Genomic DNA, 214,958 nt, shown 5'->3' on the forward strand with positions numbered 1-214,958 from the left:
CCGGCGTTAGAACCGGACCCTGCCAGGGTAGGGCAGGACAGGGCACCCCCTCAGGCGCGAAGGGCGGCTGCTGCGGCACGGCGCAGCAGAGCCCAGCTCGCTCCCCGCCCCACGGCAGGCCGGAGCGGGGCGGCGCGGCTGTGGCTGCCAGCGGCAGCCCCCACCGGCGGCAGCGGGGCGGGAGCGGGAGGCGGGCTCATCCCGGCAGGTGAAGGAAGGGGCGGGCGCTGGGCGCCGCGGCGGCTGCGGGGCCGGGCCGGGCTGTGGAGTGGGGCTGGGTGGCCGGCGCGGGTGCTGCCGCTGGCGTAGCGGAGCCGATCCTAGCCAAGCCAAACCGCGGCTGAGGTAAGTGCCCGCTCCTTACAGCCGCCTCCTGGGGGGGTGAGGAGGACGAGGCAGCAGAGGCGTTCCCACTCCAGCCGCTACCGCTGCTCCCGCATTGCCATGCGTGGGGCGCCCGTGCGGGAAAAGGGCGGGGGGGAGGCGGGAAGGTCTCCGCGTCTCCCTTCCCGTCGCCCGGTGCCGGGACGCTCCTCGTGCGAGGCGGCGGGAGCCTCGGGAAGGGCCGCTGCCGCCTGGCCGGGCAGCCCGGGCGTGCGGCCTCGCGGGGGAAAGGCGAGGGGTCGGGCGGCCGTTCGAACAGCTGCCGGGCGTCGAGGCGCTCCGGAGCGGCCGGTTTCCCTCGCGAAGATTTCTAGAAGCTTCCCTGGGCTCGGCCTGCGTCCCTCGGCGGGTGCGCGGCGCCGGGACGCGGGTGACCCTCGCCGCGCCTCCGGGGACAGTGGCATTCCCACCACTACGAGGGAGATGGTGGGAAGGTGCCTCGTGTCTCCCAGTCCCATCTGTTGACGCCTTTGGTTTGGTGCCGCTTTGGTTGTCTGCAGGTGGGAGTGCAAGGGATGGAGTTGGTTTGGTAGTGCAAGCCCACCTACGTGAGGAGGAAAGGCTCTTCAAGGGGGAAAAAAGCATAGGTGCTTTCCTGCAAGAAAGAAAAGATGGAAGAGCCGTACTGTTTCCCCGCTTACGGTGAGCTGTGGCTTTGGTGATGTTGTCTTCTTCAAGTGCCTTCAATCTTGGAAGGTGCCTCGTATTTACTCGGGTCACGCTGTTCCTTCTGCCTGGGTTTGAAGTTCCCATTCATCCACAGGTGTGGGCTCTGTGGAAATTATGTATTGTACTTCTTGTATCAGTAGAGAGCAAGGACACCTGGCATGTGTGTGTTTAATTTGTCAGCTTTTATCCCACAACTGCCTGGCACGAATTGGTAGCAGCTTAAGGATACTGATACCCAGAATGAGTTGAGAAGGTGGATAAATGTTTCCCCTCCTACCATTCTGTATGCTAAGACCTCTTTTCTATGGGTCTTGATGATGCTAGCAAAGAACAGGCCAGCAGTGGGACAGAACTGGCCTTGTATCTTGTTTAACTTCAGCACTACAGATGAAGTAATGTTACTAAGTGGTATTGAAGAGCCGCTCCTGCTGTTGTACGTGGTCTGGCTGGCCTGTGCACAGGCAGGACTTCAGTTTCCTGTGTGAAATTAGTTGCATTAAATCGGTATGTTTCCTACTGTGAAAAGCAAATTTCCATTTTCACTCTGCTCTTAGGGTTTATGAAGCAAATTCAGATCCGAATAATTACACGTCTCTTCTGTTTATTTTCAGTTGTATTTATACAGGAAATGTAGAGCTGGACTCTCTGCAGTTTATTTCATTCACGTACCTCTTTCATGCTACAGGCAAAAGTAGAATTAGCTTGCTGTTTTTCTTTTAGGCATAACACGTTTCTTTCCCTTCCTGTTACTGTATTTTGGAGCCATCTTGCTGTTGCAAGAGAACTGTTTAATAGATAACCCTTGCCAATATTCCATTACTGAGGAGTCAGTACTGGGTCAGCTTCGTGGTGGGTTAAATGCTGTTTCCTGTTTATAATTTTTTTGTTTGTTTGTTTTAAAATTTCCCAGCTCTCTATAAACTTCCCCACAAAACATGACAAACTTCATGCTAAAATGCCCAGAAAATAAAGAGCTTTTTTTGAAGTTACAAAGGAGGGAGATACAGAGATACCGGTTTTGGAAGAGGTTTGGTGTTTTCAAACCAGTAAGGATGAATATACAAAAATAAATTCCTGCAGGCACCTCAGGCAGGGCTGTCTGAGTGAGAATTCCTGTGTTTGAGGCCATCAGTTGACAGCAAATCTGTAAGCTCCCGCAGGCAGATCAACCCCCTGTACTTCTAAGATAAGGCTTCCAATCTAATTTTGTTGTTAGAAAAGTTAGCCTACAACACGAAAAAGTCTCCTCCTTCAATTTCTTACTTAAGTGGACGTGGAGCAGTCTCCTTCGATAGAACACCACAGGACAGCCACTTTGGTAATGAGTAGAAGTGGAAACGCATTAAGAACTGTTAACTTCCTCTTTACAATCGTGAAACGCAAACATGGATGGCCAAAAGGCGCATACATGTTTGTCATTTTACCTATAGGAAAAGTGCTTGTGACACTCAAACCCTGGTGGTGAAACTGTTTGCTCTTCGCCCTGTAGCTTGTCAGTATATTTATTGCTATGCATTACAATATGGTAAGATTGCAGTAATAGAGGGGTATGAGTTTTAACTTGATGATGTTGACTTAGCGTTGGTGTATCTTCCAGTCTGTTTGGCACGGGATGTTAGACAATGGGTAATTTACGCTTTCGTCAGATTATCCAGCAGTTTTGTAAGTTGTTTGGAATGTGCAGCCCTGCAAGTATTGTGTCAATTGTTGCTGGCTTAAGCCCTGATCTTAAAAGTACTTGCAGATGTAAGTAACCCTATTATTTGTAAAACTGTTAGTTTGTATTAGTGTAGGATCAGGATCTTGGCTTATTACTTCTATTGTACCTTGCAGGAAAGTTCATACCAGCTCAGACTCTTGGCAGAATTGATGAATAGCTCTGTAAACAATGGTGAGGACTCATAATAGTTACTGGGGACTTCCTGAGTAATATGTTTTGTTTAGATGTGAAAGTATGGGTTGATAACAATGATTCTTCCACAATGCGTTTTGTCTTCTGATGGGGATTTCTAAGGGAGGAGAGAAAAATAACCTCCTAGATGGCTACTCCTCTTTTGTGTAGCTAAGCATTCTTCTGGCCTTTTTTTAAGGTAAACTTATTCCATGAAGGCATTTCCTAATGCCATTGCTTCACATTTGCTTTTGAATCTGTACTGTAGTAGAACAAACAGTGTCTGGAAAGGAACTGGGAGTCTGGAAAACAGAGGGACTTAAGGCAGCCTCAAAGGTAGTCTGACAGACACAGTAGATTTCAGTAAACAGGATACTAAATGGAATATCTATTTCTTTATACTTTTATCCCATGTATGGATGTCCCTGTCTATTCCTCTAATATTTACGGGCTATTGCTAACTCTCTTGTTAATCAACACCTCTTCTACTCATCTTATGCTAGAATGTTTAGACAAGTTATGCCTTTTGCAATGTGTTGAGGAAAGAATTGAAGTCACTGAAGTGTTGGTCAGTATAACTACACTGGGAATAGTAAACTTTGAGGAATTATTTATCGTACTGTATATTACAAGCATATGTATCATCAGATTGCTTGCTTAAGATAGATGACTAGAACACGTAACAGAATTCTCACTACACTATGCTTTTTTAGAGCAATATGCTGTCTCTACAGTATTTTTCCAGGACCTTTTTGAAGGTTTTTTCAATCTTGACTGTTTTCCATAACCTCCTATGTTGAATTTCTTTGTTAAAAAGAAAGGGGATTGAAGAGTCCATATTTCATTTAACACATGCAGGAATCTGAAAACTATTTTTCCTGAGGTAAGGGGTGAATTTTAAACAGGGGAGAATGCAGAGACATGACTTCCTATGGAGACAAACCTAAATGTTGTTCTCCCCTTATCCCAGCATACCAGCACAACTGAAATAATTTATTTTACTTGCATGTCAGCTCATTTCCAGTAATGATCAAGTTCTTATCTCTTCTAAGGTGTTGTTATTGCAGTAGTTACACATATCTGAATATCTTTGGCAGAAAGGTATTTAAAGTTGAGTTACAGTGCAGAGAAGGAATTACAGTCATTCAGAAATCAGACCTTGGCAATATTAGTCTTCAGCTCCTGTAAAGTTTGTTTTTAGGAGCAGGGAAGACAATAGCTTGCATGCATGTTGTAAGGATTCCTGTTGTATCTTCCTGCTGCAGTCACAGGCTGGTTTAACCAGACTGTTTCAGGGACCTAATCTGTAGCTAGGGCTCTCTCTAAAGTAGTTCTGGCAAACCTTATTTTCATGGAAAGTGCATGTTCTGGATCTGTCTCCTAAAACAGCTGTCAAGAGCTGAGCTAGATAGCTGGTGTGAAATAAGCAAATCTTTGGCTAATTTTAGGAGTAGCTGCTTGCTGAATTTTGTTGCTGGATTCATCTTCATATCTGTGGTTGCCCAGGGGTAGGGAAAGCAGACCTTTGCTTACTTATAATCTTAGCTTACTGGACAGGCCACAGGTAAAACCCCAAGAAGGCTAGGGAACTCCTGTTTTCATCCTCTTTATGTTTGAAAATTTTCACTGTTCAACTGGTTATAGTTAAAGCTTTCTGGTTATAACTTAGCACAAATAAAATAAAAAACACTGGCAAACTGTACATCATTAATCATGTAAGGTCAGGATCACTTCCATCCTAATGGAACAGCAGGTACATTTGAATCATTACGTCTGTTCTGTCTTCCAGGGAATGCATATGTCTTGGATTCCCACCGCTCTGACCTGCTCGGCTCTTCTAGTGTTAATTTGTCAAAGAAGAAACTTCCTAATTCAGGCTAGCTTTGTATCCTTATGCTTTTAAAAGCTGAACACTTTTTCCGTAGTCAAACGCAACCACTCTACTGTAACTTATAGAAACATGAGATTTGTTTTTGTCATTGTAGGCCATTTCCTTGGATATGTTAGGGCAGAAAGACAGGAATTTTGGGTTGTGTTCTTTATGGTATGACTAATTTATGTAGGCGGTGATATTGTATTTTGTAGTGTGTGAGCACTTAGGGATGACTGGGGTAATTAATTGCTGATAATTCCAAATGGTTTTAGGTGCCTATGGAGACTTCTACAGCATGGAAATGGTTTTCACTCTCTCACGGAGTGTTTAGAAAACTTAATACCTGTACATAGATTTGAGATCACTTCACAAAAACTTTAGAATAGTCCGTGTAAACAGGTTATGATTGCTGCTGCTTGATGTAGTAGACATTGCAACTAAACTTCATTTATGTGTACAGCATCATCTCCTCTTGATACATGCATGCACAAAGGACTTGCATATATCTCTGTAAAATGCTTCGTAGATATTCTTGTTTTTTTCAGTGCAGGGAATATATTACCACCCCAAATGGGAAAGTTACTGAACATATTTAAAGAAGGCTTTTATTTCATTATCTCTTCAGTGTTGCCATATATGAGAGTACTAGGAGAAACTTGGATTTATACCTTTAATCATGAACTCACCTGTAAGGGCTCTTCAAACAGGAGATCTTTCATGCCAGATGGTTTCCTCAAAATATGAAAATGGCATTTCCATTAGAACTCATACGGGAGCAACAACTGAGCAAAGTATCAGCCTTAATTTTAAAAAAAAAATCTGGTGGTCATACTGAGTAATAGTTAATGTCTTTGTGAGCACCAAACCCCTCAATTTTTAGAATTATATTATTTTTGGCAGGAACACTGCACAAATACGCAACGGTCATGAATGAGGTCCCTAAGAAGAGGGAGCTATATACATCTTAAGCAAGCATTTATTATTAACTTTCTTTCATGGTGTATGTACTGTATGTTTTAAGCCTTTCCTCTCATTGGAAGGATAATGTGCTGTTTTAAAAACTCGGAGACTAAAATCCCTCGCCATAGTAGCTGGAGCCTTAAAAGAAGCAAGGCTCAAATTTAGTAGTCGGCAACATTCAGTGCTACTTAAATACCATAAACTTCCAAGGGTCTGGACACTTTTGCAGAGTTGACAGTTCATCATGTTATCTCAGTTCTCAGAGTTTGAATTCAGTTATGAGTTTCTGTGTAGACACAGCATCATTTTTGCCCAGTAAAGGAGGTAACTGTTTCACAGACTGGAGTGGCTGCCTGTTGTCACACGGGTTGAGACTGTGTCAGGGTGTAGTGATCCTTTCTTTACTGTGATTTGTTTGTTCACCTTCTCTGCCTCCCTGCCCCCTCTCCAGCAACTGTAGCACTGTCTTTTTACTGTTTTCAGCATACCTATGAGAGTAGTAACAGTCTGTGGCCCAAGTCTTCAGGCAGACATGGGGTTTTTTGTTTTTCTTCTTTCCTTTTCAAAATCGATGGCATGACAGAAAGACTGGAGGTGGATCAACTATTTATTTTACCAATTATTTTTTAACTGTGCTGTGCAGCAATACCACAGTATGTTGTTTGCATATATGGAGCAGTACCGCAATGATGCTAGAATTCGAGCACTGTATCAGTTTCAGTATAGTTTCAGTGAGTTTAAAAAAAGAAACCCCACACTGACTGACTAGTGCTTCTAGATAGTGGCTGCTCACACCTAGAGCAGTGTAAGAGTAGCAATATGTAGACCAGAAATTTAGTAAAGCACCCAGTTCTTGGTGTTGGGTATTAGTATTTTATGGTACAGTTCATCTCCTGTCTTACAGCTCCCTTGTAAATTGCAGCACCCTGACTTACCACTGTTTACCAAGTTCCAGTTAAGTGATTTGTCCCAGCTTGCTGTAGAAAAACAACCTGCATTTTGGAATTTGAATTATTTCCCTCATTCTTGCTTCTGGCAGTACTGGGAAAGAAAAGGCTGGGAGAGTCCAACGGTACCAGTGTGCATGTCTGGAACTGTTGCCTGCCTCAGATCTTTGTTTGCCTAAGTGTTGACTAGAGGGAGAGGTGATGGGAAGCATGCTGCAAGACTCATCATGAAAGGTGATTTACACATAATGGAGACGTGACTCAAAGCAAAAGATTTCTCAGGAGTTTGAAGCATATCCGAATAATCAAGAGGAGAGAGAGTAGTAGAAGGAATTAGGAAGATTTAGGATTCCTAGGTTTAGTACTTGTATGGTCAAAAAAGTAAATCAAACATTCTGGGTGATGGAAATGTAGTCTGTGTGTATGGGTTTTCTCTCTGTTAGGACAAGAATGTAGGTTTAGATTGGGCTTCAGTGGCTTGAACTCTGTTGTTACTGAGTATAAATGCACTTTTCATTTTTCAGATTATCCAGTCTGGAACTGCCAGCTGACCTGCATGTTTTGGTGTTATTCTGCTTTAACAGACGGAAATAACGTCAGCTCTAGTTTAGCTGGCAGTCTCCTATTTAGATGAACCATGAACCTGTGCTGTGCAATTTAATAATTAATTCTTAAACAAAAGCAAGACTTAATTCTAAATATTCTTGAATTGAGATTACTTTAAATAATTCCTGATTCATCTTGTATTAGCATGGAGTTGTTCATTTAAAGATATGCAAAATAAAAACCAAGAACCCTTGGAGGAGGGAAATCTTACTTAATACGTCAGTTTCTACTTTGATGTTGAGTTCTTCTCCAGACAAATAAACTTCCTACTCTCCAGGAGAGCTTTAGTCTGCTGAAATCAGTCACTGAGATGTCTATTTTTATTTATGCAGCACTACAGGGCAGCTTCTCAGATCCTGAAACAGATTCTAGTAAGTATAAAAGCGTGTGTTAGTCGTTTTCATTTTTCGTGTACTAACCACTTAGTAACAAAAGAAGGGGAGAATAGAGGCGGAAGTAGATCATGTTGTAGATGATCTTGTCTGAAATATGGCTTGTAAGACCAAAAAAAAAAACCCAAAGTGGTTTGGTAGGAAGCTTAGTTTCCCCATTCTAATTTTAACATAAGCTACTGTAGTGATAGATGTTAATCATCATTCTGGAAACAGTCATTTTTATAAATATTTGCATATTTTCCTATTAAATAAATGGTAGTCTGTTGAGGTGGGGAAAAACTAATTTTAAGTCTCGTGAACTATGATTTTTGGGGTTATAGCCTGTTGAAACTATAGAAGTAGAAACTGGATCTCATCTGCAGTTTCCTTTCAGTGTCTGCATGTAAATCTTATTCCAAGTTAAAATCTCTTTGAAATGGTCCTTCATCTCATGTTTTGTTACCTCTCTGACATTATTTTGCAAGACTTACCATACTTCTGAACATTCTACATGAGTGAGGGACAATCTCTCTATTGGTGTAAAACTTGTTAAAACTCTCCTATAAAGTAAAAAGTTTAGGTTTAAATGCCGTATCCTTAGAAGTTTCACCTTGGAGCCTACCTAGTTCCTCGTAATTTCAGCTGAAGTTGTTTGGATGCATCTAAGTGCTAAGGCTGGCATTCAAACCAGAACATAGTTAGCGCTGAGAGCTAGTTCCTGCAACCAGGCAGCAGAGGCTTAAATTATTAGTCTCTAATCTTGTGACATCCCTGCTAAAAAAAGTAAATCATTACCATGATGTTGCTTAACAGTAATTCTATTACAACATGTCACAGAATTGTTTGTTTCTCTCAGACCAAGTTGGCACCCTGAAGAGACTTATCTTAAGATCAATGTATTACAATTGCAAGACAGATTTCCTCGAGTGAGACCATCGCCTATCTCGGAGTACTGTGGTACGATCTCATTGCAGAGGTGGCACAGGTTGTTACTGAACATGGTTTCTTCATTACATGTGCTCCTAAACCTTTTACACAAATTTGGTGATCGCACTGTTTTGACCAAGGCTATGTGCTGAAGTAAGTTTCTGATATTTCCTTACACTAATAAAACTGTACACTTTAGATACATAGGCTTGTTTAAGAACTAGTTGTCCTCCTTTTTCATTGTTTTCTGTACTTTCCTGTATTCCTGGAAGGATTAGTATTTTTTCTATGTTATGTCCCGATAATGATCTAGAGAGAAATTTAACGCAAAGAAACCTGGACTATGAGCCTGCAGGTCCTATTGACAGATCAAAGGCTTATAATTAGCTAATTCAAAATTGATCTGATCTGTAAACTTGACTAATCAAAATGAGGCACTTGAAACTATGTTTGGGCAAAAGAGTGACTTGACTTGCACAGCTGCTGAGCATCGACAGCTGTTAACTGCCTTCAATCAGTCAGGCTTAAACATTGAAGCTTTCCACTGTAATTTTTCAGTCAGTTAATCAGACTCTGCTATTGTGCCAGGTAGGTGTGTTTCTAAAGCACTGCAGTTTCAAGTGAGGAGTGGGACTTTTGTACATGTTGTGGGGAGAAATTCAGCTTTCCGCTGTCAAAGCGGGCGTACTGCCTGTAGGAGCACGGGACAATCAGTCCTGTGCAGTCTCCGTTGTTTGGTGTTTAGGGGAGAGTACTTAACTTTGATTTCTAACTGGAGATTTACATTAGGTCTGTAAATAAGTGAATATACTCAACAAAACACTAACCAGAAGGGTTTTGTGAGAAGACAAAATACCCATTGCAGCAGGGGAAAATGAGTCTTGCTACAAGATTAGAACTGGAGGTAGAAAACTATCATGAATACTAACGGGATTATATACAACAATTGTGATCCTGGATTTAGGAGAACCCAAACAAATGATAAGATGATGCATAGCCTGGCCCAGATTTATTACAGTCATCAATAAGCTTGTGTGGGGTACTCTTACTCTGGAGTAAATTAAGCATGGCAGACTGCTGGAATTATGCTAGCTAAATACTTGATGTGTGACGGTGCAGTGGGGGAGGGAGGGAAATTTGGAAGGGAAAGAGGAATATTTTTCATGTACTTTGCATTTTAAACTAGGAGAACAGAGTTAGATAGCCTGACTATTCTCTAGCTGCTTAGACAAAATTATTTTATTTGTGGGAAGCTGTTATGGGAAGAACTTGCAGTGAAATTCTTTTTTTCCCTTTGAACTCAAAGCTTCAGTGAGTCATTTTGCTCTGTGCCACCCCCCTTAAAAAAAAAAAAGCCCTTATTTCTGTCCCTGGACAAATATCACAGCTGTTGTGAAGATGGTTGGAGTTCAGAAAGCCACTGATATGAGCATCTGAAGGGGCAAACTGAAGCATTATCAGAGGAATGTGTGAATTTGCTGAATCTCACATCTTTTGCTTTGAGGTGCAGATAACCTTTCTAATAATGATGGAAACAATGCTGATAAGATGGAATACCATATTTCCAAATGTACACAGTACTAAATGATATCAAAGTGATTAAGTCTGGAAACTATCTGTCATTTTGGCATGATGCCTGCTATGCCTCTGCTGGCAGACTGTTTCTCCACAGCTGCATGGTATTCCTACTCCTGCAGTGGAGAGCATTTGTGTTTCTCCTCCTCCGTGCTGGCTGGCAGCCTTTCTGCTTAGCAGAGCTGGCTGATGTCATGGCTCATGGGTCCTAGAGGAATGAGAGGGCTCCTGAGGGTAGGAGGGTATCTTAGTTGAGAAGGATGTCACAGTGCTGCTGATGCCACCTGTGTGCTTGCACTGTGGGATGCAGCTCCCCAGCAAAATTGGGTTGGCAGGTGGCAAGGGATTAGCAACAAATCTGTTAATAAAGATGTACTAACCTCTAATTGAATGGGCTACAACAGTATCATGCTACTTAATAATTACTTGGTAGTAGTAAGCTTGCTGCTGGGCTGTTGAACTGGAAGCTAGGTCTCTACTGCTAGAGCTGGAGATATTATTTCAGGGAATGTGGTGCTCTGTTGATGGGCTTTGGTTATTGAGAGAGTGCCGAGCAGAAGGGGTTTGCATCAGCGTCATTCCTATGAAATGTGGCAAATGGAATTCTTTTTGGTTAAAACTCTTAACTTCACAACTCTAGAATTCCTTTCTGTCCTGGAGAGTTTTGTTGTGTGGGGTTGTTTTTCTCCACACACACACCGCCCCCCATGCCTATGCCATTTCTGCCATTCTGTTCAACATGCTAAGTCATTTGACTGCCATGTGTTACTCATGCCCTGTCACTTTTGTAGCCCTAAAGTGATGATGAAAAGTGCATGGTCTAGTGGTGTGGTAGGATTTTGCTCTAAATATGCTTGCTGGTCTGTGTTGACTGAGAAGGTATGTGGAAGAAGTGCACCTCACACATGAATCGGGAGTTCTGAAGTGTCATTCTTACTCTCACAACTTTTATGTCCATAAGAGAAAGCTCTGTCTTCCACACAGTCTTGACCATTTGCACTAGTGGTGTTGGCCAGTCTTCCTTTCCTTTTTTCTTTTTTTTTTAGCTTCCTATTGTAGGGTTCTCAGTTTTTTGAGCAGCTCACAGGTAAAGACCAAATATTAACTTGGTCCAATACTTGGATGTGAGTTCACATAAAAAACAAATACAAACCTGATGTATTCCTAATAATCTTGTGCTAAGAAGATAAACTATATCACTATATTTAACCCTCATATCCTAAGGTCTGATGGTTTTACATTGCATATTTCAGCAACATCACCTAGGAAAAGCAGAGAGAGCTTGTAGTAGAATGAAAAGGATTGAGGATGGTGTTCTGTAGAACAGTCAAAATATCGAAAGGGATGGTGAGTCTTGGAGAATAGTTTCCTTGTGATTTCTAACTGAACGGTTGCATCTCCAACAAAGTAGAATGAAAAGGGCTAAAGAAAAACTATATAGCGTTCCAACCAGGAAAAAGTTTGCGCTTTAAGATTTCAAGGTATAGAGTACACAACAAGAACTCTTTCAAGATCAGTTGTGTATACTTTAGTCTGAATACTAGTATTCTCTCTATCCTTTCTGACTTAAGCCTTATTTTTTCACATTCAGTTAAACTAACTGTTGCAGTCCTTGCACTTGTTGTTTTTGATTTGCCATGCCAGCTGCTTGTTCTCTGGTAGATTGCACAGGAGAGGAAGTGGTGCTGGAGCAATGGAAGTGAAGCACAATGGTTTTGTTGTTACTTTCGTGTTGCCCAAAAAAACCCCAAACCCAAGACAAGTTTTTACTAATGGTTATTACAATTATAAATGTCTTATCTGGACTTAAAAGGTAGACAAGTCTTATTATGTCTTGTGAATAATTTGACTTACTCTTTTTTAAGATAGATCTATTAGTTCTATACAGTTAGTTTTATTGTTAGAAGAATTTGGCACCATGTTATAGCTGGAGTAATCTAACCACCATCTGTTACAGTTCTTCCAGGAAAACAAAATAGCCATAAATGAAAGACTAGCATTGTTAATCAAAACAGTAGTATTATGCTACCTTTTGTTATATTCCAAATAATATATTTTATTCATACATACCCGCATGTTATGCTACATATATAAGATGTATATGGATATAAACATGCACAGATACAGATGGAATATAACCTGAATAACAGGAGGTGGTAAGGGTCTGCAGTTTTACCTAAAACAAGCTATTTTCCAGGAAGCACCTTTCATAACCATAATGATGCTTTTGTTTTTTCTGGTATGAGAAGACCTTTGTTGAATAATCAAACTGCTTATTGTAATTTTCCTTTTTTTAAAGAGTGATTCTCTGGAGCAAAAATCCTACTTAATCTATCAGTAGTGTATCATTTGTTTATAACCATTGGATAAACCATTGGTTTTTCATAGAAACTATGTGCTTTTGTGATTGTATCAAAACCTTTGCTAACCTGTGAGGATGCTAAATTTAGAAATATTTTTATTTCTGTAGACAAAATTTTTTCTAGTATGTAAAGAGATAATTTTAGTCTGAAGCATTGGGACTGTTCGGTTTTGATCTGCTGGAGATGTGTATCACAGAAATTGAACATGAACTCCGTTACAACCCGGGAAATGTCTTTCACTAAAATAGTAGCTTATTAGTTAACGTTAAATTACTAGGATGCATGAAAGATTGTCCCTTGGAGGAAGGGGAGGCTTTTTGGAGAGTCTAATGGACTTCTCACACTTTCTAGCACACATCTTAAGCTGAGAGTGTTTTTTATGGCTGTAGATATACACAGGTGTTTAATGCATGTCTATGCTTTGAGATAGTTAATAAGTGCAGTTTTTTGGTGGATGTTAAGAGTATCAGTCTGTATGGATTCAAATGCTTTACAAAATGTCACAAATACCATTAAATACTTAAAAGGGTGCAGAAACAGCACTTTCTTCCTTGAAGTTCAACTTCTGTAGACATTTTATTTTGTGGTGCCAGTAACACACGCAGCTGAATCAATGAATCTGTGATATACTTGATCTGTCAATTGGCTTGGGTCTGGGTGAACTGTTGTATTTACTATACAAAGATGTCAGGTTTGATTACTTGGGTTGAAACAGGACTAATCCTATTGACCCAAATTCCTGAACTTCCTTTGTGCAAGTGAAATCCAGCTTCAGCTCTTCTTTGTGTACAAGTGACTTGTATTTAGAATGCCTTAAGAATATCTAGGATGAATATAGCAGGATGATAATCTGTTAATGTTGTAAAAGCTTCTACTGGAAACATTATATGTTCCATATGTAAGAGTAAGCTTGAATTTTATGGGGTACAAAACTTGGAAATGAAAGAATGGTGTATGGACTTCTTGGAGATAATGGCTGTTAGTCCTAGGCAGTACACAAAACGTATGCTTTTGAAGGTCATAAAGAAGAGTGCCCTTATAACTGGTTTGTGTCTGTAAGGAGTCTGGCTGTGCTGTTTTGAAAGAGTTTTTTAAAAAAAAAACTTAAGAAAGGTGCACAAAGGCAATGTATTCCTTGTAGTTCATCCTGCTAAGATGATTACTAGGGTAGCTGGAGTTTATACCTTAGACCATTTATTTAAGAACTGTATGGATAGGAATCTCATATATGTATTTATTTATAGTATGTGTAATAAATAAGAGCCAGTTTTGGAGATGAAAAGTCAGCCCAGGAGTCAGCCAAATGTTCTTTGGACAAGCTTTGATGTGACCATAGTAATGGAAAGAATAGACAATGCTGTTAGATGTTCAAGAAAGGATTTGGAAAGAAGCAAGTTCTCTAAGGTAGGATAGATTAATGTGGTGCGAAGAAGCATCTTTAAATTAAAATGGGGGGAGGGAGGGGGATAATGTAGCTGGACTGTAGGATGTATGTAAAAAATTCCAGGCTTCTGCTAGATTCAAACTTCGGCTGGAATAAGTCCTTACGTCTTAATTAAAAAAAAAAAAAAAAAAAAGGAGTTGATCGGAAGGAAATGGAAGTATCCTTTAAAGTGAGCATTCCAGTTTACAGACTCTTTTTGTGCACTTGATGGCACTGTAGGAATGGCTGTACGGAGTCAGACCTGAGGAGTGCTTACTGAAGAGTGTAAGAACTGGAAAAAGATATAGAATATTTTTCCAGCCTAAGAATTTGCAGCTCAGGGGCTTGCTGGTGTCATCTGAAGGGCTAGAGACTGAGATCTTGGAGTCTGAGACAGTTTTCTGTATTCCTAGCTTCTCAATCGTTGTGTACTAAAATAGATGCATTACAGTTCTGGTTTTGGTTCTGGGATTTTTTTTTTTCCTCCTCTGAAATATTAATGATCTAGGAAGGGTTTTGATTTACATGTGCAGTACCACTACAACCATTTTCATAATATTTAGTTTTCTGAAGACTTCATCCCAGTGTGAATGAGTTAACCCTTACAGAAGCTTTTGTAAGAGTATAGGTCTTGAATTTCAAGACAGGTCAGAAAAGGAGACGATTTGAAGAGAAGAGTTAAGTGATGTCAAGATCAGATGGAAAGTGGGGATCTAGAACTTGTATTTTAGCTCCTCACCTTTGGCCTATCTTACTGTCAGGTGTTTGTAATTTTTGTAGTATGTTGTGGGGTCTTTGTACCTCTTGTGAAACCTTTCTGCAAACTTTGGCACTATACCAGTAATCGATTTCATTAGGCAAATTGTGATCTGTATTGTAAAGTAAGAATGTTGTTGTTCATGTCAAGTATTGTGTATGAATGTCTTCTGTACTTGGAAAATAGACCTGCATGAACTCACTTTTGAATGCAACTCTACAGCTTTGGAGGCGTAGGCCAATGTTGGGCTAATCCTTGCTGTTGGAGTTTATTTAAATAAGGTTGAAGGGGAAAATTTTTTTTCCTTTTAGTCATACTTCTGAAGCAAGTAGTAGTTTCCCTAAAAGAAATTATAAACTGGCATTGGCCAAATTGTCCTGTAGAAGCCCATTGCATGTGATTATACATTTTTAGGGTTAAGTGATATGAAATGACTGTTCCTTCTCATGTCCTCCAAATCAAAATTGTTTACTGCAGTCTTTCCGGCACAGCCTTGCAGTGTACATTTGTTTTAATTTTAAAATCTTAACCTAAAATCCCAGATACGCTTGATCTGGTGGCTACAATTAAAGTCAGCTTTTGTAGAAAGTAAGTGTGAGCTTGCAGAGATTCTTCTTTCCAGTGCATGTTTAAAAACCAAAACAAACCAAAAAAATCGTGATGAAAGAAACAGTAGCCTTAAATCCTGGTTATTGTAATCCATGCTTCTACCAGTTTCAGTCTTAGACTGAAACAAGACTTAGTGTTTGGGTGGTTGGAGGTGGGTGTTGCAAAATACTTATGCCTTCCAGCATCCTTTAGATTGGAATCACAATTAAGAAACCTTGTTTCTGGTACACTTGCTTGCATGAAGTTTTTTGCTCAATGAGCTTCAAAGCTGTTGGAGGTAGGGACTGTCCATTAGCAGCACAGCCCAGTTGGGCCTTCTAATTCTAGAAATCACACTTGCATGGTTATTAGCTTATTCTGAGATTCTGGTTTCTAGTCAGAGTTTCCAAGTATGAGAAGAGCATACTCTGAGATGCTGCACTGGATCACTACTTAAAAACCAAGCACCATCTGCTGTGTTGTACTGCAGTAAAGTATACAGTGAGTCTTTCCGGTTATACTTTGTCTTTAAATTATATCACATAGTCTCTTTATAAGCAAAATAAAAATAGGAAATGTTTGTCTTATTTTGTTCTCCCAGGGTCTGACAGAAGTTGAGCTTCCTCTTTGGTGCTGGCTACAGCCATTTGCCTGCAGAGGTATATTTCCCTTAAATACAAGATTATTGCAGTCTGCCAGAAGAGGGACATGCAAGCTTGAAGGGCTCATGGATGACGTGACCAAATGGTTCCTCTAAACCAGGGCTTGCTGAATTTCTTTAGTATTAAATTAGTAGCTTCTTACTGGGGTCAGGGATAGAGTTTATAAATTTACCCATTGTAGCTCTTTGCTGATAGATGTTCTAAAGGTCTTTCTCTATAAGATTTATGTGTTTTTGTTGGTTTTAATACCCTGCTGCAGGAATGTTTTAAAACTGGTTATATTCAGTAATTTTTCTGTTAACTTCTATATACACTCACATGAAATATTCTCTGTAACAAGTAATAGTAGTCTTGGACCTATGTTTTTTTTAAGTCTTGTACAAGCACGGTATATAATGAACTGATGGATGTTGTATGTCTTGCTAAAATGCTTTAGCATTAGAAACAGTAGAAAATGGTGAACATAAGTGTAGGCCAGTAAGGTGGGGTTTTTTGCCTTTCTTCCCCCCCCCCCCCCCCCCCCCCGACTCTTGATGTGTTTTAAATTGATTTAAGTAAAATTCTAAGAAAACAGAAAAAATATTTCCGAACAACAGACTTAACTAGCAGGCGTCTTGCTGTATAAAGTTAAATGTACCTATCAGATACGCTTTATAATCAGTAATGGATATTTGAATCCCTCTTGTAAATTTCTAAAAACCTTTATTTAGGTGTTGCTTTTATTAAAGTTCAATCGTGTGCCAGCTTAAATGCTTAAAGGTGCTTTGACATGTAAGTAGAAATTTTATGGGCCAACAGCCATTCCTAAACTATCAGTTATGAGTACATTAGTGATAGAATTGTACACATTTCATCACGAACCAGCCTAGCAGTAAAATTGTCTCAGCTGTAGTATCTTAGAATCGAACATTTCTGCCAAGGAAATAAATAATTTGTGGAAACTCCCACTCCACATGTATTTGGGGAAACTCCCTTTGCAGCTCTCTGCAGGAATAGGACATTGGCAGTCATGTTTGTACTTCTGCTCTGTTACGTACATTTTTAACTGTGGTCTAGTTTAAATTGTTCTTCAAGTACTGTTGAAAGATACCAATTGTATCATAGCTGCATTTACAGTCTTTATATACAAGGTCTTTGTAGGTAGGTAATAGTTAAAAGGAGCAAAGAACCTATCCATCTGGTTTGAATAGTAAATGAGGATGGAAGTTTTGCCTTGGTAATATCTTTGAATTTATTTTAAAGAAACATGATAAGTAGCAAAAATGTTTTAAGAACTTGCCTTCTGACTTTTAAGAGTTACTTATACCAAGTGTTCTGGTATGGTTTGACTGGCATAGACTTGACACTCAGTGAACTCACTGGGTGAATGCTTCTATACAGTTTTGAGGTGCCTTTTTCATTCATCAGAAATCCCTTAAACTTAACTTGAAGGTACTCATAATAAAACTGCCAACATAGTACAGCTATCCTAATGTCATTTTCTGATTTTGATTGAATCCTTATTTAAACAAGTATGAAGTCTTAGGTTATTTTTCAAGGCTAGTTGATATAAGAGAATCTGTTGAATGATAATGTTCTTATATTGAGAGTTTGCAGAAGGTTATTCTCTTCCAGCTGCACAGTGTAATTTGTTTTTACAAGCTATGCATATATTGCAAATACTTTGCAGCTGTACTTTGGTCTACAGACATTTGAGCAATGTATGACACTAACCATATCGCAAAATCCAAGTCAGTATATCATCTTCTAGGATTTATGCCAAACTGTTCGGTGAAACAACCAAGAAAAGTTACAACTTTTGTTTTAAAATTGATATACTCTTTCCCTGAAGTATGGCTTATTTATTGCAGATCAGTGCTGTCTGGCTTTTTTGAAGTTCCAAGCCAACAATATGTCCATAGATGTTCAGAGCTTAAGAGCAGTGGGGTATAAATAGAAACTCAAACTTTTTGACCTGAAGTGTTTCTCAGTTTTAGATGGAATATACATTATTAAGGCTTTAGCTACTTTTTAAAATATGTATTAAGTACGTAAGTAAATATATTATTAAGGTTTCTTCAGCTCTGAGTAAGCTGAATGAGGGAATAATAGTTGAAGTTTAAATAATAGGAATTCTTTTGGCATTGAAAGAGGATTTTTGGAAGTTCTGGCCTAGTTTTTCCCCTTTCCTGATTTTTTTTTTTTTTTTTTTTTTTTAATTCTGCAGGTCAACCAGCAGAAGTAATTTTGATGTATGGTTGTTCACATTTTCACAGGACTGCCTTACCTAGCAGATGAAGGATTCAGGTGAGTAATTTACACTTGCTCTTTTACAATTTCCAGTTGTGGAGTTACAGAATTAACAGATATACCATCTCTCAATATAGAGGATGTGTTTCCACTGTGATCTAAAAATCTGAGCCTAAACTAGTTTTGTAGAATTAATAAAACCCATAATAATCTAATCCTGATTCAAGCTCACTAAAGTCAATAAAACTTCAACTGAATGTGGATTTCTTTAATGCCTTCCTATCTGTAGGCTTTTGTGGAAATATATAATTTAAGAACTCTTATGTTACCCTGAGTGGAACTTGACTACTGAGCTGATTAATTGCTGCAGCTGGAAAATGGGTTTTATATAATTTCAAAATTTTTTTGTTACTTTGTTAATTTTTCTGCCTTGCCTGCTGCTGTGTTCTTCTCCTGCTGCCTTTATTTACAGTCCATTCTTGCAGTTTCCTGTAAATTGGTCAGTAAGAGGAAGCTCTCTTGCTGCAAAGACAACTCAACCCGTCAGCTGGACTAGTGAAATTATACTGGCAAGGACAGCATAGTGCTAGATGTATATTTTATTGCTCTTGCTTTCCATTAACTAAAGATAAATAGGACTGCTTTTGACTGGGAGCAAGAGCTGTTCCTAACAACGGCAGAGATGGCTGGCTGACTTCCTGAGACAGCGGCCCTGCTGGAATGAAATCCAACGGTTGGTTTCTGGTGCTTTGGTTATACCTATTAAGGCTACCTGACTGAAATCTCATAATGCTGAAGAGATAAAGTAACCCCTTTTGAGGGAAATTCTCCCTAGGCTAGCTTGGTGCAAGGCTGCTTCTCACTGCTGATTTTGTGGGGTTGAATGAAGGTTAGTGATCTAAAAACCACGTACCAGAGTTCTGTGCAAAAATCAATTTTGCATTGTGAAGGATAAATTTAATACTCTGTCACTTCCCTGACAGACATGTTAATCAAATCCATAAGGATTTCATGTCTCTTCAGACTTTATTTGCAATTTTGAAGCACAACCCTTCTGATGAATGTTTCGTCTAGAGAGTTAAGCTGAATTTTCATTCTTCCAAAGCTGTGAAACATCTACATTTTTTTGTTGTTCCTCAGTGGAACACCAGCTTGTGTGTGTGTGCATGTGTGGAATGGCTTCTGTTCTACCTCTGACCATTGACAGTGTTGGAAATCACCAGAAAAATCAGAAGGGGATCTTGGAACTTGAAATGAAAAATTCTGTATTTCTGAGTGCTTAAGTGAAGAACAGGAGAGGACAGCATCAGAAAGGCTGGAGTCGAAAAGCAGTGTTCCTTCAGGAACATGTGTTGGATAAATGAGACATGATTAAAATGAGACTGAGGCCAAAGAGCATGGTACTATAGTTGCTGAGTTTGGAGGGGAAAGCCAGGACTTAGGTGTGTCAGACCAGAAAAAGGAAAGAGGAACTGCTTTTTTTCCAGTGTTACATATACTCAAATGATGTCATTTTGATCGTAGCTTTTTTACTGAGGTAGAGATAAAGGCTTCAAAGACGGTAATGCAAACTTAGAAGAGTATGCTTATATAGCAGAGAACTGGGGGAGGAAAGATTAAAGCGTTGTGTGTTGATGCTTAAAGTCTAAATTGGTAACTGATATTGCAGCAGATAAAGCAAGTGAATTTCATTCACAAACTGCTGAGATGTAGTCCTCTTTACATCTTTTCTGTGTGAAAAATCTGTTAGTTAAGCCACTGAGACAATGGTGTATTGATTCTTACTAAATAGCATTGGGATTTTGTGATGATATGCTGATCATTTTAGCTAATAACAGGTGTGTGATATTGATGGTTTGCTTCCACTTCCTAAGTAGCCTGGCTATGGAAAGAACGCAAATAGGTGCCCTATGGTGAAGAATAATTGCTTTTCTAGCCATGGCCAACACCTGAAATGTTACTTTCTTCTGTGATTTGATTATTGGGCGGCTTACAAAAAGAAAAGATGTTATAGAGAAACTTCTTCCTTCTATTTTGGAGTACAGATTCGTGTCCATTTTGCAAAAAAATATGTGAAGTAAGCTTTACTTGTCATACTCATGTATGTAGGTTTTGTCCATCATTCTGAAATTTGCTAGTTGTTGTCTTGTTTGAACTTTCTAGCCCAGGATGGTGGTTAATTCCAGACATGGTCAGTGAAACACGAATCCTTTTAAGAGCTCCAGATGAAAATAAGTGTAAAATAATGCCATGTATTCATCCTCAGTTGGTGCTACTTGTCCTGTAGAATTGTCACCCTTGTGTTGTGAGCCTTCTGGATTTGAATTTTATTGTCTTTTGTGGTTTGCGTAGCGTCAAATGTACAGGCAAGACTTGCTCTAAAGCATGTATATGCTGCATAATCTTTAAAAATGGTTAGTTTTAATTTCTTGGGTTGAAGAGGGATGGACAAGCTCCAGCTACAGGAGAGAAGAGAGATTAAATACTTAGCATATTTCTGTGGTGCCGTGCCAGTACCCGAAGCACAGGCTCTTCAGAAGCACAGTCAGTATTTCTGAGCTGTGCCTCTGCTCGTGTGAGAGCCTGAGTACACTAAGAAAAAAGGGCTACTTTCTTTTTCTCCCAAGGGAAAATAGTTGATTGAAAGGTGAGTTGGAAACAAGTGAGCACTGGAAAATCCCCTCTGCTTTCTGGCTCACCATCTGACATGTTTGAGGTATGCAGGGTTTGATTTATAACCTTTTTGGGAAGCTGGGATATCTGACAAAGACAGTGCTGCCCACTAACACTGGGGGAAACAGGAAGTAACAAAGGAAACAAGTCATTGCCTAGGCGTCCCTTTTGGCCGCAGTGCAGATGCACAAGCCGTTGGGGCAGGGTTTCTTTTCCTTTTGTGTGTTAAGCGTACAGCAGCTATCGCAGCCACATTCAGCCTTATAACACGCAAAACGGGGAGAAGTGCAGAGATGTTCCTGTCATGCCTGAGGGGGGGTCTAAGTTATTAATGGCTTTGTCATCACAGAGGAAACAAGCATTCGGTGAAACTGTCAGCAGAAAAATTATGTGTCGTTCAGGCACAGTCACCAGGTTAGTGCATATTTGTGGCTTGTATTTCTGTCATCTTTTCTCTTTTAGGTAGAGAGCAGACTAAAACTAAGAGCAGAATGTTCTATCTGGGGTAAAATACTTTTAACTCATGCAGAAAATTCAAGGGTAAAGAACTGAAGGTGGAAGAGATGAGGCGAGTGTTGGTTGAAAATATTTGCCAGAAAAGAAAAACCAGCTGAAGCAAGTTACACTGAGTAAACTTACAACAGTGTATCTCAGTTGGGCTTAGTTCTCTGTTCCCTTTGTCCTGTAAGGTTTATTTGACTTTGCAGTGTTTGTACTGTGCTGTTAGTCCTTTTGAGAGACTATTGTGAAAGGGTCTGTTAGAAGTATTAAGAAATGGAATGTGTACCCAAAAAAGTAGGAGAGATATGAAAGAGTATTTCAGAAATACTGGAGAGTGTTTAATAAATGGAAAAGGGACCGGAAAATTTTGCAGAAAGTTTTAAGAACAGATGGTAAGTGTTTAGATGGTTCAATTGGAGAACTAGGTTTTTTTCAGAATTGCAGAGGGCACATTGGGGAAGCTTTTATTTTACAGTTATGCTCTCTGTAATGCTGCCTCATTTTTGGTTAAGCCTTTTCTAGAGACTGGAACTTCAGTCTCCCTCTGCATTAAATGAAGAATGCATTTGTTTCTGTAAGTTATGTTATATATGTAATGTTCTATGTAAGTTATATATTCAGAAGGAAACTAGCATCTTGCTTTGCTAGGTTTTACTTTCAAAATAGATTTTAAAGACTAGAAGTTATGAGATATTATGGAGTTTAAAAAGTTCTCGGACATAATTGGCATAGAGATACTTGTTAAATTCAGATCAGGTTTAATTTTTATACTCAAACTTCAGAGGCTGGCTTCTATTTGTTTTCAGCATGACCAAACTGGGCTCCAGGACAGACATAATTATTGTTGTAAAAAGTGAGAATTTTTAATACGACTTTTGGCAGCTGTAGTTTCAGAGATGAGGGTAATGTGTTTTTACGCCTGTATACTGCAAGATGTGGAGATGATCGCATCTGCCATATGTTCTGCTGAAGTTAAGCAAGAACTGAGGACTCATGGCTCTTCCAGGATGTGATCCTTAGCTGAATCAGGTTGTATTTGCGTTAACTGAGCTGAAAGCCAATAGCTCTTAAGGCCAAAAGGGGTAAGTGTTCTTCTGTAATGTAATCCAAATTTTTTAATGTAGCAGAATTTTATTTTTACTCATGGAGGGACTTCTACCCTTTAAAATTATGCCCTAGCCTTCAGTCCAGCTATTCTATATAAGCTGACTGAGGGGATAGGTTAAAATTACTTCACAGATGTATACATTTGCATCCTATACAATAACAGAAGTCTACTCTCCTTTTGGAGTTTGAGCTTGGCAACAGCATTGTTATGATTCAGAAGAAACTTCTGCATCAGACTGGCATTATCTAGCTTACATGAAGTGTGTAATTTCACGTTTTTTCATGCTGTTGTGACTTTCAGGGTACTTTAAAACAAAAACCACCTCATTGTGATAGTGTTTGAGAAAATTATACTCATGTGATAGGCTTGGACTGACTTTATTGATACCTTAACAATATATTGCAAATTGGTTTGGTTTTTAGTCTGGCTGACCAGTTTGTATATATGAAGTAATTACAGTAGTAGCTGTGTAAACTCTGTATCATGTTCAAGAGTGCTAGCTACTCTTTTCTGTCTCTCTAAAAGCACTGTTGAATGATGAAGGAAATCCTATAAACTGCTGTTCCACCATTTCTCCTACTACTCTCTAAGGCCTATCATCTTCCTCACAGGCATAGAGTTATTGTGGGGATCATCTGAGAAACAAAGGGATGCGAGGCCTTTCGCTATCTGTTGCCATCCTCTTCTGGTTCAGGGGGTTCCATTCAATGCTGTTTCAGTGGGGGAGAAGGTTGATTCAATAGCTACTTATAATGGTTTTTGGGGCTTGATGGAAAACTGAATTTTAAAATATGCACCTAGTCCCTTGGTGAGTGGGAAGAAGAATAAAATGTATAGCTATTACTAGGAGCTTGCACAAAGCAATGGATGAGTAATGTCACCTTCTGTTTGTAACAGAGGACCGCATCAGAAGGAGAGCATGGCTTGGCTCTGATTGCACTTAGTGGGCTCTTTCTGTTAACTTCATTGTCAGCTCCATGGAAGAGACTGCTTATGCCCCTGGGGTGAAAATTTGTAGTGCGCTTCTTGGCTTGTAGTGCAAGAATGTGACTGCAGAAGAAACAACTTGGAAATATCTTTCTGGTCTTAACTATCACGGAGCTAACAGGCTCTACAGTGATGTCAGTGCTTACTATCAATCTGTTCTTCATGCAATGGATTAAAAAAATAAGAGAAGTATAAAGAGTGGAAGGAACCATTTCAGTGAGCTAAAGGCAATTGTATTGTAGATTAAGACCAGAAAAATCTTGAAGAGCATCCATTTTTCCTTCCTCCCACCCCTACAATGAAGATACACTGCTTACATTGTTTTGACAGCTTTTTCCTGGTAGCCGGATGCAAAATAACATCTAGTGTCATTCCAGGATTGTTTTGTGCTATCAAGAAAAGAAGAAAATCTGCTTGGGACTAGATTCAAAGTACTTAAATAGATTTTAGAAGCTAACTCAAGCATTTCAATTCAGAATACTGAAGTCCTCCCTATGTGTCTGCAAACGAAAGTGCTTGAGCACTCCCCACCACATCTGTAGGCTCCTATAAGTCACAGTGACGTTCAGCCTTTAAATGCATTGAAAAGCCTGGTATATTAGGTGGGCTCTTTAGCTTGTATAATGTGTACTTGGTTCTGTGGAGTTCAGCCACATCTCCTTTAATTCACTTAGCTGGGATGGGGAAGTTCTGAGGTTTGGTATCTATTCTCAGGACTGTTTTATGGTAAATAGTCATAAGTAAGAAACAATAATGAATAGAGGAAGCAGAACCTGATACTCTGCCATCCTTCCTCCTCAGTTAAATCCTGTAGTCATCACGCTGTAGAACTAGATTCCCACCCCCCCCACACTTGCTCCTCTGCTTCCATGACTTATTTCCTTTTTTTTTTTTATTCCCTGTCTGCCTGATATTCGGGCTTTTCAGGTGGAGGAGAAAGTGTCCCATCCAGGCACGCTTTAGTGAGTAGTCTAACTAGCCTGTTCCTGCACAGAAGGCCAACATGACCTCATCAAGTATTTCTGTTTTCTGTATTGACCTAGGGTGGGATACCCTTGTCCCCAGTGTTTGTCACTGGCTTCCTAGAAATCTCAGCTTACTGGTTGTTTTGGATAACCTCCATGAGACATTTAACTCTGCTTCTTCTGGTATGTTTTCAACCTAAGTATGTAACACTGAAACAGTTTCATGCTGAAGGCTAGGTGCTTAAGTCCTCTCTTTTTCTGTTCTTTGTCCTTAAAAGCACACAGGATTTGAAGACCCATGATGAACTTAAAACTGTTGGATGGCATTGAGACTAATATTAGGGTTAGATGAAGCAAACTGGGATCAGAGTATATTTGTCTAAATAAAAAGGTTCCATTTTTACTTAATCTTTTTTCTGAATCTAACTAGAAACAGGCTGAAATAACTTAATCATAAATTAATTTCTAATGTTTGAATGTTGATGTGCCTGTTCTTACAAGAAAAATTTAGCCCAGGACTTGCCTTTGCATTCCTCGTTTCAAGGAAATCACTCTTAGCAGTACTGCTGCGTGGTTTGGTGTCAGCAGCCAGCTGGTTAACGCTCTCCATTTCCCTCACTTTGACTTTTCTGCAAGATGTGGAGAAATAATGTGAAGGATTCTTTTTTGGTTTTGCCTTTTTTTTGGGGATGGAGAGGTAACTTTTATTACTGTTCTTTTAATTCTCAAAAGCTCCAATTATCTGTGCGTAGCCCCTTCTTGGATCTGTTAACACATCACTGTTGCTAGAAATTTTATTGTGGGGGAGGAGGAGGAAGGAACAACTCAGCTTGGAAAGATCTCAGTCATACAATAGGAGCATGGAGGAAATAGCAGAAGAAAGGATATAGCTAAATAAAACAAAAGTAACTTACTTTTTGGTGAGCAGGGAGGTCCTGGAGGAAAACTGGGAAACCATGGTGCCTTCCAGTGTCTGCTGTGAGAACCGTTCTAGGGCCTTGGATCTTATCTTCTCTGCTTGTGCCTGTTTTATAACACTGGGGACTAAAACGTAATATTTGTTATTAAGTTTTCTCTGCTGCCTAGAGAATTTAATTGAGTTTAAAATCTCCTGGTAGAAATGGCTAGTAATTTCCACCACTCCCACACATGCATCATCAGCAAATTAGGATCTAAGTCCTAAGCTGATCCACTGAAAGATCAATTGACTTGCATTTCTGTTGCTCCTAACACATATACAATGGATGTGTACTCTACTGTAGCAATTAATCCCTCAACCAGACTGTATCACTTGCTTATTCTTTTCCGTATGGGTACTTCAAGTTGCCATCTTAGGCTGGAGAAACTAGTGCTCAGGTAGGCATGCTGTGCTGTAGGCTCTTGGATTCCTGTACTGAGCTACACTATTGACTTCCATTACTCTCCCTTAGGGGAAAGGAGAAGCAAACAGGATCCATTTGATTTTAGTCCTTCACTAAGAGGTTTTCTGTTCTAAAACATCATTTCTCTATCCAGAAACTAATTAACTGGAACTTCAATAGTTTGCCTAATTAGTCTAGCTAGCTAGTCTAGCCCTACACCTCAGGATAACAGACCATTTCATGGCTAGGTCAAGCTTCCCATTCAGTTCATGCACGATTTCTGTTCTGTATTGCCCAGTAGGATTTTTAGCTTAGTTTGTTACCAGTTGAAGAAAGAAAGGTTTCATAGTGATATATCAGACAGAAGAAAATACTACTAAGACACTGATTTTGTTGTAAACTGTTTAAGATGATAGCAGGAGTGGTAACTGCAAAAGCACTTGCTGGAACATGGCATTAATAACTGATTTATAAATTAAATGGCAGTCTGAAGCAATCTGAGATAAACTTCATTTCCACGAACGCTGTGCCATGTGACATCCAGTATGAGATTATATACTAATGCTTTCATTGAGAATAAAACATGTAAATATACAAAGTAAGTAGTATTAGACACTGCAGTTACTAAAATATGACTGTTGATTCCCCGATTATACAGGAAAATTATACTGTATACATGTGTGGCATTAGAACTTTGGAGGAGAAATTGATTTGCTTGTCACCTGCCTGATTAAGTCTCACAGTGTTATCTGAGGCATTCTTAAAATAGTAAATGTTATCTAAGTATTTCTAAGTACTCTTCCATTGTTTTAACAACTGTCAATCACTTTGGAGAGCTGTATAAAAATAAATTGGGACTTTTTGCACCATGTGTTTTTATACATTACAAACTTCCTGGAATCTATGAACACCCGTCTGTGCTACATACTTGACTGCTGAACCATGTTAGTTGTTTGGAAAACTTGTTTAAGGAAACAAGCTTTGTTTCTCAGTACTCATTTGTTAAAGTAAAATCTATGTTAAACTGTTTTTAATTATTCTACATTGCAGAACGATGGCCTCGCAGGAGCAGGTCTGGCCAGTCCCAATGAAGGCAATTGGAGCACAAAACCTTTTGACAATGCCTGGAGGAGTGACCAAATCAGGGTATCTTCATAAAAAAGGAGGCACCCAGCTACAGATCTTGAAGTGTAAGTTGAATGAGGTATTAACTAAATTAAATGTTTTAAATGCTTGCCTTTGGGGCAATTAACACATTTCATGTTAGCAGACTATTTAATGAAGGTGTTCTTCCACTTTGTCTAATGGATTCCAGTTTTACTGGAATATATTTATAATGGTCCCATATTGAAAGAATTTCCTTTAATTGTTTTGTAATTGTAAATCTTAGATGACAAATGTGGTTGATTTTCTTTTACTTTGTTAAATCTCTTGTCTAGTCCTTCACAAGTAGGATTTTTAAGGACAGAAACAGATTCCTGGTGTATGTATCAATTTCAAATACCCTTTTATAAAAGAAATTAGTACACAGCTTTTTTTTTCCAGTTGGTTATTCTGTACTGGGAAAATATCCCCATCTCCTACCGCTGTTGTGAAATGGAAATTTTCTCACTGCCAACATTAGGCTGTACTTAAAAACAGTAATTGTTTCTGAAATGGAAATCTATTTATGTGGAGAAAACTTACAATTTTGGGTTTATTTATATGCTATTCATTTGCTATCCCCATTTACAACTAAGCTATACTTATATAGTTAAGCACAAAGATTACTGCCTTTGGTAAAGGCAGGAATGTTGGCCCCTTTAAAAAAAGAAAATAAAACATGATTTTATTGGCAGCTTTATGTACTTGAGCTGAAAGATCAGAGGGAGGTACTGTCATGATTTTGGGATGGACATAAATAGGTATTTGTAACCTGTGGCTACCTTTCCTCCAGTTTTGTTTTAGGTTGCATTCTTATGTTAGTTTATTCCTCTAGTAAAGGAGCCCAGGTGGAGGTGAGACCTGCAGTCTCTTAGGCTTCTTTTGAGGTTATCAGATCAGCTGCCTCTCAAATGAGGGAAGGAAATACTACCCTTAATCCTGAAACTCTGTGAATGGACAGCTGTACCCTGTGGCTGGTCATCAACAAGCTGTCACTTAACTAGTTTGTGTTCTTCCATAATGATTAATAAGATTACTAAAATCTTGAACAATAATTCTACCCAAGTTGAGAGGTTCTAGTTAATGTACTGCCTTTGTATTTATGTTTTGCTCACTTTTTTTCTTTATCTTTTCAGGGCCGTTGAGATTTGTGATTATCCATGAGGGATGTATTTACTATTTTAAGAGCAGCACATCTGCGTCTCCACAGGGTGCATTTTCTTTGAATGGTTACAACAGGTGAGTGCCAGAGAACTTACTTAACACCTAAGCTCCTTTTACTTCATTGAGGGGGCTATGGTTTTCATTTCCAACTAGGTTAAACTCAACTACATCAGTTGTTTGGTTTAAGCACTGATCTCAGATTCCAAGAGATATATTCCTTTCAAATTGTATATATGATGTTTCCTGTGCCTTGCAAGTGTATAGCCTTCATATTTTGTAAGTGAACTGGTAAAGCTGTTAAAATTGCAATGGGCTTACTTACAGAATTAATGCAGACTTTGCACATTCAGGCACATGTGGATTCTTTCAGACAAACAGTCTTCGTTCTCTTGTGATTTCAGTGATAGTCACAAAAATTAAAGGAATCAGAAAGGAATATTTATGGAGTTACTGATTCAGTAACACTAATTTGTGTCAAAATTGAATCAGCTACGGGAGTGATAAGTAAGAGAATGCATGTGCAAAGTGTCTGACTCATTTTGCTATATGTTACAAATCTTAATATTTGCTTTTCAAGTTGAAGACAAGTATAATGACTTTCAAGCTAGCCAGTACTATCAGAATCTGACTGACTGCAGCATACATACAAGGCCTACTAATAGAAGTCCAACCTAACTTCAGGAAATTGCAGTTGTAATTGATGCTAAGAAAGCATTAATGAGAGAGAGAATGTAGAGAGATATCACATTATTCGTCCTAACCACTGCCACTTTATTGTTTTTGTGAACATGTATGTTATTCTTGTACTGCATATTGCGCTCAGACTTCTGGAATAAGGAAATACCTATTATTAGAACGTGAGAACTCTCTAACTGACCACAACAGTGGCATATTTTATAGGAAGGCAGTTGTAAACATTGTAGCTAATTAAAGGTTCAAGATTAATTTGTATAAGCAACCTGTACTGTAACTTGGCCATGACATTAGCTTCTGTAATCACATAATGTGAAAAATTCTAGGGAATTTGTAAATGCTAGGGACTGTCCCATTGCTTTTTATATATCCACATTCTAGCAGCCTTTGTAGAGACCTTGGCTGGAATTGGGACCAGGTCTTGGTTAGTATTAGGCACAGACATAAGTGTTATTGAAAAAGAATTTGAAATTAAATAACTTGTTTAGAATTAGTAATTGCATAATATTGTGTCAGTCTAAATAACAAGTCACTCTAAAGCTTCCCTGGACTTCTGTTTTGCAGTTTCCACTCAATAGCCTTTATGTGTTAAGAGTGGACAGGAGATGAGAAAGTTCTGCATTCACTAGTGACTCAAAATGTATAGTGATGCAAATTGCCAGTATTCCTCCCAGCTGTACCACGGGTATTTCTCACTTTAACATCTCTATTAGCCTTACAGTAGTGAAATAACTTAGTTCCTTTTGTGGCTTTGCTTTGGGACTGGGCAGATGCAGAAAACCTCCAGCTTAAAAGTAGGATTGGGGTTCTAAAAAAGACGCAATTTCTAATTCTGAAATAATTTTGCAGTTGACATGGGTCTTAATGGCAGCTTCAGGGTGTTGATTAAATACATTTTATTCATAGAATGGTTTGGGCTGGAAGGGACCTTTAAAGGTCATCTAGTCCAAACCCCCTGCAATGAACAGGGACATCTTCAGCTAGATCAGGTTGCTCAGAGCCCCGTCCAACTTGACCCTGAATGTTTCCCGGGACGAGGCAGCTACCACCTCTCTGGGCAACTTCTGCCAGTGTTTCACCACCCTCATCGTAAAAAATTTCTTCCTTATATCTAGTCTGAATCTACCCTCTTTTAGTTCAAAACCATTACCCCTTGTCCTATCACAGCAGGCCCTTTAAAAATCTGTCCTCATCTTTCTTATAAGCCCCCTTTAAGTACTGAAAGGCTGAAACAATGTTACCTAACCAAATGCCAAATGTCACTGATAATCTTTTCTCCTACGTTTACAAACTACTTTCCCAAAATATTAAGGACTTATGGAAATACTGTATTGTATGAGGAAATTGGTGAGTTAAAAAGTTCAGGGACAAGAAAGCAAGCCCTAATAATGATGGTAAACTTTAATCAGCTTTCTTTATGGCTTATACTGAATAAATCTTAGAAATGTTACTTTTAGACTACCCACAGTCTTAGGATTTTAGTCTCCTTACTTGTTCCAAAGCCTCATTTACAACCAAATTTTTGTGTGTGTAAGGAATTTCCTCATTTGAGACTCCTCAGGGCAAAAATAAAAAGGAACAAACATATCTAATGCAGTTTGTGAAAGAGGTTGAGTTATGCTTGTTTTAAAATAAAGAGGTACAAGAAAGTGTTTATAGGGGAAAAGTGGAAAATTAGGTTAACTTTTAATATTCTCATTTGTTTTCACGGACAACCTGTGTTCTGATTTCTCCTCTGTGCCTTTCTGAAGTAAGGATCACAGGCAACCTAAATACTCTTTGCCATGGTGTGAAGCTTGTGAACTAATGCAATGCATTAAACTATTGTACAGGTGAAAACATCCATTTCTAAGTCTGGCTGATGGTTTAATTTGTGCTTCTCCTGTCAGTGCTGTTGCATTGTCCTGTCTACCACATTAATGGAGAAGTACAAAAAATGCACATAGGGGGATTTTGGTGGTGTTTTCCTGGGCTTGGGGGTTATTTTTGGTAAGGTAAAACTAGCTGGTAAAACTGTTTTCTGTCAGAGCTTTATGATTTTCAGAGCTGAATTAACTTTATAGAGTAAGGTTTTTATGTATTGGTTGTTCTGTTTCTCAGGGTTATGCGGGCAGCTGAGGAGACAACATCAAACAATGTGTTTCCTTTCAAGTTAGTTCACATTAGCAAGAAGCACAGGACGTGGTTTTTTTCAGCTTCTTCTGAAGATGAAAGAAAGGTAACTTTCTTTTTCTTCTGCAATGTAATTTTCCTTGAAGCAGAAAGTGAATCTTGGACTTCCCCAGAATTTAAATGGACTGGATGCGCAGCTGGCACTGAAATCTGTACACAGAGTTCTTTGGGCTCCTCTGAAAATCATGTCTGAAGTTTTAGCTGTTAAGTTAGTGTTAGTTCAAGTTGTAATTTAGGGAATGGCTATAAGTGACGCACCAAATGTCATGCTTTTCTCGATATTGCTCATTTTATTTTTAGCCAAGGAACAAATATTTGTACATTAAAGCTTTGATAAAGTATGAAAACTGTTCAGTGAAATCTGACCTGTAAACATACTATGAACAATTACCTGGCTTTAGAAATAACAGCTTGAAATTTGCAAACTGAAAGTTTAATATTTTAATATGAATATGTCGTGGTTTAACCCTAGCCAGCAGCTAAGCACCGTACAGCCCCGCTCACTCACGCCCCCACAGTGGGATGGGGGAGAGAATCAGAAAAGTAAAAGTGAGAAAACTCGTGGGTTGAGATAGACAGTTTAACAGGCAAAGCAAAAGCCATGCAAGCAAAGCAAACCAAGGAATTCATTCACTACTTCCCGTGGGCAGGCAGGTGCTCAGCCATCTCCAGGAAAGCAGGGCTCCATCACATGTAACGGTTACTTGGGAAGACAAACACCATCACTCCAAACGTCCCCCCCTTCCCCCTTCCTCCCCCAGCTTTATAATGCTGATCATGATATCATATGGTGTGGAATATCCCTTTGGTCAGTTGGGGTCAGCTGTCCTGGCTGTGCCCCCTCCCAGCTCCTTGTGCCCCCGGCAGAGCATGGGAAGCTGAACAAGTCCTTGACTAGTGTAAGCACGGCTTAGCAACAACTAAAACATCTCCACGTTATCACCACTGTTTCCAGCACAAATCCAAAACATCGCTATAAGAAGAAAATTAACACTATCCCAGCCAAAACCAGGACAATTCTTATAGCATTTTAGATAGTCAAAACATTTGGACTGATAAGCACTCTGTGTGTATATAAACTCAGGGATAAACACTGTTTCAGTGTAGGCGCCTTGCACAGTTACTCTGTGCTCACAGAGGACAGAGACTGTGCATCTTTGTTTAATGATTTAAAGGTGGATGTGTTGAATGTTGTGTTTTTATTCTTATGTAGAACTGGATGCTATCCCTGAGGAGGGAAATTGATCACTACCATGAGAAGAAAGAAACAATAACAGAATTCAGGTATCAACTCTTAATCTTCATTTGCTTTTCGTCTCTTTTGCACTAGCTCTTGCCAATGGTGTTTTAGGCTCTTTGCACCTACAGGTAATTTACCGTTCAATAAAAACAGGTGCAGTAAGGCCCAAGAATGAAGGGCCTTCCTAACACATAGTTTAAAGAATAGCAAGACAAAAAAATAAGAGAACTGTAAATGTCAGCTTTATGTAAAAGAAAAACTTTAAAATGACAGCAGCAACATATCTGGCTATTAAATGGGAAATAGGAACAGACGACTGCTGCTTTTCCAGCATTTCTTTCCAGTGCTGCAGTCCTAAAAGGCATGTTTACTCTCCCAAGACCCATAGCACAGTGATGCAGAAGGTACTTCGTTCTCTCTTGCAGTGACTCTGGTTCTGATGCAGACAGCTTCTATGGCTCAGTAGAACGTCCCATTGATATCAAGTATTCTCATCATTCAGCAGATAATGAAGGTAACAAATTTAGGCACTGATAAATAAGACTGATTTGCTTGCTTATTTATTTCTTCTGGATTCTGCAGGAACTACTCCCATAGCTTAAGCAAACTGATCCAATTTGCAACTATAAACTCTTGTTTTTACAAGGTGTGTACCTGTTGAAATTTTAAATTGGAAGCAGATATTTTGTGCCATAAAAAAATTAGTAAAAAAATTATAACTAAAACTCAGATCTTTCAAGGAGGTGTCTGATACCCTAAAAATATTATTTTTTTATTAAGACTGCATGTTGGAGAGTTTGCAGATCTAGCAAAACGAGAAAACTTTTGAGTATGTCCATAGGTCATAGTGTAGAAATACAAAGTGGTTTTTCTTGTTATAATTGAAATTATTGACAATTATTGAATATAATTATAATAATAGGATATTAGTCACTTGAAAGTATGTCTGAAACCATGCAGAGACAATTCAGTAAAATGTTGTGGAACTAATTACTTCCTATCTAGACTGTAAAATTAATTCACCTGGCCGGCAAATCAAGCAGTCACCCACACTGGGATGTTGTTGTATCTGTGTTGTAGTCTGTTCAGTATGAAACAGTATTGATCGTCTTTCCAGTTCAGGCAGACCTTACGTCAGGCATAGGATGGGCCTAAGTGAAACATGTAGGATAACATTGTTCAATGACTTTCAAACTGAGGAACTTTTTAAAGTAAGGCTCTAAAAATCTCATTCTTAGCATAGCCTTTTTTATTCAAAGTTTGATACCTGTTCATTGCTGTAGTTGTTTCACAGTAAACAGTCTGGCTGAGCATGTTTATTTTTTAATTAGAAGTGAGGACATTACAGAAAGCCTGTTAGGTTGGCCTTCACAGCTTAGTTCAGCAACTGTCTTCCTCATCAAGAAATGCATTAGTAAAATCCAACATGAGCAGCTTCACCTCAAGGCTCACCATAGTTTCTTCACTAGGCATTTTCCCATCTGCCCTTTCAGATCTCTAAGGGCAGGGCTGATGGGAGCAAGTACTCTCATTTCCTGAAAGGAAATTCCTCACTATTTTTCCTGAGTAGGACAAGAAGGCAGGAGTGAGTCTTTTTTAGGAAATCCAGTTCAGTCGCTGCAAAGCAGAGGAAAATAGACTTACCGGCATTTCATGTAGGATTGTGATTGAGTACTTCTGTGTCTATGGGAGGGGAGGGTCGTATGCCATACGAATTATGCTAAGAGGCCTAGCAGGAGTTGAAATTAGGAAAATTAGAAGAGCTAACTGATTTTTATCAGATACTCTTTATTTTTAAAAAAAATGCATTTCTCTGGGGAAATACTGCATATTGTCCTTGAGGCTCCTGTCATAGTCAATGATGAGAAATTACTGCCTAGAAGTAGCATGTTTTTCATGTCGTGATTATTCTGACTTAAAGACAACGTTGAAACCATTTAAGCTATTTGTTGTGGTGAATTTTTTTGTTGCCAGAGCAAGGCAAAAGAATTTTTTTGTAGATTGCTAGGCTTGCTTAGGGGCTTCCGTATTGCAAAAACATCAGTGTTTTTGTGTTAGGTTTTGGGGCTTTTTTTTTTTTTTCCCGCAACTGTTTTTGCCAGTGCATCCATGTAGTTGTCTCTGCAGCTGATTTGAGATTTTTCTTGGGAAGGCTATAACGCTAGAGGGTGTCACCAGAAAGTAAATTTTAACTTGAAAAATGGAAAAAAATTTAACGTGCAGTGTAGTTGATCTCCCACTGTTCTAAGCAATGGCTTTCTTATTTGACATCAAAATTTAAGGAAACATCTATTCTAAATAGCACAGAGGTGGACCAACATTTTTAATTTTTTTCACCTCTTAAAAAAATTAAAAAAGCCAGAAACAAACAAAACTAAAACAAACAAAAACCCCAAAACCCAAAACTGAAAAATACTTTTATATTAAAAAGCAGTAGGTACTCAGTACTCTTCCCTGGTTCCAGGAGTACTTCCCAGAATCTGACACATTGATTTATTTTTACTTCTAATCTGCAGATTACGACCAGGAGGAAGAGGAGGAGTCTTACTTGCAGCCAGATACTTCTGACATGGTGAAAGATGGTGTGTCATTTCTTTTATTCCGTTCACAAAAGGCCACCAATGAAGGGACTATTCATGTAGAATGCCAGATTATTTTTTTGGCTTGGTCATATCTTAATGGGTATCTAATCTTCAGGGGTGTTTAGGGTCATAAGGTCCTAGTAACAGCAGTTACAATTTAGAGTGTTACATGCCTTTAAGGGCAGGTTTTCTTGCAGGCCTCCTGCCCTGGAAGGACTTGTATCTGGTCATTAGTCTGGAGGAGGGGTAATGCTTTTAACGTAGTTTTTCTTTTCTTGATTTTTAGCAAAGGGAAACTGCAAAATCATTATAAGCCATGCCTGAATAAAAAATGCAGTAGTTTGCAGCACATAACACTCAGAATTGTGCTGAAAGTTAAACGCTTATGCAGCATTTTGGGTACTATCAGACCAGACACCAATGAAATACCTTAAATCACATGGAAAATAAATTTGAAAAGTCAAGTTTCTTGACATACTGTATATCCCCTCAATGTCATGTGTTTTGGATGTTTTCTCTCTGTAGATATGGTCCTACCCCCAGCCTACCCACCTCCACCAGTTCCTCATGTCAGAAAAGCTGCCTACTCAGAATCACGGGCAAATTCCTTTGCTGGCAAATCTGCTGTGCCAGTACCACCACCTCCTCCTAAAAGAAGCTTACCTGACTTCAAATTAGAAGATTTCTTACACATGAGAGAACCCCAGTTACAGTGCCGAGCTGAACCTAACCTAAAGATTCAATCCACAAGCTGGAGACTAAGTGAACAGCTGCCCCCGGTACCCCCTCTACCTCCTTTCAAAAAGCCTGTTTGTGTCAAAGAATCTTGCTCATTGCCTCCGGAGCCTCTGCCTCTAGCTCAAGTTCTTCCTACTCCAGAAGGATGTGAGAAGCTAAAAACTTTAAACCTTTCACCACGAACTCCTCCTCCACTACCAAGCAGTAAACCCAAGCTGTCACAGTTTACTGAAAATCCAGTCGAGCCCAAAGTGCCAAGAGAACATGGTAAACCTGGACTGTTTGTGCCACCAGTGCTCCCAAAGCCACCTGTGCCAAGCCACCTGCCCCCTGGAATGAAGCCCAGAGCAGAGAAGTCTTCATGTCCCCAGTTACAGTAAGAATGAAAATATAATGCTGTATGAAATTTTTCCATTGCGTATTAGTTAGCTCATTGACAGACATATTTCTCAGATTCACAATGATATCTGTTCCTCTTCCCTGCACCATCCCTCTTTTCTTCAGTGTTGTGCTTTTTGGCCTCTGTATTTATTACTTGAAAAGTTTGCAATGAGTTCAGCTTCTGAAATAGTTCAGAAAGAATAGTAGATAAGCTAAACTTTAAAAGAAATTGCACCAACATTTTGTAGTTCATTTGTTTTCAGGTCTGGCTTGAAAGCTTAAAAGCCTTTGATTACAGTGAATAAGAAGCCTTTATGTCAGAACCTCAGCAAACTGCAAAAACAATAAAACAGTTTTAGGCTTCTGTGGAGATAGGAAATGTGTTTTGTTTTATATAAAGATCAGGTGTAGTAAGGGACGTGGAAGTATTTATGGTGGTGAGTCAGATGAAAATATTTTTGTCAGTTGGATCGTTTAGCAGCTCTGAAGAGCAAGTAATAAACTCTTTAAAGACAGTACAAGGAAGGCAGCGATATACTGGAGTGAGTCCAGTGGAAGGCCACCAAGATATTTGGGCTTTAGTGCATGATATGTAAGAAGGGGCTGAGAGAAGTGGGTTTATTCAACCTTTAGGAAGGCTAATGGGAGATGACTGCTGTCTACAACTACTTAATCAGTGGGTATGGGGAAGACAGAGCCAGACCTCAGAGGTCTGTGGTGATAGGATAAGAGGCAACAGGCAGAAGTCACAACCTAGGAAATTACAGTTAGATATTAGGAAAAACTATTCACCATGTGGGTAGTGAAACACCAGAACAGGTTGCTGTGGAAAGGCTGTGGAATCTCCGTCCTTACAGATACTCAAAACTCGACTGGACACAGCTTCCTGAGCTACTGACCTAGTTAGACCTGCTTTGTGCAGGAGCTTGGAATAAATGATCTCTAGAAGTCCCTTCCAACCTAAGTTAAGCTGTGATTTGGGACCTAACTGACTTGCTCTTCAATTCTAGTTTTATTATCCCTTCAGTGTTTTGTGTATAATTGTTCTGTTTGCCTGTGGAGATGTCCTTCAGTTTTTGTTCTGTTCCTGCCAGGAGATCACCACCAGATGGACAGAGTTTTAGAAGCTTCTCAGCTGAAAAACCAGCACTACCCTCCAAGCCAAACCAACCTGATGATGACTCTGATGATGACTATGAAAAAGTAAGATCAAGCAGATGATCCATTCTCAAATAGTATTTTTTCTTGCTTATGTATACTTTTGGGAATGTTTTAAATGCATATTTCAGGGAGAAAAAAAACCTACAACCTTCTTGAAAACACAGTGCTGTGTGGGGTAGTTTTGGCTTGTTGGTGTTTTGGGGGTGGCAGTTTGAGCTTTAAGGAATACCTTGATAAATTCTGGATTTTAATATTGGATGTAAAGGAGGAAGGAACATAAAGTAAAGATTAAATCACCATTAATAATTTCGGATACTGATGGCTGTAGCTTATTTGCATAAAAAGTTGCTAGCATTTTGACTTCTCATTGACTTACACAGTGATTTATTTTCTCCGTGTTTTCTTACAGATTGGGCTGCCTCCTTCAGTGTTTCTTAATATCTCTGAATCCTTTGAAGTCGAAAGGTAGAATGTGACTTTAAAGCATTCTTTACAAGTCCTACAAAAACTTGCACTGAACAGTAGTCCAAAGATCATTTTGATAGGCACAATTTGTGTTTAGAAAAACAATAAAAGTATTCAGATTCCTTTATTATGAAACTCAGTTTTTAGGGGAGTTAGTTCAGTGCTCATGTATCAATTGAAAATGCATACTACTTGCAAGGTGATTTTGCTCCACCTGGAGAAGGTTGTTCTACCAGGATGCTACTTGGGACAGAAAGTCAGATCATCTGTGCTGTGTTGCTGGGTCAGATGCTAGAACAGTGACATTCTTTCAGCTGTGATGTACTATGAATTATTGCAACTGAAATAGAGACTTATAATACGTATTTTAAGAATCTAGGCATTTAACTTATCTGACGCATAAAATGCTAATATATGTAATTTCTGTATTATTTTTAGGACATTTAAAGCTAGTAGCCCACGGGGACAACCACAAAATGGATTGTACTGTATTAGGAACTCATCTACTAAGCCTGGAAAGGTAACTTGCAATTACTGAATCGACTCCCCAAGAACCTTCTTGGTTTAGAGATACTGTATCTTATATATGATAAAGTACTTAATTTATGTGTGCTCTTTCCTTAAAGCAAGACAATCTGAGACAATCACTACCATAACGTCAGTGATTTTCTTTTTTTAGGCTGGATTGTAGCTAATTTCTTAATACATTGCCTTAGAAGAGCTCATTAGCATAGACTGAATATGTTGCATTTTTCTTCAAGGTATTGGTGGTATGGGATGAATGTGCGGAAAAAGTGAGAAACTACAGAATCTTTGAAAAGGTTAGTAGTTGCACTATGTGCATACATGTATGTATGTGTATGTATATACATGAAATCCATGTATGTATGTGTGTAAAGCGTGCATGTGTATAGGTATATATTGGAATTAACAAGTTAAAGTCTAAACTTCTTCCCGTTCCTAAAAGTAAAAATAAGCTGATCTACAAATACCTGGTCTAGGATGACAGTCCAAGCACTCAGATCTGGGCTTTCTAGTTGCTATATTGTGCAACAGACAAACGAGCTGTAAACATTCACATCTACATTTTGGCTCCAGTTGAACCCTAAAGGAAGGAATATTAAATTCCTGAGCTTAATTTGGACATGTTGATATAAGTGGCTAGTTTGCAAGGCAGTAACTTGTTTGAAAGAACCTTCTTAGTTCTGATCATGATGTTTTGGGGTTGTGGGTTTTTTTTAGCTTTGAGTTGGAAAAATTCTTGTCAATGATTACATGCGGTTTTGTTCTACAACAGGATTGCAAGTTTTACCTGGATTCAGACATCATGTTTTTGGACATGGGAAGTTTGGTTGAATACTACAGCACTCATGTCTTACCTAGTCATGACAGCCTGATTCTTCGGTGTCCTTATGGTTACTCTAAACCAAGGTGACGTGACTGGCATAGTTCACTGACACTTAGAACAGATGGACTCTCTACTGCCCTTAAATTCAACATGGACTCCTGCCGCTTTTGGACATCCCATTGTTTGCACACTGAAACTGAGTCTGATTCAACCGTTTATTCTCACACAGATTGTATACAGACTCCATTTAATGAACTCGTGGTAAAACCTTACAATCCAGATCAGTGGATTTTATGGCCTTTTCTTTTAAAAAGATCTGAACTGATTATGCTGTGAAAGCTGCCCGTGATACCTACATCTTTTATAAAACTGCTGCTATTACTAATCTCCTTGGAATGTGGAAGATGGATGTGAACAAAGAAGTGGTCTGAATACAATACAGAAAAGGGAGGCTTCTGAAAGTATATCAGAAGTCACTTGTGACAGGAGATACTAACACTCTGACTTGAAGGTATTACTCCTTAAGTCAGCACTGGTGCTCAACTGAGAGTTTTTGTATTACTTGTATAGTTGATGTGTAAATAACGAAGACTTCTGTGCAAATAATTTGGTTTACTACAGGTAAAGAGGATCAGGAAATGTGGCTTTTTTTTAAGCCACCTCATATGTAAATGTAACTTCTGATTACAATGTCTGCAGTGATCAGTATCAGGGTACTATCCAACTGATACGGTAATGCCATGCCATATATTACTTCATGACATGCATTTCAGATAGGTGTGGAGTAATATTGACCTGGCTTTCATGGGAGCCCCATTACTTAGTCCTGAACTAGGTAGGTGCCACTAGTATTTTTAATGTATGAGAAAACTACTTAAGATTGAGGGGGAAGGGAGGGGTTTTTTTTAATACCCCAGATTCTGACTAGCAGTTTTCTCTCACATTGCCATCATCAAAGGCTCTTCAAAACAAAAAACCCTGAAACCATGAGTGTGATGCTACTATCGCTCCGTAAATCTTCGTGGTCAGTCTCTTAGGATCGGGTTGCCAGCCCATTGCATTCTGTTCTGTTCTAGGGCAAAACATACTGCCTTAGTCTACTTTTTGTAGTTCAGCAAGAATTTTTCCATTATTACAAACCGGGTAGCGATGGTAGTTGCATACAAAATAAAACCTGTTTTTAACATACTATTAGCACTGTCAGACTATCAGTGATACGCATTAGCAGGGTGTTTGTAATATTTGTTCCTGAATATTTTGGGGACAGGTATCCTAAAACCAAGGGCTTGATATTTATGCCAAAATTACCCTATTCCTATATTTGAATAAAAAGGAAAAATCTGTTTTAATGACCTCTTAAGTATCTTTGATTCTGATAAGTACTAGTATAATGGTCTCATATCTTTACTAATGTTTACAAGACTTACAGTAATTTTTTTTTAAAAATCTTGTTACTCCTGAAACAGAAGGTATCTAGTTTGTCAGTCTGAACCTGTATCCACAAATGTCATTTTTTTGTTACCTTTTCAAAGTTTACAATGTCAGTTTTAATCTTGTTGCAGTTAGATGGTCATAACTTTAAAAATGTAAACAAAACCATTACACCAGAAGATTTTTCTGTTTTATGGAAACAGTAAACCAGGATTTAATCCCTAAGGGATTTTTCTTAATAAAGAGATGTAAAATTAGGACCACACATAGAGGCAGAGTTCCTTGCCTCAATTCCTATCTTTTGCAAGAGACACAGACATTGACGATATCGGTCTTTTGATCCCTGTTCCTGCTGTAGTAGGTTCTATGTGCATAAAGAATATGCAGTACTTAAATTTCAGATTTTGTTGAATATTGGATATTCTAAGTTTCTAATTCCTTTTATTTTAAGTGAGTATCCCTGTGGTTCACTACCCTGATGTGATCCACTCTGTCAAGAATGGTCAGCCAAGAAAGCATTTAAAAATGCTTTCGGTGTATCAATACATGTATATCAGAGCAAGTTCTAGTTTTCTTGCAGTATTTACACGTACTGTTTATGGAGTGAATTTTTCTCTGTCTGGGAATAATTGACTTCGTGTCACGACAGTTGTACAGGATGTTCTCTTTGGAGCCCTATTCAGATATCTAAATTTTTTTTGCGGCCATACATATACTCTTAAGATTTTTAATCTATAAAAATGCATATGTCATCCAATACATATAAAACATAACACTGCCTTTACCTGTGTAATACAAGGTTTGCAAATATGTAAATTTTTGTGTTAATTTCCTTTTTTATATAAATGTATATATTTCTGAAATGGATAAACATTCAGTGCCAGTTCACTTAATTTTGTGCTGTCGTCCTTAACTTTGTGGGTGTGTGTTTTAATTCTTTTACTTGTAGTTGTGTTAAATAGCACTTGATTCTTCTAACCATGATGTTAGAATAATTTGTTTTCAGCCCCCTTAAGGAGCAAATCTTCATGTAAGTAACAAGTTTGGCATTCTGGTCATTGGGCAGTGGGGCTGGGGTGAAAATTACCCATTTCCCATTTACTTCAAAGTTACCTGAGTGCAGCTTTGAGGACTGAAGTATTCATTTTATCTACGGACACAAAATACAAATACGACTGTAATAAAAAGAGCATCTCGGAGGAACAAAAATGTTTGAGCAAGAAACCAAGCCTCCAAAGGTGTTCTTCAGGAGCCTGCTTGGCAAAAGGGGGCCTTCCCATTTCCCAGCACCTAATATCCCTCCTGCTCAGAAATGTCAGTGTAACCTGGTAGGTTTACGCCGGTCGGTTAGTACAAGCACAGTAGGCTCACAACCTGGTAGGTTAACATCTCCAGAGTTCAAGGTGGGAGGTGCAGGTAAAAGGACATGCTAGGTAATCCCCATATCCCTCCAGAAACAGGTAGAAGGGTTCCAAACAAATCTGCAATCACTTACATACACTCTTCCAAGTCGTCTTGCTCCTAAGTGCTCTTTGAGTCTTTTTTTACACAGAATTAGATGAAGTTAAATGTCTGGTGTTTGTAGGGAGGAAGGGCACAGCTAGAACATGTGACTCATGGTCTTGTCTCCTATACCTCGTACTAACCCAACTCGCCTCTTTCCTTTGCCATAAATCAACTTCTTGCATATACAACCTACCGCAGACTCTTTAGCTTTAAAATAGTTTGTGGAGAAGTGTAAAAGCAGTATTTAGTATGCAGAAAAAAATGCAGTTTGAATTTGATAATATCTAAGTCAAAATAATTGATACTAGTTTGGAAAAACTGTTGCCTTTTCTATCTGAACTTCTATTAAAAAGTATTACAGGTGATATTTGTGGGAAGATTGCTCTTCCAGGGGGGGGAAAAATTAGAGTGGTTTTGAAAATAAAAGTTTCAACAAGGGACTGTCAGGCAAGAGGTAGTGTGCCATAAAAAGCGATCTGATAGCCAGACAGTTCTTCTACAGTGAATGTGCTTTGTGGCAGTAGCCTGTCCAGTATTCCCCAGTTCAGAACTTCAGTTTTTACAAGAATGCAAATAAGTGGCGACAGTTTTCATGGCCTCCGGTGCTCCATGCTTTGGGAAGTTCAAAAGGGCCATAAAGATTTCTGAAGCTGTAACTGTGATTATTTTGAATTTGGGGACATCTGCTGGTCAGCCTTTTCCAGGCAGGGTTCCAAGCAACAGGAATCCAGCTGCTACGTGTGTGCATAGAAGTCATTTGGGTAGAAATCAATCCTAAGTGACTTCGGATAGAAGCTAGAGATTAAAGCTTAACTTCAGGTGGAAACTTGGTGGACCAGGTCTTTGAAACTTCAGATTTCTTTTGCCGCATGCTTCCCATGTAAGTAGCAATGTTATTTAGCCAAATTTCTCATCTGAATGCCTTTTAACCTAGATGACAACAAAATTAATTTAATTTTATATTCCTGTATTTAAATTACTTTGGGGTAGAGTTTATGTAATAGACATCTGAGCACAACCTAAATTATTGACATCATGAAGCATTAAAGAGTTGTTCTGAACACTGAATACTTCACCTAACAGCAAGCAAATCGCATGATGGTGTAATAGGTTCTTTCTAGTCAACTCTTGAAGTCAAGGAGATTGTTGGTTTTTTTTCTAGCAATGGGAGTGCTTGAGATGACCATGAGTACATCCTCTTAAATAGGAGAGCTCATAGTTCTGTTACTATAAATACCAAAGGTATTTATATGAGGTACCAAAATACCAAATAACAAATGCTACCAAAACTTCTAGAGTAGATAGCATTTGAGCAAACTTTAAAACTGGATGAACTGAAATGATTACGTTCAGTGGGCTTAGGATACATGGTGAATCTTTTAGCACAGGCAGCCCTAAAATGTATTCCCTCGGGATTTCTGTTCCTGCCTTTTGATTACAGGATGATCGTTGCTGTCCCTCACCTCCATCCCCTCCTTTACAGCATCGTGTTGCCAGGGAAATGGGTAATCCAGCCGCTCAGGTTCATGACATGGCACTAATGAGCAAGTAAGTTTAGAGAACTCAAAGAATAGTTTTTAATATAATTTTACTCACACAGCTCTCAGCTGGAGTTGGTTTGCACAGAAATGACAGTAATTAATTTACTCAAAATTGAATTATGAATCACATTTGTAATTAATTCAGTAATCAGTTAACCCCAATTAATAATAACTGTTTGCAGGATTAGATCTCTGGATATATAAAACCAGTGAAAACGATCTTAAGCCTTCCTTGATTTACCACTTTTTCTGCCTTTTAAGAGCCACTTCGTACCAACTCTCTTTATGTGCAAGCTTGGCCCAGTTGGATCTTGTGATTCCAGGCTTTGGGGATTAAGCTGTCCTTTAATTTATACTGTGCTAACATTCATGCTGGCTTATTTTTCCGAGTAAATGCCAGCCGTACCCTAACCGTGAGGGTACTGCTGAAAACATGCCTTTTAAAAATTAAATGTGATTTAAAGGAATTCAAAATTTAATATTCTAATATTACAAAGCTTCTCCTGAGATTAATTAATCTTTTCCTGTATATAATAATTAAAATATTAAATACTTCAGAATCTTTTTCTTAGGCTACTCAGCCCTCCTCATTACTTTGAACTTGCCCTGGTATCTTTTTTTTCTTTTTTCATTTGTTTTACTTTCCTGGGTCTGTTTTTAAGTTGTGCCTCTTCAAAAGTTCCAACTTCTGTTTCTGGCACTTTTCCTTCTCCTACTACTGAGGATGAAGATGTCATTAGAGATCAGCTGAAAATAATCTCAGCAGCTCTAGCGACACTTAGCATAGCAGCAACTTGTAGACACCATACATCTAGAAGGAACACGATGCTTAGGCAGTCATAAATGTTGTAATTGAAAGAATCAGCTTTACTTGGAGAAGCATTTTGGAGAAGGAACCCCAAACCTCCACAGAGTGTGTTGTGATGTTATAAGAGGAAGTTGGTTCTTGGTTTCCACATGGCTAAAGCAATAATTGCAACTTTGGTTGTGTTTAATCGAAGCAGTTATTAACCAGCTTGAACCATGAAAATAGATTTATGTTTAATTTCAATCCTGTATATAAGTTTCCCTATGCCCCCCCAAGCATAAGATAATGTTTTTCAAACTTAAAGCCAAAGTGGCCTCTCAGTTTAATAGATTGTCTAAAATCTGGCAACATTTAGTATCAGCCTGTCCCAGCTGCTCTGCCCTTTCCCCACTTGCTGCTTCAGTTCTTTTTTTTTTTTTCAGCTCAAATAAACCTCAGATGTGTTTTTTCGTTGTGGAGGGAGATGAAAGTAGAGCAGAATATGGTTTAGTTTGGTTTGGGTTTTTTTCCCTCCATGTCATTGTTCCATCAAATGTTTCTCAGATAGATGTACGTTGATACTATCATTCCCAGTTTATAGGTAAGAAAACTGACCTGGAACTGCTTACGTGGGATGAGTGCAGCCCATAAAAAGGAAACGATAAATGTCCTGATGCCAGATTTGTGACATCAACTTAGTATCGTGCTTCTCACGGGTAGCTGTAAATGGTTTGATCGTCAAGGAGTGCCAATGCCAGGTAAAGAGGTCAGCTGCGTAAAAACAATTGTACAGAGTTATTTTTCTGATATTTTTCTGTAAGTTGAGTCCAGTGCTGCTGATGCTTAAGCCTGCTGAGGAAAACAACCTGCTGTGGGTGAGGCAGCAACTGGAACATCTACACTGCCTAAACAGTACCACAACGTTCTGACACCTCTCGTGGGAAAGTTGTGCTGTCTGTAAATACGTGGTGGTATTTTCCTATTTCGTGAAGGGCCAGTAACCGTTCTCCAGTACGCGTGCAGATGTGCACACAGCAAGTGCAAGCCTACTGGCAGCAAGCTTGTCTTGGTCGTTTTCCCAAATCCCTCACCAGCAGCGCAGAGATCTTGAAGGGATCAAGTACCACAGGCTGACAAATATCATCTGGTTCATATTGCACCTTTTGTTGTAGCTGTAACGCTGTAAACCCAGCTGGTAAGAGTTATCACGGGCAGGGAAGTTCTTAAATAATGCAGAAGTGCTTTTTCAGGTTGTCTTTGATGCCGTATTTCTGCAGCACAGCATACTGCTTTAGTACATGTGTGCCCTCCCTTATATTTCTACCCATGTAATACTGCCTTTGCCTCTGCACCAGCGCTGCTCTTCCTGCCGCTGGGTAGAGGCAGTTCAGGAACCTGGTCAGGCCAAAAACCAAACTGGCAAGATTAACAGCATCATGCATCAGCTTTAGCAGGCTTGGGCTGCCAAATGAGCTGGCTGAGTCGGCTGATTCAGCAGAACACTGGCCTCACCCCCTCTTTCACCCTCCGATTCTCCCATCATATTAGCTAGGTGAAACAATATCTTCTCTGGCCCCATGATTACAGCAGGGGGAAGGGCAAGGGACAGTGGGAACCTGTGACCTTGGGCAGGTCACAGCATGGGATAGCAGAAGAGAGTGGTAAAGCCACAGCACTGTCCGCAGCTCTTCGCCATTTGATTGAACAGGTGCGATGATAAAACAGGCTAAGCTGCTCGTGACACCGCACCCGGTAGTTACACAAACACTTCAAGCCAGCACTGCTAGTGATGCCCTCCCCTAGTCCCTGGGCACTGCTGCTGTCCTCAGCATCCCCCTTTTCCCTGGCACTGCTGTCCTTACAGCTGTGCACTGAGGCAGGTAGGAAAACCATACATTTTAAAACAAAACAGCATTTTTTTTACTTGAGTTAGTTTTAACATGGATCCATTCTCCCATTTTCTTTACCAGACAAGAAGAAAGAGAGCTTTATTTGTTGAATGCTACAGTAAAGAAAGGAAAAAGAGGGTAGTGAGGTGCCAGGATGAAGAAGAGTTTTGTCAGGCAGTCACCTCTGCGCTGAGGGGAAGGCAGCACCTGAGGCAGGTGGCTGGATCCTGCAGGTGCAAAGCATCCTGGAGATCTCGTTGAGTAGACTTGGAACAGGACCAAAGTACGCTACCTGGTATGTAAACACATCTGCTAGGTTTAACAGGGTCCAGTACTAGACAGGTGAAGTGACTTTAACGTTTTAGGCCTACAGCAACAGTTCTTAAAAAAATTTCAGACATGATTTGCTAATTATTAGTAATTACACTAACATGTGTCCTGTTATGGGATGTTTTTGATTAGGCAGATCTATGCCCAGCAGTGCTTCTTGTCAGATGTGCCATAATCATTCGTGTCATCACTTGACAGTGGTGGTTGAATTCACATACAAGGTTATGTACATCTCTATGGCCTGTTTTTCCTTCTGAACAGTGAAAAAATGAAGATTAATTGCCAGAAAGCGTGAACTAGATAAGCAGAGTGTGTTTCCTCGGTGGAGGTGGCTGGAGCTGGTTAGATTCCTCCCATATTCCAAGGGAGAAATGCTTTTGGCTCATGAAGGCACCCACCAGGTTCTGCTACCGAGAGTCTGTTTTTCTTCTGATCATATGGGTAACTTGGGGTAGGGGTACAAAGGACAGAGGAGAAGAGTCTGGTGTTTCTGAAAGCGTGTTACCAGACCCCCAACTCTTCATTTAACCTGAGGCAGGCGCTATTCTATACAACAGGGTTTCCAAAAAGAAGTGTAAAGCAGCAGTCTTAAAATGAGACAGAAGCAATAGTAAAAATGTACAGAAAATAAAGATAGCTAACAGAACAAGTTAACATGACAGTTGGTGATTTATTTGCAGTGACTAACAAACTGGGGGTTGTACTAGCCACACAGCTCTTCAGAAGATTTAGAAGATCAAAAGGGATGATTTACAAAGATCTGATCAGGCCTCCTATATACAAGTTACACAATATATCTGCACATTACTTCCTGAATCAAGTATACTATGAGGAGTGGCTGAGGGAACTGGGGTTGTTTAGCTTGGAGGAGGCTGAGGGGAGACGTTATTGCTCTCTACAGCTACCTGAAAGGAGGCTGTAGTGAGATGGGGGTTGGCCTCTTCTCCCAAGTAACAAGGGATAGGATGAGAGGAAACGGCTTCAAGCTGCATCAGGGGAGGTTTAGATTGGATACTAGGAAAAATTTCTTTACTGAAAGAGTGGTCAGGCATTGGAACAGGCTGCCCAGAGAGGTGGTGGAGTTGCCATCCCTGGAGATGTTCAAAAAACACATAGACGTGTTACTTGGGCATGGTTTAGGCACCAAGGTGGTGTTGGACTTGACGATCCTAGACGTCTTCTAACCTTAATGATTCTATACTAAGAAGTAGTATACAACTTGATTATAGACTGGAATTTAACATCCGGACGATATTCGACTGACTTAAACACCTGCAGTTGGATATGGGCGCTTCCTGATCGCTCTTGACCTGCCTCGAGCTTCCAGCGATTAGATACCGTCACCGCTGTGCGTTAAGGAACCCTTTTATCGTAACGCTCTCCTGGCAATTGCTTGATTTCTGCCCCTATCTTCCCCGCCTGCTGTCAGATAAGCTTCCCAGGCGACGCGCTGCTCCTTTCTGGAGGGATCCAGCTCTACGAAACCCTTCCCCGGGCCGGGGGGCTCTGCGCCACCCTCACCCGCAGCCCCCCGGCCGCCCTGCCCCACCCCGCCGCCACAGGCGTCCCCCGCCCGCGCATCCCGCCGGCCAATGGGAGAGCCGCTTAGTCGCCGAGCGTTCGCCCTCCAATGGGCGGCACAGTTACTGGCCTGCGGCCTCGGGAAGCCGCACCCTGTCAGGTGGGGGCTGGGCCGGTTCGGTGGTGGCGGGGTGTGGGGGAGGAGGAGGAGGGGGAGGGAGCGGCGCGGCGGGAGGCGGGGCTGAGGCTCAGCGGCGGCGGCGGCAGCCTCAGCCTCCTCAGCGGGACCGTCTGCAGCGGCTCCTTCTCTCCCGCTGCGTCCCGCCGCCCTTTCTCACCTGCTGTCGGGTGAGCGCTGCAGCGGGGGTGGCGGGATGGGAGGGGGGGTGCGCCGGTAACGGCGCGGGGGGTGGGGGTGGGGTGGGCAGCGGACAGGCGCAGTCGTTAACGGTCCTTCGTGCGCGCGGCGCGGGTGCGCAGCCGTTAACGGTCCTCGGTGCAGGGGGGCGCAGCCGTTAACGGTCCTGGGGGCGGGGGGGTGCAGCCGTTGGCGGCGGGCGGGCCGTGGGGGGGGGGGGGGCGGTCGCTGCGGAGGCTGCGGAGAGGCGAGTGGGGGGGGGCGAGGCTGGGGCGCAGCCGCTGGAACCGGCTTGTTTAGCCCGGGGCGGCGGGGAGGGGGAGGGCGTGGGGGTGTTGTGTCGTCTGTGCCTTGAAAACAAGCAGCGGGTGGTTGTGGGGGGTGTGCGTGGAAAAGCTCTCCGTGCGCGGGGTGCGCGGGTCTCTGTGGCGGTGGAATGAGGTAGCCTGCAGCCGCCGAAGGGGCTGGGGCTGGGCTGCGGGGGCGATGCGGGGTTGGAGGAGGCAGGTTGCTGCCAGCCCTCCTGCCGGAAAGAGGCCCCTGCCCACCGCCCTGGGCCAGGTGGGATGCGCCTGCCGCTCTTCCCGCCGCAGGAAGCGGCTGCTCGGCGTTTAAATCTCCATTTCACCCAGGCGATGCGTCGTCTGGCCCTTCCCCCGCCGCCTGTCTGCTTCACCTGCCTCTGCTTCTGGGCTCTGAGGTGACCTGCCGATTGGCAAAATGCGGGCATTAGCGAGTCCAAATAACCGTCCGCAGAGGACGTCGGAATGAAGGAGGGGATGTGATGCATTTGTGCGGTGTTATTGATTGGCGGGGTACCAGCAGCAGCAGCAGACGGGCAGTTGTTTTGTTTCCTCTGCTGGAAAGGGGTATCTGGATTGTAGCATTTCCAGTGTCTGCTTTTGATACAACATGTCCCGTGTCTTTTTTACATAATTACTGCACGGTCTCTATGCTGCTTTTAAGCATCTGGTTCTTAATCTACATTGGCTTTAGTTAAAACTAGCAATTAGGGAGGGGGAAATTCCAGTCAAGCTGGAAAAATATTCATGACTATACTGAGATCGGGGGCTAGGAATAGCACTGGATTTAAATCTTTCATGTGATACTGCTTTAGCTCAATGGTGTAGGCTCATTGCTGGGTTTTATTCTCTGCTTTTTGGAAAGTCGCTATAGATCATAACATTATCATATACTAAATGTATTCAGTATTCTTGCATGATGACTTATGTCTTTATAGAGCTTTACGAAACATGTCTACCTTCAGTTAAAGGATTCTCCAACTGCAACTACTGCTACGTAATTTCTGTATGCTTTGCTGAAAGCTACAGGTATTGCCACGCACAGAGGCTGTTTGCGGCTCTGGGTTCGTGTAATGTGACTGAATGTGCTAACGGACTACTCAGCAGTTCTTGACTGCTGCAAATTTTTTCTTTTTTTGGTAGAATAAATTATTTTTAACATTAAGAAACACAAACTATTTCTAAAATGGGCTTCCATTTTTCTTTATTAAATTGATTGATGTAACCATTCTGTGCCTCAATAAGAAAATATTCTTTTTAAAGCTGTTGTATGATAAGTGAGAAAAATGCAACTATGGACTGGCTCCTTAGTTCTGGAGCAGGTGACTTTGGTATTTTGTTATATTCAGTAAGCAGATTTGATGTGATTGTGTGAAAATAGTCTTAAGCGAACATAAGGTTCTATGTAGTTCGCCTCAATGAAGGAATTAATGCTTGGTGGTTTTCTTAGGAGAGTTTCCAAGAAGAGACAATTGCAAGTTTTTACATCTTCACTGTAACAAGATAATATGTGCATTACCACATTTGCACATGTAAGTATCTTGCAGTTTTACTGGAGCTCTGTTTTCTATGCAAGGTTACACACAGACGATAGTGCTTTTTAGCCAAAAAGTGTTGTATTGCCTGATTGTTTTCTTTTTATATTTGGCTATGCTGTGAGAAATCAGGATGTTTGTGCTTCATCTGAAACAAGCACTTCTGCTAGCCTGTTGTGCCAGTGGGTTCATTAGAGTATGGTTCATTAATGCTGTAGAGTGAAGAAGGTCATCTGCTGAATGAGTATTTTTCTGTAGCATTTCTTTATAGATGTCTCCAACAGAAAATGACTCAAATCTATTCTTTCTTTGAGGTTCATGATCAACATTAAATGTTATTTTGCATGTATGGAATTGGATTACTTGGTGAGATTATGTGGACAAACCCATTTGAACACTCAGACCTTCACAGGAATAAGGATAAAGCTACTTCTGCCCCACTTGAGCCGCGGTTTTTGAAGGGTAGCTTCACAGCATGAAGTGCTTTTAACAAATCTCCTCATGCAACATTCTGTGACTTGCTATTAGAGGAAAAAGCTGCATTTTGAAGTAGCCAATTTTGTTAATGAATAGAATAAAATGTTACAACTGGAGGCGTCAAACTAGAAGGATGGTTAGCGTGTTGATTGCTAGTAAGCGTATAACTTCTGTGTGACAAGTGCTTTCTAACTCTGAGGAGGCTACAGAGTAAATCTTGTACCCACTGCTTTTCTGAATTGTAGAAATGGTTTTCTTAATTATTTAAGAGCTGTAGCAGTGGTGAATAGGGGGTGGTTTGTAAATTCCAAACTGTTGCTATGCAAATGAGCCAGTCCTGTTTTGAGGGAAAAACTCATAGTAACAAAACTTGCCCAATACTTACATGAAGTGTTGCTTCCATTGTGCAGTGGGGACACCTGAATCATGAGGATAAGAAGTAAAAAATAATGCTAAATTTCTGATTTTGATGGCTTTTAAATTAGAATTTACTCTTGGACCATGCTGCATGGCAGAAAGCAATCCGTTTGCAAATGCAAATGTGTTAGTAATTCATACGTGACTAAATATTTTTAGATGTTTTTAGAGTGGTAGGAGCTTTATATTTGAAAAGTGATTGTGAGCAAATATGAACGTAGGTTTAAACTGCTGATTCTGTTGTGCAGGGCATTTGACATCTGTTGAGTAACCTACCTAAAACTCTTCTGTATTAAACTATCTAAAGATTTTCTGTGTTAACAGATTCAAAAGCAGGTTTTTTTTAAAACAGTAGACGCTCCTAGATTATCTCAGTTTTGCAATTTTAATTCATATGATTTAATCAGCCTTCTCAGAGGAATAGGAAAACATTACCTAGTCTTGCCACTTTTTCAGCATTTCTCTTCAAAAGTACTTCTTTTTGGTAGGGCTGCGAAACATCAGCTGAACAAACCTGTTGGTAAAGAAGGGTGTAATATGTGAATCATGCAAAGCAGTTTATTTCCTGAGGACAGCTTCTACTCATTAGAGGTTGTAATGCTTAAAAAGTACTGGTTATATGGATATGTTGATCTATGATAATTTTTACTTCAAAATTACCCTTTTCTATGGTTACTTTTCTTATCATTTTGAAGTACTGCATGTTCAACAACAGGGTTCCATATTGATTTAATGGAATGTTCAACATAACTTTATGATAATGTCTGTTATCATCTCAGTAGCTTCTGTTGTTTACGGAGAATTATCTCGATAATCTTTAGCAAAACTGAAGCAAATAATTTCTTTCCTGACCAGTCAGAGGATGTTGTTCACGGTGGTCTTGTCAGTTCAGAAATTTTAGTGGTTAGTAGTTGCAAAATTTGTAAGGGCAGAGACTCCAGGAATCACAATTTTTAGACTGTTGTTAGAACTCGTGGTTTTTCAAGTCAGGTATAAGCTGGGATGATGTCATTTGTCATGAGGGTTTTGGTTTAACACTCTACCCAGCCATCCTGGTCTTGAATAAAGTTTAAATGTTAGTGCTACTCTGGGGAATTCTAAAGTATAACTGTTCTTCATTTCAGGGAAAATTAAGATTTAGCGTAGAGGTGGGTTTGAATAAATACTGCCAGTCAAGCTGCCTGACCATCATGTATGCTTGCCGGCTTTGCTGGATTGGCTCTTTGACTGTTGAGAAGAAACTCAAAATGTTGTCAAAGTGTAGCCAAACAGGAGTAACAACTTCTTCAGCACCTTCCTAACTTCCTCCTTTTGACCTTGCTTATTAGATTGTGTTTTGAGAAATGATCTCTGCCTGCTGTGGTGGGTACAGTTATTATTCAGTGCAAGATCAATCTTTCAGCCTCAGATCAGTTGCGTTAGCAAGTGGGATATCAAAAGTGTTTTTCACCATCACTTATTTGAGTGTCTTTTGCTGCAGATTAATTGAAAATTGATATACATGAAAGGGCATTTCCATTCCGTTTTAAAACTGGGATATGAAGAGCTGATCTTTAAAACTGATACTTGGAGTTTCCATGCTTTTGAGACTAATCAGATATTCCTTTGCATTTTTAATTGACTATACATTGCATTTTGTCTTTTAAAATTATTTATTTTTACACTCTATTTTGTGTATGGTTTTCAGGTCATGACTCCTGAAATCTGAAAAGATGGGGAGTAAAATACTTCGGAGGTCGAGATCATCTTTTTCTTCTATACACCTGAATGAATTGCTAAAAAGGGCTTATGGAGATTGTGAACAGTAAATGCAGTTAATCAGTAACACTTTGTGGTATCTTTGATACTTTCACATCAAATGAGTAGATAAATGTTAAGTTGTGGTACATTTATGCACCAGAGATTAGGGGGAAATGAAACTGCTATACCCAAGATCATCTAGGGTTTTGGCTGGTATCAATAAACGTGTAAAAGCAACTTTTGACTAAAACCTGTAATTTAACTTGCAGCCATAGAAACTGATTTTGGTTTATTTTGGGTTTGTTTTCATTTTGTATGTACAAGTTTTAAATTCTTGGTGTGGTGCTTTTCATGCTTTTTATTACTATCATGTTTCAGATCTTGAATCTTGAGAGGTGTGATACACTATTTCAAATTTATTGTAGCTGGTGCTGGATTAAACCAGCAAGTGTCTGGGAAAACCTTGACCCATGAAGATTGTTCTATGGGGCTTCTTGGTTGGTTGTTTTTTTGCTGTGTTTTGTGTTGGGGTTTTGTTACATACTACTGGGCATAAAGTTGGTGTTCCTGCATTGTGACTCTGGAGGAAAAGGATAAGGCATACTTTGAGTTTAGTTTTCTTTTAATGGCTGCCTTCCCCTTCCCGCCCCCCCCCCCCCCCCCCCCCCTTATATAGGGATTTAGGTAAAAAGTTAGTAAATCCTTTAGTGCTTCCCCAACGCCAGTGGATCATATGTGGTTTAGATGGAGAGGGAGGTAAAACATTATACGTTTAGTTTAAGGGAAAGCTATTGCTACTTTTATGTGTCAAAGGAAGGTGGTGGATTTCTGTGCCTTGACTCAGAGAGGACCCTCCTGTTGCTCTCTTTGATTGCTGCTACTTGTAACTGCATGTCTGCCTATGTGCGTTTCCCACTGCACTTTCCATCTACTTTAGAACCTACACTAATGCTGATGCTGCTGAGTTATATGGATCATCATATACTGAGCTTCTTGCCTCTCTCCTGGAAAGAGAGGATGTTTGTGATGGTAGCATGGGGTGAGGATTCTGACAGGTGGGGTGTCCATTTCTGGATCTGCTGTAGCCTTTATTGTTGATCAAGGACACTTTCTTTGACTCAATTCCAGCCTGTTAATGGAGATGTTGATTTAGAGGCAAGAAAACCCCAGTTAAGATGCCTATACCCTTGCTTCGCAGTTGTGGAATGATAGTCCTTCCAGTATCCTCCAGTTTTCCCTCACTGCAGCAACTTGGGGAGGAGCCAAGAGCAGAGAGCACAGCGATCAGTTTGCTGCACAAATTGGAGGAAGGTAGTCTCACACTGTCCTCTGGCCTGCCTAGCCACCAGAAAATAAAGAGCATTTTGGCAGCTGGTCAACAAAAGCCAGAAATGGTGAACAGAAGGCTGGGAAACATGGTTAAAATCTGAATGTCAGCCAGAGAAGCTGGACTTAGGCAGTCTTGAAAATTATGAGGGCAGCCTTATTAATTGAACAGTGTGGCTGGTGGAAAAGTTGCCTGAGGCTAAGAGTCTTTATGGGTCAACACCACTAAAGTGGGGAGACACCCCTCCACGCCTCAAGCAAAGCTCACAATGTCAAAATAAACCTTTGTAACTGCATTTGCCACTTCAGCTGCATGTTTAATGGGTTTCAGATCCTGGCTAATGTGAGTGGGCTAAAGTATTGAAATAGTTGGTCTCTCAAAAAGACAGACTACTATTTTTCTTGCTCTTTTTTCTGACATTAACATAAGTATGATATTTATTGGTACTGGAGTAGTGACCATTATGTTAATTAGTTTTAAGCATTTATTAAAACAACCCACAAAGCAAAGAATGCTAAAGATTGCATAATGAAAAGATAAGTGATTAGATACTTAGAATATCATGGGTCTGTTTGTCATAATGTCACCTTTTTAAAAAGCTTAAGCTTATTTCTGCATTCCCTGGTTTTCAGGGCATTAAGTCATTAGTATGTTTGCATATGTTGTTGAAATATGTTAGTTCTGTAATAAATGAACTATATTTTAGGAAATTAATTGTACCTCCAAGTCAGATGGGGGCCTATTATTGCACATTTTCAGTAGTGTAGTTACTGGAGTCACTTAATTAAGAATGAGGCAGATTTTGAATGCCTTTTTCTTTGCAGACCTTTAGTCAGGACTAGACACCTTCCTAAATAATACTGTTTGTTATCAGTTATTTGTTTGAAGACCTGTTGTGATATCACGTAGATATAGTAGAAGGAGAAGGTGAAGTTATTAAGTCTGAAATTTTGTATTTGCTACTTTACTTCTTGTACTACAGTTTTTGCTTGTTTAACTAATCCTTAATTTGATGTGTTAATAATTAATGAATAGGATAAATTAAGTTCATTTGACTGAAGCTCAAATCTAAATTTATTCTTTCAAGGATTTGATGATCTGAGAGAGAGTAATCTGGTAATTTTCTCCTCCCTCCTCTCTGTTGCTATAGTAATCCTAAATTTGAACCTTGTTTCTGCAGACTTTTTTTTTCTTTCAAGTATGTTTTGTAATAGCTGTGCAGTGTGTTCTCAAACCAAAATATTGATAATTCAGGTTTTGCTGTTGCTTTTTTTTTTTTTGAATGTGACCTCTGAGGTAAAGCTGAAATTAAGCAGTCTTAACACTTGCCTTCTCTTTCTCAAGCTCTGGGAAGACCTTGTAGTATTAATCTTTCTAATCATGTTTTAGGCATACATAACTTAGGGAGAAAAACAAGCAAATTAAACCCCACCTAAATAAAATAAGACCCAAACCCCTCTCTGAGTGTCATGAAAAGCTGTTAATAACGGTAATTATAGAAGTCAACATCCAAATTGCAAAGGTCATAACTTAGTTTAGCATCCAAATGTTCTTGCAGTTCCAGTTTTACAGCAATGTTCAGGGCTTATTTGATGAGGTGTTTTCAGCTACTTCTGGTGTGGCTGAGCTTCTGATACAGCAATAAATGCAGATAAGTCTGGCAACTGTATAAAATAATTGTGCTATTACCAAACTTTATTTTTTTTAATATACAAAAAAAGTGGAAATGCAAGATCGAAGGTTAACAAATTGAAGAGGACCATCAGGAGTAAGCAGAAAACCTGAAAAAGACTGATCACTTCTCTTGTCAGGGAGCATGGGGACAATGAAATAAGACTAAAAATAATATAGATACAGGTGAAAAAATACATGAAAAGTTTGCCTCTAATTTTCAGTGAAGGCAGTTTTGAATGTACACATACTGGCAAACAGTGAAGTTATAAAAATTATTTCCATAAAGATAAAGTTGAACTTCCCTGGTGCAGATCAGTGGGACTATATAATATTTACTTTGGAATTTTGAAGTAGGTGGTCTGTGTAATTAGAGGCTCAGTTGCAAGAGTCATTACTAAATGTCAAGGCAGAAGGGAACTGGATACAAAAGTAGTCGCAATGTTTAGAGGAAAAGGTGGGTTAGGATAGTTATTCTGCCATTAGTGTGACGTTAATATTCAGGGATTTGTCTAAATTTAGAAAGAGAAGCTATTTGATATGGAGGTAAGAGGAAAATGGGGTGTGAAGTGATACAGCTCTGAACAGAGGAGGATTTTGTCAGAGAAATCTAATGGCTCTTTTTGTAAGATACCTGACTACTTGGAGAGGATACGTGGTTAGAGCTGACCTCTTTTAACTTAGAAGTCATATAATGTGTAAGTCGATTCCATGTGACAGCTAGGGTGATGTTTCTGTGCAAATTGGTTTAAAATGGTGACAGGGTGTGTTGAGTTTGCGTAGAACTGGGTGACCACAAGATGATGGATTGGAAGTATGTTAATAGTGGAATTTGTCAAGGGTTGGTTTCAAGAGTTAGTGTTTTCATTAAAACATTGATGTGTTCCTACTTCTTATGCCAGTCTTGTGTTTTCTCATCAGATGTCAGGTATCATCAATACAAAAGGTGCTTTTGGACAGAACAAAGTTGAGACCTTAGGACATCACCAGTAGAAAAAGAAGTCATATTTAATGACACTTTAAAAATGAAGGTGATCTTATAATGCTTCAGGGTGACTAACCTATCAGAGTTAGCAACTGTGAAAATATTAGGATAACAGGTATACTCTTGTTGCCCTACTAATATTTTCCTTTAAAGAATTAAAGTGGTACTGACTTTTTCCGGTACTGGTGAAAGCTGATCTGGAATATTTTGTCTAATTTCTGTCATCTGCCAACAAGTAAAAAGGGTATTTGGTCTGGAAGAGGTGCAGGGACTGGTTCCTAGAATGACTAAGAGAATGGAGAATTTGCTTGGTAAGGGGGGCTCAGAGTGTCTTGTTTGATCATGGAAAACAAAGCATGAAAGAGGTTGCTCTTCATAAAAATGAGTGAAACAACACAGGTGGGTAAAAAGAGCTTCTTAAGCTTGAGGTGTGAGAACAAATGAGTATAAACTATCCAAGAATAAACCTAGTCTGGAAATTAGAAAAGGCGGTTCCTAAGCAACGGAGGCATAGAAGTCTGCAACAGCCTTCCCTTAGGAGTAGTGGTAAGACACTCTTTAAGATGGAGCTGCTTAGCTTATATAAGGGGGAGGAGGGGATATAACACGTAGCTTTCCACAGTACCTTGGGATTTGAACTCCTTGACCAAGAATATCCATTTGTTCCCGTGATTCCTGTCTTGTTAGTCAAATATGATACTTGACCAGATACTGTCCAGAGACCAGGAGGTACACAGATGGTCTGTTTCTTGGACAAATAGACGAGCTGCATTCTGAGGTATGTAAATGCTTATATAAAGGGATAATAAATGTTTTATGTAATACACTACATTGTATCTTATGTATTATGTTTTGCATTAAGAAATCCCAAATCAACAGAGAATAATTTAATAGATTGGATAATGAGCCTTGTATTGTCTTCTCGTGCTGTCCTGTGTGATTGCAGGAAGCTGCCCACAACATGTGCACAGCTATGTCATTGTCTGCATATTTCTCTGAGAATTCTCCTTTCAGCTGTTTGAAAAAAAAAAAAAAAATAAAATTGGTGCAAGCTGAAGGGTTGAGTGGCGAAACCCCTGTGTACCATGTTGCTATGTATTGCCCTGCTGTTCCTGTTTATTGCCCTAAGACTCTGTCCATCTAATAAGCTTGGAGTGTAATATTTTGAGGAAGCATTGTGCTTGTGTTTGCACTAATGAGGAACGCTCCCATATCTCTGCATAATAGAAGATTGGTGGTTTTAAAGGAGTCTTGACAAAGACAAGGCCTCTACTGCCTTCTCCCTGACAGAAAGACACTAATTGGCAAATTGGGGAATTAATGTTGCCTGAGGTTACAATATTTTTCTAATTTATTTAATTATTATGACATGTTAAATCATGCTTTAATTCCTGCTGAGGTATTTCAGACCCAGGAGGGGATTCGTAAATGCTCATTTGTGCAATTGTTTTGCCTCTATCAATCAGTAGTGTAAGTTACTGGTTATGCTTTTTATACGAACAGAAACAGAGGTAGAGATACAGTATTTGCTTTATATTTTTCTATTCTCTAACTCTGCCTTACTTATTCTTTTTTGTAAATGTTAATCTAGAAAGCTTCATTTTTGGAAGGAAGTTCAAGCATGGAAAGTAGTTTGGTTAGGACAGGATAGAAATTTAATGATGTTTGAAAAGTTCCTTCCTGACAGTGCTTAATGTGTATTATTGACTTCCCTTCAGCTGTTAGCTGAATTTCCTGTTGATTTTAGGTACAACTAATTGCCAAAGCAGTGTGTAGCCCTATCTGTGCACTTTAAATAGGATGTGTTTTCTTTATTCACAAGTTTAACAGTATTTTACTGTTTTCAGAATTAATGTAGAAGATTGAGTACTAGATCTTATTCCCTTAAATTGCTCTAGTCACACATAATGACTAATATGAATGGTAAATACGTAGGCATAACATCAATGACTTAAATGGCACTTTGCACATGTTTAAGTGTTAATGTTGGGTGAGTTACATCCCAAAGTGGAATTTTTTGGGAAAAGCTGATAAAGAATAGTTAATACTTGTGGAAGAGTTCGCTATTATATGAATATTGACTAAATTGTATTTAATCAGCTTTATGGTTTAGACATCCTCACTTGTCATTTACTGTTAAATATGTGTGAAGTAGAGACATTCTCATGTAACAAAAGAAAAAAAAAATGCAGTTTAAGTCTCAAACTGTTTGGCAGCCATCTCCAAAGAGTGGATGACTTAGCAGATATAATCTTAAAGCTCTTGCAATATTTAGGAATACTGGTATTTTGAAAGAATATATGGGCAGTAAGAAAATTGTAGAAGTTTATTATCTTGACCTTTTTGTTGTTAAATAATGTTTTTTCAACTAGACTGTACAGGATTTGTCATGGTAACTGATTAAAGTAAATAATATTATCACTTTGGAGTGATAGAAATTATAATAATAATTACTGAAAAGCCAAGTATTCTTGTTTTTTAAAATTTGCTTTATGAATATGACACTGGAAGCTTATCAGTTTCTCCCTTCTGGTAAACAGGTACTTTTTTTGTTAACTGAAAATATGCTATTAAACATTGGAGAGGAGAAAAAGCTTTCTGGCTTTATATGCATTTTTAGATAAATTATTTTTTATTCATTTGTCTGTCAAAACTGAAGCTGAGTATTGCTCAGTTGTCTTAAATTCAAATAATCTTTTATTACATGGTGTAGAATAGCATCCCCTGCAGATGTGGCTTATGCTATAGCTAGTTCTGAAAGGGATGCAAAGTTGGAATAATTTATATTTTCAGTAGCCTATTCAGCTGTGGCATTTTGATTTCTTATTTCATATGAGAGTCAGTTGTTTTGAAAATTCGGCATGATGTTAGCTGGTGACACTTCTTCTAGTAAGTGTTTTTAGAACTATATTTTTCATTTTGTCACTGTGCCTCGTAAACAGGTAAAATCGAAACTGTCCTATAAAGTGAGGATGCATGTTGACATGCAGTTTGATCTTTGGAGGATAAATCAGAAAAATCTTACTTCCTCTCACTCCCCCCAAAGAAGAGTGAGTGTCTATCCTTTCCAGGACTAGTTGGATTAGATAAAATTCCCTGTGAAAAATGTTAAGGAATAGTTGGTGGAGACAGTAGCATCTGCACAGAACAAATTTGCAACAAGGAGATACAGTACACTGACTAGATAATGGGCTGTTCAGATTTTGTTACTGTTAATTTCTTTCTATATTAAAGATCTGGAAAACTGAAACAAATTATATTAACAATCTTGTATAGGTTACTTAAGGCTGGAGGAGAGCAAGAAGCTTGAGGATAACAGAGAAAGATCAGCGATAAGGTTGATAAATAATAATTTAAGCTGGTGAGTTATCGCTATTGTGTGTCATTGAACATCTTCATAAAACCATCTGATTTTTAGTGATGTTCATAGAAGTGCATGAGATTAAAGGGGAAAATATTTGAAGTATTTCCTGTTCAGTGTTAGCTGGTAGATCTCTGAAATTCTATAGTAAGGTCTGATACTAATAAGAAAGAAAACAGTGGGCAAGTATGAGGCAGGAGGGAAAGTTGAGGTCTTAGTTTAGAGAAGAGAGATGAGAAAAATACATTCAAGTAGAATAGAAAAATAAATTGATACTGTAAGGACAGAAACAGTTTTGAAAATCTGGATTACGTTACACAGAGGATTTATCTAGGATTTTTTGCACATAATATGTTTAAAACACTTTAAAAAGGCACATTCTTTATTAGCTCATGGGACTCACTGCTATGAGTTATTGTTAAGGTCAAGAATTTAGCACAGTGAAAAGTAAGATTGCACATTCTGTATCAGTTATACATTTCAACATTCCTTGTATGTAATTGTTTTTCATGGTGTAAAGTATAAATCAATAAATCACTGCAAATGAATGTGTGTTATTGTGTTCTTAAAACTACACACTGGCCATGGTTAATCAGGATATTTGAAGAGTTAAACCACTAATTTGACTGAGTTTGGCAATTTTTCCCTTTTAGACAAAGTTTTGGCATTTGCTTGTAAAACCCCAAATGGTTTTTACTCTGGCAGCTGCAGAAACTCTTTGTATGCAAAAGAGAATTCTACAGAATATCTTCCCTTCAAAATCAGGGCAGTTGACTAAATAAGCATCATGCTTAATATTTGAGCATTAGATTTGTCAGACTTGTTTTGGTTTAAAAAAAAATAAAATCTGAATTGCTGGATTTCTGGCTCCAGGGTAGCTGAAGTTGAATGGCCTGTATAGACCGCACATATCTTGTGTGGGGACTCCTGGGAGAGACATGATAGAATATATTAGTGTGTGGGTATACATAGAAGAGTAACCTTTTAATGTTAAAAACAGCATAGTAAATTATCATGCGGCCCTATAGAATACATTTTTGTAGGTTTTTGGTTGGATTTCATAAGCTTCAGTGGATGCTTTGTTACTGAACAATTCCCAACAAAGTGGGAGTTGCTTGTGGCCAAATATGCTTTTAAGTATGTGGCCATGTTGGATCCTATTGAAATCCCTTAGGGGCAGGAGCTTCTGTTGAACAGGTTTGGGTGGGGGGGGTTATTTACAATTTACCTACCCTAGTCTGTGTTCCAGCTCACAGCATGGCCACACAAACAGTTGTGTAGGATCAACAATGTAGCAGGCACCATGTGGGAATAACTGTCAAGGAAGAGTTTGAAAATAATACAGTGCTCCTGAAACAAAATATGGAAACAAAGACTTAAAGAGTAGATGCAAGTGATTATTGTTTTCATTTCACACCGTTGTTTTGCCCATCTCCTTGGAGGGCTGCTTACCAACTTCCAAGGTTTTGTTGAGATGAATTGGACTTCACATGGGCAGAAACTGCTGGCATGTATCTGACTGCATGCTGCGTGGGAAATGACTGTAAAAGCTGGGTTTAGAATCCTGGCTTTGAATACTGCGTGCATGTCACTGTGTTTAGCAATTTCTGATGCCAGTAGCCTTTCAATGAGCTTGAGAGAACTGTACATACGTATTTCAGCAATAAAATAGTGGCAGTAGGGTTTCTAGAAAGAGTTCATTTTACAGTTTCAGTCAGGAATAGAAGTACTTTGACAGTGCTGTGTGGCTTATTCAGGATCCTGTCTGTCTCCCAGCTGATTTGACACAACTATGCATCCTTGATTATTTTAACTTAAATTTCTGTTTCTAGAATTATAAACCCAATGCTGGCTAGGTGTAATTTTTAGAACACAGTGGATAAAGGACTCTGGTTAGTACTAGGCAAACCTAAGCAGGTGTACTGGGTTTTTACAAGTTTTCTAGCTATTGGTAGTGGTAATGGTGAGAAAGGGAGGACATTTTGTCCAGGGGTAGAAGAGGAGTTGCTCGGATGGAGATCCAAGTAAAAACCAATAATAAAGACAACATGACAGTCAGTGGAGTTGTTTTTAGGCAACCAAAAATAAGACACATGTATAGAAATATTGGGGTTTTTTACTGTTAATCTTCAAATGTTTGTCAACTAAAATAATCCTTGCCTAAAGATGTTAGTCTTTGTGCATGGATAGTGTTCAGTTTAATCTGAAAGCATGGGAATGTGTAGAACAGGAGCCTTTCATGTTTTACATTGGGGCTTGAATTCAGTAAGTGCAGCCAAAAGCATTATTTCAGTTTTGTTCTTCTGGTTTTAATAATGGTTTTAGCTTATTTTGTCAAATGTTATAACCATGCAAAATCTTTTGGACCTGTGGATACTCTGGCTGTTCAGGGCAGGTGTGCTCCTCTGTCTTTACCTAATGTTTGGGGCTGAACCTTGAGAGAGGACTTGTGTGCTTGGGCTTGTTCTCTCAAAGCTGGATGTGTGGAAGAGCGGGAGGGAGAGCTGATGCCCCATCTCTTGGGGTCTCAGACTGGACGGCCAGAACCAGACCCATAAAGGAAATGCAGCCAGTTTGGCTCCTTCAGTGAAGGCAGCCTTTATGATGGGCCTACTTTGTAACAGCAGAGCATAAGTTGTTTTGTTCAGTAACTGTAGATTGTGGTGTGCGAGGCTCTACAGCCATTCTAGTAATTGAGCGAGTATCAGGCTTGGGTTAGCCCTTGTCCTCCTGTAATGCAACCAGAATCTTTATGCCATGGTTTGTGCATGTCCATCTGTTTTGTGTGTTCTGTTGAATTTTCAGTTGAATAAAGTAATTGTCTGCAGACTAGAATGGTCCTAGTTAAGAAATACGCCTAGCAGAAAGTGTGAGAGTAGCCATGATTCCCAAAATATTGAAGTCCAGGCTTCTGTTGGCAACTGTGTTTGTGATTCTGAAAGGAACTTTTGCTAAAATGGCCACTAAACACTGTGTTTGCATGATTTACAGTGACTGGGGAAACTGGACTACTGTATTTTCCCCAAATGTAATTCTGAAACCCTGTAGAGCAAAGTAAATAACAGCTTTTTGCCACTGTCAGGTGGACACTTCACTCTTCTTCTGCTGGAAGGTAAGCTCTGGGTTTGCATAATGTTGATTTATGCAGCCATATTCAGTTGTGCAATACTTGCCTGGCAAGGTAGGCAGTGTGATCAGGAAGATGGTTTTCTTGTGGTGTTCCATCTGTTGCAGTGTGGGTGTGCTTGACCCGTGAGGTTTATCTAGAAGTAGGAAACATGACTACATAATTTTGGGGTGGGGAGTGCATTCACACTCCTCTAGGAAAAAGACAAACAGAAATTAGTTGCTCCTAAAATAGAGTTCATAGGGGTTTCTTGACAAACCGTTTCCTGATACGGAACAACAATCTAATACAGGAAAATGAGTTCCAGGAAGACTTCTATCCATAGTTTGTGTCTTTAATCTGTAGATTAAAGATGTCAAGAGCACTCTGAGACATGGAAGAGAGATTGCTTTTGGATTTGGAAACTGTGTGATGGGATGAACTTTGTCTTACTGTCACTTCCAAGACTTCTGTGAAGATAGCATTGATATCCTGTATATAGGATGTGCATTTTAAACGCTGTCCAGAAATTTTCAGTGTAGGGTGGGTAAAGGATGGTGTAACCACTTTGTCTTCCTAAAATTTTTCGTCTACCTGAAGGACTTACAAATGCCTGATTAACCACCATGTAAAAGAATTTTTTTTTTTAATTTGAGTAAGCCTGGGTCTTAGCTATCTGATTTGGAAATAGGATAACAGTATATATGCAAGGCTCACATTTCAAAGCTGCTGTCCTGTGCAAGTGCAGTATAAAATCTCAAATGGAAGGTTTATGTCAAAATTAATACTTAGGCTTGCATTCTCCAAAAATATTTGTTTCCTCCTGCATACAGGCTTTAAAAACTCTGTCCAATTCTACTGTGTCAGGAGACTAAATAGGTCTCATAATTTGTCCAGATTTCCATCCTTCCCAGCCCCATTAAAACTGGGAAGTGCTGTAAAAGAACTGGGGGGTGCCACCTAGAAAAGCCTCAGATGAACATGAATGAGAAACTAATGAAAAGTTCAACATCTCTACTGCCTTCATCTGCCTGATTCAAGCCTACTTAAAGTCTCCAGTTGTCATATTAGCCTCTACCTCATTTATGTACTTTGGTTCACTCTCCTCTAGCTCAAGCTGGTAACACACCCATTAAAAACATTTGTGCTGCTTGCATATCAAACTTGCTGGTTCCAGCATAATGCCTGCATGCTCTGCAATCACTGTAGCAATTTCTGAGTTACTTGGACTCTCTGCCGGTTATTTTCTGGCTGAATTTATGCATCTAGTCATGAATATTCAGGTTAGTTCCATCTCAAAAATCTCAACCACCCAGTCTCATAATAATGCAGGATTTTTTTCTTGTGGGGCATTTGCTGTAGGATCTCTGGAGTTATAGGTATATTAATCATTAATTCACCAAGAAACCTTAGTCTAGTTCACTAGGTAAGTTCAGCTTCTGGCTCTGTTGCCAGTTGGTTGCACACTCTGCAACTTAGCCTCTTCATCCTTCTTTTTGTGATTTCATAAACTTTTGGAGCAGGTGCGATTGTTGCTTGTAACTTACTTAACATTTACTGAAAAGCATAAAGAAATTAATGTATTCTGAATTCATGAGCTCTTGAATGTTATTTTGGGGGTTTATTACATAATTTTGAGTAGCAACAAATGCTGCCAGAACACATTTAACATGTTTGATATCATTGCCTAATAAATCCATCAACAAAAATGGGATATTGTATAAAAAAAGAGTTTTAGTGTACCTGTGATTCAGATAAAAATTGCATAAGGAAGTATAAGCTCTTAAAAAGGGGGGCTGTATGTCAAGTTATCTGAAACTAATAATCACTGTTGAGGGATAGGTAAGATAGTGGGGAGTTTTTTTGGTTGTTTTTTTTTTTTTTTGTTTGTTTGTTTTTTTTTGTTTTTTTTTTTGTTTGTTTTTTTTGTTTTTTTAGGCCATGTACCTCCGAGCAGGAATTCAGAACAACACAAGAGGAGTTAATGAATGGGATGTCTTCACATAAGAAAAATAGATATAATTTAGTACAGTCTAACATTAGTGACACTGTTCCTTATTGTAATATGTAAGGAACATACTAATACTCTATTTCAGCCTGGAAAGCAAAACTGATATGCTTATGCACTTCCAGTTTGCCCTTGCTTCAACAAGAATGTCTTGTCTCCAAATCAGGATATGTAAGAGTTGTTATTAAGGTTTAATAATTTCTGGTGAACGAAGAAGTTGAACTACAGTATTGCAATTTTGCAGTCCTTCCTGCAGAATGCTTTTATAAATCCCTAAGCTCTGTTTACACAATCAGAATAAACTGTAAAGCAGAATCTGATTAATCCACTTGATTTTTAGAATTTCAGTTTCTTAGTAGACTTCCTTGATTAAAAACAGTAACTCCTCCAATACGTCTAGTCTCCATATATACGTGTCTTGCGGTTAAAAACACCACAGAATATTTTCTTCCTCCCATCTTTAAATATTCCAGTTTCAGCCTTTTAATGAACACTAATAGTAAATGGAAGATTTTTTCTTTAGGTATGGTCTCTTCCATACTAGAGGTGAGAATGAGAAGCAGTGCCTTGGTGTCTTTGTTCATGCATGTCCATAGACAATTTGGAGGGATTGTAGGCATGCCACCCTCTCTGTTGCTGATCTGTAGGGTTTGTATACTCAGAATGTAAAGTGTAGAGTTGTCCTTTAGTCTCTCATAATTCCTATGGCTGACTTGAACCCTTGGAGTACATTGCATTTAAATTTGCTCTAACATTGCCGGTGCAATTATATTTAAAACTAAAATGATCTGATCTTTGGGTTTTCTGTATCTGATCAGTTTAAGGGTTTATCCCGGGAAGTCTTCTGTTCCAGGGGTAGTACCCAAACAAGTAAGTCACCAGATTATTCATTCTAGGATGGGAGATGTTTTTGGCGTTTAACCTGTATTAACTTTAAAAAAAAAAAAAAAAAAAAAAAGAAATCTGAACCAAACCCATAAAATGGCTCTCATGCTTGCATAGAGTGAAATCATAGCTTTAGCAAGTCTAGGGCAGTTACAAAATGTCATCCAGCTGTGCTGGAAGATATTTTTGCAGAGTAGTTCAAAGGGTTAAATGACATTGTTCTGTCCGTTGCCGGCTCATTTCAGAAATCTCATTTCTCGCTGTTCAGTCTACATGAAAGTAACTGGATCCTGGCCAAAATGGGGCCACTTTGCCGATGCACTACTGCATTTCAGTTGATCCTTTATGCATCATGACGCTGATACTTTAGATGTGAATACTTAGTTACTGAAATTTCTTGTATTTTTAGAAGTATCAGGGAAGTGTTTGTTACTGTTAAAAATTAGTTTTAATGTATTCTGTCATTTGTAGGAGCTTTTTTTATTGATAATACTTTTTGAAAGCATAGGTTCTGAGTGGTTTCAACAGTGGTGAACATTAAAGATAATTTAAATTTTAAACATAAGCTTTTGGGTTGGGTTTTTTATATCTGTGATAGCATTGGGTATGGGGCTGGGGTCTTTTTGCTTGTTTGTTTGTTTTTTTTTCCCCAGACACTGATATGGTATAATCTTTTTGAAACCCCTAACAAACATTTTAATGAAGGTAGATATTAATGTCTAATTTTGGAATGTATGCTCTCCTTTATTTAAAAAAGGGTAGCACTGGATAGGTAGTACCGCAGAAAATATTATGTGTAAAACCTTACAGGAAAAGTGAACCAATGCTACTGTGGTCATATTGCATTGTGGGGAGGCCTTGTTAATTCTGCTGAACCTTGAGGTCAAGAGAAAATCCTGAGGGAAGAAGAAAGCTGCTCTCTCCTCTTGTCTTTGCATCTCGAGCATGTGTGTGACTTTCCCTTAGACAACTTGCAACTTGTACTGTGTCCTGCGTTCAAATGAGCGCTGGAGTTCTCTGCCTTCTGAACTCCACAGTTCTCATGCAGTGCTACAGCCTCTCCACTGCTGTGGGGAAAAGCCTGTGCTGTGTGTACTTTTCCTCTTGACCTGCTGCGTCAGAAGCATCCCCAAGTTTACAATGGACAGTGGTTAAACCTTGTCCTCAATTGTAGGTCCTGACCTAGTTCTCATTTCTGTCTGAAACCACTGGTGCAACCACAGTGTATCTCCCTGACTTGCTATTCTGTGAAGCAGTGGTAAGTGCCACTTGGGTAAGTGCTACCTCTATGTAAGCAGATGGCTTTCCTTCCGGGGGACCATGTGGAGTATTGCTAAGGAACTTGGGGGCTTTCAAGACTTTGAGTATGATGTTTCCTAGGAAAATCTGATTTCAAATGTGTGCATATGAAAATTAGGGAAATTTTCTTATCTGATTTGTTACATTGGCAAATTAATCTAATTTTGCTTCTGTCAGTTTTGGCTCTTTCTTTGGGGAAACTCTTGTGTGCATTTGTGTTCCACAAATCCGGTGTTGGAATTAAGTCTAGCAGCTTTTATAACTTTAGTTTAAGGCCACTGTTCAGTTTTGGGTCAGGCATGCTGATCAGTGTGTCTCAAGCTTTCTAAATACTTGTTGGATAAAGCTGGGGCCCTGCCCTTGGAAAGCTGGTGATCTGATTTGACCTGTGCTCAAAAATTTGAGGGCCATGGCTTATTGGCATGTTGGTGTGAGACTTGGGAAGTGCATGTGGGTTCATAGAAACCTAAAAATAAGCAGTATTTGGGTTAACCCTCTGTATTTGTATAGTCCCATGACCCTGATGGCAAAAATAAGTGTAAATGTACCTTTGCTTTCTGGTACTGCCTCCACCATCCATGAATATTAATAGTGGAAAAATATTTGAATTTTACATTGGCTTGGCCTCAGATGCTTTCTGCATAATTAGAAGATGAAAAAAAAAGTAGTGACTTGACTCGTTCTTGTGTAGTACTGGGTGGCGTGTCTAGCTGAGTCTCTGACATCAGTGATGAAATTTCATGTAACAATAAAGCAGGCTGGAAAAAAAATGCTTGTCACCAATGTTTTCTGTTGAACCAATTTTAGTTTTGTCAATAAGGCAGAGAGGGATCACCTCTCTAGTGCAACCATTTTTATTCTACAGGCTGTGAAACTTAACTTTAAAAAACAGCAATTCAGTTTCAGTCGACTAAACTGCTGAATGCATTGGAGAAGCCAGAGAGACAAGTTAAGGTATTTGTGAACTTGTGTAGTTTGTGTCACTGAAATTTCTCAGGTAAGGCATGGCTGAATGATATGAACAGAAGATTTGCACTTCACGCATGCTGCAGAAGATCATTAAAAAACAGGAGGAGATAGCCTACCTGATCTGAGGGAAAATTTGTCCTAATTGCAAATCTGATCAGTTTGACCTGAGTGCAGGAGAAGGATTAAGGAGGATTTTTGGTACTGTCTCTTGACTCCTTGTGCCTTTTGTCTGTCATTCAGTCTCCAGCTGTAACCAACCTACCAGCAGAGGAAGGTGCTTTTTTTTTTTTTTTAAAAAAAAAGTGCTAGAATACTAGAAGAGCTTTGGAAGCTGCAAATAACATGAGCATATTGTACATGTGGGAATTTATTTTTCCCAAAGCCTAAGAAGGAAGGGCAGGTTCATAGATCTCAGAAGCAGATGGGACTCTGTTGTCAGTGCAGACATATAGTAGAAGGTATTCTGGCAGTTGGATTTAAACTTGTTCTATAAAGATTTTTTCAAAGCAGAGTTGCTGACTCAGTATGTGTGTATATGGTTAGGAAAATTCCATCTCTATTCAAGGCCAAATGTGTCTGATACTAACTCCTAAGTGTTAAATCTCTCCATACTTTTGTTAGCAGGACTGAAAGGCCCCCTTCGCCTCTATGACTAGTTAACCTTTCTGGTTAAACAAATATATCAAACTACTAGGCCCTACAAGTTAGTCTTAGACCCTCTGGATCATTTTTTCCGCTCTTTCTTGAACTCTCATATTTCATGTCTTTTTCTGAAGTGCGTACATGGGAACCAGAAATAATTTTGTAGTAGCGGATTTTTTTCAAAATTAGGGAAGATAATTTTGCACTTTATATTCCTTGATTTATTCTATGCTTACAGTAGACCACCTGGCCACAGCATAATCTTTGCAATTTCTACATAGTGATCTATGACAGCTTCTGAATTCAGCTCTAATCTTACCTTTTTCAGCACTGAGTAATTCTGGTACCATTTTGTCTCCATTTGTACTCCTTTACATTAGATGTGTTAAATTGACTTTTATGATATTACACTATTAATTACATATTTATCTGGTTTTTACTTGGGAAGCTTCTTTGAACTGGAGTTCAGGTTTCTGAAATAAAATTGCAGACAAATCAACTTCTGTGGTATTTGGCAGGTTTTTATTTGGCAGTGTAATTACAAAGACTCATTTTGGTGACTCTTTAAGTCCAGGTTCAAAGTGCAGCAAATTCAGTTTCAGCCTTAATGTTGGAGCAACTTCATAAAATAATTTTATCTGAAAATCACAATACTGCTCTGAAGCGTAAGACTGAAGTCTGTGTTTTTCACTGAACTTCAAAGAGTTTTCAGGGCTAATAGCCACCAAAGTAGTGGAAAGGAAAAGTATCTCCACTGTCATTACCACTGCTGACCATTTGTACTCCTCTGGTAAGAGGCAGTGGAAAAATGTATGATAGTTTGCAGAATTCATACTTACACATTTTGCCTGGAGAAATGCAAAAGTCACTGGTGAAATTCCTGTTTTCTAATCTCTTTGCAAGTTTTCTGATGCATTTGTGAAGCTCTCAAAGTTTCAGAAGAAAATCTTACGGTGTCTGTGGTTTAAGATACTTAAGTAGAGAGTTTCTGTTATATGAACAGTGTGACATCTTACGATTTCTGCTGTCCCTGTCCTTAACGTTTTATGAAGTTATGTGCCGAACATTTACAGAAATGCTGTATGAGAAGTGAAAGGAACAAGTAGTTAAGTTACTGAGTCAAAGAAGTGAAAGCAAGGTAATTTTCATGTTGATAAGTTGGTTTGAAACTGTTAGTCTTTAGCAAATTCTTGGAGGCTAGAAATGACTGTTCTGTTTGTCGTGTAAATGGCTTAGCAGGAAAATCAAAGAAGGAAATGATCCAAAGAGGCAAAGGGAAGTTAAAAGGCTAAGGCTGGGAAGAAACCAGGGACCTGCTCAACAGGAGATATGAGTTAACAGTTTCAAGAGTCATGCCCTTTTTAATCTTATTCCTAGTCCCATTTTTAGATTGGGATATCTTCCCATTTTTTGTTAGCTTGGAATGAGCTGTTTGTTGGGAATTTGATCTTTCTAATATAAATTAATAAAATGTGTTAGAGGGTTTAACATGAAAATGGTACCAGTGGTGAGTGTAGTCTGCAACCATACCTTCCAGCATGCCCAGTGCCAGTCACTGAGAGAGGAATAATGAAGTGTGCTGCCCTGTTCCTCCTTGTGCGTCATTCCCAGCTTCCTGTGGAGTCTGATCTCTGGGATGCAACGCTTTTCCAGGTCAGGGAGGGGAGGTGAATGATTACTGGGCCTAAAAGTTTGATACTCTTGGTCTTTTAAATTGTTTATTAAAAGGAGGGAAGCTACCTTTCTGTATCTTGGCTTCTAGTGTAGTTTCAATGCTGGCTTCTCCCCTCTTCTGCTGGCAAGGACTGAATTACGTATTCCGAGCCATCTATATTGGAACTGCTGCAGAATTTAGACAGCTGTATCTGAACAATATTCCAGATTAATCTGCCCAGCTGAATTCTGGCTTAAGTTTTAGGTGGGTTTATGCTGCATAGAATCATAGAACATAAAACAACCCAGGCTGGAAGGGATCTTGAAAGATCATCCGGTCCAATGTGTTGCGGGAAAGGGAGCCTAGAAAAGATTTTCTAGCACTCTGCCCAGGTGTGTCTTGAAAACCTCCAATTGACAGGGACTCCACCATGTCCCTGGGGAGATAGTTCCAGAGATTGATTGTTCTCAGTGTAAAAAAATTTTTTTTATATCTGGATGAATCCTGTCCTGGTGCAGCTTGTACCTGTTGCCCCTTGTCCTCTCCATGTGGCTCCTTTGAAGAGAGAACCTCTGTCCTTTTTTGTAGCCACCCTTTAAGTACTGGAAAGCTGCTCTTTGCCAGGGAGAAAAGACCTAACTCCTTCAGTCTCTCCTTGTGGGACAGCTTCTCCATCACCTTCATGGCCCTCCTTTGGACCCACTCCTGTTTGCCCATCTCTCTTGAATTGTAGAGACCAGAACTGGACACAGTACTCTGGGTGTGGCCTGACAAGCACTGAGTAGGTTGGGATGATCACATCTCTGTCTGCCAGTAACGCCCCTGTAGATGCAGCCCAGGAAGTGATTTGCCTTGGTGGCTGTAGCGGTGCACGGCTGACTCCTGTTCAGCTTGTTGTCCACCAGGACCCCAGCTCCCTGTCAGCAAGGCTGCTCCCCAGCCACGCAGATCCCAGCCTGCTCTGGGTTCTTTGATTGCGTCGTCCATGGTGCAGGACCTTGCGCTTCTCTCTGTATAGCTCTGTACAGTTCTTGCTTGCTCTCTCTTCCAGCCTGTCCAGGTCTTTGTGAGATGGTTTTTCTCTTCTGATGCGTCCACCTCGCCACCCAGTTTGGCGTCATCGGCAACATTGGTGATGGTGCCCTCAATCCCATTGCCCAGATCATTTAGGGAGATGCTGAACAGTGTGAGGCCCAGTACTGATCCCTGGGGGGACCCTGCTTGTGACAGGCTGCCAGCCTGAGTAAAAATCATTGATCACCACTCCCTGCATGTGACCCGTGAGCCAGTCTCTTGCCAATCTCAGACCACCCATCCAGTCCATATCTTGCCAGTTTGTCCAGGAGAAGGCTGAGGGAAGCAGTATCAAATGCTTTGCTGAAGACCAGGTAAACAATACCCACTGCTCTCCCCATGTTGACAGAAAATGCTGTTTTGTTGTGGAAAGTGATCAGGTTAGTCTGGCATGATTTACCTTTGGTAAATCCATGCTGGCTTTTCCTAATCAGCTGCTTCATTTGATTTTGCTAAAGCTAGACGATTACCTTGTTTTACAACCTGATGTAGTTACTGCTGTGCTTTACCTGTGGTTCTTAAATGTTCCCTTATCACAGCAGCCTAGAAAACCTGATAATTAGCAAGTTACCAAAAGTACTTTATGAAGTTTTCTTTCTACAGATACATACTTTCCAAGCTGTGTTTTTTTGGTGGATTTTTTTTTTGGGGTGGGGAAGGTGGTGTGGTTTTAGAGGGTTGGCTTTTTTGCTAAGAGGCCTACAGCAACTGCTGTTTTGATAGTTGTTACATAGATTCTTGTCCTTCATAAATAGTTGGAATTCTAGGTCTATTTTGAAGCAGGTTATTATTTGTTCTTAACCATTTAAAAAGATTTTTTTTAATATAGGTATTGGAAATAATATGATAAGAAATGTTGATGACCTTCAGTAGACAATACTATGTCTTAAAAACGGATATAAACAGTCTTGTTTTGTGTGGTTTCAGGTCTCAAGTTTGCCCAAATGAGTTTTTGCCAGTTCTGTAATGTAACCTCATGATCACTCACAGCCCACTGTGCTAGGCTTCTGATTTCAGCGTTTTGGAGAAGGTGAAAATAGGAAATAATTGCTGACAAATACCTTTCAAGGAAGTTTTTGTGACTTGGTCTAATTTTTTTTTCTTGTTCTCTAACATGACTTTGTTTCTTGAACTACCATCTTGGATACTAAGGCATGATATTACAGATATAAAATCAAATACTTTTGGTCAGCTAAACTTTTTGTTTGATTTCTCTGAATTTTTAGAGTCTGGTATTTGACTTGCAGCATCTCTGTTAATAGGCAAGATGATGGTGCCTGCATTCAGTACAAGATAAATAACTGTTCTTGTTCGTGAAATAGTCTCTTCCTGTTTGAAAACAAAGAACAGAGGAAATTTTGAAGATGTGTGAGCTAGGAACATTTGCTAAAAAAGAATATAATTGTTCATGATGTTAAGTATGTTGTCTAGTAAGTAGTACAGTCATGATTTACTGTCTTTGTTCTTAGACTTCCTAAGATAGTGCCAGCTTTTCCTTTTAAAAGATCCGTAGGAAACATTTGAAATGGCAAGAACAAATCCATTGTCATTGGTGCCAAAATGTTCTCACTGAAAATGATGGAAATTGAAGTGCAAGTTGTAAATAATTTCTGTATTATAAAGTTATATGAAGTTTTTAAGGAGCAAGTTTGGCAAATATTATTCTAAAGTAAAGGAAAATTGGAAAAAATACAGAAAATACCAGAATATTGTGTGAAGTGGTCACAGTGCAACTTGTTTATAAACAGGTTTTTGCAGATACCAAGTGATAAACCTTATTTTCTGTAGATGGATGTTCTGCTTTCTTGCCATGTCCCCACTAACTCAGTTCTCACACAAACTCAGTCTGTTCACAGAGGCTGTTAACTCTTGGGTTTCTTGCTGCCCACAGTGCTCCACCACCCCCGTGCTGCTCGGCCCTTTCCCCTCCTCTTCCTCCCTCCTCTCGCCTCATGACTTCCCTGTGCAGTAATTTCAGCTCTGCAGCTTTCTACAGTCCTCCTGGCTCCCTTTCCCAGGCCATAAAACTACTATATCTATTCTCTATTCTTTCCCTCTCCTTTTCTGTTTGCATCCAAAACAGAGCTCCCTTCCCTCCCTCTGCCAGCACACTGCCTGACTTGGCACTTACATGAGCCTTTTAGGTAACTTTTACTCCTCAAAGACTGCTGATTGCACAACAGTGAAGACAACAAGTTATTTTGTTTTAATTTGTTTTGCTACCCCCTTGTTCCTTCCCCAGTAACTTCTTGTCAAATCAGTTTTCACCTCTGTTAGGCTTAGCACAGTTATGGTGTCTGAGGATATAACCTGTTGAGAGAACTGTCAGAAAAAAAATGGATACAAAGCAAATTACTATAACATTGTCAAAATAGGTCTCAGGAGCTACGCATTCTGGAAATGGGTACCCTCAGTCTTTGTGCTAGTGACTGGGATTGTTATCGACAGTTGAGAAGCTTGTTGCTCATTTACTTTGCAAATTTGACACGAGGTCCCACACAGATGTTTTGCTCACATACTATTTTGTACAGAGAAATTGAAAGCTATCAGGAAAAGGGCAGGGTTTTGTTTGGTTTTGGTTTTTTTTTCCATATCTCAAATGACTTGATTTCATAAGGTTTTGATCAGATAACTCTCCTAAATTAAAAACAAACAAATGAAAGCCAACCAACCAACCAACCAAAAAAAAAAAAAAAAACCAAACAAAAAACCCCAAACCAACAGAACTGTAGGGGTTCTTTTGCACGTGCTGTCTTATAGTTGGCAGTGTGTTTTGAATTTTTTAGAAGTCTAAGTTCCCTTGTCGTCTTGTCACAACCTCCTTCCTACTTCTCAGTGTATTTTATTCTGAACTGTCCTCAGCAGACTTAAAGCTGCAGTGGTGGGAAGTGGTGTGCTGAGTCCTTTGGTGCCAGCAAGCTTTTAGGTTAGGTCAAATCCCGTCAACTGCAGCCTGAGTAAAAACTATTTCCTCTGGGTGTGCAGGAGCAAAAAAATAACCAATTACAAGTCATTACAAAATAAAACCAACGTTGAAGAGATTGCAAAAATTCATTTCCTCCAAGAAATGTAGTTAGCTGGTCCCTGCTACTGTACATGTTGAGACCTTTTAAGTCTTCTCAAGGTTCCCATAATATTCATTATGATGATTCAGGTGAGAGACACTGGACTTATAAACTACCAGATCTGTGCCAACTTCCAGGTTGAAATGAATTTAATATTAAGGTTTTAAATACATTTATTAACTGCAGTGAGATCCCAGCCTAAATTCAATGTTGTTTTTATGATTATTTTTTATAATTTTTTAGATTTAAGTTTTTTTAAAGTTACTGTAGATTCTTTTTGGGTATTATTCACTGTCTTACCTGTTTAACTTTATTTAACTATATGTGTATCATCTAACTCCAGATTGAGTCCTGAGGGAAGTAAGCTGTTCATAAATGGATATTTTTTTTCTTTCTGGATATTAATGTGAACAATTTTATGGCTCTTTTTTTGTTGTTTAAACTAAACTCTGTAACACCACTTCCTCTTAGGTGACTCCTGTGACGAAACTCTCTTTCGTTAGAAAAGGATGGGGAGGAAGGGGACTTTGAAAGATAAAAGTAACCTAAGATATTAATACTAATTTCAGAATATTTTTGTAAACAATGCTTAGTATCTGTAAATGAACTCTAAATTTTACAAAGCTGGTTTCCTGACAGAAAAAAAATATTTAGTGAACAACCTGTTTATAGCACTAGCATACGCATACATGTACCCTGTGATATGCTGCGACTTGGCTTGGTGGATCCCATTTGATCCTGTGGTTTATTGAAATTGTGTTTATACGTACGTACATATTGGAAGAATGGATCTAATTGCTTCCGTAACTATAAAGTGTGATTTGGATTTTATGATATCCTGTCCATGTCCCCCCCCCAGTAATAGATGCTGTTCCCTCTGGCTGCTCTTTAATTTGAAAATAGCTGCTTTGGAGGGAAGGGCTCTTTTATGCACTTCGGTTTTCCAGCTACGGCTTTTTCAGTTAAGGGTGTGGCTTTTTCTGACATAGTTGTGTTATAACAGGCTGTTGCATAAAAGCACTTATCATGGCAAAAAGTCCTTTGACATTACAGCTTATCTTACTTGGGGGCTGTAATACACTCCATCGGAAAGGATCTGCCTGTACTGAAGAGTTGTGTGTGTGAAGGCAGTCTTAATTTTCTCAGGTCTAAATTCCTTGGGCTAAGCAGAGGGTGGTGAAGTTCGGACTTAGATTGGGCCAAGTGAGCTATTATTTTAAGAGAGTGAGCCACGTGTTTGGATCTGCAAACTGTCATTTTTCAACAAAAGTCTGGATGTAGAGGCATTAGGATAGCTAAGAGAGCTCAGGAGAGGGGTTATGGGAAGTGGTGGTGGGCCGTCGAAAGTGCTTTTGGGGTATGAAATGGCAGATGGTGCAGGTTGGAGGTTGTGATGAGGAAGAGAACTTGGAGAGTGTGAGTTAGGGATCTGAAGCTGCCAAAGGAGAGGGGTGGCTCCTTTGCTATAACTTCGCTTGCTTAAAACTTTCTAATACCTTAAAAGGTTTTCCATGTGGATAAAAGCATTATTTCTTCTCGCTGTACCCTGTATTTCTTCCTGGGTGGAGGAAAGGTAATACAGAGAAGTAATGATAATAAAGAGCTGTGTATGTGCTTACTTTAAAGAAGAAAAAAAAAAAAAAGCTGACGGACTTTTAAAGCCTAAACAGATTGGGTTAAAATGAAATGCTTTGAACGGTGCAGAGGTGTCTGTGTGTGTTTATTTAGCAACTCAGTGGGTGGAAATCACTGAGCATCTAAAACTTGAGTGTCCTAAGTGCTAACATAGATTTTGATAGTAGTATTCTCTTCCGCAGAGTCAAGGAAAATACTTTCTTTTGCTCATTGTGTTCAGCTTTCTCAGTTTGGTGATTTGTTCATTCTGAAATAAGAAACCAGTTGCGTTTTGAAACTTGTTTTCTAATGTAAGAATTAAAGAGGATGAGATCTGCTAATTCTGAAGTCTTGAAGCAGATGATGTTCTTCACTGCAATTTTAATATAATTGCATTTCAAAATAATTTCTGTAAGCTCTGTGTGCATCCACATCTGAGGTGATTTTAGTGAATAAATAGGAAGGTGAATTCCTAATCAGATTAAAATCCACAAACAGATACAGTTTAAGATGAGTCACTAAGAAAAATCTAGAAATAGTAAGAGACATATTTCAAAATTTACTAGTTATAACGAAGAAGATTAATCATTACTTAAATGAAGATGCATGCAGTCTTTCCTAATACATAGCAAAAAGAATTGCAATGACTTGATAGTATCAGAGGATTTTAGTGGTACTAATCCTTGCAAAACTGAAGACGCATAATGAAATTGACGGTTTACATCAGAGTTCTCCTTACGGTGTGAACCCCAAATCTAAATTGATATCTTTGAAATTAGTCTGTTTTGCCTTACTGGGACAGGGAACTAGATTCTGCTACTTCATTCTCTTTATCTATTCTTCCAGCTCTAGGGAATGATCTACTGGCTTTTCTCAGCTCAATTTCTTAGTAAAGTTGCTAAATGTCACGATGGCAAGGGATTTCAAGCTTGTGTATTTTGTGTATAACATAAATAATTGCAGTTTGCTGAATGAGCAAGTCATTCAGAGTTAAATATTTTTATTACAGTTCAGAGAAGTCCAGTTTGTTAGTGACATTTTGTTTAGTCATGTACGATATGCAAAGAAAATCTTTCTGAAAAAGCTTCATTTTAATTTGATATGTCAAATGATCAGGAATCAGGTTTGGGTTGCAAGGTGTTGCAGGGGTGGCTTTATTGAACTGGTTGCTTGGCAGTGGAAGGCTTCAAGAAAATCTTCTGAAAAGGATTTTGGAATGAAGGTATAATATTGTGCCTGGAAAACTGGGATAATGTTACAGAAAGGGATTCTTGTGAGTAAAAGAAGGATGTGTGTATGAGCAATACCAGCTGAGTTTTCAGCCTTTCTAGCAGATACGTGCAATTGCTGATTACAACACGTGAAACTGAAATGAACCCTGGCCAGTGGGTGGGGGTTGTGTGTATGTGCTTTCCAGATTCCAAAAACCACATGCTAATGTGGTAACGTGCATGTTGTTGAATGAACCTAGAATAAATATAGTTGTGAAATGCATGCCTCAGGTTCTAGAGTCAGTATTTCTGAGTTTGTATCCAGAAATGTATTTGCAATCTGAGCATGTTTTGGTGGGGATGAGTCTTCATATTAGTTAACATGCATAACATCCTACTTTCTGTGATGACTTAAATTCTGATTTATGCAACATTATTTTCATTATGTCTGCTTTAACTTTTTGAGTGTAAAAACCCAAAACAAAACCAATGAGTTGAGACTTCACATGACTTGAACTTCTCTGTCATTGTCTGTGAGAAGGTTTGAAAGACTTGCATGCTTCTGAAAATCAAGCTGTGTAGAGAGCTTAAAAAACTGGAGGTAGTTTAAATGGGAACTCTTGGGTTAGTTTTGTTGCCTGTATATATGTAGCATATTTGACTTTGCATATATGCTAGCCTACTTTTCTAATCTTGTATTTTAAAATCTTTTTTTTCTCCTCTAAAATATTGCTATCCAATTGTATAAACATAGTTTCTGTTCTTGGGAAGCCATGCTAATTTTAGATGGATTTGAACTGTTACTCTGAAACAAGAAACACATATGAAGATCTTAATTATTTCCTTGCTTGATTTATTTATTTATCTATCTATCATCTTTGCCTCCTCTTCAAGGTTCCTTAAAACTGTGCTATGAATGGTGATTCTGGTGTGGGGGTGGTGACTTCACCACCTCCAACAACAGCCCCTCATAAAGAGAGGTATTTTGATCGAGTTGATGAAAATAATCCAGATTATTTGAGAGAGAGGAATATGGCGCCTGACCTTCGCCAGGATTTTAACATGATGGAACAGAAGAAGAGAGTCTCCATGATTCTTCAAAGCCCCGTAAGGAATGAAAATGCTTCATCTTTAAAGTGATAAATTTATTATCTCTCTTTTTAATATCCCTATGGAATTGGAGAATTCTCTGTTATCTTGGATCATTTTGATCTTTTTTTCTGGTTGGCCTTTCTTCTAAAGTATCCTAATTTTAGCCTAATTTTCCCTCACGTTATCTGGTTGAATTTTTACTGTCTACTCGTGAAGCAGCTCCTCACTCTTGCTTTCAGAATGCTCTGTGTAATCATCAATACTTTTTCGTATAGTCCATCTAGTCCTAGTCAGACATTTTTTCACTTGTTTATATATTTAGTATTTGTGTAAACATTTAGATCAAGTAACTCTTCTAAGAGTAGCTTATACAAGGCAGGTCTGTCCTGTGCTTAGTTTTTCCTGCATGATTCTGACGTACCAAATATTTTATGTATCTCTTTCTGAAAGGGCACAATAATAAACTATGAATGATTGAAATGTAATATTAAAGGTCCTTCCCTCGGGGAGAAGGTGCAGAAGACAAAATTTCTCTCATAACACTTACTCCTTTTGTAATAATTGATGGATAGTTACAAAACTATGATAGATACAAAGCATTTCATGACATGATTTCATTAAGAATAGGGATATAGTGGTATATTTACAGGTTTTCCACAAGAACTCCACCCATTTTATTTAGATTCACTTAACAATTGGAATACTTCTCTTTCAGTACAAATACCAGTGTTATTGTCAAAAGCAGTAGTTACCAGCAACAGTAAAAAAATAGTTTTCTTCCTTTCAAAGTTAAAACAAACAAACAAACAAAACCCACAACCAAAATAAAAAGAAAAAAACAACCAGGAAAAAGTAAACAATCCCTTGTTTAAATGTATTTTAAAAATTCAGTGGCTATTCCTTCTTGTGTTCCTGGATGCCTTCTTGGCTCTTGGTTCCCTGTGAGCCACATTGACAACTTTCCTTCTCTTTTCTGGTTCTATTGCTTTTCCTTTCATGTGTTGTGTTGAAGTCTATATACATTCTGCTCCCTCTTCCAGAAATCCGTGTGAGTAGGTTCAATGAGTATTGATGTTACTTGAAGAGAAAATGCTGGAATTGCAATTCACAAAAAATAAGTGACTCGTATCATCGGAGCTCCAGAGAGCAGCATTTTCAAGTAACATTATGCACCCAGTAATTCTGCCCTGAGCTGTTTCTTGGAAGAGGTTTAGGTTGTTTCCATCTTAAGTGCTAAAAAGAAGCTCTGTATGAAAGGTTGAGGTTCATTTAAATGTGCTTTATAATGTGCAATGTCTTCTTGCTAGGCTTTCTGTGAAGAACTGGAATCTATGATTCAGGAACAATTTAAGAAGGGGAAGAACCCAACAGGTTTATTGGCGTTACAGCAGATTGCAGATTTCATGACAACCAATGTACCAAATGTCTACCCTGCAGCACCACAAGGCGGAATGGCTGCATTGAACATGAGTGAGTGCACCTTAATTTATAGTAGTTGAATTACTTTTTTTTGAAAGGCTTAAAGTGACAACAGAGTGAATGAAAAGTGCTGTGAAGTTCAAATGCTATCCCGTTCTGCTCACAGGAGCATGGCAAACATAAAATGAATTAATTAGTTTCTAATGCCACAGTGATATGCAATGTGACTCGTGTGTATAATTTATATCAAAAGCTATTTCAAGTATGGTATCTTAATTGAAAAGTAAGCATAAGTCAGCATGAGTAAAAAAAAATTTAAATATTTAAGTATTGCTAATGTTTGCTACATGGATTGTCTGCAGGAAAATGAAACGCTAATTAGTAGTCTAGTAACAGCGAAGGTCTTCAGAAATTAATTATTTTTGCCATTGAAATACTGTTTGGAGCTTTCTTCTGTGAAGTGAAACTATAGACAAGAAACATCAGCAGGCAAAACAAAGACAAAAACCAAATGTGCAAATGCATGTATGTGCAGGTTTTGTGTTCAGATAATATAAATCCTTGCCTGTGCTCCAAAGTAAATTTGTGGTTTAGACTGTAGAACAATCTGGTTCTGCTTTATCATAGTTACTTTTAAACACATTTCTAATTACACTCTAACCAGAACTACAGTATTTGTAATTATTTACCATAATCCTTTTCTCTCGAGCTTGTGTGCTTAAATGAACTTGTGTGTATCTTTTTAGGTATATAATTCTCTTTTTTCAGAAATGCCAAATCATGTATCTTGAAAAGGGGGATATTTACAGTTACATTTTTATGTTAACAATGAAGTTGTGTTTTACAGGCAATCATTAGTTTGAGAGGAAAAAAAATATTGTGCTAAGGGATGCACTGTCACTTTAGCACTAATGAATATTAAGGAGGGAAATGAGTGCTGAGGCTACTGAAGATAAATGACCTTGTCCGAGACTGTCATTATATTTGTGTAATATAAATTACGACATTATAGTAACTGAAGTTTGCTATCCATTCCTTAGGTTGATGTGTTGATATGAACTAGTAAGAACAACCACTATAAAGCAGTACGTGTTGTTAGGTTTTAACTGATGAGGAACACAACCTTCCTTGTGCTTTTTTACCCCTTATCCTTTTCAGGTCTTGGCATGGTGACACCAGTGAATGATCTGAGAGGATCAGATTCCATTGCTTATGAAAAGGGGGAGAAGTTGTTACGATGTAAATTGGCAGCTTTCTACAGATTAGCAGATCTCTTTGGCTGGTCTCAGCTTATTTACAATCATATAACAGTGAGTATTGAATCAACAGATAACCAATTGTTTTAACATACAAGAGAATTGCTTTCCTCCTCCAATTGTCATTTTCTCTTTGTGTGGAAGAGGAGCAAAGTGGTATTGAAAGCAGTATAATAGTGAAGAGATTTGTCATTGCTTCTCAAGAATAAGAACTGGAACAGCTTGGAGGTCAGCTACCATAGCCTGAATGGAGTCTTAAAAGAGTGTGCATGAAAGTTTTTCCGATGAAGTTAAGATTCCTGAAAGACTCATTTTATGTATAATAATTGTACAGAATAATTGTCTGTATTATTTTGCAAGGTCATGTCTTAGTTTTCTTGCTGAGTACTAAAATACTTCAGTCATTCAGTTGAATTTTATAATTCAAGGTACTAACCTTTTCTGAGAAAGAAGCCATAGTATTTCTGAACATGCACGAACTACTTAGCTTAATGCAGTGTGCCAACAGCTTTCCTTGTGACTGAGTAATTGCTGGCATCCACAAAAATTATTACAAGGAGGTCAAATCAAGGAGGTTTTATATGCTGGAAGAATGATCACCATGAGTCTCATGAGTAAGTCACAGCTGTGGTGTGCAACCCAGTCAATTGTTTTCCTAACAGAGCTGAATTGGTTTTTTTTTTCTACATAGTGGAGTTTGTCCTTCATATATTTTCAGATCTTCCTGTTGCAGTCTGAATGAGATGCAGTAATTTTATTATTTCTTCTTTTTGAGATTAAGGTATATTATTTGTGAACCAACAAAGAAGATAAATGATATGGGTAGACAATGGGATCAAGGCAATGTTTGTTAGATCATTTGGTTCCTTTAGTAAGGGAACATATCCAGCATCATGGTTCTTGTAAACAACTCTGTGCTGCCCCCTGCTTTTTTTCATGACAGGAGAACTGATTTTTGTAGAAGGGGCATTAGTAAAAGGATTACTAGGCAAGCAGGTTTGGAGATGGCTTTCTAGTGTAAAGTTCAGCCCTGGGAATGTTGAAGTGTTTAGATAAAAAGGTAAATGTAATGAAGAGTGCGTGCCTAGGGAAGCGGTTAAGGCAAGGGCATGTGTTTAGGGTAGAATGCATCAAGTATACTTTTGTTTGGTGGCAGGGAGCACAAGAAGATTAGATAATGGTGATAGCAGTTCAGGTGGAAGCCAGTCAAAGCACTTGGATTATGAGATTCTGAAAGTATTTTAGACAGGTTTGAAGGGCAAAGTGGTACTGGAAAGCTCTTGGTTAATGGTTTGTTGCTGGCAATCACAAAGTCATAGTTCACCCATCTCTTACAAACTTACCCAGTGAATAGCATTCTGGAAGATGACTAATAAATATACTTTACCTTCAGAAGCAGATATAGAACAAGGTTGTTATATTTATAAAATAGTCTTGTCTTTGTTCTGTATACCCATACATTAAGTAATAGTGTGGTAGTAAGGTACTCTGCTGGAATGTGGCAAATGCCTACCACTTCACGCAGAGCTGGAGCTTGACTTCAGGTTTTCAGTATTTTTGTGAGTGGATGCTATAATTACTAGATGGTTGCATTCAAGTTAAAAGCTCCCAGTGCACTTAAGTGAGAGAAAAGATGCAACAGCCTTTTGTGAGGGCCTAAGCCTGTGTGTTAGAGGAGGAAGGAACTGTGAGGATATGAGAGCATGCCAGTCTGGGTGTATCAAGGAATTTGGTGGAGTATCATTGCTTTTCTGGACCCTTATCAGTCACTGACAACTGCTGTGTGTGGAGTTGTTCAGACTGGTGTGGTCCTGATGCAGAAGCAGAATTACAGGGCATCAAGAGCTTTCATGTCAAGTACAATAATGTAGAGTAAACTTGGGTGTCTCCAGGGTTAGGCACAATTTGAGATTAGAGGTTTACAGAAGGTACACATCATTCACCAAGTCTTGGTTTGCTTTGAGGGCATGAGCTGTTTATTGGATGTAATCCTAAAGTAAGGTGGTTTGTGAGTCTGGCTGCTTGTTTATCTTATGTTTGAGCTTTCAGAAGCCCCCAAGCTTTTGGGTAATTTTGAATAATACCTGTTCTTTGTCTTGCATAAATCAGTAAAAGATATTCTAGATCATTTACACTTCTGTAATGGAGAACTGTTCTGGTGACTCATAGTTCAAGTTAACCTGTACTTGACTGGTGCAGTTTAAGTCTCTTATGCTATATCATGTTACTACCTGGCTGTAAAGGAAGCTGAATTTGTACTAGAAGCTTTTGGATGACTGATCAAATACTTACTTTAGAAGCTTTTTCTCCCTGCGGTAGAACTGTGTCAAAGGATATATGTAATGTTGCAAGTAGCGGAAGACATGAGGCAGCATGAAGTAGCTGGATCTCAGGGAAATGGAAAACTCATAAATAAATAAATAAAATGTTAAAACCAAGAAAAAACCCCAAAACACCAAAAAGAAACAAACACATAAACTGGGTAGACTAATAGCAAAATAGGGAGTTGTCTCATGAGTCTAATAAAACATTTGAAGCATTCAATTCTTCATTGAGAGACGCCTAAACTACCTAGCTGTCCTGTACTTTTCACTGCATAGACTTTAAACAGATGCATCCCAATATGTGAGTGGTTTGAAGTCAGAGTTATTTTTGTATTATAAACTCCTGATCGTGTGAATTGGACAAAAGAGCAGAAACATAAGTGGGGATACTTTGTGGAAAACCTACAAGTGTGCTGTACTGCTCACAGGTGTCTCACAGGGCACCAGCATCTGTGATGAAACCCTTCTCAGTACCAAGGTGTTTTAGATCTGTGGGCCAAATTCGTACATTTTTTCACACACTTCAATTTGATATGTTCTGTTTTACTAGGGTAGACATACAGTTGGAATATAAACTTACTATTTTTTTAAAAAGTGACTTTTTCTTCACCACTTCTCTCAGTATCATTCCTTTTATCCACAGTAGTCTAGTTGTCATTACGACAGGATCTAAGGATTTATTCCTTCCACCGTTCTGAAGGACTCTGGCATCTGGTTTTGTTCAACATGAGTTCATTAACTGTGCTCTATGTTGATCATCTGTTGTAGCATACATGACAGTCATAATGCATTTGTCATAGGTATAGTTGCCCATTCCATGCTCAGGAAGTGAAAGTAACTTCCATGGTTTTGGGCCTTCTTGCATGCTCTAATAAAATATTCTTAATGACTTTTACTCTTGTTCATCCTTAGGCCAGAGTAAATTCTGAGCAGGAGCACTTCCTCATTGTACCTTTTGGACTTCTCTATAGTGAAGTCACTGCATCTAGTCTGGTAAGCAATTACTGTTTTTCACAGCTCTTGAATATGAATAGCTGAATCTGCTCGGTATATCTGTCACTGTTTCAGTTCTGTCCTAGAGAATATTTTACTCTGTGTTACATGTTTAGAATAGTTTTATTGAATGTAGTTGGGTTTGGTACAGCTGAGGTTATCTCTGAGAGAGATTTCTTTGCACGTGTTCACCACCAGGTGTCCTCCAGTTGATCTAGCTGTAGAGGGGAGCCAGGTCATTTGGATAGCTAATCATGTTGTGCCCTTGAAAGCTGCTGGATGTAGTCAGGCTTGTTGAGGGCAACAGTACGTGTTTCAGACATAAATGATGCAAACCAATTACAATTTCAAGACATTGTGTCAGATGCCTGATTTAGTTGCCATCCTTTAATGATGTAAGTAGCTGAGGGTGTAGATAAATTATGGTTTTGAGATTTAATGGTTGCAACTGAACACACAACTCCCTTAATTAAGCTAGTGGGAAGCATTTTGTAAGCATTTATCTTCAGTCTAGTCTATGCTGCTGCTGAAGGTGACTTGAGTTAATGTGGTTGACTCTTGCATTGAAACAAAATAGAAACTTCCACACTATTCTTTCCTCCTGGCTACTGTAAGATAAGGCAGCAGAGAGGTGAGGTAAGTATGTGCAGAGTAGTAACATTTCAAACTTGTGTTGTTCTTGACACCTTAAGGTCCCAATAGTCCCCCACAGCTATCTGTAAAGTTGGGTCCTTCATACACAACTCCACCATAACCATCTGTAAAAATTTTAATTGAAAAAGCTATAGGAAAAGGAATGGTGAAAACAGACACCTGCCATTTTATGTTACTACAAGATTTTTAAAAGAGGGCAAGGGCCATGCTATGGGGGTGTTTTATGTGGTTTGGGTGTGTTTGTGGTTTTTTTTAAGGTGTTCTGCTTTTATCTCTATATCAGGAATGTGAGTACCTTGAGAATGAAGGTTGCGTGAAGGTAGCAAAATGTGCACACACACATGCAGTAGAGATTTCTGTTCATACAGAAAATAGCTAGCAGCAGGATTTAACAAGAAGATAGGCTACAGTGATCAGGCATGTTGCTTAGCCAGATGAGCGTGCTGACTAGCAGCCTGCTTGCACGACTGGCCCTTTATTGTCCCTTTTTCTCTGTTCCTCCCATGCTTGTTCTTCCTTCTCCCCTTTGAAACTCCATTTTCTCTGGTCTTGTTCTCTCCCAAATAAACAACCCATGCATAATTAATTTTATCCTTTTATTCCAGTTTTGCTACATCCATATCCAAATTTGGTATTTATATTATTATTACCTGGGCAATCTCAGCCTTAGATGTTATCAGTGGTATGGTCACCTAGGTGCCAGCCTTTCAAGAACCTACTCCCCAAAAGGTTCCAATACTCCTCTTCAGGTACCTGTAAAGTTTGCAAGTTTCTTATGTAACTCCACCATAACTCTCTCTGAAATGCAGCCATTTGTCACAGCACTGTCTGTAACTTTTGTCAGCTTCTTGCCCTGTTACTGGTGACATGTAGCAATTTCTTGTCATACACAGTAGTTCCTGATGTCCTCTTCAGTTAGCTTAGTCTCAAGCTGAGGCCCTGGTCACCAACATACAGCCTTATAGTGCACATTTTGACACTTGTTAAAATAAAATACCAGAAGAAATATTATTTTAGAGCTTCAGTGGTAGGCACTGAATTAAATCAGATTTCTGGCAGTCTTGATTGATTTATGAAACTAATTTGTTTTGTTCCCAGGTTAAAATCAATATTCAGGGAGATGTAGTTGATCGTGGAAGCACTAACTTGGGAGTAAACCAGGCTGGTTTTACTTTGCACTCTGCAATTTATGCAGCTCGACCTGATGTTAAATGCATTGTTCATATTCATACACCAGCAGGGGCGGCGGTAAGCATACTTTTTCGTTTGTCATCTGTCCTGTTCCCCCCACCCACCCAACTGGAAAATAGGTGGATCCCTTTAATTATAGATATGCTTCCTTCTTGAAGGGAACAAAGCCTTTAAATCTGCCTTCAAAGATGTGGTTCTGTTGAATCAGTGAGATCCTCATTATATGTTTGTTACATAAGTGGTCAGACAGTAAATTGAGATTTATAACTGGGAAATATATCTTTCATATTTGTGTGTTCTTTACCACATATGCTTTAGCATATTTTGTTGGTTTTGTAAACCACCATTTATCAAGGTTTTCTTAAATATTTGAAACTTTTCCAATACCTCTCATTAGAGCAACTGGTTATGAGTCAGTTTTACCCCTTTGGAATTTTTTGAGAATCACCTGGTGACCCTATTTCAAAGTTCACATTCTGATTTGTTACTTTTTATTTTTTTTAATTAACAGCAGTGATACAACCATTTTAAGGATAAATGATCAGATTCCTAAAATTGAATTATAGAGTAGTCTTCAAAAATATTTGTTAACTTAACATCCAGTGCTGCGGAATTACCTGTGTCAGTTTGTCACTAAATTTATTTTGGAGGTAGGGGGGAAATCACTGGGTGGAGTGAAAGGAATGAAGGATGCAGTTCATTTGGGTTGGGGTTTTTTTTGGGGGGGTGGTGGTGGTGGTGGTGGGTGAGGAGATGTTGAGTCTTTTCATATTGGTGTTGATGTCACATAAAAGCAGCCATACTGAGTCAGACCCAAGATCAATGTGACTCTTGTATCTGATCCAAAAGCTGCGAAAAATAAAGGCTTTTTAGAGATGGGAGTACAAGACCACTATGTATGTGCCTGTACACAGACTCATACATATAAAAGTTTTTTTCATTATCATTTTTATCATTATGGTATTTTCAATTTTTCAACTTTTTCTGTTGCAAAAAATAAAGTTAGGTTTTTAAATATTTCTCAGGTTTCTGCAATGAAGTGTGGTCTCTTGCCAATTTCACCTGAAGCACTTTCTCTAGGGGAAGTAGCTTATCATGACTACCATGGTATTTTAGTGGACGATGAAGAAAAGGTGGTTATTCAGAAAAACTTGGGGCCTAAAAGCAAGGTCAGTATTTGCATCTGGAATTAAAGAAAAGTATGTGTGTGGGGGTGGGGGAGGTATGTTCTAATCACCTTACTACCGTTTAACATTCTTTGCAATGTCTCTCTAGGTCCTTATTCTCAGAAACCATGGCTTAGTATCAGTTGGAGAGACTGTTGAGGAGGCTTTCTACTATATTCATAATCTAGTGCTTGCCTGTGAGATTCAAGTAAGAATTTCAGTATGTTATGTAATAATACAGTCTACTTTATTAATCTTCAAACAGATTAATAGTTGCACAGTTTACTGGTTAAACTCTTGAACTAAAGTAACGTGGTGATCTGTGAAATGGTCATGTTATATGAGGACATCCAAAACATTAGTTTAACCAGCAATATTCAAGTACTGTATTGGAACAATTGATTTGATATATGTGCTGCCTCTTAAAACAGAGCTACTTTCAAAGCCTTAAGACAACTTTTATACAAGTATGTAAATTTATTTACCTTTAAAATGAAGTATATTTCTTCTGTTCGCTGATGTCAATTTTTGGTGTGGTTTTTTTTTGTTGTGGTTTTTTGTTTGGTTTGGGTTTCTTTTTTGGTTGTTTTGGTTTGGGTTTTTTTGGTTCCTTCCCCCAAGAAACTAAAAGATTACTTTATTGTTTTCAAGGTACGTACCCTGGCCAGTGCAGGTGGACCTGACAATTTAGTGCTTTTAGATCCTGGAAAGTATAAAGCCAAGTCTCGTTCCCCTGAGTCTCCAGTAGGCGAGGGTACTGTATCCCATCCAAAATGGCAGATTGGTGAACAGGAATTTGAAGCTCTTATGCGAATGCTCGATAATCTGGTAAGGCAGGCATTTTTGTCTAGTTGTTTCATTTGATTATGTATAAAATACTTTAAAAGCTGCAGTAAGGGACATCAGTGAAGAATGGGCTGCATGTGGTTGGGATAGTTGATACAGCCTGCAGCCTGTTCTTTCCAAAGATTATGGGTCCTCAGAGGAGGAGACAGCATGAAAAGCATCATAGAATTCTTCGTGCCCTTTGTGAAGATAGCAGATTTACTTGTGTGTTCATAATCTGATAGTTGTCAGAGAGATCAGAGGGGATCCTTGTGTGATTTGGCACTTACAAATGGGAGTACTGTGGTGTTTGCTATTCCTTAGTCTGTCTTCTCCTCTCTTCCCATCCCCTCCCAAAATGTGTAAAGCAGTGTTAATGTTTTGTCAGGTGCAGGGTACAGCATGATTTGACTTTGTAAGACACTAATAGAACCTAGAAGAGATCAAACAACAGACTACAAATAAATAAAGTCTGCAGATAAAATGGTTTCATTAAAATCCTATCTGTAATGAATGACCAGCTACCAACATTTGCCATCCAGCTTTAATGAGAAAGATGATACCTTTCCTGTCAGAAGGCTCCAAGTGGTGACTGTACACGGTGGTAATGGACATATTAAAAAAAAATCTGTAATAATCAGACATAGTCTCCTGATTTGTGATGTAATGAATCTTTTTTCTTTGTAGACTTAACTGTGGTCTTCATGGTCATGTGATGCATGTGACCCTGACAGGATCCACACTGATGATATCTTAAAACGCTGTCTACCACATCTACTATGTAATAAGTAACTAGGGTTTTTTCCCCTTAGTCAGTGTCCTATCTGTAGTATGGGAAAAAAATATCAGCTAATTAATTAGTAATTTGAATACCTAGTATTTTCATATCAGACAAAGTGATCAGCTATTACCTTAGGTTGATAAAAAAAATTCTCATTGATTTTAGTGAGCAGTAATGAGACTAATGTAGTTGGCTACAGACAGTAGACTCCCTATATCACTGACTGGCACCTTTGGTAGATTCAGTTGGATTTAATTTCTCTAGGAAGTATGAGTTTTACATTTCTTAGTGCAAACAGGAAGGAGGATTACAAAGGAAATGGCATTGTACATGCTAGGAATGTAGGAATAGAAATGAGCTTTCAGTCATCCAGTACAGGCCCTTACTATTACACATGGCCACATGTTATATTGGGTCGTTCGCTACATTAGGTGGTGGATAATTATTCAAGATGCACTACTTTGATCATTGAAAGCATCTTGGCTGCTGCTCCAGTGCTTACTGGGCTGAAGTTTCTTTACAACTAGCTTTATAAAGAAATTGAGTGATTTGGAAGGTAAGCTGTTCACACTGTTTTGCTTTGAGCCACTTTGAAAATAGTGAAAACTGCTTAGAGAAACTGTTAAATGTTTTTTTGTATGTTAAATGCTGAGCAAAGTATGGAAGAAAGCAGGGGAAAACATGGCTGGTGTATTAGGGAAGGTAAAAAGGGAAAATATAGATGCAGGAAAGAAAAGAACAGAAAGAAGATCAGGGAGAGGAGAGAATATGGGCATAAAAGTAGCATTTTTGAAGCCTTCCTTTGTATACAATATGTTGAATTCCAGATGTTAGAATACAGAAGAGATCTTATTTGCCTTACATTTTGTATCATATAGGTGCTTCTTTATGTCCTTGTTTTAGATTGTGTGAAACAGTAAATGTATTTGATTTTTAGTAAAAAAAAAAAGTGTAAAGGAGTAGCTGGAAATATGGTTCAAAGAAAAGTCAAGATTCTGCATTGGGACTTAAATCCAACTCCAGAGACTTGAGACTTGAACTGTTACTTGAGAATTTAGTGAGAAATACCAGGATCCACCAATATACTACCTCTCCCCAGTCCCAGCCCAGCTTCTGAGGAAGTGTACATGTAGGCAATTACCACAAAGTACATGTACTTTAAATGCACCCCAAATTCAAACTTAGCTTGCCTTGTGCAGTTTAATCATATACTATTGTCCTTAGGAAGAACTGTCAAAAAGAGAGGGCAGGACTGATATTTTAGTGATAGCAATTGGTTAAATTGTACACTTTCATTTATGTAGTTACAACAATCAGCCTTCATCGTTTTGAATGTTAGAGTCAAAATCCATCCTGAAGTATGACTTTTAAAACTACAGTTCAGAAATTTCGTGAAAAAAGTACCTTCTTAAAACTTTTACAGTGCATAAATTTATGATTATACCTTCTGTGCCAATGTGATAGAGCACGAAATTAGGTTCCCCAGTAGCTTGCTATAGCACAGTGAATTGATTAAATGCAGGCTGGCAACTAACTGTTCACTTACTAATCATATAACACCTGTTTGAATACGTATTTTCTTCCTGAAGGGAACCAAAATTTTCATGCTGGAGCCCACCATTTTAAAATGCAGGCATTGAGAGGAGAGTAACTTGATGACAGTTATGGGTACTATGTTGTTTTTAGAAGCAGCCCTGGAATATTTGGCTGGTAAACTTGTCCAGCCGAAAATTATTGAGAGTTTGTTTTTTTGGTTTTTGCTTGGTTTTTGCTTGGTTTTTTGTTTTAATCTGCCAAACCCATAATTACACAAGTGGTAATTTTTTCACTTCAGTGCGAGAAGTGGCATAGCACTGTTCTTGATGAACTTCACGATGACCTCAATGGCTTTTTGCAGGACTACTGTAAATTCTTGATAAAACTTTGTATAAAAGTTTTTGAAGTTTGATCTACCAAAAATGGTGACTCACTTAAATTAGTGGTTCAGAAGTTTATTAGATTGGAAAGGATGCTAACGTAGCCTCATTGCTGTGTGTCATCCACCTTTGATGTGACTTTGTCCACCACAACTGGTGAACAGCAGGTAAAGAAAAGGCTGTATTGTAGAACTGTTTTCACAATTAACGGCATTGATCAAACCAAAATTCAGTCATCTGTTGAAAAACTTGGAGATGTAGAAGACTCATTCTGCTGCTCTGCTTTTTCAGGGTTACAGAACTGGCTATCCGTATCGATGCCCTGCTCTGAGAGAGAAATCTAAAAAGTACAGCGATGTTGAGATTCCAGCTAGTGTCACAGGTTACTCCTTTACTAGTGATGGCGAATCAGGCACTTGCTCCCCCCTCAGACACAGTTTTCAGAAGCAGCAGCGAGAGAAGACAAGGTGGCTGAACTCTGGCCGAGGGGATGATGCTTCTGAAGAAGGGCAGAATGGCAGCAGTCCCAAGTCGAAGACTAAGGTGTGGACGAACATTACACACGATCACGTGAAACCCTTGCTGCAGTCTCTCTCGTCCGGTGTCTGCGTGCCAAGCTGTATTACCAACTGCTTGGTCTGTGCCTACCTTACTGTTCATAGTTAGATGATGTAGAGCAACTTGGGGTGGCTGGCACTTAGAGGCTTTGGGAATAAAAAGATTACTCTCCTAATTATTTTCTTCTTTCTTATATAAAAAAACCTAAATGTGTTTTACTAACCACTTAATTTGGCTTTGATTAGAAGTGAGCAGTAAACATCATCTTGCTTTCTAACGCTTAAAACTGCTTAAGACATTGGAGCCTCTAGTGTTCTTTTGGCTTTTCAAGCTAATGACCAAAGAGATTGAATCATAGTTTTGACTGAGTAGGTTCTGCGTTTAAATAGTTTAATTAAGGACAACTATGTTAGGGAACTACTAATTCTATCTGCATGAATGCTTTTCAGTTAAAACAAAAATTAAACTAACTATTCAATGTACTTTTGTACAAGAATATTTAAAGATAATCACATTTCTACCCTCTGTTACATACACAAACTTAATTTGCAAGCCATTTGCAACTCTCCCTGTGAATGTACGACAAATTATTTCAAAGTATTTAAGTGTTGGGTTTTTTTTCCTTAAGCAGTTTTTCTTGTCTAGTTTCTCAGCTCCTCTTTCTGTCCTGCTTACTATGCTTTTGTCTACCCCAAAGCCTCTGAGTGTTCACAACCAGCTGCCTTCTGCATGTAGTGTTGCATGTAAGTAGATGGCCATAAATGGAAAGTATTCCTAAAGTACCAGCTGGGTGCGGCATGACTAAAGTGCAGCTCAGGCCATCAGCAGGCACTAATCGATAGATTCTGCAACCGGTGCTTTTTTTTGTTTATCAATGCTGCTTACAAGTTAAATTTTGCACTGAAAAGATATGTTGATTGAAAAGCAAAAGTATCAGATGCTTTCAGATGGATATCGGTAGCTGTTGGTGTGTAACTGTGGTTTTGATATTTCTTGGGCAAACACAAATCATCTAAAAATATAGGCAGGGATTTGCACGCGTACAAGCTTTTGTAACAGTTGACTTCAAGCTGAACTATAGTAGTTCAGTAGTGGTACTGAGTACAGTAGTAGTATGGTTACAGGTGAGTCTTAAACAAAACTCCTACTCTCAAAAAGGAAAAAAAAAACACATTATTTTTCTCCTAGAACACCTCTTCATTCTGAGGTACTTCTACAAAACTCTCCTTTGCCTCTGAATAAATTCAGAGTTCTCTATATTTTGAATACTTTTATGGAATGGTTACTCGAACAATGTACGCACACAAATATATAACGTTAACATGTAGAAAGCCCTGAAAAAAACAGAGGATCTCTGTGGTATTTTTGTGGTGTTCTTTCTGATTTAAGAAACTAATGTATACGTATATTGTTTGTACTATCAACATTTTACTAAACTCAACTATAGTTTTGCCGTGATTGGAAGAAAGCTTAAAGCTATGCATATGCAGTTTGTGCTTTCCAGCCTTAGTTTGCTTAGTAGGTAGTATTTCATATTTGAAACTATTGGTGACAGATTGAAGCAAAATTCCTGCTCAGAAGCTAGTCTCATTTAATGATATACTGAAGCAATAGAAAGTTTCATACAGTATAACAGGTTTGTGTATTTAAATTTTTTTAATGCTTGTTATTAACCTAAAGAAAAAGTAGCTTGTTATGTTGAGGTTGTTTTTATATGTTTTGACTAAAAACTATCTTTAATGAAAAGCTGGAGTAGTTTTTATCTGAGAAGATAATCATCAGTGAGTATTTCACAGCTCCATGTTCATTCCATATTTTTACTTTACAGTTGCAAAACATTTTAAAATTCTGTTGCTTTTTGAAGTTTGACAGTTTCTGGCTATCTTATTGTTTCTTGAAGTTACCTAGGAGAAAATGCATAGCATTTGCTCTATAAACAGGTTTGCTTTACTGTTCAGTGCATTTTCTATGCAATAATGACTGGAAATTAGGACACCACATCTAATAAACGTACCAAGATAAAAAAGTTAGTTGTGCATCAAATTAAAGAGAGCTCCATACTAAATGCACTGATCAAATAAAGCAACCTTCTATGAAGAACCCATGAAGCGCTTAAAGTTTGTGTTTGGGATATTTTTGTAACCTTTTGAGCTATGAGTTATAAAATATTCGACATCACCAAACTGTTCCTCTAGGTTGCTGTGCTGGTACAGCTATTCATTTGTGCAGAAACTAATTCTGGAAACAGAATATTTTGCTGAAGTAGCTTGTTTTAATGCAAAACTTTGGTGATGCCCACTCTTGCTTCACAGTACAGAGTCATTCACTAAACCTGGTTAGTGACATCACATTGCTTCTCATACTTCTGTCATCTTATGCTTTAAGTTCGCTTTGATGTTTGTTAAGTATCAGAGGATTGAATCAATGATCTTTCTGTCTCTCTTGTGCTATTTTGTAAAAACACCCAGTGCAGAAAGTAAAAATGGCAGTAACAGGGTTCTAGAGCTCGTGTCTTAGACCTTGCTGTACTTCTGTTTGGTAAGGTATAGTGTCCCTTTTAAAGAAATATGAACTTATTTTTAAGGACATTTTTATCAGAAATTTCACAATAAGTAATTATATTGGAGTTTTTCTACTCCTGTTTTAATATGTCTCCTTGTAAAGTGAGAAGTAGATGGTTTTTAGAAATGCAGAACACTGCAGTTGTCAGTGTGGTCAAGTGCACAGAAAAATGGCTTAAAAACCTTTCAGCCTCCATAATCTCTGAATTGCACATAGCTGTAGTAATTGCATTGTTCTGGGTAGAAGTTATTTGCAAGTTAACTGGCTCTCTAGTTTTTGCTGTTGTTACTAACTTGACGTAATAGAATGATTCTGATATTTAGAAATATATCTGAAGGTACAGTTTATATTACTGAAGAAGGAGGCAACTTAAATAGTCTTAGGAATGAATAGAAGAATACAATCATTGGTTCAGTTCTCTGCGATGTATAATGCATGATCAACTGTTATGTGAATTTGCTGCTCTGAGTGTCCATCACCATTACAGCAATTCTGACTGTTTAACTGTTCTTGATATTACAGTGGACTAAAGAGGATGGACATAGAACTGCCACCTCTGCTGTCCCTAACCTGTTTGTCCCATTGAACACCAATCCAAAGGAGGTCCAAGAAATGAGGAACAAGGTTTGTAATAGCAGTAAAATAACTTTTTTTTTTTTTTTGGTCATCAGTATAATCAAGTCCAGTACTTGCAATGAACTAACTTACTTTGCTATTGTGAAATTTTTGGGGTTCCATAACACAGCTATGGAATTGTCCTGCCACTTTATAACTAGATACTGAAACAATTCCTAAATGTTCTGAACTCATCTTGGAAAAAGATGGTATTGCTGTCCACTATATAAAGACTTTCTTTGTCTTACATTTTGTTACTGGCAGACCAGTTGCTGGATACCTCTGAAACAGCCACCACTGAGTTTATGGTAGTAATTCTGTTCCCAGAGATCATAGTTTTACATAAGTGACCTGTTTTCTTATTCTGGTTTCACCAGTTGCGGCCTAGACAAAGTCTATGGCTCTCTCTCCATATTATATTTTATTATATTATGCTTTGATTGTCACAGAAATTTTTGGGGCCTTTGGAACTGCGTTTTAATCTTATTGAAATCACCTAGCAGTTAATTTTCCAGCCTTTTGAATTTCAGACCTTCTTGTCACCAGCCTACCAACAGGAGAGCATTGAATGGACTGAGGTTTTTTCACTTTATTTCTTGTAAAGTATAAACTATGCACTGGTATCTTGTTAATACTTGTTCTGGATTGTTTTGCTACTTCTAACTGATGGCCATATGGAACATGGGAGTCAGCATTATGTCACAGGAAAGTCTGTGTGCAGGGGTACTAGCAGGAATACTGATGTGTTCTAAAATAATTTGTATAAGGTTGGCAGAGCTTTTGCTCTTGCTGACTCAGCACTGTAAAATAATAATCACTTGAAATGAGAAGTCTGGTGAAATTGCCAACCAGTTTCTTGGTGCTTGAAACACAAATATTGTTTTATTAAAAACTTGAATGAAGCAACTAAGAGGGGAGAAGTAAAAGTACAAACTTTTCACTCCACTGATGTCAAGAAAGGTAGTATTAATAATACCTTGTGTTTGTATTCTTGTATGCATGTATTTCTAGATAAATTGAATGTCCTTTTTAGTTGTAAAGTAGAGGTCTTTTGGACACATGCTTTTCTTAATTTATTTTGGAACAAGAACCAAAATATTTTAGAAATATATTTTGAGTCAGTTGTTATGAATTCTTTACTGCTGTAGAATATCTAATTTAAATAGATAATACCTAGATTTAAAGATCCAGTTTCTGTGCCCATCTTCTGTATGGAAAGAACTGGGAGGTATTTAGGATGCAGCAAAAGGGGTGTGTTTGAGTACTCCAGAGTATGTTTAATGCACAGAAAAATATTTATATGCCCTTTTGAGAATGTGGTCCTGAGTAGATGCAAAAATGGAATGTTGTGCAGTGTTTTACAGTATGCTCTGCAGGACGATGATATTGTGGTGCAATATTGGTGACTAGTGGCTAGTGACAGAAACCTGTAAATGGTCAGCTACAGTAGACTTGTATAAATATGACCTCTGTGCTTCTCCTCACTTTTCTCCATAAACTGGAGTTGTCTGTTAGCTGATCTCTAGAGTTTTACCATTAGCTAGTACTAAAACGCAAAGGACAGTACCTGCTGTGGTACTTAAAGACTAAATTCTGAGAAATGTGAGGAAACAACTAGGAACCTGAGCATGTATCTTGAAGTGCTGTTAGTAAGCACAGCTCTATTTGATGGGTAGGGCCACAGCAATAGACATTAGTTGCAGCCTGTTGGCAGGCTCACCCAACCCTTCTTCCAACATGAAAATGTAGTTAACTTTTCTCTGTTGTGACTGTGTTCTGCTGCTTTCCTTTACAGATCCGAGAGCAAAATTTACAGGACATCAAAACCGCGGGCCCTCAATCACAGGTTCTTGCTGGGGTAGTTGTGGACAGGAGTCTTGTACAGGTGAGAGTATAAAATGCCTAAAACTATTAGCTTAAAGTTAATCTACGATATCCTTTGCTTTCACCTAATGTATCACTATAAAATTATTCTTTAATTGGCAGAGAGTAACTGTTTACAAGGTAAGTCGTAGAGGTAATGCCATTGTCCTTGCGAGAGTGCTCAGGGTCAGAAACTTAAGAGGCTTCAGCCATGTAGCCCAAGCATGTTTGTGGAGGATGCTTCTTGGGTTTTTTTTTGGGTTTGTTTTTCTTTTGAATGTAATGCATGAAATTCAGGAGGCTTATTTATATGGGTTAGATTCTTGTTCAAAACTAGTTGGGCTTTGTGACAACTTTTTGTTTGTTTGTTTTCCAATTATATGTATCTTGAAGTATTAATATTGGGCACAGCAGGCTCACTATGGGGCAGTAGTGTTGCGTGTTAAATGTGTTTCATCACACTTCATAATATTTTGTTTGGAAAAAAGCTATTAAACATCAATAAAACTTAAAAGCAGTATATCTGGATATACAAAAGACTTTATGGATCATAGCTTAAAGTAAGAATTAGAGCTATACAACTATACTGTATAGCTGAATTACTTTAAAGCTCTGTATATCTGAGTGCTTTAACTGGCCCAGATAAGTAGTTTCTGATATACTTTGAAAAGTTTGGCAAGTCATATCATGACCATAGCATTATTCATGTTGGGTGTCATATTGTGTGCATGTCAATTCATTGTCATTTGCAATTTTATCTACCAGTTACTGTTTCTTTGCATGTTTTTAGCAAGGATCATAATGCTTTTGGTTGATGTTTTAAAGCCTGGGCTCGGTTTGCTCTGTTTACTCAATTTACTGTTGCAGGATGCTCCCCTCTCAGACTGTACGGAATCTATTGAAGGGCTCGATCTCACAGAGCAGGCCTTTAGTCCCGCTAAATCTCTGTCTGTTAGAAAGGTACTGCCCTGTCATACTGCTCTAAATACTGTTGTTCACCCTTCATTTTACCTCTTCCTTACCCTGACCTTTTCCCTCTGTTAGTTAATGATTTGGCGAGAAAATAAAAAAAAATAGATGGATCTCCAAATTATGTATGTGCAGCTATACAAGCAGTTACTTTACCCTGTTAAAGTATTTTGTAAGGATTTTGATCTTTTATCTTTGTAGAAGCTGGTGAGGAAACACTTTTGATGTTAAGGTGCTAATTAGGTTCTGCATACAGTGGGTTCCTTCGTGCATGCTATTGGTGTTGAATTACTCTAATTTGAGATCCATTTTGAATTAGCTTAATCTCAGCCTGATTACATCAGTGTAATTCCAAAGATATCCACATGTTCAGAGTGTGTCGTGCTGATAAACGCTGTCAACTTGTGATCCTCTGTTGCTAGATGTCTTGTTTCCTTAAAACTTCCAATGGTTATCTACAAGAGTTGCTGAGTAATGCCACACACTTCCAAAACTGATTGGCTGTCAAACATGTAATCATGCTTGTGCGTATGAAATATACTTTAAATACAGGATAAATTTGAGATGTATGTATGGTTGGGGTGGGCAGTCCTTTGAGGCTGAGTAAACAGGAACGGTTTGCACACTGGAAACAACCTGTCCTTAGCTGTCTTTCTCTCCCAGGTTTTGAAGGAGTTTCTTAGCGGTGATCTAACATGGTAGCACAGTGTGTAAATAAGCATCAATGTCTTTTCTGCTCCAGTATTTTACCTAAAAGGTTCTTAAATCTTGATTTAGGTTGTGCCTAACACCTCATTATCAGAATAGCTTTCCCTTCAGAAAACAGAATACTTTGAATTACATCACCGTTGCAAATCTCATTTTGCACTTTCCAGTGTAATGAGCCGGTTTGTATTATATATAGTTGTATCATACTGAGAATTTGATAATGATGTTTTTCAGATTACGGTTTGTTTTATCTATATTCTGAAAGGAAAAACAATAAAACACTATTTCCAGATTTAAGATGAAAACTAAACAAACCCAAATTCTTCTAGGCAGTGCATGCCTTTTATTCTCTGCTTAATTATACCTTCAAAGTGAAAAATTATTTTTATGCTGGTCATCCATTGGTTATCACAAAACAGGTAGTTTTTTCCATCAGTGATGTGCAAGATATTTTTCAAGCATTATTTCTGGATAATGGCATTGTTGTGCTATAAAAGTAGTAAAATATTTTACATGCATTTCTGTAGATGGCAGGTGGCAGGAAAGGGTCTATTGGTTTTATGATTTTGCCTAGTATAATGTTAGGTTTTAGATGTCCAAATGATGTTTCCTTTTTGTGGTGTCATGAAAGTGCTTTCCACCTGAAATACTGTGTAAAATTAGATCCCAATGTTAGTTACAGTAGGAGTGGCCTTATTTCATAATCTTTATCTTAGTATGGATTGTAACCTGAATGCTTAATAATTTCTGGGGCGGGGGGACACACGACACACCAAACCAACAACAGCAACAAACATTCCCCCCTTTCTTCCTCCCCCCCCCCCCAAATCCCCAAACCAAAACCCAACACAAAACCCCAACAAACCCACCACCACCAAAGAAAACCCCACCAGAGATATTTCCTAGAAGGATTATGCCAAAAATCAGTTGTGTATTGTAGACCAAAGGAAATATAAGCAGTCTTATGATGCCCACATAAACCTCGCATGAAACTTTGAGGAGCCCTGTACATCAAGGACTTAAGGACTTTTAGGTACCAGATAATTACAAGTTCTCGGTTGACAAATTCTTTGACACTCAATTATGGCTAAAGTAAAAGCTCCGTCTGATTACAGGAACGCTTAAAATGTGTTACGTTTCCAGTTAACATTGAGATTTAAATCAAATACTAGTGCACACTATTTTGGACGAAAAAAATCCTGTTTGTTTACAGTATGCATGTAATGCTTTGAGTCTTCTGTGCCTATGGCTGCAGTCGTAAATACTCCATTTTGCCTTGTCATTTTGCTTTGTCCATGTTCTGAGAAGTCCTGGCCATGTTGCAACACAAACTCCTTGCGCATCGTGTGATTTCAGTCATGTTATAGACTTGGCTAACCAAGCTTCTGCTGCGGTCTTGGGTGACTGAGAGGGAATGTTGGTTATTCTTACCAATGACCATTCTGCAGTCTGATTATTAAAAAAAAAAAAATTACACGAGTTTTCAAGAATTTTAAGTAAAAGAGGAATCGCCCATTTCATGTGTCTTCCTTTGGAATGGAAATTCTGTTGCTTTGTTTTTCATGAAGACCCTCTCAGTTCTGCCCCAGAGGTGGCGTGGTGTTTTAATGGTAACTTCTGCGTGAACAGTACTTCAGGAATCTTGGGTTTTTTTGGATAAAGCCACTGCATTAATGCCAGATTGTGTTAAAAGCAATTATTAACTTTAGACAATTATTATGAACCTACTGAGAGAAAAATTGGTGCATATAAGGTGCCAATTTTGCTCATATGTATCCCTGAGAGCAAGGTGAAGTGCTTGCCTGTTAAGTGATGGTCACCTCATAGCAGTTCTTAATTTTTCTCTGAAAGCAAGATTTGGTGGAGAAATTGCAAAATTACTTGATAATCTAAAATTTCTTTGTAGGGTATGTGAGCTCTAAGTTTAGTATGAAGGTGTATTGTGTATCATTAGCTATAAATGACTTTCCCTCTGGATCCTTGTGGGAGAGTATGCCCCTACAAAATGCTCAGGAGTGAAAATAAATTCTGTTTGTGAATGTAATCTATCCGTTATTTCTTACAGCGGAGAAAATGCTGTTGCTATTCCTATGCAATCAAACTTCAAATAGTCATCAAAATAGTACTAGAATCATCATCAAAATAATACTATTATCAGCATAATCCAGATGAAATCACCAGGATGTTAGTTTTTTGCATGTTGTCCTGTGTTGAAACAGAGTGCTAGTCCTTTATATGGGAATTTGTTCCCTCTCTATAGGCTCTCTAATACTAGAAGGAACTCCAGAACGATTTTTCTGAACATTCATGGCAATCTCCGCACAGACGGGTTGATAGCTCTGCAAAATCTCGTCTATTTTATTGTCACAATTAGCAGTCTAAAATATGTACTGTACTGTTGTCTTAGTCCTTTGTACTTGTTTTCCTTCTGTCCTGTGTTATTCTCTTCATTTTGTGTTGTATATTTTTGAGTCCTTGGAAGGCTGCTCTGTGGCCTGTTCTGTGAAGTAATGCATCTCTTTTTCTTTGATTTATACATGTTTTAGAGTAATCATGTTGCAGAACTTACTAATGTACTAGTATGATTTATTTTACCCATAGAATCAGTCCTTCTGCCCTTATAATTTTCATTAGTGGCCTTTGAACTTCTTCCACATTATTGATACTGAGAAAAACTGGATGTGTTAATCTGGAAACGGCTTTTAGCAGGTGAAAAGTTTGCCTTGCTGGTCTCTCCTGTGATTTATCTGCTTCTACAGTCCAAAACACACAAGTGGTTTCTCTTTGTAATACATAATCCGCTTACTGAGGTTGTCTCTGATCTTTTTCAGTATTATTTCTCTTGGGTCCAAGAAACTCAGCTAGTACAAATACTGCTGGCATTGATTGTGGGTGTGGTTTTTGTGTGTGTTTGGTTTTGGTTTGTTGGGGTTTGTTGTTTTTTTAATTTAGTAAGTGTGATAAGCTTGATGTGCTGCTTTTATTCCCAGTAGTTAGCGAAAGTCCTCTCTTAAAGAAGAGAACACATAATGCCAGCGCAGTGAATGTCTTGCTGTTTGTCATTATTAAATCAATAGGCATTCAGTAAAATCATGTCACGTGAAAGTTGTTCTGCCCAGTCATGTTGGATTTTAACATGCCGACAAGCTTCAAAGATTCATGAACATTCCAGGGATACCAGCGTGCACTGTATGTCTTGTTCCTCTGCTGACCTTTGTAATCCTAGAAAACTCTAGAAACTCTGCCTGAGGTCAGTTCTTTACAAGCTCCTGCTATTTATTGCTGAGTTTCAGTAAGAACTACATATTTAGTTTGAAGGGTGGGCGGAGATAGAGAGGGAGATATAAAATTGCTATGTGCGCCAATCTTCTGCCATCATTAAAAGCTGGGACCTGTAGTTTTGGGGGTGTTTTACATTTTTTACAAAACAATTAGGATTTGTACAATGGTTGGTGGTTTTTGACTTTTTAAATGCATTGTCCTGTAAGAAAAGCCGTGCCTATCAAATTGGAGGTTTTCTGGTATTAAGAGAACTAGTGGTTAATGGAAATAGTTGAGAAAAGGCTTTTGACATTCTACTGACATTCAGCATCTGAGATGACAGTTCCTCTTACTTTATGGAGAAACGGAGGTGACTTATAATGTTTTAGAGATGTTTCTCCCCTGCAGTTCCTTTCAGGATCTTACAGTGGAGACCTGTTGTTATGCTGTTTGTTCTTCAGTACTTCTGGCTGGCGTCTGCTTCCTGAAGAGCAGCACAGATGCTAACAACCAGCTGTTCTTACCTCTCTGGATGGCTCTAGACCAGATTTCTGGAGATCTCTCAGAAGGCCTTCAGAAATACCTAACTGCTGTTGTCCTCATTCCATCTGGACATTCTTGTCTGTCACCTTTGTGGTGTGGACAGCCTGTCCAAAGCAGCTCTTAGGCAGGGTACTGTTTTGGATGCTAATTTCATCTTAGGTTTACAGTGAAGATCTCATGCTTGTCCATCAAGTATGGATGTGGCACAGAACATTTGTCTCTGTTCAGGTGCTAAGTATTTTTGAACAGTGCTTTCTAATGCTTTCTTTTAAGTATTGGTACAAATAAGATTTAAGTATGAAGATGACTTGGGCCAATCAGTAACCTATACTTATTTGGTAAACTCTTTTCAACAATGAAGACAATTCGGGTATCACACTGACATGAGGCACAGACCACACATCAGTCATTTCCAAACTAGTGTCAGTTGTTCTGTATATCCAGTGAAAAAACCCAAACACACCTGAAAGATACAGCAGCTCTACAGGCAAGCATCTTCCCTATATGAGACAATGAAATGCCAATGGCTTTAGTCTTTACTGTGTGAATAGAGAAGAAAAAGTAAAAACCTTAGCGTTAGAGAATCTCTGATGCAGCTGCTTTTGTCCATTGGAACTTACTGTCCTTAGAGTTGATCATGTTTTTATTTGTGTAACTTGTTATCTGGCTTGATGACCAATGTTATAGATGTAAATATGCTAACTTGTATAAGATTAGAGTTAACCTGAACTAATTAAAAATGGCTGGTAATAAACTGTTAATCGGGTGTATACAGAATACATAGAAGATGGCTTTTTACTATAACATCTGTTAGATGTTACATAGTAGCTACTAGAAGTGGCTTTTCCCTTAAAAAGAACAACAAACCAAACTTAACAAAAAACAAAACACAAAAAAACCCCCACCACCACCCACCCAAAAAACCCCCCAAGACAATCCACAAATGGTACCGATGAGCTGAGTCCTGTGAACTTCTACAGGTATTGTGTGCCCAGACTGCCATGCCGATAACAGGGCCTGGTATCCTGTTTCTTTTGTGGGGAGAAAAAGAAACTTGATACTTCTGTGACTTCAGATATAATTCAGCTAGACCGTTTGGCTGCTGTTTGATTTACTGCTTCACGGTGGATATTCCCTGCTGGAAACACTGATGTGTCTGTAGGAGTAATAGAGACCTGTTTTCTCCTTTATATTAACCTGCTATCAATTAAATAATAATTTAAAAATTCTGTAATAATTTTTTTTTTTATCTGAAAGAAATGTAGCATTTTCCAGCTTATTTTTTTGTTTTGTTTTTGGTTGCTTTGTAGCCTCTGCTTCTTGGGATTCTGCAAGTTACTGCTCAATTGCAGATGTATCTTAATTTTCTTTTGTCAGGGAGAACTGGTGACTGCATCAAAGGCAATAATTGAGAAAGAATATCAACCAAAAGTCATAGTGAGCACCACAGGACCAAATCCCTTCAATAAACTCACTGATCGAGAACTGGAAGAGTATCGCAAAGAAGTAGAAAGAAAGCAGAAGGGACCAGAAGGTTGGTTTCTCTGTGTTTTTTTTCTTCAATAGACTATAATAACAGCAAGTTTAGCACTAAGTAGAAGGTGGGTTACCTGCAAAGGCCGTGGATAAATTATTCCACTTCTGTGTGTTTCAGTTTTTCCAGTGTGAAATGGAAATTTAAAAAGCATATTGGAGATAGATTGCACGTTCTAAGTATTAATGCAGTGTTCTGTAAAATACATAGATCTCATCTTGAAAATTATCCTAGCAGACGAACTGGGGTGTTTAGTATGGCCAATTACTGCCGCTGTTTGGAAGTTGAAAGCTTGAAACTTCAGTCAGAAAAATGTGCAAAGTATTGCAGGTCATTCCACTTTGCGTCCCTTATCACTAGAGATAATCTAGGGTGAGAGGATGCTGTTGCTTTTAGCAGCAAAGCTGCAGTTTTCTAACCCATTGAAAACTGTGGATTTGAGAAATCCCTTGAATGGGGAAGAATACCATCTGATTGCCACTTGGAAGTGGCACATCCCAGGGACTTCCCCCAAAACAGAGTTTCTAAATTATCATAGAATTATGAGAGAATTGTGCTGTAAAAAGAGATTGTTGCTGCACTTGAAGTCGCTATCCTGCTTTACTTCTGTATAGCTCTAAGGGATGATACTTAACGATGCTCATCTGTTGTTAGGTTTTGAACGTGAATGAAGCAGCAACCAGAAGTGCTGTTTCTATTGCAGTGTGTGCTCCCTGCTCCTGCTTTTCAATAAGACAATGTAGGAGCCATTGCAGACTATGTGCTCAGTTAATCGAGTGTTGGAGTGTGCGGGGTGGGATACTCAGCTGTTACGCCTGTACAACTGCGTACGTTTATTCTCTCAGTAGCACTGCTACATCCTTCTTAGATAAGACACCAAAATATGTCTCAGTAACACAGTCTCTCCAGACACCAGCTGGAGAACAGAGTACATTGCTTAGAAGTCAGACCATTGGTGAGCACAGTATGTCAGATAAAAATCTCTGGATTTGAAAGGCAGATCAAAAACCTGTCAAGGAACAGATACGAAGACTTTACAGGATCGTGACATATTACCACTGTCTAAATCTTTAGATAACACTGAGGTTGCTGCTGCATGGGTTTCTTGTCAGACCACGCAGCAATTCATCACCCATCTTAACGGAGAAGAACCAGATGGGCAGAAGTCCACCCATAAGGAATTTCATACCGCAGTGATCAAAGCATTAAGGTCCGATCCTGACCTTTTGGCTGAGGCCTCAGGTATTACTAACATGGTACAGCTGGGCTTGCAATCTGAGGAGCAACCTCTTTACCTACACCATTTGGAGATTCTGTCAGTTGACTGTCATCTGTGGGACTGATTTCACTTTTAATTGTCTAGGAGAGCTATATGGAATGATGTTTTAATGTTGTTCCTGATACATGGTGTATCCTATTAATGTTTTCCTTTGGATCTAGGGCTGTTTAAGCCTGGAAGCGAGGGCAACCCTCCTTACTAATAACAAACACGCAAACCACTGTGAAATGTTTTGAATCATTTAATTACTGCATGTTTCTCATGTTCCTCTGATTATCTTTGCAGTCTTCTTTTGGGATGCAATTTTGTTTACTCCGAGTTTCAGCAATACAAAGCAAGCAAAAGAACGTTCTCATGTAGGTCTGACAGCATTCCCCCCCAACCCCCCCAAATACTTGTTTATTTCTTCCTTGTGGTTTTTCCTCACAAGTTGTCTTTAGAACAGTGTGACAAATCAATTCATAAACAATTACATTAGTCATGCCCTCTTAAAAAAAACCAAAAACCCAAACCCGAAACACCGCAGTGCTCAGCTGTGACTTCAAGAGTTTTGTGAATATCAAGCTATCACTTAATTTTCTTTTGCTTGTTTTGGTATTATTGAATATTCTGTCAGAATTTTGATTCACAAAATGTAGTTGTATCTTGTGTGCATGGAGCAAAAGGACACTTTTGTTTTCTCACATGCTGAAAGGTTTTGTCTGCCTTTCTAATTTCTCCTTGTCTACGTCTGCAGAACCTTCAGAAGATGGCAGGCAACAGAAAGAGAGAAGCCCCCCCGACCACACTTCAGCTCGCACTCCTCCCAGTACGCCGATTAAAATAGAGGAAGGTATGTTCTTCTGATTTGGGGCCAGGGGAAACCAGTAACTGCATCATTAGTGACTGACGCATGAAAATATATGAACTAATATCTAATAAAGGTAAATTATTTCTTATATTTTATTTTTATACTACCTAAAAGATATGACACTGAACTATGAGTGTAATAGGAGTTCTGTTTACAATAATAAAGAAGTGTGCATTAATATAAAGACAAATGTCCACCTCTCTGGAATGGCCGTGTCATCTCTTGGTGTTTCTCAACTGATCTACCCTTGTGTACATTTTCTGCAAGAAAGAATTGCTCTTATGAAAGGAAAGAGTGTCTGATGGTGAACCAGATGCAAATTTAGATGCTTTGGTAAATGTCCTTCACTGATTGCACATTTCTTAAACATTATTGTACTTGGATTACACCTCAGTATTTTTTTTCAAACTCAATTTGAATCTAAATATAATTACTTGCTCACCTTATGTAGCAGTTTTAACTGAAATGAGAGCAGGGCTGCTAAACAGTACAATTTCCTCAAAAAAAAGGATGAAATAACAATCTTGAGCAGGTGTAATCTAACTTTTGTCTTGTTTCCTTTACCTTGTATATTGGATATATCACTTGTCTGTTAGTCTTCCATTCACTACTTCATCTCATTCTGTTTTCTATAAGAATGGTTGCAACCATTCTTCTGACTTAACCCAATGGCTGTGATGAATGCATAGATTCTCTACTTGTGCTTTTTTCTTCTTGTGGCTGCGTTACAAACAGGAGATGGATATGCTAAAGAGTACCTGTTACCATAGTAAGTATCATTCCATACTCTGACCTGCTTATGTGCTTTGCTTCACTCTTGCATCTTTGTTTACTGAGGTTTTTTGTTGGGCTTGCTTTTCTTTTTAAAAGTAGGCTTTTTCAGTTGAGATGCTGATTTCTTTAGTTCTTGATTTCATTAAATTCTAGGTAGCTGCAGATCTTGTGTTAGAATGCCCTCCCCCTTTGAAAGAGACTGTGAAAGTGACATCATGTGTTTCCATATCTATGTGTCTGATTCCTCAGTTTGAAAAGGAATAGTCTGAAGTCGTCTTTCAGGTACAGCTGAAACAGGCCTGGGAGTTCCTGCCCCACCAGTCTGCTGCTGCCTACGCAGCTTGGCCTGGTAATGACGTGGAAGAAAGTTCCTCACCTATTCCAGTGCAAAGCGTCACCACTGATGGCGATTTAAACTTACCCAGCAGACTTCTGCCCAGAAGTGGATATGGAACTACTCTGTTATGTATATCAGCTGTAGGGAAATTCAAATTCCAGCCAATGAATAGCAGCAACTCCTACAGCTGTTTCGGCTAGATCTGCAGGGCTACATCAGATTATGCTTTAAAGTAACAAGGATGTTTGGCCCTTCCATTTGTATGTCCCGTTATATCCCAAAGTCGGTGTGTTCGTCATAGATATGAAAGTCGAACTACATCGTCGCCAACTGTGGTGTTACTAATAAAGTTCTAAAACGGGAAAATTCCTTTCAACTGGGAATTGTGTTCCACAAACTCTTCTGGCTGTATAAGTTTTCCAGGACAAACATACAAAGCTTATTTTAGAGAATAACTGGAAGTTCATGCCATGACAACTTTGGTTGGCTGAAGTTCTGTTGAATGACAGCGGTCTCCATATACGGCCAATTCATATTGTTTCTATTTAAGCGGAGCTGAAATCAGTGTGTTTTGTGTTAACTCGGTTACAGCCTAGTTTGTATGTTTGTCCACATGCTTGTGTTGAAACAAAACCATAAACCTTTGTTTTCATAAATAATGTGAATTGTAAACACACGCCAGTATTAATGTTACTTTTCAAACTCTTATGCCACAGTACACACAAAGGGAGAGCACGGATGTAGACATGATTATTCTAAAAAACTTAAATTTTGAGGTACTGCTGAGTTCTTATATCTTGCTGCAAAACTTAGTTTCTTTTTAAACCTTCCTAGTTACGTTACTGAAATCCGTCAAGTAGAACAGCTAGGTGTTTACATACTGTGTGCTTTCTTTATCAAATGTGGAATTTGTAAACCTCCCTAATTCTGGTACAATATTGCCCTTAGCAAGCAAGATAAACTGATCTTTGTTGGATTCCAGCATGATGTTAATCCATTTAGTAAAGATGATGGTAATGTGACAAACTGGGAAGGATAGCAGTCCTGGATTAGTGAGTTATAAATCTGTTTCTATTTATCCAGTCCTTAGGCCAACTGGCAGATGCTGTTTGAGCGCCTGTAGCTTCCTATTCTTAAAGAACTTCTATTCCCTTTTTTGAAACTTTGTTTAAAACTTTGTTTTAAACTTCTTTTAAAAAGATAAAATAAAACTGACTGACAATTTAATATGTTGCTTGTTCTAAAAACTGGGCAAGCTAATGGATAGAACAGAATATTTCAGTTGGAAGGGACCTATGAGGACCATCTTGTCCAACTGCCCACCACTTCAGGGCTGATCAAAAGTTAAAACATGTTATTTAAGGTCATTGTCCAAAGGCCTCTTAAACACTGGCACGCCTGGGGCATTGACCGCATCTCTGGGAAGCCTGTTCCAGTGCGTGACCACCCTCTCGGTACAAACATCCTTCCTAAAGTCCAGTCTAAACCTCCCCTGGCGCAGCTTTGAGCCATTGCTATGCATCCTGTCGCTGGATCCCAGGACAAAGAGCTCAGCAGTGCTTTCAGTTAATTCCTGAGAAGTAAAATGAAATCCAAAAAGAGCGTAGTGGTAGTGAAGAATTGTAGGTGGGCTTTCTTACCAGTTTGTGCCATGTACATATATGGGTTAAACTTGAACTTCAGGAGGCAGCTTGTAATGTACATAATCGCTTTCTCTTTTTTACTCTGTTTTAAATTCTGCCTGCATTATAACTTTTAAACTGCTAACTTGTGCATTCTGAGTGTTTGGCACTGAATACTAGCGTGTTTTGTTTATTTAACCTATTAGAACTTCATGGTGCTCTAGGCAAAACGTGTTGGGTTTTCCAGCCGGTGCTCACAGACCAGAGCGCTTACAGACCAGAGCCCCCTCAAATACATTCGAGAACTATTAATCCCATCTGGCAGAAATAAAAATAACTTTAATTGTCATTATCACAGGAGGAATGGGAAATGTCAAGTATTTTCTGTAAATTCTTGTGAATGCCTTCAGTTTTTCAAAATCTTGTTAATTTTAATTTGAAAAGGGGGGGAAAAAAATAGTTGCCTTCTGTTTGTGCCGTACACGGAGCTTGCCCTGGATTTTGTTCTAAATTCCTCCTTACGTAACATCAGCGGGGATATATTTGATACAGCTAACGAGACACTTCTCAGCTACAGTGCAGTGGTGAACATCGCAGGGAACTTTAAACAGTGCTTGTTGTTAAAGATATATGCGGAGAGAGGAGCTTTAAACAGAACATCTCTAAAGCAGAGTGGGGAGCGAGGGAAGTGCTACAGCTGGGGGAGTAGCAGTAAAGGTCAGCTTTGGACATAAAGTTATCACTAGATTTGTGATGTTCCTTCGTACGGGGGTGAGTTTTGCTGTTAGACATCACATACTTTTTAAAAAAAAAAAAAAAAAAGCTGTATCGCATAACCTGCTGAGCTCATCTAATTTGATGAACTACATGGATTTCCCCTATAGGAACCCATAATATATACTCATACCTTGCAAAAGAAGCGAAGCCTTTGTGATAGGAGATCGTTTTCTGAAGCAGCATCTGTTAGATCTCATGGAAGAACATTACCAAAATCCAAGCACTGTGATTAAACCGCTGCCTTGCCAGTCTTCAGAAGTTCATGGATTTGCACGTATGGGATCGCTGCAAGCCAGCAATTAGTTCTATCCCACCAAAAGAGAAAAGAATCATGATACGGGCTGTCATGGCGCTCTCATGGCACCAGTGAAAACTGTAGGTTTAATTCCTGCTTACTGTGCTCAAATCTCACGTGGCTTGCAAATGTTATAAATAAAACATGAGAGAAGTCTGAACCGTCGCTTCCTTGCTGGTTCACACCCACATGCTGGAATTCAGCTCTCTCTTCTGTGCCAAGAAGCTTAGACTCAAACAGAACTTTCGAATATCTTATTTCTGTCTCTGTGCCCAAACCTAAAGGAGAACAGACCTATTACAAAGGCTTTTGTGCAAAGCAAATATATTAGGGGTTTTTATCAACTTGCTTTGCTTTCTCTGTTCTGGGGACACTTGTGTAAACTAACTGTGTCCTTGTCTGTCCGTCCACTAGAGACACAGCAGGACCAGACCTACAAAGATGACAGTGACGCTGCAACTTTCAAGCAAACCCTCCCAGATCTCACCCCCGATGAGCCTTCAGAAGCACTCAGCTTCCCTCCCTTAGGGAAGGAGGAGGGGAGATGTGATGAAGATGTGCCCAAAAGCCAAACGGAATCACCTGCAGTGGAAAACAAGGAACCCCAGTGTCAACCCGCTGAAGAGCCGGTAACACCGACAGCCGAGGAGGGGACAGCAGCTGATGCAGGTAGCGATGAATCTCCAGGGAAGTCCCCATCGAAAAAGAAAAAGAAGTTTCGCACTCCTTCCTTCCTGAAGAAGAGCAAAAAGAAGAGTGACTCCTAAAGGCCAAACATACTGCAGAAACACTGTCATGTTTTAAAATTCATTAACCGCTAGAATGTACCAGGTCGTACTGAGTGTCTTGTCTTATTACCTAAACGAGTGCAGCAAGTAATCCAACCAGCCCCTCAACTTATGGCTTGATTGTTTAAGGTTATAACCAGAAACTAATGTCCAAAAAGGTGCTAATCCCGTGTTTTCAGCAGCTGCCACAGATCTGATCCCGAATTTGTAAGCAGGTGTATATGACTTCCATGGGGAAGGCATTGAATCACTATTTTTCAGTTGAAGCCAGCACCACTTTACAAAAGAGTAACAAAAATTTTCACAACTAAAAATGAAGCACACGTTGCTTACCGCAGGAAGTGTTCTTTTCCAGTAAATGTCGTCTGCTATACTGACTTTTAGAGAGGATGCTGTTGCAGTGGTGATCTCCAGGGGGATGTGCTCATGAACTGACATGTAAACTTCTGCAAGCTTGTGCTTACCCATCATGTTTTAGTCAAGCTTTGAGGCCATCCATTCCTTCCTCGCTTCCTCCCCTCTAACTATTGTAACGAAATGAAGGTGTTTTTCACTTCGTTTTATTTTATAACTGGCACTTGAAATCATCCTTGATGTCTAGGACTGAAGTAACCGTGGTGTGTTCCCCTCGCGTTGTGTGTTGAAAGAGCCCAATCGTTCCTTTTTGTTTTTTTCCTAGTGAATACAGTTTAAGGGAAATCGGGTTTTCAATCTGGCTTCCCTAAGATTCAGTCATATGGTAATTTGGCTGTTAGGACAGGTTAAGAAATAACTGCGTTACAAGGATTCTGGAGGTGTTTGCAGCCAGTGGTGTGAAGCATGGGCGCTTGTGTTTCGGGCCTTAGCACAGGGGGGTTTTACCCTCTTAAAAATCCCTTGGGTGCACACGCAGACCTGTTGCATATGAACCTGATTTGTGGCCTTTTGTGTTTGTTCCTTCCCATGATAAAAATGTAAATGCATTACACTGAATATTTAACCTTTTTTTTTTTTTTGTATTAATTATTTTCACTTACAAAAACTGGCACTTCATTAATTTTTGTTGTTGCCAGCAGTACAGAAATCCCAAGCAACCTTTGAGGTGTGTTTTCAGAGTTTGCTATAAATGTTTGTTTAACGTGTAGCATGGTAAAGAGAATCACTCTCACCACTGACTTCACTATTTCCCAGTTATTGCCACGCTTCTGTCCATCACTAATCACAACGTAGTGTAAGATCAGATAGGTGAAGCTTGCAGGAATTCCGCAGGAGCCCCGGCGGGGTGGCTGGGAGCGCCCCCAGTGCCCAGTGGTGGCAGCCCCGCGTGGGAGAGGGAGGCAGTGACCGGCGGCGGGGGTCTGTGGCAGAGCGGAATGTGGGGGTAGCCTTTTAGGACAATATTAAACATCACAGCTGGTAAAATAGCAGAAAACAAATGCCTTGGGTTCCTGCAGCAGGAAGCAGGGGGTGGGCGAGCGGTTGGAGGCAGCGGTGGCTGAGGAAGGCCTGTGCCAGCCTGGGAGGTGCTGGTACCGCTGGTGGGTTTTAGGCAGGGAAGAGGAAACAGCCGCAAGGAGAAGGGGAGCTGTGAGGCTTCGGCAGCAGAGAGGGGTGGGGAGGTGGTCACGGGGAGGGTGAGTGGGGGGCACCCATGGGGGCAGTGAGGGGCTCCCCGCGAGCCACTGCATGGCATGAATGGCTTTTGGCTCGTACTGTAACCTTGCCTGTCCGCTGCCCGCTAGGGAGCCTGCGGTACTTACTTTGCTAAGTTGCGTTTCATTGCAGGGGCGTAACTAAATGACTAATTGCTCTGTTTCAGTTCTTTAATGGAGTCCCTCCATTTACCTTGACCACATATGCAATGACTCTTAATTTCTAGTTTTGTAGTTTCTGTTCTTTTACTTCTTTGTATTACGATATGAAATGTAGTCACGTATGGTATGGTTACACACTCTGGGGCTGAATAAAGTCCTGTATTTTTCTTTCTTTCTTGTATCATTAAGTTCTACTCACAAATAAAACTCTTTAAAAAAAAAAAAAAAAACCTCTGGTTTCAGAACTTGTACAGTTTTATTCTACAGCTGTAGCCTGGTGAATTTAATTGGCTCCATTTTCTTTTAATGATTAATGTGGCGGTAATGATTGCTTTAATGGATTCTCAGAAAAGAATCACATGGGCTACAGCAGGGTTCCTGCCCCCGAGGGTCCCTGCTGCCCGGGCACCGGTGCCATGGGCTCCCTCGCCTGACCCAGGCCTCTGGCAGCCCCAGCAGCCCGGGCTGGTGTTGACGGGTGTAACATCTGAACCGTCGTGAACTGACGGGATGAGTGTGCAGGTAACAGTTTAGTTGTAATGCAAAAAGAACAGTGCTTGGTCATCAAAAAACATCATACTGTACTAGAAATATAAAACATCTCACAATTTATGTATTAAAACCAAGGCACCTGTGCCACAGGCTCGGTCAGGCGCAGGAGGGCTGTAGTACATGTCCCGCTTTCGTTCCCCATTGTCGTGTTTTAGGGCAGTTGATGCAGCTCGCACCAGAGGCGCCGTGCACGTGGGGAGATCGCTGACTCTTGTACAGGAACTCCCCATGGGGGGCTCCGCTGGCGCGGCCTGTGCTGACAGTGAAGGGAGAGGCAGAGCAGAGCCCTCAGTTCCTGGCCGTGCAGTGCCCAGCAGCGCTTGGGGGCGAGTCGGGACTGCGGGCGCTGCGCTGTGCTGCCGTCATGCCTGGCTCTGCTCATCTGATCTTCGTGCTTTATGCAACTGCTTGGTGGGGCTTTTTTCTGTTTGCAAACCTGGCCGAGCTGGCTGGAGGCTGCCTTAAATGTAACTGCTCCTGGGGGGGCCACAGAAACCTGAAGCCTGTTGTGCACGTGGTCATCAGGTCTCCCCTTCCAGACAATCAAAATCCTCTCCCTGTTTGATCAGCGGAGTCAGGTGTTGCAGAAGTCCTTGGAAGCTGGCACGAGGTCTGTGCTGGCTGCCTACTCCTCCTTTTTCTGCTGCTTCATGGAACCAAGTAGAACGAAGGGGATGAGGAAGAACGCTCCGCAGACAGTGAAGCAAACCTCTGCCCCTGCCAGCCAGTAAACTGCAAAGGAAACATGATTTTGCTCATTAGGCAGCTTGGCTGTGTGTCTCTCAGCTGGCTGGCAAAGCAGCTATGCTGGAGCCCCCTCACTGCCCCTGCTGGGGGCTCTTGCTGTTGGTATCAGGCCTCTGATGTGAAACACTTGGGAGTCAAACACCCAGGAAACAGGTTCTGGGTTTGCTCCAACTTACCATTAGGTCTGAGGTGAAGCATTGACTTGCTGTGTGGCTGCTTCCCCATATTCTGTCCCTTTTCCCGATGATGGTTTGGGGGAACTGGCCGCGTATGGGAGTACTGTAGGCTTGGTCTTAGCTAGGGCCAGTGGAAGCTCTGCGCTCCCTGAGCCCACACTGGACAAATGCCCTGGAGCTCTTTAATCTCATTTATGGGTTACAGATACGTTTACTACTGAAGAGTTCATTACTGCATATGCTGGACTGGCCCTACGTAATCTGTAGCACCTTGGGCTGCAGCTTCATGACATGTGGGGAACCAGTTACCGCAGCACAGGTGCCATTGCTGTCACTGATTCCTGCTGACGGCTGCCAGGGTGGCACCGGCAGCCGGGGCTACCTGCTGAAACGCTTCCTGGTCAGCCTCTGGCTCCCCCTGTGCACGGGGGGCTGGGGCGGGGGAGGGGGCTTTGTTGCTGAAATGTTTAAAGAGTCAGGCCCTACCTGCTGTCTAGTTTAGCTCTGCTTGGATCAACGTCTCTAACTCATCCACGGGCTTCACTGCTGCTAACTAGGGCCGTGCCCTGCCCCCGGTGCAGCTCTCGGGGGTACCTACTTCTGCAGCGACAGCGCTGTGGCTCTGAGACGTGCCGCGCGTCCCCTGCAGAGCCCAGCGGGCTGCGGGGCCCAGAGCGACGCCGTACGCGGGCAAAGGCAGGGCAGGAGGCCGCACTCACCGGTTGCTGACAGGACGGGTCCCAGGGCTCTGGCGAGGGCGCCCAGGCTCCGCAGGATCCCCATGATGCGCCCTTTCTGGCCGGCCGAACCTGCGCAAGCAGAGAGCCCACACTCAGCGACGGGGTTGCGCTTGGGGCAGGGAAAGGGGCAGCTCAGGGAGCCCTGGTCTTTTGGCGGTATTGCCCACATGCATCTCCCCCTTCCCGTGCCCCACTTGCTGCCCGCGCTGCACCAATCCCCACTCCGCAAAGGTAACCATGGCTGACTGTGTCACTGGAAAACCACCATGGCTTGTCAAGAGTGCTTGTCCATGGGCACCTTCCAGTGCGCTCTCCCCATCCACCCCCAAAAAAAAAAACCCCAAAACCAAACAAACAAAAGCTTTACCTTGTACACAAGCGTTGCTGAGGAGGCACAGGTGTATAATAAACAAACAGAAGCACGGATGCAAGTTAAGAGCAACACAAAAGTGCTGTTAAAGAGCAAAGCCTCATCTTTTTGCCTCAGCAAGCTCTGTAGTACTGGCAACCAGCAGAACCAAGGCTAAAGAGGAACCGTGTCATCCACAGATGGTACACAGCACCAGCCGCTTTACAGGGTTACGTAGCAACCAGTGGCACAAACCTGGAAGGTTTGAGGAGGTTCCTTAGAAGGTCTTTCTTTGCTAAGGAATCAGGAAGAAATGATTTTCACTGCTGGCACCGACGGCTGGTGTCTGTCTCAGAAAGCCCAGGCCATCCCCAGCTCCGCACTTTGCCCACAATAGGAATTCTTTGCCCACTGTTCCCCATCTTTTTTTTAATCATAACCAGAAATAAGGTTGCTTCAAGGTTCCCCATTGCACTGGAACCAGCTGCATTGCACAGCTCAAACAGTGAGCGTGATGCTGACGGTCACTGCAAACAGCGTTGCTGTTTGTCAGCCCTGGGCAATCCCTTACGGAGTGCTGAGGGGTTTCGGGAGCAGCTACAAGTCAGTCTGGGGTTTTCCTATGCTCCCTTCTGGGATATTTGCGCATTTCCCAGGGTCCGGATGCTGCCCTCTTCTCTCCACAGCCCCACTGAGCTTCCCTTCTGAGCATGATGCTCGCAGGAGGGAAAGGGTTGAAGGCTGCAGCACCTCCAGTGTAACGTGGCTGGTTTGTTGCCCCCAGCAAAGCACAGTGCGACGGGTGGGTATCGGCAGTCGTGGATCGCTGGCTTTGCTGCGAGGGGTCAGCGTACAAGTGGCCAGGAAGGGCTCTTTTCTGGGCTTTAGCCTCACTCCTGCAGAGGTGGTTATCGCTGCGGGGTTATGTACGTACAACGTGGAGCAGCGCTTTGCTCGATCACTTAGCATTTCCGCCTGCCTTGTTAATGCATTTGGGGGGAAAGAGGCCTTTTGTTGAAGCCTTGCAGCAGCCAGAGCCGCCGGTCCAACACTCAGACCCGAGGTGGACCTACTCCACGAGCGTTCCTGTTGATGCATCACTAAGCTTGAGGTCAGTTCTGTATTTGGGCCAAGTCTACACAAAGGTCAGTTCTGTGGCCCAGGGCTGCCGCTCAAAGCAGGAAAGACACTCACCATAGCCTGACACCACTGCTGACAAACACGGGATAACAATGGCCGCAGCTGGAAAAATCCACAAAAGAGACTGTGAATGAGCAGCAGAGAGCTCAAAACAGTTACAAGAGCAATAGTGAAAAACATGTGGCCCAAACTCGTTACTACTGCAGAGAAATATGCTGAGCTCTGGGGCACTGCACCAACAATGAATCATCAGGTTTAATCCAGTTCAGTAATGAAAACACCCCCTCAAAGCCAACCTGCACAAAGAGCCCAGAGCCACGAGGGCTCCGAGCAGATGTTTCACATCCGTGTCTCTCACTCCGCGAGCCCACGGGAAAGGGGCGGAGGTCAGGCCAGCTAACCGGCACTTTTCCAAATCGCTGCGGTCTTGTCAGGTGGAGCGGGGAAAGGGAATCGCCCGTATTTCAAATGGACAACGAAGTGGCTGTACACAGAATCAGCGTCCCCATGCACACGGCTTTACCGTACTCAGGGGTGAAGGAGGCAGCTACGCTCTGTCTTGGGAAATCAATCAAGTCCAAGAAGAAAAGGTTACAAAATTTTTGGATGCAATGGCCAAGAGCCGTTCAGCAATCCCTGCCCTCTTACTGAAACAGGGGCCTTTACTGCCAAGAAGGAAGTGCTTTAAGCATACAAAGGAGAATCTTTTCTGGGAAGGCAAGGACAATTGCAGAGCAGGAACCACAGATATCTTGCCTTAACTGCAGGCGCCCTAACTCCTGGGGCAGGGGGAGGAGGAGAGGGGGAGAAGAGGCCCTTCTGGAGGCATTTCTAGCTGATTTCACTGCGGAAGAGATGGGGTCTCCTGCCCAGGTACAGAGCCTAGGAATACGAGGCTCCTAACTCAGAAGCACAGTTAGACAAAATGAATACCTCCTCCCACCCCTCCTCACCGAGGGGCTTTCAAAAGCAAGCTGTCTGTACGTAAGATGTAGATTTTGAAGCCTGTCAAACACACAGCTGTCTCTAGACAAGCAAGCTACTAAATAGATGCATTTTGAGGTTTACAGTTTACTCTTAAATCAAGCTGTATCACATGAAAAGAGAAGTCTCCTATTTTCATAATTAGTCGTATTTGAAGCTTCTTAAAAATAGTTAGCAGCATTGGGAATATCTGAAATGTCTTTTCAGACAGGCACTTCAGTAGATGAATCCAACTTCATTCATAATTGTTTCCCTGAATAACAGCTTAAATTGGCAGAATATTGTTTATATAAACACTGGAACATCTTTGAAAACCATCTTTCCTTACCAAAAACAATAGGAGGAGTTTTGCTCCCTCCCCAAGCGAGCAGCCACAGTGCAAGTGAGCAGCGCAGTGTCCAGCCAGCCCCAGGCCAGACTGTCCAGGGCGAGGCCGGTTTACCCTCGCTCTCGCTCAGCTGGACCCCACACTCCAGCCTTCAGCTTCGGAGCCTGCAGGTCTCCTCAGCCTGCTGCCTAAGAAAGAATGCAGCCACCGCAGAAACGCAAAGGCATGCTGCCTCCATTCTTTTCCTCAGCTGAGCTATTTAGTGAATATCTTGCTTCTAGGTCTGATGAGAGAGGTGAAAAACACCCTCAAGAGCTCCCCAGTGAGGCAGGACAACAGGAGCACTGGGGATGCTTCCAAATGTCACCATGGCAACTTCCTGTGATACAAACAGCATCAGAAAAAAGACAGACACTATTTCTTCTTCTTCTTTTCTAAACAGAAACATCAACTTTCTGTTACTCATAGTTTGAAATTAGAAGTGCCTCTTTTTTAACTGGGTGAATAAATAGATGAAGAAAAATTACTTGTGCTTCGCTTTCAGTGCGTTTTGAATAGCTCACCGAAGGAGTACAGCAGCAGTCCCACACTCAGCATGGTCACATTTGCAGCCCATCCAATTAGCAAGAAAGCTGGAATCAGCAACATAATAGCCTGCAAAATGAATGAGTCACACAGTTATGTTTCAGGGCTGCTTGTCAAAGCCTCACTGTAGGTGTCCTGCCAGTTCTCTTCCACTGATGAGACTACATTTATGTTAGAAGCAGAAATCCCTTTCTTCCCAAGCAGATATTTCAAATTCACCTGGATGGCCACACAGCAGCGCAATTTACTTTTCTGTTCGCTCTGTCACACGGCTGCAAACCATGCGGGGGCTGGAGTCACCTGCACCACAGGCTGCGGTTATCCCAGCACCCACTTCCCACAGCTGAGGAACAACTGATTTTTGCAGCTCACTCTCTCACCTAATCTGCTGGGTTTTGGTGTTTTTTTTTTTCTTGTTCTGCGCTGAACTGGACAGAAATCTAGCTTTATCTCCTGAGCCTGCACAAGACATCAAAAAGCTTGTGTGCAACAGGACTAAAGCTCCTCTTGCTTGTTTCAGCAGTACCAACAGATCTTATGGGCTAAATCAAACCCTCTTTAGCTTTCAGAGTCCATACTTCTGGAGCCAAGAAAATAAAAACTGGTGGTGGGGGGGAACGGCATTTGAAATTCAAGCCCAAAAAGAAAAAACATTCTTCATCTCCTCCAAGAGCCTGGACTTCAGTTCCCGTGATCTCTCCCTCACAGACCTTTCCCGGAAAAGATGCATCAGTTAAGATCTGCTGCACGTTTCACAAAAGAGGGTATTGACTCCCACCAAATGTCTCATTTTGAAGATTCAGTTATAAATGAGCTACTGTAACCACTGCGCTAAGGGAGGCCACATTTGCCATACGATCCAGATCCACAAACAAATTGGCATCAAATAAGCAAAAGGGGGAGCTCCCACAAAAGCCACTCAAGCCACAGACATCCACAGAAAGAGTGCCCCGGGGCCAGCAGGCTTCTGCACAGTGCACCTGGGTGTTTATGAGAAGGGATCAGCCGAGACCAGCTACACGGAGTATTTCGAGGTAACTACACTTCTCAGTGCAGGGAAGAGGAAGGAGCATAAAGATTAGCGGGGCAAACCACAGTTGACATGAACTGCAGTGCAGTGACAGCAAACACAGCAGGCTGGCAGAGCATGTGGAGGAGGCTGATGCAGAGGAGAAAGTGGCACTAACACAGCAGCGGGAATTTTCGTTCACAGGGAAATGCTTCCTATGTGACACAACAAATGTGCCATTGATGTTTGCCAGCCAGGGAGCAGGAGGGAGATGGTTTCATCAGCAGAAATAACTTCAAGAAAAGCTGTGTCAGTTCACTGAATGCAGGGCAGTTGGGTAATCTTTTCTGCCCTGCCACCATAGAAATCATACTGGCCTCAAAATCATGTATTGATGGAGGCTTTAACAGTCCAAGCAAACCTATTACCAAGCAGCCAACAAAAGTTCAGAAGCACTCGAAACCTGCTTTCTTTAGTTCCATACACAAACATAAATGACAAAACACATCTACTTGTCCCACAGCTGTATAAGATGCAGGGAACCGTTCCCCGTCATCCCAGTACAGCAGCAGCAGCATCTCTATGAAGAAAGAGACAAGCAAAACAAAGAAACACACACTTTCATCAGCGGAACTTCTGGCTGAACATTAGTATGTGCCATTGTTACATGTAATACTGATGATCACAAATTGAAGATTGGAGGAAGAATCTATTTCCTGCTGCCCACCAGTGAAAGATACTCTAGGGAAAGCCTGTTAAGCACGGAGATGGCCAGACTGATGATGTCCCTGAAAATAATTTGCCAGAAAGAGAGTCAGAGATCAGCTCAGAAGCAGCTTTAGTAGTTTCAATGTCTGCTCTGCAAGAGAAATCACTGAAACAGAGCACAACCTTCACAGCATTTTTCCTGGCTTGCACAGACAGACACTGTTCTCATTCTCTGCTGCAGTTATATATGAAGAACTCAAAGTTTCAATATTATTGTAGCTGATATGGTAAGAAATTGCTCTAATGTTCCAAAGTTTAGTTAGACTAATAGGTGCTCAACAACCAGGGTCTTGAGAAGTCATTTAGCTGGATTAACAAGACAGAAATTTCTTTTGATTTGACAAGTACAGTTATAGCCTCCAACCACCTTTTGTTGCGCTTTAAATTGAAAATTAACATATCAGATTTGTGGGGGAAAAGAAAAAAAAAATTTTTTTTTACCATTTTTACAGCTCTGATTTCATTTCCTGGCTTGATTCGGCGAGCATAGCCTCCCTGGATCACAGCCATTGTTATTCCAATAAAGAAAAACATCTTGCCCTGCTGCATGCTAGAAGGGAGGCAAAAAACACAGATTATGGAGTCACGCACAGAGCATTCCACCCTGGGATTCACAGGTTCAGTGCAGACCCCTTCCTGAACCAGAGAGAGAAAATGCTTTTTGGTGCTCATGTGAGCAGTGCGAAGTTCTTAATATGCTGACATTAGTTTCCATGGCGGGCAGACAGCGAGAAGATAAACCTCTGAGGTCTTACACAGAGATGGGACGCTGCTGGCAAATGCTGCAACCATCTCTAGACTGCTATGATGTAATTTAGCTGTTTCTAGGGTGGCCCACAAAGAGTCCATGCATTAACTACCCTGTGCCATATGCACAGGAGGTGTTGGTTTCCAAGGAACAAGTGTTTTGCTTTCTGACAACCACTGCCACCACTCATGCAGAGTTTGATTAAGGTCACCAAGGCACAAAATGGACACTGGCATGGTAGTGATCATGTAGTGCACTGGGAAGCTTGCAACACCACTCCCTCCACCCTTATTTCCTCAAATTCCCCTTTCACCTCTCTTTCCTAATAAACTACATGGATATTCTCAGCTAAAAGCCCTCACCTCCATAACTACCTCATCTGTCACACAGTCTGTGCTGTTGGCATAAAGATGTCTATCTTACTACATGGCTATCCTGAAAGGACTGTGCAGAAGCAAGCTTAATACACTAGAAACCCTTTCCTTGATGCACACACATTAGTTAAGCCACAAACTGTAATGAAAGACAGACAGGAAAAGATGAGACAAACCCCTGAGAATTACTCAAAGGGAAGGGCACACATAAGGAATCAAGCTGCAAGATCACGTTCCTGGCTGGAAATCTTCCTATGAGCTGACAGGAAAAGTATTTCAAGCTGAGCTGCTGCTGCTAGTAGATGCTGTTCTCTTTCTTGTCTGGTGTTTGACTAAAGGAAATTAAACTCTATGATGTAATGACTATACACCATATGCAATGCAGAACTCTGATGAGCGAATATAATCACATAGTTATCCCTCCATCCTCTGCCTTTTTTGAGCTTCAAGATTTGTTCTGATACTGAAGAACTCTTCTGGCCTAGAACAGAAAAGGTTTTATCATAACTAATACAACTAGCCCAGCTATACATATTCATCTTGTGTACTGATTTTCTCTAGTTATTAGAAGTTGTAGATTCAATGAGTATTTCCTTTCATGATAAACAGTGTGCCTGTATTTTCACAAATTGTTCCCACAAAGCCCAAATATCACCGAATAGAGTGGTTGCTTTCTCAGTGTTTTCACTAACCTCATAAAGCCTCTCTTGGAAATAAATTAAAAGACCTTAAATCAAGATTTTGGAAAATATCCTAGACAAAATATATAACATTTATCTTCTAAGCGTGCTATACCTGCTGAACTGGAATCTCTGGTGAGTGAGAAAACTCAGTGTATACTCCAAGCCAGAAAACAGGAAGAGGTACAGGAAATAAGCCAGGCCCAAGATTTTGAGATTCTGAAGATCTAAACAAAACAAAACAACAAAAAAAAGCACCGGGGAAAAAAACAAAACACATAAAAAGAGAGATAAATACAGTGGTGTTTTTCAGACATAACTTGAGAATATAATAGCAACAGTAGAACAACTTTTATCAACTGTCCAGGGAAAACTTCTCACCTCCACTACTCATTTTAAATATCCATACAAGACATGCCACAAAATGACCTCTGCCCACTCCCTCCCTTCTTTTGAGGGGAGGGGAGCCAAAAAGACTAATCTCTCTCTGGGTCACCCTGGTCTCACTCACCCAATCCAGCCCCTCTGCCCCACACTGACACCCCCACCTACACTGGGATTTATTTCTTTATTTTTAATCAATACCTGCACTCCACCTAACAGCTTGGTGCCGCTCTCAGGATGACACTGGCTAAAGCTCAGCATCCCTTTTTCTAACATACAAATGGTCTGTGACAGATTACCTCACTTTTTTTTCTGCCAATGCAGGGTTTAACAAGTTGTCTCCAAAGCGGCAAATACTACTCTATTCCTGATAGAGCAGCAAGGAGGACTGAATGATAAGTTGGTGTACCTGGCAAACACCGATTTATTTTCTACAGCTTAAATAATTTCATACACAGAAATGGCAAACTCAAATCCTACATCTCCAAGTCCTGACCTGAGAAATAAAATTCCAGCCTGAATTTTCTTGGTTTGCAGCTTGGATAAGCAAACTCACCATTTCCCTTACTCATGCCTTGATCTATCTTTTTAAATCACTTCACTTACTGCAGCCCATCCTGTGCTGCAGCCAGTGCCTGAAGAAAAAGCAAGTAGCAAGTCAGAAATCTTCAAAACACTAATCTTTGTTGGGAATAACAGGACCGGCATTGAAGGGAACTTGCAATTCCCTGTTCGTAAGTTAGTAAGGTGGGTTTTAAATGAGCAAACAGAGCGCTGCTTCTGAAATGGTTTGAGTAAAGCTTTCGCTTAGAAACCACCGCCACAAACAAAAAGACATACAATATTAACATAAAAGACCAACCAACACTTACTCTCCTCTTTACGGGATTCCTTTCCTCGGGTGACTGCGGAGAACTGAAATAAAGCCAAAGGACTGAGCAAGTCAACTGCTGCCTGAAATCCAGATGTCACAGAAGAGACCTGATCAGAGAAAGAGAGAGGTTTGTTTAAAAACCTGATGTAATAACTACTGCAAGGAATGGACAGTAACAGTCAAATGTGCTTCTACATCTACACAACTTATCTGAGATGAAACAAGGCAACTGTCATTGGTGTTTGAGTGATCCCCAATAACATCCAAGACCTTCTGATCACAGAACTGGCTCTAGCACTGTAACTAGAAGGTAGGGTACTGATCACAGCTTTTGCTGAAGACAGAAAACAGTTTCTTCCTGGCTTCTTCAAAAGCAGAAGAGGCTCATTCTCCACAGCCCTGAAGGTGGCTTTATTTGGTTCACTTTCTGCATCCTCCCTCATGTCCAATGAACATTTACTGGGAGAATAATGGCACCTCTGCCTGCAAGCTCATGGGAAGCTGGGGATTTGCTTGTGTGCTACAGGTTTGAGAACAGTATGTGTAGCACGTCAAACAACAGTCTGCTTTGGTACTGGTTGTTCTTTTAGCCAACCGGGGACACCTCCTGGGCAAGAAAAGGAAAATAGGATTTTTAAAGAGATTCCTTGGAGAGATTTTAGAGAGATTTCTAGTGACATCTGCCCAGCCACACTGTGTGGCTTTGTGAAGAGGAAAATTTATTTTGTAGCACTTCTGGTCCTTGCACTACATACATCTCAACCTAATTATGCATCTAGTGGCACCTTCCCTGCTCCTTACCAACAGCAGCTTAGGAAATGCTTATTCTTTCATCCATGGGGAATTTAATTTTTAAATTCATTTCTTACTCTAAGGTATACAAAATTGAAGAATATACTCAAGAAGAAATAAAGTCTAATTTCTTAAGGAGACAATCCCTTTTAAAGCAGCAGAATTTAGACTGTCACTGTACATGACAGTCACGGGGGGAGCTAAGATGGCCTCAAGAATCCTAAATAATCACACTTAGTATTTCGCATCTTCAAAGCACTGTACAGGATTTATCTGATTAACTTCCTTCTCTTCCCAGATAGGGAGGGAGGGAGCTATTACCCCCTTGAGGGCAGTGATTAAAGGTCAAATTATCAGTGGAACTTAATCTCAGAGATCCTGAGGACTCATATGGACTGGATTTAATGAAGCTGTAAACAAATCAACTGTCAATATGGTATTAACATGACCCCCATCTTGTTTTGATAGTCAGAGCTTCGGAGTAGCCGACAGCAGAGCTCTGAAGCCCATTCGTCTCACAACAGCAACCAGTTCAATATACCAGACTGGTTTTCTATCAAGCCATAAAGCTGCTGATCCATACAGAACAAACTAGGATATTTATCTCCCCTTCCACTGTGTGTATTGCAGAGAGTAAACAGACACTCCCAAGAAGAAGTTTCCTCATGCTTTTAAAAGGTCTGTAAGAGGATTTCCTGAAGCTGGCTTGTAGCAATCCTCAGTTCCTGTGTTTGTTGGCATGATGGTGTTTGTATTACAGCATAGAGACTCTTCTAACAAGCAACTCTCTTCAAGCATGTTTGCCAGTAATAAAAAAACCTGTAGCTTGTACCTGTTTTGAATTATTATCCATGTCAGACAGGGTGCCAAGCTGCTCTGTACTACAAGGCTGATTTTAGTTTAGTCCAGAGGACATACATTTTATATGTATGTTTAAAATCTTACGTGTTTTATGGAACAGATATATATATGAATTAGACTTTTTAAATATATTTGTGTGCGTGCATGTAAATTTCTCCTATCTTTGCCCTAAAAGCAGTAGTCTAGAAGTGACTTCATCCACTGATCGATAATGAAAACATTGTCCTAAAACTGACAAAAATGTTTCACCACCCCCAAATAACAAAGTATACTCTGCCAGTTTCAGTCAATGTCACCAGCTGCAAAGAGTGTGAACCTGCTAAGAATCTAAAATCTGCAACATCTAACTTGTACTTCATTTCTATGTTTGTGATTTATTAATCCAAAATGGCTCGATTTTACTTCATGATCATGCCAAAAGTCACCTTGAATGGTAGACATTTTTCACAGTGTCTTTGTTTACTCTGTTTTCTCCTAATGCAGAGGGACTAAGTAGCATGTCTTGAAGGCATACTGCCAGCCCAAATCAAGAATGCAGCCTGGGCCTTCCAAGCTCCAGCCTTACCCTTCAAATCAGACACTGTTTAGTATGCACAGAGCAAAAGCCTTGTTTTCCATTAGTCTGTAGTGATGCTGCATAGCCCTACACATAGTCCTTACATGATTAGCTGGACACCAGAAAAAAAAGTGGTAAGGCCCTTGCTCCAGCCAGGCAGCCTTGACCTCAATTAGCTTAGTTAAAAACTAACTGAAAACCTCTTAAGGGTGACAGATTCCACTAGAGACCTTTCCATTTCTCCCTTCTCCCAAGCAGGACACAGCAGGAGCTGTTTTGGCCACCTCACATAAGGCCAGAGACACTGAGAGGTGAATGGTACAGTTAAGGTACAGTTCTCTGGTCACTCTTCACCTGATAAACTTGTGGAACTGTTACAAAAAACCAAACAAACGGGGTGGGGGGAGATGCACAGCAGAAATTCTGTTCTCCTTGGATGAAAACGCATCCTTGTTCCCCGTCCTGCCCCACCTTCCCTTTTTCTACAAGTTAATTCCAACATGAATGAATGTGAAATATTTGATCTCTCCTGTGAAAAGAGGACTGACAGCAAAACAAGAATATGACGAGGACACAGCATATTTCAAGGAAACAGATGTCTGATCCCACTGGCACATGCTCCTACTGGTTATCATTTCCCCTCTTTTTACAGCTTTATCCTTCCAACGCTTCCATTCCTATACTTTGGGAGCACCTGCTCCAGCTCAGCCCAGCCAAATTTCAGAAAGGCAGCCAACATAGCTGCCCTTCCTCTGTCATGCAGGGGCCAAGAAAACTGCTCTCCTCCCACTTGGACAGGGGGAAGAATTACTCAAGCAAAGAGCAAAGCAGCCTGATAAGTGAAATTACAAATACCTTGGAACACATATCACACAGGGCCATGGCCCAGTTGCAGGCTGGAAGGAGACAGCATGAAAGCACTAACACTGATCACCAGAAGCTCCAGTGCTGGACGAACCACCATCTCATCAGCAAACACCCCGTGTATTTTGCACGACTGGGACCTGACCCTGAGAGGCACCTATTTATCCACCTCACACAATACCCACTACTGCACAGACGCAGAGCCCCAAAAAGCAGGGACAGAGTATTCATTCCCTTACCAAAATTCAGTCATGTTGGCTAATGACTAGCTTATGAGGACAACTCTTGAGAGAAAAAAAAAAAGAAGCGGGGAGATATTCAGCCATTACACAGTCCTAAAAGGCCCTGAAGCCATTCATCGCTCTACAGCAGAGGTGGGATTGTTTATAGAATACAGATTCGCTCTACAGCACTCTCCTACATGAATATGTTGCCACCACCCCAGAGTGTGCAGCTCTAACCAAGAACTGGATTTTATCTGGAATGTTCAGAAAGAGCCAAATAGGAAAGGGGAACAGATGACAAATGGAACAGCTGTTAACAAAAAATAAAATAGCTGTAGTGCTTGGGAAGATAACGTGAGCAACCATTTTCACATGGGACACAACCTGCTGGGAAATGCTCAGAGCAGGTTTAAAGTTTTGCCCTGGCAGGAGCATTGCAGACAAAAGTTTCTGGAACAATTTTTAATGTCCAATGGGTTTGGCTACCCAGAAACCAAGCATGCTTCAATGGGTGAGTGCTGCTTAGAAACTAAGGATGACAGGAAAGATCCAACCCAGCTGAAGGCCTCAAATAGAGTGTTTCACCCAGATACCTAGGTCTGAATTCGTTCTCCCCTACACTACCAAAGACAACTGTTCCAAGAGACTTTTAATCAGATATATCTTGGACAATCTGATCACACAATATTGAATCATAATGTTGATAAATGTTTGGCCCCTACAAATCCAAACAGTCACTGAATTTTAGCACATGTAGATATTTTGTCTGTGGAAGACAGCACAGCTCAGAGATAACAGTCATTTGCTACTTGAGTGTTCAAAATAATCAAGAAAAGACAAGATAATAGGTAAGAAAATTTCTAACATATACTGGCTAAATGAAAGAAAACCTAATCTGATGCATTTACTTTTATGATTAACTCAAATTCACCCCCAGGGAGCCATTGTAATCATAGTTTAAAATTCACCCTCTTCCTCATAGGCTCCCATTAGTTTTTGAGAAATATAAACATGATACACCAAACCCCACAATTAAGCAGACACGTTTGCTATAAAGAAGTTCTCATATTACACTGGGCTAGGAGACGGGACCATCACGCAACCGCTTTGACACCAGGCTGAGTAATAATATTAAATCCTAGTCCCAGGAATGAGCTAAATACCCAGGATACTGGCTCAGACCCTTCTTCATTGTTTCCACTATTTCAACAGCTCTCAAATCCTGTTGTTGCAAGAAACACAGATCTTCATATTGATAGCCCATTTACCCGTTTTTCTTTGGGAAGCGTCTCCGGAAGTAGGAAGAAGATGAAAATTAAATCAGCCACTGCAAACGTGAGTGCTAACAATGCTGAACGGAGATAGAATACTTCTCCTTTCTCTGTTTCCATGGCTAGGTAAGCTCCAATCATGGGGCCCAGGGTAAAACCAAGGGAGAAAGCAACGCCAATCATTGCCTGCAGTGATACAACAAACACAGACATTTAGGTTTACACACCAGTTTGTTCAGGTAGCTCAGCTCTAAAACAATTTGGAATTCCTGGCATTTACCTTAAAGAAATGCAACCAAATAAGGAATGTAACCACCCTGAAGGATGTAGGGAGTGCACAGCAACAACCGTTAAGTGTGAAAAACCTGTTATTTCCAAATAACTGATTTTATTTGCTGTCTAGTCAGGAAAGTGGCAGGAACAAACTGCAATGTGGCTATGAGTGAAGGGAAGTCAGGAAGGGAAATAATGATTGTCGCCTCAGAGGCTACTCAGCCAGCAGACCCTTCAGCCATAGGATAAAATTTTCTAGTGTAAAACTGGAGAAGGGAGGACAGCACCATGGTAGGAATTTATAATGACGTCTATAGCTTCTAAAATGCTTTGGCAATTTGTGTATTTAGAAATATATGTCTCAGAGCAAGCAAGCTGAGAGCCTTCCCAGAACTGACTTTGGAACACAGGAAGTTCCACCTCAATAAGAGAAAAAAAACTTCTTTCCTGTGAGGGTGACAGAGCAGTGGAACAGGCTGCCCTGGGAGGTTGTGGAGTCTCCTTCAATGGAGACATTAGAAACCTGCCTGGATGCATTCCTGGGCCCCTTGCTCTAGATGTCCCTGCTCAAGCTCAAGACGATCTCTAGAGGTCCGTTCCAACCCCCACCATTCTGTGATTCTGTGACTGAATTTAGTGACTGAATTCACTAACCTGAATTTAGTGCAAGTACTAAAGAGGATTTATTAACTCACTGTGAAACCAGTGCATAGGAAAAGAGGTAGAATCTGTATACACTGGATGGGAGCTTAAAAGAGCACTGATTTGAGTCGTCAGCCTCAGTGAGATTGCTTAAGAATACAAGAGTGCAGGATCCAGCTCATTTTCTTTAAGAGACATTCAAAGATGTATACTTGCATATGCAGGACCCAAACATGTGTCATCCCAGGACACGATCCTCCTGCTTTCCTGAGTCTATTTAACTATACCTATAGTACTAAACTAAACAAAGCCAGGGCATACTCAGCTGTCACCTCACAGTCTCCAGTGTCATTTCAGTCTTCCCAGCTAGCACTCTCCCAAGCAATGCCCCATCACAGTTTGGGAATAGCATCAGTCAGATGCTATTCTCTTCCCAGAAAGCAGAATAAAAATACTTACTCTGCTGTAAAGAGGAAGGTAGTACAGTTGTGTGGATGTCAGCCATGCTGCTATGCTGTACTAAAGTGATTTCCTCTCAGGCCTTTACCCATTTTATTTACTAGTGCTGTATGGCTATCCCTCTCCATAAATAAAAATATACTTTGGCTCACCAGGGCTATAATAAATTGCTCGGAAAATTCATTAGCTATCACTGTGTAATCTAAAGCTTTCACCACCCAAGAGGCAGCTGTCCACACAGTGGCTTATAACAATCTGTTAAGAGAAGTTTGGGCCCATAAGGTGTTTTATAGGACGAAAGATCTAACTGGTAATTCACAGGCAAAGTTCAGCCTGCAGGGTGTTTCCATCTGGTCCACTGCCTTCTGGAAGAGGACAGGGCAGCTGTTCATATTACTTGCTGCTCAGTCAGCCAAATGTCACATCCTTTACTCGCCGAGCTTGGATCCTGAAGCCAGTGCAGCATCCAAGGAAGTCAGGAGGCACGCTGTGTTATGCAGGGCTGCCACACTTCCACAGTTTGGGAAGGTGAGAAAAATGGGCTGTCCTATAGCTGGCTGCCAGCTACCAAAACTGGGCCATAAGACTTTTCAGTTTCTCAGCTATTATAATGAGGATTACAGTGATCAGCAGGAGTAACACCTACACAGGAATTTTTTCCACCTCTACGGCATCTACGTTTCACTTGTAGGTAAAAGTCACTGGCAAGTGAAGCCTGAGAGCTCACCAGCAAAATGATCTGGCATCTTTTCAGGAGCAAGGCAGCATATGAAGTCATGTTTTCACTTGATCAATGAATACACACCTGAGGAGGACATTCTGAGCACCTGAAATCAATTAAAAGTTACCCAGCAAACCCAAACACATACCCAACATGTGTAACTCACCATGCCTTTGCTCCGTGCTTTTGGAGAGTGCAAGTCAGCAATTATAGCTGTGGAGAGGCTGACGTTCCCTTTGCTTATTCCACCTACGATCCTGGAGAGAAGAAAAACGCCAAAAGTCCTAGAGGCAGCCCATAGGGCGTATGATGTTATCAAACCCATCTGCAGAAGCAAGAAAGGGTTCTTTATAAAGCAGAGCAAAGTTTATATACTTTCTGCATACTTCCCAGCTAAACATTTAATTTGTTTGTTTGTTTTCAACAGCTGCTCCCAAGCCCCATGTAACAGAAGTGTCTGAATAGGCTGATACTGCACTATGTCCTGGACAGTGATATCGAAGATTAGAAACAAATCCATACAATCCTCATATAAATGTGAGATTACTAATAAAATCAGAAGGGCAAAGAAAGTTCAGAAGCAGCTAAATCAGTCCGGGGCACAAAACCACTTTTGTACATCCCGCTCCACTGATTTCCAACTCCAAGAGAATTCTGTTTCAAAATAAGAAGAATTCAGAGTTCTAGCCCTTAAATTTCATGATCAATCATAAGCACGCCTGTTTGCCTAATTCACTCTCCACAAACCTACAGGTTAGGGGAGTTTGTATACCATTTGCTGCCAAGTTCCTCCATATATGTACACACTTGTTCTGCACTGCTTCTGTAATTAGAACCCCATACCAGCAACAGAGAAAATGTTCTGTAGAATGTTCATGTTCATAAGAAACACACCTTACCCTGCTGTATAGCACTCCCTGACCAACAATCCCCAGGCTCTGTGAAATAGGTCATGAAGTGATCAGCCCTCATTAGTCACTTGGGGAACTAAAACATACAGGGATTAAGGCTAACATTTGTAAACAGAGCATCTGAAGTCATACTCCCATACACAGGGGGAAAGGGATTTTGGAAAATCCCAGCAACAGAAGGGTATTTCAGTGCTTCCTATGTACAGTTCTGGATCTGGGAAGCTCAGCTTGTACTTAGTACTTGCATTTGGAATTGTGGCCAAGTGACTTGGCAAGAGGCAGCCAACAACCATCAGACCTAGAACATTCCATTTCCCAATCCTTTGTGCTAACCACAAGACCACAGTGCCTTCAACTGTGTTTTGAGATGTCATGGCTAAAATCAGCATGAGGTACATACCACCGTCATCAAGATGACAGGTCTTCTGCCAAAGCAGTCTGACACAGCACCAGTGAGGGGAGAAGAGAAAAACTGTAGGATGGAAAAGATTGAGCCAATCAGACCTAAAAAAAGAAATAAATATATATATATATATCATTAGACTTGCTGCCTTCACCTTAAATACAAAGACAGCCAACCTGTTCCAGACTTACCACTCCATGACGTCCATTAAAAGTACACAATTAGATGTAAAACAACAGCTATAGAGAACAGCTTTGTCTCTGAAACTAAATCACCCTCAGAACACTGATCAGCAAATACAGACAGACCGGAGTAAGAGGCATAAATTGCATGATTTGCTGGTTACTTCACTGGTGAGAAGGGGTTTGAAACTCTCTGGGTATAATGGAATGCTGATTCTCCAATGCTTCCCCAAATGACTACACATACATTTTCTCTTCCTAAAGCAGAAATAAGGCAGCTGCAACAGTCACAGTTCTTTTAAGATTTTTTGGTTTTTGAACCTGATTCTGTCACACTTAATTAGCTTTTCTTCTCTTTTTATCATGGAAAGAGGGACATAAGCACTGCTGTTAGTGAGGTACCCTAAGAGGTAGGAGTGATTCCAACTGACTCCAACAGCCTTTTGAAATCTGCCCCCAGCTTCTGTGATCTTTAACTCCTCTTTTCTCTTGCCATTTCTAGCTGCACACACTTAAAAATTTGCGCTACACTCTCAAAAAGCAGGCAAAAAATTGCCTTGCTGTCACAGTTTTTCTCTAAAGCAAAAACTGGGTTATATACCTTGGATCATCCAGCTATCAAAGCTTTAAAAGGCAGAGGAGAGAGAGAGACCAGTTCTGCTCCCATTGATTTTGAGGGAGGCAGAATATTGATACTGAATACCTTGGGGAGAACAGCTGCTTGTGATTGCTCAAAAGCCCAAAAAACTGTGTAAAAAGATCACAGAATCATAGAATGGTTTGGGCTGGAAGGGACCTTTAAAGGTCATCTAGTCCAACCCCCCGCAGTGAGCAGAGACATCTTCAACCTGATCAGGTTGCTCAGAGCCCCATCCAACTTGACCTTGAATGTTTCCAGGGACGAGGCATCTACCACCTCTCTGGGCAGCCTGTTCCAGTGCTTCACCACCCTCATAGTAAAAGATTTCTTTCTTATATTTGGTCTGAATCTTCCCTCTTTCAGTTTAAAACCATTACCCCTTGTCCTATCACAACAGGCCCTGCTAAAAAGTCTGTCCCCATCTTTCTTGTAAGCCCCCTTTAAGTACTGAAAGGCCACAGTAAGGTCTCCCTGCAGCCTTCTCTTCTCCAGGCTGAACAACCCCAACTCTCTCAGCCTTTCCTCGTAGGAGAGGTGTTCCATCCCTTGGATTGTTTCTGTGCCCTCCTCTGGACCCGCTCCAACAGGTCCATGTCTTTCCTGTGCTGAGGGCTCCAGAGCTGGACACAGCACTGCTGGTGGGGTCTCACCCGAGCAGAGTAGAGGGGCAGAATCACCTCCCTCGACCTGCTGGCCTCAATCTTATAGATTGGCACATTGGCAGTTTATGTTAATGAGAGACAAGTTTTCCTCCTTGTATTTCTTGCACTGTAAAAACACCCAGGCATGCCAAACACCTCATAGCCAGGGAACAGCAAAAGCAGGGCTGTTCCATGCACGGGAATGAGCCAGGAGTTGAGGGTGACCAGAACACGGGCAGTGCCCTCACTAACCAGGGTGCAGTCCCGCACGACCCAGACGGGCTGGGCAGAGCAGGGTGCCGCTAGCAGGGTCCAGTGACAGTCCCAGACAATGCAAGGGTTATACATCAGGTCCATCCAGGGAGGCCAGTCAGGACCAGCAGGAGACAGGGTCAGAGAAAGGAGTGCAAACAAGACTACAACGTAGGTCCATCCAGTGGATAAGACACCTGCAATGAGGTCCAAGGCCCATCCAAGACATGGGGCCAGAGACAGTCCTAGAGACAAGGATATGCCTACAAAATAGCTCAGGCAAGGCCCTAGGCTGAAATATAGCTCCTGAATCACTGTGCAGAAAGTGTGTGGGTGAAAGCTGGTCACCACAACGAAGTACTGGTACCCTCAGGGCCTTGACAAGGGCAGGGAAGGTTTCTGCCCTGAAGAGGTTGCAGTCTAAGCAAAGGTGAAAGACAGCAGAATATATCTTGCACTGGGAGAAGCAACAAGATGGTCTTGCAAGTATCTTCCCAGTCCTGTGCTCCTCATTGCAGATGAAGGCAATAAAGGAATGCAGGCTGCAGAAGACTGCAGTGGCCTCTGCTTAATGTCGCAAGTACAGTGAACCTTTCCATTATAACCATTTAAGATGCAATCAGACAAGATGGTCTGGGACAGGACCTGACTACAACTAAGATGGCTTGTCCATCTTCCCCTGCTTCTGCAGCCTTGGTCAACTCTGCAGTGAGCTAATTCAACTCAATCTGGCAGAAAACTAATCCAGAAAAAAAGAAAAGTGAAAAAAACCATTTTCTTCTGGTTTAGCAAATTACATGGCTCATTAGGAAAAGCTGTCATTAAAGCCAGCAGAAGAGATGGAATCAAATGTGACAGGCATCGGGTTAATTCAGCCACCTTGCCTGTACCCTCACTGCCTGTGGCTGCCAGGTAATTAGTGAACATTCCCATCACTACTCAATACTGCTTCGAAATACTTCTCTCTCAATACTTCTCTCCTAGAGAGAAAACAGCAAGGGACACCAGTTTCCTTTCTGAGGCAAACAGTGTTTATTTGCATGTTCCCAATTAGATGCTATATTTTCTTCAAAGGGCAAAAAAATCAGTTGGGCTCCTCTGGAAGGAGCAGGGAGATTTCTCCTTCCCCCTTGAAAGCAATTGAGCCAAGTCAAGAGATACAGCACTCCCAAGAGAACAGGACACAGCAGGTAAAAGGAATGGCAGCAAGCTGGGCACGACTGTGAGCTCTCAGCCCCTTGTTTAAACAAAGTCTGAGGTAGAGAGAAGGAACAAGGAGGAGGATTGCGGTCAGGCCTTAGAGGAGGCAGAAAGCAGTTTCTGAGGGATTAAAGAAAACTGTTTCCTACCATTCAAATCTGACCGAAAATTAGCACAGAAACAAAAACATGCCTGCAAGGACACTGTGGGAAAGAAAAAATTTGTTTATAAACTTTCTCATGTCTGTTAAACCCAAAAAAACCTACTTTAAATAGTAACAATACATTCAAACTTACATTCTAATGAAGTTTTCCTTTTCTTTTAGTTTAAAAGCCTTTTGTTTATCTTGGGGGAGGCCTCAGCTCACTAGGAGAGGGTCTAGACGTTTCCAGTTAAAATTAATCCTGACACCCTCAAATCTTCATACTCTGAAATCCCAGTTTCTCACAACTCTAGATCCCAAGGAGCCAAAAGAGCCTCTGATGACATATGATGACATGACATATATTCTGCTGGACTTCCTGCACTCCCCCCACAGGAGATCACCCACCAGAGCATCCTAGTGACAGCAAATGCTTCTGGACCCTGCACATCTGCAGCTCTCCTGCTTTTAATAGGGCTAATGAGATTTAGAAGCAGTGCTGCACTATAGCTGCCCAGCGGGGAGGTGAGACTTGAACTCACAAGCTTCTAATTCCAGTGTTTCCTACTGACTGATCTCCAGTCACATGCGGATCAAGTGTGAAGGGAGAGTAATTTCTGTGACTGTGCAGCATCTAACACAGCAGGCTCCTGACTCTCAGCTGGCAGTCTAACAATAAGGAACAGCAGTCCTCTAATTCTGTAGCCATCTGGTGAGATGGTAGGACAATTCATGTTAAAAGGGACCTCTGGAAGTCACCTTTTCCAACTGCTGGCTCATAGGGTCACCTATGAGGTCAGACCAGATTGTTCAGGGTCTCATGCAGTCAGGGTTTGACAGCCTCTCAGAGGATGGAGGCTATAAAACCTTGCTGGGCAACCTGTTCCACTGGCCATCCTCACTGTGAAAAAGCTCCTCCTTATTTCCAGACTGAACCTCCCTTGCTTCTATTTATGCCTGTTGCCTCTCCTTCTCCCACCATGTACCACAGTGAAATGCCTTGCTGTCTTCTCGATAGCTTCCTCATTGATATCGGAGGGTGCTAACAGCTCCAGCCTGAACAAGCCCAGGCTCCCCAGACCCCCAGTCTTCCTGGCCCTCTGCTGAACTCATTGCAGTTTATAATTATCTTTCTTGTACTGGGGGGCCAAAACTGGATGCAATGCTCTAGATGTGGTCTAACAAGTGCTGAGCAGAGTGGGACAATCGCCCCCCTCAATCTATTGGCTCTGCTGTTCGCACAGCCCAGGTGCTGTTAAGGCTTTTGCTGCCAGGGCTGGCTCATGCTCAGCTTGCTGCTCACCAGGACCCCCAGGGCCTGTACAGCAGAGCAGCTCCCCACCAGTCAGTGCCCAGCCTGTGCCACTGCAAGGGACTACTCCCTCCCTATGGCAAGACTTTGCATTTGTCCATGCTGAATTTCAGAAGGTTCCTGTTGGCTCGTTCCTCCTGCCTGTCTAGGTGTCTCCAAATGACAGAGATGGATCTGTCCAACTCTTCATTGTTATCAGTGTGGTGAAAACAAAATTGTTTATAGCCTTCTGTAAGAGACATTTTCTGTTGTTATTTAAGTCTAAATCCAATAACAGGCAAGCATGCTTTTTGTATTTCTTGTAATTTTCCTCATCATTCATCATTCCTCACACCAACACTGCAGATAACTTGAACACACCACACTTTCTTTAGCGGTGGGGGTGGGGTGGGTCTGTTAGCTTGTTTGTTTAATTTCCATACCTCCAAACAAGACACTGTTGTATTTCCGCTCCGGGGGCATCCCAACCATCCCTGCAAACCAGTCCACACCACGTTGCAATGACAAATAGAATCCATCCTGCAAAACAGATAGCTGAGAGATAGACACAGGAAGACCGTTTCTCTGTTTCATTTTCAGAGCTTAGTGAACTAGAGGTAATGTTTGATGATTCCTTCCCTCCTCCTCAGGAAAATGTCCCGGGTGATCAGTTGTCATAGGTTAAAAATAGCTTAAATTGTGAATGCTAACAGGCAGCAGGTAATTGGGTGTATGTGTCTGGGTGTGGGAATGTCTGAATTTGAACTTTTTAGAACCACCAGGCCTGATACTTGCTAAAACCTGAACTAAATGGAAGTGGCACGTCCTGAATCCTTCAGTTAATGAAAAGACATGAAACACAATCTATCCCTCTACACATACACTGTTTAGACTGGGAGAACCAGGGGCTTGTAGGTCCAGAAAGAAGAGGTGGTGCAAAAAAGAATGGTTCCTGAAAAGAGGAGGAGGACTTTGAAAGAAGAAGGGGACCCTGAGAAGAGGGCTACAGGAAATACACTGGAAGCAGAGGAAGATCCTGGAGATCAGAGCCCATGGTTAGAGTTAGAGATAGGGTTGTAAGAAAGACAAAGGCTACAGCTGCAGTTGGAGTTGGGTTAGAAAGGGGCTGCAAGATAGAGGTGGGGGCTGCAAAAATACTTCTCCCCTGACAACATCTTCATCTTGTCCAGTAACACCTGAGACTGGGAACCGCGAGCAGCAACACAGCAGGGAACCAAAACAACCTTCTGCCCTGCATTGCCAGGCTAGCAGCCAGCTCCCTGCTAAGAACCAAAGTTGAGACCTAGTGACCATGATGCTGAGGGTGGGAGCAGAGTGTGTGAAATACTCAAGTAGGGTAAAACCTCTTATCTCTTTGGTTCTTAGGCACACCCCAGTACGCAGATCCATCAGGGATTGCTGTCTACTCTGTCTCACCAGGGATATCAGTGTAAGTCACAAATGTGCTGGTAATTACAAGGACTAGCCCTTAACACACTTGAATTTTCCCCAAAGCAAATCCCTCATCTTAATGAAAAAGCAAGAGCGAAGCGTCTCATGCAGATTCATAAACAAATTCAGTCCATGAACCATTTTAATGTACTGAATATTATTATTCTGCCTACAGGTTTGCCCCAAGGCAAGGGATTTTTCTTCCACCCTTCGCTAAAGGTTTCACATGTAACATTTTCTGTAGGCTGACTTTCTCTGTTCCTTACCTCAGTCTGGCTGTAATAATCAAGGATGGAAGGAAACAGTGGCAAGATGAGCGCGAATCCCAACAAGTCAATGAAGAGTGCCAGGAAGACAATTGTAATAACACGACTGCAGTTCTGTTCTTGCTTGTCATTCACAGAGTTGCTGCTGGTTTCTCTCTCTTGCAGGGCCATGTTCCCAGGTACTCTGCTTCTAAAAAAGAATATTGATATCCAGTATCAAAAATAATGTAAAAATATCATAAGACTATCTTGTTGATTCACTCTTGCTTTCTACAAACCAAACAAAAATAAATATAAGCTATAGCTATATTAAGCTACCTGGTTTTGAAGGGAACAGGAACCTCAACTCTCTAGCCTTGGTTATTAGCTCAGCACCAAGTTTGCTCACATCAAGAACAGGCTATAAGGGCAGTAAGATAACAAACTCCATTACAGGAGCATCCCAAATAAAACACAGAAATACGGAGCATTTAAGGTTTGTTAATATGTGAGCAATGCTAATGCAACTTTCCCAAATGTTTTCAACGCAGTATTACAGTAAAATAGACAAGGGCACTCACTTTGCTTTGAATATCTATTAGATTATTTATGCCTTCAGTGTATACTACGAATGACTAAAGCAATAACAATTTAAAAAAAAGCTAGACTTCCTAACTATTGCAGGAATGCTGTCTTTAAGATAAATCCTGGAAAGCAATAGCAACTCAAAAATCAACACAACAGAATTTTGAAACTGAAATTTATTTTTCTCTCTTTGGATGACAGCCACTGATAGACTGTGTGAGTTGGGGCATCAAGTGATTAAGGTAGCATTTTAGTTTGTCAGAAATATCAGAACTATCAACTTTATCTGGTAACACTCCAAAAGTGTCCTAAAGACTAAACAAGGGCACAGGCCATACCACGTTCAGTATTTAACAAATAAAGAAGTCAGTCCATATCCTGAAAAAACTCAGTTTCAACAGGTATCAAAGACAAGAATACACAAATCACAAAACTGCAAACTTCAGACTTGTAAAGCATTACAGTATCTCTCAGTCATAAAACAGTCAAATTTACAGTTCCTTCTACTGCAAAAATCCCTGACCATTTGTTGCACTAGACAAGTAAAAAAAGGAGGCAGAATTTCATCCAACAAAGTCAACCAATACCAAAATGTCCATTGACTTTAATGAGTCAGGACTGAAAATGCTGAGCAATTCTTAATATAAATTCTACTCCAGACAAGACATACCGTATTATGCACAAGGCACTTGTGCATGTAACATCATATGACACTAACTGAAGATCACACCACTTTGTTATGCTCAGCAATACTGTTGAGACGTTTCTCTACCTGTGGATTCAGTTTACTAGCACTGAAGAATTACTAAAGTTCAAACGCCACAAGGGAAACACGGAAGAGGGCCACCTGCAATCTATTTATTAAACTCTTGGCATAATGCTCTTATATCTGCTAGTGAAAAGAACAGTTTGGTTATGTTATGGATCCTCTTATTTAAAATGGTAAGCCATCACCGCTACAAATATTTAGCACTATTTTGTTTTACCCAAATGATACAAGAGCATCTAGAGCCAAAACAACCATTCCTTTAGCCAAATCCTCCCTAGCCCTAGGTCTGTCCAGCCAATAGCTGAGGGATGGGTCACTGTGGCTATCTTGGTTTTCCTCACAATTTGTTTATTCATCCACTGAATTTTATTACCAAGATGAACTTTATTCCAGGGTTATTTGCACAGGGTAACATCCTTTACACCTTACCCTTACTGCCATTTCAGCTCGCGTGAGGCTTGAACCTACTGATGCTAGCACTGACCTTTTATTCAGCTCCACTTTCGGCTGCGTGGTTGCAATTTCCCTTACGCAATATCCCAAGGCACTACATGTTTCTGCCTTTGTGCTCCATCAGTTTTGTTGTTCAAACCTCTCCATATTTTTTTGCTAGGCAGGAAACCACTAAACATTTTATGGGTCCTGGCATGCCGTCAGCAAAAACGAAACACTTCACCTCTACCATGACATTTAACTTCTGTGAGACTTGTTTGAAGTGAGGGTAGTTCAGGGAAGTTCCTTCCCTGGGCACGGTTGTCCCTGACACTTGGCGCGGCTCTGCCTCGGCTCTCCCCAGCCATCCCCGTCTGTGTCTCATCACTTCTGCCTTCAGCCTCCAGCCGGCCGGGCCGAGGTTTGATGCTGTGCTTCTCAGGAAGGGATCAGCAGCAAAGCCGGCCCTGCCCTAACGCACAGAGATTTGTCATCAACCAGCAGGAAGAATTTTATCCTTCTGGTGTTTTCTTAACATCCCTTCCCCCCTCTGAAATTTCCTAGGCCCGGCTTTACCTTGCGAAGCCTTGGGAAGGCTCCTCTGACTCCTTAACAAAGTCCCGATTCAGGTCAAGAGCAGGAGTTTCAACGGGGGAAGTGCGGGGAGAAAAAAACCAAGGCAATTTCCCAAAGCAGCCAAAGCCCAGAGGACGGGGGGCCGCCGACCGGGAAAGGGACGGCCCTGGAGAGACGTGGGATCCGCGGCGAGGACCCGCTGTCCCCCCACAAGGCACCCTCCTCCTGCTGCTCCCGCCGCCGCCGCCGCCGGGTCCGAACCCCCAGGACCCCCAGCCCCGCTGAGGCGAGCCGTGCCCGGCCCAGACCCTCTCCCCCCTGGCCGCTCTCCCTCCGTCCCACGCCCCGGCAGAGCCTGCCCCGCTCCGCGCCACCTACCGCTCCTCAGGGGGGCCGGGCCCGCGGGCGGGTCTCCTCCGCCTGCCAAGAGCCCTCCCTCGGGGATGCTGCGGGCGGGCGGCGGCGGCTCCTCCCCAGCCCTCCGCAGCGCCCGCCGGCCTTCCTCTTCCGGCCGCGGATGGAGCCGTGGCGGGTGCCGCCGAGAACGAAGGGTGGGAGGCTGTCTGCCCTGTGAGGGGGATAGCGGCGGCGGCCCGGCAGGCGCCCCTCGGCGCGGCGGGAAGCCGCCGCTGCACGGGGCTGAGGGAGCGGCGAGGCAGGCCCGGCCGCTCAGAGGGACTTGAAACGCGGGCTGAGGGAAGTGCCTTGTGAAGAGAGCCTCGGTCCTCCTAAATATCCAGTTAAACTGTTCATCTCGTACCTCAAACGGCAGCCGTTCCTCCTTGGCTTCTTAAAGACTTTTCATAAAAAAAAAAACCACCACCACCCCCCCAAAAAAAACCCAAATACAACAACAACAAAAACCCAGACTTGTTCCAAGAAGAGAGGACCCTTCTTTAGTTGCTACATAGCCACGTTACAGCAGCAGTTAGCTGTGGTTCTGATAAATGAAAATTTCCTGGTATCTGATGAACAGAAAAATGTAGTTGCAAAAGACGTAACTGTTCCTAAAACAAACTGCCCCCTTAAAACATCAAGTTTTTTAGCACAAAGACCATGAAGAAATCTTGTATTGATAGCACCGTGTACTATTGTTCTCTTGTCCACCCACATCTGATACCCAAGCTGCCTAATTAAAACCTGAGTATATGGTTACAAGTGGACTAAGCACATATATCTTCATAAATAAATAAGGATTTGCTACCCAATTGTTTAAAACAAATTAATACCGGTGTTGGCAAGACTTCTTGTTCCCTTCAAGGTAATACAATCCCATCTGTGGGGTGCATTTATGGTTATTAACGCTTGGATGAAGGAAGACCTTCCACGCACCCGTGACATCTGCCATGGATTCCCCAACCGATTAGATTTGGAGGAGCTTATCTGAGCATAGCATCAGGATTAATGTGCCAGTTAAGTCAAACAGTGAGCTACGACTCCCTGAACATTTATGTACTCACAGTTTGGTGTGAGAAAAGGAGTTTGGTAGGTATGGTACATACTCTGAAAAACAAACGGTTACGCAAGGATCTCTGCTGACTTAGAGGCAAACTTCTGCTTTCAGGTGCTCCAGAGTAAACATAAATAATCAGTCTGGAAAATACATGTAGATATATTCTTCTGGCTCCAAATCATTGTATATAACTGACCAAGCACCATCTGAATTCAGATGCATTTAAAAACAAAACAAAACAAAACAAAATCAATCTCTTCCTGTTGTTAAACCTACCAGCCTAAAGCTTCTGCAGATCACTGAGCCCAGTTGTGGTACTGCAGTCAACCATGTCGTACAATGCTGCACGTAAACACCTCGTGCTGCTTATAGAACTAGATAGGTCATTGCCCACCCCATCCCAGTGGAAGGCCAGTCCAAAAGCTTGTAGCTCTGACAGACAAAAACTTAAATTTGTGTTTTATAGTACATTTCTTAATGATGATTTTTTTCTCGTTATCAGTCTTGGGTTTTTTTTTTCAAGTAACGCCTCTTCCACTCTGGCTTTTACTTCCCTGCTCTATTGCTAAAGAGCAATAGTATTAACCCAAACATTAACATTTTAAAGGATTTAATGCCATACAGGGTCTTCAATCTAGTATTTTATACTAGCCAGTGTTTAGACTGCATGAAAAATTTTAGTTATCCACTCCAGACCTAATTTATTGAACATTACCCCTCACACACACCACCCCAAAATATCAAACTGCATACCAGCTGTCAACTGACAAAGACTGAAACTAATGAGGAAGTGTTTCATGCTGTCATAAATAATTTATGCAATTCCTATCTCAGTTTTATTCTCACCCTCTTTACAGTATTCAGGGTAGCTATTCTCTGGGATAGCTGACACTGACAGATAAATTACCTTGACAAGTCAGCTGAACTAAAGGAAAAATAGTAATTTTCCTTTTTTGTGTCTCATGACTTGATTGTAGTTACAGAATACTTTCTTTTTTGGCTAATTAGTAACAGATTTATATCTGATAACAGATGTATCAAAAGGCCTGTTATGACAGTTCCTCATTTAAAAGCAACACAGAGACAAGAGAATAATTGGTGAATGTGACTGTGTTCAAAAAACTATGAGAAACAGTTTGCTGACTCTCAAGCTTGTCCAAGCCCTTCATAGTCCAATTGCCCAGACCTTCCTACCACCTTGCAGGGTATCGGAGCACCACCACAATGGCAGAGCTATCGGACTGTATTGATTATTAAGCTGAGACAAGACTAGGTATTCCTGCTTTTCTAGTCATGTAAAACACTACATGTTAAGCATCACCATTAGTCCCAGGTTCATAATATTAAATCTGATTTTAAATATTGACAATACAATTTGTAAAAATGAACACAGCAATTTTCATTCGGAAGGATTTCAAGACACAACTACATTCAACCTGGCATTCCAAACAGTCATGCAAGTTTATCAGCTAAGGTTTCCCTGTCCTTTATCGTTTTTCATCGGCATCGCAAGATATCTCTTTCTTGGCCCAAAACCCGTCCTTTCCCACAAACGCTATCATCCCATCTTATGTGTGTGTCTCCCTTATTTCCTTCTTACCTCCCTTACTGAGGAATAACAAGCTGCAAGTGGTACCAAAACTCACTGCTCCAGAATCAAAAGTGGAGCCTCTCTGTGATTCTAATACCCTGCTGGGTAAATCCTCTGGAGCTACTTGCTGTTGGAAAAATGAAGTCACGTAAGTAAACAGTAATACTTTTTTTGACAGTTTATTTGTGCAAAGGAGAAGTATACTGGGACTAAAACCCCAAACTGAAAGTGCTGATTTACAGCATGAAATAGGAAGTTAGCCCCTTCCTCACTGCTTCAGTCTTAAGTTCTTGGCTTGAACTATATAAAAAGTTTTGGTTCTAAAGATAATTACTTTTTTTTTTTAAAAAAAAAGGAAGAAAGTAATCCATACTGTGCCAAATGGAAATAAAACAGGAGGTATACTCATCTTCTGAGATCCCTTTGAAGTTTCAGAAGATGTCTTTACTGATTTTGGAAAGGTTAGCTGAAAACATATTTGTTTCAGAAGCATGAATGGATTTCAAACACAGAAATCTTACTAATTTTTATGTGACGTGAGTATCACCCCCATGTGTACTTAGTATCCAGCCTATTTTAACACTTAATACAACTGGTTTTGCAAGCCAAAAAAGCTGATGATCATCACACAGTACTTGCATTGCTACAGTCGCACTGAGATTCAATAAAAGTCCTTTTCTCCAAATAAAGCGCTTTTCTCTTTTAAGAAACATACATAGAAAAACCTTTAACAAGACTTACCTTACAAAGAAAGGCTTTACACTTAAACTCTAATGACAAAACTGTTTTAACTCATCCCCTCCTAGTTTTAGTCTTGCTTCCATTACAAGTCCCATTTGAAAAAAAACCAAAAACCACCAAACCAACCAACCATCCACCCAAAAAAACATTCTAAGCCAGTCTGAAACAACCAGGCCTAACTGTTAGATCAGATTTACTGCCAGTGTTTAAGTCTCTCTCTATGAACAGATGGTAAGCATTACCATGTCAGGGTTACCTATTGGCCAAAAACCAATAGATCAGATATAGTAACAATGATTGGAAATGGGAGAGGTTTTGCTTGTTTTTATAAAGAACCATAGCCATTACTTCATTCTTTGTAGGATCTTCTTTATAGTTTGTTCTTTAGACTGAAATTGGAACATTATCGTGAAAAGGGATTTCATTTTCCTGAGAGTTTTCCAAGAAAAAAATTACAATTTTCCTCAGTGCATAACAACTGTCACTGAACCTACCAAAAAGGTAGGTCACAGTGAATACCTGAATAGGTCAGACTAGCACCTTTAAATAACTGCGATGCTTTATATCTCATTGCAATGTTTCTTCACAAATACAGTATATATATAAAAAAAAAGTGTTAGAAGAATTTATTCGTTCTATTTGAAGAGCAGATGTTTTCCAGAGTCATGGTGAGCAGTTATCAGTAATTAGACATATATGATAAAATAAGAGGACAGAGTTAAGGATTTCACTGTCCACTTAAATCAGTTATGTCAGTTATGATACTAAGGAATTCTAGTTAACCAGCCTAGATTAAGAATTTCAGAGCTGTGCTCAATTCAAACCTTACTGAAGAGATGAATGTACGTACAGCCTTAACAAAGAACTTTACCTGAAAGCCGATTCCATTACTCCACTGAATTCATGCATTACAATGTCCCAATGCTTCAGACTAATAAAAATGTTACTGCTTAAATTACAAATATACTATCACTTTAAGATCTGCCTGCAATTCTTCACTATTATAAAAAGATGAAAAATGGTCTCTGCTGTACATTTTTTTGTGTGGTTGTAGTTCAGGTTAGACTAAAACCTGGTCACACACACCTCAGAATTCCAATTATTCATCCAAATATTCTCTATTATTAAAATAAACAGAAGAATACCACATACCAGTACCATAAAAATGTTATTTTTATTTTCCTTTTATGAAAACCCGTGGATTTTTCCAATAAACAGGTTCACTTTTCCAGACAGATCTGATGATGTTGTCTCCTCAAAATGAATGCATCCAAAGAATGCAATTAAAATATGTTCAAAAGCCATAGGATTGGGGTATTTTACATGGCAGTAAAAACAGTTTCCTGCTGTACATAGTCCCAATTAAATCTTCCCTTTTTTCCTTTTCAGTGCTTTCCATTCACCTTCCTGTGTAGCAAGGCTACCAAGAAGCTCTTTCACTTTTCTTTTTCTGGCTGAATCTCTGTAAAACAAACAATCAACATATAAAATATTTCAGAACAATATTAGGGAAAATAAGTAAGTATATTTAGACAACCATTATTAATTTATAAAAAGCCTCCCAACTCTTAAATTTCACCAACACACACTCTTTATAAACACATTCTTCATATTCTTGAACTACAGAAATGAAACTGGAATGTTGAAAGCACTTTAAATTATCTCTGTTGAAAATGTTTGGCTTTCCTCAAGTTTTCTAATTTTATTTATTTAAGTTTAGTAGGGTTGAACACTATCATCAGTCTTGGCATGCAGCAAGGAAATGAACACACAGCAGAACAACCCCCGAACTGGTGCCAAAACAAAGGCTACATTACCTCTCCATGATTTCTGAAAGTTGCATTCTAGCCAGAAACTGGTTATCTTTCCGAATCTCACGAATGGCTCCTTTAAGTTCACGTTTATGCTTCTGAATCAATTGCTTTCTTTCTTGCTCCTTCTTGCTGCCTCCCTGCTTTCTTCCGAACTCTAAACTGAAATGAGAATGCACAGTGAGCACCAAACACCTCAACAAAAACAATTTTTTCATACTTATAAAGAGTTTATGTATGAATACTCAGTGTTTTAATTCCTGCGTATTACATGATTAAATTGCAAAATAAAGACCTGCCCAACGAACATACCAGGAAAACTCTCACCAGACCTTCTAACTGCATGTCATCATCATGCAAACAACACACAGAAAGCATTTACACTTCAACCCCCGGTATGTAGCCTGTATTCTGAACAGACTGAAAAAGCTAGGGTAGAAGAGTGAAAGACATCTGGAGAAAGAAGAACTCTCCCAATGTCTTTTAAGTTTTTGCAGACCTTCTCTGCAGGTGAATTCTACAGAAAGACTGATCAGTTACTTGGGCATAAATGTGTACGGCAGAGGAAAGCTGTCCTCTTCAATTACTAGAACAAATAAGGCAGATGATTTATGCCCCTGTAGATAACCAACATGGCTAAATAAGTCAGCAGCCAATATAGGGCAGAATTGTTGATTCAGCATACTGTTCTATTATCTACAAAACCAAACTAGTGTTATTAAAATTTAATTCCAAAACAGAATACAAAAACACACGTGGTCATTGCAAGCTCTGTAAAAAGGGGGAAAAAACCCCATGTTTTTTGTCATTGGTACTGTTGGAAGGTAAAAAGCTGCATGGTTGGGGAAAACAGAGGAATGGGGCATGTAAGTATGCTTAAAGGTATGCTTAATCTGACTGATTATTTGTTATGGTCTGCGATGCAGAGTACAGGACTAGTCTGCCTTACCTTTTTCACTGGCGAAGCATCCCTCAGTACTTTCACAATCCATCCTTACCTTCATACAGTTCATATACATATGAACTACTCACTTGTAGTTGTTCAGAATTGAGTGCTTGACGGCGTTCAGTAAAGCCCCTGACTAGATAATAACAACCACCTCTCTTTATCTTGAAATTTATTAATTTAAAATTGATTATATGGATAAGAGTTGATTTCCAGTGCTACTTTTCCCACAAGATAATCTTTGCTCTGTTTCTTAGAATTCTGCCCTCCTTTTTCTTTCCCTGCCTACCACCCAAGCAGCTGGTCCCTTGCAATTTTTGCACAAAAACAGTTATCTGTTTTATGCCCTGTTTTCCAGTTCCTTCTGGCTTGCTGAAAATCTTTATGTTTAAACTCACTTTTCCTTTGCATCAAGTGTTGCTTTACTTACACTTTCACAATTTTAGGTGTATACTGTTTCAATGGCACTGGCTTCTTCTTCTCACATATCAGTGGGGTATAGTGTTTTGCTTTGTTCTCTAGCTCTTTCAGAGCACTGTGATACCATTCCTGAAAATGCAAATCAAGTTAAAATTTTGAAAGCGTATCAAAGACACTATAATTCACAAACTATCGTAAATTGAATCAACAGTAATGTTCTCCCCATATGTTCTTTTTCTGGGTAAAATCACTGCTATTCGTTAGGACATTGCTAACACTGAAATGCTGTAAAGCCTTCCAGGCTGGAACATTTTTAAACACCTTTGGAAGTCTATTAAGATGGCATCATAGACAATAAGACAGGTCTGCAGCAGTTTCACCTAACAGAGGAAGAAGCAAGGGTAAAGCCAGTTTAACTCAGACTCTGCTTTTCAGGGTAGTTTTAAGAATGATTTTTCATTTTGATGGCAGAAAAATATAGGCCATTCTGCATCGTTTACATTACAAAATCTTGTTCTCTAAGGATATTTCATGATGCCTCTTTGAGGAGAGGACAATTCTGCTACATTCAAAAGAGACGGATTAAAAATTTGAACCTCATTGCTAGAAAAGTAAATAACTGCCCTGTTTTAAGTAAGGTAGCTCACCAGGCATATTTATGTTAGTTTTACTTAATTTTAACTACTACCTCATGAGTTTGGTACATGTGTTTGGTGGTAACCAAGGTCTTACAGATTAATCACAAAAGTATGTAAGCAACTGGATGACTGAACTACTATTCTTGCAAATTAAGTCATGGAACATTACATTATTACAAGTTAAGTGCTGCTCTCTTCAATTAGAGGGGCAAGACAAGATACACAGTGAAAAAAATACCTTTTCTAAACATTCTGCATTCTGCTTTGGTTTTTCCACAGAAACATCACATGATTTTTGAAAAGCACAAAAGGCAAATGCCTGACCCTTGAAAAAAATCTCACTGATTCTTATACTTGGTTGTTTGTTTACACACAGGTGAAGATCACAGAATTTATTAATAAAACAATCATATAAGTAATTTCATTCTTGAGGAACACATACCTGCATTTGTTCAGGATATTCATTCACTGGCACATGTTGTGTAAGAAGTACTCTGACAGGATGCATTATTTCATGGAACGATGGTAAAGACTCATACAACGCTGCACATTTTTTAATAAGGTCAAAACACAGGGCTAGACATGATAACCTGTTAATGCACAAAAGAATAACAATTTCACTTGCAAAAACTGCAGCCAATTTTCAAATAAAAGGAATCAAATTAATTACATTTGGGAGCATTAGCAGTGTCTATTATTAAGACCGCTTGACAGAACTAGTTACAAGGCTGTTTCTAGTTGTTAATTGATTAAAAATTTCACTCTCCTGCTACAAATACCCAAGGAATACATTAGCAAAAAAATCTTTATATCAGTGCACAGAGCACATGCTGGTATTGTGTCTTTGCCACTTCTGTAGAGCAAGATGTTTTTATACTGGTTCTAAAAGTGTTCTGGTACTCATTCTGAAATTCTAGAACTTTTTTGAAACAGAACTAGTTATTTTGGTTTTGGGTTTCTTTCTGAACCTCCTAACAAAATGCTTACTCATCCCTGAAATAAGTTATACCATTAACACATGCACAAGGTGAAAAATGAGGCTGAACATGGCTGATGACTGTGTTTATTTGTGGTCTTTCCTAAATGCAGTGGTTTATTATTTAAGTGACACCTAACATAATGTTTGTATGTAAATACCATTGTTTGCTTCTAAAGAGCTTGCCAGTTCAAAGTAGTGAGCATCTCTGTCTCTACATCACCCTCATCAGTTCATTGCTGTGCTTAAAAGGAATGGAAGGGCTGAGCACTCCAACAAGTGCTCTGCATAACCCCCTGGCAAAAGATTAGAAATTTTATGTGCTCCATAGTAGCACCATAAAAATAACAAGAACAACTCATTACTCCTGAAGAGCACCATCACTGAGATTACCCAAAAGATGGCCTGTTTAGGATTTCTTCTCTTCACATTCTCTACGTACCTGATATGATTAATTTCTGTTCTGCTGGTTTCCTGCAACCTAGTCACAATACTCAATGGCAGATTTTGCTTCTGCCAACTTTCCAGATCCTTCTTATCACACACCAAAAGCAGTTCTAAATTTTTCCCCACTGGTGTAAATGGATGCACTATGGTATAGCCTAAAAAAAAAAAGAACAATAATCATTAAACAAGATCAACTCTAGGCATTCTTTCTGAAGGAAGAAAAATGAAGAACTCTTTTTGTGTGTTCAAATCACGCTGCCTTAAAAAATGCTTCATCAGTTATTACTTTTTTCTGAAATAATGGAAAACACTGGAGCATGGGTACATTCATGGGTAAGTGCTCTAGCCATGCTGCCCAATTCACAGAATCCAAAGGCAGGGACTGGGAGAATGAAGTACTGCCCAGCACAGGAAAAGATCAGGTTTGAGACCATCTAAAGAACCTGAAGGTGCACAAGTCCATGGGAACTGATGGGATGCATCTGAGGGTCCTGAGGGAACTGGCAGATGAAGTTGCTAAGCTACTCTTCACATTTGAAAAATCGTGGCAGACTGGTGAAGTTCCCAGTGACTAGAAGAGGAGAAAAAAATAACCCTAATTTTTAATAATGGGAAAAAGGAAGACCCAGGGGGCTACAGGCCAGTTAGTCTCACCTCTGTGCCTGTCAAGATCATGGAGCAGATCCTCCTGGAAACTACGCTAAGGCACATGGAAAATAAGGAGGTGATTGGTGACAGCCAACATGGCTTCATTAAGGGCAAACCAAGCTGGGTGGTGTCATTGATACTGTAGAGGGAAAGGATGCTGTCCAGAGGGACCTTGACAGGCTAGAGAAGTGGGGCTGTGCAAACCTCAGGAAATTCAACACAGCCAAGTGTAAGGTGCTGCACCTGGGTCAGGGCAATCCCAAACATGGATGCAGGCTGGGTGATGAGTGGCTTGAGAGCAGCTCTGTGGAGAAGGACTTGGGGGTATTGGTGGATGAAAAACTGAATATGAGCTAGCAGTGTGCACTCACAGCCCAGAAAGCCAACTGCATCCTGGGCTGACCTGAAGCGTAGCCAGCAGGTCAAGGGAGATGATTCTGTCCCTCTGCTCTGCTCTCATGAGACCCCACCTGGAGCTGTAGGGCCCCTAGCATAAGAAACACATGAACATGCTCAAGCAGGTCCAGAGGAGGGCCACGAAGCTGATCAGGAGGCTGGAACAATTGCCCTGTGAGGATAGTCTGAGAGGGCTGGGATTGTTTAGCTTGGAGAAGGCTCCAGGGGCACCTTATAGCAGCCTTCCAGTACTTAAAGGGTGCCTACAGGAAAGATGCAGAAGGGCTCTAGATCGGAGTGTAGTGATAGGATGAGCGGTAATGGGTTTAAACTGAAAGAGGGTAGATTTAGAGTAGGTATTAGGAAGAAATTATTTACTGGGAGGGTGGCAAAGCACTGGAACAGGTTGCCCAGAAAAGCTGTGGATGCCCCATCCCTGGTAATGTTCAAGGCCAGGCTGGACGGGGCTCTGAGCAACCTGGTCCAGTGGAAGGTGTCCCTGCCCATGGCAGGGGGGTTGGAACTAGATGATCTTGAAGGTCCCTTCCAGCCCAAACTATTCTAGGATTCTATGTATGGGAAGAGAGAAGACATGTAGGTATGTGTGTCTGCCCTGTGGGGAACATGATGCACAGTTAAACTGCCAATGAGGATGGAGTATTGGACATGCTTAGGAGGAAAGGGCAGGCATAGGACTTTTCCATGGAGTAAAAAGTAGGCGGCTTTGGCCAGAAAATGGTCAAGCAGCACAGTGAGCTGCAGCAGGGACAGCCCACAGTCGCAGTAGAATACTGAGCCTCTCCCGTGATCTCTCAGCAGGGACCCTCAGATACATGCTGTAAAGTCCTCTCCCATGCCAGCTAAGCAGTTTTAAAACAAGAATAGCATGGAACACGGAATACAGACTGGGGCAGGGCATACAGAAAATGCTTAAGAATCACTGTGCTTCTGATCAGGAGCTGATCTGTGAAATGGTACTTATAGAGCAACATGGAAGAAGCATCTGAGGAATTTCATGGTTAAGGGAGAAAATTATTTGCAAGCCTCTGTGCTGGACTTCCCCCCCTCCCCCCCCCCCTTCTTTGTTTTCCTTAAGTCCTGCAAGCTTGCAATGGAACTTATTTCAAAACTTTTTCAAACTCTAAGTTAAGAGTATTTAGATGCTCTAGAACCTGTACATGGCTCTTTACAGACACGCCAGATGACAGTATGTTTAAATAAAATTCAAAAGTTTGAGTTGTGAGAGATTATGACACACAGATACATGCAAGATCAGGAACTAAGAGACATCTGCTTTACTTGTGAGAGGATAGCAGATCTCATTAACAATTCCATTAGCTAAGGCTATCAACAATGACAATTCCTTTCCACTCCCTCCACCTTCAGCTTTTCTCCTTTTTTAAGGTAATAAATGGCTTTCAAATCTAAAGCAGACTGTATTTCAGTCTTTTATGAAGTTGTATTCCATATAATTTCTTCATGTGAGAAATTATGGGGCAAACTTATAAAATTAAAACAAAAAGAGTTCTATTTACTGATTCTATTTACTGTCAAAATTGAACCCCAAGAACTTTTTGGTGTGACAGTATACCAACATTCCAGAGAACTGGATGTCTGCTCATTATACAACATTCTGTGTTGACAGCCTAACCATCACATTTATCAGCAATAATTCCACCATGAATATTTAAAACCATGATTGGATACTTTGATAACTTCAAAACGTCAATACTGACTGAAAAATTCTCAAAGACAACACTGTGCCTCTAACATATCTTTGAGCTTTTCCTAACTGCTAACAGAAACCAACACCGTGCAAATTTAACTAGTACAAAATCATTACCAGAAATAAAGGAAATTTTTAAAAAATGGTTAACACTTGATCATCAATTACCACTAAATATTTTTAAATAGTTTCTTATCTGATTTTGCAGAACCCTATATTTTAACTGTATCAAAACCCTTTGTAGATCAAACATTCCCAAGAGATTACATAAAGGAGAAAATACTTTAAGTGCTATGTAACCCACCCACCCTGTAACCTCTTCCCACCTCCTTCTAAGAGTACAGCTGCCTGTGTTCTGAGAATCCAGGGCTTAGCTCTGATGCAGCCCAGCTGTGTAACCTTGGCCCGCACTTCAGAGGAAACTGCTAAGCTGTGAGAAGCATCTGGGAGAAAGTCTGTAGGGTACAGCAATACAAGATAATAAAGGTGAAACTGCAGTGCTAAGCTTGTTGAGATCATTGGTAGCTCAAGAATTCAAAAGAACAAGAATGCCAGCACAGAAAGGCATAATAATCCTAAAGGGTGTGAGGGGAAAGAGGAACTGCTCAGTACTACTGAAGATGTACTGGAATACTGCAGCAACAGAAGCTGAACCTTCCTCACCAGACTGATGACTACCTAGAGAAGAGATTCTTCAGGTGCCTTATCAAGAGTGATGAGCATATTAATTCATAGCCTGTAGTTCGTTAAATCCCAGACATCTTTTGAGTTTGCCAACAAATAATTGAATTTTTCACTTGAGAATATCCTGCCTGCAGAGTCTCTTCACAAATGCTAAGTGATACTCAGAGTGACCCAGACAGAGATACTAACACACGAATTAGTTACTATGCTGACAAAACTCCTTGTAAGTGCATTATTGGCACTAACCTTGTCAATCAAAAAGCCATAGATCTACTATAACTTTAAAGCTAGAAATTAATCCAAAAGAAGAAGTCAAAGAAAGAGGAAGACTGGCAAATAAAAATGATCAAATTGAAAAGGTAGTTTTATTCTGTTGTGTGCACAAGTTGCTAAGTTTACACAGTTATGTTCAGGCACAGCCTAATCCCTGCGGCTGGGCATAGCTGCTCTCCGTTACACTATAACAAATCCATGTCAAATAAACAAAAAGGAAAAATACCAACTTTGTGATAGATTTCTCTCATTTATCTCAGTGACTGGCTATCAGCTAAAGAGGGAGGGCATCTGCAGCATTAGCTGCTGCCTCACTGTAAAGATACAGGGTACTCACAGGGAATCCATTAGGGACTCTGAATTTCAGAGCGCAGTCCAATCACACAGTCTATTTAGAACAACAATATCAGAAAAATACTGCACTGTGGGCAACATGACTTCATTTCCTTTAATAACTTCAGTTCTTTCCTGCCTGCCAACAACACCAGAGGATCTAGGTCAAAAAAGATGCCCAAGAATCAAGGTTGTATATGGCTAACCTAGCAGATGATTTTGGTCTTTTGTTCAAAACAATAAATTCAGTGAGAAATGTTTTTATTGAAATTTAAAAGATAAACCCTAATACTAAAATTTATTACTCCTTTACTCTAAACAAACTCACCCTGGGCCTGTTTTTTGGGTAGAGATATGTGGAGTACTCCAAGAAGAAAATTGATGAGTTCTGGTACAAATCTTCTGGAGAGAGATACATATTCCAGGAACAAACAGCATGTAAATAACCCTTTAATTACATCTTGCAATGTTGTGATGCGACACTAAAATTAAAAAAAAAGGCATGAAATATTTGTAATTAGAAGTCTATACATCACAAATATAGGATCTCCCAAAAAGCAGAAAGATTCAATAAGTTGTATACATTTACATCTGTAAAATTACACCCTTTGGACTGACATGAAAGACATACTGGCTTTCCCTTGCCCTCACTAAAAGAGTATATGCAGAATTGAGTAAGATATCTGTCAGAACTGGTTTAGCCACTAGAAGGTGCTAAACCACAAACAGTAAGTTCTCCAGAAACGAACCAAGTATTAAACTCAGAGCAACTTGGATATCTGACAGCAATAGACCAATTAGCTGAAGACTTTTGAAACATACAAACAGGATAGAAAAATAAGGACGTATTTTAAATGCACTGCAATGCACTGCATTAGGTACATTTTCAAGGAAAACAAATACTGCTAATTTTAAAGTAAATATCTTTCTTAAGTAGGAACAAATGCAGTATATAGAAGAGAAATCAATAATGAATTATTTCAGACTGTATTTAGTCTGTTCTATTAGTCCTACGTAATTTGCCATGTAAGGAATTCTTGTGTGACAGCTTGAAAAAATTAGTAGATATGGTTTGTGAGTTGGACTGTACTCTGCAAGGGTTTTTTCCTCTTCACTTTTTCTTCAAATTTCTATCTGTGACTATACCAAACACAAAGCTGCCTTTTCACTACATTTCCAATGTATACATTAATGCTAACACACATACTTGAAATCCTAGGAAGAAACAAAGAAATGAAGCTATATGCTGAGATACAACATCATAGACATACCTTTGTAAGTAGCTGACTCATGTATATAAAAGCAGGTGTTACAACTGGATGCCAGTAGTCCGAAGTTGGAAACAGCAGAGATGTGACTTTCAAATAAATAAGCTGATAGCACATAAAACAGGGTAAGGCAAAATATTTTAAGACATTATTCCCAGGATCTTGACTTTACACATATTTAACTGATAAATGAGTAACTGCCATTAGTAGTCTAGAAATACTACAATATACATCATTTTGAGAAATCTGATATGATACATGACCTGTTTATGGAGACAAATGTTAAAGCAACATGAGAAAATGGAATATCCATTTTAGGTCTAACATTGCATTAATTCAATGAGGCAGCTGAAAGAACCACCAAGAAGGAACTACGCCTCCCAGCCCCATTTACTCCATAAGAAACTGACCCCCTTCAGCCCACAACAATCACATATTCTCACACCACAAATGAGCAGGTGGCCACACAGGACCTGTGACACCCTTCAACAGGTCCTCAACACAGACCATGAGGTGACCAGGATCCTCAGGCACTAGCACACATCAAGTAATGGTTGCAGCCAAAACAACTGAACATTGATTAGGTATACTTTTACTGCAGGGGACTTAGAGAGCTACAGGTGACCCTGTCAAGACCATAAGGATGTTAAACATCAGTTGCGAGGTAATTTGGAAAATTATCTAAGTGGATATTTACATAGTAAGCTAGACACAAGTAAAGTTTTATTGTTTCAGCTCTGTTTCTCTCTATGAAGTTTCTGTTGTAAACTAATATTCTCCTGACTGTTTTGGTTACTAAATACTAAGTCCCAGTTTCAGGTTAATTTACGTTTGGGCACATATAAGGTCTACTAACACAAATGGTCTAAGGAATGTTCATTCAAACAAGTGCTTTGAGAATAGGACAGTGATATAATTCCACCCTAAAAGATAATGATGGCTTGAAACCTGAAAAAGTCCACTGAAGGGAATGGAAGTCAGAAGTGTGATTGGTGTCATAAGGGTGACAGTGACAAAATAAAAATAGAAGTTAAAGCTCTCTATAGAACATTTCCTGCAAAATCCAAAACATCCTGAATAAAGACTCTTCAAAAGAACTCAATATAAATATTTTCCAAGCTCTAAGATCCAAATCTTCTAAGCAAATCCTTCAGTCTATTTTCTTTCAATAGCCTAATTATTCCATTAGGGAGCACTGCTTCATGAAGCTGGGAGACAGAAACAAGTAGTTCCCTTTGGACATCTGACTTCTGGTTTGATTTTGAATCTTTTTACTACAATAAAGAAATACTCATTTTCCATATACTCCGTTCTTGACTTCCCTAACAGCCATTTACCTAGACACTGAAAAAGGAGCTGTTCACATTTGGCATGGCCACTGAAATTTTGAAATATTACTAATATAAGAAGGAAAGGACAATTCTTTCCGAGTCATCAATTTAGCAATTATCATATATAAAGTACTAAGAAATGTTGCAATTTTATACCCATAATAATATTTCATTGTTATTTTTGTTAACCTAGGAGATAGTGCACTTCTATGGAGCACTTTTTTTAAACATTTGCACTTAAAACAATTAAGGAAATCAGGGCATAACTGACAGTGTCACTTCTTCCTAGAAGTACCCATGTTAAGTTTCATCAGGAAAATGAAGAATGTTCTGCTATGAAAACTGGAGTGGCAATTCTAAGATCTTTTCCCCTTATTAATATTACAGAGTCACGCTTCTATTCTGAAGAACATGTGTAGAAGAGGTGGTTTGTTTGTGTGGGGTTGGTTGGCTGTTTCTGAGGATTTTTTTTGGTTTTTTTTGTTACGACTTATCTCCAGAGAGCCAATTTAAAATACTGAGAAACCTAAGAAGTCACAGATGCTAATAATTCATTACATACTTTGAAATATGCAATGAGATTTAATGTAATCTCACATTTACTGGCATTTCTGCACTAATGCAAAGAACAAGAGATTTTCCTAGCAGTATGCATTCATTACCGTGTCTAAACCTGGAAATGTTGCACGGCCTTTGACTTCAATTACTTCTTCCATATCATGTGCAGCGTCTCGAAGGATAAACTTAATACTGTCACTGGCTGCTTCAGGAAACATCTGGCAAAGATTGTACAATGGCCTATTAACAAGAAATGTTAGTCATGATCAAGTTACACCATTGATGCTAATAAAATATTGATTTTTAAGCACCTGTAGGAAGACTTCTTGCGTTCCATCTACATTATAACAATAACAAATACCCTGAAACAAATTGTTCTTTCTTAGAAATAACCACCCAGTATATAGATTATTATTGCAATACTTTTAGTTCACAGAGATGTGTATTTTTCGTGGGGCCTTGTGAGACAATCTTTGATTTGGTGGTTTCTAAGTCTTAAATAAAGAATAATTTAAAACTTTAAAATACACTCCCAAATCGTTTGCTATGGTTAAAACATATCCTCCTGGGTCTCCTAACTCTACATTTTACTGCAGGGGTATGCTGGCACATACTAGGCAGCCCACTACTTTAAATACTCCTAGGCAATGTTAAACAACATGTGAGGCAGCAATGTGGCTAGCAAAATTATTACTTAAAAAACAAGAAAAAATACCCACAAAGTTAAGTCAGCTCCTGGCCTATGGTTAGTGCCTACAGGGAGTTGCAGTCAGGAGTCTGCATCTGTTTGGTAAGAGTTTTGCCAGTATTTTCAGTTAAAAATGTCTGTAATTATACCAATAAATCCCAGTTCTAGAAAACAAGCAAAATGTTTTTACACTTTTTTACAAAGCCCCAGCATGTGCAACAGTATCAACAGGCCAGTGCTCTTGCTGGTAAATGCAAGAGCAATGAATGCTAAAGCTGCACATAACAGATTTTTTAAACACTTCTTTACTTTAGCATGAAATAGAAAGCATATGCTGAAAACTACATAAAAATAACTCACTGAAAGAAAGCTGTCTAGCCTGCAAAATCGAGATAGGAATCACACACTCATTTTAGTTGGAAGGGACCTTTGGAGATCACCTGATGCAACCCCCTGCTCAAAGCATGGCTAACTTCAAAGCTGGATCAGGTTGCTCATGGCTTTGTTGAGTTTTGTCTATCTTCAAGGGTGGAGATCCCACATCCTCTCTGGGAAACTTCTTTTAATGTTCAGCACCTTTGCTATGAAGATTTTTCTTCCTTACATCTAACTGGAATTTCCCTGTTGCTGCCTTTGCTGTATACCTGAGACAAATTTGGCTCTCTTGCCACTATAACTGCCTGTTAAGTATTTGAAGACAACAATGCCAAACTGACAACTTCCTGCAAAGTGCTCCTTTGGAATTTATGTATCAGCTTATTACAACACTCTTTAATTTTCGTCTAGCTCCCTGAGTGAATTCATAGAATGGACACCCATGGAAAAAACAAAGATTGCAAAGGGAACTGTACGATGTCATTGCAAAACTTAAAATCCTTTATCAGCAGTCTAAATAACTGCATATACAGAAGTCTGCATGCATACATGGTATTATTTGTCCATTACCCATGAAAAGCATTTTGCAGGTTCAAAATTACATTCTGAAGTTTTGAAACTGTCTTGGTACAATTAATAGTTCAAGCAATACATGAAGAAAAGTTAAAACACTATATAGCTGGAGAGTTACCAGTTGCCTACAATGCCTACAGAACTATTTGAAACAAGCACCATGCTAAGTGCTCTACCCTAGGTAGCTTTTCTCTTTAAACCATAAAGGAGCAAAAGTCCATAAGATTTATTACTTACAGGACCAGTTTGTCAATTGTTCTGAGTGCTGGTAAATCCAGAGTTGCTAACTCCCCAATATACTCCAAAAGGAAGCCAAACAATTTCTGCAAGAAGCATAATATGTTAAAATTATTAGCTTTTTTTTATACTGTACATAGGCAGCACAAAAGAACAGTGATATGAAAGTTAAAAATTAAGAGTGCTATGTTGATTATACTGCTATTCACAAACAGAAGCCATGTGTGTTTTATACTGCTTCCTGAATACTTACTAAAACTTACTCTGGAATTCAAAGTTAATTTTAAACCTGAAAACAAAACAACAAAACCCCCATACTTCCAACTTTGCTTTGTTTCCCACTGCAAGGCTTGGATGATTGCATTTCTGAATCCTCTCCAGTATAGTAAGCTGTTGTTCTATTGTTCTTCCAGCCAATAAAGACTTAAATGTCTCATAGGACTCAGGAACTAGAAAGTAAAAACAAAAATTTACCAGACAAAAATCTCAAACATAACATATTTAATTCAAGTGAACATGTAACAAATTTCCTATTTGAAAATGTTGTTATTCAGAAAAAAGATACCATGCAGCTTTTAAACAGTTACCTTTTAAACACTAACAGCCTATCAGCATATATGTAACATTATATATATGAACATAAGTCAGAAAATAATGTACATGTTTTTCAATTATTAACATTCAAATCATCATGTATCTGCTGCCTAAGCTGAGCACAACTATGTTGGCACACACAAGAAGCAGAATTAAACTTAAGCACACATTCAACCATAAATTTACCACAATACAATTAGCCGTATGTTAATTCACACCTAACTAGCTTTTGTATGAAGGATATTCAGAAAAGTAAGAATCTTGCCACTAATGGAAAACAATTAAAAAAACCAAAAACAACACAACCCAAACCTGGCATATATGTAGTCTTTTGCATAAGTTGACATGCTAGAAAACATCCTAACTGGTTAAGTTTTTTAGTTATTTTATTGTGATTGCTTTCTGGTTAAAGCAAAAGCTGAATGCAATTTAAAAGGCTTTGTGTAATATAAGTTATCTTCTTCTGATGGAAAAAATGCAAGCACTTAAAGAAATTGTTTGAAAGGTTGTTCAATCTTGCAACAGGTACTTTTGTTAGAGAAATCCCTCCTAGGACAATGTTAGAGGCATTATGTATTTAATATTAATGACTGTTTTGTGTACTACTTGAAATGTGCCTCCTCCTTCCTCCTAGGCACATGCCCAAAAGAAGTCAAACTCCTGAGTGCCTCTATTTAACAGTACTGCTATGCTACATTGCAGGGATTAAACCTTAGAATCCTGCCTCTCCAGGCATCTTCTCTGACAAAAATGTCAGTCCAAACAGTAGAGAAAGTAACCTTTTCTCATTTAAGTATAGATAATAGAATAGTATTCTGGCTTCCCTTATACAAAATATTAACACTTTGGATTGGACTTGTTGGTGGCCTTTGGAAAGGAATACAGATCTTTTCATTTTCCTCCCCAGTATTTATCTTTCCATTCCAAGGCTGCTAAGAGGAGCAGAAACAGCTCTGGGGTGAAACAGCTCTGGTTCCCGCTGCTCAAAGCATGATTAGGGCTGATCACTAAGAACATCAGTTACTGGCTACTCTTGGAATAGTAGAAGACCACTATGAAGCAAAACTTCATGGATGAACAGGAATATGCAAGATCCTACAGGGTGCAGAAAGAGACTGGTTATAAACTCCCTGAAGACAGCAGGTATCTCTAGATCAGTCCTTTGCTTACCAGCAAATGTATAGGGAAGCTCTGATTTGGCAGCTTCCATTTTTGGATCTAGTTCCTCCACATTCTGTGATTTATTTTCATTTGTCTTGTGTTTCTTCTGTTCTTTATTCCCTGCAGCTTCTTCTTCGCTCTCAAGGTCAGATTCAAGATCAGAGTGGCTATCTGCAGCACCATCATCCTCATCTTCATTAGCAGATTCTTCCTCACTTTCTTCTTCATTCTCATTATCTTCCTTCCCACCTTCCTCTTCTTCCTCGTCTTTTTCCTCCTCCTCCTCTTCATTTTCAATATTAAGTTTTCCATCCTGTAGGTAGAGGAAAATAAGCCAGTTAAAACACTGATAAAGTGACAGCACCTCACCAGAATCACCATGCAAAGCTATCATTAAATACACAAAAACAGGATCTGAGCCTTACTACCCTGACCAAGTAATGAACACCAGCAGTGCCGGCCAAGAAGGGATTTTAAAGAGAAAACATGCATACAGATATAAGAACAGTAGGGAATTTCCAAGGGGCTGTAAGCAACTGGAAGAATAGGAGGCAGTATATGAGGACTAAAGAATCAACATACAACTGGCAGATAATATTTTAAAAAAAAGTCAACATCACAGAAGCATTCTTGGTTAAAAAGAAGAAATATTCTTTCTATGTACTAAAATAGTGTATCAGATAAATATTTGTTCCCATCCTGATTTTATTAATCAGCATTTTAAATTCACATTCACAATTTGTATTCTCCCATTTGAGGACAACAACTCCTCCCTTGCTACTTATATGTAACAGGATGAGAGGATCAGCATGCACACATGTGCACCACAGTCAGGGTGACTCACTGCATCAGCTTTAAGATTATATTGCTCTGACACCTTAAATCAAAGCTACTTCATAGGGGACGGGTTTTTTCAGAAACCCACTCATCCTCAGGCTGAAATTTGGTGGAAGCTGTATCAAATACAGCAGAAATTAAAAAAAAAAAAAAAAAAAAGACCAGAAGGGCTAAAGCCCTCTCTTCAGCCAGTAGGCTAACAGCATCGAAGGCTACTATAATAGCAGTATAGCCAGTAGATCGAGGGAGACAACTATTCCCCTCTACTCAACACTTGTAAGACTACATAGAATACAGCATCCAGTTTTGGGCCTTCAAATACAATAAAGACATCAACAAACTGCAGCCAATTCAGCAGAAAGCCACCAAGATTGTCGAGGGGCTGGGGCACCTGCCCTATGAGGAGAGGCAGACCTGGGCTTGTTTAGCCTGGACCAAATAACCACCTGCCAGTACCTACAAGGGAGATCACCAAGAAGGCAGAGCAACACCCTTCATCACAGTCCACAGCAGGAGAATGAGAAGCAACAGGCCTAAGTTGAAACAAGAGACATTCAGACTGGATATAAAGGGACACTTTTTCACAGTAAGGACAGTCAGTACAACAGGATGCCTAGAAAGATGTGCAGCCTCCATTCTTGGGGATTTTCCAAGAACAGCCTGGATAAAGCCCTGAGCAACTGGTGATTTCATAGCTGACCCTGCTTTGAGCAGGATGTTGGACTAGAGGTCTCCACAGAGGTCACTTCTGTGTGATTTTCCCATCTTCTTTTCAGAACTCTGAAAATTCTGAAATTTTAAACCTTACCTTGTAAGACAACAAACGTCTGTCATCTTTATCCAGGATAAAGCCATCAGCTAAATCATCAGCTGACACATGGCTGGGTTTTTTCTTATTCGCATGTTCATCTATTCCACGCATTCGACGCAGTCGATCTGCCTGTGTTTCAGAAGAAATACCACACACAGATGTGAGCCATCTAGGTCAATCAGGTAACTACACCAGAATGGAAGATCCCTCAAATACTACATTTAAGGAAATCAAAGGAAATAAAAAAGTTAACTGGGATTACTGAACAAGTTGATGAAATGAAAAAACAGCAACTGAGAAATTATGGGCAAAAGCTGATGATACCTTATTTTTTGTGGGGAGTGCAATCTGGTTAAGAGCATATATTCAATTGGATTAGCTTATTTGGAAGCCTTTAAAACTGAGTTTATCAGTATCATTATGTTCTCTCATTTTAAAACTTATCTGTTTTGCTTATGAGACAATGCATCACTACTAGAAGATGTAAGCTGCTAAAGCGTTTTATGATTCTGCAGTGTTTATCTGTGTTTTCCATAAGTGTAACAAGTTTCTAGTAAACACAATCATCTCCTATGATTTTTAAGATATACTAAATTTGTAAATAGACACAATGGGCAATATCTGAACCAATCATTTACAAAGGGATTTCCACCTGGGCAACCAGATAGACTGTGCATCAAACAAAATGACAAGAATAGAAACGAAAAAAATCCTTTCTGTCTGCTATCAGCTACTAAGCTGTTCTGGGGTAACCTGAAAGTACTGAATCCCTGTGGTCCTAAGTGTATCCCTAGTATACCAAAAGAAAGAAAGGAGAGAAACATTTACCAAATAATTATTCCTTCCATAAAACTCAGAGCTCCATGTAATAGAAAGAACATGCAACATTTCCCAAGAGAATCCTATTCCTCTGCAAAGCTATATGCATGCCACTTCTGGAAGACTCTTGCAACACCGGAAGAAAACAATAAATGACTTGCCAGTGTATTAATTCAACTGCTGTGCAACATGACACTCTCCCTTACTGACTTAAAAGCACCTCTCCACTCTGAATAATTTAAAACATTTAAAGGCAAATCAAAGCGATATTACATTTTTCTTGAAGAAAGATCAACTTATTTCGTAAACCTCAGTAGTCACGTACTAAGCCTATGTTGTGTTTTTTTTGTAATATCAGAATAGAAACAAAACACAAACAGAAGATTTCCTGAATTCACCCTCTGACGAATTGCAGTTTAGTATAGCCACTTTCAATCTAAGGTCAAGCAATGAATGTAAGCGGTCACTCCCAAAAGACAGGCCACAAAACAATCTAAAACCATAAATGGTATACCTCCAGCTTCTGGAGTCGCGCCTGCTCCTCTTTTGCCAATTCTTCTTCTGTCTTCATCCTTTCTGAAGGTTTTGCTTTCATCTCGAATCCAAGTTCTCGAACAATCATATCATATTCATCAGGCTAAAGAAATATTTATATAATTGTTTATTATCTTAAGTTTTATTATTCTGCTTTGCAGCCACCCCTCTGCCAGACTAACAGCTAAGAAATAAGACTGTTAAGATATACAGAAAAGACCGTTTCCAAAGAAAGCTGCAAGAACATTCAACTCAGTATCAAGGCAAGGAATGGAATGAACACTTGAATAGAAATTCTCCAGGAATTCTACCCCTGCCTTTAAGTTACTCACAACTGAAAAAACTTATAAATAGTATCTTAAATAAAACCTGGTTTACTTATTAATTGAAAAACTGTAAAATATTGTTTATTAATAAAATACTATTTTCTCAAAAAGTAGATAGAATTAATAAATTTATAGTTTACATTTCACTATACTGTCATACACAAGCAAAGTCTTTGTTATCTTAGTTACATAGATGTCTATCTTAAAGAAAACAAAAAGGGATGCTGATATTCAGTGAGTTTAAGCAGCATACTTGGGAAAACAGTCACTAGCAGAGATTACACTGGACTTGGGAATAGTCTTCTTGATACCTGCTTAAGTCACTAAACCATACAGCTTCTCTGAAATTCAGTTCTAGGAATTTTTCTTCTTACACATAACTAGATAATTTTCTCCAATGCAACGATAATGTTATAGAGCATTACTAATTCACACTTTGCATCCTTGATAATTCTTAAATTTGATCCACACACATGAAGCAAGGGAATCTAGTCTTCCTTTTCAGCAAAACATGATGACAACATTTTTGTTTAAGATACCACATTGACAACATACTAGAGTATTCAGCGTATTATGAAACATCCTAAAACCAAAAATCAATACATCAAAAAACAAACTTTTGATCCAGTATCTTCTCTTTGTTATTTGAGATCAGTTTTAACATAAAATCATAGAAACATAGAATAGTTTGGGTTGGAAGGGACCTTTAGAGGTCACCTAGTCCAACCCCCAACTAATGAATGATCAGTTCATTTGTTCAGCCTTTCACAAACTGAATTCTACTGCCAAGGAATAAATGGAAATTCACAATGTCATGCCATATAATACAATATCTCTACAAGAAAAAAAATAGTGTGACACATTACAATACCTATTCTTAGATTTAAAAGTTTATTTCCCTTAGTATAAAATACAAACGATAGAAAAAATCTTTGAGGCCATAAGACATCTATTCAGAGGGTAAATATTTTAATTCCATTTTTGTAGAGACAGTACCCAATTTACAACAAGGAAATGTTTGTTGTCAAATAAAAGTTGTCTTATCCAAGGAACACTGCAAAGGCATTCAAACTAAGTCAATGTTCTCAACCATTTTAGTTCTTCAAGAAAATATATGTTGTAAAAATAAGCTGTAGCCAGTGTTGTTCAACCCGCAACCTCTCTCAGATTTAATAACTAATGAAAAGCAATAAGTAATTAAATCGGGTAAGTCATATAAGCCCCTATATTCCTCTAGCTAACCAAACTGTCCTAAAACTGTAGCATTCCTTCAACGTAAATAACAGGCAACATTTTATTTTACAAAAAAGTGATGAATATAAGTGGCCTTATACTTTATCCACTACGAGTCAAAACCACAAGTTATTAGAACAAAACAAAGTAGTCAGTTTAGCCAAAACGTTACCTTGGGTTTTTCTACTTCTTTGTCCTTTTTCTCTGACTTTGGGGTTTTGTGGGCAATAAGGGTTTGGATTTCCTTCCAGTCATTGTCAAGCTTTTCTGTGAGTTCTAATGCACTTTCTCTCCGAGTTTGCCTCTCTTGCTAGAAAAAAAAAAAAAGACGAAAAACAAATACAGCACTTATTTTCAGATGAACATGACACAGCATTTACAGCTTAAAACAAGAATGCTGTCTTTAGCAAACAAATAATTTTAAATATTTAACATTTTAAAAGTCTAAACATTCTTTGTGGAAGAAGCAGGATAGAGTTACACTGAAGGGCACAAGGGTTGCATACAAAAAACAAGTTGGGAGTCAACAGAAGGGGAGACTTGGGGATAAAAAAGAGTGGCAGATATCCAATACATATCCTAAAATGCCTACAAAGTCAGATGGACTTTATTCAAGGAGCTTGGACTCTTTTCCTAGACAGCTATCTTTGTTTTCTATGCCACTACTATTTTATTCTGCAAAGATGGAAATTGTGACAGCTTTTAATCATGCTCATTTATATTTCAAGGCTAAAAACTCACCTTTTCTTGTTTAGATTTGGCTATCATCTCTTCTATCAGTTCTTTCCTAGATTTAGGTTTTATCTCCTCTTCATCTTGCTGCCCACTCGACACTTTTTTACGAAGGAGGCCTCCACCCCCTCCGAAGTGAGCAGCAGTTAATTCAGCTAGAAAAGAACAAAAGTAGATTGTGAACCCTTTTCAAATTCATACATGAGTGCTGCTGCTGCTGGGATAGTATCTCCCTATTCTTTGAGAGTGGGAGCAATTAGAAGTATTGAATCAATGGTGTACTATTCCCATCGCTAAGGGAATGGCCATACCAGAAGAGATTGATGCTAGACACATAATTTGCACTGTCAAACATTACGTACGAGGTAGGAACATGGTTTTTTCAATATTTTAACTAGTATTTAGGTGCAGAGGTGCAAGAAAGCAACCAGAAAACTCATACTTCAGATTCTGCCCAAAGGGCTTGAAATACAGGTACCTATGTATGCTAAAAATCCCGCAGATTAAAGAACCACCACAGGTAGCTAGTTCCAACTTCACACCTCCTAAAATCCAGAGAGCTGTTCTGTGTGTGGTTAAGAAGCAATCAAATCTGGCTTAAAGAACACAACCAATTACATAACATTCTTTCTCATTCAAAGATAGTATGGAACAGATGATGTACAGGTACTAACAATAAAACCAGCAGTGGGATACTAGCTGACATGTCTTACCTGACAGTGTTCCTCTTTCTTCCGTGTCACTGTCACTATCAACAATATCATTTAGTTTTTCAATTTCTGCCAAAGATTGGCCATAATGAGTCAATTCCTCATCTTCATTAAGATTATAGATACTCTTCTTTCCATAATTTTGCTAAGAATAGTAAAACAAACCAATTAAATAACAAAAGATTTTTAGTTCCCAGGCAACAAATTAATAAAGCCTCTATTTTTAATGCTAGTTGGTGAGATTCTGGAACAGAACACTGGAATAAGAGTACTACCAGACCAATACTTTCATTCAAACACATTAAAACTTAAGCAAGAGGGTATGGTGCCTTGTAGAAATGGAGTAACCCAGACAACCTAAGGAAGCTTAAGTTTTATCTGTGTATCAGTAACATCAATTCTTAACTACTACATTTTGGGCCTAATGAAACAGACTATAACCTATACAAATTATCAGCAGAATATGATATTACACTACTCAATTCTGGAGACTGAGTATGATGATGCAGAAAAAACAGAACTCCACATACAGTTCACATTACAGAATGACAGTGAGTGACAGAGTTCTAGTCAGCAAATGAAACAGCTGCTGTTCAACAGCTGTACTGGAACCTCAAAGTGTACTTGATGGTGGCTGCCTTTTCCTAATTTAATTCCCAAATCTTAGTAGTCAAAGAAAACCAATCAATCAATGAATCTGCTTAGAAATGGCTTTCTTGCACATCAGTGCTCAAAAGTGCTCAAAGAAATTTCTGCTTCAAAAAGCTGTCTTGCGAAACCAGAGTTTTCATGAAAAATTTTGAATTCCCACCAAAAAATTGCTTTTAATCATGAAAGTTCCAAACATATAATATCAAAAAGAAAACATTACCCTGCAAAACCCTCTGCTAAGGGGGACACTTGCAACCTAAAAAGTCAAGTCTTTCTTGTGGTTTTGGTGGGGGTTTTTTGTTTGGTTTTGGTTTTGTTTTTAATTTGCATACTTTACCTGTCTTTCCAAAGTGAATCGTCTGATCATCTTTTCCTCTGGACTTATTTTGGTGTTATATTCACCAAAACGTTTATCTTTAAACACATTTGTCTTTTCCCTTTCTTTATATTCTTTCAGTAATGTCTGGGTACGCTAAAAGGAAAAAAAAAAGGAGATCAAATTAAAAAACAAAAAGAGTAACTACTTCCAAAGCCAAGGCAAAAAAGGCTCCCTCGTGTCCTGGCAACGTAATCTAATTTATCACAATGCAAGGAAAGAGAAGGAAAAATAAACGTGTAAAGAGATGAGAAGCTCATACGATATACTCAGAGTCATTAAGTTCTCTTACAAGGTGCCCATATGAATATAAAATATGGGACATTGTAGCTCAAGATTATTTTATCACATATAAAAACTCTTCATTGCCACTGAAGCATTCTGATTTGTCCGAAGCTTAGTATACAAGAAAAACACATTAAAGAAAGCAAAAAAAGCCCCAGTATCAGCTGAACCTCTTTTGGTCTTGTCATCTAAGACATAAAAAAACCCCCAAGTGCCTATCTACATTTAGCTCTTTAGTGTTGAGCACAGGGAGGTTATGCATCTAAGCAGTAAAAGGAAGTTTAGCAGACTATATGAGGTAGTATGTGCTGTACTTATGGTACAGGTGAAGAGGCAGGTTTACTTTTCAATGCCAGTGATCTAATTAATGACAAGCACTTGATTTTCCTTACTATTAAATAAAACCCAAAGACCTTAAAATGTGTTATTAAACATTCATAAAGTTTCCTAAAATCTGGACAAATAGTAATGGATTTATAATTTCATACTGAAGATATAGTTTCTAAAGGAAGAAAACGTTGGCCATGTTTAGACTGGAAAAAAAAATTCCGTGTTTATTTAAGACACCTTAACTGACTCTTACGGAAAGGTACTGTTGCTATTCACATTAGCATGACCTCACAAACCTCTGTACTGAAGGAAAAGACTGCATTTCCCACAATAGGCCTCTGCAGCCTCACTGAGCATTCACAACTTTCAGGTGCTGCTTAATTGACACCAGAACTCAGGTTTCATCTACTACTGTGCCAGTTCTACCTTGTATTTATTTCTTGCATGGACTATATAAATTATCATACAGCTTAAACACTGTTTATGAACTTCAATACCTCTTAGTACCTTGGATATGGAAAAGCACTTTTGTTTATTAATTATTTGACATCCTCTCTCACTGATAAAAAATTATTTAATGCATCACCTCTCACAACGCATGCAAAATTATAAAATATACATTTCATTTTTCTGCACTATTTTTAAAAATAACTTATCTTTTCATTAAGTGCTTTAAATCTTGTTTGACAACAAATTGCATGTAACATGTCAGAGAGAATCTCAGGGGCAAACTTCCCAATTATGCTTTTTTTGGCTTTACAGAATCTACAGAGATTTTAACTTCTTCCCTGGTTTGTTTGAGGGGAGAGATCATAAAAAATTCCAGTGCTTCATTCAAGAATAGGGTAGGTTGCTTGAATCCCAGATGCATAGTGTGACACAACGTCCTCCCTTATGCACTATGGATTTTGGTCAGGTAGCTAGCTATGTCAGTAGAGAAAGAAAAAGAGGCAATTTTAAAACGGCATAAGGGTCAAAGATAGAAGATTTAGTATTTAAGTTGTATGGTCATTCTTACGAAAGCAATAAGGACAGATCATTATTTTGCATCCCAACATACTTCTACAACGCAGCTATTTAACCAGAGTGCAAAAAGTCATCTGCATGTTTTCCAAATCCATGGTAGATTCCTTGTAGCTACACATTTCTCACTGCATTCGGACCTTAGTGCCCTCTCAAGCTTTCACTATTACAGTAATGTCCCACTGTTATCAAGAAGCTAAGCATCCTGCAGCAACCAAAACTGACCAACATAATGTACACTGACAACCACCTGCACTCTGGTCCAGGATTTGCTTGCCGACAACATGTGCCGCCGTATTCCAGACCTGGGTAATTTGAAAAGAGAATCATTCCCACATATGCAAAAAGAGAGACTTGCACTACCGAACCCTGTGGATTGCATTGGAGGGAGACGCTTTCAGCAGGCTCTCCATCACCATCCCAGCAATGTGAGGTGACCAGCCACTCCTGCGCACAACAGAGGCAGTCTCTTCTCTCGCCCAGGGCGGCTCCAGGCTTACCACTGCTCCACCACAGCTACATCTAGAGAGGCCATCCTTCCTCCCAACTTTTGGTGTCCTCTTACCTTCTTGATGGCCTTGGACCGTGAGACACCGGGCAGCCCCACATCATTCTTGGTCTTCCTCCCCAAGATGTTAAACTTCTGCCTGTTGACCTTCACCTCAAAGGGGTTGCTCTTGACCATGGCCATAGCTGACTTCACGGAGCCCTTAGCTGCGGCGGGCGCCGAGACCTTTCGCTTCCACTTCGCTACCTTCCCCATTTTGGGTTTGGCTGCGCGGCTGGCTGCGGGGAAAGAGAGGCTCAGCACTCACTCAGGGCGCGGGGGGGCACGGCTTGAGGTGCAAATAGGCCGAACAAAATGGCTCCTGGGAGGATGGCGGGGGGTACCCCTCGGGCCTGACCGCTACCCTCCGGCGCTCCCCCAGGATTCGCGGCAGCGGCGGGGGACGCGGGAGCAGCAGGAGACGGAGCAGAGCGCTAACGGCGCTCCCTCACACCGGGGCGCTCCGGGGTTACCACGCGCGTACCGGCAACCTCCCACCTCTCGCGAGAGTGTCGCCCAACTATCGCGCGATGTACAACTCCCCTCCCGCTCTGGGACGAGGCCGGGAGGGGTTTAGCGCACTACATATCCCAGCATGCAGGGCGCGGCGGGTGCGGGGGAAACGCCTTCGCGGTGGCGCGGGGTCTGCTGGGAGTTGTGGTGCCGAGGCACACGACTGGGATGGGGGCGGTGGCCCGGGAGCGCGGAGGCGGAGCTGGGCGAGGCGGGCGGAGGAGGGCGGTGGAGCCATGGTCGGGGCGGGCGGTTGCTGCCCGCTCCTTGCCTCCGCCCTCGGGGAGGGGGAGGCCGGTGCCGGGGCGAGCAGCGGGTGATGGGGAAGAGGCGAGCGCGGCGCTGAGGTCCTGCGGGGCCGGATGAGCGGAGGCTTGGCGCCGCGGCAGTGGCGGGGCTGGAGGAGGGGGCGCAGGAGGCAGTAGGGGCGGCCTCCACTCCGGCTGCCCTGAGGGGAAGGAGCCCCCGACCATGGAAATCGAGAACATCGTGGCCAACACGGTGCTGCTGAAAGCCCGGGAGGGTGAGAGCCGCGGGGGGAGGCGAGGAGAAGCGGGAGGGCGAGGCGGGGCGGGCTGGGGACGTGCCGGGGGGGAGGAAGAGGGTCTGAGGTGAGGGGAAAAGGGGCCAGCGAGGAGCGGGGAGAGGAAGTGATGGAGGAGGAGGAGGAGGAGGAGGAGGAGGAGAGGGTGGGGAGGGAGGGGGGGAGGGAGGAGAGGCGGCCGGGCAGGGGGTCCGGCGGCGGGAGCTCTGCCCGCCGCGGCGGGACCGGCGGCGGGTCCCGGGCCGTGCCCGGAGGCACCTGCCCCGCTCCCCCCGCCGCCTCAGTTTGCAGTCGCTGGCTCCTGGCTCGCTTCTGAAAAAACCACCCCTCTCCTCCTTCCCCCTTCGGGCTCCTGACTCAAACGGTGTTTTTACCGGATGTTTTAAGAAGATCGTTCATCTGTAGTTCTCAGTTTATTTATAAATAAATATGCATATGGATATAAAGGACCAACTGACATAAATCTTCTCTGAAAGAACCTTGCAATCTATCTTGCTGAAATTCCTGCCTGTGAAAAACATAGCTGGTGAATGCTGCCTATACTTTGCGGTCGAATGTTTTGCATTAACCTAATGCTAAACCGTGCTCTTTTCCATTAGATTAGTACTTGCAGTTTGATTTCCCAGAACATGTTGACTTGAAGATTCCTCCTCTGGCTAACAAACATTTTGGATAGATAATGAAATTTAGTTTAGCACGTGGTTGCTGTTTAAAAAGAAGTCCTGAAATAAGGTTTTCCTACTGCTTTTTTCATGTGTATAACTGTCCATTAAGTGGCCACTTGAAAGCCTCCCCAGATTACCACTGTACTCAGTGCAGAGTATGTTTTTCAACTATGAAATGTGCATATTCTTTTTGGATTGGATCCTACTTTTCTTAATTGTTTTGAGGAGTCCCATTAGTTTAGCTGGAGCTGTTTAAAGTGAGTAAGAACAACAGAATCTGCCCCTGTATGTTTTGCAAGTTCCTCCAACTCTAAATGGGTTTGGCACTTACGCCATATGTGTATCCAGTTAAAGTTGCCTTAAGCAGCAAGAGAGGAAAATCAGCTTTTTGTCTTTGAAGTGGGGTTTAAAAACCAGAAGAGTGATCACAATTTTGGGCCATTTCCCAACCTTAGCTGAAAAGACCACCTCAAACTAGAGGACATGTTTTGGCTGGTTTCACTGACGGTAACATGTCTGTGGTGGTGCTGCCTGAATTTGGAGTTTGCATTGAAGCGATCTGAGAAATGAAGGGAAAGTGGAATCTGGCTCAAAACTTTACTGTGCCCAAACCCTCACCACAAAGATTGGAGTGGTAATCTGGAAAGGCTTTTAAGTGGCTGCTTAATGTCAGGTTGCCTCTTTAGTTAAGGTTTCACTATGTTTAAAATAAATTATAGTGGTAGAACTGACCAAACAAGATATTTTAATGAACTAAATGAAAGTCTGACAGCAGCTATGTGAAGAAGATCAGTTCTACCTGGTGTGAAACTTATAACAGTAATGGTAATAAGCTGATACTCTTTTGTACCTTCAGTTGGCCTGGATTCTTTTGTGTAAGCATGCATAAAAATATGATTTCTGGCTTTGAAACTCCAAAACTACATTGATCAATAGGTAGAAAATCTTTTACTCTTTCAGGTGCAAGTTCCTTGCATGGGGTACTTTTTACATCACGTTTTCCAAAATGCCCCTTAAAATGAAAGTACTTTCTGTCTATTGCATGGTCTGGCTGATCTGGGGATGTCTGATTTACTCCATCTGTCAGGACCATTCCATAAAATCCCATCCCAATTCTATTCTTATGTGCCTAGTAGGCTCCAATGGAATGGAATTTGCAAAGTTGTTATGTGAGGTAGATATTTTACTGCAATGCATCCTTTGCTAAAAGGCCTTCACAACTGGGACAGAAGAGCAGACTTTCAATTGACCTTTTCATTCCTACATTCCTATTATCTCACTGCATAGCGTATGGAGAGGTGGGATAGCATGGAAAAGTGCAAAATTACAGTTTCCCATGGAAGAAGGCAAAATCCTAAGCTGGTATGAAATACTTAAGCTTAACTTATTTTTATGTATATGCTTGAGCCACATCAGTAATGCTTTTTCCAATTCCTCAGCCTGTTAAAGATTGGATAAGGGAAGGTGTTCACCTGAATAAATATTTCAGTTGTAAAGGCAAAGAGGTAAACTACTGTGCTCTTATTTTATAGTTTTTGGTGGCATGGTGAAAGAAATCAGCGTAGGCTTAATTATGGCTTGCATGGGTCAGTCTCAGTCTAACTTGAGACTCCATGATGAAGAAGAGAGTAGAAAATGATTGTACTCTTGAGAGCATCTTATGAAGTCTTTTAACCCTATAGATATATCTTCATTTTGCAAATATAGAAACTGAATTAAAGATGTTGTGTACTTGTCCTCATCTGGTGAACGGGTACGGCAGAGGCTTAATGAGAATTCAGAAATGCCTGGTAAATAACACCAAGTCTGAACATATCACACCTGAGCACATAAACCAGATCTAACAGTCAAAATTATGATTCCAGATTTGTACTCATCATTTTGGTCTAATTTTAGGTACTTTAATCTTCTGGATGTGAACATCATTGGGCTTTTACATTTGTAGGTGTGCAGAATTAGCACACCTTGAATAGCTATGTGTGTGTCTATAAGATCTGATTTAATACATAGAAAGTAAATTTGATCTATTTAATTAGAGGGCCAGGAACTAACTAGTGTGCTTAGTCAAAATGCGTCTTTTTTTTTTTAGTGCCTCTTTCTTCTCCTACAGAATAATACCAAAGTGGTATTGCTGTCTATTTCTAGACTCACCACCTTCTACCTTGTCACTAATAATCTTACTGTTAACTTATTTCATTAGAGGCAAGAATCTTCTAATTCAATTTGTGTGATGATAACATTGGTTTATAACAGTTTACTAGTCCTATTTTTTCAGGTCAGGTCAAACCCCAGCTTCCCCCCAGCCGTAAAACTTTAAATTTTGTGTTATGATGCTATTCTCCAAGAGGACTTTTCAAACCTTTTTATAAAACAGGTTATTTTAATAGAAGCCTCTCTCTTTCCAGTAAAGATTTGTAATATATCTGTAACAACTACAGCAGTTCTTTATGTAAAGAAGGAAAGCTATAAGGATTCTGTATCTGCTTTTAATGTGACTTTGTAAATAATCAAATGCCAGTTATTTGCACATGTGGGTGTTAGTGATGGCTCATACTGTGTGACTCTTATATGTACCTACTGCTAGAAAATATTGTGATAACATGAAGTACCCTATAATACTTTATGGATGAAGGATTAAGAAGTCAGGAGCTATACTGGGAGTTTTTTATTTCCTTGCCCACTTTTCCAGTTGACCTGCTTGTGCTGAGAGCCAACCTGACCATGGAGGGATTTGCCTCCTGGTAAAAACTGTAGTGCAAAGCGCTCTGGGACTCCCTGTCCCAGTTTCCTGGGATAAGTGGCCGCCTGTGCCAATCCAGCTCTTTCCTTTTGTGCATACATTACTTTTTGAGGGAAATGTGTATGTGAGAAAGAAAAACGGAAAACTTCCTCTTAAGGTGAACGCTATGGTGGAACAAACACAAGTGACTCAGTAGAAAAACAAGAGATTATAGAGCAAACTCAAAGTTGATCTTATGAGCACTGTAGTGCAGCACCTGAGATAGATAAACAGGTGACTGTTAAGTGATAGTGATGTATGAACTGGCAGACAGACGGTGCAAAAGCTTGCAATTTCATTATCTCCGTACTCAGATTTTCACATACAGGGATTTTTATATTTAAAAGAATAATGTACAACAATATGACTTCTAGTTTTGTGTGAGAGCACAGGAATTAACACATTCATTTTTCCCTAGGAGAAATATCTTTGAAATTAGTATCTCTTGAAAGACATTGAAGAATTTATCCCATAAATGGGGACAAATAATAAATATAAACTGGTTGTTGTGAAAAAAAAATCTGAAAGTTCACAAAAATGCATTTCTATTTTATATTTTGTTTTTACTTATATTTGTATCTTCTGTTTTCTTAGTTATTTTAATCATTTTCAGTAAATCCTTTGAGTATATATAAGCCCCAAATTCATTTCAGCATCCCACACATAGTCTGTGATGTTTTGAAGGAAAGAAATTAATCACTGTATGTTTTAAACTGCTTAGGAGCCTTCCTTTTTTCATTGCCTAAAGTAATAGTCTCCAAAAATACTTCCAAAGGGTAGATCTGTAGTTCCTTTGAAGTCAATGGCAGTTTACTCCAATTAAGGATCCATGCCAAGAGTGCATTTTAAGCATACCTGGTCCATTTGCATCTACTTTAAAATTCATTTGTACTGCTCTGACAGGAGCAGTGTGTGAATGAGAACTGGGCCTGCTGGTAGGCATATAATATGCTCTGTGCCATGGTTGGTTTAGGCTAAATTAAGATAATGCCTCAAGCAAACTTTCTCCCAAGCTCTTGGTTGTATTGGTTCTAGCCTGTGGTTGCAGAATGGGTAAGATAGTTTCCAGTTGGATCTGTGAACCAATCTAGGGTATGTGGGTGGTTGTGGTGGTTTTTTTTCTATGTTGTTAGGTGTTTTGGGTTTGGGTTTTTTCCCCCAAAATTAGTTTTCAGATAGATCAGCAAGCTCCTGCAGATTTGATAATTGTTAGGTGCAGCCCAAGGATGGAGTTAGCAGGAACCTTTCAGTAACAGAATGTGATCATGGTTTGGCTTAAGCAAATCCTGAAACATAATTGTTTCAGAACTGAAATTGTACTAGTTTAGCACTCTTCACAAAAAATAAGCAGTCCACTCAAATTTGTTTTATCTGCCTGGGTTTAAAAAAACCTGGAATAATTCTGCAAGCGAAATATATCCTACTTTTGCTTGCAGTATAAGGTAATAATTCAGAATGGTATTGGTGATGATACATAGGCAGATATCCTACAATGTGTGTATTTGTAAGTAGCAAGAAAATTCTCAGTGCTCAGATCACTGTGGTTTCGCTATTGAACTGAACTAAAATCTTTAATTATTTAAGGAGTATGGACAAATGAGGAACCAAGGCACACTCATACCCAGAAAGTCCATTCACCAGCAGTAAATAGGAATTTTAACATGAGAGTGCCCTGAGTTTTTACAGTTGCTGTTATTTTTGTCTGTTCTTCCCTTATTTGCCTCCTATGTTCTATTGCACTCCCTTATTGCATTGTGCTTTAAATTGCTGTAAACTCATTGTGGCAGGAAGCATGTCTTCCTGTGTTTGTACAGAATTATGCACAGTGTCTGCCTTTTTGTCCTTTATTTAATGAACTGTAAGAAGAATGCATGTGGGCATGTTGGAATCTAAATAATTACATTTACTAAATAAACACAACATGAGAGGTCTAGTTATTGATACATGCTGCTGCTTTGCTTATTTCAAACCTGCCAATTATAACTAGAGGTTTCACAATCTACTTAAAGGAATTTTACACCTATCTGTTGCAGTCATGATGTACCATCACGATAAAAAAATCCTTGTTTGTCAAGGAGTCGTCTATAAAATTGGAGTTTTCTTACTGTTGTCTCTTTTTCTCTAGTAAACCCTGTTCATTAAGTTGTTACAGATGTATCGAAGTGTATACACAGATGTTACATTGTTTGACTGCAAGATTAGATTAATAAATGCTGGTTCAGATTACTTAAACTGATACAAATTTTTCATACCTAATTTCTGAAGAGGCGCTGAAGCTGTTCAGCATGTATGCATTAACATTCTTTAATGTGCTCATGATTACTGGAATTGTATATAGAGACGATGTGAAGAACCAGTTGTTCAAGTGGTTATAGCTGTAGGAACAATAAATGATTGTGCATATAAACACACTGCACAAACGTTCGCATAGATACATCGGCTTTTTAACTGCTTACAGTGTTGCTGCTCCAACAGCCAGATGAGCAAGAGGACTGCGGCTGAAGTCCAGCTCTAGGCACTTGAATCCAGGACTGTGGAATATTATCTTAAAAATGCCATGACAACCTGTAATCTATAGGTATCTGTAATGTGTTTGTTTACTGAACTGCTTGCATTTTTGCTTCTGTTTCCATTCAAAAGTGCCTTGGCCTTTATAATGCTGAAGAGTTAGGTGCCTACCTTGTGCTGAAACCTGAATTTTCAGCTCGGTGATTCTGGTAAACTTGTTGAGAGCCAGCCAGATTATATGTATCGTACTTCTGGAAAAAATCTTTCTCCATATAAAAGAGATGCCACTCTGTTAAGTCGAGTTGTTAAACTGTGACCAGGCTTGTTTTTCAAGGAACTAAGATGTCAAGAAATACATCTCCTGTGCAATGGATAAAGTTGCAGAGACCCCACAAAGTGGTGTCTGGAACCGGAAGCATGACAACCTTCCTCAGGCTAGGGTATGTGTGAACTTGTCTCCTAGCCTGAAGTTAGTGGTGCTTCAGTGTTACCATTCTGATCTGAAGACCTGAGGTATCAGTTCCACAGTGTTTTGTGTCTTGCAGGTGGATCTTGCACTGTAGGGGCATACCATCGATACTTGTTATTTAGTGGGCAGAGTTTACAAATGTCTTTGTAGTGTAAGGCCATAGTTAAACAGTGGTGTTTTAATTTTTCAGTGAAAAGATTTAATCCTTATCGTGAGTGGTTTGAAGAAAAGTGTGGCTGGAAGTAGGAGAGGATTTGAATTCATGAGAGTTTAAAACCTGTTAGGAAACTCGCCTGCAACTTTCTCTGCTGTGGGAAAGATGTATTATAAGACAGTGTATGTGCCTGGATTATTCTCATGCATTCCAGGGTTGATCACGTAGAGCTTCTGCATCAACACTTTTGCATTTTTCATTGAACCAATGGTTTGATTTATACAGTTAAAGGCATGCCATAGGTCATCGTCTTGTTGCAGTTTTATGCTTTCAGAGCTTATCTGGGTGTGGTCTAGTATGAACTTCTCAGCTGGTATCTGACAATCTGGTTTGTGGAATCAGTTTTGCAAGAATGATGTTGTAGCAATCATGCACCCCTAGTGCTTTGTAGCTGTGTGCCTCTCAGCCACAGAAGTATGTTGCTCTCCCTTTAAGCAGTTTCTTTTTTTGCAACTAGTGGTGTTTTTACTGGTGAATAAGCCAACCACCTTGTTTTACATATTTTTTCAAAATTTTCTCTGAAGTTTTAAAAAAAAAAGTTAAAAAATGAAAAGATCTAAACATCTTTCCCATACCATATTTTAATGCAATGACCTAACTGAATTTAGTACGTATCCTTTTAAGAAGTGAAAACATGTAGAGAGGTAAATGCTGAAATTCTAACTCTTAAGAAGTAATTTGGGGAGGAGAAGGAGGTATGGTTCTCATGTACCTGAAAATGTAATTGCAGTGTTTCCTCACTGTAATGGTGTATTGCTGCATCCACCCTTCTCTTTGTAAAAGAGGAGTCGTGTCAAGTTGGACATTGTTCTAGCCAGCAATTACATCTGAAAGAGGCAAAAGTGGTAATTCATCTGAACCACATAGGTCAACCATAAGCAGATTAACCTAATGGCTTTGTTGCTGCTGTGTTGGAAAGTAAGCTGTTGGTCTTTCTAGAAGAATTTTATCTGAAGTATCTTAGAATGAGATCCAGAATAGAAGCTCTCAAATCAATATTAAGACACTTACAAGCCACAGCTATTATAATTTGATTTGATACTTCTTTTAAACTGTCTCAGAAGTGGAAAAGGATTTTGCAATTAGGGAATAATATGAGAATCAAATTGGCCTCCTCCCGTAACTTTTACCAGAAATGGGCAATTTATCTGTAAGTGATGTAGGTCATGCATTCTCTTTACATTATTGGGACATAAAGACTTTTTCTGTGCATTTGCTGTAAATGTAAAAACAATCAGTTCAGAGAAGAGAGAGCATGTTAATTTAGTTGATACTCCTAAGCACTTGATTCTTGTGTATCATTAATAAATTAGCTGTAGACTTTATTGACTTATATAGGAGGGTGAATTCAGTTGCATTCTAGCATGTGGTCTCTTTTTGTAAAGTGAATTTCATAATGGTCACACCATAACTAACTGGCCAAATATTTGGGGCAAAACACAGCAGATTTTTTGTGTTGGACTTGAAGTATAATGCACCAGTGATCCTCTTTTTTTTTTTTTTGGTCTGTTTTTTTTTTTTTTACTTTGACTGTGCTTCAGAAGATCATATACTTGGTATATATCAGAGTTCAGTTTTACTTCTTCCAAACAGTGTGACAGTGTGAATTTGGGTCAGTTTATCATTCTTGGTCGATACGGATTGTACTGTGTCATGCATAAATGAGTCTTTCTGAGCAGTTTTAACAGAAGAAGTTTGACTTCTGTGGACATTGCAGCTTAGCATATTTTTTAGTTGCATGGTTAGAAATTAGTTTGATGCTTCTGTCCATGTTTTTTCATGACCAGATAGTAATCTCTACCCAATCCTTTTCTGTTCGATATATGTGTACAGGCTATCTATGCTAGTATTCCTTGATTTTGTTTGTGTTCAGTTCTGTTAGAAATGTGTCTTTGCTCTGTGTGGTTTGATTTTCTTCAAGCATATATTCAACTTCTATTTAACATCAAAAATATTTTGTTAAAATACTGGGAGTTTGTTGTAATGATGCTGGTAATTACAGCTTCATGATTAGTTCTGGTACTACATGAAATATGAGGGGGAAGTAGATTTGATATATTTGTGTTCAAAAATATTTTGGAAGATGACTTACAAAGCAACATTAGGAAATAAAGTGCAGAGGAAGGTTTTTAGAGAGTAGGTATCAGTTCAAAGAATGTCTGCAAGCCAGCTTTTTAAGCTTTTGTGTTCCTTATTTGTTTACTTTTCTAGTGATACTAGAGTTGAGAATGTTTTGTTGCAGCAGCAGGTGAGATGTCAATGTTCCTGTTAGCAAAGGTAATGTAGATTTGATATGAGCTAAGGTACACTAAGCTGCGACTGTTCTGACTGCAGTGGTGGAACTGTACAAGAAACTCTATGTTTGAGTGAAGAGGTCTTTTTTTAAATACGTATTTTATTATTCTGAAGATGTTAGTTCCTTTCTCTCTAACGATTTATTTCTGAAAGAGTTGAGTACTGTTTGCTGCTTGGTTTCTATTCGGGTTACAGAGGGTAACTCCCTTCCTTTCTCTCCCATTGTGGTTAACGGTACATACTGCTTTGGTACTGTTAGAAGTTTCTGTACAGTTTTGCTACTGTTCTGTCATGTGGAAATGCATCTGGCCATATCAGTTAGCAAAATCTTCCTCTAAAATACTTTGCAGCACAAAAATTACTCTTCCGCTGAAATGTTTTGCAATTAAAAATAAAGGTATGTTCCTGTATCTATATCTTTGCTTTTTTGATGAGTATGCATATATTCTGTAAATGGAGTTGGCTTCTTCAGACCAAAGTAATGTGCTAAAATTCCAATTTAACATAGAAAATGGAGCACAGCTATATTTTTTTTTAGAAACAATTGGAAGAATACCGGAGGAGGTTTTTAAAATCAGTTTAATACTAGTGCTATGAAATCCAAAGCATTGGGAAGATCTGAGTTCTACATCAGTGAGGTTCTTCCTGATATCCTGTATCCTCCTATAGTCTAGAATAAATGGTGTGTATTTGAGCAATGCCCACTCACTTATTAGTGGGGTCTACTGCCCTTAAAAAAAGAAACAGAATATTTATGTACAACTCAATTGTCCAAAAATGTGTTTAAGAACTATTTTCTATGTATTTTGTTACTCAACTTTAACATCTTCCATTCTTCACATGGTTGAGAGATAATCCTCAAATCTTTTCAGTTTCTGTCTTTGATGTTTCAGTTTTGTTTGTAGTTTTCAGAATACCTAGATATTTGCCTTGTCTCTGTAGAAACATTCTGTATGCACAGCCAGACTGCAAAATATTTGTCTTGCAAAAGGCTCTTCTGCATTTGTTAGTCTTTCATATAAAAGTTCTTCTGTATCAAGTTTGTTATTGGTTTGGATATCCTTGTAGATGGGTTTCTTTCTGGGCATAAAAGGCAGTCTGACAGATCTGTGCAGAAGTGACCTAATTTCATGCTGTTAATGCTATGTTTAAATTTTATTCTGACATAGTATTGTGTTTTACATTTCTCATATTTTTCTTCTAGGCAAACAGAGTGGGCGTAGTAAAAAATGGAAAGAGATGCTGAAGTTGCCACCTGTTAGTCATTGTGAAGGTATTAGATGCTCAATCGGTAGGTGTCCTGTAGAATGGTCTGTCTGATTTTTTTTGAGAAGGAAGGGTAAGAGTTTGGTGGTGTTAACTGAAAGGATTCTGTCTTGCTTCTGAATGCTAATTAGCAAAAAAAGCTGTTAGACTTTTAATGTGATGGAGAATTTATGGGAAGATAAAAGCTGTATCACAGCTCCTTGTTTTAAAGGAAATTGCCCCTAAAGGATATATTTACAAAGCCATGAATTAGAAAAAGGAATCATGTTGTAATTTGAAGAATGTGGTACTATATTTAACTTTTTTTTTAATGTCTTGTAATGATTTTTTTTAACCTTTTCTGTTATTATCTTGTATTCCTTCTTTCCAAACAATCTTGTCTGCTTTGGGATTGCTATTTCACAGTATTGTTGCTTTCCAGCCCCCAGCCTAAATGAAACTTAACCATATCATTCAATGTGTTTTCAGTAAATTTGAGAGTATATGAGAGACAAATGTGGCTGAAAGCGAGTGTCTCACTGTTCTTTGGGATCATTGCGTGGTTTTGATGTCTCTGCTAAATATGTTAATGTAAAATCTTCACATTTTAGTGACATTTTTCTGGCCTAATCTCAAATGGGAGTAAGGACCATGCTATGACAAAGGTGAAAATAAATGAAGATATTTACTTATTTCTTTCTCAGAAAGAGACTATAACCAGCTTTGTGACAAACAGCCGATAGGAAGACTTCTCTTCAGACAGTTCTGTGATTCCAGACCAGATTTGAAAAGATGCATTGAATTTCTGGATGCAGTGGTAAGCAGTGAGAAATTGGAGACGGATATCAGTAGGCAATAGCTTATATATTTTTATTTGTAAAACGTTTTATTTTTGTACTGGTTTTGGCTGGGACGGAGTTAATTTTCTTCATTGTAGCTCATGCTGTGCTATGCTTTGGATTTTTGACCAAAACAGTGTTGATAACAAGGATGTTTTAGTTATTGCTGAACAGTGATTACACTGTATCAAGGCCTTCTATGTTTTTCATGCTGCCCCACTAGCGAGGGGGCTTGGGGGTGCACAAGAAGCTGGGAGGGGACACAGCTGGGACCAGCTGAGCCCAACTGACCAAAGGGATGTCCCATACCAAGTGACGTCCCGTACCAGCAATAAAAGCTGGGGGAAAGAAGGAGCAAGGGGGGAGGTTAGAGTTATGGTGTTTGTCTTGCCAAGTAGGCATTGTCCTTGATGGAGCCCTGCTTTCCTGGAAATGGCTAAACTTCTGGCTGCCAATGGGAAGAAGTGAATTAATTCCTTGCTTTTTTTTGCTCATGTGTGTAGTTTTGCTTTATCTATTAAACTGCCTTTATCTCAACCCACAAGTTTTCTCACTTCTACCCTTCTGATTATCACTGGGGGGGAGTGAGTGATTGGCTTGGTGAGGCTCAGCTGCCTACCAGGGTAAACACACAACAACTTTATGAATTATTAATTTTCTCTAAACACATCTGTACACTAATGCTGCCTACATGAAAATGTAGTGAGATTTACTCTTTGCCAACTCTAAAGCTGTAAGTTTTGACAAATGTCAAAAAGCTCTGGCTCTGTTACTTAAAGGAAGATATTAAATATTTGCTGTAAAATTTCTGCGGTCTTTGTTTGGTCAGCACTACAAAAATGGGCATGATGGGAATGAGAGAAAGAATTTTAGAAAGACATGCTGCTTGACTTCTTGAGCCTAAAAGGATATGCATACAATGAACATTACTTATGATACTCAGACTTGAAAGTGTTGTAAACGTATACTTGAAAATGTTGCAACTTGCATGGAAGCCCTAGGCTAGACATAATGTGTTAATTAAAAAAAAAAATACAATGGAGATGGAAATTTAGGGAACAATCTATGGAAGCAGAGAAACCAGATTTTAGGGACCAAGGGAAAAGGAAGTGGTTTTTTCATGGTACATTTGCATCTTGGTATCTGACACTAAAGAACGGGGGGAGAAAGGAAGAGTGCCCGCAGCCATGTTTTGTATAAAATCCTCAGCAAAACCCTCATGGTGAGGGGGAAAGTAATGAGAAGAGTAGGCAGGCACACGACAGTCCTGAAAACGAGAAAATAATAGCTCAGAGCTTTTTATTCTTTGTCCCCCATAGTTAATTCAAGTGCAGTAAGATATAGTCTTAAACTGAGATTGCTGCCAAAAGAACAGTTTTCCTCATCCCACCCATTTTTGTTCTTTTATTCAGGGAACAAATGAACAAAGATGATGATCAAATTATGCCGCTTCTTACATGTGTCCCAAAATAGAGTGTCAGAATGCAGGATGGCTTTGAGAAGTGCAGGGTGTAAGGGAGTACGTGGGATTATTGCTGTGCCTCTCACTTCACTGTATTTTCCTTTCCCCTGTGAGACTATAAACTGAGGCACTTGATCAGCTAAAAAGGAACTTTAGTGTCAAATGAGTAGAATTGCCTTATATTTGTCAATGAATCTTTGTGCAATTGGGCTCACTCCCCAGGTCCGTTTCACCATACTTTGACTCTTAGGAGCTGTTCTAGCACCAAATTCCAGAGACCAGTATGGCAGAATGGATTGAATAGGAATCCAGAACAGTGGAGCTAAATATCTTAAAGTGAATGTAAACCAGAGCCTTTAATGAGCATGGCACAATGGGGAGACCACTGACAACTGTGGATGCACCCTTAATGCTTATAACTTCTGTATGCATTTTTAATCCTTAAAAGCTTAGGTCAGGAGTAGCAGAATTCTAGGCATCACAAAGGAGAAATAATCTTGGGCATGACTGTAAGGCAGGTGTGTCTTTGCTCTACAGATATAATTTTTCAAGTGAAATTGTCTCCAAGAAGTAACTTGTGTTTTACACTAACTGAAAATATTGAATTGTTTTGAAATATGCAACCTATAATATTATGTGGATTGCAACACTGCTGTGAATTAACAGACTGTCATAGTTGAGGTAATCTGATGTAAGAGATTATTTCACAATTTACTTTTTTATCTTTTCTTTTAATTTTTTTGATTTCCATTTGAAAAATCGTGGTGAAGTATGCTTGGGAATCACCAAAACAGAAGTCTCTTAAGACCTAACATAATCTTCTAATTGGTGACTTTCATGATGTGAAAGCTAGCGTGCTGTCTTGATCAAGGAAGTGAGATAAAATACTCATTATCTCTTCCAGATGGTTCCTGAGTTAGCCCGATTCTCTTTTCTGGACTGGACTTCAGCAAGCTTGTTCAAGCTTTTTTGGGGGCAGGGGTTCAGGGCTTTTTTGACGGTTTTGTTTGTAAGGCAGTAACGTGGAGGGAAAGGCTAAGGTCGTAGGGTTTCTACCTTGGGTTTTGCCAATTTTATTTTTTGTTTTTAATTTTAAATAAATTTTAGACTTAATATTTCTGAAAATAATTTCTAGCATAAAATGCCATAGCCTTAAGAGCCTTGCATCTTAATTAAGAGTTTTCTGACTCTTTTATATCGAGCAATGTTATTTCAGGAGGGCAAAATGGCCAAGTCAAGGTAGTACAATGTTATGTTGTCTGCCTGTACTAAGACTGGTAAGCTTTAACTGTTAAGAAGGTGTGACCTTAAAGTCTGGAGTCAGCGTGGCTTTACAGAAAGAAGAGTTGTGAAATAATTGAATAAAAGTGACAGAAATTAAAGTGAGGAATTACAGTTATCCAATCATTTAGTGACTCATTTCACTAGCTGGGGACAAGGTTACTCAAGTATGAAGAAGAATGGGTGAGAGCTCAAACTTCCCTCTTAAGATCTGTGAGTAACAGAAATTAGTCAACAAGGGTGTCTCTTAAGCTTCCTTTTAAATTACAATATCTGCTTAAAACAGTATGCCTAACTTTGTATAATTAGTGACTACTATGGCATAATTGAAAATGTTAAAGGTGGTAAGTGCGTTGCTGTGGCTGATAATTTTTCTGACCTGCTCAATTTGTTAGGGAGTTAGTTGCAGAAGAATTCCTTACCATTAGACTGATTGTTATGGAATTAAAAGTAAAAAACAATGGCTTGCAATTGTTTATGGATTTGAGTACTGTGCTGAAGTGGTTGATACCATAATGTCTTAGCAGAAAGAAGATGTTGCTGACTTAGTAGTGAGTCAGCGTGGGTTGGTTGCAATTGATTGCAGAGCTGGAGTTCAGGGATTCTGTTATTCCCAGTAGTGGGGGTGTGTGTGTGTGTGTTTGGTTCTTGAACTGTCATCTCTTGTGTTCTGGTTTCTTTATAAAGGTACATAACTTCTCTTCTGATTAGATCAATCACATGGAACTTCCTATGAGGTTCTTAATGATTGTTGTCTCAGTATGCTGAACTGTTGTTTTGTATGATACAGTCCTCCATTCTGGAGGTCTGCCATATATTCTTTGTTCCTAGGTGCATGCACTTTCATATCTCAGAATGAAAAAAGCTTTGACTGAGTTGGCCCAGCTTACAAAACTAACACAGGTTGCTGTTTAGGGTTGCTCTTCTCTAATTCGTCTTTCCCCAGATTCTGTGTTATCTTTAAATGTTGTAACTTCTGATGTCTGCTTCTAGATTATTCCTTAAAATTATTAATAGTAAGTAGTCCTTGGAGTTTTTCAATACCACTATCTGTTTGATGGTTTGGGGATTTTTCCCCATAAGAGCTCCCTCTGGAGCTCTATTAAACTGCCAGTTGTTTATCTGCAAAACGCACTGTATTGCACAATGGTCTTTTTCTACATCACAGTACCATCTATTACTAAGTCAAAAACTTCACAAGATTTTGTATCTACTCAGTTTTATTTTCTCAAAGGCTGAAGTAGGGGTTGGTTTAGATCTCACTTATTTCTAGTTAACATGACCTTGTAGAAAGTAATAGTTTTATCCTGGTTTTACCCAAGACTGTAGTAAAGAAAAATCATAGGATAGTTTGGCTTGGAAGGGACCTTTAAAGGTCACCTAGTCCAACCCCCCTGCAGTGAGCAGGGACATCTTCAGCTAGATCTGGTTGCTTAGAGCTGCGTCCAACCTGGCCTTGAATGTTATTTCCCCTCTGCTCAGTATGAGAGGGAACAGGCAGGAGAGTCAGCTTCTTCTAGGATGCGCACAGTGAGAGGAGGAGACACAATGAACCCAAACTGCACCATGGGAAATACATTATATCTTATTAAAATGTATTCTTAACCTCAGCTTTGCTTAAAGGTGTATACATGTTGGAAAGGAATTTCCCTGGAGAGACTCATAACTAACTTCTCAGTGCTCTGTCCAAAAAGTTACCCACTCATACAAATCCAATTAGACAAAAGATTAAAAATCAACTTTACAATTTCAAAGATGCAAAAGCTACTCCCTCAACTGCTACAGAATGATTTCACTAATGGCAACATTACCATGTGATACCAAAGCAGCACAGAAAAGAACCGGAAGAAGAAATACATGAAGGAAAAAAACACAGTGAAGAAAAAGCTGATTATTGTCCTCTTCGTTACTTATTTCCCATCTGAACCATTCCGTCCTACAATACTACACAAATACTATTTCATTGTAATTGATCTAACTTAACCTTTAGGATGGATCTTCTGTAATTGCATTTACACTAATTGTTACTTTTCGTACGTTTTCCAAAAGTTAAATTCCATGTGCTTTTTTCATAAGACTGTTCTTCATACATGTTTCACTATATAGCCTAAAAATATTTAAATAGATTTTAAACAATGGAGCCTTTAGTTCCTTTTATATTAGGAGTGTTGTGTTGTTCATGATCAAATTTGCCTAGCATCGTGTAAAAGAGTGTAGTTCCAAATAGCTCTGAACATAATTTAATTTTCAATTCCATTCCCCTAGGCAGAATATGAGGTATCTTCAGATGAAAAGCGTATAGACTGTGGCCTGAAAGTTTTAGAGACGTACTTCACTAATGGGGTAAATATATTATATTGCAAAATATTGTCTAAAGTGTTTTGTAAGTGTCAGATAAATAGGGATCTTAGTGGTTGCATTGTTTTTAGTAATTGACTTTCAAACTTCATTAGCCCCATTTTTGTCTTTCTGAAAGGTATCCTGCCTTCTGAAATTGTGAAACTCTTATCAACTTGAGCAGAAACCTTGACTGATCTCTGCTTTTAAGACCACTACCATTATGAATTATTCTCCTATGTTTTCTAATTAAAATACTGGTGTCAAGTAAAGATATATTTTTGAACTAATTTACCATCTAAAGAAAACTTGTTAACAAATTTAACTCAGAGTTTTGCAGTCTAAAGACATGAGAATGAGGAATTCTTTAAATTCTCAGGCTTCTTTCAGACTCCTGTGTGGCTATGGTTGATTTGCTGTAAATTTACAGAATTGCTGCAGGCTTTCACAAAGTGAAATGCTGTTTTGTTTTGTTTTGTTCTCGAGCATTCTGTTTCTCTGTAGTTTGCATGGAGATCTTGAATAGCCGATCTTTTACATATATTAGATCTCAGTGATTGATTTTTAAGAGTCTATTCTCTGGTATCCAATAGAAGCTTTTCTGTGGACATATAATTAGACATTTGCTTTCTATGAATAGATGCTCCTTCTCTGTCTCTTACTTTGGTCATCTTGAGAAGGCTTTACTCCAAATGAAGGTCTTGCAGATGCCTTAAAAGCAGATAGATTCCAAGTTTGCCACATCTCTTTTGATAATTTCTCTGAGACTACCATAATTCACATGCAGTTTTTGCAAAAAAACAGATTTCTTTGGGCTGGTTTGAAACAGTTTCTCAATTGTGAGTTTCTTTCCCCTTCCTTCTGTCCTGCCAAACCAAATAGATAATTGCTTTTGTGGTGGAAGACTTATGGAAAGAAATTTGACTTATTGCCAAGTTTGTTTCCCTGGGTGGTGAAATAGTAAGTTACTGTAATAGCTTTCAATGCATTTTTTCTGCAATAGGGAACAAATAAAAATTTTGCCTGAACGTGACTTTCTTGGTTTTCTCTTTAGCCAAACCGTTCCTTCCTCTTTCTTGTATTAGCAGATTTCATTTCACTTTGAATACAGAACTTTTACTTGTTACTTACAAAATTGCTTTTGTTGTTGCCTTTTTTTAATTATGTAAAGTCTGCAGCACACTTGCCCGAAATACCTCAGGAAACAGTAAATGAGTGTAAAGCAAGACTGGAAAAGAACCCTTCTAAGGATCTTTTTATGGACTGTACTAGGTAAGTTAAAAATGCATAGTGCTAAGTTTGAGTATCACACGAGAAATTAATGTGTTTCTGAGAGAAATGAAAGGTGAAGTTACTACACCTGGGAGCATTTTGTCTCTGAAATGAATGTAGGTAGGAAATTTGGAACAGATTTATTAAAGGACTAGGCTTCCTACAGACGTGATGTAGATGTTTGACTTTGCAGAGCTTTTTCTTTAATGCTATTTTTGCATAAAATCACACTACTGTCTGCTACCAGGTATTCTTTAAGGTAGGATAGAATTCCTCTTTATTATGTTCTTACCTTTTGACTGACTTCTCTTCCATGATGAAGATAGTTTGAAAAATACAAAGTTATAAACTGGATCCTGAAAGATTTCTGAACAATGTTACACAATTTATGGTTCTTGAAAACAGGTTGAACTGAGGCCAACAGTTATATTCCATGAAGATGACTGATTAGAGGATTGATTGTAATAGTTAACACAATTAATACAACTTAATTCTGTTCTGAAGTCATGAAGTGATATTTAACACAGCAGCAGGAGGAAAGGCTTTTCTTGGAGGGACAGTACATGTTTACCAGTGTTGCATGTCTTTCTAAAGCTTTTATGTTTCTAATATTACTGGTTCTTCAAGGCGTGCTTGATCATGTCTGAAGGATTACAACATGTTTTGTCACTGCTTGGGTCATCTCTCTAGCAACAAAAATAAGCATACTTTATAAGCACCTGAGATTATAAGATTGAAAGGGATGTGTGAGAACACCTAGTAAAACATGTCTCAAATGGAGGATCTGTCATGTAGGTCATCCCCTTTCCTCTCTCCAATAAATACCTGTATACAGTTTGAATGACTTATTTGCTGCCCCGTTCCCCCCTGCACCCCTCATGCACGGTGCATTCAGTTGAAGGGGAATGATAGGTGCCTACCTGGTGTTCAGGTTTGGATATGGCATTTAGTATTTGAATTTAAAATCCTAGAATAAAATTTTACTTACCAGGCTCCAAAGAATGTATGAAAGCTTGTAGATACTTTCCTGTAAATTTCTTTCAGAGGTCATATTTGTGGGGTCATATATGCATTGCATAGCTACTGAGAGGCTGATGTTTAGGTGGACTTGACACTTCATGAGAATGTAGAGGTCAAACTTTGTAGTTATTACAAGTAACAGCAGTTTGGCGTTCACTGGAGTTTTGACAGCAACTCACTTTGTGACACATCTAGGTTAAAACCATTGTAGAGCACAGTGACAATGTTTTTCTGCCTTTAGCTTCATTGATATGTTGAAGTATATTTTAATAGATTGAGAGCACCTCCTGCTTCGTCAGTTTTTTCAGTATATGATTTAATTTATTCTTCTGTTGCTAGAATTGTCCATGAATACCTAAGCAGAAGACCTTTTGAAGCTTACCAAGAAAGTGTGTTTTTTTCCCGTTTTTTACAGTGGAAGTGGCTGGAAAAGTAAGTTTATAATGTTTGCATTATAATTCTGCTTTGCTTTGTGGCCAATTCTGCTCGTTATGCTAGAAATGCTATAAGGCCCGAATGAATGACACTGCGTGTCTAAGAAATTATGATCTGAAAGAGAAGATGTAAAGGATGGTGTTGATGAGACAGTGACAGAGCCAATAGTCCAACAAAAGTATCTGTCCAGGAATCTTTCAGTGGTAAATTTGTATTAGGTAAATGGAAATTTATTATCATATGGATATATATGTTTGGCTGTCACGTGTGAAGTGGGAAACCAATCTTTCTTGGGAATGCTATCATTCTTTACTTTCAAACTTGGTCTAATTAGGGGTTAATAAGCAGATTAATCTAGTTTTATAACCCACTGGGTGATTGGTTTTTCAGGGTAGTACAGGCACAGATCTAATAATTACAAGACAGCAAGATATGTATCTATCAAAATCTAGTTTGGGCTTTTAAATCAATACTAAATGAGTGTCCAGACTTTTTCAGAAGGCTGAAATTGGTACAAATTGAGTCTAATTCAGCACTGCTGGGTATCATGATGACATAGTCAAACATTAAGGTGCTTGAGCATTAATTTTATGGTAAATTCCAATTATCCAGAGTCTTTGTTTGACTGAATTAGTAGCAAAAGCCAGGAAGAGAACTAAGGAAGTTACTCAAACAATTAAACCAAATTCTCTACCAAATGAACCTCTCTCTGTTGTCCTGAGAACAAACCTGCATTCACAATGAATGATTTTTTAAAACAAAACAAAACAAACACCCAGCTCACCACCATGAAATAGCCCTGCTCTGATACATGTTCAGGAGTGTGTTAGCATAGAACGGCTGACACCTTTACTGCCTGCGGTTATCTGTTCCTCTTCCACTACATCAGTACCTTAACAATTTGCCTCTTGAACTGCTGTTGTATACCACAACTCTTTCTTTTTTGAAGAAGCCAAACAGCAAAGCAAAATTGGAAATGGTTTACCTTTTAAATGCTGTATTGTAAGCATGATCTCATTGAAACGCAGCCTACATGTCAGCTAAGGGAGACAACTGGAGGTGATAAATTGACTGTTGATGAGAACAGATAAAGCTTCAATGATAAACACCACAGGACCTAACTGATCGGCTTTTCTTCCTGCTACGTGAATGTCTGATGACCACATGAGGGAGCCAATGTTTCTAATTGGAGCATCCCTTTAATTTGAAATCAGCATATTACAATACTGTCTTCATGAGGTCAAGGCAACTCTTCAGTAAGATGTCATAGAACAGGAAGGAGAAAATGAAGACAGGGATCTGGGCGGAATTACTAACTATTGTACCTCCTGTTGCAATAATTCTTTCTTTTTGTTAATCAGGCAACCAGTAACCAAACACACATTTAGGCATTACCGAGTACTAGGCAAAGGTGGATTTGGAGAGGTGAGTACAGAAATATTTTTCTGTGAGGCAATCCTTAAGGGAAAAAAAAGTTAATACAGAGGAAGTGCAGTTTTCTAACTCTTGACTGTAACAACTGTCATCAATCCAAACTTTTCTTTCATTGTGTTAGTTTCAGTATTGTAGGTCATGCACAAAGTTGGAGAAAACTTCCACTGACTAACAACAGTTGCTTCTTTTTAGAAATTTCATTTGGCAATGAGAATGTCGTTTCTACTTAATAATGATGTTAGGATATTCATGAACCTAATAGGAAAATCTATAGGTTTTATTCATTCTGTTTGTAATTCATTGGTTGTTTTAACCCCCTACATGCTTTAACCAGAGCCCTATACAGAATGCTAAATTATCATTCTCTTTCTCCCGCTTCATTGTGGCATGGGTATTTGCCTCTGTCCTGCTTGCCTAGATATACGGTGTTGCCACAGTCAGGTGTTTCACCAACACAAGATCCACAGTTTTACTGAACTATTCAGCCCCAACAAAAATGGTTTTGTTCCTGCATAATCACTTCTACTCTGTTCTGGCTTTTGTGACCCTTCAAAGTTGTTTCATGAGTGAAAGCTCTGTAGTGATGTTTACAGACCTTCATTTTCTACAGCATTCATGAGTGTGAAAAAAGAAAATAAAATTTTGTCGTCTTTAAAAAAATTCTAAAAAAACCCCTAGCATCTCTGACACACCTTCCTTCTTTTTTAGGTGTGTGCCTGTCAAGTACGGGCAACGGGAAAAATGTATGCTTGTAAAAAGCTAGAAAAAAAGAGAATAAAGAAGAGGAAAGGAGAGTCAATGGCTCTAAATGAAAAAAGAATTCTAGAAAAAGTGAATAGTAGGTTTGTAGTAAGTATCTACTTCTGATATTCTCACAAGTTTGTCTTGCTTTGCTTCATTTCAGTCTCTTCCAGGAGCTTGTGAGCATAAGATATCTTTAAATTGATTTAGAGAATGCATGACTGCTGAGATAAATGATTGATATAATAAGTGTGTTTTGTGTGTGATTGTGAGTAGTTCTGTGCAGAGGACTTTTTTATACAATATAGAATTGGTTTTAGTCTGCTTTATTTCTCACAATCAAAACAGTAGGTTGTATTTCAGGATGCTGATGCCACTGAATCTTTGTCTTCTGTTTAAAGGTGAATAGATTATTCTGTAGTACTTGAATTTAAGTGATTATTCAAGTTTAATTTCTGCTACAGCCTATGATTATGCTTGCCTATGTTTAATAAAGAGGATATTCCATATACTTTATTCAATCCTATTTTTTTCCTTCTGTTTCTCTTCTCCCTTATTCCAATGCTTTGCCCTCTGTTTTCTTCTTACCCCTTTCTTCCCTCCCATACACCTATTTTCTTTTCATTAATGCTGATGTCTAATTTATTTTTTGAAAGTCATTCATAAATACGCTTAGAAAGGGGGTGACTTCATGACAGTCTGTCATTTAGTTGCAGTTAGAAGTTGCATATCCTGCAATTCTGTGACTTCTAATAGTAGAGTTTTTATATCCTTAGCTATTTTCATAGCATTTGTTACTCTATTGCTTATACGTTTCAAGATAAACATGAAATTTGAATAGTATATTGATTTTGGGTAGTTATATTGCTTTGCTCTGTATTAAGGCTTAAAGATGTATCTTGAATGTGAAACAATTAATATAACTTTTTAATAGAAATTCCACAGAATGAAAGTCTTGATACTTTAGCCAGATTCTATAACTTAAATTATGGTCTCCTAGTAGCTCTAATTACTAAGCAATAAAATAACTTACGATGATCAGAGATCATTCTAAGTAATGCGGGTAAACGTTCCTGCAGGCAATGTTTATCTTTTCATTGAATAGTTGTCATGTAAATGTTAATTTAAAATGCATTTTGCTTTTTTTAAAAATGCATTTACTGATTTTGTATTGCTGTTCAGAGAGGATTTTGAAGTACCTGTGTTAGAGGGTAGTGGATGTTATTTATAAACAAATATATACATGTATAAATTATATATGTATGTATTTTCTGATAAGGTTTATGCATTAAATCTCCCCCTGTAGAATACTGCCAGCTAGAAGAAAAATTAAGAACCTGCTGGCCAGATACATTAATATATTTAAAATTATTAAAAATAATGTTTTTGTATTAATATGCTAATGTTGTTTTCTCACAACGCTCATGGGCTTGAATTGATTGACATTGAATCCGGAAATTACCTGAATTGATCCAGAAATTTCTAGCTGTAGAGATATAAGAGATAAGAGTGACACTTCAATTTTTGAGTAATATTCTTTCAAGAGATGTACATATTATAAATCAATAACCGATCAAAATTGAATTTGAAATCACTTTATAGGTCTGAGTAGAAGTTATTTTCCTCTTGCCATCCAATTTTTTTTTTTATGCAACAGAGAAGATCTAGATCTAGGATCTGCGGTAATACTGGGTTGGAAGCGGGTAGATAATTTGTTATGCCTGTCTCACAAGTGAAGTCATTAATAGCTGAACAGATCAGTTTAAAACCACCAAACAGGAACCCTTGCCCTGAGTTGGTGATTTATTTATTATTTCATTTTATTATTTAGTATTGGATTTATTTATGCTTCTGAAGAAAGAGTTTGAAGTTTTTACTGAGTTATGGCCTTTATGTACTTGTGCTACATTGAAAAATGTATTTATTGAGTCAAAAAAATCCTACTGATTTTTACCTAACTTATACTTAGCTTACATTAGGTAAGTATGTTTAAATCCCATTGCTTTCAGTACAAGTTAGTTAATTTCTCTAGGTAATTTTGAAGATCCTGCCAGATGATCATCAGCATAGCATAGCTTTTTCCCATTCAAACTGAGTTTGTAACTTAAACAACTTATGTTAAATTCTGCAGTATGTTACTGTGTTTTAAAATTTATTTTTTTTTTAAATTCACAAGTCGGCTTTAGAACTTGGAATGCACTTGAAAAACATTTACCTAAAACCTGAAGGAAACAAAAGATATGGTGTTCTTCCTTCCTTATCAGCACCTCATTCCACATAAAGTGAGAAGAAAGACTATAAAGAGCTATACTACCCCTTTACTGTTGGCAATTTCTAAGCCAGGGAAATATGCAGTTATTTGGGGAGGCAGGGGGAGAAATAGAAACTACACATTTGATCTTAAATAACTTTTTCAGTTTATCTAATGTAGGGCAACTTTGAGTCTTGTAGAAGTTCAAGAAGATGATCTGACAATGCATAATTCCTAAGGTATTAATAAAACAAGGTGTATGCACATGTTATCTTTACAAAGAGTAAATAGATAACGAGCAGTTGAGGGGCATCATCAATAAATTTATTGTCTGGATGGAGGTCTATGGTGTCTAAAGAGATATGTCACTAAACTTTTGTATGGTGATGTAAGGTTTGTGTATATATGCAAACTAGTGTGAATTCCTTTGTGTCCTCAAGTACTGGATGGGAGTGATTCTCTACGTGGCTGTTTTGTTCTTTTTTGTCTTAAAGGATTAATATGTTTCTTGTATTGGGGGAAAAAAAAAAAAGCTGTGAATTTTATTGGGGTTTATGAATGAATAATGGTCGTCTTCTCCCCCTGCCCCATTTTTAGGTTAGTTTATCCTATACATATGAGACGAAAGATGCCCTGTGTTTAGTATTAACCATAATGAATGGAGGGGATTTGAAGTTTCACATATATAACATGGGAAATCCTGGCTTTGATGAAGAAAGGGCTATTTTCTATGCTGCAGAACTGTGCTGCGGTCTGGAGGATTTGCAGAAGGAGAGAATTGTTTACAGGTAAGTGTTATCTACGGTCACTTGTACCTTGAATTTTCCATGTCTGTTCAGCATTAAATGTATTAATTGTTTTCTACTAAGACAAGTTTGTATTTCAACTTCATAGTAAAAGAGCAAAAAAATTTGTTTGGTTGTCCTTTTCATGGCATGTCCTTCAGAGTTACTGATCTTATTTGTCGTCTTACTGTTAATTTAGGTCTAGATGCTTGCTATATTCTAAAACATTATAAAGTTGATTCAAGGTTTGTTTGTAAATTGTAGTAAATTGTGATTTACAAAGCAAATTCATTAGTAATTCAAATAAATAAGTTTTCAGAGCATGGGATTGTATACCTGCCCACTTTAAAGTAGAAGTTCACAGGAGGCTATAGAAGTCCATTGCAGCATTGCTTGTTACACCCACAGGTGTAAAAAGTCAGTTATAATCCATATTGCCCTCTTTATTCTGTTTTTATTTCAGGTTCTTCCTGTTGCTTTTGAATTAATGAAACTGTCAGATGATGCATTGTAACTGAGATTGCATGATCTTACTTCTCTTTTCTGCCTGTCTACGTGCATCATTTAACCTCTGGCATGCATTAGTATTACAGAACAAGGAAAACAAACTTAGTGGTGGACCAAGAATGCTTTCTGTCTCTTCCTGGTGTGTAACATCAAGTACCACTTGTTTTCAAGGAAGATTAGTCTTAGTCTTCTATATTGGGGAAGGAAAAGACTAACATGCACACAGCAGAAAGTGGCAGAACCACAGAGTAAATCAGGCTTATGCTGGTTGTTGTATGTGGTTTCCTAAAGAATTTGGCCAATCTTGTAACGTGTGTTTTGGCATGCGTGTAGGAGGGAAGCAAGGATGGATGGTTTTACTCATCATTCTCCTCATATGGATCAGCTACAAGTCCATCATTTCACATTGCCCCAGTGAAAACAAAACTGGTTGTTTAAAATACAAAACAACAATGAAACCCTCCAAAGAAAACAAAAGCAACAAAAAAACCCACAGCCCTTGTGTTTAAGCCCAGCTTCTTAGCTATGTGCCTACAAGATGACCTTCAAACATATATGTCAAATCCTAGTGTTCTCTGTCTGTAATTCCAGGTCTTGGAGTGGTTGTGGTTTCTACTGGAGCGGCCTTGGTGTCTAGATCTCTGCCTTGTTTTGTGCTATTACATAATCAGTTTCCATTTATTAAGAATTTGCATGGCCTTAAATTTATGAGCAAGGAAAAATTAGTTTCACAGCCAACTCTGAGCAAAATTGCCTCTTAATTAAAAGAATGGGAGTTATTTTTTGTAACAAAATGAAGGACCAAGAGACAGTTACCTGTACATGTGTTAGTAACTGAATAATTTGTATGCTCGGAGGAAAAAGAAGGGCTTAAATTCATTTATAATACCTGAAGGCATTATTTAAACAATTCAGTATAGAACATACTAAGGGAGTTCCTGCCCAGTATGTAAACAGATGAAAAGAGACTCTAATTATACTGTGTCAGCTCAACTACGGCCGAGTAGTAGAACTAGAAAATGGATAATTTTCACTCTGTGTAGAATCACTTTCAGTCCTGCGCTTTTTAGCATCGAATGACCAACTTTTTGTAAAACAAAGTCTTGTTTCTTCTCTTTTGTTAATGGTAGTTTTTTTCTTGATGGTCTTGAGTTGTTTTTTTCCCATGTTTCTTTTTGTGCCATGCATTTAGGAGCATAGCTGTAAATTTTACAGTTTTCAAGTCAAGAAGCCAAACAAGTGGTCGCAGGAGTCTTCAGAATGTCACCAATTACAGTGATATGTTACACAATCAAAATTCTGTCAGGCATCTTAATGGAAATGCATTTAAGCAGCAATGCAGTGATTATATTTGATTAGTGAAACAGAAAGCTTGGGAAATTGGCTATAATTATTTTATTCTTACCATAGAAGTTATGCTGGCAATCTCCAGTCTTAATGTTACGGGGGGGGAGGAGAACATAATGAAGCACATTTTCACTGATCCAAGGATTTATTTTTCTGAATTATGGTAACTAATATTTTTCATTCTCCAGGGCAAGAAAATACAGAAGGAGTGTTTTTCTTAATTTGCTGTCATTTGAAAGCATTTAATACTGGTGGGACCACTGAATTTCTGAAATTGGACCTAGGGTTTTTTTTTGTTGCCATATCTCAAGATCTGTTACTGCGTTTGTTTTCCAGCTTTAAAGGAGGAGTTGTGAACTCTCTTAAACTCTCTTTTTAGACAAATAGCTTAAACTGTTAAACGGACTTTAATTCTGCAATGTACTGTTATACTTTCCTGAGAACGTGTTTCTGTGGCTATCCATCTGTATATTCACAGCAAAGTGTACTGTAGAGGCAGTGGAAGAAGGGAGATTCAGAACTTCTGAAAATAGAAGACCTTGGTGCAGACGGGTGTCAGCAGATAGCAGTAAAATCAGTTCATCTTGTCAGTTTGTCCAGTTCTAGAATAGCAATTTTAATGTAAGTCAGTTATGTCAAAATTTATTATGTTTGGGATGTGTCACCACATGCCTCATAAAGTGGAAAACTAGGCCTAACTTTCCTCTCTGTTAACACCGATTTGTGTTTTATGCGTCTTTATACCAGTTATGACTGAATTTCAAGCAGTGGCGTTAGTGCTGTCTGTAGGGTCCTGGAGTCAGTTGTGCTGTTTTGTTAGTGGGGTTCCCACTGGATTAAAAGAACAGGTGCAGAGCTGGAAGGAGGGCCCGCATTTCCCTGTGATAGCGATTGAGCCACTTTGCTTGTTCAATGGGAGCTTGTGAAACTATCTATAACTTGCCATATGTTGCTGACATCAGAAAAATAAGCAAACAGACAGGAACAGGCAGTAGCAGAGCTACCCATCCATCTGCTACATAACAAGCCTGGTAATACTTAGTAGAGCAAAGTCAGGATTTGCATAAGACAGAGTGGGGAACAAGTGCCTGCTCTCCAAAAGGGACTTAGTTGCTGGAGTTTTCCTGCAGGAGTTACCAGACTTCTCAAGGATGGTAGGGTGTTTTATCAGATAAGCTGCTTGGATACCTAGATTTTCCTCACAAACTCGTGTAGGTGCCCATAGCACCACTCAGTGTGCCTAGAAGGTCAAAGACCAGGCTCAAAGACCTGTTGAAGCTGTAGTGGATAAACCAGGTAGCTTCTTGCCTGCCACACACCTATGCTCAGAATAGACATCTTCACAGTGAAATCCCCCAAAGGATTTTTATCCAGAAATTTTCTCTGTAGAAAGGCTGGTGTAAGCGATAGCAAAAATAGACCAGTGCTTGTTTAGCCCAATTTAAAATAAATATATAATTTTTATCTGACTCTCTTTAATGAACCTCTTAGTTTTGTGAGCTTTGCAGTCCTCCAGCCTTTCTCTGCTTTGTAAAGGAAAGCTGCTGCCTCTGTTGCTAGAATTGCATTGCTAGCTCTCATTTTCAGCTCAGTTTTCAGCTCAAGTAGCCTGTTATGCAGCGCAGGACTAGCATCTGTGTATTCCAACAGAAACCGTGACTTTGGCCTCTGTTGTGGTGGAGGAAGGGAAGCAGGAGAAGGCTGATACCCCAAAGCTAGCATCTTGGAGCTAGATTTTATAGCTGAATGCTTCCAAAAGCTGAATTCTTTGCAAATGGCTAGGCCTAGAAACTAATAGCATTAAAGAGCTGGAATTTTGGCTAGAGACAAGTTTTACTATTGACTGACCTAAATCATGTGGGAACAGAATTAGCTTCTAATAAGCAGTAGATGTTGCTACTAAGTATTAAATTTTAGGTTGAGCTTTATTCAGCCTTCTTGGAGGTGCAACTCTTTAAACTTGTTTACTTGAGTTAACCTGAGCATATATTACATGCTCTGAAGTAGATGTGCTTCTACCTAAATTTTGAGCTGAATTTTCTTTTTTGGTATTGGTGTGGAGGTTTCTGGTTTTTTGGGTTTTTTACTCTGATCTTTTGGTCTGGTATGGAGGTTTTGTTTGTTGTTTTTGTTTACTTGGGGTTTTTTTGTTTTTTACTATGATCTCTCCTAGTTTCTCTGGTATTGTAATTTCATATCTAATCTCATCTAATGTCAAATGATTAACATTATGGGGACTGTCTAGACTTAAAAGTATTAAGAGGGAAGTGTCTTGCTGACTTCTTTACACAGTTAGTCTCACGAAATAATGAAACTTTAACCTGAATACATGTATTTCAGAGCATCAATTTATCAATATTTGGGGGGAAAAAAACATACAGAGTTCTTGGTGAACAAATGTGTGTGTATATTTCTCCCATTTTGAATGTAAATTCTAGAGTCTTCCTATAATTGTTTCTTTAACATTATTCAGTCTTCTGCTTGTATATGAATAACTGTTATTGTCATAACTGTACATATATGGGTATATGTACATATTGTTTTTAGTAATCTATTCCATTAATAACTGAATCTTTAGCCAAGTACTGATTTTTTGCTTGTCTGTTTCTGGCCTGACAATATCAATGGTGCAATAAATCTAAAGACTGTATTTTGGTCCACATACTTTCTGATACATATCACAATTCTATATATTATATATTTTATACAACATTCTATGCATATATTTATTTTAAAATGTATGTTCTCAGTAGAATCTGCTAGAGGAGAAATACTACAAGTAACCTCTGAACAGCTTCTGATTCCCCAAGTTTTTCTTGGTGGGGGTGGAAAATCCAAGTATCCCATTGAGTTTCTTCTTTTGTTCTTAAAGTAAAAATGTTCAAGAAGATGCCTATAAAATGCAGAAGTGCAACACTGAATTAATTACACTTTTTGCTATTTCCTGAGTCTTTCTAGCATTTAATAGCTAAAAAATGTTTCATGTGAAACTTCAATGTTTACAGAAAAGTAGTAGAGACTCTTAGAAAGTTGATTGCAAAGAATCCTAACTAGATACAAGTGTCTAGTAAGCTTTAGAAGCTGCACGTCCAAATTAAATGAATGGAATCTGAATGCATGATATTAAGCCTATGCTTAGTCTTGGGAATATTACTCTTTGTTGATTATCTGATATAGCAAGGGGTCAGCATCAAACTGCAGCAAGCACTGGTGTGTTTTACCATTGTGGAGCTGCATAGCTGATACTCTCAAGAGAAATGTTTTTCACTTGTGAGCACAAATCTAGGTAAGTAGCTGGTTCTTTCATATTAGGATTTTAGTGTTGTGTAGAGGAAATTTCTCATCTGTGAAATATTTATTGTTAATATAAATGGATTACAGAGATGGGAAGAAATGGATCTCGAGTTCTATGGCTAAACTATTTGTATTACAGGTCCTCAACCTCAAAACTGGTTTTTTTTTATGTAGGTAGAAAGTGGAAAAATCACTTTAATCAGAACCAAGAAGTCTTATGTTGCCTCAGTTGCACTTGATGATGGCTAATAATTTTACATTCGTATAATTCACATTTCTATTCTGTTTTATTTGTAGAGACTTGAAGCCTGAGAATATACTCCTTGATGACTGTGGTAAGTAAAATATTAAAGTTAACTTTGAAATTGGGAATAACAAATCTAATTAATACTGTGCCAGAAATCAAAGGGATTTCTTCATAATAAAAGGGACCTGACTGACAAATGCGAACTTTGGTTAGTAAAGAAAAAACTGACCTTGCTTTTTAATATGCAGGGGAAAATACTGGGTTTTTGCAGGATGACAGGAATGATGTTTGAGGGGTCAATTTCCCACCTTAAAATGGCTACTTTTCCCCTTTTGCTCCTCCTTCTCCCCGTTACCCCTTGATTCAAGGTAGCTAAAATTTTTTTATGGATTTGTTCTCTGTCTTTTCTTTGACTATGGAAACATGATCTGTTAGATGTGGGGCCAGAATTTTACTTAATAAACTATAAGCAATAAAGAAAAAAAGAAATCTGAAGCATCTCTGTTTTAACATTTCAACTAAAACAGAGCTGATGGTCACTGATGCATATGTGGCTGGAAGGAATCAAGCAAATACAAACAATATGAAGAAGTGTTTGTAGTGTTTTGTTTTTCAAAAGCCAAATTAATTTTCTTCAATGACTTTGAAATTTATCAGAATCTTTTTAATTCACTGTAGAACATGTGCAGCGATTACTTTCTAAACTGTGTATGAATACTCTTCTTGTAACTGCTGAGTATTTTAGTTAAGGAAAAACTGCCTTTGAAGTAATTAGCAAAATATTTTTTTTAAAGTCAGCTTGTTCTGACGGATAAATTTCTAAAAAGGTGATGCTTGGGAGAATCACCTTCCAATAGCTAAAGCTTTGCTAGACATCAAATGCATTCTTTAATTTTCTCTCCAGCAATGTCTTGCAAAAGCTGAAGGCTTCTTTGAGGAAAAATGTGGCCTTGCAGGACTGCACTAGAATGCTTTCTCTCTGCCAGGGATATTCTGATCTTGTTCCAGGGAGCAGAGGGGACTAATGAGAAAATCGCTTCAGGAGCTCAGATCCTGCACTTGAGAAGGGGCTCATCAAATGTCAGGGAATAGAAAAGCATCTGAATGTATTTAAAATGCATTTGCTGCTCAAGAGCATTTAGTTATTTTCAACCAGTATACAGAGTGGCACTAGACTTTCCCCATTCTCTCTCCCCACCCCTTGGTAATCTATCACATGTAAATAAGAAATTAATATGCTTTTGACTAATATTGATGCTGTAGATCTTTTTGAATGACAGAGAATATATGCCAAAGGACACTTGGGCATTGGAACAGGCTACCTCCGCTCTTGGAGGCTTTCTAGACAGGAATTTAGAAAGCCTTGAACACTTTGGGCTGACGCTTGCTCAGCAGGTTGTCCTAGAGACCTTCTGAAGTCCCTTCCAGCCTGAATTATTCTGTGAATCTGTGATGTTTTTGTAAATGACAGTGTCTTGTCCTTATATCCAGTATTAGAAATAAGTGTTTTTTGTTTTGTTTTTCCCCTGAATCTTTCTACTACAAATTATTGGCAATTTTCTGCTTTAAAACTGAGTTGAAAATCTAATTGTCCTTCTGTCTAGCCTTTTATATTTTTATTAATAAAGTACATTACGTATTTTTAGATTGGAATCATGTCAATACAGTTCTTGCCTTGAATTGTCTTGAATCATTTGCTGTTGAGTCTGTCCAGCAAAGAACTGTATCTGTCCATGGAAGTGTAAGACAGGGTGAGATGAACCTATTCCTAGTGCCCTTCTTGGACTGTTTCCCCATCTGAGCAGTGTTTTTCATGATAAATCATAATCTTCTACCAGACTACTACTACTTTAATAGATACTAGTGTAAATGCCACATATAATACAAAAGTTAGTCAGCTTGAGAAGTTCAGGTTATAAAATGAAATAGAAGCTGAAGTTATCTACATTAGACTGATTCATGAGAAGGGGGAAACCCTAATATTGAACTAGCATGTTACAATATAAATAATAAGTAGGTTATGTCTAGGCTACTGTTCTTTTGGGGTGGGAGTAGGGATAGCAATTCCAGTTACTCGAGCTTAGCATTATTAGGGTGCTTTGTTAGAGGAAAACCTGATGTCTCAGTAAAGGCTACAGTTTTCTCATATTTGGAATAAATGGAGTAAATTCTGATATTTTGTTACGAAATCAGAAAGCTATGTGTTTGTGGCAGGAATACAGAACGGAAAAATACAAGTGTCTGATATGTAGACACAGAATTTGAAATGAGCATTCATCATTTCTATTCGTCCTAGAGTAGGAGCCTATGCCAAAGCTAGGAATTAGAGTACTTAACAGCAATTTATTTTGTATGACCTTCAGGAAATCTGATCTGTGTTAGATCAGATGCCTATGTTAGATCTGTGCATTTCTTCCTTTATGTATTTAAGGGAGGATTGAATAATGATTAATCACTGCTTTCTAGTTAAGTTAAATAACCCTAGTGCTATGAGCGTATGAAGGTCTTAATGTTTTGGGGTGACTTTTTTGATGAGGAATGCTACAGAAATTTTTTGTTTTTAAAAGTGGTGATATTATTTGCTGACTATGTATAATTTATTTTAACATAAACAGGACATATAAGAATTTCCGATCTTGGATTAGCTGTCCAGATTCCAGAAGGAGAAACAGTCCGAGGACGGGTTGGGACTGTTGGTTACATGGGTATGTAAAGAATCCTATACTAGTTATGCTTTACCAGAAAATTTGTTTCTGCGGACAAAGGAATGACTTGTCCAAAGAACTGTATTTGGTCTGGATTAGTTACTAGACATTTTGTGGGAGGAAAGGTTATGTGGTTGTAGATGTTAGTAGTCAATTTTAAGCCTACTGATAAACTTGAAAACTTTACTCTGGAAATTCTAGCTTTAGGTAGAAATTTAAGAAAGCACCAAATTTTTTTCTGAGGTTCAAAGAGATTTAGGGTCACAGGTAAACAGACAAATTACTATGACAATAAATTTCTTTCCATGGTTTGGAAAAAAATCATTTTTGGTTTGTAAGCAATACTGATCTTAAGTGTTAAAGAATTTAAGTGCTTCTCTTGGATAGAAACATGACTCCTTCCTGTAGAAATTAATGTTTCTTCAAAGTACAGAGGAGTTATGCAACGATCTCTGCACAGAGCCAAAAAAGTGCCTGAGAGTTTTTGCAACATTTAATTAAAGTGAATTGTCATGGGGAGTTCTTTGTTTTTGTTTTGTAGCTCCAGAAGTGCTCAAAAATGAAAAGTATACATTCAGCCCGGATTGGTGGGGTCTTGGGTGCTTGATTTATGAAATGATTGAAGGACAGTCACCATTCAGGAAGCATAAGGAAAGGGTCAAACGGGATGAGATTGACCGGAGAGTAAAGGAAGACCAGGAAACATATTCAGAGAAGTTCTCAGAGGAGGCAAAATCGATCTGCAGGATGGTGGGTGAAGAGACATAGAGGTTTGAAAATTAAATTTCTAACCCTTTTTAACAGATTAACTATTTTAACATCTTCTACTGAAAATTTTTCAAAGCTGGAGTTCTTAAATCTTTCTTTGGTTAAGATGGAAGTTTGTGATTGGCCATGAATTGTTCAATTATCAAACTTTGAGTATGCAGAACTTTTTTCAAGATGAAGGAAGGCCGCATAAATTGATTTTTTTCATTACATAAATGAAAAGATCCCGTACTCCTTGGACCACATGTCATCATAGACAGAGCATACAATAGCATGCTCAACTTTGATGCTCTATGGGGAGAAATGTCAAAGTAGTATACTAGTTTCCTTGCCTAAAAGAGTATGTATGAGACAACAGCTTTTTTTTTTTAATTTTGCATTTCTTAAATTTAGTAAGAAGCACGTCTATGCAGAAAGCTTCAAAAGTTTTCTTTACTAGTTTTTGCAAAATATGTGCATTATTTAAGCCCACTGGAAAAAAAAAGTAAGTCTCTATTCCCTGAAAGTAAAGTCTACTGCAGAGTCTGTAGTGTAAAATCTGTTTAGCAAGGCATCGATTAAAATATTTTCATATAACTTTGGGTATAATTTTCAAATGGTCTGCCTTCAGGGTTTCTTTTGTCTACTGAAAATCTTTTTGCTCCCTGAATGTTGTCGTTTGGATTTCAAGTTTATTTTGATACCATGATAAATTTCATCTAACAAAAGGCCAAGTAGAAAAGTAAAGCTATTGAAAGACATTGGATATAGATTTTTTTTTTTTTTAAATTGTGGGATTATATCACTGGATCAGCATTTTTTCCATATCTTTGCAGTTACTTACTAAAAATCCAGTGGAACGACTGGGTTGCAGTGAAGATGGAGCTGCTATTGTAAAGCAACATCCTATTTTCAAGAATATTAACTTCAAGAGGCTGGAAGCTAACATGCTAGAACCTCCGTTCTTGCCAGATGTAAGTAGGTGAGACAGATTTGATTAGTATCTAAAAAGGCAAGAACTGTCTTAATTCTATGTCAGCAATCATGTGAACTCCAGAGGAACCTTTAAAGTTAGTTAAGTTGGCAGGAGAATGCCATTATAGCTATTGATGGCTAGTTGTTTTGTGACATTTCATCCGAGATCACAAAACAATTTACAACAGTGGTATTGCTCTAGGGAGCTTTGTAGCTGATTTCTTAGTCCTTAAAAGTCTGCCTCCCTAGCATGAAGATTAGTTTTCAAGAAACTGCTATGGAGTTGAGAAGAGGGTGACAGAAGATGAGTGAATTATGACAACCATTAAGAAATCCAAAGAAGTTGCATGCTGTTTCTGGTTTTGGTGTTCGTTTTCTGTTACTTGCAGGATGGATGGATGAAATTGCTCAGGTGCCTTATGGCAAGAGTGTTTTTTTAAGTTTTGCGTTTCTGTTTTGTAGTATAGTATAATTTGGTGATCAGCAATGTGAAATATAAAATTGCAGGCATTTTGCTCACCCTTTCCTCATCTAGCAAGGGGGGGGGGGGGGGGGGCGGCGGGGGAAACCAACACACAAAAAAAAACCAAAATGAGAGACCAAAACTTTAATGAAGCAATCTTGTATTGTACTGCAGCCACGTGCCGTATATTGTAAAGATGTCCTGGATATAGAGCAGTTCTCAACAGTAAAAGGAGTGAACCTGGATACTACAGACGATGACTTCTATTCCAAATTTGTAACGGGTTGTGTCTCAATCCCTTGGCAAAATGAGGTATTGTATATTTCATAAAAGATTTTCTTTAGCACAGCAATATAGAGGATTTAGAAGGGATATAATTATAGTATCACCTCTCTCTGACATCTAAAGAAGTTTCTGCTTCAGACTTCTTTGCTGAGAGACTTCAGAAAAAAGTTTTTCCCAAAACGTAAACAACTTGCTAAAAACTGACATCTATGATAAATTTGCATAAATAGAATCTGGCATCTTGTCACAGAATCATTGAATTGTTAAGGTTGGAAAAGACCCTTGAGATCAAGTCCAACCGCTAACCTATCACTGCCAAGTCCACCTCTAAACCGTATCCTCAAGCACCACATCTACCCGTCTTTTAAATACCTCCAGGGATGGAGACTCTACCACCTCCCTGGGCAGCCTGTTCCAATGTTTGACAACCCTTTCGGTGAAGAAGATTTTCCTAATATCCAACCTAAACTTCCCCTGGTGCAGCTTGAGGCCATTTCCTCTTGTCCTATTGCTTGTTACTAGGGAGAAGAGACCAACCCCCGCCTCACTACAACCTCCTTTCAGGTTGTTGTAGAGAGCGATAAGGTCTCCCCTCAGCCTCCTCTTCTCCAGACTAAACAACCCAATTCCCTCAGCCACTCCTCATAAGACCTGCTCTCCAGACCCTTCACCAACTTTGTTGTCCTTCTCTGGACACGCTCCAGCACCTCAATGTCCTTCTTGTACCGAGGGGCCCAAAACTGAACACAGTACTCGAGGTGCGGCCTCACCAGTGCCGAGTACAGGGGCAGGATCACCTCCCTGGTCCTGCTGGCCATACTATTCCTGATACAAGCCAGGATGCTGCTGGCCTTCTTGGCCACGTGAGCACACTGCTGGCTCATGTTCAGCTGGCTGCCAACCAACACCCCCAGGTCCTTTTCCTCCAGGCAGCTCTCCAGCCACTCCTCCCCAAGCCTGTAGCGTTGCATGGGGATGTTGTGACCCAAGGGCAGGACCCGGCACTTGGCTGTGTTGAATCTCATACCGTTGGCTCTGGCCCAACAATCCAGCCTGTCCAGGTCCCTCTGTAGGGCCTTCCTGCCCTCCAGCAGATTGACACATCCACCCAGCTGGGTGTCATCTGCAAGCTTACTCAGGGTGCACTCAATCCCCTCATCCAGATCATCAATGAAGATATTGAACAGCACCAGCCCCAGCACTGAGCCCTGGGGAACACCACTCGTGACCGGCCGCCAACTGGATTTGACGCCATTCACCACCACTCTCTGGGCTCGGCCGTCCAGCCAGTTCTTAACCCAGTGCAGAGTGTACTTGTCCAAGCCGTGAGCAGCCAGCTTCTCCAGGAGAATGCTGTGGGAGACGGTGTCAAAGACCTTACTTAAGTCCAAGTAAACAATGTCTACAGCCTTCCCCTCATCCACTAAGTGGGTCACCTTATCATAGAAAGAGACCAGATTAGTGAGGCAGGACCTCCCTTTTCATAAACCCCTGCTGGCTGAGCCCGATCCCCTGGGTGTCCCACATGTGCTGTGTAATGGCATTCAAGATGGTCTGCTCCATGACCTTTCCCGGCACCGAGGTCAGGCTGACAGGCCTGTAGTTCCCCGGATCCTCCTTCAGACCCTTCTTGTAGTGGGCCATCACATTCGCTAGTTTCCAGTCATCTGGGACCTCCCCGGTTGACCAGGACTGCTGATAAATGATGGACGGTGGCTTGGCGAGCTCCTCTGCCAGCTCCCTCAGTATCCTTGGGTGGATCCCATCCGGCCCCATGGACTTGTGAACAACCAGGTGCAGGAGCAGGTCGGTGACTGCCACCTCTTCAACAACTGGGACTTCATTCTGCATACTAGCTCCATCTCCCAGCACAGGGGCCTGACAACCCCGAGAATGACCAGTCTATTAAAGACTGAGGCAAAGAAAGCATTAAGTACCTCAGCCTTCTCCTCATCTTTTCTGGCAAGGTTACCTTCCGCATCCAACAAAGGAGGGAGATTCTCCCTGGCCCTCCTTTTGTCACTGATGTATTTATAAAAACACTTTTTGTTATCTTTAACGGTGGCAGCCAGTTTAAGTTCCAGCTGGGCCTTGGGCTTCCTAATCTTTTCCCTGCATACCTCACAACATCGTAGATACAGCCTACAGAACAGTATTTAGCAACACTATGACCACGTTTTCCTTGTTCTTCTCTCCCGTTATTCAACATTGCTGTTTATAGGAGAGGGATAGAATGCTATTCAAAGTATTCAAAAGCAAATAGGTGCAGTGTGTGCTGTTTGTGTATTACGCCTGTATAGCAATGGAGTATTCAAGTGACATAGTAATAGAGAACTGCAGATTCACCTTTTCTGAGGTTTCAGAACAGTTCAACATCGGTTGAGTCAGACTTTCTCTTAAAGCTATTTCATCTGCCCAGTGAATAAGTATTCTAGTATTCTGCATAGAATACCAGGATTTTGCTACCTCTGCAAGTAGTTCAGTCTATATTTAGGAAATTCAAATCTTTATTATTTCAGGAAGAACACTCAGTAATAATTATTTTAAATTGTAGTTCTTGTTATGAATGCCTTCCCCCTATTATAAGTTGTTCATAACTATCTGAAATTAGCATTGTCTTGAATCCTACTAGTGTAGTTTCTTTCCCAGCATGGCTTTTTAATTTTATTTAAAGCTTGAACGCAAAAGGTGAGCAATTTCCGAACAAGTTAGAGAAAAAAAGTGCATTCCCTTTTATTCCCCTCCCATACGTTACCTATTGTCATGGTTTACAACAAAAGCAGACCACATTTCTTCTTTTATGCCTTCTCTCCCTCTAAGAGGTATACTCATTTGGTTGCATGGTCATCAAGATAGATGTGTATCAGTGGCACTCACAGATAAAAGCCAACAGCATGTGAGCATCAGCCACTCTCCCCCTTCTGACCACGCCTGTTCATTACGTTTTGGCACGTACTCTTTCTGCTTTTCTTTCTGCACCTGGTAATTATATTTTTAATTCTTTTGTTTTCTGTGTACAGAAACAGATTATTTCAAAATCCCTTGATTTACTCCGAAGACCTGTCTTCATTATATCTTTTTTTCATGAAGTATTGTCTTCTCTATCTCATTGCCTTATTTTTAATTATGGTATATGTTGTGTTTTGATAGACAGTTGCCCAAAACACTGGAATGATGTGTGAATTACTGTGGTCAGACATCAGCAGCTTTTTCTCTGGGTGCGTTTGTCCCCTTTGTAAAAAGTGTCCCCATATGCTATAGGTACTCATACTCTGCATAGGATAATCATTTCTCCTACTCAATGACATGTTTATTAAGTTCAGTCCAGGATCTAGAGATACTACATTTGTTAGCCTAGACTACTCTGAAATGAGCAGAATAGATGAAAGGAAAAATCAATTTCTGGTTCTAAAAACTTCTGCCCATGATGCAATAAGCAGAAGAAATGCCTTACCAAAGCACAGGAGCATCTGAGTACTTAACCGCATGATAGTGCTCTCACTGCTATTCTTTTAGTTCACTGGATGTGCAGGAAAGTTAATGTAGACTTTGTGCTTTCCTTCATGGAGCTCTGCAAGTAGTGTAGTTTGGCTGATGAATATGTAATTTTTTAGGAGCACCCAGGCAAAGTAAATAAATAATACATGGAACCTGTTTGAGAGGCTTGTATGGATTTTTCATTTATATCTCCTATATTCCAAAGATGATTGAAACGGGATGCTTTGAAGATATCAATGCGTATGAAACTGATGGTACTGTGTCACCAGACAGAGAGAGGGCTCCTAAACCAAAGAGAGGCTTCTTTCACAGACTTTTTAGTGGAGAGGTAAGGGGATTTCCTTTCTTTCCTAAGAAAATTACCAGTAAGATTTTAACATCCGTTCCATTTTTTTAATATTCTTTTGTGATAGTAAAACCAAGTTGTTTGCTGAATATTGAAACTAATGAGATCTGGTTTATTATGGCTTTGCCCCTGCACTGCATTTCAGAAACTGTAGCAATCCCTATAACTCCAGGAGTCTTTTCCTCCCTCAGCATTCTGTCTACCTCTAGTGTCTGCCAGCTGTTACCTGGAGAAAAGGTAGTGTGTGCTGTTAACAGCTGTGCTATAGATCTTTCCTAAATATATTAATTTGGGTCTTCCTCCTTATCTGTTTTGCCAGTTTTTAAGAAAACTTCTGGGGAGATGAATTCAGAGATGATTGAGGCCCCCTCTGTATAAACTTAAATAAAATTGGCTACTGAACTCAGAAGTGAGTGTGGTGGAACAATGCAACTCCTAGGACTTGTGCCTTTAGAAAGTTGGGCTCCCAATCAATCATTCTAGTGTATTAAGCAAATAAGTAAAAATATCCCCTAAATTAATGAGTGTGAAGAAGCATCAAAAAACAAGTGTTAAAATATCTTAGGTATTTTAATGCCTTTACCAAACAGCAACATAATATACGTTCACATGGCTTCTGATAATGCATGGCCTTTTCTTTTACTAAAGAGTAGAAGTTATGTGTATATGTTTAGAAGTATATGAATTGAGTATTTACCACCTAAGAGACACGTAGCATATTGTGCTTCTTTATAGGTAGTTAGAAATAGGCTATTTGTAAAGGTTTTCACCTGAAGATGTTGTACACAATTCTGCTTGCTCAGTATGCCTGCACTTAGAGTGGAATTATCTTGAGAAGCTTAAGTATATTCCAGTAGAGAACACTTCTATAGAAATTACTTTTGCTTTCAAGCAGAAATGGAATTTAAAAATTGCTAGGAGTATATCATTAAGTAGCCACAACAGGGCCATGTATTAAAATTGCATGATGATATTTTTTTGTCCTCAGCTGGTAATTCACCTCTCTAAAATGGTATGATGCTAATGGAATGTATGAGTACTGTCATTTTTAGTTCACCTTTTCAAATTCACTTTCTCCCCACTTACCGTAATGGAATAGAAAGAATGGTTAAGTGTACTAATAGTCTCGCTTAGCTAAAGTTAAAGCTTGTGTTTTACTGTAGCCTTTTCAAGCTGAATCAGCAGGGTTCATACTGTCCCAAGATATGGTTCTATGTATTGAGAGAGAGTCCTAAAAAAATTAATATGGCCTGAGAGCCTTTAGTTGGTTTTGAAGTAATAAGACTGCAGTTAATTGTCCTGTGAAGTTAAAAGAAGGAAAGATCTTAAGGTTAAATGGAACTTTAATGACTGGAAATTTGGGTCAGGTTGTGGTTTCCTTTAATATTCCCAAAGCATTTAGTTAGTATGGAGTAAAATGTGCTGGAAAAAAAAGCCACCCCGCTCCCAGGGTTTCTGTGCCCCATAAAACACACAAACCAACAATAGTGTCAGTTCTGCAGCTGAATTCTTTCTTTGTCTTCTCTTGCAGGTCTGCTTTAAATCTGATTGCAGTGACGATGAGCAGGAGTCCTCCAGACTTTAAATCATTTTACTCTCATCAGAAAGGATGAGCAAACTTTAAATATTTGATATCTCTGTAGCAAAGTGTATTATATATATTTTTTATCTGAGTTCGAGGATTTTTGTACATTTGTACTTCAGTTGTTTTAAGATGTATATTTTCACTAAAGCTTAATTGTACAAAAAGCAATGAGTGCCATTTGAGTGAGTGTGTTGTATGTATTTGATTATCTTGATTTCACGCGCCTCCCCCCCCACCCCCACCCCCCAGTGGAATGAATCTAGAAATACTAGAAGGATTTTAAAGCACAGAGATAATATCTATGGCGTCAATGTAACTTGACTTTGTATGCTCCTGGTAAAAGTCGTCTTGTTCATTAGATCTTTTATTAGCAGTTTTCCTAACAGTAAAATTGCTGTACTGATAAATTTAATATTTCCCGTATTATCTGGCAGCATGGCAGTGCTATTACCTAATGTGTCTCTCAAGCAACTGCTAAGAAAAAAGGAATTCAGTGCACTGTGGCCAGCTGTTACGAATTGCTCTTTACTATCTGGCTCTGTAGAATGTCTTGCTGTGTTTCTATGTACAGAGAATCCTGAACATTTAGCTTAATCCTGTACCAAATGGTATTACCCCACTCTTCTCCTTTTTACCCATCTTACACATCCCCTCCATACAGTTTCTTGGCATGGACAACACAAGTAGACCTATGCCAAAATTTTAGAACTATATTTTGACTACTTTCTCTTTACTAAAAGTATTTCTTTTTACCTGTGGGGACACCTTTTTATTTTTTTTTTCTGTAAATGAAATTGTTTACAACTCCATGTAGGATGTTACAGTTTTATAATGGATTTAAAAAAAAAGAAGCGTGGGCTCTTCTTACTAACCTCCTCTCTGCTTATTATGTTGTAATACACGATGTCGTGGGGTTGACAGTGATCACTGCTACTGAGGCAAGGACATCAAATATCAAGTATCAAATTTAGTTATGTAAATAATCTTTCCTTATAACCTTTACAAGCTTAAACATTAAAACCTACCTGTAATGATTGCTTGATGCAGATGCAGAGCTGGTATTGAAGTTTTAGTTACGATTACCTGATGTTCACTAGTAAAACTGTTTCCAGCTGCTTGAAAGCTTGAAAACTTCCAGTCTTCTGGACTCAATGTATGCCAGCCTTCAATAGTTTTACCAGAATCTTTACCAAATAATCTGTATGAGAATGAATTCAGGGAACACATTTCATTAAAAGCCTTTCTGTTTTCAAAATTTGAGTTAGGGACTTGAAATACAGCAGAATGCTGTTGGAGTTGGAGATAGGACTTTTGTTACATATTTTGTTCTGTATTCTGAAGATTTGTCTCCACTGAGCATGCATACTTTTTCCTCTCAAATCTCTAGGGCGCCAACCAGACCACAAACATATTATACACACAGAGCAACTGAATATCCCCCCACCTCAAATAGGTTTCTGCTTGTGATCCACAGACCCGCTGGAAGAAACTTAAGCTGCTTCTGAGAAACTCACAAGACATTTGATACGCAGACCCATCGTTAGGTTTTAATTCATGGTATTTTGTCTAGTGACAAATGTTTTAATTGGTTAGAATTTGAAAAAAGTTGGAAAACCAGTGTGATACAGAATCCTGCTGGGCCCAAGCTGGTGTCTATCTGAAATTGTTCCTCTTGGCCACTGTGCCACAGGAATGAGGAATGAAACACTTCTCCTGTGTTTTCAGTGCATTTTTAAAGATGTCTAAAACAGCACAGAGGACAGCAAAATGACTGTCATACAAAGTACACAGGGAGAAATTGACAGAGGGAGAGTTTGAATGAATTACTGGAAGATATGCTGACGCAATAATGAAGGATGGGAGGCTTGACAGAAAGAGAAATATCTGAAGTAAGGGTATTGGCTGGAACCATTATGTGTGAGACAATGAGCTGGCATGGTCTGACCTGACCCTTTTTATTATGTGCCACAATAATAGAAGGACTCTAAAAAGATGGGAAGGGAAGAATAGGGAAGTAACAAAAGCATTTTATAAATACCTACCTGGTTGGAGAAGTGACCATGTTTCTCTGATTAAAGGGTTTAATTTTTTAAGATCTTAGGTTTGCTGTTCTGAGGCAAAGGTGACCATATTAACACGAGACATATGGGGTGACAGTCTGGATTTAATGCCTGCTTAGAGCAACTAGAAATTTGGGCAAGAATACCATGGACACAAGCTGAGTATGAAGAAAATACAGGAACTGGCTTAAACAAAAAAAATTCTGAAATTCTATTTATCATGTATTTCAGATTTTCTTTCCATATTGGAGGGGGAGGGATCTTAACGTCAAAAAAAAAATCAACTCTTCTATTTTGGAGTGCTGAGACTTAATATTTCTTCTGCAGGGATCTGTGAAGAAAAAAGATTAGATGAAGAGAAAACAGAAGTTGTTTCTAAGAAGTGGTTATTTATAAATCTAGTTCTTTGGACAAGGAACTCCAGCCATGCAAAAAAATGGAGCATTTTTTCGTTTTTATGAAGCTTTAGTTAGTTTCATTTCACAAGTTTTTTTCTTATGTTCTGAATAATAATGTTGAATTGGTTTTGAGTAACTACACATTTGCAGGATTAGAACCTAAATTCTGTTGGTTTTGGTCTTTTGCTTGGTGTTGTTCCCCCCCTGCCCCAGTAGGCTCAAGATGGCATTTTTCTATCATAAATTTATCCCTTTTGGCTAGAAACACAATCACAAAGTAATGACTAGATATTATCTAATGTGAATACCCTAATGAATTAGAGGACAAGAAACTGTAAAGATCAGCATAACTTTCCTTATACGGTACACAGAGATTAAGATGTTATGCTGCTTAATCTAAGGTGACCAACATTGGTTAAATGTCTTTACTGGAGTATTAGTAGATTGGAGATGCATTTTGAAAGTGGGGAAGGTGTAAGGAGAGGGGAGAACACCTGAAAGCAAAATATTTTGGTGAACTTGGCTCTTGATTTTTGCAGGACACAACTGAGACAAAGAAGGGGGAAGGCAGCAGGTTGTGTATACTGATTATGTAGCCTTTTATTTCCATGAAGCTGTTCTAGGTTTTGGGCGCTTTTTTTGTTGTTGTTGTTAAAAAAAAGCCAATGTAAATTCTTATCATTCAGTATGACTTCATTATACCTCCATGAATTCAGATTCTAGATCCATGTGTTAGAAGGCTTTAATAGCAGTGATACAGCCCATCAGTGCAACTGCTTTATTCTATGGGTGCAAGATAGGGAAAGATCTGTGGAATTCCGTGTAGTTACTTGAATGAGATCAACCCTTCTTTTCTGTGGCTTGTGTTTCCAAGCATTTGTGTATGTAAGCCTTAATGTCTCCTTGTGCATACCTCATGAATCAATATATTTAGCTTAAAATTCAGAAACTGTGAAACAATGTACCCATGTCTTATCGGTTTACTTAATGCTTTTGAATGTTGTGACCAACAGAACAGAATCTTTGTGCCTTAGGGTTGTTCTCTTTCTAAAAAAAAAAATGCTTAGCTTTTTTTTTTCCACAGATGTAGTGTTCATGATAGAGATGGTGTTATGTTTCTGGATTATAACAACAATAAAACAGTCTCGGCTGAAAAAATGAGCACTTAAAAATAATTACTGTATGATAATAGGAAAAAAAAACCTGTGGTATTTCCGTAATGGAGAGCACTATTGGAAGGATCTTAGCCTTCAATAGAAGATGTTGTATGTCTTTTTTTCCCAAATCATTCTTAAAACAGTAAACGAGAAGGGTTTAGATTATGAAAGAGAATTATCTCTATTTCAGAATTAAATCATGTCTAATTTGAGAAATCAATGATAGAAGCTATTAAAAACAACTAAAAATAAATTTTTTAGAATGCACTTCAATAATTTTTCAAACAAAACTGATGTAAGAAATTTCTCATTGCTATCTGTATAAACAAGGAATACTTGTTTACAAGTTACTAAAATAAGTCAAACAACTAGTATTATTTTGCTTTGGTTTACAATTTAGTATTACATTAATTTAGCAGTGGAATGATAGCCTTCACTTTAGTATAGATTTTCAGAAAATACTTCTCTTCAGAAAGTACAGAAAAAATGGAATTAAAATTTAAAAATGGGAAGCATCTTTAAGCTAAATTCATGGTTACTTTGATTTGAATTGCCTGCCTGGCTCATTTTGGTGATAATGATGTCTCTTCTGCTGAATGTACAATTATTTTTTTATGATTATTATTTCATAATTGTTCTTATGGTGTAACTTAAGTTTTTTACATGAGATCTAGGCAGCTTTTCTCATGTTCCATATGTGTCCAAAACACAAGAATTGTTTCCAAGTACAGCGAAGCTGACTGTTAAATGTGATGTGTTAGTTCCAGTATCTCCAAACCACTGCACTGTTCTTGTACGAGCTGTTTTCCTGGATGTTCTAGCGTTGTAATTCCTGAAATAAAAGCAAAACACTGCCACATATCTCAACCACATGTATTACTGTCTAATGTGATTTATTTACCATGTCTATCATGGTAGCGGGATAGATAAAAATTGTAATTTAAAAAAAATCAATTTGTTGAAGCAGAAAATATGTATTACATGTTGTAAGTTCTTTACAAATGTAAGATTATCAGATCCAGGAAAAAGTGCCCTAGCTCTGTTGTATTTGCTCAACCGATACCTTATCTCATCATCTGAATCTTGATTTCTACTTACATTTATGTGTGAAAAGACAGACTTATCGGGATGGGCTGTTTTTCATTAACACATTTACTGTATGATAACACTATGAACGTGAATACAGGCTTGGTCAGTAGTAGCTGTGTCTCTGCTTGTCATCAGCCTTATCACACATACTGAATTATTTACTACTGCCAGAGAAAACTAGCCAGACTTCACTCTTGTTGAGAGAATTTATACCTTTATATTTGTTGGATTTGTGGGGCTTTTGTATCAAATACTTTATAACAGTAGGCTGCTTGTATTTTCAAAGTTTGCCCTATTTATGCAAGGGCTTTCACTGTAATTTTATGACATGAGTTGGAAGTGCTAAGCACTCAATTACTATACAAAACAGCTTCAAATTGACTTCAACAATAATATAACCGTGCTACAGCGTACTGCAGAGTATGGGTGCATGTGTTGAACTACACGGGCCAGCAGTCTCACGAAGTCTCTTGGATTGCGAAGTACCAATTACCTGCTGAATTGTTTGTGGAAATGCAGAAGTGCTGGCTTAAGTGTGACTTTGGGACAGGGTGAAAAATATTCCTAATGTGTTTGTCCAACCTATCCTTAAACACATTAAATCAAGAGGTAACCTATGCTTGGGTAGCCTGTGTTCAGGGAACCTTTCCATGTTTTTGATGCTCACGTATGTCTTACAGTCAAGGTAAAAGCATGTGGTTTTTTTTTTTTCTCCTGGAGGTCGAGGTGAATTCATCGTCATCCACTAAATTACATATAATGTTTTAGGTATTCACTGTTACTCCATTGAGATTGTGACTATTTTTCTTTGTGGTAACAATGGCTTTACAAAAATGCCTGTTCTCTAACATTGCCTACTTGTTCTTGCCCCTTGCCAGTTTTAAATCACTATTTTAGCCAGT

General features: G+C 39.4%; 5 protein-coding genes across 36 annotated transcripts; 3 read left to right on the plus strand and 2 right to left on the minus strand.

Annotated features, from left to right (window-relative positions):
* Window positions 1-225: 225 nt before the first annotated feature.
* On the plus strand, window positions 226-41,234 carry SH3BP2 (SH3 domain binding protein 2). 8 transcript variants are annotated; one of them, XM_064449002.1, is made up of 17 exons: window positions 226-345; window positions 7,663-7,701; window positions 8,561-8,784; window positions 15,939-15,996; window positions 18,206-18,285; window positions 26,874-27,013; window positions 28,103-28,205; window positions 30,924-31,041; window positions 32,209-32,279; window positions 32,661-32,749; window positions 34,752-34,817; window positions 35,343-35,931; window positions 37,031-37,139; window positions 37,507-37,562; window positions 38,001-38,082; window positions 38,324-38,383; window positions 38,860-41,234. In XM_064449002.1, exons 5-17 carry the CDS (start codon window positions 18,233-18,235, stop codon window positions 38,995-38,997), a joined length of 1,674 nt encoding a protein of 557 aa, XP_064305072.1. In that variant the 5' UTR covers window positions 226-345; window positions 7,663-7,701; window positions 8,561-8,784; window positions 15,939-15,996; window positions 18,206-18,232; the 3' UTR covers window positions 38,998-41,234. The 8 variants fall into 8 exon arrangements, with proteins under 8 accessions (XP_064305072.1, XP_064305074.1, XP_064305075.1 ...); XM_064449004.1 differs by lacking the exons at window positions 7,663-7,701; window positions 8,561-8,784; window positions 15,939-15,996 and adding an exon at window positions 885-1,026; XM_064449005.1 differs by lacking the exons at window positions 7,663-7,701; window positions 8,561-8,784.
* A 6,738-nt stretch (window positions 41,235-47,972) lies between these two features.
* ADD1 (adducin 1) lies at window positions 47,973-112,590 on the plus strand. 17 transcript variants are annotated; one of them, XM_064449016.1, is made up of 18 exons: window positions 48,119-48,263; window positions 78,510-78,722; window positions 80,015-80,177; window positions 81,285-81,436; window positions 84,619-84,699; window positions 86,452-86,601; window positions 87,570-87,713; window positions 87,820-87,918; window positions 88,362-88,538; window positions 91,524-91,868; window positions 94,875-94,976; window positions 96,763-96,852; window positions 97,698-97,790; window positions 103,689-103,845; window positions 104,920-105,087; window positions 105,861-105,956; window positions 106,710-106,743; window positions 110,194-110,335. In XM_064449016.1, coding segments are annotated over exons 2-18 (2,247 nt in total). In that variant the 5' UTR covers window positions 48,119-48,263; window positions 78,510-78,527; the 3' UTR covers window positions 110,195-110,335. The 17 variants fall into 17 exon arrangements, with proteins under 17 accessions (XP_064305078.1, XP_064305086.1, XP_064305089.1 ...); XM_064449019.1 differs by having other exon boundaries at window positions 104,920-105,055; window positions 110,194-110,295; XM_064449008.1 differs by lacking the exons at window positions 48,119-48,263; window positions 106,710-106,743 and adding an exon at window positions 47,973-48,075 and having other exon boundaries at window positions 110,194-112,590.
* Window positions 111,569-139,772, minus strand: MFSD10 (major facilitator superfamily domain containing 10). Of its 8 annotated transcripts, none has more exons than XM_064449031.1 (14): window positions 139,183-139,554; window positions 138,851-139,078; window positions 136,842-137,031; window positions 135,567-135,663; window positions 130,773-130,844; window positions 129,628-129,786; window positions 127,364-127,552; window positions 122,797-122,905; window positions 121,656-121,767; window positions 120,180-120,288; window positions 117,940-118,030; window positions 116,119-116,166; window positions 114,555-114,644; window positions 111,569-113,644 (listed from the first exon to the last, which is right to left on the minus strand). In XM_064449031.1, exons 3-14 carry the CDS (start codon window positions 136,970-136,972, stop codon window positions 113,538-113,540), a joined length of 1,314 nt encoding a protein of 437 aa, XP_064305101.1. In that variant the 5' UTR covers window positions 136,973-137,031; window positions 138,851-139,078; window positions 139,183-139,554; the 3' UTR covers window positions 111,569-113,537. The 8 variants fall into 8 exon arrangements, with proteins under 8 accessions (XP_064305101.1, XP_064305097.1, XP_064305102.1 ...); XM_064449027.1 differs by having other exon boundaries at window positions 130,773-130,876; window positions 139,183-139,553; XM_064449032.1 differs by lacking the exons at window positions 138,851-139,078; window positions 139,183-139,554 and adding an exon at window positions 139,561-139,772.
* A 4,350-nt stretch (window positions 139,773-144,122) lies between these two features.
* On the minus strand, window positions 144,123-168,784 carry NOP14 (NOP14 nucleolar protein). Its single transcript, XM_009509767.2, has 18 exons — window positions 168,283-168,784; window positions 166,041-166,175; window positions 165,056-165,197; window positions 164,352-164,497; window positions 163,783-163,920; window positions 162,032-162,154; window positions 160,696-160,827; window positions 159,060-159,363; window positions 157,614-157,744; window positions 157,296-157,381; window positions 155,527-155,662; window positions 153,537-153,638; window positions 152,594-152,747; window positions 148,201-148,360; window positions 147,225-147,372; window positions 146,155-146,273; window positions 144,785-144,940; window positions 144,123-144,429 (listed from the first exon to the last, which is right to left on the minus strand). The coding sequence occupies exons 1-18, from the start codon at window positions 168,478-168,480 to the stop codon at window positions 144,330-144,332; spliced, it is 2,610 nt and encodes an 869-aa protein (XP_009508062.2). The 5' UTR covers window positions 168,481-168,784; the 3' UTR covers window positions 144,123-144,329.
* A 226-nt stretch (window positions 168,785-169,010) lies between these two features.
* On the plus strand, window positions 169,011-214,165 carry GRK4 (G protein-coupled receptor kinase 4). 2 transcript variants are annotated; one of them, XM_064449035.1, is made up of 16 exons: window positions 169,011-169,300; window positions 179,456-179,542; window positions 180,201-180,313; window positions 185,344-185,421; window positions 186,587-186,687; window positions 188,047-188,139; window positions 189,504-189,567; window positions 190,285-190,425; window positions 193,166-193,356; window positions 198,799-198,836; window positions 201,364-201,453; window positions 201,995-202,203; window positions 203,037-203,174; window positions 203,813-203,950; window positions 207,627-207,749; window positions 209,299-214,165. In XM_064449035.1, exons 1-16 carry the CDS (start codon window positions 169,249-169,251, stop codon window positions 209,350-209,352), a joined length of 1,710 nt encoding a protein of 569 aa, XP_064305105.1. In that variant the 5' UTR covers window positions 169,011-169,248; the 3' UTR covers window positions 209,353-214,165. The 2 variants fall into 2 exon arrangements, 1 of the variants encoding a protein (XP_064305105.1); XR_010372575.1 differs by lacking the exon at window positions 209,299-214,165 and having other exon boundaries at window positions 203,037-203,182; window positions 207,627-207,727.
* Window positions 214,166-214,958: the final 793 nt, after the last annotated feature.

The sequence above is a fragment of the Phalacrocorax carbo genome, chromosome 4, assembly GCF_963921805.1.
Source record: "Phalacrocorax carbo chromosome 4, bPhaCar2.1, whole genome shotgun sequence".
NCBI classification, from domain to species: domain Eukaryota; kingdom Metazoa; phylum Chordata; class Aves; order Suliformes; family Phalacrocoracidae; genus Phalacrocorax; species Phalacrocorax carbo.

Coding starts and splice junctions, on each gene's coding strand:
- MFSD10 (XM_064449028.1), bottom strand. CDS start 137,012: ATGGCCCTGCAAGAGAGAGAAACCAGCAGCAACTCTGTGAATGACAAG. Junction 130,877..135,566: donor CAACAGTGTCTTGTTTGGAG/GTATGGAAATTA, acceptor TTCTTTTTTTAG/GTCTGATTGGCTCAATCTTT. Junction 118,031..120,179: donor AAATCAGAGCTGTAAAAATG/GTAAAAAAAAAT, acceptor TTCATTTTGCAG/GCTATTATGTTGCTGATTCC.
- SH3BP2 (XM_009512206.2), top strand. CDS start 21,206: ATGCCTGAGGGGGGGTCTAAGTTATTAATGGCTTTGTCATCACAGAGG. Junction 31,042..32,208: donor CTTCTGAAGATGAAAGAAAG/GTAACTTTCTTT, acceptor ATTCTTATGTAG/AACTGGATGCTATCCCTGAG. Junction 34,818..35,342: donor TTCTGACATGGTGAAAGATG/GTGTGTCATTTC, acceptor TTCTCTCTGTAG/ATATGGTCCTACCCCCAGCC.
- NOP14 (XM_009509767.2), bottom strand. CDS start 168,480: ATGGGGAAGGTAGCGAAGTGGAAGCGAAAGGTCTCGGCGCCCGCCGCA. Junction 166,176..168,282: donor GGTCCAAGGCCATCAAGAAG/GTAAGAGGACAC, acceptor TTTTCCTTTTAG/CGTACCCAGACATTACTGAA. Junction 155,663..157,295: donor ACAATTGACAAACTGGTCCT/GTAAGTAATAAA, acceptor TCTTGTTAATAG/GCCATTGTACAATCTTTGCC.
- ADD1 (XM_064449008.1), top strand. CDS start 78,528: ATGAATGGTGATTCTGGTGTGGGGGTGGTGACTTCACCACCTCCAACA. Junction 86,602..87,569: donor ATACACCAGCAGGGGCGGCG/GTAAGCATACTT, acceptor AATATTTCTCAG/GTTTCTGCAATGAAGTGTGG. Junction 105,957..110,193: donor GCCGATTAAAATAGAGGAAG/GTATGTTCTTCT, acceptor TCCGTCCACTAG/AGACACAGCAGGACCAGACC.
- GRK4 (XM_064449035.1), top strand. CDS start 169,249: ATGGAAATCGAGAACATCGTGGCCAACACGGTGCTGCTGAAAGCCCGG. Junction 188,140..189,503: donor CAGTGGAAGTGGCTGGAAAA/GTAAGTTTATAA, acceptor TTTGTTAATCAG/GCAACCAGTAACCAAACACA. Junction 189,568..190,284: donor GCAAAGGTGGATTTGGAGAG/GTGAGTACAGAA, acceptor CTTCTTTTTTAG/GTGTGTGCCTGTCAAGTACG.